The sequence below is a fragment of the Pelophylax lessonae genome (assembly GCF_965119305.1).
Source record: "Pelophylax lessonae genome assembly, chromosome: 5".
Classification (NCBI taxonomy): Eukaryota; Metazoa; Chordata; class Amphibia; order Anura; family Ranidae; genus Pelophylax; species Pelophylax lessonae.
The window spans coordinates 510,865,979-511,154,336 of record NC_138772.1 but is presented as its reverse complement, the minus strand read 5'-3'; the positions used below and the strand labels follow the sequence as shown (position 1 = coordinate 511,154,336).

The following is a 288,358-nucleotide window of genomic DNA, read 5'->3' as shown; positions in this document are numbered from 1 at the left end:
CTGATTTGGATGTAAATACCCTCAAACTAAAGCAGAAAGTCTGCAGTTAAAGCACATCTTGTTTGTTTCATTTCCAATCCCTTGTGGTGGTGTATAGAGCCAAAAAGATTAGAATTGTGTCGATGTCCCAATATTTATGGACCTGACTGTAATTTCTTTGCCGAATGGCAAATTTGAATGGGACTTTGCGGCAATCACAACCCAAATTCTTGGCTCTCAGTTGCAGAACGGTCCCAATGATTAGAATGAAGGTAGTTTGACAGGCTGTGGCACCTGTCAACTTGACAAGCCACGTTAAATTTGCTGTGGTAGCAACATAATTTGCAACATGTGTACAGCTCTTTCTAGCTACATAGTTACATAGTTGATGATATTGAATGAAAACACCAGTCCATGTAATTCAACCAGTGTCCAATAACATTTTCCTTATCCCTGTATATTGTGTTTGCAAAGATGCCCATCTAAGAGTTTTTTCTTTAAACTCTTTACACTTCCCACTGACACCACTGATTGTGAAAGGGAGTTCCACATCCTCACTGCTCTGACAGTAAACAACACCCTATGCAGTTTAAGGATGAACTGCTTCACCTCCAAGTTCACTGAATGGCCGCGGTCGTCTTAAGCTCCCCGAAACTGGTTTCCTCCCAATGCTAGAATTACCATTGAGGTATTTGTATATCGCTATCACAGCTCCTCAAGCATCTCTTCTCCAGGGAGAAGTTTAATGTTTTGCAGTCATTCCTCGTAACTCCATTCCCCATATTAGCTTTGTCACCTCCTCTGGATTGGTGACCACAACCCGATGGCATACTCCAGATGTGGTCAAACCAGAGTCTTGTAAAGTGGTAGAATTATTGATTTATCTCTTGAGTAGATACATTTTCTAAAGTACGCTTAGTCTGCTAGCTTTGCTGCAGCTTGGCATTGCATGGCATTGCTGAGCCTTTAATCCTCTAGGGCCCACAGATCCCTTTTCCATCCCAAAATCCCAATGGTTCTCCCCCAGTGAGTAACTTGCATTCATATTTGTGGCCCCCCAAATGCATTACTTTACATTTTTCAACATGAAACCTCATTTACAATGTAGTTGCACAACCCATCATTTTATTGAGTTGTTCTTGTAAGTGTTCTATATCATGATGTGAAGTTATTGCCTTGCTTAGCTTTTTATTGTCAGCAAACACTGGGCTTGAACTATTTTTACCAACCTCTATATAATTTATGAATAAAATAAACAATATGTCGCAGGACAGAGCCTTGGGGTACCCCACTTACAGCTCCAGACCATTCTTAGTACACACTCTTTATAGCCACCCTCTGGACATGCCCCTGTAACCAGTTTTCTGTACAGGTATGTACCATTTGGTCTAAGCCAACAGACCTCAATTTGTGAATTATGCATTTACGGGGGACTGTATCAAATGTTTTTGCTAAATTCCTCAGCCAGTTCTCTAATCTCCTGCTGCCTCTCTGGTGTGGCTCGAGGTACAGGTAGTATTTCTGAGAATACCACCTTGGAGGTCCTTTTCTTCAATATTGCCCTCCAAGTCCCTGAAATCCTTTTTTAGCACGCTCCACCCTCCTCTAACTTTATCATTGGTAGCAATATGTACCATGACAGCTGGGTCCTCCCCCGCCCTTCCCAACAATCTGTTCATCCCATCTGCGATGTGCCGAGCCAGAGTGCCCGATAAACCACATACTGTTCAACGATTGCGGTCTTTGTGACAGATTGCCCTATCTGCCCTCCTAATAATTGAATCCTCTTCCACCAGAATCTGTTTATCCTTTTCTTTAGCTCTGCCACCGTCCTCACTGGAGGAGGAGTTCCCCTGGCTGTTAGGGGATTCACTCTGCTCTAGCAATGCCACTCCTTGACTGATATCCCCAACATCACGCCACAGGCGCATTTATTGGAATGTGTCAGCTCAGGGCACTTTTCCCTCCTCCCTGTCTGTCATCCAACTACTCTGCTGTGGTGCTTGCACCTCCATATCTCCACCCACCTCTGTGCTGGCCCCTGGCAGCACCTGACAGGTACGGCTTGAACTGACTTTCCCGTTGGTGATGATTTGCAGTGTTGCCAGCTGTTTCTTTAGACTCAGGACCTGGATTTCCAAGGAAGCAACCTGCTTACATTTTGTGAGCAGTTTACGCCCTTGAACAGATGCTGAAGGAATGTGTACATGGCATATGATGTGCACTGAGTAACAGCACTATTCCCGCTGGACGTGGTACCCACTAATATAATTGGGATAATCCTTTAAGATTAGGAATGATATTTTACACAATTTAGTGTTACATAGTTAGTGAAAAAAGACACCAGTCCATCCAGTTCAACCGTGTGTGCTATCAATAGTACATCATGTAACCCTGTATGTTGTGGTCGTTAGGGTGCCCATCTAATAGGTTTTCTAAACGATCAATTCTCCCTGCTGATACCACTGCTTGTGGAAGAGAATCCCCCTTCCTTACTGCTCTGAGGGTAAAGAACCCTTTACGCAGTTTAAGGTTAAACCGATTCTCTTTTAATTTTAGTGAATGGTCGCGTGTCTTTTTAAATTACCCTTTGCTAAAAAGTTTGTTCCCTATGCTAGGATCGCTAGTACGGTATTTGTACATTGATATCATATCTTCTCCCAAGTGTCTCCCCTCTCATGTTATTCTTTCTTTCTGGCTCTATTTTATTCTATTCTGAGCCCTGGTTCCCTAGCTGCTTGGGTTGTTCTGATCATTGGTCACACAGCCCCCCAGTGTCCTCTCCTCCTGCTCCCTGGTCACTTGGTGTCCTCTCCTCCTGCTCTCTGATCACTCTGCCCCTTGGCATCCTCTCCTGCTCCTTGATCACTCTGCCCCCTGGCGTCCTCTCCTGCTACCCAATCACTCTGCCCCCAGCATCCTCTCCTCCTGCTCCCTGATCACTCTGCCCGCCAGCATCCTTTCCTCCTGCTCAATGATCACTCTGCCCCCCCCCCCCAGCATCCTCTCCTCCTGCTCCCTGATCACTCTGCCCGCCAGCATCCTCTCCTCCTGCTCCCTAATCACTCTGCCCGCCAGCATCCTCTCCTCCTGCTCCCTGATCACTCTGCCCCCTGCATCCTCTCCTCCTGCTCCCTGATCACTCTGCCCCCCCCCCCAGCATCCTCTCCTCCTGCTCCCTGATCACTCTGCCCCCCCCCCGGTGTCCTCTCCTCCTTCTCTCTGATCACACGGCCCCCTAGCATCCCTTCCTCCTGCTCCCTGGTCACATGGCCCCCTGGCATCCCCTCCTCCTGCTCCCTGATCACACGGCTCCCCGGCATCCCCTCCTCCTGATCCCTGATCACAAGGTCCCCCGGCGTCCCCTCCTCCTGATCCCTGATCACAGGGCTCCCCAGGGTCCTCTCCTCCTGCTCCCTGATTACATGGCCCCCCGGCGTCCTTTCCTCCTTTTTGTTACACGGTCCTTGGTGTGGTGTCCTGCTCCTGTTTGCAAATCACCCAGCCCTACTCTCAGCCCCCCGTACTCACACTGCTCCCAGCTCTTCAGTCCTCAGCTCACACAATGATCCTAGATGCTTGGTCCTTACAATGCTCCCAGTTTCTCAACCGCTTGTTTTTATCACCCCCTTTTTGCCCATGTAAAAGAAGCCTAGCTCTCAGGGCCATGTTACACTGGTGATCCTTTTGCTAATGAGAATTTTGCCTTTAAGAACATAGCAGAAATTAAAAATACTCACCTACGTCCATGCATTGCTTCCTTGCCAGCTGGAAATGTGAGTTGGGGATCTCAGGGTTGCTTAACCTTTGCAGCCAGGAAGGGAGCAACACACAAAGCAGATATGTCTTGCCTCCATTTTCTAGCAGTTTACTTGCTGATGAACTATTGCTATAGACAGGATCACTAGTTTAACATGAGCCTAATTTTTGGAAACCACTTTGGCTCCCAATTATGTGACTACTACTACAATGGCTGCTAATAGTGATCACATGGGATTTACATACAAAACCCCCCACTCCAGATGTTATGCCTCATAGGCTTAAGTGCAATTGCTATCCTTTGGAATTACCTATTAGTACCAACAATTGGATCAGTTTATGCAAACGTTTGTGATCTGGAACATCTCCAGATAAAAATGACTCCAGTAAACCTACATCTGGTTGGTTGCTATGGGTTATTTTACTGTGCATGTTGTCACTGATTTTGTACTGTCTTATTAAACAGGTCCAAAAGGTCATTGTTGAAGGTTGTAGACTTTCTGCAGATTTCTTTAGCAAGAGTTGCAATGCTGCACATGTCCACTAGATGGCAGAGACACATTTATTGTAGCTGAAGCCCATGGTGCAATATGGTGCAGATGCAATACCATTCAACATATAAAACTAACACTGAACTCCAGGGAAATTAACCACTTCTCGACCAGGAGATTTTCCCCCTTAATGACCAGGTCATTTTTTTGCGATTAAGCACTGCGTTACTTTAATTTAAAATTGTGCGGTCGTGCGATGCTGTACCCAAATACAATTGATGTCCTTTTTTTCCCACAAATAGAGCTTTCTTTTGGTGGTAATTGATCACCTCTGCAATTTTTATTTTTTGCGCTATAAACAAAAAAAGAGCAACAGTTTTGGAAAAATAATTTTAGGCCAATTTGTATTCTGTTACATATTTTTGGTAAAAAAAATCCCAATAAGTGTATTTTGATTGGTTTGCACAAAAGTCATCATGTCTACAAACTAGGGGAAAGATTTATGTCCTGTTTACTTTATTTTTATTTTTTTTACTAGTAATGGCAGTGATTTTTAGCGGGACTTCAACATTGCGGCTGACAGATGGGACACCTAACTGACATTTTTGACACTTTTGGGGGGACCAGTGACATTACTACAGTAATCAGTGCTAAAAATATGCACTGTTACTGTAATAAGGACACTGGTAGAGAAAGGGGTTAACACCAGATGCGATCAAAGGGTTAAATGTATGCCTTGGTGGTGTTTTCTAACTGTGGGAGAGATGGGCTTATGGATTTAACACAGGGACCTGTGTTCTTAAATAAAAGGAACACAGGAGTCCTGTGTTGATTGCTGACAGAACAACGGTCTGCTGTGTTTACAACAGCAGACCGTCGTTCTGTCTCCACGGGGACCGATCGCAAGTGCCCAGCGGCAATCGCGGCCGTCGGCCCCGCAGATCAGCCTCCCGCTGGCAAATGGATGGGTGCGCACGCGCGACCCCTTGATTGCTCCAGCAAAGTGCTGTACGGGTACAGCGTTTTGCGGGAACCTGCTGCTGTATATCATCGGCAGGTGGTTAAAAAACCACCCTTGCAGCGCTGGGGGGAGATCCACACTGCAAGGATTAAATGTTCTTTTATATCTAGGGGAACAACAAAAAGCACTTTATCACATACAATGTAGGACCTCTGGTTCTGCCATGTAGGTGTTAATGTCAAGGTGCAATTGCTGGACAGAACACTGAAGAGAAGTGGCTTCGAGGAATGGTCACTTGGAGAGGAGGAAGTCTGAGAGAGCAAGGGATAAGGTAAAAAAGGTGCTTTTTCAATGTTTTCCTAGACAAATACTTTTGTATAGTTACACTGGTCTATCTGGGATCAATGTGGCTATACATACATATACCATATCTAGAAACTAGAAATTGCGGTAGTATACACCGCTACTCCGATGATCTCCACTAGCTTCCAGGTTCATGCCGATTAGCTACCCTGCTGCATTCTGAACACAGGAGGTTGATCGCTGGGCACCGGTGCTGTTCAGAGAATGCTCTGCATTTTTTCAATATAGAAAAGCATTCTCTGGATGAAGTGGAGAGTGTGATGTCATGGCCCCACCTCGCCCAATCAGAGAACAGTTTACATTAATTGAGAAAGTACAAACAGATCTGTTAATGGTGCCAATGCCAGGCAGCCTGCTGCCTCCTGTGTTCAGAATGCAGCATGGAAACCACTCAGCATGGGACATGGAAGCTAGTGGAGATCATTGGAGTAGTGGTGCCTACTATAGTGATTTCCAACTTCTAGAGAGATCCCAGAGTATAGTACATACATAGCTATGCCAAGCTGGACCAATGTAACTAAAAATGTCTGTAGCTGGAATTCTTAAAGCGGAGTTCCACCTAAAACAAAAAAAAAAATACATAAAAATACCCCTGGGACAGTCAGGGCTAGTGCATTCCACAATGGATAGCCTCTGAACTGTCCCGGGTTGCACTTACCTGCAAGAAGAAATACTTACCTTGAAAATGTCTTGTCCAGCGCTGCCATCTCAGGTGTGGGCAGCTAGAGCCAGCGCGATCCTCTTCTGCGTCCTCTTCGGTCCCACGATGCACTGCACCAGCCCCGCCGTCACTTCCGGGGCTGCAGCGTCATCCCTGCACAGCTTCTGGGCATGCCCAGAAGCTGTTTAGCAAGGTATGACGCGCCTACACCGGAACTGACGTCGGGGCGGTGCAGGCGCATTGATTCCTGGGAGTGATGACGTTCAGTTCCCAGGAATCATTGCAAGCCAGGAAGTGACGACGGGCCGTAGCCGCAGAGGGAGGAAGAGGAAGTAAGGTGAGGATATTTTCTTCTAAAACAAGGTAAGTAAAAAAAAAAAAAAAATTGCGATTATCCATTTGTTTTTCAGGTGACCCGGAGCAAGAAGATGGACCGAAGTTAAATTTTAGGGTGGAACTCCACTTTAAAGTGATTGGAAAGTCTTGTTTAAAAAAAACAAAAAAACAAACAAAAAACAAACATGTTATACTTGCCTACTCTGTACACAGTTGGTTTTGAACAGGGCAGCCCTGATCCTCCTCGGGTCCCTCATTCCTGCTCCTAGCCCCTCCCTCCTAACGAGTGCCCCCACAGCAAGCAGCTTGCTATGGGGGCCCCTGAGCCGAGCTGCAGCTCCGTATGTCCATTCAGACACGGGACTGCCGTTCGGCCCCGCCCCCTCTCTCTCTCTCTCTCCAGATTGGCTCACTGACTTTGATTGACAGCCGCAGGAGCCAATCAGGAGGGAGAGTCCCAGGACAGCCGAGGGACTCGTGGACATTGCTGAACAGAGAGGGGGTACAGGTAAGTATTAGGGGGTGCTAGGGAGGTTGCTACACGCAGAAGGCTATTTATCTTAATACATAGAATGCATTAAAATAAAAAACTTTCCTGACTTTACAACTCCTTTAAACCCCTTCCCGCCACCTGTACACATATATGCAACCTCGCTGAAGTGAGTTGTCTGGCCGCATATATGCATACCACCAGTGTTTGTGCTAGGAGTGCGACCAGGAGAAAGCGGAGATATTAACGATACGTTTGGTGGAATGTTGGAGTCTGTGGACAGTGGAAGCTCTGACTGTTTACAGGTGTCCCGGAATGAGAGGAGATTGTCAGGACAGACACCTGATACGAGAATCCATTGTGCCAGAGCTGTGGAATGTCAGCCTAATTACCCAGCACAGTAATGTCTATGAAACCCAATCATGCTGTTCTCTGATCTGCAAGAAGACTTATGAACGCCTTTTCTTTTTTTTTTTGATACTTTTTGGCAGTTGACCTAGAGGGCAGAAAACCTAAATGAACACATTTTTCATTATTAAATTATAAAATGCCTTATTCAGCAATTATGTATATGAATAAAGGGCAAAAAGGTTGGTGATGGCACTAACCTGATTTTTGTGTATATTGCACAAGATCCCGTGTATAAATGTAAATAGTGATTACCATAACAGGTAAATAAATTAACTTATGATAAAAGTCATAAAAGTGCAAGTGCCAAAGGTCAGGATCTATATATTGGGCTCAATAATGTATGCCCCAGAAAGTGCTTAAGTGATAAAAAATAAATGTGCAAACATCCAATAAAGTGCATTTTATTGTTCACAAACAGTGCATAAATAAATAGTGCGGGTATTTATTAAATGAAAATATTATAAACGGGTAAAAATTATTGTCCATAAAACTTCCAAGCTGCGTTGTGCCAAAAGAGTGGTGCTAGTGCAAGAATAGATGGTGAAAATCACTAAAAACCATGATAAAAAATGGTAAAAGGTTGTGCCTATAAAAGGACACTAGGTGTCGCACTCACCCCTTTAGAAGGCACACTATTAAAGCAGGCTGTATATATTCAGATACACCAAATAGGGACAAGCTAATGGTCTTAGGCTGGGCAAACCTCAGAGGATCCTCCAAGTATGGGTGCGGTCTAGGTGCTCAAAGACAAAGAAAGCCCCATGGTGTAGTATGTTTCAATAATGTAAAGGCAAGTGTAGGCAAACTCACGCTTTGGGTTGATCAGATTCAGTATCGGATGCAGACGCCGGACGCTGAAGCTTCTTCAGCGTTCCACGGCTCCCAACTGCAAAAACCGGAAGTGACGTCGACGTACAAACTCCGCCCTACGCGTTTCATCATCAGACGTCTACTGGAGCGGCGTCAACACACCATCCTCCCGGTTCTTAAATGCTCATTTGTATCCCGGCAACCAAGGACGCCATAGCGTCATATTGGAGCTCTCATGAAGCCGGACAGCGGCCATATTACTATCTCCTAATGATGTCCGTTCATGAAAAGATACATCTATGTGAATGTTCATCATGTCTGATCAAACCGAAAATGGAGCAAACTGAAAACAACTTTCTAAACGCCGGTTCACACTACCGCGACGCTACTTCCCGGGGCGGCCTCCGAGATCGCGGTGCGAGCAGCGCGCCGCGACCTTGGAGCGGCCGCCATGGACTTCATAACATTGAAGTCTATGGCGGTCGCCTCCTGGTCGCCCCAAAGAAGCTCCGGACCCTTTTTCTAGGTCGGAGCGACTTGTGTCGCTCCTATTAGAACGGGTCCGCAGCTTCCCTATGGAAGGCGACCTGTGAGGCGACCAGGTCGCCTCACAGGTCGCCCTAGTGTGAACCGAGGCTAAAGGCTTTAATTATAAACAAGTTAAAAATGGTATATAAAAGTTTCAAAGTAAACAATAATAGTAAGGAAAAACATATTGCAATATAAGGCTAGTATAAATGATTATCTAGGGAAGAGAACCCAGTGCCATTATTGCAAACAGTGCTAGGTGCAATTAGTGCAAATGAAAAATCATAGGTGAGTAGTGAAAAGAGGGAGACAATGAAACATTATGTTTCCATATTATGTGAATGATGTTGGATATGAAGGCTGGGGGAAAAAACTTCCCAAAAAGTAATAAAATTCATTCCAAGGGGATTTTTAATCGTAAAGGACGTAATTTAAAAGTCCAGAAACAATGTTGTTGGGGAAGGTTTTTGAGATGATGTTGGAGGAGAAGGTTAGAATCTTATTTAAAATTTCCTTTTCAAATGTTGAAACATCTAAATGATGGTGTTATGAGGATCTTCAAGTTGATGTTATGATCACGGAAGTGTTAAGGTAGGAACAAGAAATAAAAAATAAATAATAAAACTAAAATTAATAAAATTAAGATAGGGATGAATCCAGGAAACGGATTGGAAGAGTATATATATTCCGGGAGGATATTTATTCATGAGGAAGCCTGTTATTGGAGATCCAAAAGGCGATACTAATGGAAGGGATTTTTGGAAAAGGATGTTGCAGGAGAAGGTCAAAATTAAAAAATTAAAAACTTTTTTTAACTTTTTTTAAAAAAGCTATGTGGGACTTATCATTGTGGTTGAGGTTAAAACAACGATGGGATAAGATGAGAAGACAAATGCACAATTAAAATTAAATTAAAAATGAAAACATAAAAAAAAATAAAAAAAATTAATTAAAAAATATTTTGCTTTTAAAATATATTCCTCAAAAATTGTATATGTACTGAAAGATAAAAGGTATTTAAAAGCAGTTGGGAGTAAGATGGGAGTAAAAATAATAAAATAATAAAAAGTCTTTTGGGAATGTTCTTGTTAAACAGATGTGTTAAAAAAATGTTAAAAATTGTTTAAAAAAAATGGGGTTAAATGTCCGTAATGAAACAATTTAAGTCTATATCTACATTCAATCCTTCCTGACGAAGAGAATTCATCAAATAAATCCATTTTGTCTCATTATGGGATACCATTCATTTTTTGTTACTCCCACTCCAGTCTCCCTTGATTTTATCAATACCGTAGAAAATTAGTCCTGACGGATCCTGGGAGTGTACTTCCTTGAAGTGTCTGGAGAGGTTGTGCTTGACAAATCCTTTTCTAATGTTTTTGATATGCTCTCTTATTCTTACGAAAAGAGGGCGAGTGGTTCTGCCGATGTATTGAAGATGACAAGGGCATTCGATAACATACGTAACGAATGTGATTGTTTCCTTTATCTTATACTCTTTTCCCGTGACATTGGACTTAAAAGTCTTCATTCTCCTCTGTTGACTCCTATTTGTTCTGCAAGGTAGACATTTTTGACACCTGTAAAAACCATGAATGCTGGTGGGTAGAGTAATGGTTTTAGGTGGATTCACCACATTATGCACTATTTTATCTTTTAGTGTCGGAGCTCTTCTATAAATGAATGAGGGTTTGTTTGGTAAAATATTTTTTAAAGTCCTATCGGCTTTCAGGATTGGCCAGTGTTTTCTTATAATCCTCTCTATATTCTTGTGTTGCCTACTGTAACCAGTGACAAAGGCCAATTCATGTTTGTGATTCCTTTTCTCCGTGTTTTTGTTTTTATTTTCTTCAATAAGGTCTTCCCTTTTGGTGTTTCTTACTAGATTTTTTAGATGTTCCAATTCCCTCTTTTTGTATCCCTTTTCCACAAAACTTTGGATCAGAATATCCGCTTGTATTTCAAAATCCTTAATATTGCTGCAATTTCTTCTAATCCTCAGTAATTGGCCCTTGGGTATATTACCCAACCACTGAGGGTGATGGCAACTTCTAGTGGAAATGTACCCATTTTTATCTGTTTTTTTTAAAAAAGTTTTGCTAAGAATCCTCCCATTGTGTTTAAAAATTTCCAAGTCTAAAAAAGCAATTTTTTGAAGGTCCCAATTTCCCGTAAAAGTAATTCCATATCTGTTACTGCCAATTTCGTCAAAAAACAATTGTAGGAATTCCATATCTCCTCTCCAAATTAAAATAATATCATCAATATATCTTTTATAATATTTTAAACAAGGTCTATCGACGCTAAAAACCTGCTCCTCCTCCCACTTCTGCATAAAAATATTTGCGACACTGGGGGCATATTTAGCCCCCATTGCAACTCCTTTGGTTTGTGCATAATAATGTCCATTGTGCCAGAAGTAGTTGGAATCCATGGCCATCTTAAGACCTTCCAGGATAAAGTGCATCTGTGCTTGTTTTAAATCCGTATATTTATAAAGTGCCCACTCAATACCATCCAGTCCGTCTTTTTGTACTATATTCGTATACAGGGAGTTTACGTCTATCGGTACTAAAAAATCTTCCTCATTTACTTCCAAATCCTTTATTTCTGTTAGGAATTGTTTGCTATCCCTCAAGTAGAATCTCCCTTGGGGTACCAAAGGTTGTAAGAACCTGTCTAAATATTCTTCCAAACGTGAGTGAACAGAATTAATGCCGCTCACTATCGGACGGCCTGGTGGTTTCTTTTCATCCTTATGGATTTTGGGCAGGTAATAAATAATAGGGGTTCTGGCTGCTTCTAATTGTAAATATTTTGCTTCCTTCTTGTTTAGAATGCCCAAATCTTTCCCCTTTTTTATGTATGTTTTTAAAACTTTTTCGTACTTCTTTTTTGGATCCCCTTTTAATTTTTTGTAGGTATCCTCTGCGCTTAAAAGACGTTTTAGTTCCTCCTCATAATCCTTTTGGTCCAAGATTATTAGACCTCCTTTGTCCGCAGGTCTGATGACAATCCCCTTCTTTTTTTCTAATTTCTTGATCGTGTCCCAGATATCCTTTTCTTTCCTCCTTAATATTTTTAAATTGCGAATTTCCTCTTCCACCATTCCTTTGAAGACCTCTAGATTTTCATTCTGTGGGTTCTTTGGGTTGAAAGTCGATCTATTTTTCAATGTAGTATGTCTGTAGTCCATATTAATTATGGGCGTTTCCCTCTCTTTTTTCAGTGCGAAGAATTTCTTTATATTGATTTTCGGGATGTACTTTTGAAGATCAATGTATGCTTCAAATTTATCCAAGTTTTTGTCTGGTGCATATTTCAAACCCAAGTCCAGTATCTTCAGTTCATCCTCATCAAAATTGACTTTGCTTAAATTAAAGATGCCCTTACCTAATATTCTCTTCTTCTTTTTCTTCGTCCCTCCTCGTTTTCCTCTCGGCTTGCGTTTCTTTCTGGTTCGTAGAATCTGGTAGGTTCTTCCCTCCTGCGTGTATTGTATCCTTCTTGTGGTCTGTGTGTTTCTACGTATCTTCCTTGTTGATGTCTTCCTGGATCTTCCCTCCAGTTCCCTCCTTGCCATCCTCGGGGTCTGTGTCCCCCCCTGGGTCCGCCATATGGGTGGTCTCTCCGCCATGGTGGTGGGCCTCCATTGTTCCTCTGGTGTCCCCACTGTTCGTACCGTCTCGGGGGTCCAGCTCCTCCTCTGGGGGGTCTTCCTCTGTTCCCTCTCGGAAAAAAAACCCTCCTTTGGGGTGGGCCTCTGTTTTCGTAGTAGGGTTCATGATAGTGCTGAAGGGGGGAAAACCTATCGTATGTGCTCACATAATTGGGAATGTGGGTCGGTGTTCTGTCCATTCTTCCATTTCTATATGTGTTCCCACGTGTATCTTCATAGTTCTGTCTTGGTTCTGAGTTCCCCTCATGTTGGTTCCCACGGTCAATTCCTGGTGTTCTTGGAGTTCTAGGGGTTCTGACCTCAATCCAGGATTCTTCCTCATCGTCTCCTATTTTGGAAGGGTCTCTGGATAACAGGTTGATGGGGTCTACACTTGTGCCTTGGCCATTATAAAGTTCATTGGCTGAGAAAGAGACAGTCGTCCCTCACTAATCCCCCTCCCTGTGTGGGCCCCCCTCCCAGCACTGGCTCTAATGTTATCTCTGCTCAGGAGTTTATTTGTAACTTTATTTCTCTCTCTCTGTCTCTCTGATCACTGAACTCCAACTGCCCAGCCTGTATATTTTTCTCATCTCATCTTCATTTTTATTTAAAGAGGAAGTAAACCCTCCTCAGGAAGTTGTACCTATAGGTAAGCCTATGATAAGGCTTACCTATAGGTACTGTAAATATCTCCTAAACATGTACCGTTTAGGAGATATTTACCTTTAATGCAGCCAGTGACGTCACTGGCGCATGCGCTCTGAAGGAACGGCTGATCGTGCCGTTCCTTCAGAGCCCCGTGCCGTGACCGTCGGCTCCCGCGCGCGTGCGCGGGAGTGACGTCACCGCGGCTCCGGCCAATCAGATGACCGGATGCCGCGATCCCGGAAGACGAGCGACATGTCATGTCGCCCGTCATACAGGTAAGAGAGCGGCACGGCGGGGGCTCGTTCTAAGGTAAGTATTTCATAATGAGCTAGTATGCGATGCATACTAGCTCATTATGTCTTTCTCTTGCAGGTTGTAAAAAAAAAAAAAAAATTTTTAAACAAGTTTACAACCTCTTTAACATAGTTTTTTTTTTTTTAGATTTAGCAGGAATTATGTGAGTTCTGTTTGTGTCTGCTAATAGTGATTTTGTTGTAATTTTAGCTAAATATATAATTAATATTTTCTTGGGGGGGGCCCTGCCAGGTAGTCTGTACAGGGCCCCTCGATTTCTAACAGCAGCCCAGTATCAGCCTGTGCCCCTCTTGTTCAGCCGGCTCCTGGCTTAAAAGTGATGCAGTGGCTGTATAGCCGCCAATCACTTTCACAGAGCGGGCAGCAGAATGGACCCCTGGCCAGGGGACACATGTAACCAAGCGGATCTGTGCTTAGTTACATGGATTGGAGAGTAGGGAAAACATTAGGGTCTATTGGGTACTATTTTTGGAGACATTAGGGGTTTTTCACAACTTTTCTCGTACTGGAAAAAACTAACGATTTTCGTTTAATGTGTACTGTTTTTTTACGATTTTCGTACAAGAAAAATCAGAAAAGAAAGACCGCGCATGATCAGAAACAATAAACAACAAAAAAAAAGCCTTTGTCGAACGAGAATCTTCGTACAAATTTTCTTAAGAATTTTCGTTCATCAGTTCCGATTTGCTGTGAAACAACGAGGAAAATCGGACAATCGTTCGCCTGATTTTCTTAGAGTGTGTACCCCACTTTAGTTTCCTATTTGTGACAGAGGCAATTGAGTATTGTCCATGATACTTTTTTTATTTGCACTAACATACAATTTTTCTGGTATAGGTATACCTATTTGTAGAACACTACTGATTCGCCGCACATACACCCATAGTCATGCCAACTAAAGACTCTAAATCCCAGGGCATGATGGGATTTGTAGTCTCAGCAGCAATGAGCACTAACAGGAAGTGATGCCGCCACTTCAGAGATCCCTCCTCCCAGAGCCCGGGATTCTAGAAGCTGGGCAAAAAATTACATCACAGTGTGTTTTTTTTTTTTTTGCACAAACTTTATGGACCCCTTTTTTTTTTTTTTTTTTTTTCGGCAGTTGATCTAGAGGGCAGAAAACCAAAATGAACAAGTAATTTTTCATTATTAAATTATAAAATTCCTTCTTCAGCAATTATGTATGTCACTATAAAAGGACTGCCGTATGTACAGTATGTATGTCACTGTAAAAGGACTGCCGTATGTACAGTATGTATGTCACTGTAAAAGGACTGCCGTATGTATGTATGTCAATATAAAAGGACTGCATTTATTTTGAAAATGACATTAAAATTCATTAAAATTAATTGACATTAAAATCCTAGAGATCTTCTTAAGACTTGACATGTTTGGTATCTATTTACTCAGCGCAACCTCATCTTTTATATTTTACCAAATTTTTTATTTGTTAGCACTTAAATTCATTTTATCAAATTTTGCAGAAAATTTGTGTTTTGATAAGCAGTTGTGCAAATATTGCACAAAAAAATTACAACAATCATCTTTATTCTACAGGTTCTCTGCTTTTAGAAAATATAATATTTTAAGTAATTTTATGGCCAAAAATGAAGATTTTTACATGTCTGTAAAAAATTAGTTCAATGAAAAGTTCAAAAAATGGCCCCATATAATTGTGCTTCAGTTAACATTTTTACTGGCTATAACATAAAATATGTTTTAAATAGTGTATGGTGGTTACAAATAAGGTTCTTATTCCTGTAGCACCTCTTTATCCCCTGGTGGCTGGGGACCTTCAGTAGCTCGGTGGGCTACCATTTAATCTCATGGTGTATTTTTTTTTTTTTTTTGTGGGGGGGGTTGTGTGTCACTTTAGGAAGTTAGAGTTTATTGTAGGATGAACAAACAGAGGGATTAGGACCCATGATACCCAAAAAGACTGCCACTTTGTACTATGTAGACTGCCACTTTGTACTATTTAGCTTCTATGTAGCACAAGTACCCCGTAGATGAGTCACCAGACCTTCCTGCAATATCCCCTGGAAGTAGCTTCTACCCAGCTCTCCAGGACAGGGAAGTCTTCCCACTTGTTGGCGCTCCAATACAGGTAATCACCTGCAAGTCCCACTTTCCATAGATAGGGTTGGGGTTTACATAACCTTTAAAAACAGTTTTAACCCCTAAAAAAAAAAAAAAAAACGTTTAAAATTCATCTTTAATATTTGACATTGTTGCTTTCATACATTGTTGTACAATATATTTTTGAGAATTTCTTGTCGGAGTACAGTGTGCAGAGTTTTTTTTAGTCTTTATTCATATAGCCTGTTGTATGATAATAAAGTTTGATTTCAAAAAAGGAAATGTTTGTCTGCTTCAGTTATTTTTGCTTTACCTAGCTAGATGTGATTGGACAAATTGATGGTCAACCTATTGGGCAACTGATTCCATTGGAAAAGATAACTTGTTTCCCAGTCATTCCATTTCTAGTAATTTACATCAGCCTTAAGTTTGTTTCAAATCTTGGCCAGTTCATCAGGGAACAGCTGAGATTGGATTTATGCATGGGCAGGCTGTGATAGCTCCCGGGTCGATGTAATGATCAACTTTGGTACAACCAACATGTTTGATTTGCAGCATGTGATTGCTAGCAGCTATAGTCACTAGCATTAATTGCTGTTCTCACTGTGTGCTCCCCGGGTTTCAGGAAAGAAAATCGCATCATCTATGGCCTGCCTTACCCAGCCTCATTCTAAACTATGGTCACATTTGTCATCTTGGTGTGAAAGTTTTCAATTAAAGCTGATCACTGGGTAAATCACCCCAGTTTGTCACCCCATTAGATAACAAGATATTAAAGCTAAATGCCCAATTTATGAGTCAGTAGTCACATGACACGTTGGATCCTGAGTCTTTTTTTCTTTTGGTTGTGGTGTTTGAGTGTCCCTCTCTGGAAGCCCATGTCACTCCCTGTAGATGAAGTGAATTTTGAAGAGTCCATTGATGGGGTCCTGAAACTATAACAAAAATGGTTGGTGAGCTTGGACTGCTGAAGTGGTTGAAAGGTCTCCACTGCTGGAAGATGCTCCATGGAGGTCCCATGACAGTGGACTAAGGTGGGTAAAAATGTGTGTTGGGTTATTTAACTGTAAATGGTGGGAGCAAGAGGGTGTGGTAAGTTGGGGGCTGTTAATTGGAACAGAGGTGAGTGGGGGATGATTTTGCCTAAAGATTGCATTAAGGCTCCATGTACACGGGACGCTGGAAATGGCCGTTTAGGAGCAGTTGGGCGTTTTTTTTAGAAGCCCCTGAACCCATCTACATTTTATCTTATCTGTCCATGTACACCAGGTCGTTTGCGGTCGTTTGCGGGCAGTTGCGTTCAGGGACTGTTTTTAGAACACAATTATTTGCGTTCGAACGTGTGTTTCCCGGCGTTTGAAACGCAAAAACGCGACCGAAAGCGTCCGAACACGTCCGAACGTGACCGAACGCGATGACCCGCATTTGGCGTTCACGTTTTTCCATTTTAAAGGGGAATAATTTTTTTGACCTCTAGGAACGGTTCTAAACGCAAACGCCCGCAAACGCTCGCTAAACGCCCACTAAACGTGGGTACAAACGCGACCGAACGGACGTTTCAAACGTCCTAAAAATTCCAGCATTCCAAGGGACTTTTAACAACGTCCCGTGTACATGGACCCTTAAAGTGGATGGAACGAGAAAACACAGGGGAACCAGACATCTGACGCTCCCAGAAGGGTTTGATATGAGAGTTCTTTTATCCAGTGCAGCTATTTATTACAGTGAAGAAAGGCAATGCTGGCAGTGGGAAAAATGAGCATCAACCCTTTTCTTTAAAGGAGACAATTTTTACAACTAGCGAAGTAGTCCCTTTATAGGGAGCCTGTTAGAATAGAAATATTGGCACTGCCATCACCTACTTGTGTTTGATGGTGTAAGCGTTTCGGGCTGGCTACTTTATTTTTAATTCACAATTGGTCATGACATTAGAATGCAACTAGTGAAGCATCAGGACACCTAATATGTCTACGCTTGTTTCAGGGCAGTGATTCAACCAAGTAGTAAAGGAAGGATGAATATGAAAGCTCTGTGCCATCAAAAACAGATCCACAGTGGCAGCTCTAATTTCTATCCAGATTTAAACCAGTAAAAAGACTTCTACTCAAATCTTAAACATCAATTTGCTGTGATTACCACATTTACAGGGAGGGAATCAGTTTTTACAATCTTCAGTCCCTCCCAGGGAAAACAAGCAGGTATTGTGGTGCACACACCCAGCACTCCTCCTTGCATATTGTGTGTGTGCTGCCTAGCTAGACTCCGAGCTATATATCACTTGGCACCGTGCACTGCCTCCTCTGCTTACAGCTTGTTACAGCCTAGTTTCAATGGAAATATCCAACCTTAGCTAGCAGTGTGTTTAGGAAATAGCCTGGATTCAATGATGCTTATGTCTAAAGAGAATTCAGTTAGTTTTAATTTAGAAAAAAAATGACAAAGCTCAATTGTATAGGTGTGTCCAGGGCAGCCATCAGGGGGGGACAGCCCATACACATGTAGGGGGCCCGGCCATTCCGAGGGGCCCAGCTGCCCACGCCCCAATCAACGAGATCGAGTTGGTGCTGTTGTAGTAACTAGCAATTGCTAAAGCAGGGCGGCTGCAGAGTAAGCCGATGCAGCTGAAGGGACGTCTCTTTGCTGGATTGCACTGTCTCTGCTGAAAATATGAGGCTGTCCCTTTACTGGATTGAGATGTCTCTTTGCTGGCTTGGATTCATTTTCATATATTAAGTTGTAAGAGTGTTCAAATAGAAGTGGGTGCACTGAAGGACTCGGTGGGACAGCCAGAGGTCAGGCCCTGCAAAATGTTGGTGGTCAGGCCCAGAGGGGCCCAGGCCTAAAGCTGTGTAAGGGGCCCCAAAATTTCTGATGGCTGCCCTGGGTGTGTCTGTACACCATTCTAGGTTAGTCTCCCATCTCCACCTCCAGGAGCTGGCCCCATCCATCACGGATTCCAATGAGCAAAAAAGAATTCTGGTTGGCCTCACATCCAGTAAAATCACCTTGATTTCAGCAAAGTGCATAAAAAACATATCCAAACACACAAATAAAGGGGAACCGCATCATCAGCGAACGTGTTTCACGCTCCCTTAGTGCCGAGAGTGAGCTATTACTAAGTGCTAAGGGAGCGTGAAACGTGTTAGCTGGACAGCTGGTGATGCTGTCCCCCTCTATTTGTGTGTTTGGACATGTTTTTATGGACTTGCTTAAATAAAGGTGATTTTACTGGAAGTGTGTTGGTCAACCATAATTCTTTTTTGCTCAAAGCTCAATTGTAGTTTCCCTAAACTAATAAAGTACCCAAAAAACTTTAGCTTTGGATGGTTAGGGAAGGGATAAAACCTCTGCAGAGTTATTTTTTGCTGCCGATGTATCATTAAGGTAATTTCCCTTCTCGTCCTGTCCAAGAGGCTCTTGCCTCTTCTTCTGGGGGCACCTCTAAAATTTTGGATTTTCCCTTTTTGTACTCGTGGCTATTGTTACATTTCTTAACCACTTGCCGACCGGTCACGTTGACCGTACTGCGGCAAAGTGGTTCATTATCCTCCCCCTGTAGGCGGCGCTAGCACGCCGCCGGAGCCGCGATCCCGCTGTTTTCATTCACAGCGGGAGTCGGGCCAAGGGAGGAGCGGCGGCGATCGCCGCTGCTCTTCCCCGATCGTCGGGGAATCTAGTTTGGAGATCCGCCCGCCTGTGTAAACAGAGCGGGCGGATCTCCTCAGTGACAAGGAGTGACAGATTGCAGTGTTCAGCATAGCTGAACATGCGATCTGTCCCTGACTCACTCAGTCACCTCCCCCCACACACGTCAGTAAGCACCAGGCATACATTAACCCCTTCCCTGCCAATGTCATTTTTACAGTAACAGTGCATATATATAGCACTGATTACTGCAGTAATGTCACTGGTAACCCAAAAAGTGTCAAAAATGTCAGTCAAGGGTCCGATCTGTCCGCCGCAATGTCGCAGTCCCGCAAAAAAAAAAATCGCAGATCGCCGCCATTACTCGTTAAAAAAAAGAAAACACCAAAAATGACAGAAATCTTTCCCTTAGTTAGTAAACGCAATAACTTTTGCGCAAACCAATCAAAATACGCTTATTGTGATTTTTTTTACCAAACATATGTAGCAGAAAACAAATTGGCCAAAAATGTAAAAAATTTTGATTTTTACTTTTTTTTGGGGGGGAATTTCATATAAAAAAATGTTAAAAATATTATTTTTTCAAAATAAACGCTCTTTTTTTGTTTATAGCGCAAAAAGTAAAAATCGCACAGGTGATCAAATACCACCAAAAGAAAGCTCTGTTTGTGGGGAAAAAAGGAAGTAAATTTCGTTTGGGTTACGGCATCGCACGATCGCGCAATTGTCAGTTAAATTCGCACAGCGCCGAATCGCAAAAAGTGGCCTGGACGTAAGACAGCAAAATCCTCCGGTGGTAAAGCTGTTAACAACAATGGCCACCAGTACAAATAGAGGGGTGAATATCCCTAATGGAAACATGAACAGAAATTAGAACTTGACAAAGGGTCTGACGCATCCATTCTCAACCAAGTTTCCGCCACTGGTTGCTAGGGGCTCCTTGAGCTGTGGTGATGTCCCATTTGATGTTGCCTGCATAGGTCGTGGGTCTGTGCCACATGGCAGAGCCAGCTGCATGATACCAATGACCTTTTTAGTGGTCTGTAAAGATGGTATTCTGATCATAACCATAAAAAGGACATTCTTCCCACTAGCCACTAATGTGAGGGGTATTTTTCCCACCGACCACCAACATTGAAATTTTTAGAAGTTTTCCCTGAAACTCGAATTTTTTCAAGGTTTTCTCTAGGGGTTAAAAGGTTGAGAATCTGGTCTAACCCCTCACTACACTATCCAAAATCATGAAAAAGATTTTGCCTAGACACCCCTCAAATTAGGTTAGAGAGAAAAGAAAAGTTCTAATTGTATTACTTTTTTATGGGCCCATTTACTTCCTTCCAGTGGTTTAACTTGTGCTATGTTTCGTGTTCACATAATGTTAAGGTAGCTCTTATTGAAAATGAATGGGCTTGCCAGTGCACCATAACATGCTTAAAGTGGGCTGACACACCCTTGCCATGTTATTGTTGCAGCATTTAATTTAGTAGGGAGATGAGGTTTGCAGATTGCAATATACCAGGGGTCTCTAAAATTTTAAAACAGGGGGCCAGTTTTCTTTCCTTCAGACTTTAGGAGGGCCAGACTGTGGCCAGTGGGAGTAGCAAATTACCTGGTGTCCGTGGGAGTGAACAGTTCCCTATCTTTGGTATTATGAGGAGGAACAGTCCTCCCAACATTGGTGTCAGTGGGAAGACTAGTGCCCCATCCCTGGTTTCAGTAGAATGACTAGTGCCCCATCCCTGGTGTCAGTGGGAGGAGTAGTAGCCCAGCATTGGCATCTGTGGGAGCAGTAGTGGCCCAGCGTTGGCATTTGTGGGAGGAGTAGTGGCCCAGCACTGGTGTCTGTGGGAGGAGTAATGTCCCAAGGGCCAAAAAAGGAAGCAAAGGGCCTCATCCAGCCCCTGGGCTGCAGTTTGGAGACCACTGCAGTATACAAAACTAAAGTCCTACATGTAATTTGTAAAAGTTGTTGGGTAAAAAAGATTTTGTAAGTCACATGGGTTATACATCTGTATGATGTTGAGAATGTGGCTGTGTTGACATAATAATCCTCCAGAATGCATATGCATGTTAAATATTCACTGTTTACCTAATGGCCTAGGAATGAGGACACTGAGACCTAGTAGAAACAGCTATTGCAGTGATCCCCAAAAGCTTCTGGGTCTTGGGCTGAGCTGCTGCATTCTGAACACAGGAGGTCTGCTGCTCTGCAATGCTCCATTCAGAGGATGCTTTGCCTTTTCTCAATGAATGCAAAGCATTCTCTTTGGAAGAGGTGGAGAGCAGAACGTTGCTGCCCTATCTTGTCCTATCAGAGAACACTTTGCATTCACTGAGAAAATGCATAGCAATCTTTGAATGGTGTGCCAAGCAGCCAATCTTGTATTTAGAATGCAGCAGGGCAGCCACTCAGCTCAGACATGGGAGATCAGTGGAGTAGTGGTGTCCTACTACAGGGACTTCCAGCTTCTAAAAGGACACCACAGTTATGGAAAATGCATAGTTACATTGATGGACCAATTTAACGATGTATACAAAAGCCATACCTGGAATTTATATATATTTAAAGTATATGTAAACCCGAACAAGGAGCTTGTCTTATTTTCTCCCTTTTGGACTTTTTATAAAACACTTTCAACTATGTGAATAAATCTATTAAGTGCAAAAAGATGGTTAGAAATTCAGAGCTGTCATGTCTTCTACACACTTCCCATGTTATCTCATAGAGCCCACCTAGTTCTTATCTTGGAGTACAGAATGGCTTGCCTTTATATTATAGCAGGTGATTAAATGTTCATTTTGTTTTAGTAGTTGTTTAGTAGTTCATGTCAGGTGTTTCATGGGTTGATGGATTAGTGCTGTGGTGTGCTGCCTCCTGCATGTCACTTCCTGTCTTTGCGGAAGGGATAAATACAGGGGGAGGCTTTGTCCTTTTTTGGGAGGTCAGGGGTGACCATACATGTTCTAATCAATGCGCCTACCCTGGCGCGTGAGGCAGGGCTTTCTTCACAATACCTTTCTGAACCAGTCCGAGCACCACAGCACTTAGCAAACAGAAAAAGGAGATGTTCTGTAGCACTGATGTTGCATCCTTGTGTGTATTATACTGCTGCAATACTCTTGGGTACTGCTTGTATAGGATACTGATTTGATGAGTAAAGAAGTTACTGATTAGGTGACAACATCTGGCCTGGTTCTTGTGAAGGGGAATGTGAATCCACAGTGAATATTTGGGGGATCAAGGTGAACAACTTCAGGGTAATGCATTGGGTGGTGAAGCTGCGGGAAGGAGGAGCAGCCAACTCTGGAGTGGGAGCAGTGGTGGCTGGGAGATGGAGGTCCTGTTGGTGGGGTGATCTGGCACTTGATGCATCCCACCAAATGGTTAGGCCCACTGCGGAACAAAACCAGCCCTAGGACCTTCACTTGGAACCACAGTGTGTAAAATGTTGCGATGTGTGAAGTGGCTCCCATCCAAGTCTATGAGCTGAAGATAATAGGGTTTGAAATGTGTAAGCTAGTAAAAACATGCTGCTCTATGCTGTCCATCTCATAATGACTCTAGTCTGTGCTGGGACAGGAGTCACTGGCAGATGAAGACATTTGTGGGGCTCCAATGTGAAATATGGCCTCTGGTCTTGAGGGCAGGGGCAGACTGGCAACTTTCGGCCCAGGGGGCAAGTACAAACCAGAGGCCCATTGTGCAGCCACTCAGCCCCCCTCCCACTCTCCCTCTTCCCATCCTCCTCCTGATTCCGATTCTAGGCTAAAGCCCTGCTCCAGGTACTCTCTACTCACGGGGCAGGGGGGCGGTTGGGGCACCGGTTGGTTGGGAGCTGGGACAGCTCGGTTGGGGCTGGCCAGGGGAGGAGAGTCTCCAGTGGGGCATGAAACCAGCCTCTGCTCAGACACAGTTTACACCATCCATGTTTGGGAAGGAGGTCTACGCTCTGTCCTTGTCTTCAACCCGTACTCACTAGGTCAGTGGCAGGGACTTTTTACTTCTCTTCACCAGGAATCCTTTAGGCATGTGTGTGGCAGAAGCCGTGCAGCCTTTTTACAGGACATCAGAGCGGCCCAGGAAGCAATTGCCCCCCTGCCCCCTGGCTCAGTCCTCCCCTGCTTGAGAGGGTGCTACCCACATGCTAGTATGACATAAGGCTGTACCAGATCTTTTATCCTTGTACTGGAGGTTATCTTCAGGTCTTACAAAACCTTTGCTAAACCATGATCAGAATGCCATCCATATAGGCAGATAAAAGCGTTAGTTGAATTATGAAACGTGATCTGCCAGTGTAAACATTCCTGGAAATATGCAAGTACCATCAGATGGGAGGTCAATTAGCCACAACACAAGGAACGCCAAGTAACCTCTGGAGGTGGTTGAGAATGTCTTGTCCTACAGTATATGTTCAATAAAGTTACCAAGAACACCGGGCTCTAGATTGTTCCATTTGTCCTGCTTGTGGCATCTCACACAGGTACATTAAGGTGTTAAACATCACACGACCCCATGTGGAATGTTCTCTCACAGATGCACACAAACGTTTAACACTAAGCAATATAACCGTTTCTTTTATTGAGATTTTGGTAAATTAAAAACATACCATTATTTTTTCAGTGTGCCAGCTAGTTAAAACTTTATTAGGGCTCTTTCACACAGTCCGTCTGTCAGATGGACTTCGTTTATCTCAGCAGGGGATCGATCCGCCGATCCCCCATTGAGCAGGAGGATTACAGCTGTTCTCCCTGCTGTGTGCGGAGACACAGGTGTCAGGTCCCCATGCATCTCTATGGGGGAATCGGATGGGAACGGACCGCCTGTCCGTTCTCATCCGATCCCATCCAAACCGATCTGCTGGATGGATGGAAAATAGGGTTTCCATCTGTCCAGATTTGACGGATCGGATGTCAGCAGACATGTCTCCGTTGACATCCGATGCCCCATAGACATGCATGGAGTGACCGTTCAGATCCGCCAAAAAAACGGACAGGCGGATCTGAACGGCCCGCCTGTGTGAAAGGGGCCTTAATGTTGTATAAACTACCTGCTGAACGTGCTCTCAGGAGTGGCGTACAAGGAATTGGTGTTCCATATCTTTCAGTAGATCAATTTCTTATAATTAGGCCTTAAAGCATCAGGCTTGGGAAATTCACCTAAAATATTGCTAGACTGAACATGCATTGTAGATTGTCATATATTTGCATCTCAGAATATAGATAAACATTCCACCTCCTGTCTTGCTTTCATGTATCTGTGGGATGTGATTCACTGAACATCATTTAAAGAATTACTGTGCCAACAAAATTGCAATCCAACAACTTGCTGAATCCTTTTTATCGGGCAGCTTTTTATATTGGCTACTAAGGGGTCAGTCACACGGGTCAATCTCACTAAAATGTCTGATAAACTCACTCAACTTTACATCGTTCATAGGACCTACCTGACCCCACTGCAATTATCTAGATCAGGCATGTCCAACCTCCGGCCCGGGGGGCGCATGCGGCCCAGAACCGCAGGCAATGCGGCCCACTGCCCCCTGACAACTTTTTTTTTTTGCTGGGGAGGAAGGAAGTCGAGTCGGGGGCACGGCCACAGAGGCAGCCTTGGAGGGGATCATCCACTAGTTGTGTTAAATTAGTGCTGGGGGGGGGGGCGTTTTATTACTTAATTTACCTTAACTAATAGTAAATTAAAAGAAAGAAAATTTCTCTACACTCGATGTGGCCCAGAGAAGCCAAAAGGTTGGACACCCATGATCTAGATCCACCTCCATCCCTCCTCCTTAGTCCACTATTTCCAAAGCGTCAAATCTCAGTGGGAACTCTGTGGCATATACCATGGGAATGCCAATCTTTGGTTGTCTGCTTTACGCACAACTGCAACCGGTGGATTTCTGAGAATACTACTATTCCCTAAAAAATAAAAATATTTATATCCTTTAGGCCTGCCCCCAAACAAGTTTCATAAAATTTGAGATAGATGGAGGATACAGCGCACCAATTGCAATGCACTCACTCAAATTCATTTACTGTCCCACAATACTGAGGAGTTTTAAAAGTTGAACTCTGGGCAGAAATTATTTTTAAATATATTCCCAATATCCACAAAGAATGTACACCAAATAGCTTTGCAGACCCAGATATTACCTTTGTAAAAATAGCAGTAACAGCAATTGTTATGGTGCCCATGGGCTGGTGACATCAGCTCACCCAAGACAAAGACTGTAAATTGCAGTTGGTCTTCGCAATAGCTCCTGATGGTGGAGATGGCCCGGAAACCATGGTGGTCTCTGGTTTGCCATGCTGCAATTGGCACTAGATCACAGAGACTGTTCATAGGGCTGTACACAAGAGAATAGTTAGGACAGGTAGAGAGGTCTTGGTAGGCAGCAGGTGAGGGTAGTCTGGTCCAGCCAGGGTGAAGGCAGGCAATAGGTGATAGAATAATCAGTTCTAGGCAGGGGTCGAGGCAGGTAGCAGACAAGGAAGTAGCCAAGTAAACTGGCAACTGCCAGGTAAGTGTTCTAAAGCCTTTAAAGCCTCATACACTCGATCAGATTATCGGATTAATTCTTATCTGTTTTTTTGTTGCATGCTAGTCTCATATGGAGAGTGAAGAGGTTACTTCTCATACGACAGAATTCAACTTCAGAAGTGATGTATTGTGTTAAATTGTTTTGTATGTATTCTTTAGTTTCCGAGCATGCATAGTCTTGCTCTTACTATTTTTTTCAGACAAAACTGTCCTAATTAAAGGAAAAGTGTTTACGTATGATAAAAATTTTATAGCCTGCACATTCAGTTTTTGTCGCCTGAAAGTTTGTAATCGGCTGTTGAAAGCATGATCCGAAAATCGTCAGATGCCTAAGGGCCCTTTCACACGGGCGCTCCGTATGTCCGCAAATCATCCTATTTTTTTGCGGATGATTTGCGGACATAATGTAAGTCTATGGCATTGCGGATGTCAGCGGAATACCATCCGCTGACATCCGATTTTCTTCCTGTCAGTTCTGTTCCGTTTTTTGGAACTGAACAAAACCCTATTTTTGTTCCTTTCAAAAAACGGAAAGGAAGGAAAATCGCATGTCAGCGGTGTCCGTATATCATCCGCAAACGGATGGGATGATATGCGGGCATACGGAGCGGATGACAGAAATGTCATCCGCTCCGTGGAAAAAAAAAAAGGACCGCAGCGGAGCTCTCACACGGAGCGGCCGTGTGAAAGAGCCTTAAGAATTGCCCAAAAATTGTCGACAAACCAGAGGGTGGATCAAGGCCAGGGGCGTAACTACAGGGGTTGCAGGGGTTGCGATTGCTACCGGGCCCCATGCTCCAGGGGGCCCAGTATCAAACCAGTGGGTGAACTTTCAGGATTGCAAAAGTCACACTTGCGACCGGGCCCTGGCATTGCACCACTGTGGGGAGGCCCCAAGATTGCAGGAAGGGAGCCCACTGCAGAACTTGTGAAAGGATCCTGCTGCGGGACCGTAATAAAAGGCCATGCAACGAGAATAAAGAGCCCCAGGATTAGTGGGAAGAGCCCTGGCCTTGAAGGGAAGGGCCCCGGCCAGGGATCTGGGGGGGCCCTTCATGGTTTCTTGCATCGGGGCCCTGAAGGCTCTAGTTACGCCTCTGATCAAGGCTACTTTTTGTTACACAAAGCCACAGTGTTTTAATGTGTAGCATTACAAGTTTGGAAATTGTGAAACAACTGATGATGGAAAGGGTTTATCAGAAGGACACCAGGCGCCTGAGAACATCCTTGTGTGCCAATAACCTGCCCCCCGAGATTGTGCAAAATTTTAAAGGATGCCTTTATAGGAAAAAGGTTGGGAAACGCTGCATTACAGGCATTACAGCACCTGCCTGCACTCCCGGATTTCCCCTTCCCCTGACAGCGAGCGGGGGAACTTCTCACCACACCCACTGCTACTTATTAAACACAGCTGCATCATTCATTCAGAGTTCTGTTAACGGCGGCAGGCAGCCACTCACAGGCAAATTGCCGTAGCTGTACATGGGCTTGTCCACGAGGCTAGGGGGCGAGCGCGCTGCCGGCATCACGCTTCCACCCCCGCTGGTCAGCGGGGAAGCCAATGCAGCGGGCAGGCAGCTCAGATTACCGCCTGACACCTGCGATCGCTCCCCGCTGAGAGAGAAGAACGGTCAGCTGTTGTAAACACAGCTGACCATTCTTCTCCCTGAAATGATCATAGAGCCCCTGTGATCCTTCTATATAGGTGTAGCACCCTACAGGTAGGTGCTAGGTAAAGATATAGTGGGCCTTGTCTGCCTAACAGCAGGGCTGTGATTTAATAGTCAGGGTGTCATGGTTTCCAGATGTGCTTGCTGAATGGGGAGTCTCCCCACTGGCTCCTGTGAGAGGCTTCTCATAGGGCGGTGGAGGAAACCCAATCAGGGGACACATCCATGCTTGTAACTACCCCAGAAGGCACATTGTGCTGCAAAGGATTCCTGGAGTGGGTAGAAGTTGGGGGTGGCATATGACACAATGTCTTTAGCGGGAGCAGAGTCCCAGGAAGGAGAGTGCGGCTGTCTCTCCTCCTGTCTGAGGAAGGTGGATGTCTCGTGGTGTCGCCTGAGTGTCCAGAGCATGCTGAGTGAGCTGAGGGGATCCGGTGTGCCCAGAGCCTGCGGAGAGATAGAGGGGTCCAGTCCCAGGAAAGTCTACACAGGTTGTGACTCGTGAGTACTGAGGATTGCCCCTGGGGGTCTGCCTGAAGTTAGAGGGGACCACTCCGGAAGAGTTTTTGGGATCCAGTGCAAGCTAGTTGGAAAGGGGGTACCTAGGTTGAGGACCCTGAAGCTACAGAGGGGGTACATAGTCAGTGGACCTTGAAGAGTACGAGTTAAAGGGGGCACCTACGGTTGGGCCCTGAACTGTACAGAGTGTGTCAGTTGCAAGTACAGCTATACAGAGTTCTACTTCATACTACCTCAAGCTCGTCAAAGCGGGGGACAGTATTCAGTGACTTCTACAGCACAACAGTGTCAGGAGTTCTACAGTTCTCGGTCCTGGATCTTCTGGACTAATAGTCGAGGATTCAGCACTTCTGTGTTCTACAGGATATTTACAGTGTTAGAGAGCGTTGGCTGGCGCCGGCTGGCGTCAAGGAAGCGCCAACGGGCATTTTTCAGGAGTAAAGTCCCACATGTAATTAGTTCAAGCCTCAAGGAGTATCCCACTCATTCCCTTCTCCCATCCCCTTTAAACCAAATAAAAACCACAAACAAAGATGCCGGAGTTGTCGCTGCTTCAGTTGTCACACCCAGGGTCACAGCTCACATGGGCTGGAGAGATTACCGGTACTGATGGCAGAACCACATCAGGCCACAGGCCTGGAAACCTTGCTACATAGGATCACATGTCTCTATGGTCATTTCCCAAGCGACACCCCTCCACAGTTAGAATCACTCCCCTAGGCTCACATTTAACCCCTTGATCACCCACAATGTTAACCCCTTCCCTGCCAGTGTCATTATTACAGTAACAGTGCATATTTTTAGCACTGATTACTATAGTAATGTCACTAGCCCCCCCCCAAAAGTGTCAAAAATATCAGTCAGGGTCTGATCGGTCCGCCGCAATGTTGCAGTCCTGCAAAAAAATCGCAGATTGCCGCCATTACTAGTAAAAAAAAAAAAAACAATAAACATGACGTAGTTAGTAGACGTGATAACTTTTGCGCAAACCAATCAAAATACGCTTATTGCGATTTTTTTTACCAAAAATATGTAGCAGAAAACAAATTTTGATTTTTACATTTTTTTTTTTTTGAGAAGGTCATATAGCAGAATGTGAAAAATATTGTTTTTTTTTCAATATTGTCGCACTTTTTTGTTTATACTGCAAAAAATAAAAATCGCACAGGTGATCAAATACCACCAAAAGAAAGCTCTATTTGTGGGAAAAAATGGACATCACTTTTATTTGGGTATAACGTCGCACGACCGCGCAATTGTCTGTTAAAATAACGCAGTGCCGAATCGCAAAATAGGGCCTGGTCAGGAAGGGGGTAAAATCTCCTGGGGCTGAAGTGGTTAATGGTAAACAGGACAAATAGAGAGGGTGACTCTCCTTAAAGGGGGCACAGACAGCAATAAAAACATGAAAGGTCTTCTAATCTCTCTCCACTCTGTCCAAAACTAAAAAAAAGTTTTGCCTTTAGTTATACTTTAAGCGGTGAGCGCAGCCCTTGTTTCTCTTCTACCGTTGCACTGTAAGGCTAGGTTTCCACTAGTGCAGCTACGAAGTCGTGCTACTTCTAGCACGACTTCGTAGCAAAAGTAAACCGCGGCTTCAGTTAGACTTGTCCCTCATATATAGAGGGAAGTCGCGCTCAAAAGTAGTACACGATTTACTTTTGAGGTCACGGCAACTGAAGCCGCGGCAGTGGAAACGTGCCCCATTGAAAACAATGGGTTTTGACTTGCTGTGCGACTTGACATGTGTCAAGTCGCACCGCAAGTTGCACTAATGGAAACCGAGCCTAACAGTCACTGATTACAAACCACCTGTAACCATGATAGACGGTATTTCTGTTATCTTGTATTGCTATACACGCTCTGTATGGTTTTTTATACATTAACCACTTGCCGACCACCAGAAGTACATATACTGTGGCAGATCGGCTCTGTCCTGCGAAACGACGTAACTGTATGCCGCTTGGCAGGACCACGTGTGGGGGGCACGCGCGCGTCCCCATTCACCACAGGAGAAGCTGATCTGCGGGTCCGGCAGCCGTGACCGCCATCAGGCACCCACGATCGCTCCCCGTGTAGACAGATCAGTGGTCTGCCCTTGTAAACACAACACATCGCTGTTCTGTCAGTTATAAAAACATGAACACAGGGATCCTGTGTTCCTCATATTTAGGAATACAGGTCTCTGTGTTCATGCGGCAAGTCCATCCCCCACACAGTTAGAAAGCACCCCCTAGGGACACATTTCATTATCAGTACAGTAACAGTGCATTTTTTTTAGCACTGATTACTGTAGTAATGTCACTGGTCCCCCCAAAAGTGTCAAAAATGTCAGTTAGGTGTCCGATCTGTCCGCTGCAATGATGCAGTCCCGCTAAAAATTGCTGATCGCCGCTATTACTAGTAAAAAAAAAAAAAAAAATTCACAAATCTTTCCCCTAGTTTGTAGACACGATAACTTTTGCGCAAACCAATCAATATACTCTTATTGGGATTTTTTTGTTACCGAAAATATGTAGCAGAATTCAAATTGGCCCAAAATAATGAAAACATTAATTTTTTTTTATTGGGAATGTTATATAGCGGAAAGTGAAACATATTGTTTTTTTTTTTTTTTTTTCAGAATTGTCGCTCTGTTTTTGTTTATAGCGCAAAAAATAAAAATCGCAGAGGTGATCAAATACCACCAAAAGAGGGCGTGATTTCCTCATGCAGCCGTGAGGTCGCTCTCTTTTGGAGCTCTTCCGTGATCCCGACTATTATCTTCACCAGCGTGCACAGGATCCGGCAGAACCACCCGGCAACAATGCGGAAATGAACTGGAAGGTCCCTACCCCAGAAAACATCATCTTCGGGGTCTAAGAAATGATTTTTGGTGGCGGAGACCAAGGATTTCTTGGATGCCGGGGGCCTAGGCCACTCTCCGGCAAGTACTGGCTCCACCCCCAGACGTGACTCTCCCGCGCGGCACAGATCCCCCGCTTCCTCCTGTTGCTCAGACAGAGAGGACGGCTCCCCGAGCAGGTCAGCAGTCGTGGCTCTGGTAAGCGGTCTCCCCGCAAAGACCGAGCTAGCATCCATGTTACATAGCCTGGAGAAGGCCATTAAAAAGGAAGTCTCCACCGTCTGGGCTGACCTCTTCCACATTTTGACCCGCGTGGAGGAGTCTGAACAACGGACTACAGCAACACACTAAACAATTGGCTATATCTCAGAGAATGGCTATGTATAGGATCAGGAGAACAGAAACAGGCACGATAACATCAGGATACGTGGTCTCCCCGAAGCCACGAAGGACCCTGATCTGCTCCCAACAGTGAGGGGAATCTTCAACAAATTGCTGGGTAATCCCATCGACAATCCCCAGAAGATAGACTGCATCCATAGAGCACTACGCCCGCGCAATCTATCTGTAGACACTCCCAGAGACATTATATGCCAAATTCACCATTACCCAGAGAAGGAACTGATACTGACTAGAGCTAGGGAAATGGCCTCTCTGGAGTTTGATGGGGTGTTCCTCTCCTCGTATCCTGACCTAGCCAGAGAAACCCTGGAGAGACGCAGGGCCCTGAAACCCCTCACAGAGAAGCTTAGGTCGGCATTTATAACGTACCGTTGGGGCTTCCCTTCTTGCCTGATTGCCACCAGGGATGGCCGCACGGCTACTTTTCGCTTCCTGGAAGACCTGGAAAAATTTTGCCTGGATCTTAATATTTCTCCGCCTGAGCTCCCTGGCAAGAGGATACCATCGCTCCTCCCGCAGCACCTCTTGAAGCTCAATGGCAAACATTTTCTAAGAAGTCACGGTCCCTGACCTCTTCCTCCACACATAAAAAATGGGTGAGATCGACAGATCACGCGACCCACTTGCTGGGTTCTCCTGTCAGGCTTGGTAGTAAGTGCAGGACCCTTTGTCTGCGGTTTAATTTCATAATGCTCTGTGTTGAATCTACTTTACAGGATCATTGACTGGTTTGATGCCGCCATGTCCTGGGTGGCATAGCGAATCGCCTTACTACTTTAGGAAACAGATGAGCCTCTGCCCTCCACCTTACCGCTACCCACTGTTTAAATCTTTTATAGGTTTACAGTTTTTGATTTTATTTTCTCCTGTTTTACAGCTGCCGCTGGTGGTATAGTTGTTTGTCTTCCATCAATAGGGATCCACGGGGGAGCGAAGACCGTTGCCAGCCGCATGCTAGGTAGGCCTCCTCCCCCGACGGATGCTGCCCTCCCCTCAATGAGCAGGGCTTACCCTCTCTCCAAACCCATACCCTTCGTGGCTGTATGTCCAGACCTGTGAGGTCTTTGGAGATCGGGTGCCTCTCTCTACTTAGGTGGTACACTACTCGGAACATTGACAAAATGTTATTCCCTCCACCTTTTACTGCTCTTTTTCCTTTCTCTTCTATTGCTTACCTCCTCCCCCCTTCCCCACAGAAGTTCTTCGCCTAATCGAGTCAATGCAGGGATCACCAATTAATGATGATCCGTGGGAAATGCTGTTTCATTGTACGGGGGAACCACCAGGCCGAGATTGCAAGTTGGTTACACCTCATCTTCTCAATGCCGCTAAATCTCTCATCCCCAAGTACTGGAAACAAACCTCCATCCCTACTATGAAAAATATATAAATGCAGTGCTGATAATAAATGAAATCAAAATATAAAGTCCGCAGTATGTGATAAGTCCACAGTCCTTGACACCTTGATGTGTGAAGATGGGACAACAGTGGGCAAACAGAAACAGCCTGCACCTCCACCACATAGAACAATTAGCCTCTTACCAGATGTCTTTGAGCACCGCTCTCACAGTGATCAAAAATGCCTTGAAATCCCAAAGGAGACCATACTAGGGGGCACTTCGCTTGGTCTTTAATCCTCCAGGAGAGAGGTGTATACTGGTCCGTGTAGGCTCCCATAGGATTAATGGTACCAAGAAAAGATAGAAGTGGATCAATGGTGCAGTACGTTTCAAACTAGATATTTATTAAAAAGGATTACACTCACCACACACATAATAAGAAAGCACAGGTATCATATATCAGATCAGAAGCCGCTGTAACAGGGGCGGACTCCTTTCCTGCTTGTGACGTCAGATTGCGGGCAGACTCCTCCTGCATGTTTCACAGTAACCTGCGTCTTCAGGGGGGAGTGGCCTGCTATAACTAGAGGTCACTTTTAAGCGATCTACACCGGACATAGTAGATGGAACGCAAACCAGAGCTATAATTATACCACAATAATTAAAGAAGAAAATATTTGTAATTGAGAGTATAAGAAAGTATAAAATTATAAAAATATAAAAACAAAACTGGACCTGTGCCGATCTATCACAATTCTATACAGCTATAAAACAAATATACAAGGGGAACTCGCTGATATTGCAATATGATTTCACATAATAAATTATATGTATGGACCCAAAAAAGAAGATCTCTAACCAGCTTCCCTCGTTTTCATAAATATATGTAGCTTTAGGCAACAGTTATATAGTTAATTATGATAAATCATATAATGGCACTGCCCAAGTGGGTGAATGGTACAAATAGTATATGCCTAAACAACATATAAATAATAAAACGACCAAATCCAACCCATATCTAAGCCCATCATCACAGACAGTCACAAGCCAGAAGTAAGTCGCATGATACATTAGGAAATATTAACATATAACATAATAAACCTAAAATATGAATTTATTACATGAAAAAATTAAACATGAAAAAGGGATAAAAGGAATAGTATAAAAAACATGTCCCGTACGATTTTAACTATTGTTGATAAAGGAGTTGACATCTAAGTCCACGTTCAAACCAGATGGCCTAAAACACTTCAACTGGTATATCCACTTGGTTTCCAATTGTGAAATACCCCTACGCAAATGGCTGCCCCTCCAATTTAATTTAAACTGGTCGATAACCATGAAAGACGTGCAAGATGGATTTCTACCATGGTATCGGTCATAGTGTTTGGAGAGGTTATGCTTTGGAAAGCTCTTGCGAATGTTATTTATGTGTTTGTTCATCCTGACTCTAAATTACCTGATGGTTTGTCCAACATAATGGAGGCCACAAGGGCAAGTTATCAAGTATACTATATTCTTAGTAGAGCAGGTGGCAAAACATTTGATATCATATGAAGTATTGGTGAGTCGACATTTGAAGAAAATTGAGTATATTTTCTGTTTTTAAGGGTGTTGATGGAACATACCCCACACTTCCTACAGGGATAGTAACCATTTATGTAAAAAAAAAAAAAGAAAGAGGGTTTTTTGGGGGGCTCAATCACATTGGGAGCTATTTGTAATTTAAGGGGAGGGGCACCCCTGTATATAACAGAAGGGGTATCTGGTAAAATGGACCCCAGTACCCTATAACTTTTAAGAATGTCCCAATGTTTGGACAGAATCTTTTTGATAACATAATGCTGGGATGAATATGCTGTAAAGAACGAAAAATGGGATGAAAATGTATCCAATGTGCCACCTTGTTAATTCATTTGAGAAACTACATTAGTAGGATTTAGAATGGTATCCCTATCAATACTGGCCACTGTTCTAATAATGGAATCGAATTAGTCAGAATTATAACCCTTATCCAAGAACCGGCCCTTAAGGATTTCAGTTTCACTTAAATAATCCTGTACAAGGGTGTAATTTCTCCTCAGCCGTAGAAAATGGCTCTTGGGCACACCCTTGAGCCAAGGTCTGTGATGGCAATTGTCGAGGCTGATATAACCATTGCGGTCCGTATCTTTAAAGAAAGTGGAAGTCCCAATCTTGTTATCTTGCACTCTAATTTTTAAATCCAAAAAATTGATTTTTTTTTCACTACTTATGTCATACTTTAATGATATGCCTCGTTGTTGTTGTTATTCAGAGTAGAGAAAAAGGACTCTAAGGAGTCCCTATCTCCACCCCAAAGCAACAACACGTTGTCTATGTAGCGACCCCAATAGAGCAAGTCCAGAATATCTTGCATATAGATTACTTGCTCCTCCCACTCCGCCATCCCTATTTTTGTACAGTGTCTCACGACTGCGCAATTGTCTGTTAAAATAACGCAGTGCTGAATCGCAAAAAATTGTCTGGTCATTAAGGGGGAAAATCTTCCAGTCCTGAAGTGGTTAAGCGGTGAGCAGAGCCCTTGTTTCTCTTCTACCGTTGTACTGTAACAGTCACTGATTACAAACCACCTGTAACCATGCTGGATGGTATTTCTCTGTTATCTTGTATTGCTATACACGCTCTTTATGGTTTTTTATACAATAAATACAATTTTTTTTCTAAAGTAAAAAAAAAGTGTCAATCTTGCCAGGCCTGTTTCTTCTATATCTTGGGGACTCCACTGATGAGTTCTTAGGGCCGAGTTCCTGGGTCTGCACACCAGCTATGACCATTATCCACTTGCTGACAGCCTCACGTATGAGTACGGCGTCAGAGCAACTCTTCTGTGTCGGATCACATAGTACGTAATCCAGCACTTCCAGGTAGGGGGCGCGCCGGCTGTGTTGTGATTAGTCACAGCACAAGCCAATCAGTGGGTGCCAGCCAATAATTGACCGCCGGCACCCGCTGATCAGCGAGGAAGAAGACAGGACAGAGCTCTGTCCTGTCAGCAGAAATTTGCTGGTTTTTGTTTTTCTGCTAAGTGTAATGTTCTGGTACCTTTGGGTACCCTAATTACTCTTTCATAAGTGTATGCGCCCCACCATTCTCTTTTGGTAAGGTGCGCATGCACCTTTGGGACTGATGCTGTCGTCGCTGAGCGCCGGACTGGATGGCTATTTGGATCGCCGGCTCTCACTCACATGTGTTCATTCGAACTGCTTTGTGCCTTGATGCTAACCTGTCTTGAAGCTCTCATGCTTGCAAGCATACCTCGCTGTCAGAACCACGCTGCGCTGATCCCTGTATCCCGCTACCGGATCATCCGCTCTTGCCGAACCTCTCCTCTGCTACATTGCTATTAGTGATAAGTACCCCACAGGGGAAACCTCTATAACCTTTATACTAAAGCTTACACTATCTAGCTCTGCATACTAAGGACTATTACTACATCTGCATTATCTAAGATTGCTAGCTCTTGAGCCTACTACCACCTGTTCTTGCACTGGGTTGATCTCTCTTGTATGTCCACCTGCTACTCTGTCATCTGCTACCATACATGATTGCTAAACCTATCTGTATCCCATCTGCTACTATCTTACTTTCAAGAACATTTCCTTTCAAGTGTCTGTCATCTACCATCTCTACCCAACCTGTCTCTTCAGCCTATCATCACTGTGTTACTATATACATAAGTCACTCTAGGAAACATCTTATTGAGTGTGTGTATTTACTTGCTGAATTGAGATCATCCACACATGATGAGTCATTGAGAGTTGGGATTGGTGTCTCAGCGTTTCTCTACATGACTACTGAAGTGGAATATTTCTGCAGCTGAAAATCCACATCATACGTAAAACGCAGGAGCGTTACACTAAGCAGGTAATAAAAACCAGCATAAAAAAAAAACAGCACATCCCTTAGTAAAAGCACCTCACGGTAAACAACCTAAGCACTGTTAAGCACACATTTAAGGCTTTGATCGCCCCAAATGTTAACCCCTTCCCAGCCAGTGTCATTAGTACAGTGACAGTGCATATTTTTATAATAAAAACTCCAGTATATATATACCGTAGTATTTAGACGCTATAACGTTTGCGTAAACCAATAACTATCTGCTTATTGGGATTTTCTTTACCAAAAATATGTAGCTGAATACATATTGACCTAAATTTCTGAAGAAATTTGATATTTGTAAAAAAAAAATGATTGCAGGAAGTAAAAAACATTGTGGGTCTTTTTTTTTCCAAACTTTTCGGTCTTTCTTGGTTTATAGCGCAAAAAAAAAAAAGAAAAAAACCCAGTGGTGGTGATTAAATACCACCAAAAGAAAGCTCTATTTTTGGGGAAAAATTTTATTTTTTTATTTCATTTGTGTTCAGCATTGCATGACCACACAATTGTCAGTTAAAGTAGCACAGTGCCAAAAAACAAAAAAAGACCTGGTCATGAAGGGGGTAAATCTTCCAGCGAGCAAGTGGTGGTTATGAAGAGTTCACACTGTCCCAGCTGAGTTTTTCTTCTTATTTATAAAAGATATAACAGGAAAAGCCGGATGACACAAAGGAGAGTGGGCACACCCAACACTCACAGGTAGACAAGAAAAGAGCTGGAGCACATCACTGTTGAGGAGTCTAAGGGCTCTTTCACACGGCCGCTCCGTATGTCCGCAAATCATCCTATTTTTTTGCAGATGATTTGCGGACATAATGTAAGTCAATGGCATTGCGGATGTCAGCGGAATACCATCCGCTGACATCCGATTTTCTTCCTTTCAGTTCTGTTCCGTTTTTTGGAACGGAACAGAACCCTATTTTTTCTCCGTTCAAAAAACGGAAAGGAAAGAAAATCGGATGTCAGCGGTGTCATCCGCTGACATCCGCAATGCCATAGACTTACATTATGTCCGTATATCATCCGTAAACAGATGGGATGATATGCGGACATACGGAGCGGATGACACAAATGTCATCCGCTCCATGAAAAAAAAAAAAAAAAAGTCCTGCAGCGGACAAAAACAGCTTAATTTCCCGCAGAAATACTGGGGCAGGCTGGCCCTCCTGCGCAAACCGCCGTAGGTATACTTTGGTTCGTGCGCCTGCAGCAAGGGGGCGAGCGCGCGCTGCCAGCGGCATGCTCTTGCCCCCACTCGGCAGCGGGGAATCTGATGCACGGGGCAGGCAGCTCTGATTACTGCCTGACACCCGCGATCGTTCCCCGCTGAGAGAGAAGAACGATCAGCTGTTGTAAACATAGCCGACCATTCTTCTCTCTGGAATGATCACAGGGTGCCTGTGATCCTTCTATATAGGATCACAAGTTTCTATGGTCATTCCATAAGCCCTGCCCCCATACAGTTAGAAACACACCCCTAGGTACACATTTAACCCTTTGATCGCCCACTGTGTTAACCCCTTCCCTGCTAGTGTCATTAGTACAGTAACAATGCATATTTTTAGCACTGATTACTGTAGTAATGTCACTGGTCCCCCCAAAAGTGTCAAGAATGTCAGTTAGAGGTCCGATCTGTTCGCCGCAATGTCGCAGTCCCGCTAAAAATTGCAGATCACCGCCATGACTACAGTAGTAAAAAAAAACAAACAATAAAAAATACATAAATCTTTCCCGTAGTTAGTAGACGCGATAACTTTTACACAAACCAATCAAAACACGCTTATTGCGATTTTTTTTTTTTACCAAACATAGGTAGCGGACAACAAATTGGCCTACAATGTTAAAAAAATTAGATTTTTACATTTTTTTTGGGGGGGGGGGGGGAGTTATATAGCAGAATGTGAAAATTTTTTTTTTTTTTTTTTCAGAATTGTTACTCTATTTTTGTTTATAGCGCAAATAATAAAAATTGCAGAGGTGATCAAATACCACCAAAGAAAGCTCTATTTGTGGGGGAAAAAGGACATCAATTTTATTTGGATACAGCATCGCACAACCACGCAATTGTCCGTTACAGTAATGCAGTGCCGAATCGCAAATAATGGCCTGGTCATTAAGGGGGCAAGTCAGAAGTGGTTAAATAGGCGATGGCCTAAGGCCTTGCGCTCAGACCTCGCAGCCACCTAATTTCCCTAACACATTACCCCAGTTTTGAGGGACAAGGGCCCTTAATTCTGCTGCGCTCACTTGAGCAGGCCTTACTGCAGCCGATCAGTTGATTTGCAGTGTGACAGGGCCCTGGGGTTCCACCACTGTGGAGGGGACCCCAAGCAGTGTTGCCAGTTAAAAAAAGGGCCACCTTCCTCCTGTCCGTAAACAGCAGAAAAGTGCTTGTTAAAACTACTCTTGTCCCCAAGCTTCTTCTTCTTCCCCCCCCCCCCCCCCACGCACCCTATCAGTCAAGCCAGGCCCTATCGTATAGTAAAGCTTAGGCGATTAGTGACCAAATCCTGCAGGCAATTACAGGTTAGTGTATGACACAGCCAGCCACTCTATTGGGGGTCACCGATGTAAGGGACAAGTGGAGACCCTATGGTAAGGTGAGGGGGACTGATATAAAGGTTCCCCTTTATATTCGTGTCCTCACTCCCTCCTTACATCAGTGAAACCCTTTACCTTAGTGTATTCACTCTTTAGTGCGGGATCTGGTGCAAAGGGGAACTCTGCTGACTCCTATGTAAAGGGGAAATGTGGACTCTGGTGTGAGAGGTTCTCTGGTTACCAAAGCCCCCTCCCCCCTTTATATCAGAGTTCGCAGCATTACAATTCAAGGGGAACTCTGCGACTCTGAGGTAAGGAGGTACTCTGCAAACTCTGATGTAAGGGGGGGGGTGCTTTGATAACCAGAGAACTTCTTACACCAGAGTTCTCCTGTACACCGGAGTCCACAGAATTACATCAGGGTCGGCAGAGTTCCTGCTTGCCCTGTGAGGCAAACCCTGCAGCCTCTGTTATACTGTAAAGGGGAACTCTGATGTAAAAGGGGCTCTGAAAATCCTGGGAACTTTGATGTAAGGGCCGGAAGGGGGACCACTGCAGAAAATGTGAAAGGGTCCCGCTGTTGTCACCCTAGGTTGCTACCCTGATATAGACTGCAAACATGTCCATAGCTTTTCATCTCCATTACATGGAGTGAAGGGCAATTGGTAGTGTACAAAAGATAGCTTGGAAGGAATCTGCCCACAGGAAGTTACAAGGAAACGCCGTTTCTGGTAGGATCAACGGGTAGTTTTCTGTATTTGCTGAAAATATTCTAGCCATCATTAGATGAAACTACACTCTCCTTGTTGCCTGAAGTCCTCAGCAGCAGCAATCTCTTGGAGTTAGAAGTAGCAACAGCCGCTCACTCGAAGTCAGGAGCAGCAGTCTGGTACCCGTTCCTGCAGCTCCATACAACGGTTCTGTCCTAAGCTGGCAGTTTCCCCTGCAGCAGTGATCTTTGCTCCCATAATGCAGGGGTGCAGGGCTATTATCTTAGCCTCTCGCTACACATCCGCTCACCTAGATCAAAAACGAAGGGATTTCCAGTCACTACTTACCAACCAGCCAGCAACCAGCCAAATTAACCTGTCTAACAGTATGCGTTAAAAACAGGGGTTTAGTTGCACACATTTGCAAATACATGCGTAAGCTGCAGGCCGCGCCAAGGACCCCTGATATCTGCAGTCCCTAACTCTACCTTTAAAGAGTCTCCACAATGGGAGCACATGCATTCTGATAAGATAGATGGAGGACAGGTGACTGGAGGGAGCCCACCCCTCCTTAAAGGCGCAGGGTCACACTGAACACCCAGCACATAGCACAATGGCAGCGAAGGTGTCAGTGCGTTGCCTGACCAATATAAACGTTATACGATATTGCAAAAAGTGGATCACCTCCCCCACCTATAACTGGTCTAGATAGTAAGGAGCACTGGAAGGGCAAACGCAGATCAAAAACGAAGGGATTTCCAGTCACTACTTACCAACCAGCCAGCAACCAGCCAAATTAACCTGTCTAACAGTATGCGTTAAAAACAGGGGTTTAGTTGCACACATTTGCAAATACATGCGTAAGCTGCAGGCTGCGCCAAGGCACCCTGATATCTGCAGTCCCTAACTCTACCTTTAAAGAGTCTCCACAATGGGAGCACATGCATTCTGATGAGATAGATGGAGGACAGGAGCCCTGCACAGCTCACTCTCTCTCCTGGGCTCACTTTGGAATTCCAATCACAGCTCCAGTCCCTGCTCCTCCAGCACAGGTCTACTCTCACAGTCTCCTGCAGGAGAGAGAAGAAAAAGCACCTCTAAGTGCAGGCAGTTTACAGGTAACAAGTGGCAAAATACAAGTGGCAACTCACATGGAGTGAACTAAAACAAGCTCATCAGGAAGGGGAGCCTGCGATGTCAGGATGTGGACTGCCGGGGTCTGTTGCTGCATGGAGAAGGCCAGGCTGAAGTCCTCAGGAGGAAAGCCAAGCAGAGGGGATGAAGCTGGACCGTGGCGTGGACCCCAGCGCGTTGCGGATGACGTCACCGGAGGGAGGGAGGTCGCGACGCATTTCTGAGTTTGCGTGATGCTGGTTCTGGGCATGCGTACTCCTTCATGCTCAGCTTTCCACCTGAGGACTTCTGTCTGGCCTCCTCCATGCAGCAGCGGACCCTGGCGGTCCACATCGCTGACATCCCGGACTCCCCTTCCTGATGAGCTTGTTTTGCTTCACTCCATGGGAGCTGACACTTGTATTTATTGCACCTAATAAACCTGTAAACTGTCTGCACTTAGAGACGCTTTTTCTTCTCTCTCTTGCCTGTGGTTTAGAGCCTGCTTCTGCTCCTACTCATGTGATGTGAATAAGCCTGCCCTGGTGCTTGGACACCATGTCTTAGGATCCCCCCCCCCATTCTTGTTGGATCACTTCCTCCTGTCTTATGAACTTCATACTTTTATGGATTTCTTATTTATATAGAGACTGTCCCCTTCACACAGGGTCTGTTTACCTGTTGGCGCCTTCTATCCTTGTCGTACTCACAGTGTCCTGCCTGCACAGTATTGTAGAGCAGTGGTCCATGGACCACTGATGGTCGATGAGCAAATTTTGTGGTCCTCAGGGGTTTTTGCCACAAATTAACATTATGGCGGATATATACTGCCCAATGTTGTTTCCAGTGTTGTTCTCAATGCATTGTCTTGACTGTCAGTGCGCATTGATACCCGATGCCTCCTCTGTAGGTCCGGCCCCTGTGAGCTCAGAGGAAGGTGCCGGGAGTAGTGCGGAGAGCGGGAGGTGAAGAAAGGGGGAACTTCTAATGGCAGCGCTGATCAGACTGTGAGAGGGAGCATGGAGCTCAAGCAAATGGCTGGACAAGGAGGTGAGATCCAATGATGAGTTGGTGTAAGGCAGCCGAGTATTGCAGAGTAAGTGGGGGGGGGGGCAGAGAGCCGGAGCATTGTGTGTATAAGGCAGCAGTGTGATCCAGGGGGAGGAGGGCAGAGAGTCGGAGCATTGTGTGTGTAAGGCAGCAGTGTGATCCAGGGGGAGGAGGGCAGAGGGCCGGAGCATTGTGTGTATAAGGCAGCAGTGTGATCCAGGGGGAGGGGGGCAGAGAGCCAGAGCATTGTGTGTATAAGGCAGCAGTGTGATCCAGGGGGAGGGGGGCAGAGAGTCAGAGCATTGTGTGTGTAAGGCAGTAGTGTGATCCAGGGGGAGGGGGGCAGAGAGCCGGAGCATTGTGTGTATAAGGCAGCAGTGTGATCCAGGGGGAGGAGGGCAGAGAGTCGGAGCATTGTGTGTGTAAGGCACCAGTGTGATCCAGGGGGAGTGGGGCAGAGAGCCGGAGCATTGTGTGTATAAGGCAGCAATGTGATCCAGGGGGAGGGGGCAGAGAGCCGGAGCATTGTGTGTATAAGGCAGCAGTGTGATCCAGGTGGGGGTCAGAAAGCCAGAGTATTGTGTGTAAAAGACATTTAAAATTCACATTAGTGGTCCACGCATTCAAAATTTTGAGTTTAGTGGTCCATGAGGCCTGAAAGATTGCTGACCACTGCTGTAGAGCTCCCCTGATCCCCTCCCCATGGCACCCCCCAACTTCTCTCTTGTAGTCTTCCCAGGCTCCCTTCCCCCTCCCAGGCACCAAAGAGTGAACCTAACTACACATTTTAGAAAGACAGCCACACATATTGGTTGGATGCAACTCTTCCCTTCCCAAAAGTATTTTAATAAGCCCAAATGTGGCAACGGCTAATGTAGATCTGATCTGCTGACATTTCTCCAGGAGATAACAACCAGGCACAAATGAGTTTGCTCTGACTTTCATTTCCATGTGCTCCAAATTATACAATCAGAGGAAATCATTAGGATTAAAGACACTCCTTAGAATTCAGACGTGTCTCCACATGTCAATTGACGTTGCAGGTGACACATTCATGTACCTGTTGTAGACAGGTATGTAAATCTGAGGCATGCAGCAAGTGTGGAGGCGCCCTGAGATGAGAGCGTCCATACGGGCACTTTACCCTCAGTGGAACTGAGCTTCCTCCACGCTCCTGCACCTATCACATAGCGCAACCACAGGGAGTTTTGTTCCTGGGGAGTATTGTCTGAAGGGATTCACAGACCCTTTTTCCCCATCAGGTCTGCTCGCCTTTTTATTGAGAGCAGGCAGTAAGCAGATCCTTGTGCATTAAACTGCCTGCTATTGGCTATAGAATCTGCTGACTACCTTATGTCAATTACATGGCAAAACGAACCTGATGGGGAGCTAGTGTATCATATATAAAGATTAAAATTGTACTGCGCTCTTAGATAATAACAAACCTATGTTCTCAAGGATGTATCAAACATAGGTTTGTTATTATCTAAGAGTGCAGTACAATTTTTATCTTTATATATTTGCCATAATCATATGGTATATGGTATAGAGGTGTTCAACCGTGGTAGTGCGAGGATCATTTCACCATATTTTGAGCTAGTGTCTCAGCTTCACTATCAGACTTTTCCCACTGCAACCCTACTGGTTGCTAGGACAGGTGACAGGGAGGGGGTAGCAGTGGTAAATATGCCACTCTGCTGCACTGTGTACAGAGACAGGCACTCTGTCTCAATACAACAAGTTGGAGTAGGTCTTAACTCACGTTTTGTTATCTACAAACTGGAGGTAATTATTTTTTAATTTGATGGATTAATACAACCCCTGGCAAAAAATATGGAATCAGCACTCTTGGAAAATGTTCAATTTTTTAATTTTGTAGAAAAAAATGAATCACAGACATGTCTCAAAACTATTTTCAATTAACACTCCAACCTTCTGGCGGTAATTATTTTTTAATTTGATGCATTAATACAAACCCTGGCAAAAAAGTATGGAATCCGCACTCTTGGAAAATGTTCATTCAATTGTTTAATTGTGTAGGAAACAAAACAAATCACAGACATGCCGCATAACTATTTTCATTTAAAACTCCAGCCTTCTGGCTTTAAGAAACACTTAAAAAATAAAAAAGAAAGAAAACTGCAGTCAATAGCTACTGTTTTTGCAGATCAAGCAGAGGAAAAAAAATATGGAATCACTCAATTTTGAGTAAAATATTATGAAAAAAAAAAACCACCACAGTACACCACTAGCACTTTGTTGCACCATCCCTGGCTTTTATAACAGCTTGAATTCTCTGAGGAATGGATTTTAACTATTGAAAAGCCATATTCTTCATCAATCCAGCTCCAACTCTCTCTTATTGCAATTGGCAGATCAGCTTTGCAGGTTGGAGCCTTGTCATGGACCATTTTCTTTCATTTCCACCATAGATTTTCAATTGGATTGAGGTCCGGACTAATTGCAGGCCATGCCATTGACATTATAAGTTTTTCCTGAAGGAAAGTTTTCACGGCTTTCATCCTGTGGCAAGATGTATTATCATCCTGAAAAATGATATCATCACTAAATTTTTAAGTGATGGAACAGTGGCAGCCGATGCGTTGGGGGCGCAGGGGCGCCGCCCCCCCTATCCATGCGTCCGGCCCCCTAATCTGCATGCAGGGGCACCGGACGCATGGAGCTCAATGGGTTTTTTTTTTTGCCATCCCCTGATTAGAGCCAGAGGCTCTAATAGGGCGATGCAAAAGGTGGACCTGGGGCACAGAGCAGTGCGTCCAGAGCCCACCCATTGTGTGACATTAGCATTATGAAAATTAATGCACATGCTGGTCACTGCATTGAAAGGGGCATGTACGCTGGTCACTGCATTGAAAGGGGGAATGTATGCTGGTCACTGCATTGAAAGGGGGCAAACTATACCTTAATTACTGAAGGCCCCTTTCACACTTTTGCGACCTCAAAGTCATGCAATTTTTTACAGTGTTTTTTGCTGCAAAGCAATGCCTATTACATTTATCTGTTTGCGCCCCCCAAAAATTTTGAGCACCAGCCGCCACTGTGATGGAATAAGAAAAGTATCCAAAATCTCAATATAAACTTGTGCATTTATTGAAGATTTAATGGCTGTCATCTCCCCCGTACCTTTACCTGACATGTAACCCCAAATCATCAATGATTGTGGACATTTTCATGCTTTCTTCAGGCAGTCATCTTCATATATTTCATTGGAACGGGACCAAACAAAAGTTCCATCATCATCACCCTGCACAATGCAGATTAGTGATTCATCACTGAATATCACTTTCCTCCAGCCATCCACATTCAATGGTTGCTTCTCTTTAGCCCACTGTAACCTTGTTTTTTTCTGTTTAGGTGTTAATGACGGATTTTGTTTGGCTTTTCTGTATGTAAATCAAATTTCCTTTAGGCGATGTCTTAGGCCCCGTTCACACTGGGGCGACGCTACTTCCCGGGGCGACCTCACAGGTTGCGGCGCGCTGCTCGCACCGCGACCTCGGAGCGGCCGGCACGGACTTCATAACATTGAAGTCAATGCAGGTCGCTCCGGGTCGCCCCAAAGAAGCTCCGGACCCTTTTTCTAAGTCGGAGCGACTTGTGTCGCTCCTATTAGAACGGGTCCACAGCTTCTCTGTGGAAGGCGACCTACGGCGACCTGTCAGGTGACCAGGTCACCTGATAGGTCACCCCAGTGTAAACGGGGTCTTACAGTTCGGTCACAGACATTGCATCCAGTTTCCGACCATTTGTTCCTCATTTGTTTTGTTGTGCATTTTCTGTTTTCAAGGCAAATTGCTTTAAAGTGGTTGTTAATCCACTATCTTATGTTTACACCATCTCCTCTGTTAGATTACAAACTGTAGGAACAAGGACAAAAAAATGGGACTTTGAATGAGGTCAACTAGACATGAGAATGTATTAAATAAATATATATGTATGTACAGGCACTGTATACATGGACACATACAGAGATATATGAACTCGATAGGACGATACATATTGAATCAATAATAAATACAATATTTTTAGGACCAAACATGGATCACTCAAGAATAAAAATGAATACAATAAAACATCATAATCTCTGTATGCTCACAGTCTTTGAATGTGTCACAGTACAATGCAACAATTGAGTAATGTGTAGGCTCGACGCATTTCATGGACCTCCGTCTATTCCTCAGGAGCTTGAATAAAAGTTATATATCTAAAGATAAAGATATGAGTTGTCATTTTATGCTTGTAGTAAATATATTGAACTATAATAAGGGATATGATGGAATAAACACTACCTTAGGCAGTGTCATAGATCCAAGGGCCATCCAATGTTGGAGATACAGATCCAGGGTATGCCCGACCCAGGGATCTTATTTGGTCCTAGTGTGTCTTCACTATTACCCCTAGGAGTGTCACTTTTGGAGTCTCTATTCTTGTAAATAACTTTGCTTGTGGTCCTTCCCTCTCTGCGGCCCCCGTGCGTTGGTTGTCATCCATGCCTCAGCCCCGGGTCAGGTGTACTGAAAATTAACCCCGAGCCACACTCGGGAATACCGCCAGGGAGGTTAATGACCAGACCATTTTTTGCTATACGTCACTGTGTTATTTTAACTGACAATTTTGCAGTCATGCGACGCTGTACCCAAATAAAATTGATGTCCTTTTTTTTCCCACAAATAGAGCTTCCTTTTGGTGGCATTTGATCACCTGTGCGATTTACATTTTTTGCACTATAAACAAAAAAAAGAGCGACAATTCCGAAAAAAAAAAACAATATTTTTTACTTTCTGCTATATATTCCCAATAAAAAAAAATTAAAAAATGTTTTCATCATTTTATTTATTTTTTTTACTTTTTTTCCAAATATAATTTTTATTCTTTTTTTCCAAACACACAAAATTTACAACAAGAAAACATAAATGAAAATAAATACATATCAGGCCAATTTATCATCAGAAAATAGGATCAATTAACCCTAAAAAAAGATTTCTTAATACAGATCCTTACTACCCCAACCATGAACACACGTAAGCAAGACTCATTCAATTTATACAACTGTCCATAACAAATGCTCACGGTAGGGAGCCGAAAACCCCCTTAACTTATCCGTCTATTCCAAATATATCTCACTTATTCAAGACATAACTAAACAAACCCCCCCCCCCTCCCATAAAAAAAAATTTCCCCCTTTTTTTCATCATTTTAGGCCAATTTGTATTCTTCCACATATTTTTGGTAACAAAATCCCAATAAGTGTATATTGATTGGTTTGCGCAAAAGTTATCGCATCTACAAACTAGGGGAAAGATTTCTCATTTTATTTAATTTTTACTAGTAATGGCGGTGATCAGCGATTTTTAGTGGGACTGCGACATTGCGACGGACAGATCGGACACCTAACTGACATTTTTGACACTTTCGGGGGGACCAGTGACATTACTACTGTAATCAGTGCTAAAAATATGCACTGTTACTGTACTAATGACATTGGCAGGGAAGGGGTTAACACCATGGGCAATCAAAGGGTTGAATGGGTCCCTAGGGGGTGATTTCCAACTGTGGGGGTGGTAAGCTTCCTGCATGAACACAGAGACCGGTGTTCCTAAATAAGGGGAACACAGGATCCCTGTGTTCATAACTGACAGAACAGCGGTCTGCCGTGTTTATAATGGCAGACTGACGTTCTGTCTCCACGGGGAGCGATCGCGGGTGCCTGGCACCAATCGTGGCTGCCAAACCTGCTGATTGGCTTCCCCCATGGCGAATTGGCGTACACTCCCACTAGTGGTCCCGCGAAGCAACGTACAATAAAACTGCGGTGGGCGGTGGTTAAAAAAAAAAGCCAATTTCTACCCGTTTTCACAGCGCCAATCGACGCTCACGACTCCCGACTCTTTTCTCTCTCCGTCTGACATCTCGAGCGGGCAGAGCTGAAACCTTCTTCTAAGGTCAGCCGGGGAGGTGGGGAGGAAAGGAGGAGAGAGCCGGGAATCACATGAGTGCTAATAAGAGCTGTGAAAACAGGTAGAAATCTGCTTTTTTTTTAATAAAGCACCAGAACTAAGATACAGGATATCTAACAGAGGGAGATGGTGTAAACATAACATCATTTTTGTAGCAGCTGGGAGGGGAGCAGAGCGGCACCAGTGTGCTGACAGGCAGGGAGGGGAAGGGGGACAGAGGGAGAGAGGACAGTGCAGGGCTGCAGCTGATAGAGACATGTATGCTGACCACGGTGTCAGGGCTCAGCAGCCATGATACACTGTGGTCAGTGTACAGAGGGGAGGGTAGAAACTGGCAGGATCAGCCAGGTTTTTTAGGTGTTACAAGGGGCCAAATATATAGCATGCTTTAAGGAAACAGGATCATTTTTTTTTTTTTTTTTTTTTTTAGGGTAACAAATGCTTTACATTTACTATCTTGATGCATTGATGTCTTCCTTGGTCTACCAGTACGCTTCCCTTTAACAACCTTCCCATTTGATTTGTACTTGGTCCAGATTTTACACACAGCTGACTGGGAACAACCAACATTTTCTGCAACATTCTATGATGATTTACCTTCTTGAAGAAGTTTTATAATCCTCTCCTTTGTTTCAACTGACATCTCTCGTGTTGGAGCCACGATTCATGTCAATCAGGTTGCTGCAGCAGCTCACCAAGATGTGCAAGCACTCTTTTTTAACTGCAGACTAATTAGATGTAATCTGATGCAGATGTTTGTTTTAGAAATGCAAAGTACATGGTGATTCCATAATATTTTCCTTTGCGTGAGCTGCAAAAACAGTTGCAATTGACTACAGTTTTCTTTCTTTTTTTTCTAAGTGTTTCTTAAAGCCAGAAGTTTGGAGTGTTAAATGAAAATAGTTTTGAGGCATGTCTGTGATTCATTTTTTTTTCCTCAAAACAACATTTTCCAAGAGTAGTGTTCCATATTTTTTGCCAGGGGTTGTAGTGCCACTTTGTAACAGTAAAGTTACCAAAGGGGTAATGGGGATTTTTGATTCTGGTGCAGGCCATTTTAAAAAGCCAAAACACCAGAAAACTGTTGGTAGTGCTTTACTGAATTCCCCCAGATGTGTCAGTAAATGAATGGTCTAAGTTACTTCCCTCTGTACAAGGGAAAAAAATATTTCAGTAAATAAATAAACTATACTAAGAATTCAGCGTTTGGATCAGAAGCTAAATTCTAGTATGTCTTTTAAACAGACCACCTTCCCATTGTGCTGGTTTCTGTTGCTGTGTCTCCATAGGAGCACCATAGTTAAAGCGTATGTTAACCAAAAAAAAATAGGATCCTGCTCCCTTAAAGCATGTTATAGAGCACAGTGCTTGTGCTGTGTAATTAGGCCCCCTGTATCACCTAAATAATCTGGTTGATCCTGCCTGGCTCTGCCCTCCCCCCTGTAATCTGAACACGGTATATCATAACCCGTGGTCAGTGTACGTGTCTCCATCAGCCGCTGCTATCTACAGCTCTCCTGAGTCCTCCTCTGTCCCCCTCCCTGCCTGTCAGCTCTTTGTCAGGGCCCACCGCACCCCCCCCCCTGCTGCTGTAATAACTAAGTAATAATCACGCAATCCCCTGGCTTTCATAACACTAAGTGTCCTGTATGTGTGATTTATTAAAAAAAAAGCTGTTCAATACCCATACCTCCCAACCGTCCCTGATTCGCCGGGATCGTCCCGGAAAATGGTCATTGTCCCGGAGTCCCCACGCATCAGGGCTAAGTCCCGGAATGCCCGCGGCGGTGCTGGGTGGCTTGGTTCCCACACGCTGCGAGCAACACATGGCAGCCAGTATCTCTCCATGGAGTGCACTGAACCCACCCTTCTGCCTTCCTGTGTTTTGCTGTACACAGAGGAGGAGGCGGGGAGCAGCACACCACTCTGCCCCAACGCAGGTGATCTGAGGTCTGTGAGTTTTACTATTACACTAACTTGCAGAGGAGGGATGCATGGGGAAGAGCAGGAGGGGGTTGATGGAGCTGGGATGAGTGTTTGGGATGGATGGATGGAGCTAGGGTAGGTGTTTGGGATGGATGGAGCTGGGGTGAGTGTTTTGGGTGGATAGAGCTGGGGTGGGTGTTTTGGGTGGATAGAGCTGGGAGGCAGGTGTGAGGGACGGATGAAGCTGGGATGGGTGCGGGGGATAGATGGAGCTGGGATGGGTGTGGGGGATGGATGGAGCTTCAGTAAGTGTTTGGGATGGATAAAGCTGGGGTGGGTGGTTGGGATGGATGGAGCTGGGATGGGTGTGGGGCATGGATCGAGCTGGAATGGGTGTGGGGGATGGATGGAGCTGGGATGGGTGTGGAGGGGGTGGATGGTGCTGGTATGGGATCAGGGGGAAGGATGAAGCTGGGATGGATGTGGAAGATGGATGGAGCCGGGATGGGTTTGGAGGATGGAGCTGGGATGGGATCAGGGGGGATGGATGGAGCTGGTATGGGAATCGGGGTGATGGACAGAGCTGGGATGGGATTGGGGGATGGACAGAGCCGGGATGGGATTGAGGGGGGATGGAGCCAGGATGAGATCGGGTAATGAATGGAGCCAGAATGGGATTGGGGGACGGATGGAGCCGGGATGAGATCAGGGAACGGATAGAGTTGGGATGGGATTGGGATCAGACCGGGGTGGTGGATGGAGCCAGGATTGAATCGGGGTGGTGGATGGAGCCCGGATGGGATTGGGGGAAATGGATGGAGCCGCCCCCTGCATTCTGTACATTACACACTCCTGTCCCCTGCATTCTGTACATTACATACTCCTGACCCCTGCATTCTGTACATTACACACTCCTGCATCCTGTAAATTACATACTCCTGTCCCCTGCATTATGTACATTACATATTCCTGCCCCCTGCATTCTGTACATTACACACTCCTGCCTCCTGCATTCTGTACATTACACACTCCTGCATTCTGTACATTACATACTCCTGTCCCATGCACTCTGTACAATACACACTCCTGCACTGCATACTCAATACCGTACATTATATATTTCTCACCAAAGTCTTCATTGTCTCAACAGTTGCTGGTTGCTATGTAGTCCCTGACTATTTTAATGAAGTTCTTTTTTAAGGTAGGCTCAGACAAAGCAATCAAAGCATATTTTATGGGTATAAGGAAGCTGCAGGTCTTGTCCCTCTTCCAGTGCCCCTCATTCCGAAGTTCAAATGTTGGGAGGTATGCAATACCTGATTTAACCATTTCCCCCAAATGAATGTACCCGTAGGTCCTCGGGTTTCAGTGGTAATACCGGGATGATGCCTGCACCTACAGGCATCATCCCGTTATCATTGTTTGCATCTGGCGATTTTCTTTTTTTCAGAAGTGATCCAAGTGGCTATTAACCACTTGCCGACCGCCGCACGCCGATCTACGTCGGCGGTCAGCCCCTCACAGGCAAAGTGACGTAGGGCTACGTCACTAGCTTGTGAGGGTCTAGTGAGCGAGCGCGCGCCGCCGGAGGCGCGCTCCCGCTCCCGCGTGGTCATGGACCCCCCGCGCGTGTGACCGGCGGACCCGATGTCCGCCGGCCACTCTGCGATCGGCGGGGGAGAGGGAGAAAGTCAGGCAGCTTGTGTAAACAAGCTGCCTGTCATTCTCCCCTCTGTATGAGAGCTGATCATATGGATCTACTATGTAGATCCGTTGATCACTCTGCATACAGCTGAAGCCACAGCCAATCACAGTAAGAATCACGCCCCTAGGGACACACACAGCCCCTCCCTCACAAATAAAGTTAACCCCTTCACTACCAGTGTATTTTTACAGTAACAGTGCATATATATAGCACTGATTACTGTAGAAATGTCACTGGTAACCCCAAAAGTGTCAAAAATGTCAGTCAAGGGTCCGATCTGTGCGCCGCAATGTCGCAGTACCGCAAAAAAAAAAAATCGCAGATCGCCGCCATTACGCGTTTAAAAAAAAACAACAAAAATGACAAAAATCTTTCCCTTAGTCAGTAAACGCAATAACTTTTGCGCAAACCAATCAAAATACGCTTTTTGCGATTTTTTTTACCAAACATAGGTAGCATAAAACAAATTGGCCGAAAATGTTAAAAAAATTTTGATTTTTAGATTTTTTTGGGGGGGAATTTCATATAAAAAAAAGGGAAAAATATTTCTATTTTTGCAAAATTGACGCTCTTTTTTTGTTTATAGCGCGTGATCAAAAAAATCGCACAGGTGATCAAATACCGCCAAAAGAAAGCTCTGTTTGTGGGAAAAAAAGGACGCCAAATTCGTTTAGGTACAGCGTCGCACGACCGCGCAATTGTCCGTTAAAGTCACGCAGTGCCGAATCGCAAAATACCCCCTGGTCGTTTAGCAGCCAAATCCTCCGGGGCTTAAGTGGTTAAACCACTCAATCACTTATGTGGGGGGCGGAAGGGGGTCCCACCCTCCTCCTGCTGCCGCTGCCTCTACCGGGCTCTCCCGTCCCATCATGGAGGCTGGGAGCATTGCGGCCAGCGGTGATGGCTGCCCTGTACAGAGAGAGAGGAACTGGCCTACACAAGGCTGGAATGGGCTACAAGACCATCGACAAGCAACTTGGTGAGGGGGTGACAACAATCGATGCGATTATTCGCAAATGGAAGAAACACAAAATAACTGTCAATCTCCGTCGGGCCTGGGGCTCCAGGCAAGATCTCACCTCGTGGAGTTTTAATGATCATGAGAACGATGAAGAATCAGCCCAGAAATACACGGGAGAATCTTGTCAATGATCTCAAGGCAGCTGGGACCATAGTCACAGAGAAAACAATTGGTAACACACTACGCCATTAAGGACTGAAATCCTGCAGCGCCCGCACGGTTCCCCTGCTCAAGAAAGCACATGTACAGGCCCGTCTGAAGTTTGCTAATGAACATCTGAATGATTCAGACGAGAGCCGGGTGAAAGTGTTGTGGTCAGATGAGACCAAAATCGAGCTCTTTGGTATCAACTCAATTTGCCATGTTTGGAGGAGGAGGAATGCTGCCTATGACCCCAAGAAAACCATCCCCACCATCAAACATGAAGGTGGAAACATGCTTTGGGGGGGGTTTTCTGCTAAGGGGACAGGACAACTTCACCACATCAAAGGGACGATGGACGGGGCCATGTACTGTCAAATCTAAGGTGAGAACCTCCTTCCCTCATCCAGGGCATTGAAAATGGGTCGTGGATGGGTATTCCAGATGACAATGACCCAAAACACACAGCCAAGGCAACAAAGGAGTGGCTCAAGAAGAGGCACATTAAGGTCCTGGAGTGGCCTAGCCAGTCTCCAGACCTTAATCCCATAGAAAATATGTAGAGGGAGCTGAAGGTTTGAGTTGCCAAATGTCAGCCTCGAAACCTTAATGACTTTGAGAGGATCTGCAAAGAGGAGTGAAACAAAATCCCTCCTGAGATGTGTGCGAACCTGGTGGCCAACTACAAGAAACGTCTGACCTCTGATTGCCAACAAGGGTTTTGCCACCAGGTACTACAGTGCCTTGCGAAAGTATTCGGCCCCCTTGAACTTTGCAACCTTTTGCCACATTTCAGGCTTCAAACATAAAGATATAAAACTGTAATTTTTTGTGAAGAAGAAACAACAACTGGGACACAATCATGAAGTGGAACAAAATTTATTGGATATTTCAAACTTTGTTAACAAATAAAAAAACTGAAAAATTGGGCGTGCAAAATTATTCAGCCCCTTTACTTTCAGTGCAGCAAACTCTCTCCAGAAGTTCAGTGAGGATCTCTGAATGATCCAATGTTGACCTAAATGACTAATGATGATAAATAGAATCCACCTGTGTGTAATCAAGTCTCCGTATAAATGCACCTGCACTGTGATAGTCTCAGAGGTCAGTTTAAAGCTCAGAGAGCATCATGAAGAACAAGGAACACACCAGACAGGTTCGAGATACTGTTGTGGAGAAGTTTAAAGCCTGATTTGGATATAAAAAGATTTCCTAAGCTTTAAACATCCCAAGGAGCACTGTGCAAGCGATGATATTGAAATGGAAGGAGTATCAGACCACTACAAATATAGAAAGACCTGGCCGTCCCTCTAAACTTTCAGCTCATACAAGGAGAAGACTGATCAGAGATGCAGCCAAGAGGCCCATGATCACTCTGGATGAACTGCAGAGATCTACAGCTGAGGTGGGAGACTCTGTCCATAGGACAACAATCAGTCGTATACTGCACAAATCTGACCTTTATGGAAGAGTGGCAAGAAGAAAGCCATTTCTTAAAGATATCCATAAAAAGTGTTGTTTAAAGTTTGCTACAAGCCACCTGGGAGACACACCAAACATGTGGAAGAAGGTGCTCTGGTCAGATGAAACCAAAATCAAACTTTTTGGCAACAATGCAAAACGTTATGTTTGGCGTAAAAGCAACACAGCTCATCACCCTGAACACACCATCCCCACTGTCAAACATGGTGGTGACAGCATCATGGTTTGGGCCTGCTTTTCTTCAGCAGGGACAGGGAAGATGGTTAAAATTGATGGGAAGATGGATGGAGCCAAATACAGGACCATTCTGGAAGAAAACCTGATGGAGTCTGCAAAAGACCTGAGACTGGGACGGAGATTTGTCTTCCAACAAGACAATGATCCAAAACATAAAGCAAAATCTACAATGGAATGGTTCACAAATAAACATATCCAGGTGTTAGAATGGCCAAGTCAAAGTCCAGACCTGAATCCAATCGAGAATCTGTGGAAAGAACTGAAAACTGCTGTTCACAAACGCTCTCCATCCAACCTCACTGAGCTCGAGTTGTTTTGCAAGGAGGAATTGATCGATGTGCAAAACTGATAGCGACATACCCCAAGCGACTTACAGCTGTAATCGCAGCAAAAGGTGGCGCTACAAAGTATTAACTTAAGGGGGCTGAATAATTTTGCACGCCCAATTTTTCAGTTTTTTATTTGTTAAAAAAGTTTGAAATATCCAATAAATTTCGTTCCACTTCATGATTGTTTCCCACTTGTTGTTGATTCTTCACAAAAATTTACAGTTTTATATCTTTATGTTTGAAGCCTGAAATGTGGCAAAAGGTCGCAAAGTTCAAGGGGGCCGAATACTTTCGCAAGGCACTGTAAGTGGTGTTTTGCAAAGGGGTCAAATAATTTCACGCATTAAAATGCAAATCAATTTATAACTTTTTTTGAAATGCGTTTTTCCTGAAATTTTGGTTGTTATTCTGTTCTCTATGATCATTTCACAAGCCACGCCCCCCCCCCCCCCCCCACAGTTAGAATCACTCACCTAGGCTCACATTCAACCCCTTGATCACCCACAATGTTAACCCCTTCCCTGCCAGTGTCATTATTACAGTAACAGTGCATATTTTTAGCACTGATTACTGTAGTAATGTCACTGGTCCCCCCAAAAGTGTCAAAATGTCAGTTAGGGGTCCGATCTGTCCGCCGCAATGTCGAAGTCCCACAGAAAAAAAAAAAAACAGATCGCCGCCACTACTAGTAAAAAAAAAAAAAACACAATAAAAATTACATAAACCTTTCCCGTAGTTAGTAGACGTGATAACTTTTGCGCAAACCAATCAAAATACGCCTTTTGCGATTTTTTTTTTACCAAAAATATGTAGCAGACAACAAATTGGCCTAAGTTGCGGTTCACACTTATGCGGTTTGCGAGATCGCATGTAATTCGGAGCGCACTGCTATTTCATTACATGCGATCTCATGTGCGGATGCGAGTTCAGCCATACACTGTATGGCTGAATTCGCAGCTCATCCGCAGCAAACTCGCACATGAGGCTTTTTTGAGCCGCATCAGGATTCACACTTGTGCGATCCGATTGTGTGCGAACTTGCAGATCACACTGCGATATGCGATCGCAACTGGGGGGGTGTCGTTAACTTTTAATTGACACCCCCTGCGTATCGCATATGGCAGTGTGAACTGCCAGATGTGCGGATGCGATGCGGGAACACGCTGCATATTCGCAGCGTTCCCGCATCGCACAAACGTGAACCGAGCCTAAAATGTTAAAAAAATTTGATTTTTAAATTTTTTTTTTGAGAATGTTATATAGTAGAAAGTTAAAATATTGTTTTTTTTTCAGAATTGTCGCTCTTTTTTTGTTTATAGTGCAAAAAATAAAAATCGTACAGGTGATCAAATACCACCAAAAGAAAGCTCTGTTTGTGGGGGAAAAAAAAGGGACATCAATTTTATTTGGGTACAGCATAGCATGACCGCGCAATTGTTCGTAAAGTAACACAGTGCCGAATCACAAAATACGGCCTGGTCATTAAGGGGGAAAATCTTCCGGTCCAGAAGTGGTTAAAGCACTTAATAGCACAACATAGCAGTGCGCAAGTACAACCCATTTTTATATATACTTGAAATTGCGCTGACGTGCTACTTTGAAATCATGTTTCTTCAAGTGAAGTAGCACGATTTCAAAGTAGCATCAATGTGAACCAGGACTTAAACCTGGAAGCTGATTGGTTTTCTATGCAGAGTTGCACAAGATTTTGCATTCTGAAGTTTTAGTAAATAACCCCCATAAGCTAACACAGAGATGCTATACCAGGCTGAAAAAAGAAAAAACACCAACTGCCTGTAAAAGAGGCTTTTGTAAGTATACAGTATGCATGGGCCCTAAGCGTCATCCACATAGGGTTGAGCTCTGCTTTGAGACATACTCCCTGATGCCTTCCTCCACCCGACTCTTTTCACATGAGTTCTCAGAGTTTCCTTTGTATTGTGTCACCTGTGCCGCCCTGCCCTCCTCTCCCCTTACAGGAATCCCAGTGCAGCACAAAGACTCTTCAGGGCAGGGTTGGGCTGTACCTGCCAGGTGGTCACATGACACACTCAGGTACAACTGCCTGCTTAGTAGGCTTTGGAAAGCCGTGCTGCCTGACACTCAGATTGTCACACAAACAAAGCGAGCATGGCTGATCCGGGGGTCCCTCCAGTGCCAAGCCCTGCCGCTGTCTCCTACCCTGCTGCCTCCTACACCTTGCCCACCGGCATAGAAGTCTTTAGGACCTACACCGGAGCCTTCATCTGCCTGGAAATAGTAAGTACAAGCAGACTAAAAATCACATTGCTTATATAATAATACAAAGTGCAAAGAGCAACAATGTGCTGCAAGCATAATATAGAGTTTGAGCAGCTTAGAACGTTCAGAAAGATAAATAATGGCTGATTATTGTTTGAACTTAGGGGTATTTTTTTATTTAATACAGCAATTAGGAATAGTGCATGTTCAGGGTTCTGAGGATGCAAGGATTGGAATATTAGGTTGTCTTTTGGTTTCAAATTTGATGGACACAGGCCCAATTCACAAAGCTAACACACCAGGATCAGGATATTTCTTTTCTTAATAAAGTGACAGTTTTTTTCGGTGGAGCTTAATGAGACTTGAACAGTCACGTGGCTACAATCCAATTGGTATGGAACTAAGTCTTAGAAATACCTCCATCTTTCAACAATCTGGCAGTAATATCGTTTGCCAGCCACCACCATCCTCTTCCCGGCTACTTCTGGAGGCCAGGTGTGCAGATCTAGGAATCTAGGCAGCTTTTTTTCACCAATACCCCTATAATGGGCACAGCAGCTATGCAAACTAGGAACTCAGCCCTGAGATTTCACCAATACCCTCATAATGGGTGCAGCAGGTATGCATACCTAGGAACCCAGCACAGAGATTTCACCAATAACCCCATAATGGGTGCAGCAGGTATGCATACCTAGGAACCCAGCACAGAGATTTCACCAATAACCCCATAATGGGTGCAGCAGGTGTGCAGACCTGGGAACTTAGCACAGAGATTTTACCCATACCCCCATAATGAGTGCAGACCTAGGAGCCCAGCACAGAGATTTCAACAATACCCCCATAATGAGTGCAGACCTAGGAGCCCAGCACAGAGATTTCAACAATACCCCCATAATGAGTGCAGACCTAGGAGCCCAGCACAGAGATTTTACCCATATCCCCATAATGAGTGCAGACCGTCACCTAGGAACCCAGCACAGAGATTTCAACAATACCCCCCATAATGGGTGCAGCAGGTGTGCAGACCGAGGAACTCAGCACAGAGATTTCACCAATATCCCCATAATGAGTGCAGACCTAGGAACCCAGCACAGAGATTTCACCAATACCCCCATAATGGGTGCAGCAGGTGTGCAGACCGAGGAACCCAGCACAGAGATTTCACCAATACCCCCATAATGGGTGCAGCAGGTGTGCAGACCTAAGAACTCAGCACAGAAATTTCACCAATACAACCTCTGAGAATAAAGCACTGACAGGTGGTTTAACTCTTCTACAACTACCATAAACTGAAATATTAGTGTTGGCTGGAATGCCTCTATATACACCCAGCTACAGCAGTAAAATGTATAGGATGAGGACATCTATGCTATTCCATGCATCTTGCCTGACATTGAAGTTAGTATGATTGCTGTTGTCCCAATGTGTAGTATTTGGGATGTGTTTTGTGACGTATGTATTCATGATCTGTATGCAGGAGGAGGACTGCTGACATACCTTACTATTTATCATCTATTTGCCGGTACAGATTAAAGCTGGACACACACTATACAACTTTTGCTGCTCGATTTCCTTTCCATTTAATTCTGTAGTGCAAGGGCCTGTCTGATTGCATGCACATTGAAAGTGTTTAGGTTTGACCTCATATTATATGGTTTTGGTAAATCTAAAGAACATTCATAGTGTGTATCCAGCTTAAGTCTGAGTTCGCACTTATGGGATGCGAATGGGTACGATTTTCATGCAGATTTTTGCTGGAGTTCAGTGCGATTTTGGCTAAAGACAGTGTGAAAGTAATGCAAATTTAATGTGTTTTCCAATGAGATTGGGGAAGCTGCGATTTCTGCTAGGGTGGAAATATATATATAAACCTCTACAGGAAAAGCGATTTTTGTTTTCCATTGATGTCCATGGAGAGGGAAAATCACACCGCAGTATTCTCGCACAGGACCCTTTTTGTTGCCGCATCGGTATAGCGATTTGTGAATGACCATCATTGAACACAATGTGTTTATATATGACATGCCAATCTCTAGGCTTTTTGTTTCGCATCAGTGTGGAACAGCACTAAAGCATCATTTAGCATATAGTTTTTTTTTTACCAGAGACTCTTATGGGACTGTGCCTAGAACTCTCTGAAGGCTTTTGCCTGGTAGTCTGTAGAGATGAGCTTGGGCAACCTTAAAACTCGTTTCTACTTGAACATCAAAATCACATTTTTTTTAATGTAGTTTTGATGTTCTGATGGAGATGAGGTCAGAGGATGCTGAAGCCGATCTCTAGCAGTTTATGTAGAGCTCATGTGACGTCTAGTAGTCTGTAGAGCCCATGCTGCCTTCACAAGCTCATGTCTAGTAGTCTGTAGAGTCCAATGTAGTGTTTGTAGAGCCCATGCTGCCTCTACAAGCTTATGTATAATAGTCTGTAGATTGTAGAATCTAATGTAGAGCCCATGCAACCTCCACTAGCTTATGTTTAGTAGTCTGTAGAGTCCAGTGTAGTGTTTGTAGAGTCCATGATGTCTCCACAAGCTTGTGCCTAGTAATCTGTAGGGCCCATGCTGCTGACGCAAGCTCATGTGTAGTGGTCTGTAGAGTGACCCATGATGCCTCCACTAGCGCATGTCTAGTAATCCCTAGAGCCCATGATGCCTCCACTAGCTCATGTCTAGTGGTCTGTAGAGCCCACGATGCCTCCACTAGCTCATGTCTAGTGGTCTGTAGAGCCCACGATGCCTCCACTAGCTCATGTCTAGTGGTCTGTAGAGCCCACGATGCCTCCACTAGCTCACGTCTAGTGGTCTGTAGAGCCCACGATGCCTCCACTAGCTCACGTCTAGTGGTCTGTAGAGCCCACGATGCCTCCACTAGCTCACGTCTAGTGGTCTGTAGAGCCCACGATGCCTCCACTAGCTCACGTCTAGTGGTCTGTAGAGCCCACGATGCCTCCACTAGCTCACGTCTAGTGGTCTGTAGAGCCCACGATGCCTCCACTAGCTCACGTCTAGTGGTCTGTAGAGCCCACGATGCCTCCACTAGCTCACGTCTAGTGGTCTGTAGAGCCCACGATGCCTCCACTAGCTCACGTCTAGTGGTCTGTAGAGCCCACGATGCCTCCACTAGCTCACGTCTAGTGGTCTGTAGAGCCCACGATGCCTCCACTAGCTCACGTCTAGTGGTCTGTAGAGCCCACGATGCCTCCACTAGCTCACGTCTAGTGGTCTGTAGAGCCCACGATGCCTCCACTAGCTCACGTCTAGTGGTCTGTAGAGCCCATGATGCCTCCACTAGCTCATGTCTAATAGTCTGTAGAACCCATGCTACCTCCATCGACTCATGCCTAGTTGTCTGCAGATTCCAATAAACTCTGCAGAGCCCATGTTGCCTCCACTAGCATATTTATGGCTAAAATGTTCCAGATAATCATCATCTAATATTATTTGTGATAAAGGGAGTGGCACTTTAACTTGCTTTATGAGCAAAGAAAGCAGGATAGTTAAGAGCCATTGCTCTTAGGCGTACTGGGCAGAAAAGTATAGGTTTTTGTAAAAAGGAAATGTTAGTATATAAATATACATAAGTTGTATGGACACCTCCCCCTGCTTCTGGATTCTCATGACTGTGCTAATTTAAACTGACCCATGCATATAGCTATTGTTGGTTCATCGAGCCACATCTTGTCAACCCGTTAAAGGACAGCAGCATGTCTATGCAACACAGTAGTATATTTTTTAAATGTTGCGTGGTTACATTACATTAGAGTTGGACTCCATTGTACAAAAACTTTTATTTAAATGTATTTCTCAGCAGATACAAAAGATATAAATCTGCTTTGTGTGCACCAAATGTCTTTGCAAACCCATATATTACCTTGTTAAAGTAGCAGTACCATCATTGCTGTGCAGAGATCAGAGCTGTGGGAGGGACCCAGCAGGCTCCATTCACTACAGACTGCCTGCAGAAAACTACAGGAAGGGGAGGAGACAAGACCAGCCCCCCTGCACAAGGAGAGAGAACAAAGCTGTGGGAGGGGTCCAGCAGGCCCCACCCACTACCAGCTGCCTGCAGAAAACTATAGGAGGGGGCAAATACAAGACCAATCATTCTGCACAAGAAGAGAGAGCAGCAGTGACTAGTCAGAAAAGTTTCACCCCAGATTACTGTACAGATCTGAATGAAATGCCCAAAGCACACTAAGATTTAAATAGGAGTACCCATGCCTCTTGTATTTAGCCACTATTTGCTTATCCTGCTTTTAAGCTCAAAAGCCTGACTCCACTTGAGTGGGCCAGTATGGCAAACAATACAACCTTCACCCTAAACCTTACCACTGGCACTACCACTCCACACTTAGCTCTATGCAATCCAGCAAAGGTCCTCTTTTGGGTTGCATGATGCCCACATCAATTATCATCCTTTACACCTAGGCTGTCATGGACATGCTCCCTAGCAGTATGTCATCTCACTGACATGGGCTAGGAGTACTAATGAACAAAATGGTACTCACACATAAATACATCCATGAGTAAAAAGCCATTCTATGCCTCAGCTGGAGGGGAAGAGAAAAGACCCATGACGTCACATGAGTCACCAGTAAACTGCTAGGTTTAAGGTATTTACTCAAGCTTATTACATGTCCTAATCTGCCCACAGGCATAAAAAAATTAAGGAAAGTGAGGAAAACATCGCTGGACACCATAGGGTTATCTCACTGGTATTGCTATCTTAAAGTGTCAATGTTGACGTAAATAATCTGGTCCCTGGGCAGGCAGCTTCCACACCCCAGAGGTTCTCCATGATCTCCTTTGCTTGTAGCGTAATGTAATAAAAATACCACACCACTGCTAAGAGGTACAGATACAACTTTATTCCAAAATGAATTGGGGACAATCAAAAGAGTAGCAATTGCATTTCGGGGCCCAGAAATGCCCCCTTCATCAGGGCTTGGTTTAAAACAATGTGAATAGATTAGAAGTGAACTGCACTTTAAAGTAATTTTTTTCAGTGTGATCACAAGGGCAGGCATCCAGGGCTGGCAAGGCCTATAGTTTGTAGCAGTCCTGTGACCATGATGTCACTTTTTTGTCCTAAATCCCAGGATTTAGGATGGGGGAAGCCGCTGCGACACATCACTGTATGTCCCAGGATTTCAAGTTGCAGGTGCTTTCAGCATTTCCCACTGACAGTAGACCTAATCTGTAATTTTATTGGCTGAGCACGGGGCCATGCACACATTCCATGTCAGTATTTCTACAGCAGAAAGGCACATAATAAGTTGTCAGCGCCTACCACCATATTAGGAGTCTGTGGTTAACGTGTGGTTAACGTTTTCTCTTTATCACGGGATCCATAAACCCAACAGAAACTATGGGATAAACTGATATTTAGAATGGTTTTACTAATACTTCCATTATAAAAAGCATGCACTAATGCACAGGTGTCAAACAAAAGGCCCGCGGGCCAAATGTGGCCCTCCAGGCCATTTCATGTGACCCTCGCACCTCTCCTGCAGCTACCCCCTCATCTCTGTCCCTACCTTGTCTCAGCAGTCGGCAGCAGAGAGGAGGACAGAACTCCTTATACAGATTCTGTACCTCCCTGTTCAGCTGCAGCACCACCTCATCTCCACCTCCCCTGGTCTCAGCAAACTCCAGCCCCTCCTCTGGTCCTCCTCCAGACCCTGCACTTTCTGCTTCCCAGCTCCATCCCCAGCTTCTTCCAGGAAGAAGCACAAGGTAAAGAGGGTGCACTGTGATGTAAGGGAAGGTGGGGGACTTTTTACATCTGATAATGGGGGGGGCGCTTTACATCTGATGCAAGGGAGAGTGGGGTGCTCTGGACATCTAGTCTTCCAGATACAGCTGGCCCTTTGAGGGCAACCATAATGCTGATGTGGCCCTCGATGAAATTGGGTTTGACACCCCTGCACTAATGTATCTAAAGCCCAAGTTTATTTTTTATAATTATATAATTTAATAGCACACTAATCGTAAAATAAAAAATGGTGCTCTGGCTGCAATACTCCCCTCTTTTCCAGTGTTCTGTGATTGAGCACCTGTCCTCTTCCGGGTAGAATGAAGCCTGGCATCAGCTAATCCACTGACTGGAGTGCAGGGCATTGGTGATTCACCTCTTAGGGGTTATCACTAAATCACCCTACAATCACAGTATGATAATGCATAGAATGGTGCTAATGTCAGCAATGCTCTCTGCATGGTTGAGGTGAGGTCCACCCATCATCAGTGAAGAGGAAAGTGACCCTGCTCATTTGTAAGGCTCGTCATTTTCTAAATGTTTTGCAGGGCAAATTCATGGGGCAGATGGTGAACGCACCAACAAGAAACAATGCATTACTAGACCTACTGATTACAAATAATACAGACCTGATCGAGGATGTAGAAATGCGGGGCAACTTAGGAAACAGTGACCACAGGTCAATTCGTTTCAGTATAAATCCCAGAAATGGAAACACAAGAGTAACACAAAGACACTTAATTTTAAAAGAGCTAACTTCCTTAATCTGCGCTCTTTGCTAGATGATATTAAATGGGATAGAATCCTAGGAAAAAAGAACATGAAGGAAAAAATGGGAGTGCTTTAAGAACATACTTAATAAAAGGTATTGGCCAGTGCATTCCAACAGGGAATACGTTTAAAAGAGCTAAAATAAACCAGTGGTGGCTAAATTGCAATGCAAAAATGCATATAAAAACAAAAGAAAAGATCTTCAAAAAATACAAGGCTGAGAGGTCATTGGCAGCATTCCAACATTACAAAGAAGGCAATAAGAAATGTAAGAGTGCAATCAGGGTGGCTAAAATAGAACGCGAAAGTCACATAGCGAAGGAGAGTAAAAAAAAAAACCCAAGAAATTCTTTAAGTATATAAATATTAAGAAAGTGAGGCCAGAATATATTGGCCCCATAAAGGATGATGAAGAGAACTTGGCTATAAAGGACAGAGAAGGCAAAGGTTCCGAATACATTCTTCTCCTCACAGTCTTCACAAAAGAATTTGGGGATACAGTAACCTATATGTTAATGTTAATAACATGTCACAGGAAGCATCCTCATGGTTAACAGAAGATGGAGTCAGAAATAGACTTGAAAAACTTAACATAAATAAGTCACCGAGAGCAGATGGCTTACACCCCAAGATCTTTAAAGAACTCAGCCAGGTGATAGCCAGACCATTGTTCCAAATTTTTATAAATAGTCCACTGATGGGAATGGTTCCAGCTGATTGGAGAAAAGCCAACATGGCACCAATATTTAGAAAAGGGGCGAGATATATCCCTGGGGACTACAAGCCTATTATCAGTAGTCTACAAGCTATTGGAGGGGATGATAAGGGACTATATGCAGGACTTTAGTAATGAAAATAGTATCATTAATAGGAATCAGCATGGATTCACAAAAAATCATTCTTGCCAGACCAATCTATTAACCTTCTATGAAGAAGTGAGCTACCATCTAGATAAAGGAAGGCCTTTGGATGTGGTGTATCTGGATTTTGAAAAGGCAATTGATACAGTTCCCCACAAACATTTACTGTACAAACTAAGGTACGTAGTTAGGGACCATAGGTTGTGTACCTGGATTGAAAACTGGCTTAGGGGCGAGTCCAAAGGGTGGTGATAAATGGCGACTACTCTGAATGGTCTGGTGTGGAAAGTGGGGTCCCCCAAGGATCTGTCCTGGGACCCATCCTGTTTAATTCATAAAGGATCTAGAGAATGGGATAAGCAGCTCAATCTCAGTATTAGTAGATGATACAAAGCTATGCAGGGCAATAACTTCTACGCAGGATGTGGAAACCTTACAAGAAGACCTGAACAAAATAATGGGGTGTGCAACTACATGGAAAATGAGTTTTAATGTTGGAAAATGCAAGGTAATGCATTTGGATGCCAAAAATATGAATACAAGTTGCTCACTAGGGGGTGAACCTCTGGGCGAATCAAGGAGGGAAAAGGACCTGGGGGTCCTAGTAGATAACAAGCTCAGCAATGGCATGCAATGCCAAGCTGCTGCAAGCAAAGCCAACAGAATACTGGCATGTATTAAAAAGGGGATTTTCTCCAGAGATAAAATTATAGTTCTCCCTCTCTACAAGACTCTGGTCCGGCGACATCTTGAGTATGCCGTCCAGTTCTGGGCACCGGTCCTCAGGAAGGATGTGTGGGAACTGGAGAGAGTCCATAGAAGGGCAACAAAGCTAATAAAGGGACTGGAAGACTTTAGCTATGAGGAAAGACTACAAGCATTGAACTTTTTCTCCCTGGAGAGAAGACGCTTGAGAGGGGATATGATATTAATGTACAAATACCGTACTGGCGACCCTAGCATAGGGAACAAACTTTTCAGCGAGAGGGAATTTAAAAAGACATGCGGCCATTCACTAAAACTGGAAGAGAAGTGGTTCAACCTTAAACTGCGTAAAGGGTTCTTTACTGTTAGAGCGATAAGGATGTGGAATTCTCTTCCACAAGCAGTGGTATCAGCAGAGAGCGTCAATAGTTTAACAAAACCATTAAATGGGCACCTTAACGACCACAACATACAAGGGTATACAATGTACTATTGACACAAACACACACACTCACACACATCATAGGTTGGACTGGTGTCTTTTTTTCAACCTCACTAACTATATAATTATATGTAGCGATGGGCAGGAGGGTAAAGTTGGACTCTAGAAAATAAGCTTTTTATGGTAGTCTACCTTTTTGAATTTGTATAACCTTTCAATTCTTGACCAGTGGCAGATTTCTCTCCCATCTACAATGACCACCAATGGTGAATACTTTAGGTATGCAACATTCTTCATTCCTTTATTTGAAATATTCTACAACTTACTGATGATCATGCTAAGTGTACCATAAGCTGTAGTAGATATGGGTTCTCTGAGACCTTAAAATGATTTCAAGGGTTCCACCTGGGTTAAAAGGTTGAGAAAGACAGAGTTAGGCTGCATCTCCAGAATTATGCTGTGATAAGTCATGTTTCAAATGAAAGGGGTGTAGAATGTTTGTCTTGGAAGAGTGGAGAGGATTGTGATGTAAACCGATCTTGTGGATGCCAGAACTGAAGAGTGTTGTGCACTGTATAATCTGCTGTATTGTACTCTTATAATCGGCTGTTTGTGAGTATCCTGGATGCAATCCACATAACACCTTAGAATAAAGTTCATCTACCTGTAACACAATGGAGAGAGATCATACTCTATTGTCTTAAGCGCTGTATACATGGGCTGAATGCCGGCCGACATTTGGCCTGTGTGTAAACCAACCGATCCAACAGAAGCCCATCATTTGGCAAGCTTCTGTTGGATATGCATGCTGAAAAACCAGAAACCGACTGGCTCCCAATCAGCACTCTCAGCCAATGGTAATTTTGACTTTTTTTTTTTTTTTTTTTTTAATTCATTTTTTTTTTTATTCAACCCACTGGGTTGAATGGAATAAAACCAATAGTGTGTACCAGGCTTTAGACTCAACGTCAGTATGGCTCCAACAAGCAATATTCTTTATAGCAGCTTTTAGAGTTACAGTGGTGGTTACAGTAATGTGGCCACTCAATGCACTGTTAATTTTGACATCAAATTTCTATTTCGTTTTAGTCATAGTCTTTGGATTAAAATGCCATTTTCGTTTTAGCCGTGTTTTAGTCGTATTTTAGTCATCTAAAATCTCCAGTACCTTTTAGTCGACTAATATCACCAATACCTACCTGAACTTCCGCTTTCCTCGGAGCTCCATCTGTCTGTTAAAGCCCCAGCCCCCTGACTCTATCGGCGAGATGTATTGGCTGAGATACGCAGGCTCCCTCGGAGTTCTGGAACAATGCCATGCAAATCACAGTAGAAGAACTCCTCCGTCAGATTTGTGTCTGTATGGAGGTGACGTGGTGAGGGTTTCCTCTCCCTGCAGGTCACTTCCCTATCCCTAAAGTATAATGTATCCTGTCCTGTGCACACCCTCACTCCCAATTACTTCCCCATCCCCACTTGCAGGTCACCTCCCCATCCCTAAAGTATAGTGCACCCTGCCCTATGCACACCCTCACTCCCAATTACTTCCCCATCCCCACTTGCAGGTCACCTCCCCATCCCTAAAGTATAGTGCACCCTGCCCTATGCACACCCTCACTCCCAATTACTTCCCCATCCCCACTTGCAGGTCACCTCCCCATCCCTAAAGTATAATGCACCCTGCCCTGTGCACACCCTCACTCCCAATTACTTCCCCATCCCCACTTGCAGGTCACCTCCCTATCCCTAGAGTATAGTGCACCCTGCCCTATGCACACCCTCATTCATAATTACTTCCCCATCCCCATTTGCAGGTCACCTCCCTATCCCTAAAGTATAATGCACCCTGTCCTGTGCACACCCTCACTCCCAATTACTTCCCTATCCCCACTTGCAGGTCACCTCCCCATCCCTAAAGTATAATGCACCCTGCCCTGTGCACTCCCGTTTACTTCCCCATCCCCACTTGCAACCTGACATTACACCCAATAGAATTTACAGTTTTTTATTTATATTTTAACCGCTTGCCGACCGCCGCACGACTATGTACTGCGGCGGTCAGCCCCTCACAGGCAGAGTGACGTAGCGGTACGTCACTAGCCTGGGAGGGTCTGGGGACAGTGGCGGAGCTAGACTTTTAAAACAGGGGTGGCAAAGGGGTGGCAAGGTATTATTTTGGGGGTCAATATATTGCGATATTTTTTTGCGGCGGATCCTCTTCGTCGTGAATTTTTAGTTGTGCAGAGTTACTACAGCGTGCCCCCATTCAATGCAGAGTTACTACAGCATGCCCCCCATCAATGCAGTGACCAGTGTGCCGTGCCCCCCATCAATGCAGTGACCAGCGTGCCGTGCCCCCCATCAATGCAGTGACCAGTGTGCCCCCCATCAATGCAGCGACCAGTGTGCCCCCCATCAATGCAGTGACCAGTGTGCCCCCCATCAATGCAGTGACCAGTGTGCCCCCCATCAATGCAGTGACCAGTGTGCCCCCCATCAATGCAGTGACCACCGTGCCGTGCCCCCCATCAATGCAGTGACCAGCATGCCCCCCATCAATGTAGTGACCAGCATGCCCCCCCATTAATTGACAATGTAGTGACCAGTGTACCAACCCATCAATGTAGTGACCAGCATGCCCCCCCCCCCCATCAATTGACAATGTAGTGACCAGCACCACCCATTCAGGGCCCTTAGATCTTATGCCTAGGTACCTGGGATTGTGGGGGTCACCCATTTAGTGCCCTTTGGTATTATCATCTGGCCTTGGTACTTGAGGTTTGGGAATTGTGAGGTCACCCATTAGGTGCTCTTTGATCTTATCCCATAGCCTTGGTACCTGAGGTTTTGAGGTCACCAATTCAGTGCCCTGCCCTTTCCCTTTGATCCTATCTCCTAGCCTGGTAAATGAGGTTTTGGGGCCTTCCATATATCCTTTGGCTACATCTCCTGGACTTGGTACATGAATTATTGGGTCACCAATTCAGTCTATCTCCTGGATTTGACACCTAATGCAGGAAGCAGACACCAACATTTCCCACAGGCTGGGCACTGGTGAGTGTAGGGACCACAGTACCAAATAGGTACCCCTGTCATTGAAATTAGGGGGGGGGGGGTTGCTCTACCGAACCATGAGCTGGGAAGTGTGAGGTGACAGTCAGCTGGTGACTAATCTATTAGAAGAGTTCAATTGTGTAGAGACCACCAGAGGCAGAGAGACTTACCTAAGGTAATTGTTACAGGTAGAAGAAGGAGTGAAGAACACAGCCTGACACAGTGACATCCATCCCCGGCCCACAGCTAGTTCTTCTCTTGACGCAGCGTTGAGCACAGGCGAACCAATCACGTTGTGAGTAGCGGCACAGCGAACCAAACAGGTGTGCAGGCACGCGTGATTGGTTAGCTGTGCAGCGGCTCACCGCGCTCGGCTCAGACAGTCACAGTCAGTCAGTCTGAGTCAGGAGAACTAGGCGCTGCAGGCGCCCACTCGTTCAACTTCAGGGCACTGAGGGCAGCTAATGTTATTTATGACTGAGCGTATATGACTCCCGCGCGGTCACGGACCCCCCCCCGCGCGTGTGACCGGCGGACCCGATGTCCGCCGACCACTCTGCGATCGGCGGGGGAGAGGGAGAAAGTCAGGCAGCTTGTTTACACAAGTGTCTCCTCGGTGTAAAGACACTGATCACACGGATCTACTATGTAGATCCGTTGATCAGTGTCCTTACAGCTCAAGCCACAGCCAATCACAGTAGAAAGCACGCCCCTAGGGACACACACAGCCCCTCCCTCCCAAATAAAGTTAACCCCTTCACTACCAGTGTATTTTTACAGTAACAGTGCATATGTATAGCACTGATTACTGTAGAAATGTCACTGGTAACCCCAAAAGTGTCAAAAATGTCAGTCAAGGGTCCGATCTGTCCGCCCCAATGTCGCAGTACCGCAAAAAAATTCGCAGATCGCCGCCATTACGTGTTAAAAAAAAAACAACAAAAATGACAAAAATCTTTCCCTTTGTTAGTAAACGCGATAACTTTTGCGCGAACCTTTGCGCGAACCAATCAAAATACGCTTTTTGCGATTTTTTTTTTTTTTTTTTTTTTTTTTACCAAACGTAGGTAGCATAAAACAAATTGGCCAAAAATGTTAAAAAATGTTGATTTTTACATTTTTTTGGGGGGGAATTTCATATAAAAAAATGTGAAATATTGCTATTTTTGCAAAATTAACTCTCTTTTTTTGTTTATGGCGCATGATCAAAAAATCGCACAGGTGATCAAATACCACCAAAAGAAAGCTCTGTTTGTGGGAAAAAAAGGACGCCAAATTCGTTTAGGTACAGCGTCGCACGACCGCGCAATTGTCCGTTAAAATCACGCAGTGCCGAATCGCAAAATACCCCCTGGTCGTTTATCAGCCAAATCCTCCGGGGCTTAAGTGGTTAAATTTGCACTTCTGTTTGTCAAAAAGCAATATTTTTGCTTGTTTATGAAACTTGGTTTTATTCATAAAGACGTTATATAACACGACGGATAAATCTGTATCTGTAGTGCATGTTCAAACCTTAAGTGCCGGTTCACACTGATGCGCTTGCGATTGTAATGCGAATTTGCGGTGCGAGTTTACCTTGCGTTTTTCCATAGTACAGCGCGATTGCAATGCGAATCGCATTGCGTATAATCATGTTAATTAGCTCAGGTGCGATTTTTGCTCCAGCCAATCCAAATGAAATGGGTGTTAACTTCCGGTGGACTTCCTGGTCTTTATGAGGAGAGTACACCGTGGAGTGTGAGCTGTGGTTTTGTTTGGAGATTACGTTGTGGAGAGTGTGCTGTATTTTGGTGTATTGCCACTATGTTTCATTTGCCTTTGGTCATGGCAGCAGTTGCTACTGCCACTGCTGCAGTCTTGATCAATAAGGACAGGAGGAGGAGAAGGATGAGGATGATGATGATGAGAAGACGAAGGTATTGGGTTCATCCCATAATTTCAAACAGGGAAGAGAGAGGTCAGTTCAATGTCCTCTATCATGATCTCCGGCAACATGAAGAGAAGTTTTTCAACTATACTCGGATGTCTGTTAATAGGTTAGTATGTGAGAGGGAGTCTCTCCTTCTTCTTCTCTCTTTTTGCTGCTTCCCTCTATATCTCTTTTTTCCCCATCTCTCTTTTTCCTCTCTCTCGGTTTTCACCTATATCTACCCCCGAATCATTCCTGAAGCTCCCCACGCCCCCCTTTTGCTTGCCACTTACGTGTGTTGTGTTTTTTTTTAGTTTTGACTAATTACTTGGGCTGCTCTTTTCACGTTTGGAGCGTCAGAACACCACCTTCCGGAACAGTGTTGTGCCTGCTGAAAGATTGCTTGTTACATTACGGTAAGTGTGATATATTTTGTGAAAAGTCATGTATTTTTTTTCTCCATAGTTAGCAATACAGTGAATGCAGACAGATATGATGGCAAAGTTGACTTCAAAAAAAGTTTTTATTTTTTTTTTTATTTTGTTGCATGTAACAAGAACAAAGGAACAAAATACAGAAAAATTAGGTCAAAAAAGACAACTTAGTGTACTATAGATCCAAAAAATTTGGTGAACTCTCCAGATCAAGTGGTGTTGAAGAGCCTGAGGGTGTATGATCCACGGTGTTGGGATATAGCCATGGCACAAGCGGGGATGGAGGTCTATGTGACGGTCCACTTGGGGGCCTATATTGTGGATAGGGTGGAGGTATTTTTGGGGAAAATGCACTAGATTGTGATGGTGGTGGTGGTGGTCTGCTGGAGGGGGGGAAATGGGAAGAAGTGGAGACATCCGGTGTTCTAGTGTGGGGGGGGATTACAGAGGGAATTGGGGAAGGAATAGGATATGGGATTTGGGATCTAGGGGTCTCATGGATGCTCCGATATTGGTCAAAACTTGACGGATAAGGGTTTGTTGGAATGGCAGAATGACTGGGTGTGAAATGAGGGGACCATGGAGTGTCTTGCGGTAACTGTCGTGGTACAGAGAGCGAATGTATGCAGTTTTGTACCGCCATTCTCATGTCGAAATACCTTTCAGACGGGACCTCTTTGAGAAGAGGCACCAAGCTATGAGCAAATAGTGTGTGAGGACATTTATGTGCATCTAGTTGCTGGCTGATGCCTGACATAATGTCCACTAAGTGCTTTGTCTGCTCGTCTTCCGCCTCAGCAGTTGCCCTGCTGACTCTCCTCCTGTGGGATGTAGAGCCTCGACTTTGAGGCCTGGTGGAAGGCGTGGAAACGTCAGTTTCCTCAAACTCCTGTTCTGGTTCTTGAGCGGATCCTGACTCATCCAAACTCTGTGACTCGTTAGGAATATTTGAACTACTATTCGAACATGCAAATGCGACGCCTTCTTCCTCATCAACTTGAGCTGCATGCTCCTCCTCCTCCCCTTCCTCCTGCACATTCTCCACCTCCTCCCAACTTGCTTGTGTGCTGCAATGACAAACATGAAACAACTTTTCATCATCCGCTCCAATATATAATTTGAATGATAGGTGGGGATTGGAAGGTGAGGGGGTTGGGGGTGGGGTGAAGAGGGAGGGGGAAGGAAGGATGGGTTAATAGTGAAAGAGAATTTGACAATAAACTTACTTCCGCATTTCTAGAACCGGGAGCAGAAAATCCAGACATCTGGCAAAGGCATAGGGACGCTTAGGGGGGGCACCGGATCCACTTCTCGCCTCACGTTCCAGTCTCTTGTACCTTTGCAGGGTATCCTTGAGGCTACGCCATCTTGTTCGTATTAGTAATTCTGTAAGAGAAAAACATGACTAATAATAACTTTCTGTTTTTTATTTCAGGTACCTTGGAACTGGTAATTCTTTTGCAAGCCTGCATTACGAGTTCAAATTGGGGAAATCTACTGTGAGCACAATTGTTCGCGATACCTGTATTGCCATCTGGGAGGTCCTAAGAGATGTGGTGATGAGAAAACCAACCAAAGAGGAGTGGATCTCTGTAGCTGATCTTTTTTGGCAACGCTGCAACTTCCCTAATTGTGTCGGTGCTATAGATGGCAAGCACATTAGGATTGTGAGACCAGTTGGTAGCGGCACCAAATATTTCAATTACAAAAAATATTTTTCTTTGGTTTTGCTGGCAGTGGCGGATGCAAACTACTCATTCATCTACATAGATGTTGGTTCATATGGGAGCAGTTCCGACTCCAGTATTTTTTCCCACTCCAGTTTTGGAAAAATGCTGCGTGAAAAAAGCCTGGACCTCCCACATGAAAGACCACTGCCTGGAACATCTCAGCAAAGCCTCCCATTTGTTTTTGTTGGTGATGAGGCTTTTGCACTTTCGGAACACCTGCTTCGCCCGTATGCTAATCGCTCACTGACTGTTGAAAAGAGAGTGTTTAACTACAGGCTCACAAGAGCGCGCAGAGTTGTGGAGTGCAGTTTTGGTATTCTGGCAAATAAGTGGCGCTTTCTACACACGCCACTGACTCTAACCACGGATAACGCCATAATTGCCGTCAAAGCTGCCTGTGTACTCCACAACTTTGTAAGATCGCGAGATGGATACCTCTTCGAGGACTCCCTGATGGATGATATGGAAGGCGCAGAGTGGATCCACACCAGGGGAAACTACAGAGGGGCCAACATCAGGGAGAATTTCACTGACTACTTTATGAGTCCTGCTGGTCAAGTGCCATGGCAGCTTGATTCCATACAATAAAGAGTATTAATTAATTTTTACTGTACTTTGTTTCAATAAATAAACTATTGTTCAAATGTTCAACATTGCGTAATGCATTTCTTTTCGTCTGTGGTTACATACTGAGCATGCATTGTCTTCCACAGGGCCCCCCATAGATCCCCATTTAAAACTTGGCCCCCCCATAGATCCCCATTTAAAACTTGGCCCCCCCACATAGATCCCCATTTAAAACTTGGCCCCCCCACATAGATCCCCATTTAAAACTTGGCCCCCCCCAAAGATCCCCTTAAAACTTGGCCCCCCCCATAGATCCCCTTAAAACATGGCCCCCCCCACATAGATCCCCATTTAAAACTTGGCCCCCCCACATAGATCCCCATTTAAAACTTGCTCCCCCCAAAGATCCCCTTAAAACTTGGCCCCCCCCAAAGATCCCCTTAAAACTTGGCCCCCCCATAGATCCCCTTAAAACATGGCCCCCCCACATAGATCCCCATTTAAAACTTGGCCCCCCCCAAAGATCCCCTTAAAACTTGGCCCCCCCCATAGATCCCCTTAAAACATGGCCCCCCCCACATAGATCCCCATTTAAAACTTGGCCCCCCCATAGATCCCCATTTAAAACTTGGCCCCCCCACATAGATCCCCATTTAAAACATGGCCCCCCCATAGGAGAATATATACACATACCTTTCTTTTTGCGCTCTTGAGTTGTGAATCCACTCCAGTCCTCATACAGGCTTGCACAAATTTCTTCCCACCCTCTTTTCTTCATAGCGTTGTTTTTGTACTCTGCAGTACGGCTGTCCCATATATATGGCCTGGAACGGACAAGCCTGATCAGCTCCTCATTGTCGATCCCAACACGTTTGGGTGCCATGTTTGTTGCTGAAGATGTTTGTGGATGTCACATGCAGGCTCGGGACAGGAAATAGGGGGGTGTAGCTGTCGGGACAAACTATACACATATTCGCACATATCTGAACTGTACATGCGAGTTCAGAGCGATTTACATTGATGTCTATGGAGACTAAATTCGCAACGCAGCACTGTAAACTCGCACAAGACCCTTTTTTTCATCGCATCACATTCGCATCTAGATCGCAACGCATAGATGTGAACGACCGTCACGAATGCAATGTATTTTTTAAGTGCATGCGATTGGAGACTTTTTAGAACGCAACGCATTCGCAGTACAAGCGCATCAGTGTGAACCGGCACTAATACCATATGTAAGAACATAGTATAAATTTTTTACTCCAGAAGCATTTGAGGTTTTTGGAAATTCTAGAGAAATGCTTAAATATCGCATTACAATTTAACCACTTCCGACCAGCCTCTGCCTATATATGGCGGCAGGTCGACAGGTTCCTGCAAATCGTTGTACCTGTATGGTGGTTCGCAGGAGCCGGAGGCGCGCGTCCACTCACCAGCGGGGAAGCCGATCCACGGGGCCGGCGGGCACCTGCGATCGCTCCCCGTGAAGAGAGAACAGCGGTCTGCTGTTGTAAACACAGCAGACCGTTGTTCTCTCAGCTATCAACACAGAGCTCCTGTGTTCCTCCTGTTTAGGAACACAGGTCTCTGTGTTTATTTCACAAACCCATCCTCCCACAGATAGAAAACACCCCCTAGGGTCACATTTAACCCTTTGATCACCCCTGGGTTAACCCCTTCCCTGTTAGTGTCATTAAGTAACAGTGCATATTTTTAGCAGTGATTACTGTAGTAATGTCACTGGTCCCCCCAAAAGTGTCAAAAATGTCAGTTAGGGGTCCAAACTGTCCGCCGCAATGTCGCAGTCCTGCAAAAAAAATCGCAGATCGCCGCCATTACTAGTAAGAAAAAATAAATAAAAAATGACGTAAATCTTTCCCGTAGTTAGTAGACGCAATAACTTTTGCGCAAACCAATCAAAATACGCTTATTGGGGTTTTTTTTTTTACCAAAAATATGTAGCAGAAAACAAATTGGCCTAAAATGTTAAAAAATTTTGATTTTTAATTTTTTTTTTTTTGAGAATATCATATAGCAGAATGTGGAAAATATTGTTTTTTTTTTTCCAAAATTGACGCTCTTTTTTTGTTTATAGCGAAAAAAAAAAAAAATCGCACAGGTGAGAAAATACCACCAAAGAAAGCTCTATTTGTGTGAAAAAAGGGACGTCAATTTTATTTGGGTACAGCGACGCACGACCGCGCAATTGTTTGTTAAAGTAATGCAGTGCCGAATAGCAAAATAGGGCCTGGTCATTAAGGGGGCAAATCCTTCCGGTCTTAAAGTGGTTAAAAAACATTTAGTAAAAAAGTGTTCTGTAAAAATAGAAATAATTCTATGTTATTAGTGCAGCAATGGTAGAGTATACAGGACGTTATTAACTCACTGGATTTCTTCAGGATCAACTTGTATTTTTTACATGTATAAAACAAATGTAACAAAACACTTTCAATAGACCCCGTTCACACAGGGGCGACGCTACTTGCTGGGGCGACCTCGGCACGACATGCACGGACTTCATATCATTGAAGTCAATGCAGGTCGCCTCCAGGTCACCCCAAAGTAGTACAGGACCCTTTTTCTAAGTCAGAGCGACTTGTGTCACTCCTATTAGAACGGGTCCTGTGCTAATCTATGGCAGGCGACCCACCGCGACTTGTCAGGCGACCAAGTTGCCTGACAAGTCGCGCTAGTGTGAACCGGGTCTCTGAGTCGGTTCACACTGGGGCGGCACGACTCTGTACTACTTCGGGGGCGACTTGTGCAGTCCCATGCACCGCGACTTGCACGGACTTCACATAATGGAAGTCTATGCAAGTCGCTCCGAGGTCGCCCCGAAGTAGTACAGGACCCTTTTTCTAAGTCGGAGCGACTTGTGTCGCTCCTATTAGAACAGGTTCTGTAGCAGTCAATGGACTGCGAGGGACCGCGACTTGTCAGGCTGACAAGTCGCCTGACAAGTCGCTCTAGTGTGAATCGAGTCTTAACACACCAAAAGGGAGCAAATAGTAGTTCATTGTTAGGGTTTGCGTACACTTTAACTGCCATTGCTTATTAATACCAGGTGTTGTCTAATGTTTTCTAAGTATAAGACATTGCCACAACACCAAGAGTTGATACTTTGCAGTTACCAGAAGCCAGGCACATGCAGCGCAATAAACATTGCATTTAACCAAACAGTTGATATTTACATTAGGCTACACACTGTGCGCTCAAAGCCATTCTGCAAATATTGTAAAAAAAGAGATAAGAAAACCGATTGTGACCATATATTACAGTTTAAAGTGCATGCCCAAGCAAAATAAACCACTCACATTTGTAAGATGTGCTTCCTGTGGACAGCCTATACAGACACATTGATGAAAGCGTTCCACTGTAATTGATATGGATTTTTTTTTTAGAGTAAAAAGTGTTTTTTCTTGACCAATGTAGAATAGATGTCACCCCCAAACTCTTAGGCTGCTTAAAGCCAAAGGCTCCACCCCCATGCCATAAACCTTTCCCTTTACCTAAATAATTGAGACCACACCGTGCTTGGAGTTAATTGGCCACAGCAGCCATTTTATTAACCCTTTTACCTTAAAATTAACATAAGGAGAAAAAACATTCCTTACAAACATAAAACAATCAGTCATTAGGCCTGTTGGTCTTTGAGGCTCCTCCAAATAATTCCAAATCCTGCACTGCGGGACCTGTGCCCTGATAGGCCTCCAGCCGCGTCACCGGCTCGGAGACAAACCACTCCCCGCAGTGCCACCATTTTGAATTCCATTTAAACTGACATTAAATGGAATGCACCATAGGGACCCATACCAACGATGAGTCCCAACCATACCCTTATCCTAAACTGTTCACCTCCCCCGCCAGCAAAGACCAACAAAACGCCACCAGCACCCAAGGGTGACACCTTACCCTTGCGTGCCCCTCCAAACCCTCAAGGCTCGCTGGATCCCATCCTGTAATCCCAGGGCCCATAAATCTATACCCACCGCATTGAGGTGGACTCCATCATCCCGCAGATACCGCCATGTGTCCACTTCCAACTCCAGGTGGCGAACCACCAACCCCCCATTCCGACACACAAAGCGCCCCACTTCCTTGTTCAACTTAATCCGAGCCTTATTAAGGCGCGCGACCGACCTGGCCATGCGCCAGGACGTGCGGGCCACCATATCCGACCAAACTACAAGCAGCGCCGGAAAAGCCGTGCGCAGCCGAAGGAAATCCAACTTTATGTCCCTGATCAAGGCCCGCGCGGACCTGGCCCCCAAATCGTTGCCCCCGGCATGCAGCACCAAAACATCTGGCTGCCTGTCCAACCGGGCGAAACGATGCACTTCGGGAAGGACCCTGCCCCAAGTAAGCCCCGGCACCCCCAGCCACCTGACACAAGCCTCGTGCCGAGAAAACCAAGTTGTCTACCATTAGGACGCACATCAGCTCTCCGGGCCCCCCAGAAAACATACGAGTGTCCCACGATCCAAACAAGGCAGGGTTCCAAACCTACAAGAAAAGGGGACAAAAGGAAAAGAAAACCAACCAATAATCAGATAACCAGCCGGGCCCACACCCCCCCAGCGACAAAACCACCCCCCGTACATACCCTACACCAACAGCTGTGGACGAACGTACAACAAGAACCTCCTAGACTCCCAGCGCCCAATGCGTTTGACCGCATCGTCATTCAATCCCCAGCGTGCAGCCTCAGTGGCCGCCCCGATCCGAAAGGAATGAGATGCAAACCTACTGGCATCCAAACCCAAAGAGCCCACACACCTTCTGAACACCGATACAAATTGAAAACGAGATAACGACGACCCGTCCGCATGCATTAAAAATGAACCGGGCCGCGAAGGGCGGAGTGCCCAGTAATCCCGAACCGCCCCTACCGGGCACAGCGGTGAAGACGGCACCGCGAACAACCGGACACGGACCCCCTTGCCACTCTGGTCCGTTTTGGACCGTCGAAGGAGGATAGTAACCCCCTCCCGACCGACAGAGACATCCTGACCCAATAGGCCCCCCGGCACCGTCCGGGAGGAGCTGACCAATTCCCCAATCCGGAAAGCCCCGAAGAAAGCGAGAGAAAAGGCCGCCTTAAACAACACCACCTCGTAACTCGAGGCGCAGTGCTCCCCCAATTGCCGGCAGACGTCCTGCAAAAGAGCGAAGGACACCGGGCGCCTAGTGTCCCTCCTCCGATAAGCCCTGGAATAGCCCCGTAACGCTTGTCTCACCACGAAGTCCTTCGTGTAATCCTGACAACCCAGAAATTTAAACAGAAAGGCCAGGCCGGACAACTTGCGAGCCACAGCGGAAGCCGACGCGCCCCTCTCAAAATGATCAGAGACAAAAGAAAGTAACACCCACCTGACCTCCGGACCCAGAGGATCCACCGATGCCACCCGCAACACCTCGAGCCACTCCAACCATACCTTGCAATAAGCCGACCACGTGGACTCGCTCACCGACTTCCTGATCCATCCAGCGAGGACCCCAAGGCAATCCCCCATAGCCACTCCGGACACGTGACTCCGCGTTGCTCCGCTGCCGGTGCCAACTCCCGGAACCTGTCCCACTGAAAACGAGACAGCGCGTCAGCAATATCATTCTTAACCCCCGGAATGTGCACAGCGTACAGGAAAACATTCAACCGTAGACACCGCAAAACCAAATACCTGAGGAGGCGCACCACCGGCTGAGACGAAGCCGACGCGCGGTTGATCACCTGAACCACCCCGAGATTGTCGCAATGGAGGCGAACCTTCAGGTTCCTGAACTCCGCCCCCCAAATCTCCAGGGCCACCACCACCGGGAACAGTTCCAGCAACACCAAGTTGCTGACCAGCCCCGCTACCTGCCATGCCCCCGGCCAAGGGGCGGCGCTCCACGCCCCCCGGTGAAAAGCCCCGTACCCCGCCGAACCAGCAGCATCGGTAAACAGTTCCAAATCAAAGTTGCTGATCGGCCCGGCCATCCACAAGGATCTACCATTGTATGTGGCCAAAAAACCGTGCCACAGACGCAAGTCATCCCTGTGTTCCCTGTTGAGCCTGACGAAGTGAGTGGGCAACTTCACCCCCGAAGTCGCCGCCGACAGCCGTCGGCAGAAGACCCGGCCCATGGGCATAATGCGGCAGGCAAAATTCAATTTACCCAGCAACGACTGCAAGCTGCGCAACTGAATCTTGCGCAAACCCAGCACCCCTTCAATTTCAGCTCTCAAAGCCCCCAATTTATCCTCCGGTAGGCGACACTCCATGGCCTCCGAATCCACGACAATGCCCAGGAAGCTGAGCACCGTGGTCGGGCCTTCCGTCTTGTCGGGGGCCAACGGAATGCCGAAGCTCCCGGCCACATGCTGCAACGTGGCAAGCAGGATCGCGCACCCGTTGGAAGCGGGCGGGCCCACACACAGAAAGTCGTCCAAATAGTGGATCACCGAATTCACACCGGAAACCTCCCGAACCACCCACTCCACAAAGGAACTGAAGGTCTCAAACAGCGCGCATGATATGGAGCAGCCCATAGGAAGGCAGCGATCCACATAATACGCCCCCTGCCACCGGCAGCCCAGCAATCGAAAACTGTCCGGGTGAACCGGGAGCAACCTGAACGCCGCCTCAATGTCCGATTTGGCCATCAAGGCCCCCCGCCCATAATGTCGCACCCAGGCCACCGCGGCGTCAAAGGAAATGTAAGACACCGTACAGGCCTCCGGGTCGATGGCGTCATTCACAGACCCACCCTTCGGGAAGGAGAGGTGGTGAATGAGGCGAAACTTGTTGGGTTCCTTCTTGGGAACCACCCCCAACGGCGAAACCACCAAGTCACGCACCGGCACCTCCGAGAACGGGCCCGCCATGCGACCGAGAGCCACTTCCTTGTGCAACTTATCCGACACCACCAAAGGGTGGCGCAATGCCGAACGCAAATTCCTCGCCACCGGCGGCACCGAGGCCAAAGAGCAAGGGATACGAAAACCCACCGCAAAACCCTCCCACAGAAGTCGAGCAGCCGCCCTATCGGGGTACCTATCTAGAAAAGGCCGCAGCCTTTCCACCCTCACCGGCGTCGTCCCCTTTGTGCGAAGGCTCTCCGGACCGCCCTTTTCCGGACTTAAAACACCGAGCCAAGGAATGGGAACCTCCGCAACCGGAGCATTCATGTTTGAAGCGACATGTGCCACCGAACTTACAGGAACCCTCATTAAATTGCCAGCAGAAACCCCTCCTCTTTGCGGCCGGCTGTCCCGGGGTCGCAGAACCACCGCCCCCCCCTGGAAAAAACTGATTCGGAGCCTTCGCAGACGACATGAGCCGCATCCACAGGCTGATGTCCTTGTGGTCCCACCGCAAGGACGGCCTAACCGCCTTCCGCTGCCGGAACTGTTCGTCGTACCGCAGCCAGGCCGACCCCCCGTAAACCCGATAGGCTTCCCCTACAGCGTCCATGTAGCAGAACAGGGCCGAGCAGTTTTCCGGCGCCTTTTCCCCTATGACGCCCGCCAGAATGGCAAAGGCCTGCAGCCAATTGGCGAAGGTCCGAGGGATAAGCCGATAGCGTCGCGCCTCCTCGTCCTCCTTCTTGCGCTCCTCCGGTTTAACCCTGTCCAGGTGAAACTTCTCGAGGGGCAACAGCGTGAAGATTTCCACGTACTCACCCTTCCAGATCTTCTCCCGGACTTCCTGCTTCAAATGTGCCCCCAACGGGCCCTCAAAACAAACATATACCTCACCTTTCGCTGAATCGTCCAGGCGAACAGCGTCCGCCTTCCCCTCCTTCGCCGTCCCGGTCTTGTCCCCCGTCGCCCCGGCCGTCACCGCCACCACTGCCGGAGCACCAACAACCTGGGGAGGGGCCCCAGCCCCCCCCGCAACTAGCCCCGTGGAAGACGGCCCCGCCAGCCCCGGGGCCCCCCCCGGCTCCGTGCCCGAGCCCCCCGCCGGAGGCACCCAAGCCGCCGCTGGAGACAAGCGGCCCCCGTCCCCCGGGGGCAAACGCCCCAAGAGGTCCCGTAGACCCAGGAGGAAGCCCCTCAAACCCCCATTATCACCCCCTTCCGGGGTCCCCGCCCCCACTGGCCGGGACACCCCCACCCCCCGAGCCCCTCCAGCACTCCCACCCCCCACATCAAACAAGCCCCGCAAATCAGACAAAGCCAGAGAAGGAATTGTGACCTCACCTGTCTGCCCAGGGGGGGCGCCCCCAGCCGCCGATCCAGCCTCCCTCGTCGCCGACCGACCACCGACATCCTCTTCCACATCCGATCCGGACACTTCGCCTTCCGAACGATCGTCCCCGGGCACCGCCGACATCCGTCCACCAGGTGTCGCACTCCCGCCATCTGCAGAGCCGAGCGACAGGCGTCCACGCCCCCGTACTCCAGCTCCGCCCGACGGAGACCTCTGTGAACCAGCCGAACTTCCGATGACCCGGCCACGTGACTTGCCCCGCCGCGTCATCTCTCTGCGCCCAGCCGAGGCCGACTCCGAGTCCCGCCGATCACTGCTGCCACCGGCCGCCATGAAGCCGCTCCCACGCCGAGGCACCCCTCCGACCAGAGCATCGCCAGTAGGGGAGCCCGCCAGTCCAGTAGCACCCCGGCGAGAGGGACGGGGAGAGACCGAAGGCCGCCTCCCCCCACTACCCCCAGAGCTCCGTCCATGCAGAGGATTCCTCCCAGAGGCGCGCACGGCCGCAGCAGGAGTACGCTTAGCCGGCGGCCCTGAAGGGTCCCTGTCGGGGCTCCTAGGATGACGCTGAGCTCGAGGGGAAGGGTCCGGTGAAAAACGCTCCGGCGGCCGTGACCGCCGAGCCCGCGGGACCGCAAGCCCCTCCGAATCCTGTGCAGAGTCCTGAACCCCCATCAACGTGGAGACCTGGGACCGGAGCCACTCAGTCCCCTTCACCGCGGCAGCGGCCTTAATTTGCTCCAGCAAAACGTCCAAATCCGCCATCACAGACCAGGGAAGCTGAGGTGAGATGCTCTGCAGTGAAAAAGGTGGGTGACCAAGCTTCTTCTTCCTTCGTCCGTTGAACTTCCACTGACCTCCAATCTGAGGGGCCACCCCTCCTAACTGTACCTCAACCCCTCCCAAACCTGATACACCAATCCCTGAATACCCCCCAACTCAAAACAATTTAATTTAACTCACACCTGCCCTGTCTCCCCTCTTCACATGGTCATGTCTGCCCTGCGCTATTTTTTTTTTTTTTTTTCTTTCGCTTCGGGCCTTGCTATATTTGTGTGCTGTGATAATTCCTGCTTAATCCACTGTGCCAAAAGCATTTTTGCTGGATATTTTATTTTTATAAAGCCAAACCTTTTATTTTATGTTGTTATTCCATGAATACCAATAGTAGTTTTTACTTTTGCTCCAGTAGTTAGTTATTTAATTTGTACATGAGCAAAAGTCCTAGATACATCAGCCTCACAAGTTAACAGAAAATACCTTACCATTGAAAATAGTACATTGGATTCAACATATATTTATATATATATATAATATAACCAGGGCTTTTTGTTCAGTGGGAACATGGGGGAACCCAGTTCCTGTGCCTCTGGCACTGAATGTATGCAATGGCAAGGGGTAGGATGGAGGGTCTATTGTTGGCTGCTGTTGTATCTATTCTCTCTGAAGGGGATCTACTGTTGCAGGGTGACTATTTTACTATTGAGGGAGGAGTCTATTGATGCTGGCTGCTGGGGGATCTATTGTTGTTGGGGTCGGTCTATTGTTTTTGGGGGGTCTATTGTTACTGGGGCGATCTATTGTTTCCGTTGCTGGGAAGGTCTATTGTTGCCGACGGGAGATCTATTGTTGCTAGGGGGGAATAGCTATTGTTTGTGGGGGTCTATTGTTGTTGGCTGCAGGGAATCTACTATATCACTGCTTTCCTTGTTATCATTTACAAATTCCATACAAATTACGTACCGCAACAAAATGATATTTGGTTCTGCATTTTCCAAAAGGGATGATACTGGGAGGTGGGTAGGGGTGGAACTAAGAGATGGTGTTCAGAGGTGGGTAGGGGCAGATAAAAAGGGGTGATACTGGGAGGTGGGTAGGGGTGGAACTAAGAGATGGTGTTCAGAGGTGGGTAGGGGCAGATAAAAGGGGTGATACTGGGAGGTGGGTAGGGGTGGAACTAAGAGACAGTGCTCAGAGGTGGGTAGGGGCAGATAAAATCGGTGATACTGGGAGGTGGGTAGGGGTGGAACTAAGAGACAGTGTTCAGAGGTGGGTAGGGGCAGATAAAATGGGTGATACTGGGAGGTGGGTAGGGGTGGAACTAAGAGACGGTGGGTAGGGGCAGATAAAAGGGGTGATACTGGGAGGTGGGTAGGGGTGGAACTAAGAGACGGTGCTCAGAGGTGGGTAGGGGCAGATAAAAGGGGTGATACTGGGAGGTGGGTAGGGGTGGAACTAAGAGACGGTGCTCAGAGGTGGGTAGGGGCAGATAAAATGGGTGATACTGGGAGGTGGGTAGGGGGGGAACTAAGAGACGGTGCTCAGAGGTGGGTAGGGGCAGATAAAAGGGGTGATACTGGGAGGTGGGTAGGGGTGAAACTAAGAGACGGTGCTCAGAGGTGGGTAGGGGCAGATAAAAGGGGTGATACTGGGAGGTGGGTAGGGGTGAAACTAAGAGACAGTGCTCAGAGGTGGGTAGGGGCAGATAAAATGGGTGATACTGGGAGGTGGGTAGGGGTGGAACTAAGATACAGTGCTCAGAGCTTGGTAGGGGCAGATAAAATGGGTGATACTGGGAGGTGGGTAGGGGTGGAACTAAGAGACGGTGCTCAGAGGTGGGTAGGGGCAGATAAAAGGGGTGATACTGGGAGGTGGGTAGGGGTGGAACTAAGAGACGGTGCTCAGAGGTAGGTAGGGGCAGATAAAAGGGGTGATACTGGGAGGTGGGTAGGGGTGGAACTAAGAGACGGTGCTCAGAGGTAGGTAGGGGCAGATAAAAGGGGTGATACTGGGAGGTGGGTAGGGGTGGAACTAAGAGACAGTGCTCAGAGGTGGGTAGGGGCAGATAAAAGGGGTGACCAAGGAGGGGGGGAGTTCCTGCACCTATTCTCTGAGAGAAAAAAAAAGCCCTGTATTATAACCAGATGACCTGTAAGCTGAAGAACGTAGTTTTCGGTACTCAGTGTATACTCTTCAAGCGATAGATGAGGCTCCTTTGGACTGCAAGGTTTATATTAACGTTACTCCAATGTGGAACAATGTCAATAACCAGGAGATAGCAAAGCAAAAGGTGTTGTTGGTACTTCTAAAGTTGCGAATTGTTTTAGAATGGAGTAAACCATTATAAAGGACGAATCATCAGTCCCAAAATCGATTTTTTTTTTTAATTTTTTTTTTTTTAAAACTGTATATGCAGTTTAGATATGCTGTTCAAATGCAACTGCTCCCTCTGTTGCAATCTAATCCTATTAATCCTTGAAAAAATGGTAAAAGATACCAGTACTAAAGGCCCAATTTTGGAGATCTATATAGCTTTGCTGCATAGCCACCTTGCCACACACCCATTATCGGTAAAAGTAAACTGGAAGCTGATGCAGGACCAATTAATGAAGCTACCTGGTTGGAGATCCTAAGTTCAGTACTATTGATTCAATTATCTTCCTCCCAGTGGCTAACATAAACACATTTGTCTATTATCTATGGAGCAAATCTATTTTTGACTTGGGTCCTCTCTCTTGGCAATCCATGTTGTAACCAGTGCAGACAAGATGCTGGGGCTTTAATCCAATTTCTCTGAAGATGTCCCAAGCTGACCCATGACTAGGATGGCGTTGTCTGCTTCTTACAATTCCACCTTTTTGGTTATTTCTTCATGACCACACATATTTACTGGGACATACCAATATGCCTGATGATATACCATATACTAAGATTGGTGAGCTCGCCTGATACTTTTTTTAAGTATATGGTGTGGGTACAGGTGCTCTTTAATAAGTAATGTATTAGTGTGAAAAAAATGGAGTTTAGACCAGTGGTGTATTTAGGTTTTGTGCTGCCCTAGGCCTGACTAAACTTGTGCACCCCCTAATTTAAATATGACCCACCCCTTCCAGTAAAGGCCACACCCCTTCCTGTTTATGATCCGCCCTGTCATCTGTAAACCACAGACCACAACCACAGTCTATCAGTGCAGCCTCATCAGTTCCCATAAGTTCAGCCTCATCAGTGCAGCCTCATCAGTGCCCATCAGTGCAGCATATCAGTGCTGCCTTATCAGTGACACCACATTAGTGCCCATCAGTGCAGTTTATCAGTACCCACTATGGCCGCCTCATCAGTGGCCATTAGAGAAGCATATTAGTGCCCATCAGTACAGCCTATTAGCTCCCATCAGTGTAGCATATGAGTGCCCATCAGTGCCTGGGGGCAGAGGAGAGTAGCATTTGGCTGCAGTGCCACACTTATTAGCATTGGCGGCCGTCGGGCCAGTTGTATTAAGTGTAGTCGGCGGCCTGCAGTCTGTCCGAATGTCCTGACCATCCGGTATTATCATACTGGTATACTGGTAGGTAGCAGTGTGACCGCTTCATGGGGGTACCAGACTGATTTGCCTACTGGACCTTGCCCTGCGGCCCAATTCACCACATAAGACTGTCACTATACAAAAAGTGTAGCCCAAGCCGGCAGGGACCCTTTTCGTGCCGGAAGGAGGCTGTTTTTTTTTCGTGCAGGGTGCAGCTTTTTGCTGCCCCCCCCCTGCAAAGTGCCGCCCTAGGCCTGGGCCTTGTTGGCCTAGGCCAAGATACAGCACTGATTTAGACGTCACCAATGATCATTTACACTAGACATGTAAACACTAAAAGGTTTATGCCACAGAAAAAAAAACCGAACCCATATCAAATACAGTTAACATGCTTGTCAACTTGTTTGGGCGGCCTGTCCATGGTAACTAATAGGATTATTGCCTGCTTGCTCTCTAATCCTTTTACGATCACCTTCCAGTGTAATTGAGTCTTCCTTTTCATTGTGTAGCAGAGTGTTGAGAAAAGAAATATACTATAGTTAAGGCAGATATAAGATGGAAAACTGAAAGGTGGATCTCTCCCCGAAACTCCTACCTTCAGGATGTTGAATAAATCTGTAAATGATGCTCTTTGTCTCTCAAAGTTAATATGTACCAACATTGATGTGCTTTACCAAATGTTATTAAGATGTGGGACGAATGGCAAAATACTCCAGGTTTTTCTAAGCCCCCCTCTCTTCGCATACCATTACTTGGTTCTGTATATGCCCAACAAAGTTTATAACAGCGGATCACCCTTTGTTTCAGCAGAAAAAATGCCCCTAATGGGTTTTGCCTAGCTTATGGGGCCTAGTCATGGTGGACCTCCATAACTGAGCCCCATGAGCGGGCAAAACACATCAGGGACGTGACCTGGATGGAGCTGGGCTGAGGCTGCTTTTCCCTAAGTGATTGCCGGGTTGGCTGATGTGCGGGACTTGGGGCATTTCTCTTGGTGAATCTAGTGTATTCTTCCCAGTGAGCACCCTTCAGTGTGAGTCACTGGATGGGATCAAGGTGTAAGAGCCTGGAGTGGCACCTCCAATTTTCTGAATCTAGTTCATAGCAGACCACCATCAAACACAATACATTATGGCACTTTTCCACTGCAAGTACCGGCTCGGCTCTACTCGGCCCTGCTTGGCCCGGTTTGCTTTTCCACTGCTGGTACCGCATGGTACGGTGTTGGAACGGTTCGGTACGGTACGGTATGGTTTGCTTTTCCACTAAAGTAGTACTAAAGTTAAGTGGGTGGGATAACAACGGGGTGGGTGGGATTCTCTGACCAATCAGTGGCTAGTAGTGACTGCATGCAAAGGATTGTGGGATATGGTACCGGGTATGGTACCTGTTGGAACCACAATCGAGGTGGTACTGTTTTTGAGAGCCGTACCGTTCGGTTCCATGCAGTGGAAAAGCGCCGCCGTACCGAACTGTTCCTACACCGTACCATGCGGTACCAGCAGTGGAAAAGCACAAAAGCGAGCCGAACCGTTCGGTTCCATGCAGTGGAAAAGCGCCATTAGATTGGACTTCTAGGTCAAGTGAACTGGAATACTGAACAAAGTTTTTGGAGCCTGGCGAGTTCCCTGCTACTGCCAGAAGCCTTCAAGTCTCTTCTAGACAGTAATTCTTTTTACCCCAATATGGAACAATGTTAAAAACCAAGAGCTAGCAAATCCGAAGGTTTTATATGTTGGCACTGTAGATCAGCTACAGTCCAAAGATCTAATCTATTTCAATATATATAGTCTATAGCTTAAATATCTGGTTCAAACACTGCAACTCCCTCTGTTGTATTCTGATCTATACACAGCCAGAAACTGTTTAGATCTCTCCCAAAAACTCCTATTTTCAAGGAGTGGATCAAATTCATAAATTCTGCTCTTTGAGTATAATTCACAGAGATGTACCAACATTGAGGCACTTTACCAAACTTCAATAAAATGTGACAAAAATGGAAAAATTCACCAGGTCTTTCCTAACCCCCCCCCCCACACCCTTACTTGGTGTTATATGTGCCCAAAAGGACTCTTAAAATTTCCTAACAGTGGATTTTTGATTCCTGGAACTGCATGGCACATGCCCATCATTGTCTGCCACAGGTGGCATAATAAAGAGAGAATCCATGCCGAGATTCTGAGATGTTGCCTCACATATACAATGTCTTGATAAAGTACAACTAAAGGTACGTTTTGGATAAAGTAGAGCAGGATTAGAATGCCTGTCAGGTTAGGGAAATCAACGCTTTCTGTATTTGTCCTGTTCATCATTATCCCCGAGAGTGAAAGTAAAAGGAAATCCTACATTATGGGTCTTCACCAGAACAGGAACAGAGGGGAAATCTTCCAATGGTGACACTAGTTCTGGTGACAACCAATTATTTCCTCACTTTAGAGGGATTTACTCCCTGTTTTGCCTATGGGACAGGAAGTGAAGGGAAATCTCTGCAATGGGAAAAAGACAGCAAAAAACAAAATAAAAACCCCACACAGGGTTATCATAACCCTCCCTTACTCTCCAAAATGAAAGAAAAGTTTTGCCTTTAGTTCTACTTTAACTACCTCCCGCCCGCCTTATAGACAAATGACAGTGGGCGGGTTGCTTTCTCGTTCTGGGACGATGTCTTATGTCTCACTTGTGCGCCCACGGTGGGTGCACAGTGCGACTATTGCAGGTGCACTGAGTCCCTGGGGGGGGGGGGGGGGTGCAGTGCAGCTATTGCGGGTGCGCTGTGTCCCTGGGAAACGACGCAGCCCCGATCTTGGTAAAGAGCCGATGACGAGGCTCTTTACCCATCTGACCAGCTATGTCCAATCAAACCCTGACAGAGTGTGAGGACAGGAGAACCGATCAGGGAAAATTGCCTCACATGGGAGACCTGTACATATAATCAGTGCCCTAATTATCAGTGCAGCCCCAACAGTGCTCCGCAATTATGCCAATTTGTGCCCATCAATGATGTCAGTCAGTGCTGCCTTTCAGTACCCATCAGTGCTGCATATTTGTGTCTCCTCATCAGTGCCCATCAGTGCAGCCTATTAGCGTCCATCAGTGAAGGAAAAAAAAACGTATTTACATAATTTTCTGACAAACTAAGAAAAACCTTCTTTTTTTTCTGCCTTTTTTTTTTTTTTCCCCAGCAAAAAATGAAAAACCCATCAGTGATTAAAGCTCGACAAAAGAAAGCTCTATTTGTGTGAAAAAAATGATAAAAATTTCATTTGGGTGCAGCGTTGCATGACCACGCAATTGTCATTTAAAGTGTGACAGTGCTGAAAGCTGAAAATTGGTCTGGGCAGGAAGAGGGTAAACGTGCCCAATATTAATGTGATTACAATTGTCCCTTATATGTTCACATGGGCATGAGTTTTAGTCTATATGATTTTTGACTATTGCTTATATCTTCTTGATCTTGTATTGCTCTCCTTGTGCTTGACTGTCAATGTTGTGTTCACATTTGTTGGGGATGGGAGTGTCCTAGGTTTTGGGGACCCTGTTGAGGGATCTGTTGAACCTCAGGATGAACTCATTTGATTATCATGGATTGTACAGTAGAATATTACAGCAAAAATGTGCATTGAACAGTGAGCTCTCCTGACACTTTATGCAGGTATATCTTTAAGTACTTGGTGTGGGCACAAGTATAACGTGTTGGTATGAAAAAAATGTAGCTTGGACGTCACCGTTGATGGTTTGTTTAGGTTCTGTAATTTTCACATAAAAAGAAACAGCTTGTCTAGTAGTTGAGCGTTGGGTTGGAGCCAGACTCAAAGGGCAGGGCACCAATACTTTCTCTGGCTTGTCTGCTGGATCCTGGTTGTCAGGGCAGTTCACTCACTGAAACAAAAGGCTGGGATTTATGTTGTTGATCACACAAGTGAGTTTTTTGAAGGTAAAGGAGACAAGCAACTCAATGAATCAACTAATTTATGCATTGCTGACTTTTACATAATACCGGGTGTGGACCCAATTCAATACCACAATTGATGAAACCCTAGGCTATTAGAATAGTCTGCATTTAAAGCAAAATAATCCCAAGAAAATTTACAAAAAAACATTTAGGACATGTACATGTTTTTATTAGGAAAGTGCATTTTGGGCCCATTTAGAGCCCATTCACACTGAAGCGGCACGACTTGTGCACTGCTTCGGGGCGACCTGTGAAGTCGCTGTGCACCGCGACTTCGGCGCGACTTGCATGGACTTCATATAATGAATGTCTATGCAAGTCGCTCCGAGGTCACCCCGAAGTAGTATAGGACCCTTTTTCTAAGTCGGAGCGACTTGTGTCGCTCCTATTAGAACGGGTCCTGTAGCAGTCAATGGACCGCGACGGACCGCGACTTGTCAGGCTGACAAGTCACGGTAGTGTGAATGGAGCCTTACACTCTGCATTGCGTTAATGCACAAGCACAAAGTGGAAGTTTACCTGAACGGACATCTGTGGTGATCTGTGCCTGGTGGGATTAATCCCCCTCAAGTGCTATTGGCTTTTCCATTAGTTTGGAGGCCAAAATAAACTGGTAAGCTGCAAATTCTTTTCCATCTTTACTGGTGGCCTTTCTCATCTTGCTGTGAGAGGATTGCGGTCTTTATCAGCATGCTGGGACTTGTGGTTCTTCCTCAGTACAATTGCTTATCTCCTCATCGGATATTTTTTTTCAAAAACCCTTTTTTATGGACTTTATGCACATTTAATATCGTGGTTATTATTTATTTTTTTTAGCCATTCACCTTTGGTGCACATTTTCATGTATTGACTATGATTCATTTATTTGTCACTCCCCTTAATTATTAGCTCCACGTGTGTTATTATTACTTTTACTGGATTCACCTGACATTCAGAGGTGGCCAGATAAAGGAAAAATGAATCCCAATAACTGCCTTCTGGGAGATCACGGAGGAATTTATTTTTCCCCCGCCGGAGCAAATTGGACCATGCTTTAAATGGCAACTGTTTGCCTTCCTCTGGATCAACTGTGGGCATGGGCGTCCACAGAACTTTTTTCAGGGGGGGGGGGGGGGCAACATTTTAAGGTCACCCATGCTCCGCCCCTTTTCAACAATGTCATGAAACTTATTTGAGTATTTATTTTTAAAGAGCAAACAGCAGCATTTATTTTTAAAGCATTTGTTAGCCTAGAAAAAAAAATTGATCCTGTTCTCTTAAAGCATGTTATATAGCACAGTGCTTTGCTCCCTCCCCCGTATCACCTAAAATACCTGGCTAATCCTGCCTGGTTATGTCCTCCCATCTGTAAACTGACCATTGTATACCATAGCGGCTGAGCCCTGACACTGTGGTCAGTTTACGTGCCTCCATCATCCTGTGCACCCCTATGTCTCTCTTTTATAAAAATAAGCCATTCTTTACAAGTTTTCAGAGCGTCAGTTGCCGCTCACGAGACCCACCGCCTTTCTCCTCCTCTCCCCCTCCCCTCCTCCTCCCCTCCCGACTGACATCAGTGAGGAATCCTCGGCCCCTCCGCTGCAGGCAGCTGTCAGATGGGGAGAGGAGAGAGCTGGTGGGTCACGTGAGCGGCACTTGGCCCTCTGAAAACTGGTAAAGAACTTATTTTTAAAAAACACAGACACAGGGGCACACAGGATAAATAAATGGACCAGACAGGATGGTATAAAGTGGCTTAACAACCACTTGAAAGAGGAACTTGAGATTCCAGGTGGGGGCATTTGCCCCCCCCCCCCCTTGCCCCTACCTGAGGACGCCCATGACTGTAGGTATGGGATTGTGTATATTATTATTATTATTATTATTATAATACATTATTTGATTAGCACCAACAGTTTGTGCAGCACTTTAAAACATTAGGGTAAACAGTACAGTTACAATACAATGTTAGGTGGAGGCTGGATAGACTTCTCTGAAGAGATGAGTTTTCAGGGATCACCTAAGAGCCGGTTCACACTACTCCGACTTGGGACGCGACTTGTGTGCCCTCAAGTCGCCCCAAGTCTCTTGTCATCACAAATTCAATGTAAATGAATAAGAGCCATCTTAATATGCACTACTGAAGTCGCTCCGACTTCAGAAAAGGTTCCTGTACTACTTCAAGGCAACCTCTATCCGACTTGTGCACATAGACTTCAATGGGAGTCGCCTCTAAGTCGGATCCTTATCCATTTTCAAGCGACTGTGATCAGACTTTCCAGGAAGAAGAAAGATTAGCCAGGCATTCCCCACAGACAAAGTCTCCTATCATTCAAGTCTCTGACAAGTCTCTTACAAGTCTCTTCAAAGTCAAGCTAAAAAGTCGCTCCTTCATGGGGCGACTTTCTGGTCACGGTAGTGTGAACCGGCTCTTAAAGTGGATAGAGTAGGAGATAGTCAGACAGATTGGGGTAGGGAATTTCAAAGGATGAAAAAGGCTCGGGAGAAGTCCTGGAGGCGACCATGGGATGAAGTGACAAGGGAACTAGAGAGCAGGAGGTCTTGGGAGGAACAAAGAACGAGAAGGTTAGTGATGTAGCTGGGGGCGGAGTTGTGGATGTCTTTGTAAGTTATTGTTAGTATCTTGAATTTAATTAATTGTGTGTGTGTGTGTATATATATATATATATATATATATATATATATATATATATATATATATATAATGTATTATTTATTTTTTTCTATTTGCTAAACTAGATGGGTTGAAAAAAAAAAAAAAGACAAGTCCAACTATATAACTATGGTATTTAACAAAGTAAAAACACATTATACATTTAGCTTTGGGTTGCCCCCTGTAACGCTTTGTCCCAGGCAGCGGCCCACAAGTACTTAGAATCACAAAATATAAAAAGCTGAGAGCTATGGCATTAACAGACATTTTTCCTGGTCAGCAATGTTCCTGGTCACACAGGTGTGGCTCCTATTTAATGTCTTGTTCTGGCTCATTCATTAGAGTAAACTGAAGGTTCCTTCTGTAGACCATGTAACTTATTAATAATAAACCACATACTGTACACACTTATCTCTGAATGCCTCACTAGGCGCATACCTTGAGGGAAGAATAATGGAGGCTTACATGGCCTTCTGTAAAGCAAAGCTCTAATTACAATGTAGGTCATACCCTACACTGGGAAATCAATGGAACGTAATGGATGATTTATTTGTGACTTGTCAAACTATTTAGTTGGGGGCCGACTAGACTGTATACAGTAGGAAGGATTTTTTAAAGCAACTTTACAAATCTGAATGATCCTGACATGTCACATTCTATAGAATAAATATATATTTTCTAAAAAGGCTGTACCTTTTTATATTAAGAAAGCTGTTCTTGAGCTCCAGTCCAGTGTCTTTGCCTAGGCTTTGACCAGGGCCATCTTTATTCTTGATTGGACCCTGGGCAAAAATTTTCTTGGGCCCTCTTGAATCCACTTATCAACTATTTGAGGGCTCAAGGGGCAGCTGCTTTGGGCCCCACAACAATGACTAGACCCGGGGCAGCTGCCCCTTTTGCCCTGTGTTAAAGACAGCCCTGGCTTTGACAATGTCATTATTCTGCTGCAGTGAGGAGGATTAAAGCAATTTCAAGCCTATGTTCTTGTGGTCACCTAGTGGTCATTTGTGGTGAAGCCACTAATTTCCACATTCAGCGATTCGAGATTTGGATTCTAGCTCAATAAAAAATGCTTCTCATATTGTGCTTTAGAAGCTGCAGGAAGTCAGTCTGTTTCATTTCCTGAACGGAGGACTGTCCCTGGTCCATTCCCTTTCACTCATTGGATTTTAGCTCTTTCAATTGTGGAGTCTCAGCACCCCATGTGGACATTATCTAGGACAGTGCCTAGAAGCACCCACTCCTCCAGACTGACACCCATCCATCAGGGCATTGTGACATTTGCATAAATCCTATCATTCTAAGAGCCAGCTCCCAGCTTTCATCAGGAATGATGGCTTTTGAAAGGAGTACTTGGGCAGGGTGCTGTGATGTATTTAGCTATGTACAGTATAATGCCAGCGTGGATGTGGGTGATGTCATGGCGCTCTCTAATATAGCTGGGTGGTACAAGGAAGGGGGATGAGAAGGAGAAGGGGGTATGGAGCAGCGGAGAGGGGGATCCAAAAGGTGATGGGAGGGGGGCCAAGTTCAGCGGCTGCCAACTGGAGCGAGGAGAGGCTCTGAGGAATAGAAAGCAGGAAAGAGCGGCGCCAGCTTAGTGTAGCATAAATTTATTCAGCAATAATGAATGTAGCAACTTACTCTGAGGCAAGGTTAGGCAGGTACGATGGGTGTAGTGGGCTCATCCATCTTCTTCTCCTGGGGAAGTGCCGTAGAGGAAGGTGGTTTAGTGCCGGTGGTGTGGGGAAGCTGTTGTTCGGCAGCCTGTCTGTAGGATTTAGCTGCGGCAGCGGAGCGTTCAGAGCAGGGCTCCGGCTACCTGCTTCCGGTCTGACCAACGTCACTTCCTGGTGGGAAGAAGATAGGGGTTGCACGTGTTCGGAGCATCCGTGCTCCTTCGTCAGGCCCTTCTCCTTCTAAACCACCTTCCTCTACGGCACTTCCCCCAGGAGAAGAAGATGGATGAGCCCACTACACCCATCGTACCTGCCTAACCTTACCTCAGAGTAAGTTGCTACATTCATTATTGCTGAATAAATTTATGCTACACTAAGCTGGCGCCGCTCTTTCCTGCTCAGTATAATGCCAGCCCCTCCCACCAGTCATGATCTGCCTGCAGTGCAAAGGGAAGCACTGAGACCCAGTGATGATGTCACTGGGTCTAAAATAGGTTATGTAATAAAAATGGTAGAGTATTGTTAAAAATATAATTAGCATGTTGATGAGGGCTGTAAAGGAGGAACCGGGTAAGGAAAAATATAAGCAGATTGAACTTCGGCTGCAGCATCAACAATAATCACATGAAAATCATTTGCATTTTGCTAGATAAACCTTTGCTACCCATGTTTGAACTTGGCAACTGGCCTTTGAGGCACTGCACACTGCATTGTGGGAGGACAGGGGGAAAGTATAAACTGAGTGTACCATTTATCAATGGTGGCATGTATAGGGGCAGTTGTTTTCTATTTTGGCCAGGCATGACAATTTTTATATGGTGTCATTGGTCTAGCTTGGACCAATGTAAGTATGTATGTGCCATACCTGTGGGATCCACATGAAAGCTGGAAATCACTGCAGTAGGCACCACTTCTGGGTTCAGCTTCTGGGTCCTAAGCAGCTGCCCTGCTGCTTACGGAACACAGGATGTTGCCCTCTTGGCACCATTCAGAGAACACTTTGCATTTTCTCAATGAATGCAAAGTGTTCTTTGTTTTAGATGAGGTATGACAATACCACCCTGCCTCTCCTTGGCCACCTAGAAGCTTAAAACTCAGCTGAAAAAAAAACAGATTTTGCAATGCTCCGTTCACCCCCCAGCATCTCAATGTTTACATGCTCATTTTCTCTAGGAGGATAGGAATGAGATAAAACACTTGCCTTTTTTCTCACTCCCACAGTATTCCTCCTCTCTGTGTCATCAGTCCATCTGAAGCCGCTTGTGTTTGCTGCTCTCTGACGTCATCACATACAATGCAGGAGCAGCAACTCTTCATTGTAAGTGAGTATGCTGAGGGCCCATTAACAGAGAGTGTCAGAGAGTGGAGAAGTATGCTGTCTGATGGGAGAGTAAGGATATGGTACCTAATTAACCATATTCATCATCTCCTAGAAAAAGAAAAAAAAGTGTTTTACTCTGCAGACTGCACTCTTTTTAAACCGGCCATAAAATGGATTGAAATTCGCATGGTTCAGCAGGGACCAGCCAAATTTTGATCCATTTATGGGCAGGCTGGTTGTACAGAAGTCAATCTCTCAATCAACTTCTGTAGAACAAGCCTGTCTGGTTTTTGTCTCCCGTATTCTGCTGGTGGGCAGCAAGGAGAATTCCCCCATCCACTTTGAATGTGTGGATGGGGAAATAGGCACATTTTTTTCCCTGTGCTGTTCATTCTTTTTTATTTATGGATCTTTTTGAGATGAATATCAAATATGCACCAGTCAGTTTTAAAAGGGTTGTAGGTAGCACAAGTATGGGAGCATTGATTTGTAAAGGGAATGTAATGGCTGGTAGCCTTAAATAAGTTTCTCTGTTTATAGCTTCCCTCCACTTCTGTAGCATGTGTGTGGCACCTGTAGTCTCTGACCATCTCTTGTACCATCCTTGTAGTCTCTGACCATCTCTTGTACCATCCTTGTAGTCTCTGACCAACTCTTGTAGTATGCCAGCAATCTCTGATCATCTCTTTTAGCATGCCAACGGCCTTTTACCATCCACTGTAGCATGCCAGAAGTCTTTGACCATCTCTTGTAACATGATAGCAGTCTCTAACAATTTCTTGTAACATGCCCCCAGCCTCTGATAATCTCTTGTAACATACCCACAGTCTCTGATAATCTCTTGTAACATGCCCACAGTCTCTGATAATCTCTTGTAACATGCCCACAGCCTCTGATAATCTCTTGTAACATGCCCACAGTCTCTGATAATCTCTTGTAACATGCCCACAGCCTCTGATAATCTCTTGTAACATGCCCACAGCCTCTGATAATCTCTTGTAACATGCCCACAGTCTCTGATAATCACTTGTAACATGCCCACAGCCTCTGATAATCTCTTGTAACATGCCCACAGCCTCTGATAATCTCTTGTAGCATGCCCACAGTCTCTGATAATCTCTTGTAACATGCCCACAGCCTCTGATAATCTCTTGTAACATACCCACAGTCTCTGATAATCTCTTGTAACATGCCCACAGCCTCTGATAATCTCTTGTAACATACCCACAGTCTCTGATAATCTCTTGTAACATGCCCACAGCCTCTGATAATCTCTTGTAACATGCCCACAGTCTCTGATAATCACTTGTAACATGCCCACAGCCTCTGATAATCTCTTGTAACATGCCCACAGCCTCTGATAATCTCTTGTAACATGCCCACAGCCTCTGATAATCTCTTGTAACATGCCCACAGCCTCTGATAATCTCTTGTAACATGCCCACAGTCTCTGATAATCTCTTGTAACATGCCCACAGCCTCTGATAATCTCTTGTAGCATGCCCACAGTCTCTGACCATCTCTTGTAGCATGCCCACAGTCTCTGACCATCTCTTGTAACATGCCCACAGCCTCTGATAATCACTTGTAACATGCCCACAGCCTCTGATAATCTCTTGTAACATACCCACAGTCTCTGATAATCTCTTGTAACATGCCCACAGCCTCTGATAATCTCTTGTAACATACCCACAGTCTCTGATAATCTCTTGTAACATGCCCACAGCCTCTGATAATCTCTTGTAACATGCCCACAGTCTCTGATAATCACTTGTAACATGCCCACAGCCTCTGATAATCTCTTGTAACATGCCCACAGCCTCTGATAATCTCTTGTAACATGCCCACAGCCTCTGATAATCTCTTGTAACATGCCCACAGCCTCTGATAATCTCTTGTAACATGCCCACAGTCTCTGATAATCTCTTGTAACATGCCCACAGCCTCTGATAATCTCTTGTAGCATGCCCACAGTCTCTGACCATCTCTTGTAGCATGCCCACAGTCTCTGACCATCTCTTGTAACATGCCCACAGCCTCTGATAATCACTTGTAACATGCCCACAGCCTCTGATAATCACTTGTAACATGCCCACAGTCTCTGACCATCTCTTGTAACATGCCCACAGTCTCTGACCATCGCTTGTAGCATGCCCACAGTCTCCGACCGTCTCCTGTAGCATGCCTGCAGTCTCTAAACCTCTTTTGTAGCATGCCCACAGTCTCTGACCATCTTCTGTAGGATGCCCAGTCTTTAAAGTCTTCCTGCTACATTACATAAAATAAATATTATATGTGGACCTTTGCTGATGTCAGGAACCACACTTGAGACTCCCTGTAGCCAGTAGGTTGATTAGCATTGATCTAGACTGTTTTGCTTTTGTTTACCACATCCTTTACCACATCCTCATGCTATTGTTCAGCTCCATTTTAGAACAAATGCTGTTGATTTTACAACTTTTCTGGTGTTTCTTGTTCTCACACTTCATTTATCAGTAAACAGATAGGCGGGGATTCAACCCTCCTCTGCTTTTGTCCTTTATATAAAGCGACTATATTTGGCAGTTGATGTTTGTTATGAGTTGTTGATTCTGGGTCGGTCTTATAATTTCCCCCGGAGCCTCTGCTTACCTAATACTGTATGTACATCCACTATTCAGTGCATTATGGACAGTCTCCTCCAGCCTAATAACCATATTTAATATTTACGGTGTATCTTCTTTTTTTTTTTTTTTTTTAAGAACAGAAACGTGTGTGTATATATATATATATATGTGGGTTTTTTTTTTTTTTGTATGCTCATTTAACAAAACATTATAACAGTGTGCATCCATGACATTTTGCAAAGCATGCTGGAATTTCTGATTAAAAGCCCCTTTATTCTTGGATCTCTCCACCTACTGGCTGAAAGTGGTAAATTACCTGAACTTCTGCAATGTTTGTCTCTTGATTGGTCTTTCATGTACCATACACACGGTAGGGTATTAACCTCTCATTTGCCAATCAAGACTGAATGGGATTAATGGGCCGCTATTGGTTCTATTAACACCTTCTGTGCCAAAAATGAGTCTGAAAATATATAGCAATCTTATCATTTTAAATCCAATATTAAATCATTTATAAGCCTATACTAAACCTAAAAAAAACAAAACATATTTTTTTAATACACCGGACAATTTTCAATGGCCAGAGTAAGCACACAGATATATGTATTAAATTCGGCTAGCAGAGACGGAAGTAGAAGTTACAACACATTGAAAATAACTGTGTGTTATACCTGGGTATAAAAGTGATTTAGAGGAGGATTTGCATAAAATATTTCATCACAATAAACATTATTGCATATATTACATAAAAAAAATTATATTCCATTAAAAACCGCTAAAACTTTTATTTAGAAATATAGAACCATCCACATATATAATCAGTAGTCACCGTTCCGGCCACATAATTTGTAATAAATAAATCCATCTTGTCTCACTCCTGGAGAGGTCCCTCACCCAATTTGAACCCCTCCAGGCGGTAACACCCCAAAACTGGATCAGATCTCTGGAATCGTCTATAATTGTCTGACCTGCTGTGATATCTATATCCTTTCAAGATATTTTGTATATGTTCCCCTATTCTAAAAGTGTTTTAAATGTGAGTAATACTTGGTTTTAATAAAACAAAATGTTTTTGGAAGCAATACACGATTAGAGGCCAACTCTCTTTTTTTTTCCCCCTGCTTATACACTGCTCAAAAAAATTAAAGAAACACTTTGAAAACTCATCAGATTTCAATGGGGAAAAATATGATGCTGGATATCTATACTTGTATGGACTGGCTAAAGCGTTAGGAACAAAAGAATGCAACATTGTTTGATGGGAAAGAAAAATATCACCCTACAGAGGGCTGAACTCAAAGACACCCTGAAAATCAAAGTGAAAAAATGATGCAGCAGGCTAGTCCATTTTGCTGAAATTTCATTGCAGCAGCTCAAAATGGTCCCCCCCCCTCCTCATGCTTTTATGCATGCCTGAAAATGTCGGGGCATGCTCCTAATGAGACGAGGGATGGTGTCCTGGGGTATTTTCTCCCAGATCTGGACCAGGGCATCACTGAGCTCCCGAACAGACTGAGGTGCAAACTGGCCGCGTAGAATGGACCGAAACATAATGCCCCTAAGGTGTTCTATTGGATTTGGGTCAAGTGAGTGTGGAGGCCATTCAATGTTATCAATTCCTTCATCCTCCATGAACTGGCTGCATACTCTCCCCACATGAGGCCGGGCATTGTCGTGCACCAGGAGGAACCCAGGGCCCACTGCACCAGCGTAGGGTCTGACAATGGATCCAATGGATCCATCGCTTCTCGGCCTTTTGGCTAAGATCAAGTGTAGTATCTGTTCTTATCAGTTGGTATGGGCCTTAGCTAGTACCAGTATGACCGAAACCCGGAGCGCTCTGAGTATTGAGGTATGGGGAGTAGGTCATCTGGGAAAGCATGTGGGGCCCGCCGCCTTCTGATTTGAATGGGTTGAACTGTCCTAACCAGTTTGAAGGGAGCAGGAAAGCCGGTCTGGAGGGTGAGCCCGGTGGAACTGCTCCTGGATGTAATGGGCTGAGGAACAGGATGGCGAGGGGAGGGTTCCCACTCCTGGGTTTTGATCTGGCTGGCTAACGGGCCTGTCCCCAGGGGAGGTGAGCTCTCTCTAAGCTGTCCAGATTCTGATGTCTGCTGGTGGGGATAGGCTACACTCGGTCTGGCCGGGGGCTGAGATTGAAAAAGCCCGTAGTGTAAGTGCCCCTGGGGTGGCAGCCCAGGGGTGCCTTAATTTCTCACTGGTGAGGGGCAGCTCGCTGTGAGTTTTTTCGGCACCTTGGTCACTGCACTATGCACACCTTTTTCACACCTGCCTCTTGGGACAGGCCTTTTGGCTTGCACCAGAGGAATTTTTTATTCCGGCTGGAAGGCCTGCCTTGGTTCTTCACATGGCACCAAAGCACTTTCCCCACTCCCCTTCCCCACCTTTTTGTTTGTCTGTCTTTTTATTTGGAGTCCGTCACCTGCACTTTCACCTTTTTTCTTTATTTGCACGACGAGAGTGTGTGGGTCTTCGGGCCCAGCCTTAAGTCTTGGGAGGGGGTGGATATGGCCTTTTGGCTTAGTTCGCCCTCTCCTATGGGGTCTCCCTTCGGGGGAGCCCTACTTAGTACTCGGTGGGGGCTGTTTCGGCAGTCCCCCTGAAGAACGGGGTCTGTCTGGTTTCGGCCAGACAGACCATGAGTATCTTATGTCCCTGTCAGGAGTCTTGCGCCCCGGGGGATTGAGGTTTCGGGTCCTACCTCTTCGGAGGGAAGACCATTCGATTTCGCACACCCTGTGCTTTTTTGTGTTCTCACCTTGTGTGTGTGCACTTTTTTATGCACCGGGTGGAGTCTTTTGAGTGTGTTGCACACGCTACGGGCTTTAAAAAAAAAAAAAAAAATGGATCCAAGGATCGCTTCTCGGCCTTTTGGCTAAGATCAAGTGTAGTATCTGTTCTTATCAGTTGGTATGGAACCTGATGGTTAGTATCGGTGGGGGCCGAAATGAACCAGGGCGCTCCGGAACAACCGGGGGACTGGGAAGTAAGCCACATCAGAGAAAGCCGGAGGGGTCCATTGCCTTCTGATTTGAATGGGTCCGCCCCTACCAGTTTGAAGGGAGCGAGAAAACCAGCTTGTCCGACTGGTTAGTACTGCTCCTGGATGTGATTGGTAAGGAACGGCGGATGGCGGTGGGAGGGCCTTTCCTCCTGGGTTGAATCTGGCCTTGCAAAAGGCTTGTCCCCAGTTGAAGGCAGGCTCACCCTAAGCTGTCTAAAGTTCTGATGCCTCCTGGTGGGATAGGGCTACACTTGGTCTGGCCTTTGGGCCGGGGTAGAAAAAGCCTGTAGTGTTTTTTCCCCTTGGGGTGGCAGCCCAGGGGTGCCTTAATTCTCACTGGTGAGGGGCAGCTCGCCTTGAGTTTATTGGCACCATGGTCACTGCACCTACGCACACTTTTTTAAGCACCTGCCTCTTGGGCAAGGCCTTTTGGCTTCGACCAGAGGAATTTTTATTCCGGCCGGAAGGCCTGCCCTTGTATTTTCACAAGGGCACTAATTCACTTCTCCACTTCCCCTCCCCCACCTTTTTTGTTTGTGTGTGTTTTTTCTTTGTAGTTTGTCACTTTCTATCACCTTTTTTCACTTGCACGACTTGTAGGGTGTGGGTCCTCGGGCCCTGCCTTGAGTCTTGGGAGGGGGTGGATATGGCCTTTTGGCTTAGTCCGCCCTCTCTCATGGGGTCTCCCTTCGGGGGAGCCCTACTTAGTACTCGGTGGGGGCTGTTTCGGCAGTCCCCCTGAAGAACGGGGTCAGTCTGGTTTCGGCCAGACAGACCATGAGTACCTTAAATCCCTGTCAGGAGCCTTGCGCCCCGGGGGATCGAGGTTCGGGTCCTACCTCTTCGGAGGGAAGACCATTTGTGTTTGCACACCCTGTGCACTTTTTGTGTTCCTCACGTTTGTGTGTGTGCACTTTTTTATGCACCGGGTGAAGTCTGAGTGTGTTTCACACGCTACGGGCTTAAAAAAAAAAAAATGGATCCAAGGATTTCATCCTTACCTAATTGGAGTCAGGGTGCCCTTGTTTAGCCTGTAGAGGTCTGTGTGTCCCTCCATGGATATGCCTCCCCAGACCATCACTGACCCACCACCAAACCGGTCATGCTGAAAGATGTTACAGGCAGCATAACTTTCTCCACAGCTTCCCCAGACCCTTTCACGTCTGTCACATGCACTCAGGGTGAACCTGCTCTCATCTGTGAAAAGCACAGGGCACTAGTGGCAGACCTGCCAATTCTGGTGTTCAATTGCAAATGCCAATCGAGCTCCACGGTGCCGTGCATTGAGCTCCACGGTGCCGTGCATTGAGCACAGGGCCCTCTAGAAGACGTCAGGCCTGTTTCTGATTGTTTTGTCAGAGACATTTACACCAGTGGCTGCTGGAGGTCATTTTGTAGGGCTCTGGCAGTGCTCATCCTGTTTCTCCTTGCACCATAGAGCAGATAACGGTCCTGCTGATGGGTTGAAGAGGAAGTAAACCCTCCTCTGCTACTTGTACCTATAGGTAAGGCTTACCTATAGGTACTGTAAATCTCCTAAACATGTACAGTTTAGGAGATATTTACTTTGCATGCAGCCAGTGACATCACTGGCGCATGCGCTCTGAAGGAACGGCCGCTCGTCCCGTTCCTTCAGAACCCCGTGCCGCGACCGTCGGCTCCCGTGCGCATGCGTCTTCATCACATGCATCTTCATCACATCGCATGCGTCTACATCATCGCGTCTCCGGTCAATCAGATGGCCGGATGCCGCAAACCCGGAAGAAGGGTGACCGAACATCTCACCCATGAGACTGGTGAACGGGGCAGCACTGCGAGGCTTCGTTCTTAGGTAAGTATTTCATAATGAGCTAGTATGCGATGCATACTAGCTCATTATGTGTTTGTCTTTCAGGTGTTCATTTTTTTTTTTTTAATTCTGAGGTTTACAACCTCTTTAAGGACCTTCTACAGCCATTTCCAGCTCTCCTAAAGTAACTGCCTGTCTCCTGGAAGCTCCTCCAAGCTCTTCAAACTGTGGTGGGAGACACAGCAAACCTCCTGGCAATGGCACGTATTGATGTGCCATCCTGGAGGAGTTGGACTGCCTGTACAACCTCTATAGGGTCCAGGTATCGCCTCATGCGACCCTAGCAAAATGCAAAACTAGTGAAAACAGTCAGAAAAGATTAGTAGGGAAAAAAAAAATATGTAAGTGGCCTTTACCTGTAAAACCATTCCTATTTTGGAGGTTGTCTCATTGTTGCCCATCTAGTGCACGTGTTGTTAATTTCATTATCACCAAAGCAGCTGAAACTGATTAACAACCCCCTCTGCTACTTAACTGACCAGATCAATATCCCAGGAGTTTATTTGACTTGATGCTATACTCTGATTAAAAAAATTTTCTTTAATTTTTTTGAGCAGTGTATATGATGGGATGAGATCTAGTGATCTAAGGAAAGTGCAAATGCGTGTTGGAATCTTTTTCAAGTAGACATTGAACAACTGTTATGAGAATGGGGGGCTTTTTTGGTTCAGTGAGTGTCATTCCAAAGGGAGTAGGGTTCACTATATTACTTTGGTGGTGGCTTCAAGGTGTATTCATTTCCTACAAGAGATAACACTGGGGTGTGAAAATCATTTGGACTTTAACAGAGAGGACTTATTCATTTGTTTTTTTTTTGCATGGGTCTTATCCCAGTATGGACTTTATTTCATTGATTATTTTTTTTCATTCTTTATATTTTTTTTTTTATTATAGTTTACACACATATGTTATAAGCTTTGTATGAACTACTGTGAATTATTCATTAGTTTAACACTGAAGATATTTTTCACCGTTTTTATGAATTAGGCTTTATTATAAGGCTGTGGGTGAAAATCACAAAGCGGACTTAACTACCGCTTTAAAACTTATATGTGCTCGCAATAAGGATCATTATATTCAGCCATGTTACTGTTTTTCAGCCCTTATTGGTTTTCATAAAAAAAAAAAAAAAAAAGTCTTTATGGCAAATATTGATCTAAATAGTTGCAAAGCACCTTATGTCTGTATAAATAGGCTTTCTTATTCAGGGAAACTCAAGAGGTTGTCAGGGGTTTCTTGAGTAATGAGCAATTTACGTCTTTCAGATACCAATATTCTTTCCCTCATCTGTAAGGGTACGTGTTTCCCACTGACCACGAGCGGAAGAAGCATTCTTCCCACTGACCACCAGCATTAGAAGCATTCTTCCCACTGACCACGAGGGGAAGAAGCATTCTTCCCACTGACCACCAGCGGAAGAAGCATTCTTCCCACTGACCACGAGGGGAAGAAGCATTCTTCCCACTGACCACCAGCGGAAGAAGCATTCTTCCCACTGACCACCAGCGGAAGAAGCATTCTTCCCACTGACCACCAGCGGAAGAAGCATTCTTCCCACTGACCACCAGCGGAAGAAGCATTCTTCCCACTGACCACCAGCGGAAGACCCATTCTTCCTACTGACCACGAGCGGAAGAGGCATCCTTCCTACTGACCACCAGCGGAAGACCCATTCTTCCTACTGACCACCAGCGGAAGACGCATCCTTCCTACTGACCACCAGCAGAAGAAGCATTCTTCCCACTGACCACCAGCAGAAGAAGCATTCCTCCTACTGACCACCAATGGAAGAAGCAGTCTTCCCACTGATGACCAGCGGAAGAAGCATTCCTCCCACTGACCACCAGCGTAAGAAGCATTCTTCCCACTGACCACCAGTGGAAAAAGCATTCTTCCCACTGACCACCAGCATAACAAACATTCTTCCCACTGACCACCAGTGGAAAAAGCATTCTTCCCACTGACCACCAGCATAACAAACATTCTTCCCACTGACCACCAGCATAACAAACATTCTTCCCACTGACCACCAGTGGAAGAAGCATTCTTTCCACTGACCACCAACATAAGGAACATTCTTCCCACTGACCACCAACATAAGAAACATTCTTCCCACTGGCCACCAACATAAGAAGCATTCTTCCCACTGACCACCAGCATAAGAAGCATTCTTCCCACTGACCACCAGCATAAGAAGCATTCTTCCCACTGACCACGAGCGGAAGAAGCATTCTTACCACTGACCACGAGCGGAAGACCCATTCTTCCCACTGACCACGAGGGGAAGAAGCATTCTTCCCACAGGACCACAAGCTGAAGAAGCATTCTTCCCACAAGACCACCAGCGGAAGAAGCATTAAAGCCTCTAGCCATCAGTGGGGGCACCTCTCCCATTGACCCAAGGGGTTCTTCTCCCACTCACCACCAATATAAGGGAACACTTCAGTGACCACCAGCGTTATTAGGCATGGGAGGTAGCACTACAATTTTTATGATTTGTGTTTCTTTTCTTGCCATTAATTTAATTTCATTATAAAAATTGTGTTGTATAGTGCAACCCTGAGTGTCAAATACATCACTATGACACATTTCTTAATCTTTTGTTTATTATTTTATCTACAACTGTAGGTATAATAATTATTTAGTAGAGGTTGGTTATTTCAAAGGTTCATCTCTGTTGAAGTGTTGAGAAAGGCTGATACAGTAGTAATAGGATTTTATTATAATTAGGTCCAGCAATGTTTTGATCATTGCCATTGGTCAGATCATTTATGATAATTTGTCCCCAGCCCCCTGCTAGAAGGGACCCACTTTTACTAAAGAATAATAATTCTAAAATTGGTTATTTTATCAAAAGTTATCTTGGGAAACAGTATTTTGATGGCAATCATCTGTAAAAGTATTTATTCTTGACTTTGTCAGCTCAAGTCAACCACTCATAGAGGGATTAAGGTCTTAAGGAAAGCAGTCTACAATAGCAATATTGTGTGCGTGTGGCTTTGTAATGACGTTGTGTTGCACATTTTTAAAATGTGTGACTATCATTGAGAACCAACTACAGTACATAGTGATAGATTAGTGAGAAAAGTCAACTATTGAGGTTGAAACTTTGTTGTGTAAATTGTTGAGTCAAGCCATTGTTATCTATGGAAACTAAAGACTACATAGCAGCATAGCTATTTTAGTAATTTGTAATTGAACCTAAAAATGTACTTAGAGTTTTGCTGGCAAGTATATACATGTATTTACTTCTGATTTATAGCTAATTTAACCTTCTTTGTATGTTGGTTCCAATGGCATTCCATAAATGGACTCTGATGTGTAAATCTGGTGATTCGCTGTGAGGGGCCAACCGAACCTGAAGTACCTCTGGGTTCCCCTAAGGTCTAAATCCAGTCCTGGCTGTAGTCAGGATATGTTTGGTTGGCATTAATGAATGTCAATGTAATAAAACTTTATTATGATGCGGTGCAGTAGTCAGGTGATGATGGGAGGTGGAGTGTTCTATGAACTCTGTGGAATGTAATAGTAATGAATCATGATCATGTGGATTTCTATATCTGCTCATTGTGCGACAAAATTGTACTCTAATCTTATCACATGGTTAGTTGATATTGGAGGGTGTAATTTTCTGTTTTAAAAAATTGCATTACCAAGACTATGGTCATCAATTATAACTTGCTTGGCATGCAATGTTTTTCGCCTATGCCATAAGGTAAATTTTATAATGTTCCAAAATTCAATGCCAGTAATTTTTAAAGCATTTTCCTTTTTAATTTGACCAACTTTAAATGTAGCATAATTTTCACAGTGAAATCCATTTTCCTGATACTTACCCCTAGTTCATACGGGTTAGAAAACGTGGCTTTAGATGCAATGACTGCCAGAAACATCGGCGTGCACACGGTGTGCCAGGTGGGCCTAGGCACACCCTAATTACTGCATGCGTTGCTGATTCCCCCTACTGCCCAGCCTCCCCTGTGCCCCCCTCCCAGACAGCACTGCTTCCTTCTATCGCCTCCTCTCCTGCCGGCTGCTCTGTTTTATTATGCTTCAGGTTGTGAAGAACAGGCAGTCGCTCAGCAAAGAGCACTTCCCTTTCATTTACTGCCCAGTACAGCTGAGACTGCAGAGAAAGGGGCAGGGGAATCTCTGTCCTCAGTCCCTTTCTCTGTCTCAAAAGTGAGACATTAAATTTCACCAAAGCCCCCTAACGAGGCTCCTAAAAAAATTGTCAAAAAAAATAAAATAAATAATAATAATAAAATAAATTGTAGAAAACAATAAAATAATAAAAATGTAAAACTACTGACATAATCTTCTGCCCTACTGACAATATACACACATGCATGTGTGTTTGAGCTCTGGGGTGCACACCCTAATGCAACAGGGTGTGCATGCCTATGGCCAGAAATGTTACTCGACATTGATCCAATTATTTTTAGTGGGGAAAAAGTTTGTGTTTTGGATTTGTACGACTTTGCAAATTTGTTTTTTTTAAATTATTTTTATGGTTGTTTGTTTTTCTTCAATTACTGTGCAATTCCCCCCTCAAAAAATCTATAAGATGGTGTAAATTAGCTGCAAATATTTGCAGTGTTTCACATAAAGTAAGTAGGAGAACACCTGTCTACGAGAAGCTTCCTTTGGAATTCTCATTTATTGGATTTGGCAGGTGTGAGTCTGAATACACAATGGTATTTACCTTGTTGGGAGATCAGAAGGTGTGACTTAACAGAAACCTTGTTTTGGTCAAAATGAAATGATAAACAAATTGGTTGGGCAATTTTTTACTGATTTCCATATAGGAAATAAAACAAATCAGTATCAAAGTAGCACTAATGCTTAAGTTTTTTTTAAATAACAAACATGTTTTACTTACCTCCTAACCCTCGTCTTCTGAGGTCCTCCGCTGGCACTCCAGGCGAGTGCCCCTATAGAAAGCTGTTCTCAATAGGGGCACTCATGCAGGCTCGCTCCTGACCTGCCCGATCTATGTCTATTGACACAGACAGGGCAGCTCAGCCCCGCCCCACCCCGCATCTCCCTGATTACAGCATATGATTGACAGCCGCGGGTACCAATGGCTCCTGCTGCTATCAACCTGCTCTGTGAGGAGGGAGACAGTACTGGGAGCCGTCGCTCTCGTGCGCATCGCTGCATCAGGATTGGGCTCAGGTAAGTGTGGGGGGGAGTGGCTGGGGGAATCCTACAGCACAGAATGTTGTTGTGTGTGTGTGTGTGTGTGTGTTTTTTTTTTTTAATTTTTTTACTATAATGCATAAAATGCATATCCTTTTGAAATGGCTGGATACTATACTTCTTATGCTTATTTGGAAAAAAACGTAACTCGCGTATTAAATTAGAAACATTGAAAGAAGCCAAGGAAAATGGTGGGCTGCCTGTTCCCAATCCATTCCAATATTATCTGTCAGATAATCAGCACAGATCCAGATTTCAGTGCCTCCCTGTTCCACCCGCTGTGTCTAAACACAGCGGGAACGCGGCTCCGTAGGTACTATGTGATTTTGCGCAGTTGAGCCGCCTTGCCACAGTATATCTGCGTGGGGCAGTCGGCAAGTGGTTAAAAATGCAGAGAATTATTCACAAGGTCTTGTGTATATTCTGCAATTATATCATGGACAATTTGTACAATGCCTTCAGACTTTTCGGGAGGAATTTGGTCTGCCTACTACAAGCTTCTTCCAATATTTACAGCTCAGGCACGCTATCTAAATACAGTCTAAATTGACGCCCTAGGCTTATATTACACCTATAATTCCTAATCAAAGCTTAACAGCAACTTCTAAGCGAGAACAAATAGCAAAGCTTTATAGTGCTTTGCTACAAAAAAATTAAAAATCAAATTGTTTGAAGTGCAGGTCGTATTAGCAAATTGACATCGGTCTCCTTAATGATGAGGAGTGGTCCGTTGTTCTTTATAATGTAGAAAAGATGTCTCTTTCTGCATCTCAAAGACTTACTCAACTTTTTATTATACATCATGCATGCTATACCCTCAGAAACTTTAAGTGGCATAAAAGAGATACTTCTCTATATCCATGATGTGAAAGAGATATGGATGCATATGATGTGAAAATGTCCTAAATTGTTTAAATATTGTACCCTTGTATTGTTAAATACAATTGGTTAAATATTGTACCATTAACAAGGTGTTTAAAGTTAATATTCCAATGGAACCCAAGATATGTGTATTGGGGTGGCTGGATGGAGTGTTTTACACACCGCAAATTTTTATGGCGATCCTTCGTATGTTGTTTATGTTGTTTATAGCATGAAAGTTGATAGCAGAGAAATGAATCTCCACGGCTGCTCCAACCTCCTCCTTTATGGGTATAAATCAATGTAGCGCCCTCTTAGTTAGGCACTAGGAGTGAGTGTACATCGTTTTTGGTTTCTCTGCCTAACAGGGAGACAGTCAGGCAAATGTGTGTTCTGTCTGCTTAACAGAGAGCTGTGATTATTTAGCAGAGGTTGCTCAGTGTGCTCATCCACACTCATCCCAGTGTGCTCATCAAATAGCTGTAGTATTGAAGAGTGAGTGGAAACCTGGGAGATGAGAGCATGGGATGTCTATACAGCCCTGGCCAATTAGAAGGGGATGAGCCCCAATGCATGCTGGGTGACTATATTTATATCTGAGGAGCACATGTGCAGTGCAGTGCAGTCCAGTCTAGCCCACCTCTACAAGGAGAGGTCCAGGTGGGGAGAGGGCTGCTGCCTCTCCCCAGCACAAGCTGCCATGCGGCCTACAAATCATGGTTCTCCTGCAAGCTGACTGAGGGAGGACGTCCACGGATCCTTTCTGGTATCACAGTGAAAGGTGACCTGCGGCCAGGGCCTTGTGAGTACAGACCCCCTAAAAGGATCACAGAGACTGTTGTTGCCAGGGCTGATTCAAGGATTTTTGCCGCCCTAGGCAAAATAAAAATTGTGGCCCCCTGGAAAACCATATTAGTTTTCCTGGCACTGCAGGACCCTGAAGTGCCCCCTCCCTATGTTGCTGAAAGGGTAAAACCCCTTCAGTGACTTACCTTGGCACTGGGTCAGGCTCTGCCTACTCTCCTTTGCCACGCATGCGCATTAGGTCTCCACCTCCCGGCTGACATACATTTCCAGAAAGTGGCAAAGAAAGAGTTAACTCAAGGTACGAGAACCAGAACGCCCGGGGTTGCATGTGTACTACAGAAGAAAATGTCTGCTACACAGCCATTAGTAACAGGACATTTCCAAGTAGTATCAGTGAAGATGGTAATTCAGCACACTGGAGAGGAAGTGCTGCTGAGTGTTTGGTTGAAGTTACTGTCCATGTATCTGCTGTGTTGGATACTATCTGCTTTACAGTGAAGTCTGTTAATGCTAAACAGTGTTCAAGTGGCAGCAACAAAAGGGTTAACCTGCAGCGCCGGAAAGCACGTGCTTAAGAAGTTGGCCAACAGGAGGAGCTACCGCCAAAAAGTCAACTAGTTTGGAAGTGCCCGCGTTCAGCAAATTCGGTGAGTGGAGAGGAGCTATGATGTCACTTCCACTTCCGGGAGTAACCGGGATGGAGCCAAGTGTGAGGAGTAGCAAGATAGTGCATGCCAGAGCGAGCCAGAATGCTGAGATTGCTACACGAGGTGGCAGAGAGCAAGGAAAGCTGACTACCATGCAGAATTATACCCTGACCGATACTGGAGTAGGGTTAACACCCCGCAGAAGTCTGGTGCTGTGCAGCAGAGAGGACATGGAGCACATCGGTCTGGTATGTGGCAGATGGCAGCTAGTGACTGTAAAGCTGCGCATCTGAAGTCAGTGTGGGCATTGCGAGGAGATGCTGCTACAGCTAGAACTAAGCAATTGCCAGCCTAGAATTCTGTGTGTGACTTGGGAGACAGTATTCCCTACTGAGATGTCTACTGTCGCTACCACTTTTGGGGAAGGCAGATAAGCTTTGAGGGCACCGCTGGGGCCGGGACCAGTGGTCTACATCCACACCACCATCTGCCAGACCAGGGAGACTGGCATCTCTACAGTACAGAACACTCAGCTAGTCAGAGCTGGGCAACCGCAACAGCAGCAGTCACTGTAATTCCTCATCTGGCTCTTAAAGGGGTAGAGGAGACCCATCGGATCCAGAGGCCAGAATCTACAAGTTCCTCAGGTGAAGAGAGGCCAGGGATCATTTATATGGGGTCACCTAGCTTTGAATACCAGTTCTTTCAAAGCTGCTGTGCCTGAACAGCTGTTGAGGAATTATCTGTTTGAAGTTTCTTGTTGCTATTGCTGGGGGCAATCCCCCATTCCCAAATCCCCTTCACCTTATAGCCTTGCAAATTAAAGAAGGGGTATCTGGGATTTGTTCTACAAACCTAGAGAAAAGAGACTTCTGCTACAGAGGACCTCTCCTGTTTAACTTAGAACTGTAAAAACCTGGAGGAGGTTAACCCTTTACAACTTAAGGACACTTTGGGAATCTCTTTTATTACTGGACACTTTGTGAAGAGTAAAAGGACACTTTGTGAAGATCTTTGGCCAATTGGCCCTCTTGTTACTAAGTCAAGTTTGTGTGAGTTACTACCATGATCGAAGGTAGTTGCTCGCTACCTTTGTTCTTTAAGTAATGTGCCGGAGGAAGGACTTTTGTTGAAAGCTCCTTCAGTTACTCTAGAAGTGAAGTGTCGGGGGAAAAAGACTTCCATAGAAAGCTTCTCCAGATTCAATTAAATCTGGATTGTGATGTCTGCTAGCAGGTGAGTCATTGCTGTAGGGTCAGGCAATGGCTTGCTGAAAGATGTGTTACTCCTGATACTGCAGAAGTGGTCCACTGCAGGTATCAGTTGAGTGGACTCCACAATTCTTCATTCTGGCTCCTGGATTTGACAAGGCGTGGGTTCGAATTCAGGTACTTAAAGGGACTTTTTGCTAAAAGCCTAGAGTTATCTCTCTAAACATGCCTAGCCAGTTAGGTTAGGTAGGACATTTATTTTTGTCTCTTACAGCAATACAAAGAGGCGACGTGTCAAGAGTTGCCCTTAGGGGCAGGATTCACAGAAATTGTTTCTTCGAAAATGTCAGTAGTAGATATAGCGTATCTCACAAAAGTGAATACACCCCTGACATTTTTGTAAATATTTTATTATATCTTTTCATGTGACAACACTGAAGGAATGACACTTTTCTAAAATGTAAAGTAGTGAGTGCACAGCTTGTATAACAGTGTAAATTTGCTATCCTCTCAAAATAACTCCACACACAGCCATTAATGTCTAAACTGCTGGCAACAAAAGTGAGTACACCCCCTAAGTGAAAATGTCAAAATTGGGCCCAAAGTGTCAATATTTTGTGTGGCCACCATTATTTTCCAGCACTGCCTTAACCCTCTTGTGCATGGAGTTCACCAGAGCTTGGCAGGTTGTCACTGGAGTCCTCTTTTACTCCTCCATGATGACATCACAGAGCTGGTGCATGTTCGGGACCTTGCGCTCCACCACCTTTCGTTTGAGGATGCCCCAAAAATGCTCAAAAGGGTTTAGGTCTGGAGACATGCTTGGCCAGTCCATCACCTTTACCCTCAACTTCTTTAGCAAGGCAGTGGTCGTCTTGGAGGTGTGTTTGGGGTCCTTATCATGTTGGAATACTGCCCAGTCTCTGAAGGGAAGGGATCATGCTCTGCTTCAGTATGTCACAGTACATGTTGGCTTTCACGGTTCCCTCAATGAACTGTAGCTCCCCAGTCCTGGCAGCACTCATGCAGTCCATGACCATGAAACTCCCACCACCATGCTTGACTGTAGGCAAGACACACTTGTCTTTGTACTCCTCACCTGGTTGTCGCCACACATGCTTGACACCATCTGAACCAAATAAGTTTATCTTTGTCTCATCAGACCACAGGGCATGGTTCCAGTAATCCATGTCCTTAGTTTGCTTGTCTTCAGCAAACTGTTTTCAGACTTTCTCGTGCATTATCTTTAGAAGAGGCTTCCTTCTGGGAAGACAGTCATGAAGACCAGTTTGATGCAGTGTGCGGCGTATGATTTGAGCACTGACAGGCTGACCCCCCCCCCCCACCCCCTCAACCTCTGCAGCAATGCTGGCAGCACTCATACGACCATTTCCCAAAGACAACTTCTGGATATGACGCTGAGCATGTGCACTCAACTTCTTTGGTTGACCATGGTGAGGCCTGTTCTGAGTGGAACCTGTCCTGTTAAATCGCTGTATGGTCTTGGCCACCATGCTGCAGCTCAGTTTCAGGGTCTTGACAATCTTCTTATAGCCTAGGTAATCTTTATGTAGAGAAACAATTCTTTTTTTCAGATCCTCAGCGATGACAAAAAACAACAAAAAAAAACTCACATGGGATGGCACTCGGCCAGTGCAAGCATAGACAGCAGTAATGGGTGCTACAGCGTGTGCAGGCTCCTCCCCTGTATGCGTTACGTCAAATCCACGACTTCCTCAGCAGGGGTCCCTGCTGAGGAAGTCGTGGATTCGACGTAACGCGAGACCCCTGCTGAGGAAGTCGTAGATTCAACATAACGCGTACAGGGGAGGAGCCTGCACACGCTGTAGCACCCATTACTGCTGTCTATGCTTGCACTGGCCGAGTGCCATCCCATGTGAGTTTTTTTTTTTTGTTTTTACCCCAATAAATCAGATTACACAGAGAGCACTAGATTGCTTTGTTTATTTTACACATGTACCCATGCATGACGGTGGAGAGACGGTTATGAGGAAGTGACCACTTCATCCCTGTTACTGTGTCACTGACTCAGCGAGCTTGTCCACCATATCCCACCCAAGGCATTTTCATCCAGAGGGAGGACAGGAGGAAGCAGCCTACCCATTATCTAGTAGCACCTGTGTGTGTGCAAAAAGCGGGTTTGGCTCATTATAATCTGTGAGCCAAACCAGGAGGTGAGCGGCCAGCATTATCACTAATGCACTTAGTCACCTTATGAATTGAAAGCACCAGCACCTGGTCACCTGATATCCGCACAGCACAGAAAGGATCACCTATTTTTATGAACTTTGCACCATTTGTTGATGATATTCCACTCAAATATTATTTATTAGCACGGGCACTTTATTGTGATATTTTTATATTTAGTTATTAATAATCACAGTTATAGTCTTTTATCACCTGGATTCATATTATCCGTCATCACATGATTTAAAAGCACTTGCACTTTCATTGTGGTACTCACTATTTATTTATTGATGTTTATTGTGGTACTCACTTATGCATTTATGGATTTATTTTTGTAAGCCAATTGATATTGACTTTGCTTTATTATTTTATCCTTTGGCGCTACATATCTTATGAGTTTTCTTATGATTTTTAGTGTTCGGTGAATGCACTTTATGTAAGCAGATTTAGGTCCCCCTCATTTGGCGATCTTAGCCAACCATTGGGGTTTTATTGATTTCTTCCTAGAGGTCAGCTCTGATTTACCATTCAGATATAACATATGAGATATGACCCTTGTTCATTTGTTATTTCCCTTTTTCCCTTTTCCAAGTTTGTGGGATACTCAGCTTAGATTTTGTACAAAATGTTTTGTAGGGGCGGCTGCCCAGGCCAATGAGGACATGGCCTATTTTTGGTGGGGGTAGATGTAGCACCCTCCTAGTTAGGCACTAGAGTAAGTGTACATAGTTTTTAGTTTCTCTGCCTACCAGGGAGACAGTCAGGCAAATTTGTGTGCTGCTGGCTTAACAGAGAGCTGTGATTGTTTAGCAGAGGCTGCTCTGGTGCTACTCATGTTTGTCTGCTACACAGTTCTAATTAAGAAGTTGTCCTCACTTGTGAATAGTTAATATGGTGCATCCTACTAAATCCCTTCTCCTATCCAAGTTCTCCAAATAAAATACAAAAACGCATCCCCTAGATTGGCTATTGGAGACAACGAGCGGAAGAGTATGTCCACCTGGCTGTGTGAAAATACCCTATGACTGGCTGTGGAATAATCAGAGAGACATTCGGGCACAATTATTCAAGCGGTTCCTGCGGGGGTAGCACTACATCAACAATAAAAGTTTTACAAAGAGAACACATGGATTATCAAGATAAGGGATACCCAGATAAATTTACAAAACTTTGGGGCAAATGATTGGACATTCCAGTCATGGCCCCATCGCAATTAGTTAGAGATAGGTTGCCAGGGCAGCCATCAGGGGGGGACAGCCCATACACATGTAGGGGGCCCGGCCATTCCGAGGGGCCCAGCTGCCCACGCCCCAATCAACGAGATCGAGTTGGTGCTGTTGTAGTAACTAGCAATTGCTAAAGCAGGGCGGCTGCAGAGTAAGCCGATGCAGCTGAAGGGACGTCTCTTTGCTGGATTGCACTGTCTCTGCTGAAAATATGAGGCTGTCCCTTTACTGGATTGAGATGTCTCTTTGCTGGCTTGGATTCATTTTCATATATTAAGTTGTAAGAGTGTTCAAATAGAAGTGGGTGCACTGAAGGACTCGGTGGGACAGCCAGAGGTCAGGCCCTGCAAAATGTTGGTGGTCAGGCCCAGAGGGGCCCAGGCCTAAAGCTGTGTAAGGGGCCCCAAAATTTCTGATGGCTGCCCTGTAGGTTGCTAGGGCGAAGAGCCTAAGGGTGTTTTTTTTTTTTTTTTTTTGGGAGGGGGGGATAAAATGAGAGGAGAAATTGGTGTTTTGGTAGGCAGTAGACAATTCTAAATGCAGTACATTAGCAGTTGGGGGGATTCAAATTTATGACCTTATTGAAATTAATAGAGGGAATGTATAAAGTTGTCAAAGATATAAAATGAGTGACACGATAGACTTAAGCCCCGTACACACGCAACGATTATCGGCCGACCGATCGGCCGACTTTTGTCCAGTGTTGTTGTGTTGGTTGAAATGTGCTCTAGACTGCGCACGAATTTTCTCGGCCAACAAAAATCTACTTCTGAAGTGATGTCATGTTCTGGTTTACTTTCCGTGTGTTTTTTTCTTCTCTGAGCATGCCCAGTCTTGCTCATCAGATTTTTGTCTGCCGAAATCTGTACTGACTGACGCAAAATCGGCCGTTGTGGCGACGGCCAACAAAAATTTTATAGCCTGCACACCAGATTTTTTTCGGCCGAAAAGTCGGAGTCGATTGTCGGAAGCATCATACTAACAAGCCGAAAAACGGCCGATCGGACGTTGGCCGAAAATTCACGGCCAATAATCGTTGCGTGTGTACGAGGCATTAGACTACACAAGGAGATCTTATAATACCTTAATACTAATTGGAATTGTGGGAAACGTGTGGAGAATCTCTCAGATAGTTAGAGAGTCGCACATTTATGGTGTATTTATATGACGGGAAAGTTTTTTTTAATAATTCGCTGTATGTAATTTAATATAAGATATATTCGGGAATAGGGTTTCTTGAGGGTGTATGAAATACACGGGTATTGATAGATATTTATGTATTCACTGCACGTTATGACATGACATGCAAAGCTGTGGGGGTCCTGGTGGCCCGAATCCATCTGGTGAGAGGCCCCCCTTTACACTAAGGTGGAGGAGCACCAAAAAAGAGCACATGGGTGACGGAAATATTGAGCACAACCAAGCACGGGGTATAGAAGATACCCAATTATATATACAGCATATTGTCTGTTTATAATGTTTTAATTACACATTGGATTTTTCTTTTATATACATCAATCTGTATTGTTTTTCACAATATACACATGAATATTTTTTTTTTTTCCATAAATGAATATTTTTTTATTCATATATGATTTGCTAAACACAAGACAGTCACTATATATATTTTTGTATTCATTATAATCTTACCACGCAGTGCCTCAAATTTTAAACAGAATGTTATGACATATTTAACTAACATAACTGGAGGCAAAAGTTTTGTTAAATCAAATTGTGTGTTGTGAAAAAAGGAAAAGAAAAGTTTAATAAAGATTCTGATCTGAATCTGATTAAAAAAAGAAAAAAAAAATTATTTGTCACAAGCCAGTCTTGTAGTGTAGTGTCGGCTTCCTGGCGGGATCGGGCACGTGGGAACTCGAACACGACCGAGCCTTTTATCTAGTACTGAATCCTTCCTGCTCCCTTTCAGGATTCTCTTGCAGGTGGGTTAACCCTTTTGGGACCAAAGTCCCTGTAACTAGAGTTTTTGGAGGCGCTTTCCTGCCAAAAGTATCTCCAAGCCTCCAAATATCAGGTCCCCCATCAGTCTTACCAATCCGGTCCCCAAACAGTCCTTACCAATCCATAGGCACTGTATATCAGTCCTCTCCTCTCTGACCGGACTACCCTAGATCCCCTCTCCCTGCATGGGTGAGAACCCTTTATTACTTAAATTGTGTTCCCATCATCCCCTTAAAGGGACCACAATCTAAATATCTCCTGTCCAAGACCCATCTCTGGAATCCTGTACCCTAGTAAATATAAATCCAAGAAATATGTTGTATAATGATCGGAAACCTCAGCTACCTAATGCAATCATGACAAGAGGCAGGCCAGAAAAAGTTCAATAATCACAAGAGATATTAGAAATTTCAATCTTTGTTTGCATTTATTGTAGCAACTATAGCCAGCTTTATCTGGCACTGTTCAATCCATTAAAATGCCTAAAACAATGACCAGATAAACAGAGGATCCAGGCATCAGGGACGAGGGCAAAACACAAGGTGATGACAATAAACCCAGATATATCCTACCTACTACTTACAAGAAAAATGTGAACTTTGACACCTAAGTGAAAGCTATGTCTTTGTTTCTGGGGTGCCATAAGGTGCCATAATCAAGATCCTCGGGCTGTGAGTTTTTTGTTAAAGCGGAGTTCCACCCTATTTTTCCATAGGTTGTTTTAATGCACCCTGTTTCTGGTACATTAAAACAACCTGAAAAAGAATTGGATAGTTCTTATTTTTTTTTTGTTCCACTTACCTGATTTTCTTCTGAAAATTAACTTACCTTCCTTCCTCTTCCTCCCTCTGCGGCCGTGGCCCCCGACGTCACTTCCTCCTTTGCATTGACTCCTGGGAGATGAGCGTCATCAATCCCAGGAGTCAATGCGCCTGCATCAGTGTCCCTCTTAACTTCCGGGGCAGGCGCGTCATTCCCTGCTGAATGCATTAGAACAGCTTCTGGGCACACGCAGAACCAGCTGCAGGATGACGTGCCTGCCCCCGAAGTGACGAGCATGGCCTTCTGGGACTCCGACATCCAGGAAGAGGGACGCGATGAGGGACACTCTGGCTTCAGCTGCCCACACCGCGGATGGCAGTGCTGGACAAGAAATTTACAAGGTAAGTATTTCATCCTGCAGGTAAGCTAAACAGGGGACAGTTCAGAGGCTATCGTTGCTTAAATGCACTAGCCCTGACTGTCCTGGGAGTATTTTTGTCTCAAAACACTTTTTTGCCCGGAACTCCGCTTTAAGTAGCCTTCCGGGTGCAATGACACAAAGGAAAGTAAAGTGCCAAGGTTATTTATTATTAGGATAAATAATGTTTCAGACTGTGGATTTAAGAAATCAATACAGAGACCCTAAACAGAGGCCACCGATCTAATGCTAGGCAAGAAACATAGCAACTTGATGCAGCTCCATATCAGAGTGATCCTGTGAGCTACTATGTCTTAAACTGCAGCCTGCACTAATCACTCCCCAATCAGTTTGTGTGAAAACCAAATGGTAATCATTAAACGTGCTGCACAGTAAATGCTATACTAATTAAAATATCCAGTGATAAATTAATTCATAAGATATATAAAAACACACACAATGACAGAGGCGGCTCTTTAATTAGGCAAAATAGGCGGATGCCTAAGGCCTCGCGCTCATTGGGGCCTCGCAGCCGCCTGATTTGCCTGAAGGAGGAAGGGGATACACCAGCATCGGGAAGGATGGCGCTGGCCGCGGATGTGCGGGACCAAACTTCTCACGCCGGGACTCTGCACTAACATAAACTTGACGGACGGACGCCCCCCCCCCCCTTTAGCTGCAAGAAGGGAGAACCGAGGGGAGTCACTGCCCCTCGGCCGCTATGCACATGACAGGAGACGAATCATCATAAACAGAAATAAACATAAAAAGTGATAGCACTATCCATAAGAAAAGTGAATTATACAGTTGACGAGAAGGTGATATATGATCCCAATCACCAGTGCTGTGAAAATAGTTGAAATAATATGACAGCTTGCCAGATGTGTCACCTCCACTCTTGTGACCCCCTAATGGGTGGGTTCTCACCTCCACTGAGTGTGACCTCACCATTAAGCTTGGTCTAAAGTGCTGGTATACCCTCACAGGGTGGTGGTGGATGGTTTTCTTTATTCTTCTTTTAATCCAAGCATCCAGTGTTAAGGCCCGTACACACACGATACGAAAATTGGAAGGAAAATTTTGTCCGACGAACGATCTGACGATTTTCGGGTTGTTAGTATAGTGCTTTTGACAGCCGATTACAGATTTTCAGATGACAAAAACTGGATGTGCAGGCTATAAAATTTTTATCGTACATCAACACAACGTCCAATTTTCGTTTAATTAGTACAGTTTTCGCCCGAAAAAAATCGTAAGAGCAAGACTAGGCATGCTCAGAAATGAAAGAACACATACAAAACAATTCAACACATGACATCACTTCTGAAGTAGAATTCTGTCGTATGGGAATTTTCGTATGAATGTAACCTCTTCACTTTCCACATCAGACTCACATGCAACAAAAAACGGACGACAGATCGTTCGAAAATCTGATCGTGTGTACGAGGCTTTAGATATATAGCTCCAGCAGCTCTCTCCCATATGGGGAGAAACATAAACCAGGGTGCAAATAACGTATGGTAAAATCAGCTTTATTATATAAACTAGATTCACTCACATGCAGTTGGTGCTTGAGCGCACCAATCTATCCCAGCAGGTAATATAACAATGATATATATATATATATATATATATATATATATATATATATATATATATATATATATATATATATATATATATATATATAGCGCAGACCCTCTTCAGTGGGATCCGTTCCAGTGTACCTGCCACTGTGGAGTACTCCGGTCTCCATGTTTGAGACATAAGCCTGGTTCACACATATGCAGTTGGCTTTTGATCCGTTTCTGCAGTGCTTTTTGTGGTGCATTTTGCTTTTTGCAGATACGTTTTTGATGCTTTTTTTCAGATGTTTTTGATGCATTTTGCATTTTTTTATGCTTTTTTTTTTTTTTTTTTTTTTTTTTGCCCAATTTGTTGTAACAAAGATTAAGAAACCCAAAAAGCAGCAAAAATTAGCTACATGCTTTTCCGCAGGTCCTCAGTTGATGTCTATTGAACCATAAATGCACCATTTTGCATTTGACTTGACCCTTTCCAAAAATGTAGTGACTGAAAAAAGCATAGATGTGAACATGTCCCATAGGAAACCATGTTAAATGTACTGTAGTGCATTACTGCCTAAGACTGCGCTGTGGGGGATAGGTTCTTGGATCTGCACCCCCTTCCACCCCCTTCCACATGCTGTCGGGCCCCCTTGGGTGCCCCCCTCCTGCTATCTTTCCTCTTCTCCTGCCAGCATCTGCTGAGGGCACACAGGGGGATTGTTTCAGGATGGAGAGCGGAGGGGGACATTCTTTTCCTGAATGAACACAGCAAGCGATCGGTACCGAACGCTCCTGTGTCCATTCATCACTGAAGCATAGTAAACTATGCTTACTATGCTTCAGTTTGTGAATGAACAAGAAGCCTCAGAGTACGTTCATTCACTGTCCATTGCAGCTGAGGCTGAAGAGAAAAGGACCGATGAATCTATGTCCTCAGTTCCTTTCTCTGACCCAAATGTGAGACTTCAGGGGTCTGGTAAGACCCCTGTTATTTCACTGAAGGCCTCCATAACAGTGCAAAACTGTTAAATAAATAAATAAAAATAAAATTCTAAATAAAATGTAAAATGTTATTGTTCAAATGTTCTCTACACTTGTTAGAGCTGTCTGCATTTGTATAACTCTTTAGAGAGCATCTGACAGGCATTGAGGAAGTATATTGCCTCTTTACCACCTGCTGTAACCCTGCCCTAGCGCACCCCAACCACATGCTTTGCACGTGGTTGAAGGGTGCTTGCAGAGCAGTGCTATTCACTTGAATGGGTCTTGTTGGATGGTGGTATCATTTCTGTCATCTCTGTATAGCATAGCACCACGGGTGTGGCATTTTAGCAAAAAATATAATTTGAGATTTTCGGGGGTTGGGCTGTCAGGTTGGCTTTACAGGGCCCCATGATTTCAAACAGCAGCCCTGTTAGTAACACTTTAAAATTCAATTTGTCAAGTGCGGCAGGGGTCAAGTCCTGGGAAAAAAGTGTGGGAACTCACCCAAGATTACCACCCCCACCTCAGAAATATAAAAAAAGTGTGTGTTCATGTGTGTGTGTATATATATATATATATATATATATATACCTTTTGAAGAGTGAGGGCCACTTTAGCGACTTGGTAACTGGTCGCGGGCCACAATGAGCGGAGCGGGCAGATCAGATGACAGGTCCATGTCAGCATATGCAGAGCAGACATGGACACAGCCCGCTCTACTCTATGGGCCCTCCAATCTGATCTGCCCAGACAGAAGGGGACCGATCACCTTCTGTTTTTTTAAGTGGATTGAATTGGGTTCCTGCATGTATTGCTGGTTGCTGCTGTCTCCCAGGCGGGTATGGCTGGTGGCTGCTAACTGGCTGTCCTCCAGGGCTGGTACTGCTGGCTAGTACTGCTGGTGGATACTGCTGGTGGAAATGCTGATGGGTGCGGCTGGTGGGAAATGCTGGAGGGTATTACTGGTGGGAAATGCTGACTGGTACTGCTGGCGGGTACTGCTACTGGGTACTGCTGGCTGGTACTGGTGGTGGGTAATGCTGGTGTGTACTGCTGACTGGTACTGCTGGCGGTAAATGCTGATGGGAACTGTTGGCTTGTACTGCTGACTGGTACTGCTGGCAGGTACTGCTAGTGGGTACTGCTGGATGGTATTGGTGGTGGCTACTGCTGACTGGTACTACTAGTGGGTACTGCTGGTGGCTACTGCTGGCTGGCACTGCTGGCGGGTACTGGTGGCTAGTACTGCTGTGGGTACTGCTGTGGGTACTGATGGCTGGTACTGCTGTGGGTACTGATGGCTAGTACTACTGTGGGTACTGATGGCTAGTACTGCTGTGGGTACTGATGGCTAGTACTGCTGTGGGTACTGATGGCTAGTACTGCTGTGGGAATTGCTGGCTGGTACTGCTGTGGGTATTGCTGGTGGGTACTGTTGTGGGTATTGCTGGTGGGTACTGTTGTGGGTATTGCTGGTGGGTACTGCTGTGGGTAATGCTGGTTGGTACTGCTGTGGGTAATGCTGGTTGGTACTGCTGTGGGTATTGCTGGCTGGTATTGGTGTGGGTATTGCTGGCTGGTACTGCTGTGGGTATTGCTGGCTGGTATTGGTGTGGGTATTACTGGCTGGTATTGGTATGGGTAGTACTCACAAAGAATGATTCAGAGTCCATGCTTCTTCTTTTGGACAGTCCTGACAGGCTGACACTCCGCCTGTGCATTAGATATCACTCTGCCTGTTACTCAGACTGTCAGGACGGGGCTGGAACTATACAGGAGTCATCGGCTCCGTTCTGACAGCTCAGCTGTGAGCTGGTTGATCGCAGCTTTCCTCACTCTGTGCTTGGGGAAGGCAGGTCGGAAACCCACAATCTGGGCTTACCGACCAACACCATCCCAGAGCAGGAGGTGGCACTGGGATCATGTCGGGGACGCGGCTGCTAATGGGAACGGCGTTCCTGCTGTAGAAAAAGTACAGGAACGCCGTTCCCATGCGTTCCCGCATGACTTGAGCCCTGAAATGCGGTTAAGATAAACAACCTGCTCACTGACCCACCACTGATAATAGGATAGTGGAGGAGCATCATTGCACTTATAACATCATCTAACTGGTTACAATATTCCCCCGCATATTGCCTCACAGTGCTGTCCAACCTCTTCCTTTTCTTGGTCCTGCTGTATGGAGGATTAAAGGAAGCTAAAACAAAGGTAGATTGGGGGTACTTATGGTATGCTACCTACATTTAGGAATCATTTTAACAATTTTTTAAAGAAATTCATAGTTGGTTTGAATGGTAGTCCGGGGATTTGCATTAAGGTTGTTCTGACATAGAGTCAGCATAGACTAATTCATAGTTACATAGTTAGTATGGCTGAAAAAAGAAACCAAGTCCATCTAGTTCAACCAATAGACCAACCAAGTCAAAACCGTAGATTCTTTTTGGCTGGAATTGCATCACAGCAGTTCCTGAGCAGGGATGTTGATCATTAATGGCAATATCGACACCAAGTACAATATGTCATATGGGAAAGTCACAGCAAACTTTGCATTCAAGTTATTTCTAGCGATTTATGCCGATTGAAAATTAAAACTATAAATATAGTTTCTCTTTTTAAAGGACCCTGCCAATTCAGGTCACCCCATCCCACCCACTGGTGCTTACCATCCCCAATGCCTCCCTCCCCCACCCTATCTGGTTGTTGGTTCTAAACTATGTGTAAGCTCTGTGTTGAAACCTATTTAGGGTTAATGACCTCCTTACCTTCTGACAGAGTTAATGATTAGTGATTGACCACTGAGTTCCTGAGCAATGCATCCCAAAGGGAAGGGGAAAAGGTCCCCCATATCGGAAGTACTGACAAGAGATCCAACAGAGCAGCAAGAAGCATGGAGAAAATTGCAGTTAAAATAATATTAATTGAGGGTTGTAGGACTGATCTATGTACAATAAAAGATCACATTAAGCTTCATATTTGCCAAGCATTTCTTAATCCTATTTTTCTGTTTGTTATTGCGGTGTGGTCACTTCCTTATGACTCCAATTGTAATAGAAAGACCCATAACAAGCCCTTGTTTTATTCTCAACCCAAAGGTGCCTCTGTAGACTGCTTGTTAGTAATAAAAGTTGGAGTGATATATAGCCAACATTCCATTAAGTATTTAGCCTTGCCGAAACATATTCATCAACCCTCATTCATTAACCCATAATCATCAACCCTCATTCATTAACCCATAATCATCAACCCTCATTCATTAACTCCTATTCATCAACCCTCATTCATTAACTCCTATTCATCAACCCTCATTCATTAACCCATATTCATCAACCCTCATTCATTAACCCTCATTCATTAACCCATATTCATCAACCCTCATTCATTAACCCATAATCATCAACCCTCATTCATTAACTCCTATTCATCAACCCTCATTCATTAACTCATATTCATCAACCCTAAGGCTACATGTACACGGGACGTTTTAAAAAGTCCTTTGAATGCTGGAATTTAAAGGACGTTTAAAACGTCCGTTGTGTCGCGTTTGCAGCCGCGTTTAGCGGGCGTTTGCGCTCAGATCCGTTTTTAGAGGTCAAAAAATCATTCCCCTTTAAAATGGAAAAAACGCCTGCGCTAAACGGGGGTAATCGCGTTTGGTCGCGTTTTGCATTTGAAACGCCGGTAAATACACGCTCTGAACATTCTGAACACAAATAAATGCTTTCCAAAAAACGACACTGAACTCAACTGCCTCTTAGGCTAGGTTTCCACTAGTGCGGCTACAAAGTCGTGCTACTTCTAGCACGACTTCGTAGCAAAAGTAAACCGCGGCTTCAGTTAGACTTGTCCCTCATATATAGAGGGAAGTCGCGCTCAAAAGTAGTACACGATTTACTTTTGAGGTCGCGGCAACTGAAGCCGCGGCAGTGGAAACGGGCCCCATTGAAAACAATGGGTTTTGACTTGCTGTGCGACTTGACATGTGTCAAGTCGCACCGCAAGTCGCACTCGTGGAAACCGAGCCTAAATGACTGTAAACGACCCTGTGTACATGGACAGATAAGATAACATAGAGGAGGGTTCAGGGGCTTCTGAGAAAAGAGCCCAACTGCTCAAAAACGGTAGTTTACAAGTAGCAGTGTACATGGAGCCTCATTCATTAACTCATATATATTCATTAACATGTATTTATCAACCCTCATTCGCTACCCCATATTCATCAACCCATATTTATCAATCCTTGTTCATTAACACGTTTTTGTCAACCCTCTTTCCTTAACCCCTTCTGGACCGGAAGGTTTTACCCTCTCATTGACCAGGCCACTTTTTGCGATTCGGCCCTGCGTTACTTTAACTGACAATTGCATGCTCGTGTAATGCTGTACCCAAATAAAATTGATGTCCTTTTTTCTCCTAAATAGAGCTTTCTTTTGGTGGTATTTGATCACCTCTGCGATTTTTATTTTTTTATTTTTTGCGATATAAACAAAAAAAGCGTGACCATTCTGAAGAAAAAAAAATATATATATATTTTTTACTTTCTGCTATAAAACGTTTCCAATAAAAATAATTTTTTCATCAATTTAGGCCAATTCCTATTCTGCTACATATTTTTGGTAAAAAAAAATCGCAATAAGTGTATATTGTTTGGTTTGCGCAAAAGGTATCGCGTCTACAAACCAGGGGAAAGATTTATGTTATTTTTATTTGTTTATTTATTATTAGTAATGGCAGTGATCAGTGATTTTTAGCAGGACTGCGACATTGCAGTGGACAGATTGGACACTTAGCTGACACTTTGGGGGGGGGACCAGTGACATTACTACAGTAATTGGTGCTAAAATATGTACTGTTACTGTAATAATGACACTGGCAGGGAAGGAGTTAACTCCAGGGGAGGTCAAAGGGTTAAATGTGTGCCTAGGGAGTGCTTTCTATCTGTGTGGGGGTTGTAATCACTGGATGAACACAGAGATCAGTGTTCCTAAATAGGAGCAACAAAGGATCTCTGTGTTCATCACTGACAGAACAGCGCTAATCAGCGTTAGGCAGCATTTATTCAGAGTCCCCGTCAAGTTGTGTATAGTTCAATTGCAGGAGTATCCCACTCTCATCCCTTCTCCCATCCAAGTTCCTAAATAAACCAAAAAAAAAAACAAAGATACTGGACTGGTCCTTGTCTCAGTGCTCACACTTGGAGAAATATGTTCAAAGGTACTTTTGTTGCACCCGGTGACCAGGGGGACTCACAGCCAGCACCTATGCTGGGAATTGTGCTGCATATCCTAATGAGGACAGACTTGGGACAGATTCACTCTAACGACTTGTTCATGCTGGCCTTAGAAACAGGCACTTGGGGCTTCTTTTTGCCACTTCCTGAATGCCTAGTAAAGCAGCCCACAGTGGATAAAATAGACAGCAGACCGAGCTCTTCACATTTGAAACTTTTGTAGCGTTTGCATCATTTCACGTAGCTGTGCGGCATGAACAAAGCTACAAGTTTACTATAGGAAGAGCTGAGGCTTGTTACCTTCTTCCATTCAAGTGTATTGTAAAGTGATGTAGACGTGTGTGTAGCATTTACAGCACGTTTGGCAAGTATAAAACCAACCACAGGATCTGTAATCAATGCTCACCTATAAAGAAAAGATCCTACCACTGCGCCATATATTGTAATAAATATGCGTGTAAAGCTGCCATGTGGCTGTACGGCAACCAGAAGTGACACCGCGCATTACCGGAAGTGACACATCACACATTACCGGAAGTGACACATCACACATTACCGGAAGTGACACATCACACATTACCGGAAGTGACACATCACACATTACCGGAAGTGACAATCCGGGGAAATCGAGCGAGGTTGGGTGAGACACGGCTGTTTCATTGCATGGTCCACCGCGACCAGAATATACCAGCAATCTTGCTGTCATTTTTAACCGCTTGCCGACTATTTACTGCGGCAGTCATCCCCTCACAGGCAAAGCGACGTAGGGCTACGTCACTAGCCTGTAAGGCTCTAGGGAGCTCCCACGTGCCGCCGGAGGCACGCTCCCGCGCGGTCGCAGACCCCCCCCCCCGCACGTGTGCCCTGCGGGCCCCATGTCCGCCGGGCACTCGCGATCGTCCGTTACACCGGAAGAAAGGCAGGCGGCTAATGTAAACAAAGCCGTCTGTCATTCTTCCCTGTGTAAGAATAGAGATCAGACGGTTCTATTATGTAGGACCGTTGATCTCTGTTCTTACACTAGTAGCCACAGCCAATCACAGTTAGAAACACGCCCCTAGGACACACTTAACCCCTCCCTCTCCAATACAGTTAACTCCTTCACTGCCGGTGTCATTTTTACAGTAACAGTGCATATGTATAGCACTGATTACTGCAGTAATGTCACTGGTAGCCCCAAAAGTGTCAAAAATGTCAGTCAAGGGTCCGATCTGTCCGCCGCAATGTCGCAGTCCCGCAAAAAAAATTGCAGATCGCCGCCATTACTCGTTAAAAAAAAAAACAACAAAAATGACAAAAATCTTTGCCTTTGTTAGTAAACACGATAACTTTTGCGCAAACCAATCAAAATACACTTTTTGCGATTTTCTTTACCAAACATATGTAGCATAAAACAAATTGGCCGAAAATGTTAAAAAATTTTGATTTTTACATTTTTTTTGGGGGAATTTCATATAAAAAAAATGTGAAAAATATTGTTATTTTTGCAAAATTGACGCTCTTTTTTTGTTTATAGCGCATGATCAAAAAAATCGCACAGGTGATCAAATACCACCAAAAGAAAGCTCTGTTTGTGGGAAAAAAAGGACGTCAAATTCGTTTAGGTACAGCATCGCACGACCGCGCAATTGTCCGTTAAAATCACGCAGTGCCGAATCGCAAAATAGGCCCTGGTCAGGAAGGGGGTAAAATCTTCCGGGGCTTAAGTGGTTAATGCGCTATTTTATTATGTACAATGTGAGTGCTTTGGACACAAATTTGTTTTAACTACATTTGGATAAACGTTTTTGCACTATTGGTATTTTCTTTTGTTTTACACATTCACCATATATGTGGATCAACATTGAGGGTCGGACACTTGATGTGGAACATCATTAACCCTTGAGGGGGTGCTTGCTTTGTTTGCTAAATATCAGAATATTTGGCAATTTCATTTGGTGAGTGGACATCTAAAGAGGAGAGGTGTCACCAGTGCATGTGGTGTGGTGGACAGTCACTGAAGGACATTTTATTATTATTATGGACATTTATTTGTTTTTGTTTTTCTTTATATTTTTTTCATAATATTTTTTCATTGGATTCACTATTTTTTGATCGCTATTTTTTTTTCTTTTCACGTTGGATTTCTTCACATTGAAATTTTAATATAGTGCCACCATCATACACCTTCACCTTTTTATATATCATGGTAGATGCATTGTGATATGTTTGACAAGTGATTATCAGGTATCAGTGAAGTGGAAAAAAAAAACACTTCACCGTTAATAGGGAAAATCACTTGGAGGAAATCTGGGGTGCATTTCTTAACATGCGCTAAATGTATGAAAAACACGTTTTAACTCTATAGGCACATTGGTGAGAGTGACTTCAGGAACGTAATATGTACAGTCTGGAGGAAAGAAGGGAAAGGGAAGAGCTGATTTGAAACCTTTAAATACATCAAGGGGGTGAATAAGGTTCAAGAGGGCATTGTTTTCAATATGAAACCAAAAATCCAGAACACGGGGATGACCTCAAACTAACAGGAGGAAACTAATCTTAGAAAGTATTATTTACTGAAAGGGTAGTTGAGGCTTGGAATAAACTTCCAGCAGAGGTAGTGAGACCATCAACAGTAAAAGGCTTCAGACATGCTTGGGACAAACATAAATCTCTACTCGGACAATAAAGTAACAAAAAATAAAAAAAGGGCAGAAAAAAAGGTCTCGGGGATGAAAGGGCGCGGAGCCCAGTTCTCGGGGTCACTGCTCCGCGCCCTTTCATCCCCGAGACCCCACATTTTTATCAGCTATAGGGGAGCGTCTTGGCTACCTGCGATACAATTTTGGGGTCTCCAGCACATATGGTTCACCCGTGACAGCAATTTTCCCACGGCAGTCTGTGCGTCCCACCTCAGCGCCTCCTCCTCTCAATCAGCTGTTCGCCAAGTCTTAGAATTTCATCGGACCTTGAAAATGTCTTGTGTGCATGCGCACCGGGGCTCGCACCAGCCGGAAGTGACGAGGTCCGGAATTTTCATGGGTCTGACAAAATTTTAGAACACCGTCACTTTTCTGTTTCTATGTTAACTTTGTTTGATGCGCTACATGTGTTTCTGTATATTCGGATATACATTGTTTTATGTGTCATTTATCATTAATGTTTAGCTTGCATCATTTGAACAGTATTATTAGTATTACTTTATTTACCGCTATACCCTATATACGGTAGGTCTAGTGGCGCTGTGGTAGGAATTTTCCTTTCTTTGCTGGCCGTGTTTATTGGATATTCCTTCATTATATTATCTATGGTAACTTAGCCTAACATTGTTCAAAAAAAAACTTTCAGTCCGCCATGACACCTCCTCCTGAAAAACATCTAAAAGATAAGAAATATTAGACAAAAATATTTAGGCATGCTGTGTGAATGGGAACACATAACAAACATATACAGGCGGTCCCCGGGTTACAAACATCTGACTTACAAACAAACGAAGACAACAGGAAGTGAGAGGAAATCTCCCCCTAGGAAGGGAAATTCACTCCTGTAAGAGTTCTCACGGAAAAAGGTGTCTCCACTGAAGCTTTTATCACTAATCTTTGTTTCTACAACAACCCAAAATTTTCAAAATCCAGTTGTCATAGGGACAGAAAGTGAGGTTGGTACAGGCGTGTTAATCCTTCCGTATGCTATCCATAAAACTTAAAAATGATTATTTTTGCTGGAGCTACGCATAAAAAATGTACCTGTTATCAGACATGGGAGTAAGTCACACATGTGCAAGTCTCAAGCAAGTCCCAGGTTACTGTGGCGAAAAGCAAGCAAGTCAAGTCGAGTCCCTGCTAGAAGTCAAGCAAGTCAAGTCAACATTGTCCGATCCTCAATGTTGATCCACATATATGACAAATCAAGTCAAAATACTGATCTACCCCAATTTTCACCTTTAAATCAGTTAAAAGTCAGTGGTCAGGAAAGGTTTTGTTTTATTTTCAACATTAACAAAACCGCTTAGTGCTTTTTTCTTGGCATTTTAAAGAAACACTTTGAATGCCCAAACAGCTCAAAATCCTTCGTCCGGTCATGTTTCAACACCACAGTCACTAAAAACATGTTAAGTATTTCCATTGTTAAACAGCCAGTGTCCTAAAAATCAGAACACACTGAGGTGTTTTTAGTGACTGTGGTGTCAAAAACATAACAGGCACATTAATTTTGCTTCAACACATCTTGAGAAAATGAAAATATTTAATAACTTAAAGTAAAGTCATTTAGAGTCATTTGTCTCAAGTCAAAGTCAAGTCGAGTCTTTTATTAATTTTAGTCAAGCCAGTCTCAAGTCCTCAAACTGGTGACTTAAGTCAAGTCATGTGACTCAAGTCCCCCACCTCTGCCTGTTACGACTTACAAACAAATTTGACTTAAGAACAAACCTACAGTCCTGATCTTGTTTGTAACCCGGGGACCGCCTGTAGTCGGTTTTCTCAAATTTGACTTCAAAAGTGGAAGTACGCTTAGAAGCTTACCTTCTGCTAACAGCTTTCATGAAGAGTTGCAGTTTGTACATTGGTAATGCATGCCTAAAGCAAGTCCCTCCACCAGTCCCACCAATATCCCCATTAGGGCCAGGTTGGGTGGGAGGTAATTTATCTACTAGTTTGATTTTGGGAAAAAGCTAGAGCTGATAGGGAAGACCCATGCAACAAAGGAAGAAACAAACTAACTCCAGGTATTGGTGTCACTAAAGGCAAACTTTTTTTTTTTTTTTTTACATTTTGCATTAAGTTTAGAGGGATTAGAACACCTGTTTTTATTTCTGTCTGTGCCCCCGTTATTTGTCCTGTTCACCGTTATCATTGAAAGTGAAAATAAAACTAAATCTGGGGATGCTGCTGTGTTATGTAAAACTCATTCATTCATCCCGTCATTTATGCCGTCACTAGTGTAGGCTCCAAACGTCTGATGCTGAAGTTTAAAGTTCCAGATCTTATAAAGTGCATACAGGCAGTCTCCGGGTTACAAACATTCAACTTACAAATGACTCCTACTTACAAACGGAAAGAGACAACAGGAAGTGAGAGGAAATCTCCCCCTAGGAAGGGAAATTCACTTCTGTAAGAGTTCTCATGGGAAAAAGGTGTCCCCACCGAAGCTTTATCACTAATCCTTGTTTCCTCAACACAAAATTTTCAAAATCCAGTTGTCATAAGGACAGGAAGTGAGGTGAAATCTTCTGAACAGGGGTACAGACAGCAAAACAAACATAACAGGGGTGTTAACCCGTCCCTATGCTATCCAAAAAAACTTAAAAATAATTTTTTTGGGCTGGAGTTACACTTAAGTGGGGTACACACTAGAAGAAAATCGGGCGACGATCGTCTGATTTTCCTCGTTGTTTCACAGCAAATCAGATCCGATGAACGAAAATTTGCACGAGAAATCTCACACAACAAAGGCTTTTTTTTTTTTGTTGTTTCTTATCATGCACAGTCTTTCTTTTCTGATTATTTATTTTTTTTTGTACAAAAACGGTACACATTAAACGAAAATCGTTTATTTTTCCCGCACGAGAAAAAATTTTGGAGTTTGTCCCTTCGAGAATTTTCATACGAAAATTCAGAATCGGCTGTAGAAAGTTCTGTACGCACTGTACAAAATGTTTGCCTGATTTTCTTATAGTGTGTATGAGCCTTTAAAAAATATACCTGTTCCGACTTACAAACAAATTCGACTTAAGAACAAACCTACAGATCCTATCTTGTTCGTAACCTGGGAACTGCCTATACATTGAAGGATAGTGGGTCACTTGCACTCCACCCCATCCATTTTAAAGAAAAAATGTATTATTATCTCACAATACAAAGCCTGTGATTGGCATTGGGGAGATAATGCCATTCATCCATCCTACCCTCATCCAATCACAGAATGCCCTGTATTCAGTGAAAAGATTACAGAACGTCGTGTAAATTTATGGGGTGAAGTGTGAGAGACCCACTATCCTTAACTGATATTTTATTTTAAAATGCCTAATTAGAATAATGTATTTACTGTATTTATCAGATCACTAAATTATGAAATAAATTATTTTGCAGATTTTTGGAGGCCTTGTCTGGATTCTAGTAGCAGCATCTAATGTGCCAGTGCCGGTTGTACAAGGATGGGTCATGTTTGTATCAGTAACAGCATTTTTCTTCTCTCTTCTCTACCTGTGTGTGTTCCTGTGTGGCCTAGTCAACATGATCCAAACCAACTGGAACTTTGTGGTAAGAGTCATTCTTATTATCTATATTAATTAGTGTTTCCAGTGCTAACAGATAACACCAAAGAGCAAGTGAAATGATACCGGATAGAGGACCTGAACTCAAAGTGTAAAGATTTGCTGTCTTATAGGGTACATCTGGAAATATTATTTGTGTCTAAGCCAGAGGCGTAACTAGAACCTTCAGGGCCCTGGTGCAAGAAACCATGAAGGGCCCCCTGGACCCCTGGCTGGGGCCCTTCCCTTCAAGCCTGGGGCTCTTCCCAGTGATCCTGGGGCCCTTTATTACGGTCCCACAGCGGGACCCTTTCACAGGTTCTGCAGTGGGCCCCCTTCCTGCCATCTTGGGGCCTCCCCACAGTGGTGGAATGCCAGGGCCCGGTTGCAGGTGTGACCTTTGCGATCCTGGAAGTTCACCCACTGGTGTCAGTAGTTTTTATTTTTTGGTATTTTAATTGTATTTTTTTTGATCATTTTATTTTGTTACAGTGTGACTGACTATGACTCTGTCCATTCAGAAAAGGAAGGAGCTGGTAAATTACATATTTACCGACCCCTTTCTGGTTCTCTATTGTGACACATCCCCTACAGCAGCCGGCAGGAGAGGGAAGAGAGGAAGCTGGCAGCACAGTGGGGGGGGGGGGGGGGGGGCCAGGGGAGCACACAGGAGCCCAGAGACAGCAGAACACAAGTGAACTGGATAGGAGGAGTGGCTGGGGCAGCATACAGAGGAACCAATCTCCTCCATTTTCCTCCTGCAGCTACAGGGGGAAAAAGGAGGACAGTGATTTCTCTACATGCTGCCCCCGCCGCCCCTCCTATCCAGATGTACAGGGGAGTCGCACAGGCCCCCTGGAGCATAGGGCCCAGGTTGCAATTGCAACCCCTGCAACCCCTGTAGTTACGCCCCTGGTCTAAGCAGTACCTTTAAAATACCTACTGTACCTCTAGCCTTAAATATCTCCTGAAAAATAACAGTGCGCTTTCTTTGCTTTCAGCTTCATTTCTATATATCTACAGTATTAGATCATACAAGGCACTGCTGCCTCTGACTGCTAGTCTCCGGTAATTTGGAGAGGGATTTGGGGATTTTTCTATTGTGCAGCTCTCAGTTCTGCTCGCTGGAGAGAAAGCTGTACCTGAGGACCCGCAGTGCAAGAATCTCTTTGCTTCTTCTGTTTTTCCTCTGCCTCCTGGTTCTTGCGCATTCCCCACCCACCAATAATCACTTTAATAGATTACCACTAATAAGGTTTGGTAGTTCTGAAAAGAGAAAGCAAAGCCTTGCCTCTACTAAGATGACTACCTTAAAGCAGTACTAAAGTCTAAATTGTTTTTAGCTTGGTGCATACATTAACGTAAAAAAATGCCCCACTACCTGTCCTACCATTTCCCCCATTCTTGCCCCTAAACACTTACCTGGCTTCATGTCATCTCTCCAGTGCAGTCCTTGGCTCGCGCTGTTCCCCTCACTTTCTGCTTTCAAAGGAGAAACTGAGGGTAGGGAGCCATAGGCTCCTGGGAGGATGGATTGGGACTGTGACTTGCAGCCTGTGAGTTAGGTGCAGCGTTGTGTGGTGAGCAGAAAACACACATAGTCCGAGTTCGGAGGGAAAAGTGTATTGTAGAACAGTTCGACCGGAGCAACAGGCCCGGTGGGGTACACACCCGACCAGAGCCACTTACAACTGAAACAGCAGTGGACCCACGAGATGCAGAATAGAAGATGCCTTCAGCATCTGCCACGGAGGAACAGAATGCGGTCTGTCCGGTCCGCACCAAAAAGAGAAGGTTTCCTGGAAGGTAGAAGCTATCTCTAGTACTATTCCTGACAGAAGGGGTCCCTTTCCCTATGCTAGCCACTCGCAAAAAGCGTGCCAAGCTGGAGAGCCGGTGCTTTAACTAGACTCTGCCTGACAAAAGATGGCCACCAGGGTCAGCTATCCAATTGGATAGCTGCCTCCCTGTGACTGAGGAAAACATAGAGGAACCAAGTTCCTCTCAACTTCCTCCCACATCTGCATTGCTGCTACGGTTGAGCGCCACCTGCAGTGGAGAATACAGACTGCACCCGCCTACAAGCTGCTGTATATGTCTATGGGCACACACAGCTTGGCACAGGACCCAATAGGAGCATGCATGCAGGGATGCCACTTTAGCATTTAGCTTGATACAGGAGGCACCCAAAGGGGGTTTTGGAGCCTACAGCGACAGTGGGGACTGCAGGAAGAAGGGCAAAGTGAAGATTCTATAAATTATTGAAGCACAGAGCAGGCTTTTTTTATTTAAAAAAATTGACTTTATTGTCACTTTAACAATGCAGAACAAGATATGGTAAGTCCGAAATGGGGAAAAGATTGTTACAGGGAGACCGCAGGCCACAGTACAGGCACTTTTTAAAGAGGATTGGTCGCTTTCAAAGTGTCCAAAATAAAAATCACTATAATAAAATTAGACCGATTTTGCGTATTCTTTATTTGAAGAAATTTCTAAAAATTTGATCTGACTTCTTAACACTGGTCTACAGAGTCCATTTTATGACCTTCGCATTCTCTCTTTCCAAAAGTAAAAATGCAATTACATGGAAATGAATAGCTGAAATCCATTCATGTGGTGCTTTTTATTTTTGTTTATGGATCCATTTGGATTGCTGGTAGTTGTAGATTTGAATGTCTTTTGCATACTGGTTGTAATCTTCAGGGTATGTTCAACATAAACCCCTTTTCTCATCTTCCAATGTGCATTACAACAGATTAAAAAAAAAAAACATTTAGCAGCCAGATTTAGATACTGTTTTGTCCTACTTGTTCCTGTTTGCAAAAAGTTTAAATGAAATAAAAAAAAAAAACTTCTAATTTTACAAAAGAAAATTCGTAATATTTCACGAATTCAAATAATATATGCCAAAGTCAGTAGAAGTAATTAAAGTTGTTGTAAACCCGTACATATACCCAGTGAAGTGACTAGCCTCAGGTGAAACACAAAGACGTAATAACTCCTGTATAAGTTGTACCTGTTTCTCTTCAACCCTTTCTTCTCTAAAGCCATTCAAATCACAGAATTTACACAGTATTTATCAGCTTCAGAAGGCAGAAGGCGGGGATCTGAAGTCACGCACTGCACAGCATAGAGCAGGGAGCTGAGTGGGGGGAATGGACACACCCCTCTACACAGTCTCATAGGGAAACATGCTCAGCTGAGGTGCTGGATGAGGGTGGGGCCATCTTCCAGGATTGTCTGGGACTGTCAGAAGTGACTCTTGCAGATAGCTGAGGAATGACAAAAAGGGCAGAAATCAAACTAAATGCTTTGAGTGGGGGTTAAGGCAGGTACACGGCATAGAGAGATATGCATTGATCATTTTTCATTTCAGGGGTTTACAATTTTAGAGGATATCCAGTGCTGTGATGAAATGTCGTCTTTCATTTTTATTTACTGTATTGGTTATTGCTGGTTTAGTTTCCATTGTGGGAAGTGCTGGTGTCTTTTCCATCTCTATGGCAGTCCTATATTTTCACCAGTGACTCCATACAATTGTATTTTCCTCACTTTTGCCAGTCATCTCCAACTATGTAGATCTTTGCATTGTTTGGCTACGATCTGTGATTCTTGTTCTGTCTATAGACTTTGTAGGATACAAGTGCTATCTATCTGCATGCCAACTAATACACCCTCAAATGAATTCCTTTTAACTAGGCTTTAATTGCAAATCTTTTCTTGTTTGACAAGTGGTCACAGGTTAAGATGAAGCAGAAGTGTAGTCAGTAACAAGCGGTAACAGAGATACAGACAGCAGCAGAAGTGACAAGAGCAAGATATTGGCTGGAGAAAGCACAAAAATCTGGCAAACAGGAAGTGCAAAGGCATGACTTAAATAGTAAATTCATGGGAGAAACAAAGGGTTCAAGGTTCACTAGAAACAAGGTTCAAGGCAAGATTGTTAAAGGAATTGTCCAGTGAGCTGTCCAGCATCTCAGGTGGATCAGCAGAAAGAAATACTGGCAGAACCAGCAGAGGTTGCAGGTTCAGATCTGGGTCCTGATGTTTGTTTTCGAAACATGGAATCACTATGTCCTTAAAACACTTGGAAAGTAAACATGCTATTGTCAGAATCCCCAGATGTAAGTTTAAAAAAAATAAAAGAAAGAGGTTTTAATTTTTTCATTCAACCACTGGAGCTCCTGTTTTCATTAAGCTCTTTAACATGATACCAACCTTATACACCAAGCACAGGAATAGTCTGCCTTTGTCAGGAATTACTCTACCTTTAGGGAAGGCTTCATTCTGCAACCACTGCTGACCTTCCAAAGAAATTGGTACATAGGGTGAAAATCTTATCAGTATTCTCAATCTACAGTTATAACCTGTGAATATATCCAAAGGTCAAAGATTTGATCTTTTAGTATCACGTCCATGTGACTGAGATAACCTATTTCACTGGTGTATTCTGTTACCATGCACAATTATAGAAAACAAGATATAGTTGTGTTTTTCATATATAAAACAGATCTTTACAATATATATGTTAAAGTGACCCTGCTGCTAGAATAAAAATTATAATATGAAGTGGCTCCTGCAACGGAGAGCGTTAATATTCGCCTCTCCCGACTTCTCCCTCACCACTCAGCTGGGATGTATTGCAGAGATACGACTACCTTAAGAATAATTAGCATCTGACACGCTTTGAGATGTCCTGTAGTGTTGTGGGGCCCGGCAAGAGGAACAACAGAGTACATCGGGGTCCAGGAATCTGACACCCCCAAAAGATTCTTTAGGCATCTCTTTCTCTGTAACAGTGGCGTAACTAGAACCTTCAGGGCCCCAGTGCAAGAAACCATGAAGGGCCCCCCCCCCCCCGAACCCATGGCCGGGCCCTTCCCTTCAAGCCTGGGGTTCTTCCCACACGGTGGTGGAATGCCAGGGCCCAGATCCTGAAAGTTCACCCACTGGTGTCAGTAGTTTTTATTTTTTGGTATTTAACTGTATTATTTTTTATCATTTTATTTTATTTTTTACAATGTCACTGACTATGACTCTGTCCATTCAGGAAAGGAAGGAGCTGGGAAATTACATATTTACTGACCCTTCCTGGTTCTCTATTGTGACACATCCCCTGCAGCAACCGTCAGGAGAGGGAAGGGAGCACAATGGGGGGGGGGGGGACCAGGGGAGCACACAGGAGCCCAGAGACACAAGTGAACTGGATAGGAGGAGCGTCGGGGGCAGCATACAGAGGAATCAACCTCCTCCATTTTCATCCTGCAGCTACAAGAGGACAGTGATTTCTCTACATGCTGCCCCCGACACTCCTATCCAGGTGTACAGGGGAGCTGCACAGGCCCCCTGTAGCACGGGGCCCGGTTGCAATTGCAACCCCTGTAGTTACGCCCCTGCTCTGTAATACAATGCAGATCGGCAGTGTGGGAGAGGTAAGTATGAACTCCCTATTTTGCAGGGTCACTTTTGATTTTCAATGTTATTGTAATCATCTGCCTAAAGTGCTAACTGCAATTTGGTATATTTTAATTTACACTCTCTTGTTACTTACTAAGCATAGCCAGTTACTCTGTGACTTGTTGACCCAGGAGACCAATGTCTGACCCAAATGCAGTGCATGATCACCAACTAAACTCGTTAGGCCCCTTTCACACATACGGTCTGTTCAGTTCATCAGTTCAGTCACGTCAAAATGTATCAGTTTTTCCATACATTTTTTCATACATTTTCCATCCGTTTTTCATCAGTTTTTCGTCCGTTTTTTTTATGAAAAACGGACCGTTTGTCCGCTTACATCCGTTTTTCGTCCGATCCGTTTTTTTGACGGATGAAAAATAGGACATTCAGCCGTTCAAAAAAACGGACATTGACGGAAGCGGATGAAAACGGATGTTAACTGATGATCATCCATTGTCATCCGTTTTTACATAGAGATGCATTGATGTCTGTTTTTCATCCGTCAACGGATGGATGAAAAACGGACAAATGGACCTATGTGTGAAAGAGTCCTTAGTGTGATTTAAGTTGGGCATACATGGGTCAGTTTTTCGAAAAAAAAAAAAAAAGTGAACGGATTCCCCCATCCACACAAGAACATTGGCTGTAGCACTGATTGAACAAAAATGTTCCAACAAGCCTGTTCATGAGAAGTTGCTCATTAGGGAAGGCCATAGATGGATTAAAATTTGCCCGGTCACTGCTGAACTGGCTGAATTTTGTTCCATCTATGGCCATAGCTCACTGACCATGCATTTATTTAATTCCCTGTTCACACCAATGTTTTTTGGATGCATCTAATGCTTGATTCCTGTGAAGGACCTGCTAGTATGTCCATCGTATAAGCTTTCCTTGCCAGGTAACAGAACGATCCAATATCATATTCCAAAGCTCTTCTTAGTGACGTTTCTGCAGCGGAAAGCAAGAAAAGCTCTTCTTTTTCTCCTACACATGAGCGACTTGTGATTCACTGCTACTGGCTGATTACCGAGATTCCTTGCTGCAACCCTGTGGGGTACAATGCTCTATTTGCCATACATAAGAATGTGTGGCAGATGTATCTGGTGAGTCTGAACCAAGCAGGGAAGTGGTGGCATGTTTATCACATGGTGTGGTGTGGAGATACTTTAAGAACTTTATTTATTCATTACGGACTGATCATTGGAAAATATCTCGTTCATGTATGAGTTATATGGACCTTATTTGGACTATATTTCACATTTGTTTCACGTGATGATAATTTATATTGTCACAGATTTTTGATTCATTCGTTTTACTGTTCATGCACAACACCGTCACCTATATGAGATTATTTTAATTATTATATCACCTCGATTAAATTATTTTAATCACTTGAAAATAATAGTAATATTATTTATTTATATGTTTATTTATTCCTTAAGCACTGGTGCACTTTATATGTATATTTTTTAACCGGTTGCCGACTGCTCACAGTATATTTACTGCGGCAGTCAGCCCCGGCCAGGCAGAGTGATGTAGGTCTACGTCGCTCGCCTGTCACTCCTTCTAGAGCCAATAGCGGGCGAGCGCGCGCCCGCCGAGGCGCGCGCCCGCCTCGACTCGTTCACGGAGGAGTGCGGGAGTGTGATTGGCGGACCCGATGTCCGCCGGTCACACTACGATCGCCGGTACAGCGGGAGAAAGACAGAGCGGCTTATGTAAACAAGCTGCCTGTCAGTTCTCCCTGTGTAAAAATGAAGATCAGACGGTTCTACTATGTAGAACCGTTGATCTTTGTTTTTACACCAATAGCAATGTCCCACTACAGTTAGAATCACGCCCCTAGGACACACTTAACCCCTCCCTGTCCAATACAGTTAACCCCTTCCCTGCCAGTGTCATTTTTGCAGTAACAGTGCATATATATAGCACTGATTACTGCAGTAATGTCACTGGTACCCCCAAAAGTGTCAAAAATGTCAGTCAAGGGTCCGATCTGTCCGCCGCAATGTCGCAGTACCGCAAAAAAAATCGCAGATCGCCGCCATTACTCGGTAAAAAAAAACCACCAAAAATGATAAAAATCTTTCCCTTTGTTAGTAAACGCGATAACTTTTGCGCAAACCAATCAAAATACGCTTTTTGCGATTTTTTTTTTTTTTTTTACCAAACATATGTAGTGTAAAACAAATTGGCCGAAAATGTTAAAAAATTTAGATTTTTAAATTTTTTTGGGGGGGAATTTCATATAAAAAAAAAGTGAAAAATATTGTTATTTTTGCAAAAATTACGCTCTTTTTTTGTTTATAGCGCATGATCAAAAAATCGCACAGGTGATCAAATACCACCAAAAGAAAGCTCTGTTTGTGGGAAAAAAAGGACGTGAAATTAGTTTAGGTACATTGTCGCACGACCGCGCAATTGTCCGTTAAATTCACGCAGTAAAAAATCGCAAAAAAACCCCCTGGTCAGGAAGGGGGTAAAATCTTCCGGGGCTTAAGTGGTTAAGAGAGATTCATTAAGATTTATTGATTATTTAATTATCTAATATTTTAGAGTTACACCCACAAATTAGCAGAAAATACTTGAATATTTTTTAGCACCATCACAATAATTGATTATTTATTTGGAGTGTTTTTATTAATATTTAATACTGATTGATTTATACCACTTCCCTGAAGCGCGGTACCCCTCCCCCCTCCAATATTTATAGACCTTTATTGATTTAAAGGAGTCGTAAAGGCTGAAGTTTTTTTATCATCTTAATGCATTCTATGTGTAGCACCCTCCTAGGTAGGTGCTAGGTAAAACATATCTGTGACCCTGTTCTGCTTATCAATAGGGTTTGATCTGTTAGTTTAGCCTGTCACATGTTTCCAAGTGTGATTCACTGGATCTGAGGAAGTGTCCCCACTGCAGCCAATGAGGAACCTTATTGGACAGTGGAGGAAACCCAGCCAGTGGCACACTCTGTTTTATGTCAGTTACAGTGGGAGGGCATGCCTGCAATACATCCTGGGATTGGACATAAATAGGAGGGGGGCATGTGACAGGGTGTCTTTGGGTGGGAAGCCAGGTCCCAGGAGGAGGGTGACGGCTGTCTCTCCTTCTGTTGCTGAGAAAGGTGGTCCAGGTGGTCGGCCTAGGGACCATCGGTTGAGCTGTGGGCAGAGGATCCAGTGTGTGCTGACCAAGTGGAGCTGCTGGGCAGAATACTTCTGGAAAAACAGTATCGGGAGTACTCAAGAATCTTCCCAGGGGTCTGCCTAAGAGAGGGGACCACTCCAGAGGGGTCAAGGGGATCCAGAAGTCAGCTAACCCAGAGTGATACAGTAAAAGGGGGTGCCGAGTTGTTAAGCCTTGAAGATTCAGGGGTAAAGGGGGCGCCAGGAAGATCCCTGAAGTTGCACAGATGTACAGTCTACTTTAGAGGACAGTTACCTCAGGAAAGGAGTGCCTTAGGAAGCTAAAGGATTCTTTCACAGTCTAAAGGCAAAGTAGATTAAGCGGCCTAGCTGTGACTAGCTTAACTCAGAGTTACTCAGCATTTAACTTAAACAGCATTTTCTGTACAGTCCCTGCCTTTTTGCGCATAGTTCAGTTATTGGAGTATCCCACTCATCCCTTCTCCTATCCAAGTTCCTAATAAAACATAAAAACCAAAGAAACTGGACTGGTCCTTGTCTGAGGTAAAACCACTTGGAAACATGTCTGAATGTTCTACTGTTGCTAATGGTAACCCAGGGGAACCTGTTTTCAGCAGCTCCCTTGGGAGTAGTGCTACATATGCATTAAAATAAAAAACCTCCTGTGTGTAGCAGCCACCCCAGAACCCCTTAATACTTACCTGAACCCCATCTCTATCCAGCGATATCCAGAGTCCCTCAGCCATCCGGGACTCTGCCTCCTGATTGGCTGAGATATAGCAGTGGCGCCATTGGCTCCCGTTGCTGTTAATCAAAGTCAGTTAGCCAATCAGGAGAGAGGGGGCGAGGCCGAATGGCAGCTCCGTGTCTGAATCAACACATGCAGCTGCAGCTCGGTTCGGGTGCCCCCATAGCAAGCTGCTTGCTATGGGGGCACCTAATAGGAGGGAGGGGCCAGGATCACAGAAGAGGGACTCGAGAAGAGGAGGATCCAGGCTGCCCTGTGCTAAACCAACTGCACAGAGGGGGTAAGTATAACATCTTTTGTTTTATTAAAAAAAAAAAAACACAAGAATTTACAATAAAGGAGTTCTTTGGTCACAGCATACACTTTCATTTTAATAAAACGTCAGCATTGTAATAGAAATGCAAACAATAGTCCTATTTGGTAATCCAATATAAGCCTACTTAAAAAAACATCTCCATTCATGTAATGAGTCCTGCCTGTCTACTGGTCATCTCTTTCCACAACTTTCTGGGTTCCCTGCATGCCTTTTGTCTAATTTTAAAGCTGAGCTCCAGGCAAACAGCTAATTACACAGATAGATTGCATAATATGGAAGCTGGTTTTACTGCCAAAAGATGGATATGTCATCTATCCAGTTCTGAGATTTACACAACTCCGCTGCAAAACCACAGCCCTGTTTTGGCATGGCAGGACACCTGATGTTTTTTTCTCTGCTGCATTCATACTGCCAATCAGAAAAATAGAGGCAATACTAATTTTAGTAAAAATTAGAACCAGTGTATAATCAGCACAAAATAAAAACCGGTGTATATTCAGCACAATATTAAATTAAGTGCCAAAACCCAATATGAAAAAACTAGCCTTAACCACTTGCCGAGCGCCGCACGACTATTTACGGCGGCGGTCAGCCCCTCACAGGCAAAGCGACGTAGGGCTACGTCGCTAGCCTGTGAGGCTCTAGGGAGCGAGCGCGTGCCGCAAGAGGCGCGCTCCCGCTCCCTCACGGACCCCCCCCCCCGCGTGTGTGCCCAGCGGACCCGATGTCCACTGGTCACTCGCGATCGTCTGTTACACCGTGAGAAAGGCAGGCGGCTAATGTAAACAAAGCTGCCTGTCATTCTTCCCTGTGTAAGAATGGAGATCACACGGTTCTGCTATGTAGGACCGTTAATCTCTGTTCTTACACCAGTAGCCACATCCAATCACAGTTAGAATCACACCCCTAGGGACACACTTAACCCCTCCCTCTCAAAAAAAGTTAACCCCTTCACTGCCAGTGTCATTTTTACAGTAACAGTACATATATTTAGCACTGATTACTGTAGTAATGTCACTGGTAACCCCAAAAGTGTCAAAAATGTCAGTCAAGGGTCCGATCTGTCCGCCGCAATGTCGCAGTCCGGGAAAAAAATTGCAAAAAAAATGACAGAAATCTTTCCCTTAGCTAGTAAACGCAATAACTTTTGCGCAAACCAATCGCTTTTTGCGGTTTTTTTTTTTTTTTTACCAAACATATACTGTATAGCATAAAACAAATTGGCCTAAAATGTTAAAAAATTTTGATTTTTACATTTTTTTTGGGGAATTTCATATAAACAAATGTGAAAAATATTGTTATTTTTGCAAAATTGACGCTCTTTTTTTGTTTATAGCGCATGATCAAAAAATCGCACAGGTGATCAAATACCACCAAAAGAAAGCTCTGTTTGTGGGGAAAAAAAGGACCTCAAATTCGTTTAGGTACAGCGTCGCACGACCGCGCAATTGTCCGTTAAAATCACGCAGTGCCGAATCGCAAAATAGGCCCTGGTCAGGAAGGGGGTAAAATCTTCCGGGGCTTAAGTGGTTAACTGAGGCTAGGAAATGATTGCTCTCCTCACCTGACAGAGTGTGTCCACCTTTAACTCTCAAAACAAATAAACCTATACCATATTTGGTGTTGCGCAATCAATAGAAGTGCAATAAAATATTGAAAAAAACAATAAAATGAACAAGGAGTATACAGGAATGCTTTAATATCTTACAGACCGACATCTTTACTATACACAACAACGTCACTTTAGCTTTAAAACATAGTTTAGAAGATTGCTAAAGGTTTAATGACAATTTCTATTTCTGTTTTTTTGCCTCTCCCCATATTGCGAGGATAGCAGCCGGCAGTTGTGAAAGGTGATGGGAGTTTGTGGTATAGGCAGGAACATGTTAGGAGTGATGGACTCATCCAGAGAACATCTCATTGGTGGCCACTTTGACTCATTTGAGCTGTCTGCTCAGTTGGCACAATGTGCAGGTTCCACCCTAAGGTTCAGCATGATGACTAGACAAAGGCTGAACTCCATAATTTATTTTTAGCCTAATATAAATTATTTTAAAGATTTATGTAAAAATGTACTTCCAGCTCCCTATTAAAAAAAAATATATATATATCTGGCAGCAACTCATTGGGGACTACGTTGTCTTCTATTTTGAGTTCCAGGCAGCCACCTCGGGGAAGACAGCTTAGCTCCTTATTAAAAAAAAAAATTTGGTTGACTTATCACTGTTAGTATTTGTTTAACAGTAACTTTTCTTTTTGAAAAGACACTTACCTTTGCTATGAAGGGCAAAGTGAGTGTTTTTGCAAAGGTCCAGAGATGTATAAAGTACTAGAGACCCAGACTTGAGTAAAAGTACAAGTGCTCTATCAAAAAAGTGACTTGAGTAAAAGTTGAAGTGCTCTTTAAGCACCACACTTAAGAAGAAGTACTAAAATATTCAACATTTTTTTGTACTTAAATATTGCAAGTAGTTTATTTTAAAATTTACTACTCAAGTACTGAAAGTAAAAGTACAAGTATTGTGTTATGTAGTAATTAAAGAAAGTAGTTAAAAGGCCCCCCTCCCATTTTAGATCCCCCTTAGAGCAGGCCAGGGTCCCCCTCCCATTATAGATCCCTTTAGAGCAGGCCAGGATCCCCCTCCCATTATAGATCCCCCTTAGAGCAGGCCAGGGTCCCCCTCCCATTATAGATCCCCCTTAGAGCAAGCCAGGGCCCCCCTCCCATTATAGATCCCCTTAGAGCAGGCCAGGGTCCCCCTCCCATTACAGATTCCCCTTAGAGTAGGCCAGGGTCCCCCTCCATTTATAGATCCCCTTAGAGCAGGCGAGGGTCCCCCTCCCATTATAGATCACCCTTAGAGCAGGTTAGGGCCCCCTCCCATTATAGATCCCACTTAGAGCAGGCCAGGGTCCCCCTCACATTATAGATCTCACTTAGAGCAGGCCAGGGTCCCCCTCCCATTATAGATCCCCCTTAGAGCAGGCCAGAGTCCCCCTACCATTATAGATTCCCCTTAGAGCAGGCCAGGGTCCCCCTACCATTATAGATTCCCCTTAGAGCAGGCCAGGGTCCCCCTACCATTATAGATTCTCCTTAGAACAGGCCAGGGCCCCCCTCCTATTATAGAGCCCCCTTAAAGCAGGCCAGGGTCCCCTTCCCATTATAGATTCCCCTTAGAGCAGGCCAGTGTCCCCCTCCCATTATAGATTCCCCTTAGAGCAGGCCAGTGTCCCCCTCCCATTATAGATTCCCCTTAGAGCAGACCAGGGTCCCCCTCCCATTATAGAGCCCCCTTAGAGCAGGCCAGGGTCCCCCTCCCATTATAGATCCCCCTAAGATTAGGGCAGGCCAGGGCAGGTCCCTCCCCCCATTGAATAGATCCGATCCCCTTAGTGAGTGACTTGACTTCAAGACAGTTCTTACTTCTCCTACCTTAGGCTGTCTCGAGTCCTACAGCCTCTCTTGCTCCACAGTCCCCAGTGCAGCCCCCCCTGCTGAAAGAAGAATATATTCCTACCTCCATCCAGTTCTCCCGCGCTGGGTGGCCGCGCTGCACAGTGCCCAGAGACAGTCTAGTAGTCTAGACTCTAGTAACTCACAGTCCCTCCCCCAGCCAGGGCCCAGAGAGATCACTCCGCAGGCAGGTGTCTCTCCTCTCTCGCCACCACCACTTCACTTGAGAGCCGAGCAGGAGGCGGGACTCGGGCCGAGCCGAGGGAGGGAGCATAGGCGGCGACGCTCTGCCGTTGAGCCATCGCATCGGGTCGGGGATTGGTCGTGACTTGTGAGTCTCAGAGACAGTGAGACTCGAGTAAAAAAAGTCAGCGGCGGTGCTGGTGTGGAATGGAATGATTTGTAACATTTTTATAATTGTAACGAGTAACGATGCAGCACATAAAAAAAAAATATCGGAGTAAAAGTATTTAAACTCATCAAAAATATGTACTGAAGTAAAAGTGGAAGTTGGAGAAAAAAATAATACTCTAGTATAAAGTACAGATACCGCCTTTTAGTACTTAAGTACAGTAGTGAAGTAGTTCTACTTCGTTACTATACATCTCTGCAAAGGTCCCCCTGGCACACTTATAGACAGCACTCCCCTACCACTCCTTGCCCCTCCGCAGTTAGCAACCATACCTAACACTTAAGGGTATAGGGAGAATTTGACCCCCTCACCCATGGTAGTATTTGAGGGCTAGCAGACAATCAAAAGACAAGAAATTGAAACACACTCAATTAGAGTCATTGTGGCTGTGAGTGTGGTTGCCACCATCCCTCTCACCTAAAGATTTCTTAGGTTTCCTCTTTATGGGATTTTGAAGGCAACCAACATAGTATAAGATAAGATTTTATTTCTTTGCAGAAAGCAAGCAATTGAGGTGCAAGTTTGAAAATGACTTCCTAAGATATTGCTAGACTTGCCAGGCCTCACAGGTTTGTTGCACAATTGCAGGAAGTTCACGTTGCGTTACTCCAGATCAACGTTCTTATCAAACAATCTACAACTCTGCTGCAAGTTCTGGTTCAGTTATGTTGTGCAATAGTCATCCCACCACAGGGGTTACTGTGACTCAATTTTCATGCTGTAGACTTGCAGAGCTCTTGCTGTGGACTCACCACTGCCACTTTGCTAGAGACTTGCCATGCAAATTTTCTACAAATTGGAAAAGTGCCAACTAGAATTTTTGCTTCAAGTGCTCTGCAAGTGTGCAACAAGCCACTGAAATCATGCAGCAAGTTAACAAGACTTACAATTAAACACTGCCTCAAATTTGTGGCAAGTTATTCTTGCTATCTGGGTTATACATTAAATCTACTCCTTTTAAAAACATGATAATCTTTTGTAGTCCAAAAATTATGTTTACACAGAAAACCACACATATGAGCAATACATGGAAAGAAATGTCCAAACATGGATTCATACACAAGCGGTATTCCCAGTAACTATGGAACAAAACAAGACTAAGGACCAAGAGAGGTCCCAAAAAGTGGGACTATATCGGCATGTATATGGTTGTAGGGATACAAACACAACACCACCATTTAAAAAACATAATCATTTTATTGTACAAAACGGTAAAAAACAATTATGACATCACATAACAACACGCATATAAAGACTAAAAGAGTAGTACATAGGTCCGTGTGTGTACAGATTACTTGAAATCGATAACAAAATACCACACCCAACGGATCCCAATGTATATGCAGTCTAACAGTCCCTGGATAAGCCAACGCATTTCGTAATGAATGCTTCATCAGGGCATTACAAAGACCAAGTAGATGCTGCACTAAAGAAATGTGAAAAAATATATACATTACAATCATAATATTACATCTGTATCAAATTGCATCAATACATAATTACAGTATATGATTGTGCTGACCTTAGAATTAGACAGGCGGGATGAAGGAACACTTCTTTTGCAGGCGTCGGGAGCCCATTTAAGTGGATCAATAGTAATGGTGGGATGTGTGTATATATATATATATATATATATATATATATATATATATATATATATATATATATATATATATATATATTCTCAGTAACTAGTTATAGATTACATGACTTGTTGGTTATATCCATGGACTGGAAATACTCGAATATACTCAGAATACCATTTTTATTTGAATCTCTGATCGGGCATTTCTTTCCATGTATTGCTCATATGTGTGGTTTTCTGTGTAAACATTATTTTTGGACTACAAAAGAATATCCCTTTTTTAAAAGGAATGGATTTTATGTATAAAGTAATAAAGTAAAGTGATTGAAATCATTGCTACCTCTAGCGTCTGTCCCCAGCCAGCACCAGGAAAGGAGCAGCAATGGAGTGCTGGCAAGGTGAGTATAAGTGGGTGGGTGGGGGGCCCTGTCGCTTTTCCCTCCATGGACAAGGTGGCAGTATCTATTGTGTCACAGGGGGAGAATGTCCACTTATCAACTCATTCCTGTCGGGACCTAAGGGAAGTGACATTGTCCTTAAAACCGTACTATGGGTATGGAGTCTGGACCCTCCCCCCCCACACTATCCTAGTCTCCCTTACATGTACGGACACCTGTGAGGTGACCCATCCTGACTTGGCCAATATCTGTTGACAACCCTCTCTACACCTGCTTTAGGCCTTACACCAATGTATAGGTGGGTCCCAAGCTACTCCACGTGGTGAAACCCTACAGCTGGGGCTGTTAAACATTGCTGTCCAGGTCAATCTCTGCACTCTCTACCTGCCGGTCTGGCACACATGGAGGGCTATTTAAGATCTTTATACTCCACCCCATAATCAAAGTCTATAACAACCCCCAAATGCCTGGAGCACAGTTCAGAGGCCATGGAGTTTCCTGTGGTTCAGATTAGGGCTCTGGAAATCCAGACGCACATCTGGAGCCCATGAGGCATGGGGGGCCTGGGTCACATGGCACATGTTGTCTGAGTGTGGTCCTCTATCTCCACCAGAAGAGGGACTCTTCTTCCTAACCATCATCAGCTTCTAGGCATTGGTATTTGGCCTTGGTATTGGTTGCACTTTATAAATTACACTCTTACCTTGCCGTTATTTGACTGCTTGCAGTCATACAGCAATTACACCCACTTTACATGCTAAGAATGCCCAGTATTGAAGCAGTAAAAAGGGTTAAAGGCAGAAGGATTTTTATTTTAATGTATTCAATGCATTAAAATAAAAAACCTGCGTGCAGCAGCCCCCGCAAGCCCCCCCGAATACTTACCTGAGCCCGATCTCAATCCAGCGATGTTGCATGAGAGTCTCGGCTTTCTGTTACACTACCTCCTGATTGGCTGAGACACAGCAGCGGGTGCCATTGACTCCCACTGCTGTCAGTCGAAAACAGTGAGTCAATGAGGAAAGAGAGGGGCCGCTTCTGAATGGTGTGTCCAAATCAGGGGTCTTCAAACTATGGCCCTCCAGTTGTTCAGGAACTACAATTCCCATCATGCCTAGTCATATTTGTGCATGTCAGAGTTTTACAATGCCTCATAGGATGTGTAGTTCTGCAACAGCTGGAGAGCCGTAGTTTGAGGATCTCTGGTCTAAATGGACTTACAGAGCAGCGGCTCAGCTCGGGTGCCCCCATAGCCAACTGCTTGCTGTGGGGGCACTCGGCAGGAGGGAGGGGCCAGGAGTGCCGAAGAGGAACCCAAGATGAGAAGGATCCGGGCTGCTCTGTGCAAAACCACTACACAGAGGAGGTAAGTATAACATGTTTGTTATTTTTAACCAAAAAAAAAATGAAACTTTAGTATCACTTTAGGCCACTGCCTCTTGGCAATCGATCTCAACTATAGAGAAAGGTTCTTCTGTCAATCTCCTTTCCTCCTCCTGTTACTACTGAAATTCTCTTGTTTAAATTCTCCTGTCTCTGCACATTCTGTTCAGCTATTAAGCTCCTACCCTTCCTGTATGTACTGTAAGTAAAGTTCATCAGTCAATGTCTTTCTTTCTCTTATGTCAATGCTACTTGGAATTTCAGCTGTTCATCTCCTCCTCTTCCTTCTTCCTCCTTCCCTACCTGTGAAGTTTATCTCTCAATTTACTTCCTTCTCTGCTTATACTGCCTGCAACATTCAGCTGTCTCATAACTCCTCTTCTCTCTGCACATACTGATTGTGAAGTTCCTCTGTTATGTACCTCCTTGATCTGTGCAAGTAATGTTCAGCTGTGAGCAGGGCCATCTTACCGAATGGGCACGCTGGGCAGTTGCCCGGGGGCCCCACTTGCCTGGGGGGCCCCATCTGCCCAGCAACCTAACCCCAACCAAGCATTAGTCCCAATTCCTGTGTGCATCCCACCGCTGAACTTAGCAGGTGGCAAGCGCCTGTCGGCTCTGCGCTGCTGTCAAGCCCCTTGGGCCATGGGGGGGAGCCCACAACTGCAGGAATGCCTGTTCGCCTCCACAGGAACAGGCACACACAGGACAGTCGAGTCTGACTCCCGTCCGTGTGTGTGTGTTCACCGGACCCAGCCGCCGAACTTGGAAGCTGTCATTAGCCTGGCACTGCTGTACCAATAAGTATCGCCTTATCGATAATTTGCAGTTTTATTCTCGTGGGTGATTGTGTAAGCGGGGCCCCAGTGCACTGCATTGCCCGGGGCCCTTTAATGCTCTTAAGATGGCACTGGCTGTGAGGCTGGGTTAACATATATGTGGCCGCTGGTTCGTGCCTGGGTTCCGGTGTGTGTCTGTTCACAGATTCAGGTCCAAAAATTTTGCCTGAATTCACACCTGAACTGGACCCAAACATGCCCAGGACCCACACAGGACCCTTTTAAATTCCGCTCTGTGGTTGCCCCGGACCTGTGTGAACCGGCTTCATTTAGAGCAGGTCACACTCACCTGCCATGCGAATATGGAGAAAGCCATATCCAATTCCCATATATACTATGTTACCAAACGTAGTGTCTTTACATGCACATGAACTTTAACCACTTAAGCCCCGGAAGATTTTACCCCCTTCCTGACCAGGCCCTATTTTGAGATTCGGCACTGCGTGACTTTAACGGACAATTGCGCGGTCGTGCGACGCTGTACCCAAATAAAATTGATGTCCTTTTTTTTTCCCACAAACAGAGCTTTCTTTTGGTGGTATTTGATCACCTGTGCGATTTTTTTTTTTTTGATCATGCGCTATAAACAAAAAAAGAGTGACAATTTTGCAAAAATAACAATATTTTTCAATTTCTTTTATATGAAATCCCCCCCAAAAAAATGTAAAAATCAATATTTTTTAACATTTTATGCCAATTTGTTTTCTTCTACATATGTTTGGTAAAAAAAAAATCGCAATAGGCGTATTTTGATTGGTTTGCGCAAAAGTTGTTGCGTTTACTAACTAAGGGAAAGATTTTTGTCATTTTTATTGGTTTTTTTTTCGAGTAATGGCGGCGATCTGCGATTTCTTTTTGCAGGACTGCGACATTGCGGCGGACAGATCGGACCCCTGACTGACACTTTTGGGGGTACCAGTGACATTACTACAGTAATCAGTGCTATACATATGCACTGTTACTGTAAAAATGACACTGGCAGGGAAGGGGTTAAGTGTGTCCCTAGGGGCGTGTTTCTAACTGTAAAGGGATGTGGCTGTTTGTGTAACTACAGAGATATACGATCCTACATAGCAGGACCGTATGATCTCTGCACTTACACAGGGGAGAATGACAGGCGGCTTTGTTTACATTAGCCGCCTGCCTTTCTCCCTCTGTAACGGACGATCGCGAGTGACCGGCGGACATCGGGTCCGCCGGTCACACGCGCGGGGAAGTTAGGGAGCGAGCAGGGGCGAGGAGGTCGCGCGCTCGCCCCCTAGAGCCTCACAGGCTAGTGACGTACCCCTACGTCACTTTGCCTGTGAGGGGCTGACTGCCGCCATAAATAGTCGTGCGGCAGTTGGCAAGTGGTTAATGGTATCCCAGCCTTAGTCCGTAGGGTTTAATATTGAGTTCACCAACACAAAGGGAATCAATGCCGCTCCAGGTGGGAGATAACAATCCAATCTAAACTGGGTGCACGTCTAGTCCGTGAACCATGGAAGTATCGTCTTCGCAGAAAAAGGTTTGACAGCACTCCAGTGTTGGATGAAAGTCTTTATTTCTCCATAAATGTGACAGCACAATAGACAGAAGCCTCAAACAGCAAACACGTTTCACAAATCAAGTGCGTTTCATGAATCAATAAATAAGCGAACTTGATTTGTGAAACGCGTTTGCTGTTTGAGGCTTCTGTCTATTGTGCTGTCACATTTATGGAGAAATAAAGACTTTCATCCGATTAACACTGGAGTGCTCTCAAACCATTTTCTGCAAAGAGGATACTTCAATATTGAGTAGGCCCACACTTTGCAGCTATAACATCTTCAACACTTCCAGGAAGACTGTCCACAAGATTTAGGAGTGTGTCTATGGGAATGTTTGACCATTCTTCCAGAAGCGAATTTGTGATGTCAGGCACTGATGTTGAATGAGAAGGCCTGGCTCTAAGTCTTCGCAGTGATAGTGTCTTTCAGCTCGTCTGCATTGTTGGGTCTGGTGTCTCTTATCTTCCTCTTGATGTGCTCTAGAATTTCCTGGTAGAGGGTTGCACTGACTTTTGACTTAATAAAATGCAGTGGACCAACACCAGAAGATAACATGGCTCCCCAAATCATGACTGACTGTGGAAACTTCACACCGGACCACATGCAACTTGGATTCTGTGCCTCTCCTATCTTCCTACAGACTCTGGGACCTTGTGTTCCAAATGAAATGCAGAATTTTCCACAGTCGGTGATGATTTTGTGAACCATGTCATCTGCTGGTGTTGGTCCACTGTGTTTTATCAAGTCGAAGTCAGTGTGTAAGGGATGTCAGGTACCCCATATAAAAACACATTTCCGTTTCATGGCATTTCTTTTAAATCACCAGTAGATGGCAGCACAAAGTTCAACTGCAAGCAAGGCATGGGAGAAACTAAAAGTTAGACCTTTTGTTCCTGGGGGAACAGAATAGCAGTTGCTGTGTCCCTCAGAATAAAACGTCATACCTCATGTCCTTATCATTGCAGGTAAGGAGTATATTTAAGGCTATAAACAGGGCAAAATTTATTTAATTTACATCCCTGTGATCAGTAAAGGCTGCTGTCACTACTGTGTGATTGAATAACATACTGCACAAATGTTAGTGGGTCACACTGTAGCATCACATGACTACAGTGTACCAGGAATGTGGTTATTATAGTGTTATGTTTTTATATCTTATATTAGATTGTACTATGAGACCACTGTCATGCAGAAGGAGTAACAACATATCAGCACATGTTTAATTGGTTATTATTTTCTATGAGGACGTTATTCCTGTATATCAGAATGTTGATATTGATATATAGATGTGTAATAGTATGTATAAACAGAATAGCAGTTGCTGTGTCCCTCAGAATAAAACGTCATACCTCATGTCCTTATCATTGCAGAAACGTTTTCAATAAAAATAATTCTGGTTTCACCCGGTCCGATCCCTTCGCACATTGAAATTATTGACCATACTTTCAGCATATGTGCAACAAGTGCAGCCCTCTAGCAGGAAATTCTAGAGCACTTCCTGCTTCCCTCTGCTGACCAGCTTTATGGAGATGATGATTTCATTTTCCATGAGAACTTGGCATCGACCTCACTGCCAAAAGTACCAATACCTGGTTTACTGATCATGGTATCGCTCTGCTTGATTGGCCAGCAAACTCGTCTGACCTAAACCGTCTAGAGAATCTGTGGGGTATTGTCAGGAGGAAGATGAGAGACACCAGACCTAACAATGCAGATGAACTGAAGGTCGCTATCAAAGCAACCTGGGCTTCCATAACACCCCAGCAGTGCCACAGGCTGATCGCCTCCTTGCCACGCCGCATCGATGCAGTAGTTCTTGCAAAAGGAGCCCTGAACAAGTATTGAGTGCATACATTACTGTACATGGACAGACTTTTCAATAAGCCAACATTTCTGTATTAAAAATACTTTTTTTTTTTTTTTTATTGGCCTTATAATCAAATTTTCTGAGATACTGAATTGTGGGTTTTCACTAGTATTAAGCCATAATCATCAAAATATATAATTGAAATATATCACTCTGTGTGTAACACATCTATATCACTTTCTGAACTATATTACTGAAATAAATTAACTTTTTTGTATGATATTCTAATTTTATGAGATGCACGTGTGTGTGTGTGTGTGTATACAGTGTGTGTGTGTATACAGTGTGTGTGTGTGTATATATAGTATGTGTGTGTGTGTGGTGTGTATACAGTATGTGTGTGTGTGTGTATGTATGTATATATAATATATATATCTGTTTCATCAGCTAAAGAGTTTAGATTTTTGTCTATCCTGTGGTGCCGGGATTTACACAGCTCTACCACACCATACATCTGTGTCTGAAGGGGCATTCAGCTTGAGGACACCATCCTCAGTCACCATTTTTATAGCGCTCCTTAATAAATAGATCACATGCAGCACTCACCACTTTTCTGATGCTGTTATTGACAAAGACAAGTTGTATTATCGGATTATGTCACCCAGCTGTCATTTTAATGATTTACATTACAATAGTCTTGTGACACTCATCTGATACAAGCGGTGAGATAGCATTCACCTTTCACTGAGGATACTCAAGTTAATGTTTTACTGTAATATAAACCTATGGAAGAAAACGAAAGATACTTCTTTAAAATATGCAGTTCTTGTTAATTATTTCTGGACTTAACCAGAGTTGTATAAAGTACTCGAACTCCATACTTGAGTAAAAGTACAAGTGCTTGATCAAAAAGTGACTTGAGTAGAAGTGGAAGTGCTCGATCAAAAAGTGACTTGAGTAGAAGTACTAATGTATTCAACATTTTTTGTACTTAAGTATTGCAAGTAGTTTTTTTTAAAATGTTGCTACTTAAGTACTGAAAGTAAAAGTACCAGTAGTTTTGAAAAAAATTTTTTTACTCAAGTACTGAAAGTAAAAGTACTGTGTTATGTAGTTATTAAAGAAAGAAGTCCAAATTTTGAACATCATATTGTTTTTTATTATTTCAAATGCAGCTTTTATTTATACATACAGTAGCTTTTATTTTCGTATGCACTGATAATACACATATTTTGAGCTCCATGAAACCTGCCATCTACTGTTCTGGCAGTGGTAATTTTTATAATAGTAACGAGTAACTATGCAGCACAAAAAAAAAATATCGGAGTAGAAGTATTGAAATCATTGAAAAAATGTAGTGAAGTAAAAGTGGAAGTAGGAGAAAAAAATTCTACTCTAGGAAAGTACAGATACCGCCTTTCTGTACTTAAGTACAGTAGTGAAGTAGTTCTACTTAGTTACTATACATCTCTGGACTTAACCATTCCTTACATGAAAAGGAGTCTTTGTTACTTTACAAGTTTTAAATTAATTAATTTTGGATTTAGGACTAACAAGGGCATCAGGAGCCAGACTGGGTTGAGGTTCACCTTTAATAAATCAGATTGCTAACATTTGGAAAAGTACCATCAGATCAATGCAAGGTGGATTTCCCCATGATTTTCAGAACACAAAGGCTCATCATTTTATATTTGGTTGCTCAAGTTTATACGTAATACGCCTGATTGTAATATTGGATGGGAAGATATTTTTTTGGACATTGCAGTCTGTGGACAGAAGTGAACCACATAGATCAGCCATTCTTAACCAGGGTTCCACCAGAGGTTGTTGTTCTTTGAGCTATAAAGGATTCATCATTTGCCTAATGGTGCTTGCACAGTTACGGGGTCAATATCTGTTGTATAAGGGGCATTGTTCTTTCTAAACACAAATGTAAGAGAGGCTTTTCTACTCCCACTGACCACCAAAGTAAGGAGACCTTCCTACTTCCACTGACCACCAAGTAAGGAGCCCTTTCTACTCCCAATGACTATCAAAGTAAGGGAGGCCTTTCTACTCCCACTTACCACCAAAGTAAGGAGTTCGTTCTACTCCCACTGACCACCAAAGTAAGGAGCCCAAGTAAGGAGCCCTTTCTACTCCCAATGACTATCAAAGTAAGGGAGGCTTTTCTACTCCCACTGACCACCAAAGTAAGGAGACCTTCCTACTTTCACTGACCACCAAAGTAAGGAGACCTTCCTACTTCCACTGACCACCAAGTAAGGTGCCTTTTCTACTCCCACTGACCACCAAAGTAAGGAGCCCTTTCTACTCCCACTGACCACCAAAGTAAGGAGTTCGTTCTACTCCCACTGACCACCAAAGTAAGGAGACCTTCCTACTTCCACTGACCACCAAGTAAGGAGCCCTATCTACTCCCACTGACCACCAAAGTAAGGAGACCTTCCTACTTCCACTGACCACCAAAGTATGGAGACCTTCCTACTTCCACTGACCACCAAGTAAGGTGCCTTTTCTACTCCCACTGACCACCAAAGTAAGGAGCCCTTTCTACTCCCACTGACCACCAAAGTAAGGAGTTCGTTCTACTCCCACTGACCACCAAAGTAAGGAGACCTTCCTACTTCCACTGACCACCAAGTAAGGAGCCCTTTCTACTCCCACTGACTACCAAAGTAAGGGAACCCCCTTCTACTCCCACTGAGCATCAAAGTAAGGGAGGCCTTTCTACTCCCACTGAGCATCAAAGTAAGGGAGGCCTTTCTACTCCCACTGACCACCAAAGTAAGGGAGGCCTTTCTACTCCCACTGACCACCAAAGTAAGGGATGCCTTTCTACTCCCACTGAGCACCAAAGTAAGAGAGCTCTTTCTACTCACACTGACTATCAAAGTAAGGAGCCCAAGTAAGAAGCCCTTTCTACTCCCACTGACCACCAAGTAAGGAGCCCTTTCTACTCCCAATGACTATCAAAGTAAGGAGCCCAAGTAAGGAGCCCTTTCTACTCCCACTGACCACCAAGTAAGGAGCCCTTTCTACTCCCAATGACTATCACTGACCACCAAAGTAAGGAGTTTGTTCTCCTCCCACTGACCACCAAAGTAAGGAGCCCTTTCTACTCCCACTGACCACCAAAGTAAGGAGTTCGTTCTACTCCCACGGACTACCAAAGTAAGGAGTTCGTTCTACTCCCACGGACTACCAAAGTAAGGAGTTCGTTCTACTCCCACGGACTACCAAAGTAAGGAGTTCGTTCTACTCCAACGGACTACCAAAGTAAGGAGTTCGTTCTACTCCCACTGACCACCAAAGTAAGGAGTTCGTTCTTCTCCCACTGACCACCAAAGTAAGGAGTTTGTTCTACTCCCACTGACCACCAAAGTAAGGAGTTTGTTCTACTCCCACTGACCACCAAAGTAAGGAGTTCGTTCTACTCCCACTGACCACCAAAGTAAGGAGTTCGTTCTACTCCCACTGACCACTGAATCACTTCTGTCATAAAGGCAAAGGAAATCTGCCACTACTTGTTTCATGTTCTGCATTAAAAGCAAGTACTGAAGACTTCCCCTGCCAGCTTCTGTTTTTACAAACACTCAAGACCCAATCAGGCTATCAAATCCTAAGTGGGTCTCATGCTTTTGCAAGGTCTGGATGGGGTCAGCCAGCCCAATGTGGGCAGCAGAATAGGAAATCTTTACTCTGCCCAGCACTTCTCATTTCCGGGGTCCTGACCAAGCATGTGGACTGCTATAGCGGTAATTCTGTGAGTGATGTCAATGATTTAGATCAGTTCCCAAACTGTGGGTCGGGACCTCAGTCCTGCTGGCGGCAGCAGTGTTGGTTAGACTGGCGGTGGGATTCTCTCATCTATAGCGGGCAGAGACAGCAGCCTCGTTGTCATAGGAGGACCAAGTGGCCCGGCGGTGTCAGGAGTTCATGGCAGCTTCTGCGACCCCAGTAGAGGATCTGAAGGAGAAGAGCCAGGATACCAAGACCAGCAGAGAGCTCCTCATCATGGAGACTCTGGGTGAGGTGTGCTGGGTCCTGGAGAGAGCAAACAGGGGCTTCACCTTCACTGTGGACTACAGGGAGAGGAAGGAGGGTGAGTGCCATATAGCCTGCTGATCACTGTCCTGGGGTGGTTGCTTTCTGTCCTCTGCCTGCCTTATACTGTCTATGAGGGTGTCTGAGGGTGATGTATACTGTCTATTACTTACAACTCCGCTTATATGCCACACATGCCACAGGTTTCTGACCCCTCATTTAGAACATCTGGCAAGTGTATTCAATAATAAATGTAAAAGTAGTAAATTGATATTTTTAAATTAACATCCCCCCTCCCTTTAAAATATGCATTATTTTTATTTGCATTTATATAGTGCCAACAAATTCTGTAGCGCTTTACAATATTATATTACAAGCAAGTGGGTCCCGAAAAATAACTGTATTCAGAAGTGGGTCTCAGCCCAAAAAAGTTTGGGAAGCCCTGATTTAGATAGATCAAACCCAAAACAGCACAACTGCTATTCAAATAGCATTTTCAATAGGACAGGTTGGCAAAGGCAGTTTAATTGTTTATCTAATTACAAATGCATGCTGTCATTGCCCCTGATCAGTGTTGGAAGTAACTGCGTTTAAGTAAACGGCGTTACTTAACGCAGTTACTTTTCAGGGTAACGAGTAATCTATCAGATTACCCATTGTCTCCCTGTAACTCCGCTGCCGCTGCTTCCGGCTGCGTTACGCCGTTACCGCAATTACATCTACCGCCACTAGATGGCAGTAGATGTAATTGTATTCCCCCTCCCTCTCCGAGTCCTCTATGACCGCTGTCCGCGGTCCTGGAGAGAGAAGAGGAGGTGACTCATCGAGTGAGTCACGTGACGTCACGCGGCGCTGTCTCACAGGCACCGCACGGCAGCAGCAGAACAGCGCGCCAGGCAGCAGCAAGAGGACAGGGGAGAGCGGGCATAGAGTCCAGTCCGGCGGCGATCCTACCCAGCCAGGCCCATTGCCGCCCACCCACACAGTGCCAGTCTGAGTCTGCCAGTGCCAAATAAAGTACAACAACAAGTACTAGTACTTAGTCAACCAGTGGCAGCAGGGCAGTAAGTGTTACAGACCACCAGCAGTCAGTTTTAAAACAATATTGTCCAGCCCAGGCCAGGAGGAGACTCCACCACCAGTCCACCACAGGGCAGTGGGCAGCAGCCAGCAGGAAGACCACCACCAGTCCACCAACGAGTCCAGTCCAACACACACAGCCAGCCCAGAGGAGGAGACAGGCAGGCCTGAGGCCTGCAGGAGGAAGGAGCCAGAGGGACCCGGACAACAGTGTGCCTGCCAGGCCAGAGGCCACACCACCACCAGCAAGCCCAGCACAGCAGGTAACAAAAAAAAAAAACTCACAGACAGTCAGGACTCAGACCCCCCACCAGCCACCACCACCCACCCACCACACCACCACCAGTGTGCCACGTCACCACCAGTGTGCCACGTCACCACCAGTGTGCCAAGCGCCCACGCCACCAGCAGCCAGGCAGCCGCCCGCCACCAGTGTGCCGCCCAAGTCACCACCAGTGTGCCAAGCGCCCACGCCACCACCAGTGTGCCAAGCACCCACGCCACCACCAGTGTGCCACGCCAGCACGAGCCAGGCAGCTGCCCCCCACCAGTGTGCCACACCCACGTCACCACCAGTGTGCCACACCCACGTCACCACCAGTGTGCCACGTCACCACCAGTGTGCCAAGCGCCCACGCCACCACCAGCCAGGCAGCCGCCCACCACCACTGTGCCGCCCACGTCACCCCAGTGTGCCAAGCGCCCACGCCACCACCAGTGTGCCACGCCACCACCAGCCAGGCAGCCACCCACCACCAGTGTGCCACACCCACGTCACCACCAGTGTGCCATCTATGGCAGGCTGCAATCTATTGAGTTTGGTTAAAATAAATACCAAATGTTCTAAAATACTGTATATAGTGTTTTTATTCTTCAATCAGTTAATATAAACATCTTTGCTATTAAAGATGTTATAGAACGTAATTGCATTATAGAATATTAAAAAAAAAGTCACAGTTACTTTGCTGAGTAACTAATTACTTTTTCTATGTGGTAACTGAGTCAGTAACTCAATTACTTTTTGGGAGAAGTAATTTGTAACTGTAACTAATTACTTTTTTAAACTAAGATGAGCAACACTGCCCCTGATTCATATTACCGACAGTTTGATATTGCTGCTTGCAAAATCCTAAAAATAATAAAACATTGAAAAATCCCAAAGTGAAAGATTAATCAAACTTCAGGTTTTTTTTTCTTAAAGATACAGTAATAAGGTGGGGCTGTGAAAGTCAGCTCTCCCATACACACCCATCTCAGGAACAGAAAATAATGCAACCTGTCATAACTTGTACACAGGCAACACCTAACAGCCTTCTGTATCTCAAACCACAAAAAGGGGTTGGGACAGCCTCAATCTTTAATTCTAGTCGGCACATTTGAAATACATTTTTTTTTTTTTCTAATTTAGCTTTTCTACATAGCATATAAAGCAGTGTGCACAAGGGTGCATATAGTAAAACCATCACAGAATGAGCAGGCTGCACATAATCTAATATTAGTGCAGGGCACTGCTACTCCCTACTGTATGTCAGCCTTTCTCAACCTCTTTATTAGAGATGCCCTAAACCACTTGCCATCGCTGCACTGCCTATTTACGTTGGCAGTGTGGCTCTCCCAGGCAAAATCACGTTAATAGGCGTCATCTGCCTGGAAGGCCACTAGGGGGCGAGTGCGCACCGCCGGAGGCGCGCTCCCGCCCCCGAACGTCAGCGGGGAAGCCAGTGCAGGTGTCAGGCGGCTCCGATGGCCGCCTGACACCGGCGATCCCCCCGACAGAGAAGGATGGAACGGCTAATGTAAACACAGCCGTCCGTTATTCTCCCTGACATGATCACAGAGACCATGCGATCCTGCTATAGAGGGTCACAGGTCTCTATGGTCATTTCAAAAGCCCAACCCCCCCACAGTTAGAATCACTCCCCTAGGCTTACATTTAACCCCTTAATCACCCACAGGGTTAACCCCTTCCCTTCCAGTGTCATTATTACAGTAACGGTGCATATTTTTAGCACTGATTACTATAGTAATGTCACTGGTCCCCCCAAAAGTGTCAAAAATGTCAGTTAGGGGTCCGATCTGTCCGCTGCAATGTCGCAGTCCCGCAAAAAAAAAATCGCCGCCATTACTAGTAAAAAAATAAATAAATAAAAATGACATAAATCTTTCCCGTAGTTAGTAAACGCAATAACTTTTGCGCAAACCAATCATAATATGCTTATTGCGTTTTTTTTTTTTACCTCAAATATGTAGAAAAAAACAAATTGGCCTAAAATGTAAAAAAATTTAGATTTTTAATTTTTTTTGGGAATGTTATATAGCAGAATGTGAAAAATATTGTTTTTTTTTTTCAAAATTGTTGCTCTTTGTTTATAGCACAAAAAATAAAAAATTGCACAGGTGATCAAATACCAACAAAAGAAAGCTCTATTTGTGGGGAAAAAAGGACGTCAATTTTATTTGGGTACAGCGTCATACGACCGCGTAATTGTCCGTTAAATAACGCAGTGCCGAATCGCAAAATAGGGCCTGGTCATTAAGCAGCAAAATCTTCCGGTCTTAAAGTAGTTAAAATTATATTCAGGTTTCGGGGGAACCCCAGCTAATAATTATTTTTACAGCTCACAGTTAGAACTTGTTTACCTTTCCGGTTGGGGGGCAGTAAAAATAGGCAATTGAGCCATTAATATATAAACCTCTAACTGCCCACCTTAAAATAACACCGTGATCAGATTGCCTTGCTTCATGGCTGAGGCAAAAATTATACCCCTATTGTATTTGGAAGGTAGTATCACCGTCAAACATGACCCCATTCAAATTAATGGGGCCTTGCTAAAAAAAAAAAAGGCAGGCCAAATGCTAGGCTTGTGGCTGTGGCATGGTATTCCCACTCAAAAACCCAATTCGGCCAGCTGCTCCCTAAAAGGCAATCCACCACTAGTATCTCTTTTCAGAGACTATCACAGGTGTAAAAAAGCCCTACTGTGATCAGTAAGTCATACACTTCATAATAAATAAAATAACAAATTTGATGTACCTAGAGTATTTAAGACCCAGGACAGATCATTTTCAATCCCCATACATTGGTGGGCAGTGAAAAAGTGCTCCCTTACATTGGTGTTCAGTGGGAATAGAAAGCGTTGTCTTACATTGGTGGTCAGTGGGAGTGGAAAGGCCTCCCTTACTTTGGTGGTCAGCAGAGATGTATAGTAACGAAGTAGAACTACTTAAGTACTGTACTTAAGTACCGAAATGCGGTATCTGTACTTTCCTAGAGTATAATTTTTTTCTCCTACTTCTACTTTTACTTCACTACATTTTTTCGATGATTTCGATACTTCTACTCAAGTATTTTTTTTTTGTGCTGCATAGTTACTCGTTACTTTTAAAAAAATTACCACTGCCAGAACAGTAGATGGCAGGTTGCATAAAGCTCAAAAAAATGTGTATAATGTCATTTGTAAATCAGCGCATACGAAAATAAAGGCTGTGTATAATAAAAGCTGCTATACCAAATCTTTCCAATAAAAAGAAAATATGAAACAAACAAATAAATGGTGCTACAGCGCTTAAAGTGCATCAAGAAACTACTAACAAACACAGGTTAATCATTTGAATAAATCATTTGAAATAATAAAAAACAATATGATGTTCAAACTTTTGACTTCTTTCTTTAATAACTACATAACACAGTACTTCTACTTCTACTTTCAGTACTTGAGTAGAAATTTTTTTTCAAAACTACTGGTACTTTTTACTTTTAGTACTTAAGTAGCAAATTTTTTGAAAAAACTACTTGCAATACTTAAGTAAAAAAAATGTTGAATACTTTAGTACTTCTACTTAAGTAACTTTTTCTGCGAGCACTTCCACTTCTACTTAAGTAACTTTTTGATCGAGCACTTGTACTTTTACTCAAGTAGAAATTTCGAGTACTTTATACAAGTCTGGTGGTCAGTGGGAGTAGAAAGGCCTCCCTTACTTTGATACTCAGTGGGAGTAGAAAGGCCTCCCTTACTTTGATACTCAGTGGGAGTAGAAAGGCCTCCCTTACTTTGATACTCAGTGGGAGTAGAAAGGGCTCCTATTCCACACTTCCTAATCCATAGGCCGTTCTCTATATTTCCTTTTCCACCAAGCCTCATTACATACACCATGCTGTACATTCCTTATTTCTCAATTCCCCATTCCAAATACCTTGCTTTTCATTCCCTATGCCGCACCACCTCACTGTATGCTGTACATTCCCTATTTCACAACAAATATTTTTGTATAATATGCCATATATAGTTCTTATTCCATGTTGCTTCAATCCATTTAATATGCTGTATATTCCTTATTTTGCATCGCCTCATTTTATATGTCATGCTGTATGTTCCCTATTCCACAACAACTCATTCCATGTATCATGTGGCACATTCCTTATTTCCACCTCCTTATTCCATGTGCTAGGCTGTACGTTTCCTTTTCCACAACGCCTCATTCAAAGTACAAGCTGTTCCTTTGCTCATCCGCTCCACCATATTCTATATACTATACTGTACATTCCCTATTCCGCAATGCCTCAGTCTATATGCCAAGCTGTACATTCCATGTTCTTCTCTGCCTCATTCTGAATGCCATGCCATACTTTCTCAATTTCTGCATGGCTATATTCTATATGCCATGATGTACATTCCTTGTTCCCCACCACTTCATTCCAAATGCAAAGCTATACATTCCCTATTCCACACAGCTTCATTCTACTGTATATGGCATGCTGTATGTTCCCTGTTCTGCACCGCCTAATTTGATACGACATGCTGTTCGTTCCCTGTTCCACACCACTTCATTCCAAATGCATTCCTATTCCACAATTTCTACTGCCTCATTCCTTACTGTATGTTCCCACCTTATTCTGTTTGCAATGCTGTGCATTCCCTATTCTGTACAACTTCATTCTACTGTATACGCCATGCTGTACGTTCCCTGTTCTGCACCGCCTAATTCTATACACCATGGTGTACATTCCCTGTTCTGCGCCATATAATTTTAGATGACGTGCTGTTCGTTCCCTGTTCCGCACCATTTCATTCCAAATGCATGCTGTACATTCCCTTTTCCACAATGTCTATTGACTTATTCCTTGCTGTATGTTCCCACCACCTTGTTCTGTTTGCAATGCTGTACATTCCCTATTCCGCAACACCTCTCCCTATATATCTTGGTGCATGTTTCCTATTTCCCAATACATCATTCTGTATAACATTTCGTACATTCCTTTTTCCACATTGCCTCATCCCATAAAACAAATGTGTCAAACACAAGGCTTGTAGGCCAATCCGGCCTGCCCGGCCATTTCATGTGGCCCTTGCTTCCACAGTGTGTTTTCAGGCAGAACCCTGCACACCCCTAAACCTTGCCGTCTGTATGTAGTGCACTATTCAAACCTTCAACTCTGTACATATTGCACCCTTAAACTTGGTACATAGTGCACCCCCTAACTCTGTGCATAGGGCACCCCTGGAACTGCGCTCTATACATAGTGCATCTCTGAACTCTGGACATAATGCATCCCTGATATTTATTTAAGATCCTCCCAATGTTACAATGGGGGGTAAGAGGGTTGGGTCCTGTACCTACTCTGAGGAAAAAAAAGCCATGGATAAATGTATATAGTCTTACAAATACAACGGCTCTTTGAGGGCAACCATAATGCTGATGCGGCCCTCGATGAAATGGAGTTCGACACCCCTGCCATAAAACATGCTATACATACATTACTCTCCATCACCTCATTCCATTTGCCATGCTCCAGTGCTGTATCTTGGCCTAGGCCAGCAAGGCCCAGGCCTAGAGCGGCACTTTGCAGGGGGGCAGCAAAAAAGCTGCATCCAGCACAAAAAAAAAACAGCCTCCTCCCTGCTCCTGCACGAAAAGGGTCCTCGCCGGCTTGCGCTACACTTTTATTGTAGTGCCAGGTGTGGCACTGCAGCCTAATGCTCCGCCTACCCTCCTCTGCCCCCAGGTATGGCAGGCATCATGTCAATAATATCATTTCATTTCTTTAAACATCCTTGTCCTTGAGCGAGCATATTGAATTGCATCATATACAATTAAGACTTTTAATTGTATATGATGGCAATAATATTTTGGACCCGCTCACCTCCATATGTCCCATCGCAATATGTCACTGGATTGGTAAGATTACTCCAATCTGATAAGATATTTGGACTTGTGTTTGCTGCCACTGAATATTTCACTTATTTGTAAAATGACTATGGACTTCCTATTTATTATACAAATAAGTAAAATATTCCTATGATTACAATCAGTGGCAGCAAACACAAGTCCAACTATCTTAGGCTGCACTAATGGGCACTGATAGGCTGCACTGGTGGCCACTGATCGGGCTGTACTGATGGACAGTAATGAGGCGGCACTGATAAGGCTGCACTGATGGGCACTAATGAGGCTGAACTTATGGGAACTGATGAGGCTACACTGATGGGCACTGATACACTGTGGTTGTGGTCTGTGGTTTACAGATGACAGAACAGGTCAGAAACAGGAAGGGGTGTGGCCTTTACAGGAAGGGGTGGGTCATATTAAAATAGGGCATGCACAAGTTTAGTCAGGCCTAGGGCAACACAAAACCTAAATACACCATTGCCATGCTCTACTATCCTTGTTCCATATCACCTTATTCCAAATACAATACTGTATTCTCCCTATTCTGCACTGCCTCATTCTGCAATCAACGCTGTATGTGTCCTGTATTCTACACAGTATGACTATTCCTCATTATACAATGTTTTGTATTTTTTTTATGATATTTATAGCCCAACTCTGGGCAAATTTGTTTTCCTATGGGGGGGCTGTGCCTGCACTTAATGGGTCAGCTGCTCGTTTTGTCGATGCAGGATTTTTGTTATTGCGCCAACAGTTTACACAGCGCTTTACAATACAAAAGAGAGATAATACTGTTATAATACAATAAAATAAAAGCGGCTTAAGAGGGCCCTGCTCAGAAGAGCTTACAATCTATTGTATTAGATAGTCTAGGTGTGAACACAGCGCCTAGATTTGGGCTTTAATATTCAATGCTGATTGTTGTGTTGTACACAGATCTGTACTTACCTCATTACCACCGTTGCATCCTTTTCTTTCCTTCATCACCAGCCATGGCAATTAAGGTCTTGTACAATAGTGTTTTTATTGTTTGGGGCGGCCCAATATACGTTTTGCTATAAGGCTCTTGGATTTTTAGTTACACCCCCAATCAACATAGATGACCATTTCTGGCTTTTTTTTTTGAATTTTTTTTCCTGTGTATCAGATTCACACACAACCAGCATTTTCAGAGGGAGATAAGCAATTGTAACCGGGACAGAAATTGTTTGGAAAATCTCATATTTTATAGGTGTGACAGGACCAGTAAAAGAGAGTGAAATCTTCCAGTGGGGACACCTATTTTGGTAACCACAGTGGATTTTCCTGAAGAGATTTCCTTCCACTTCCTGGTGTTTCTCTGGGACAGTAGGGCCTCGTTCATTACCTTAGGACCTGTGTGATATTTCTTAGATGATGGGAAAATCGAACTACTAGCTCAGTGTTTCTCCACCTTATTTTAGACAAAGCACCTGGGCTGGCGCTACCTATAGGCAAGTTAGCTGCCGGCCTAGAGCGCACATCAGTCGGGGGCACTGCATGACGGCGCTGTTTTGTCTTTCGAGTCTTCCAGCCTGGTCCAGAAGTGCAGGTGCGGGCCCGGAGCCTCCGGACCACAGCTGACATGAGGAAGCGAGCTGGTGCCGCCACTATTTGTCTTCAGGCCGGGTCCAGTGGTGCAGGTGCAGGCCTGCGGACCAGGACTGAAGAAATAAGTAGAGAGGCGCCACAAAAATCTCTACCCCGCCACCTCCACCATACACATGGGGAGGGCAAAGGGGGGTGGAGTCCGGAGTGGAGCCAAGTAGGCGACAAAATGAGATTTCACCTAAGGTGTCAACAATCCTTGCAACAGCCCTACATTCACCTCCTAGTGTTTTGCAGCTTGAAACTCCAGAGCGCTCAACATCCAATGTCCCATGTATTTTGACGGTGACTTTTGACCTATGAGCGCTCAGATGCCTGTAGCCCAAAACCTGATGCTCCAAAAGCTACCTGCATTATTTTTGAGGCAGAATTGGGAGTTCTTGTCCCCATAGACTTGAATGGGAATGCATGAAAATGCACGAATCAAGTATTTTTTTAGCTTGTAAAAACTGATCTCCGTGATGCTTTTCATTGGCTAAAACGAAAAGACCTAAAGCCTGAATACACTTGTAAAATGCTTGAAATACACTTCTAAAATGCTTGTATACATGCAGAAAACTCTAAAATAATTCATAGAATTAAAGGAAATCCTTTAATATACGTGATAAACATTTCATATCCTATCTGTCTCTTTTCCAGGACCTCGCGTACCACTTCCTCACCTTCGTGTTCTACTTCGGAGCCTTCGTTCTGCAAGCAGCTGTGTCAACTTTAGCCAATCTAGAGAAAAATTCCAATAGTACCATTCTGAAGCTCGATAATCGCAAGATTGGACTGAATGTAGCAGCAACAGTAAGTAAATGAGCAAAAGTGAAAATAAACCCGAAACCAAAAATGTAATATATTGCAACTAACCAATCATTGGATGTGATGGCTGCTTTCATTTTCTTTTCTTTGGGTTTTTCACCTGGTGATCTGGCCAGTAACACACCTACTGTATTAGTGAGGCACAACTCTGAATGAATGGGCAGAGGAGGCCACAGAACCTGTGTAATTATTATGTGTCCTGGTTTAAAGGGATGAGGTGGCAACCCTACTTGAAATATGCTTTTGAACTTACTAGAAAATTTGACTAGTAAATTCCCTAGCACAGCCTTCCCCCTCCTTGCCTGTCATAGCCCTCTCCCCTTCTGGGAGTGTCTTATTACTGTCTCTGCTGACCCAGCTCCTAGACCCCTCCCTTCACCTCCCTACATAAGCTTTTATGTAGCTGCCAATGGAGTAGTGATGGGGAATTCTGTAGAGTGTGCCTTGAGCGACAGCTCTCATTTTGCCGGGGTTGTCGACAACACATCCAAGATGACGGCAGCCAGCAGCAGTCTCAGGACTTTTGGATGTCTACACAAGGGAGACTTTTAGGCAAACTGTATACACAAAATATGTTAAATACAATAAATAATATAAATAAATTCTATGTTAAACTAATGTTACATAATATAATCTTACGGGAATATTTTTCTTATAATGAATATTTGAGGGAGGCACAACCCTTTGGGCCCACCCTCCTGGGACTGCGGTTGCTCTCCCCCTTTTTATTTCCTTCTCAGAGCTGCTGTAATGGATGTTGCATGTATATTTGTGTGCAGTATTGGGTGCATGGCGCCTTTTAAGAATTCCCATTAGTTTTCCCAATTGTGCTATGAAAGTCAATGGGAACGCCTGGGATTGTTATGGGGTGCTGGACTATGGTCTATATATGGTGGCTGGATCTGGTTCTGGTCCTCTTTGGACTCCTTAGCAAAAAGAGCTCCCACCCTTCCACCCATCGTGGTATTTTATGTGATTTTCTGCCACCCTGGATCCCGGGGGGAGTGTTGATCACCGCCATTACCGCCAAAAAATAAATAAAAATTTCATAAATCTATCCCGTAGTTTGTAAACGCTATAACTTTTGCGCAAACCAATTAAAATACGCTTTTTGGGATTTTTTTTACCAAAAATATGTAGCAGAATACAAATTGGCCTAAACTGATAAAAAAAATTAGATTTTTTAAAAATTTTTATTGGGAATGTTTTATAGCAGATAGTAAAAAATATGGCGTTTTTTTTTTTTTTTTATTTTTTTTCAAAATTGTCGCTCTTTTTTTGTTTATAGCGCAAAATCTAAAAAATGATCAAATGGCAAAAAAAGAAAGCTCTATTTGTGGGGAAAAAAGGACATCAATTGTATTTGGGTACAGTGTCGCACGTCTGCGCAATTTTTCGTTAAAGTAACGCAGTGCAGAATCGCAAAAAATGGCCTGGTCATTAAGGGGGTAAAACCTTCTGGAGGTGAAGTGGTTAATACTCAAGTATCAAACACATCCAGCATTAACATGCATTTACAGGCGTCACGTGGTTTTTTTTCTCCCAAAAAGAAGCTGCGACTGCCGACTGGACGCGTTGGCAGTGGATTTTTTCTCTGCCTCTAAACACCCAGGGCCGGCCCTACCATGGGTCCCGGTGGGACCATGGGACCCAGGCGGCACTTAGAGGAGGGCAGCCCCCAGCCGCCTCTTCTCTTCGGCTATTGGTAAAAAAAAAAAAAAGGTCCGCAGCCGGCCTGACATGCACACTGCGCATGCGCCGCCACCGCTCAGAAAAGCCCGTAAACGTTCGGCTATTTCCGGGAACATGTACGGACTTTACCAAGCGGCGGCGCATGCGCAGTGTGCATGTCAGGCTGGCCGTGGACCTTGTGCAAACGTTGGTTTCCCCAAGATTTCCAGTTTCCCCAGGCACTCGGCTCTGATTGGAACTCCACCTCTCGCCTCCCCAGCACACATGGATTCCGCCCCTCCAGCTTCCTCCAGCCTTCTGCACTCCAGCTACTCCTCCCCAGCCATTTTTAAATCCTAAGGCGCCCTTTAGGAACAGGTAAGTGAGACTGCTCCACACACAGCCACACTACCTGCCATAATGCTGGGCTGCAGGCATACTACAGAAGATGCAGTGCTGCGGGCATGGTACATGCCCACAGCACTGCATCTCCTGTAGTATGCCCGCAGACCCGCATTCTCCTCTACCATGCCCGCAGCACTGCATTCTCTTGCACCATGCCCACAGACCTGCATTCTCATGCACCATGCCCACACCCTGCATTCTCCTGTACCATGCCCGCAGCCCCGCATTCTCCTGAACCATGCCCGCAGCCCTGCATTCTCCTGGACTATGCACGCAGCCCCGCATTCTCCTGCACTATGCCTGCAGCCCCGCATTCTCCTGCACCATGCCCGCAGCCCCACATTCTCCTGTACCATGTCCGCAGCCCCGCATTCTCCTGTACCATACCCGCAGCCCCGCATTCTGCTGTACCATGTCTGCAGCCCTGCATTCTGCTGTACCATGTCTGCAGCCCTGCATTCTCCTGTACCATGCCCACAGCCCTGTTTTCTCCTGTACCATGCCCACAGCCCTGTTTTCTCCTGTACCATGCCCGCAGCCCTGCATTCTTCTGTATTATGTCCGCAGCCCTGCATTCTTCTGTACCATGTATGCAGCCCCGCATTCTCCTGTACCATGCCCGCAGCCCTGCATTCTCCTGTACCATGTCTGCAGCCCTGCATTCTCCTGTACAATGCCCGCAGCCCTGCATTCTCCTGTACCATGCCAGCAGCACTGCATTCTCCTGTACCATGTCTGCAGTGGCGGAGCCAGAGGGTTAGCTGGGGTGTCAATTGACACCCCAGAAAAAGTCCCTGCCACCCCTGTTGCCACCCCGATCCAGGCTGGCAGCGGAGGAATCACAGGCAGTGGTGGGATGGGATCAGCCGGTTCGCAGAACCGGCTGATCCCTCTAAGCTGGCGGCCAGGGTCAGGGAGCAGCAGAACAGTGCGTCCCGAAGCCGAGCCCGCCCATTCTGTGACAATAGCGAATGAAAATTCGCTATTGTCACATGGATCCTCCTCCGGCCAATCAGGGAGCGGGTCCTCCCGCTTCCTGATTGGCCGAATGGCAAATGCCGTGCCATTGGTCGAGGAGGCGCCGGCGGGAGGACTGAGAAGATGCAGGGAGCCGCGGACCGATGATAAGCTGCTGTGATGACCGTCCGTCCGTGAGGTAAGTAAGCCGGTCTCATGGGGGGGGGGGGGGACGACGACGCTGGCACTCTGCAATGATTGCGGGCAAATGCTGTGGCACTCTGCAATAATCATTGGGGGCATTGCTGTCTCACTCTGCAATAATCATTGGGGGCATTGCTGTCTCACTCTGCAATAATCATTGGGGGCAAATGCTGTGGCACTCTGCAATAATCATTGGGGGCATTGCTGTCTCACTCTGCAATAATCATTGGGGGCATTGCTGTCTCACTCTGCAATAATCATTGGGGGCAAATGCTGTGGCACTCTGCAATAATCATTGGGGGCATTGCTGTCTCACTGCAATAATCATTGGGGGCATTGCTGTGGCACTCTGCAATAATCATTGGGGGCATTGCTGTCTCACTGCAATAATCATTGGGGGCATTGCTGTGGCACTCTGCAATAATCATTGGGGGCAAGGCTGTCTCACTGCAAAAATCATTGGGGGCAAGGCTGTCTCACTCTGCAATAATCATTGGGGGCATTGCTGTCTCACTCTGCAATAATCATTGGGGGCAAGGCTGTCTCACTGCAATAATCATTGGGGGCATTGCTGTCTCACTCTGCAATAATCATTGGGGGCATTTCTGTGGCACTCTGCAATAATCATTGGGGGCATTGCTGTGGCACTCTGCAATAATCATTGGGGGCAAGGCTGTCTCACTGCAATAATCATTGGGGGCATTGCTGTCTCACTGCAATAATCATTGGGGGCATTTCTGTGGCACTCTGCAATAATCATTGGGGGCAAGGCTGTCTCACTGCAATAATCATTGGGGGCATTTCTGTGGCACTCTGCAATAATCATTGGGGGCATTGCTGTCTCACTGCAATAATCATTGGGGGCATTTCTGTGGCACTCTGCAATAATCATTGGGGGCATTGCTGTGGCACTCTGCAATAATCATTGGGGGCATTGCTGTCTCACTGCAATAATCATTGGGGGCATTTCTGTGGCACTCTGCAATAATCATTGGGGGCATTGCTGTGGCACTCTGCAATAATCATTGGGGGCAAGACTGTCTCACTGCAATAATCATTGGGGGCATTGCTGTCTCACTGCAATAATCATTGGGGGCATTTCTGTGGCACTCTGCAATAATCATTGGGGGCATTGCTGTCTCACTCTGCAATAATCATTGGGGGCAAGGCTGTCTCACTGCAATAATCATTGGGGGCATTGCTGTCTCACTGCAATAATCATTGGGGGCATTGCTGTCTCACTGCAATAATCATTGGGGGCATTTCTGTGGCACTCTGCAATAATCATTGGGGGCATTGCTGTGGCACTCTGCAATAATCATTGGGGGCAAGGCTGTCTCACTGCAATAATCATTGGGGGCATTGCTGTTTCACTGCAATAATCATTGGGGGCAAGGCTGTCTCACTGCAATAATCATTGGGGGCAAGGCTGTCTCACTCTGCAATAATCATTGGGGGCAAGGCTGTCTCACTCTGCAATAATCATTGGGGGCATTGCTGTCTCACTCTGCAATAATCATTGGGGGCAAGGCTGTCTCACTCTGCAATAATCATTGGGGGCATTGCTGTCTCACTCTGCAATAATCATTGGGGGCATTGCTGTCTCACTCTGCAATAATCATTGGGGGCAAGGCTGTCTCACTCTGCAATAATCATTGGGGGCATTGCTGTCTCACTCTGCAATAATCATTGGGGGCAAGGCTGTCTCACTCTGCAATAATCATTGGGGGCATTGCTGTCTCACTCTGCAATAATCATTGGGGGCAAGGCTGTGGCACTCTGCAATAATCATTGGGGGCATTTCTGTGGCACTCTGCAATAATCATTGGGGGCATTGCTGTGGCACTCTGCAATAATCATTGGGGGCATTGCTGTGGCACTCTGCAATAATCATTGGGGGCATTGCTGTGGCACTCTGCAATAATCATTGGGGGCATTGCTGTCTCACTCTGCAATAATCATTGGGGGCAAGGCTGTGGCACTCTGCAATAATCATTGGGGGCAAGGCTGTGGCACTCTGCAATAATCATTGGGGGCATTGCTGTGGCACTCTGCAATAATCATTGGGGGCATTGCTGTGGCACTCTGCAATAATCATTGGGGGCAAACCTGTATCCTGTCTGTATCCTCTGATCGCCACCTGTATCCTGTCTGTATCCTCTGATCACCACCACCTGTATCCTGTCTTTACTAGTAATGGCAGCGATCATTAGAGGGACTGCGACATTGCGGTGGACGAATATGACACTAAATTACACTTTGTATATTGACCCCCCAAAATAATACCTAGCCACCCCTTTGCCACCCCTGTTTTAAAAGTCTAGCTCCGCCACTGCATGTCTGCAGCCCTGCATTCTCTTGTACCATGTCTGCAGCCCTGCATTCTCTTGTACCATGTCCGCAGCCCTGCATTCTCCTGTACCATGTCCGCCACCCTGCATTCTGCTGTACCATGTCTGCCACCCTGCGTTCTCCTGTACCATGCCCGCAGCCCCGCATTCCCCTGCACCATGTCCGCAGCCCTGCAGGGCACTGTGGCACTATAGACAGTAGAAAACCTGGTGCGCTCATCTGCCCAGTGTCTACTGCTCTGTCCTGCTCTTGCTGTCACTCCATACACACTCCTCATGACTGCTTTCATAGTCCTATAGAATGTGGGGGCCTCTTGGAGGGCGTACATTTTTTTTTTTTTGGGGGGGGGGGGCAGCATTTCATTCTCGGACCCAGGCAGCACAATGTCTTGGGCCAGCCCTGTAAACACCTCTACCTGTAAAGTTCTATGTGTGCATACACACAGGACATACAGTATAGGCTAACATGCAGTGTCATTTAGAGGAAGGAAAAAAGAAAAAAAAAAACGCCAGATCCCCCTAAAAACCACATTAAAATCTTCCAGCGTGCAGGAGGCCCTAGTCTTCTGTGGAGAAGCTGTTCATAGATCTTATCAGCACTTGATTGTCACTTGTAGACGCTGGTCTCCTTGGAGTAATGTTGGTATGAACCCTTCAGACAAATACCTGAGGACAGCAAACACAGGAAGCGTTAATAAATACTCTAGCAGTTATAATTTTGGCTTTCCTTATTTAAACATCTGTCATCTTCTGAATTCTTTTCTAGTCATTCATTACATCTTGTTAAATATTTTCACCAAATTCCTGTTTTAAAAAATGACTTCTTTTCATAAAAACTGTTAATGTTTAACCACTTCTGGATTTTTCCCCTTAATGACCAGGCCATATTTTGCAATTCGGCACTGCGTTACTTTAACGGACAACTGCGCGGCCCCCAAATAAAATTGATGTCCTTTTTTTTCCCCACAAATAGAGTTTTCTTTTGGTGGTATTTGATCACCTCTGCAATTTTTATTTTTTGCGCTATAAACAAAAAAAGAGCGACAATTCTGAAAAAAAAAAAACAATATTTTTCACATAATGCTATATAATAATAAAATAAAAAAAATCCAAATTTTTTTTTTAGGCCAATTTGTTTTCTGCTACGAATTTTTGGTAAAAAAAATCGCAATAAGCGTATTTTGATTGGTTTGCGCAAAAGTTATTGCGTTTACTAACTAAGGGAAAGATTTTTGTCATTTTTATTGTTTGTTTTTTTTTTTTTTTTTAACGAGTAATGGCGGCGATCTGCGTTTTTTTTTTTTTTTTTGCGACATTGCGGCGGACAGATCGGACCCTTGACTGACATTTTTGACACTTTTGGGGGTACCAGTGACATTACTACAGTAATCAGTGCTATATATATGCACTGTTACTGTAATAATGACACTGGCAGGGAAGGGGTTAACACAGTGGGTGATCAAGGGGTTAAATGTGAGCCTAGGGGAGTAATTCTAACTGTGGTGGGGCGTGGCTTGTGAAATGACCATAGAGACCTGTGATCCTATATAGCAGGATCACAGGCGCTCTGTGATCATTTCAGGGAGAAGAACGGTCAGCTGTGTTTACAACAGCTGACCGTTCTCTCTCAGCGGGGAACGATCGCGGGTGTCGGGTGGCAATCGCAGTCCCCGCTGTCGAGTGGGGGGCAGGAGCGCGCCGCCGGAGATGTGTTCTTGCCCCCTAGCTGCAGGCGCGTGACCGACATAGGTCTACGTCGGTTCGCGCAGGAGAGCCGCACTGCCGCAGTAAAAAGGCGGCGGGCGTTTGGGAACCGGTTAAAGAGACCCTAGCACTAAATTAAAGTGTAAACGATCACCTTGTAAAACAACCCATTCAGTTTAAAATGGAAATGAAGGCAAAACATTTTTGTATAGATAAAAAATTCATTATAAATACCATTTTCCCCTTTTTCTTTTTTAACCGCTTATGGGCCACCCCACGCAGATCTACTGTGGCAGGGCGGCCCTCCTGCGCGAAATGATGTACCTGTACGTCATTGCATGCACTGGGTCTGGGGCGCCAGCGACCCCCTCCTGCTGTGATTGACACAGTGGGAGCCAATCAGTGGATCCGGCGGATCCGATGTTCGCCGGCAGCTGGCGATCGTGTGTGATTAGGGCAGAACGCCGATCTGTGAGAGGGGATGAGGGAGATCTTGTGTTCCTGCTGAGCAGAAACACAGATTTCTGTCTTCCCCCAGTCAAGGCATCCCCCATAAAGTTAGCAAGCACTCCAAGGGAACACAGTTTAACCCTTTGATTGTCCCTTATGTTAACCCCTTCCCAGCCAGTGACATTAGTACAGTGACAGTGCATTTTTTTTTAGCACTGATCACTGTATTAGTGTCACTGGTCCCCAAAAAGTGTCACTTCTTGTCAGATTTGTCCACCGCAATGTCGCAGTCCCACTAAAAATCACTGAATATCATCATTACTAGTAAAAAAAAAAAAATTCCATAAATCTATCGCATAGTTTGTAGATGCTATAACTTTTGCGCAAACCAATCAATATACGCTAATTGGGATTTTGTTTTACCAAAAACATGTAGCAGAATACATATTGGCCTAAATTGATGAAGAAATTAGATTTTTTAATGTTTTTTTATTGGATTTTTTTAATAGCAAAAAGTAAAAATTCTAGGTCTTTTTTTTTTCAAAATTGTTGGTCTATTTTTGTTTATAGCGCAAAAAATAAAAACCACAGAAATGATCAAATACCACCAAGAATGCTCTATTTGTGGGAAAAAAAGGACATCAATTTTTTTTTTTGGGGTACAGCGTCGCATGACCAATCAATTGTCAGTTAAAGTAACGCAGTGCCATATCGTAAATAAAAGCCTGATCATAAAGGGGGTAAACCTTCCCGGGCTGAGGTGGTTAAGTGATCACATTCCTTCTGTTCTACGCTGCATAAGAGCTGGGGGGACGGGAAGCAGCAGCACACTGAGCTTTCCAATGGATGGCTGTGCAGCCGGGGGGGGGGGGGGGGGGGGTTGGTGTCAAGACAAGTCTGATCATTGGAGGAGAACAGGCTGAGTTCCCAGCACAATTAGAGAACTGACCGCGCTGTGTACAACTGCTTAGTGTGGTCAGTTTTTGCTAGGAAAGCAGAGGGTTAGCAGGAACACCAGGGATTTCACACAAAGGAAGCAATACAAAGTGAAGAGATGACTTTCTCATGCAAGTACATTGTACAGCAGGTAAATATGAAGTTTTGGGGTAGCAAATCCTTTTAACAACTTCCCGACCACCCGCCGCAATTTTAATTTGGCAGGGTGGCTCTCCTGCGCAAACCGACGTAGACCTACGCAAGAAGCTAGGGGGTGAGCAGCGGCACACTCCCACCCCCACTTGGCAGCAGGGAAGCAGATGCACGGGTCAGGCGGCTCTGATTGCCGTCTGACACCCGCGAACGCTCCCCGCTGAGAGAGAAGAACGGTCGGCTGTTGTAAGCCGACTGTTCTTCTCCCTGAAATGATCACAGAGCCCCTGCGATCCTTCTATATAGGATCAAAGGTCTCTATGGTCATTTCACAAGTCATGCCCCCCCCCCCCACAGTTAGAATCACTCCTCTAGGCTCACATCTAACCCATTGATCACCCAGTAGGTTAACCCCTTCCCTGCCAGTGTCATTATTATAGTAACAGTGCATATTTTCAGCACTGATTACTGTAGTAATGTCACTGGTCCCCCAAAAGTGTCAAAAATGTCAGTTAGGGGCCTGATCTGTCCGCCGCAAAGTCGCAGTCCCGCAAAAAATTGCAGATCGCCGCCATTACTAGTAAAAAAAAAAAATGACATAAATCTTTCCCGTAGTTAGTAGACGCAATAACTTTTGTGCAAACCAATTTAAATACGCTTATTGCGATCTTTTTTTTTTTTTACCAAACATATGTAGCAGAAAACAAATTGGCCTAAAATGTTAAAAAAAATTAAATTTTTTTTTGAGAATGTCATATAGCAGAATGTGAAAAATATTGTTTTTTTTTTTTTTTTTTTTTCAAAATTGTCGCTAATTTTTTTGTTTATAGCGCAAAAAAAAAAAAAAAAATTGCACAGGTGATTAAATGGCACCAAAAGAAAGCTCTATTTGTGGGAAAAAAGGACATCAATTTTATTTGGGTACAGCGTCGCACGACCACGCAATTGTCAGTTAAAGTAACTCAGTGCCAAATCGCAAAATAGGGCCTGGTCATTAAGGGGGCAAATCCTTGCGGGCTTAAAGTGGTTAAAAACTGCAGATAAAAGCACAAAAATTCAAATATTTTAATGGCTAAGTTCACCTTTTGGAACATGTATATATTTAGGGTGGAACATGAAACAAGTTCCAGCTCTTGCCCCCTCTCTCCCTGATCCCCCCCTTGCTGTGACAGCGGGCAGGGGATCTTCTCCCCCACACCTGCTGTCACTTTTTGAAAACAGAGCGGCTGTGCAGGGCTCCATCTAAACATCTGTGTCATTCTTTCACAGATTCCTGTGAATGAAAAAACTACAAATACCATCTTCCACCACGGTAGACGGACTTGTAGTTTCAATGGGCTGTGGTAAAGGGGGCTCCCATAGTCCACTGGCATGTCCTCTGGCTTTCAAACAGAAAGCCTATGCAGAGGTACAGCAGGCTAAAACCTGGAGGACACGTCTGCAGGAGCCCACATTCCACCCCAAATCTACTGATCACAGGTGCAATGCTTTCCAGGCTCCTGCAGGAAAATAATATAAAATGCACATTTTGGTTTTCTGCAAAGACATTTGCATTTATAATTTTTTTCCGTAAATGTTAACTTATCCTCTAAATGCTTACTTACAGAGGTCCTCCCTTACATGGGTCATTTTTTATTGACTTGAAATGTGCCATTGAACATGCAAGACTACTTCAAGAGAGTTAATGTACTTGCACAGCCCCCTTCCTCTTTGTCCTTCACGTCCCTCTCCACTTATGAAAGTATCGAAAAAGAAAATCCCAAATTTTGGGTTGTCTCCAGAAAAGTAATAGAGGGGAAAATTTCCAATGGGGACACTAGTTTGGTGACCTGGGGGTCCCCAAGGAGTGCCCTAAATTTGCAGGGATTTCCTCTGACTTTGTTTGGCTATGGGACAGGAAGTGAAGGGAAATCTCCGCAATGGGACACTCTATCCAAAATGAAAAATAAAGTTTTGTCTATAGTTCTACTTTAAGAGGTTAATGGCAGAGGCATCACAAGGGGGTGCGGGGGGGGGGGGGGGCGGACCGCACCAGGGTGTCCACCGGGGGGGAGGGTGACACCGCTCTGCCTCTGCCCAGTGGCGGAACTATCAGGGCCGCAGCAGTTGTGCTTGCGACAGGGCCCTGGCGTTCCACTACTGCAGGGGGGCCTGCCGCCGCCCATGAGATAGTGCACTGCTCATTTTGGTGCACTCTCACTCAAAGGCACACGGGCTCCGCCCATTCTTTCTGCAGGAAGATGCAATGTTGGGACTCGGGAGACTCAGAGAAAGAGAAAATCAGCTGACGCGGGCTGGCCCAGTAGAGTGAAAGGGGAGGAGCTCTCCACAGTGCAAGGAGGGGGATTGGAGTGTTCTGCAAGTGAGTGACTCTGATCCCTTCCCTCTATCACCACTGCCACTGATCCCCCCCCCCCCACACCACCCCACTGCTGCCACTGATCCCCCTCCTACACCACCCCCACTGCTGCCACTGATCCCCCCACACCACCCCCACTGCTGCCACTGATCCCCCCACACCACCCCCACTGCTGCCCCTGATCCCCCACCACACCACCACTGCTGCCCCTAATCCCCCACCACACCCCCACTGTCTGCATTGAAAGGGGGCACGCTGGTTTCTCTGCATTGAAAGGGGGCACGCTGGTCTCTCTGCATTGAAAGGGGGCACGCTTGTCTGTCTGCATTGAAAGGGGGCACGCTGGTCTGTCTGCATTGAATGGGGGCACGCTGGACATTCTGCATTGAAAGGGGGCATGCTGGTCATTCTGCATTGAGAGGGGGCACGCTGGTCTCTCTGCATTGAATGGGGGCACGCTGGTCTCTCTGCATTGAATGGGGGCATGCTGGTCATTCTGCATTGAAAGGGGGCACGCTGGTCTCTCTGCATTGAAAGGGGGCATGCTGGTCTGTCTGCATTGAAAGGGGGCATGCTGGTCTGTCTGCATTGAAAGGGGGCATGCTGGTCATTCTGTATTGAAAAAAAACATTATTGAAAGGGGTTGGGGTGACCCCGTGAGTTACCACACCGGGTGACACCAACCCTAGTGACGCCACTGGTTAATGGAAAACAACACACTAAGCAGTCAAAGGGAACACCTGTTCATCCCAGTGCAGGTAACAGCCCTCACACAAGGCATGTGGATGCATACACCCCTTGTGAACAAGGCCTAAGTTCAAAGATTTCACTGTTAGGTTTTTCCTCATTATAATGCCTGAGGAAAAAACCTAATAGGCTTCTAAAGCTTGTATTTTTGGCTTACCTTCCAAACTTTCTGCATTACTCCATGGCTAATACTGTACAAGACTAGTCTTGGTTGAACTAAGCACAAAAGGTTGCATCTATTTATACACATAATGACCTTTTCCCTTTTTCTGTGTTCACAGATTTTTGCCTTTGCAGTCACAGTTTGCTATGGTTGTAGCACGGTGCTGGGATTCAGAAGGTGGAGGGGGCAGTAACCTGGAACAAGTTAAACCAGATGGACCTGTTGGAAACTGATACAAGTCGATGAATGAAAAAAAAGCAAGAGAGCACTATCAAATGATAAAACTGAAAGACAATGGTTTGGGTTCCAGAATGACCCGCAGAAGGAGCCTGACCTCGGTGCCGAAACATTACAAGCTGAATGGACTGGTTCCTAGCTAGAACTGCGGCCTATGTGTGAAAACTGCAAGGAGAGGAAAACAGACGTGGCGCACATAGCAACCTGTCAGCATTACAACTGCCATTTTCCTATGGATAACGCTTTCTTGTTTCCTTCTTTCCAGTTTTCATATACGAAGCCCTGTGTTCCCAAAAGTGAATATTACAAAAAAAAAAAAATACAAATAGAAAGGGGAAATGTAATGGCTTTGTATTTTAATTTAAAAAAATTGCATATGGACTTTTTTTTTTTGCTGAAAGTGCTATTCATGTATGTGTTTTGGGAAAATTTATGTTAAACAATAGGGGGCAATAATCTTTAAAATAAAAACAAAAATAAACCCCTTTGAATAAATTATTAGCTTTTGCTACTATGGTCTTCGGAAAAGGAGACATGTATATAAAATGTATTTCCTATAAATAAATAAACCTCATTCCATCTGATAACTTATTCTCCATAGTGGGGCTCCATCAGGTATAACTGGTCGGCACCTCAGTTTTGACTAGTAAGGCCACCCATCAAAGTTATGGACCACTAGACGGAGGCAAGAGTGAGCACAGCAAAGCTGGTGACCACAGAGGCCCCTCATTATTTCCACATCAGTGCTAGTGATCAGCAAAAACAACTTGAATATCACGGGAATCTGTTATTTTTTATTTTATTTATTTTTGTTCCTCTTTCATATTTGCATAATGAATTGTCTAATCAACAGATAACTATACAATTGATAAATGCCAATTGGCTGGCTTCCCAAAATTCTTGAACCTCTGTAGACGAGGCACGCAAATATTCAGACGAGTCAAAAAGTGATGACTCGGTGATTCTCCTGATATGTTCCTCCTTAAAAAAATAAGGTGAACGAACCACCTTTCTCCTGCGCTCAGATACCAAGGCTCCCCGATTGCTCTTTCTACGGGACTTTACAAATGGCGTCTCGGATGGCTACGGTCTTGCTGCCCTAAAGGACTTGGGTAGTCCAACAGTACTGCAAATATAAAACACAAAAAAGGGCGCACCGACCTAGCGCATTATCCTCAATAATGGCTTTATTGTTAAAACATAAAAATGGCTACTCACAAACATAGGTGAAAATCAATCATATCAAACTCAAGAACTTGAGTATCAGAAGTAGTCCATACGATTGTCCATAGTCCTATTTGGATGATGGCTGACGCGTTTCAAGGCATGCACCTCTTCCTCAGAGCCACCTTAATCAGAACTCCCCGGTATCTGGGATTTGGGGGCACTTTAGATTTAAAAAAAAAAAATCCAATGTGGAAGCACCTGGAGGCCCCTGCCTCCCTGTTTAAATATGTTTTTCTACTACTGGACACAGGTCCTTTTCAAGGCTAGGTTGACCATGAGGCAAAGGACTACCTGAAAGAGAAGAGCAGGGATAAGTTCACCTTAGTGCAGTAGGTCAGAACTTGTGACTTGACCAACAAACCTGCTAAAGGGGTGATGTACTCCTATCCTTCTAGAAGAATATATATGTATGTGGACTTTAGTGGCACATAAAAAGGGGGGGGGGGGAGTTGTTTGTATAAAATCAATAATTTTTATTTAAAAAATATTAATATTAAAAACAGAAAGGGCAATACCCTAAAATGCATAGTACTTAATGAGCATATACATAGCGTTTTCACAAGTTTGTGCAAATAGTGTGTAACAGCACAGTACAGACAAATACCAACTACCACTAATAGAACATAGGACAGTAAGAATAATAACTCTCCTTGATTGCGCTAGTCAAGGCAAGATACTCCCATTTGAAGGATGAAATCAGGCAGTGGTTAAAAGGGGTCGGTTATGTCCGTAGCTTTAGCGTCTGTTCACACAATATAGGCTCCAGGCTCTACATGTTTCGCGCTGTTATGCGCTTCCTCAGGGGCCTGTCCAGGAGCACTGTGAAGTAATGGCATATACAGTAAAATTAGTACATATAACATTTACACATATAAGCATATACAAGCTGTATTGCTGTAGTTTTAACGTATACAGAGGTGGACTAGCGGTTTAACCTTAAAGTGCGTAAGGGGTTCTTCACTGTAAGAGCGGTAAGGATGTGGAATTCTCTTTCACAAGCAGTCGTATCAGCAGGGAGCATTGATAGTTTCAAAAAACTATTAGATGGGCACCTTAGAGACCACAACATAAAGGGGTATACAATGTACGGTTAAAAGCAAACACACACACACATCATAGGTTGAACTGGATGGACTGATGTCTTTTTTCAACCTCACTAACTATGTAACCAGGTAACCGTGGTGGGATGACCTCCCGATCCTGGGTCCCTCCTCATAAAAATATGGATGAATGAATAAATATATACACATCATACACACCAAATGTCGGTCAAACCACACTCCAAGGTCCAGGGTCTAGATGAGAGTGGGGATATATTCGTGATAGCAAGTCCTTTCTAGAAGTCACCTACAACTATAACATTTCAGTGCTCAATATAGATTTCTTTTCAATTGTTTTAATTCCTAGCCTAGGTTATTTGAAAGATGTATATCTATATATCAGATATCAATGTTTAATTAATACTCCTATCCTTCATTTTAGGGAGGTCAAGGATTGACCCTGTCACACACAAATCTTACAACCGGTTTGAAAATCTTTGTAAGAATAAATTAGGGCTTCAGAAGTGCCTGTTGTTGCCTTCTAGTTTCGTTCTAAATAGTCTGATCCTCACCTCAGCCATGCATAGCATTTGACCTTCCGGTCAGGGATGGTTAAATTGTAACTGCACACATATACTTATCCCACTCGCCCAAAGCCACCCTTCCAGTCTTACACTCCAGTGAGAAGTCGTTGACTAGAACGAAGAGCCACTTGTCAAAATTTTCTTGCTGGGCCTGCACCAGTGCTCAGCACTCTTATTATTCCTCTGGAGAGTTTATTTTTTCCCCTCTTCCCCTGGCCTCTTCCCTTTTCTTCCCCATGCATTTGACCATCTCTCTCCTCTTCCCCCCTCTCCTCCTCCTCTGATAGAGGGATGATTGGGTCTGCTGGTGGGGTGTGATCTGTCCCCCCCCCCTTCTCTTTTTTTCTGAGGTTTTGCTCCCCAATCTATACCATTGGATTGTTGGTTTGTTTCTAACTCCTGCTGCTGATTATAGGCCTGTTATACTGCAGCTGTTATTGTTTATTTCCAAGAGTATTTTCTCGGTTGGACACTCGGCATGGCCGACCTTCTCGGTCTTCGCTTTTCATATGCACCTGGGTGCCTTCAGCTGGACACTGTTCTTAAAGTATCCTTCTATGCATATGTACCTGTACATTACTTTTCTGCTTTTTAATTTTTTTTTTGCATTTGGAAAAATTCTAAATAAACTTTTATTATGGGAACAAATTGGGGTATGCGCTTCTACTTGGAATCTCCGTAAGACTGGAATGAGTGCTTGGGGAGAGTGACAGGAATATAATTGGCGCAGTTACACTCCAAATATATATATAAAGCCAAAGTAAATATAAAGCCAAATCTATGTTTTTAGCTTTGGGTATAGTAGGCCATGATTAAAAATCTCTGTAAGGTTTTTTTTTGTGCCATTATGGAGGTTTCACTTTCTGTCCCAAGGACGCAACAGGAAGTGAGCAGAAATCTCTCCAAAGTGTGCGGAACAAGTCACACCACTGGAAGATTTGGCCTCTATTTTTTTGTTCCAGTGACAGGTGTAAAATGTTCAGTCTCCCTTCACTTTCGATACAGACTGCATTAAAAACTTGACCGGTTAGAACTCTTCCTCACTCTATCCAAAAATACGTTTTGAATTTTGATACACTTTAAGCTACATATGTTAGAGCCCACCTTGTGATTACTACAGCTCTGCGTCCCTCTGGGGCTATAGAAATTATGGGGAGAGTCACGCGCTGTCTGGGGAATTTGTGCAGTTAAAAAGACCTTTCCCAGATGCTGCATGTATCAGTACTGAAAACCATTCAGTAAAAAAGCTGATAGTACGGGGTGGGGGATATTGCGCTTCTATGAAGTGTTAAGACTAGACTTGCAATAAATATTCAATAAACTCAAATGTGTAATATACAAATGTGAAAAATATAGTATAAACTACACTCCCTCAAAGGGTGAGGGAATACTAGGGAAGTTTTAAAATGATGTGAGTTTATAAATCCAAAAGTGTATTAGTGTAAACACTCCATAAGTAAATGATAAAAATCAATACTCAAATCTCCGTATAAAACATCAGATGTAAAGTGAATTGATGTGGTGCATAATATAAATAAATAGTAAAAATTAAATACACACTCTAATCTTAAAAAACTCTGAATAAATAGTGACAGGTAAAGTGTTCAGTGCATTAAATTAAATGTGCATAGGATCACTTAGTCCATTATACAATGCCACAGGTGACCCAGGAAATATACAGGTGAAAAAATTAATAGTCCAATGATATATCCAGATAAAGGGAATTTCATACAAGTGTTGACCCTCCACCTAACACCGTGTCAAAACCAAGTGGGGTGCTTCTTCTCTCACGAGTACCCCTCTGGGTGTGCTAGTCGCTCACCTCAATCTCTCAGATAATGCGCCTTATCCGAAATCCCAGGGGCTCCTCTCCACTCCTACTATGTTCGTCAAAGAATGGCGGTCTTGAAACTGCCTAGGATGGATCAGGCTCCTATCCTTTCCCGATGGCCAGCGGATCTCAAAATTAAAGAGCTGAACAGCTCAGCACAATACGTCCTGGGTGGGTCCCTCTGTGGCAGTTTTTAATGTTTTTGCTCCCATAAGAAGTAGGGTTTGCATAGTTCCCAACGAAGCCCATGTGAACTTGCCCTTCGTGTAATTTTTCTGGTTGCTGTTCACCCCATTTAGACCACCCTTAGCTATACTATACAGTGTTATTGTATTCTGGAATAAATCACAGAGGAACTAAGCTTTCACACTTTTCTATCCTTAGAGCAGTGGCTCTCAACTCCGGTCCCCAGGACTAACTAACAGGCTTGATTTGAAGTATTACCTTGGGGAGATGCAGACTAGAATACTGCAATCACTGAGCAGCAAACAAGATCACCTGTGATGTAATTTAGTTAGCTTTCAAACCTGGCCTGTTAGTGGATCCTGAGGGCCGGAGTTGAGAACCACTGCCTTAGAGGAAGAACAAGTTCTGACTTCCACTATATAAAGGGGCACACATTCAGACAAGAGCTTTGCAATGTCATGTATGGCTGCCAACAAGAAATGTTTCTCTTGGCAGGCTTTTCTAACATAAATGCATACACAATGGTGTAACAAAAGCCATAGCAGCCCATGCAGCTTCTATGAGGCCTAGGGTAGTGGGGGGTCCATTAGGGAGGCTGTTAAACTGTGATGTTTCAAGTATAGAAGGTCAGAAACCAGACTTCATGATCATCACTGGTTACAGATCACCCTCTGTGCAGTAAGAAGCATTTACACATCTGTCTAAGCAGTGTAGACTTATTGCCCTCTAAATGTCTTCTACAGACTGAAATCCACCCTGTATATCTAATGCACAAAAAAATCCCAGAGTTTCTCCTCCGCTAAAACCTTACCGGACAGCTAAGGTTTGTAGCTGTATAATAAAATGTTTAAAGCTAGAGTTTAAAGAAGTTTGTGTTAAGGTTAAAGAGTAAAGCCTCATTCACATGGGCAAAAAGATCCATACGCCCTCCCAAGGGCCATCTTCAGCCACCCAGGATGCACAGGTGTTCCATGCACAGATGGGCAGATAGCCTGTTTGAAATCAATGACAGGCCACCAACTGCATGGACCTACCTTAAGGCTGGTATACATGGACCAAAAATCAAATTTCGTTCTGCGTATACCGCTGTCTGTTCAACAGAAGTCGTCCTAAGACCAGCTTCTGTAAAACGGTCCTACTGGAAAACCAGCATTCGATCGGTGCATGCAGCCAGTGACCGGAGGGAGTTCAAACTGTCAAAATGCAATTAAGCAGGGGGAGAGAAACCTGCCTTTCTCTTACGTCCTCCGACAGTCGCCGCCTCTTCATATTCGTCACATATGGGTATTAGACTTTGCTCCGAAGGAGTAGCTAGGCAACAGAATATGTTAACAATAAAGCTTTAACATATCCCACCCTCAAGGGGTGGTCCCCTCAGTCAATACCCTCCTACTTCCTGCAACCATATCTCAATTTTAATGTCTAGCTTGTCAGGAGTGGCTGGCTCTCTCTGTGCTGGGACTTTCTGTCCCAGACTCTTTCTTCTTTTTAATATTTTGTTTGAGTTTTCTCTCTATCTTTACTTAGCTGTTATTTTTGTCAGCATTAGTTAGTTCTTCGGACGAAGAGGATCATGCGGACTGGGTCTCGGGCTGATCCCCCTGGTCGCAGGTCGTGGGTCAGTGGCTTCCCAGTCTGCCATCGAGCGTTCAGCCTGGTAACGCTCCTGGCACAGTGAACGACCCATCCCTGTTCGGTGCAGGGATGATTGGTGAGGTGGCTACCTCACCGGACGCTGTGCGGTTTCTTAACCTCCATTGTGTGCGTCTTGAATTGCGACTCTCCCTGCCTCATGTGCAGCGGCTTGTTCGCCTGTGCGGGTTCCCCACGCCATGTGAGGTAAGTGTATTTATGTGGGGACCTGTCTGTCTGGGGGGGTCTCAGTCTGGGACTGTGTAACCTGCCTTTAATCACACTGCTTGTCTTCCTATCTCTCGGCTGCATGCTGTGGGCTGCAAGGGGGGGGGGGGGGAGCTGTATGACACTGTGTGTGTCAGGCTGGGCAGTGTGAGAAGCTGTGTGCTGTGGGGCATGTTTTTTCTTGGCATGTTTGGGCATATACAGCGATCGCTGCGGCGATCTAACATGTATCCTTATATTGGGATGTAATGTGTGTGTTTTTATGCACTGTGGAGCGGCGTTTTCGGCGCCAAACGACGCCATTTTACCGGCGCCCGCTCCGGCCGCATGGTTTACATGCACGGCGGCCATTTTCTTGTAGCCTCCATAGGCTTACATAGAGCGCCCTGGCAGCATCACTTCCTCTTTCCAGGAACACCGATCGAGGCAGCAGCAGCAGCGGGGTCTCCTCAGGTTTTATCCTTCTGTTCTTGCTATCCATTGCCTGTATTCAGTTTGTATATTCCCTGTGGGGGTCTCATTGTGCCTGAGTGTGGTGCGGTGGGCTGCGCTTGCCGCGCTTGCTAAAAGGGGGCAGTTAACCCTTGGTTGTCTGGCATTACAGGGGCAATGGATTCTCAGGAGGGCAAGTTTCCTACAGTATTGGTGGAAAGCCAGGGGACCGCTGTTTCCCCCCCAGGGGGGGATTTAGCCACTATTGTGGCTGGCCTTGCTGCCCAGGTGCAAATGCTGGTGGCTGCTCAATCTACTAAACGGCCCAGAGTTGCTCTGTCCTCTGATTCTGAGGGTGAAGGTGATGGGGCTGTTCTGGCAGGGACCTCCTTATCGGGGTCCCGCTCCTCTCTTGATCTAGTGGGGTCTGAGGTAGAGGCTGAAGTTGAGGGGGTTGATAATTCTCCCCCTGGCTCGCCTGAAGAGCTTGCAATCATGGATGAGTTGATTGCTTCCATTAAGCAGACGCTACGTTTGCAGGACGAAGTGTGTCCCCCCGCTGCCTTGGCGGCTTATGGGACGCAGAGGAAACGCAGGACGCCGCAGGTTTTTCCCTGCAATGCTGATTTTCAGCGCGCTGTTAAGGATCAATGGCGCGATCTGCGCAAGCCTTTTGCGGTACCAAGTAAATTCAAGCTGCGTTATCCTTTCTCGCCTGCCACTGATGAACGGTGGTGTGTGCCTCCGCCAGTGGATCATGCAATTGCGGTTTTGAACAAAGCCACTGCGATTCCTGCAGAGGGTTCCCCTGTTTTCCGTGATGCCACGGATAGGAGACTGGAGTCTCTGGCCCGTCATACTTATTCTGTTACGGGTTCTATGCTTAAGGCTCTGTTTGCTTCTCTCATGGCGGCCCAGGCGATCGCAAGTTGGACGCAGATGCTTAGGCGCGTCCTAGTGGCCGATTCGGCCTCGGCGGCGACCCTGGATATGGTGGATCAGATCCACCAGGGTGTCATGTATCTGTGTGATGCGGACCTGGACCTGATTCCGTTGGCTGCACGTGTGCACAGCGTGGCGGTGTTGTCTCGCCGCCTGGTTTGGTTGAAATGTTGGTCGGTGGACCAATCTTCACGTAAGACCTTAGCCAATCTGCCTTATGATGGGTCTCGCCTTTTTGGGGAGTCCCTGGATGTGTTGATTAAGGGGATCACGGGGGGTAAGAGCACTCTCTTGCCCCATTTCCCCAAGGCTAAGGGGGCTTCTGGGAAGAAGCATGCTAATTTTCGGCCCCCTCAGGGGTCCTTTCGTGCCTTTCGGCCGCACTACAAGGGCAAACCGTTCAAAGGCCAAGGCTCTCAGAAGAAGCCCTGGTCTGGGAAACAGAAGTCCGGCCAATCCGGACCTGCAGCCCATAACAGTTCGGCCTGAAGGGGCGCCCTCACCCAGTTTTAGGGTGGGGGGACGCTTGCTCGGTTTTCTTCAGCCCTGGTTGGCCCGTGTGCGGGACAGATGGGTTCTGGAAATCGTTCGATCTGGTTACAAGATCGAGTTTCTCTCTCGGCCGGAGAGCAGATTTTTTCCCTCAAATCTTCAACTGTCTCCAGAGCGCCTGCGGGATCTGCACCTGGCGGTGCGGGACCTGAGGGCTCAGGGAGTGGTGGTTCCGGTGCCTCATCGGGACAGATTTCGGGGGTTTTATTCCAATCTGTTCACCGTGCCCAGGAAGGAGGGCAAGGTTCGTCCGATTCTGGACTTGAAGGCTCTGAACCGCTCTGTGCGGGTTCGCAAGTTCCGCATGGAATCCCTGCGCTCGGTGGTGGCTGCCCTCGTTCCGGGGGAATTCATGGCCTCCATCGATTTGAAGGATGCGTACCTTCACATCCCCATATTCGAGGGTCATCAGAGATACCTTCGATTTGCCATTGCGGAGGATCACTACCAGTTCGTGGCGTTGCCCTTTGGTCTCGCCTCGGCTCCGCGGGTCTTCACCAAGGTGCTTGCACCGGTTCTGGCATTATTGAGGGCCCAGGGCATTTCTGTCCTGGGGTATCTGGACGACATTCTGGTTCGGTCTGCGACCAGACAGGGTCTGGAGGAGGACCTGTCTGTCACAATGCAAACTCTGCAGGAGTTTGGTTGGACGATAAATGTTCCAAAGTCGACACTGAGTCCGTCGGTTCGTCTCCCCTATCTGGGAATGATACTGGACTCGGTGCAGGCGAAGGTCTTCCTGCCGGAAGACAAACTCAGGACTCTTCAGGAGGAAGTCAGGTCCCTCAGGGACGTTCCACACTCGTCTCTGCGGACGTGTATGAGATGTCTGGGATTGATGGTCTCGGCCTTCGAGGCGATTCCTTTCGCGCAGTTTCACACGCGGGGTCTCCAAGCGGAGATCCTGTCCAGGTGGGACGGGCGACCTCAATCTCTGGATCTTCAGATCTCGTTGAGTCATCGCACCAGGGAAAACCTTCTGTGGTCGCTCCAGTCCCCGTTGGTGTCCGGGGGCAAGTCGTTTCGTCCGATCTCGTGGACGGTAATCACCACGGATGCCAGCCTGTCGGGCTGGGGTGGTGTTCTGGGCGTTCTGTCCGCCCAGGGGACCTGGTCGGAGGGGGAGTCTTCCCTCCCGATCAACATTCTGGAATTGCGTGCGATAAGGCTCTGTCTTCATCGCTGGACGGACCGGCTGCAGGGCTGCCCGGTTCGGGTGCAGACGGACAATGCCACGGCGGTGGCCTACATCAACCACCAAGGGGGCACCAGGAGTGCCCGAGCGGCTCGAGAAGTGGCCGACATTCTATCTTGGGCCGAGACTCATGTCCCGGCGATAACGGCGGTTCACATTCCGGGAGTGGAGAACTGGCAGGCGGACTATCTGAGTCGCCAGACCCTGGATCAGGGGGAATGGTCTCTCCACCCGGCTGTCTTCCAGATGTTGTGCGCGAAGTGGGGTCTTCCAGATGTGGACCTTTTCGCGTCTCGCCTCAACTACAAGGTGAAGAGGTTCGTGGCACGGACGCGCGACCCTCGGGCAGACGCGTCGGACGCGTTAGTGGCCCCGTGGCATCAGTACAGGCTGATGTACGCGTTTCCACCGATTCAGTTGCTGTCCAGGTTCCTTCGCAGGTTACACTCGGAACGCAGCACGGTGATTCTTGTGGCACCGGACTGGCCTCGCCGGTCCTGGTACGCAGACCTCGTGAATCTGGCGGTCGACGCCCCTTGGCGTCTGCCTCTTCGAGACGATCTACTGTCTCAAGGACCGATTTACCATCCTGCTTTCCAGTCGCTGGCTTTGACGGCCTGGCTGTTGAGACCGAGGTCCTGAAGGAGAAGGGTCTCTCTCCAGAGGTCCTTCATACTTTGATCAACGCGAGGAAGTCTTCCTCGGGGAAGGTTTATTACCGTACTTGGAAGGCCTATTTTGCCTGGTGTGAGTCCAGGGGGTTTTCACCCCGCACGTACTCGGTTTCCCGTGTGCTGTCTTTCCTTCAGACGGGTGTCGATCAGCGTTTGGCGCTGGCTACGATAAAGGGTCAGGTGTCTGCGCTGGCCGTTCTGTTTCAACGTCCCGTGGCTTCCAACTCCTTGGTTGGCACCTTTATTCAGGGTGTGCGGCATCTGGTTCCTCCTAGGAGGGATCCTTTGCCCCCTTGGGACTTGAATCTCGTTCTATCTGTGTTACAACGTGCTCCTTTTGAACAGATCAGGGAGATCTCGTTGTCTATGTTGTCCAAAAAGGTCGCCTTTTTGGTGGCGATCACTTCGGCTCGCAGAGTGTCGGAACTGGCGGCTTTGTCCTGCAAGTCTCCGTACCTGGTTGTTCATTTGGATAAGGTGGTCTTGCGACCTAATCCTTCTTTTCTGCCGAAACGAGTTTCGGAATTCCATCTTAACGAGGATATTGTTTTGCCTTCGTTGTGCACGAAGCCTAAACATCCAAAGGAGATGAGATTGCACTCTCTGGATGTTGTTCGGGCGATAAGGGTTTACCTTAAATCGACTGAGTCTTTTCGTAAGACGGACTCCTTGTTTGTTCTTCCAGAGGGTCCTCGGAAGGGCATGGCGGCTTCGGCCTCTACCATCGCCAAATGGATCAGGCAGACCATTGAACAGGCCTATACCTTGCAGGGGAAGGTTCCCCCTGTGCCTGTGAAGGCGCACTCTACTAGATCTCTGAGTACGTCTTGGGCCTGCCGTCATGGGGCTTCTGTAGCCCAGGTGTGTAGGGCGGCGACTTGGTCGACCGTGCACACTTTCACAAAATTCTACAAAGTAGATGTTCAGGCATCGGCGGATGCTTCCTTTGGCCGCAAGGTTCTTAGTGCGGCTGTTCCCTAGGGTCCCTTGTTGGGGACTCCTGGCTGTTGGGATAGTTTTTTGTATCCTCTGGGTTTTTTGTCTTTTCCTGGGTTGTTGCTCCTGTTGAGCACTTATTTTTGCTGTTGCCCAGCTGGTTTCCTTCCTTTGGTAAGGTTCCTTTCTTTGATGTGGAGACTGCGTTGCCTTTCGGCGCGGATGCGTTTCCCACCCCTCATGTTTGCACTGCTTTGGGACGTCCCCATATGTGACGAATATGAAGAGGCGGCGACTGTCGGAGGACGTAAGAGAAAACGGAATTTTTGTAAAATCTTACCTGTAAAATTCCTTTCTCTGAGTCCTCCGACAGTCGCCGCCCCCGCCCCTCTTTTGGGGTTTGAATGTATACTCTACTGCTATTCCACTAAAACTGAGATATGGTTGCAGGAAGTAGGAGGGTATTGACTGAGGGGACCACCCCTTGAGGGTGGGATATGTTAAAGCTTTATTGTTAACATATTCTGTTGCCTAGCTACTCCTTCGGAGAAAAGTCTAATACCCATATGTGACGAATATGAAGAGGCGGCGACTGTCGGAGGACTCAGAGAAAGGAATTTTACAGGTAAGATTTTACAAAAATTCAGTTTTTATATCACTTGTGTTAATGTGGGGATCGCTCTCTTTTTTTGTTTTTCTTTTTCATCAAACCTGCTGTTTGAATGAAAAATAAAACCCCAGTGTACACCCTACTTTAGTATAGGATAGGAAGTATGAGACTGCCCTTCAGGGAAGAAATCCAAATGAATATAACACTTTGACTTTTAGAGTAAAGAAGGTGGATCAGGTATTTGTAAAGTGTATCTAAAATCCAAACTGTTTCTTAGTTTTAGATATAATACAGAAAGGGTTCTGAGAGGTATTCAGGACAGGAAGTTTAAATAAATCTTCCAAATAGTACAAAGACAACAAAAAAATGAATGCAGAAGAGAATTGTCACACTGATATCCAGAAGTTCAAATATTTTATATAATCAAAGTGTATCCAAAAGACACAAAACCAACACGCTTTGGAATTTCTAAGGCCCCTTTCACACATACGGTCCGTTTGTCCATTTTTTCATCCATCCGTTGACGAATGAAAAACGGACATCAGTGCATCTCTATGTAAAAACGAATGACAATGGATGATCATCCGTTAACATCCGTTTTCATGCGCTTCCGTCAATGTCCATTTTTGGAACAGATGAATGCCCTATTTTTCATCCGTCAAAAAAACAGATCGTAAAAAAAAACGGATGTAAACGGACAAACGGTCCGTTTTTCATCTGTTTTTACATTGGTAGTGGATGTAAAAAAAAAAAAAAACGGATGAAAAACATATGAAAAAGGACGAAAAACAAATGAAAACTGATGAAAAATGGATGAAAAACGAATGAAAACGGATGAAAAATGGATGAAAAACGGATGAATAACAGATGAAAAACTGATACATTTTGACATGAACTGATGAACTGAACGGACCGTATGTGTGAAAGGGGCCTTAGAGCCGGTTCACACTATTACGACTTGCCAGGCGACTTGGTCAGCCTGGCAAGTCGCGCACCGTCGGGTCCATTGAGTAGTACAGGACCCGTTCTAATAGGAGTGACATAAGTCGTTCCGACTTAGAAAAAGGGTCCTGTACTACTTCGGGCGACCTGGAGGTGACTTGCATAGACATTAATTTTATGAAGTCCGTGCAAGTCGCGCCGAAGTCGCGGTGCACAGGACTTCACAGGTCGCCCCCGAAGTCGGAGCGACCTAATGTGAGCGGGGGCTTAGGGTCCTCCTTCATCAGGGCTACAAGAAAACAAACAATAAATACATACAATAAATATACAGTCCACTGCAAGAGGGAACTCAGTTTGGATCCAGTGCCCTTAACCCATTCATTATTCATTAAAAAAAACAAACTGTTGGGTTTCATCCATTTCATCTTACTCTATCCATGACCAAAATAATAAATTTTGGATTTAGATACTTTCATTTTAGGAAACATATCTAGATGTTTGTAGGGAGCATATTTATTCTCCTGAGTGTTGCTGCACTTAAAGATAATTCTGAATTGCTGGTATCCACTACTGTATATCAGCATTCCAAAAACACAAAAATGTGTTCTTTCTGAGGAACTGGGTTAGAGCATGTTAGTCCCGCATCATCAAACAGGTCTAACAAGATTTATTTGTAGTATTAGGCTGGGTGAAAATGTTTATTTGCAATTTTCATGGTCCCTTTACTTTTGCAGGTGTTGAAGTCTAGGTATTTTAGTTGAACTTTTATACGCAAATTGTTTTTTTTCTAACCCCCAGAATATTTTATACAATAAAATCGATGTGTTCACAAGGTAACTGTTTGTTTCGGCACTGCTGTTGGTTTTATTTTTTCTCATTTATGTTGTGATCTATACAGAATTTACAGTAAGGGTATTTGATCCCCTGCTGATTTTGTACATTTACCCACTGACAGAAATGATCAGTCTATAATTTTAATGGTAGGTTTATTTTAACAGTGAAAGACAGAATTACAACAAAAAAGTCCATGATGTCCTGCACTCAGAGTATGTTCTCAGTGTCACAGATTGCACGACACTGGGAACCATTCAACCTGGAAGACTGAAGACATCCAGCGGTGGAATGGGATTACTGCCACTAGATGTCCTAAAGCTGCATTTTTTATTAGACGCTGACTGGAAATCCTTAGATAAGTAAAAAAAAATCAGTCCCTGGAACTGGGCTTTCAACATTCTATTCCAACCACCCTCATTACCACTATGAGAACCCTTTCGAACACTAATACCTTTTCTTGTCCAGGTCATGTGCCTTCCTCTCTAGCTTCACCCAGTACAAAGGAAACCCACTCTTATACATACAGTATCTCACAAAAGTGAGTACACCCCTCACATTTTTGTAAACATTTTATTATATCTTTTCATGTGACAACATTGAATAAATGACACTTTGCTACAATGTAGTAGAGTAGTGAGTGTACAGCTTGTATAACAGTGTAAATTTGCTGTCCCCTCACAATATCTCAACACACAGCCATAAATGTCTAAACCGCTGGCAACAAAAGTGAGTACACCCCTAAGTGAAAATGTCCAAATTGGGCCCAATCAGCCATTTTGCCTCCCCAGTGTCATGTGACTCAGTGTTACAAAGTCTCAGGTATGAATGGGATGCAAGTGTGCTAAATTTGGTGTTATCGCTCTCATTCTCTAATACTGGCCACTGGAAGTTCAACATGGCACCTCATGGCAAAGAACACTCAGAGGATCTGAAAAAAAAAAAATTGTTGCTCTACATAAAGATGGCCTAGGCTATAAGAAGATTGCCAAGACCCTGAAACTGAGCTGCAGCATGGGGGCCAAGACCAAACAGTTTAACAAGACAGGTTTCACTCAGAACAGGCCTTGCCACGGTCGACCAAAGAAGTTGAGTGCAGGTGCTCAGCGTCCAATCCAGAGGTCGTCTTTGGGAAACAGACGTATGGATGTTGCCAGCATTGCTGCAGAGGTTGAAGGGGTGGGGGGTGAGGGGTCAGCCTGTCAGTGCTCAGACCATACGCCGCACACTGCATCAAATTGGTCTGCATGGCTGTCGTCCCAGAAGGAAGCCTCTTCTAAAGATGATGCACAAGAAGGCCCACAAACAGATTGCTGAAGACAAGCAGATTAAGGACTTGGATTACTGGAACCATGTCCTTGATGAGACCAAGATAAACTTATTTGGTTCAGATGGTGTCAAGCGTGTGTGGCATCAACCAAGTGAGGAGTAAAAAGACAAGTGTGTCTTGCCTACAGTCAGGCATGGTGGTGGGAGTGTCATGGACTGGGGTTGCATGAGTGCTGCCGGCACTGGGGAGCTACAGTTCATTGAGGGGACCATGAATGCCAACATGTACTGTGACTTACTGAAGCAGAGCATGATACCCTCCCTTTAGAGACTGGGCTGCAGGGCAGTATTCCAACATGATAATGACCCCAAACACACCTCAAACACGACCACTGCCTTGTTATAGAAGCTGAGGGTAAAGGTGATGGACTGGCCAAGCACGTCTCCAGACCTAAACCCTATTGAGCATCAGTGGAGCATCCTCACACGGAAGGTGGAGGAGCGCAAGGTCTCTAACATCCAACAGCCCTGTGATGTCATCATGGAGGAGTGGAGGAGGACTCCAGTGGCAACCTGTGAAGCTCTGGTGAACTCCATGCCCAAGAGGGTTAAGGCAGTGCTGGAAAATAATGGTGGCCACACAAAATATTGACACTTTGGGCCCAATTTGGACATTTTAACTCAGGTGTGTACTCACTTTTGTTGCCAGCGGTTTAGACATTAATGTCTGTGTGTTGAGTTATTTTGAGGGGACAGCAAATTTACAATGTTATACAAGCTGTACACTCACTACTTTACATTGTAGCAAAGTGTCATTTCTTCAGTGTTGTCACATGAAAAGATATAATAAAATATTTACAAAAATGTGAGGGGTGTACTCACTTTGTGTGAGATACTGTGTATATATATTTGTTTGTATAGTAGATAAAAAATAAACATTTAATTAAAATAAAACCTTATCTCTATATGATAGAAACTTGGTAAAAGTCCTGTTTGAACAGAGCTGGTAGGCGGGGGAGGAGTCACTGCTTTCAATCAGTTTTAAAAAATTCAACTTGAGCCATTTATCTCTGTAAACAACGTCCTTAGTTCAACAAAGGAGGTAGATAACCTACAAAAAGTGAAAAAGAGCCTAGAGCTTGGCTTAAATAGAAACTAAATGCAGAAACATTGCGTATGATTAAGAAATAATTAAAGTGTTACTAAATCCACAACAGTAAAATCAGCGTTTATATGCAGTAACGCATGCTTGTTAGACTCACTGTGGAACCTAAGGGCTCAATCCTCTGCATAGTGTAAAAAATCTGTTTGATCCTGTCTTCTCTGATTCTCCCCTTCTTCCACTGTTTCCAATACATCTAATGATAGAACAGAGTTTTGTATCCAAGCTGCACATGCTCAGTTTGGTGTGTATTGCTAGAGAGTTTTGTTTATGGTGGCAGTGCATGTGGTCAGCACAGGGTCAATCAGCACTGTCCATACAGAGGGTCAGGGATCATGCTGTCTCATAGGACAATTAGTAGAGAATGAAAACTCCTCCTGCAAGCTTTTACCAGTGCTCGGCTGAAAACTGATAGAAGTCACAAGACTGCTATATACTGCTGATGAGAAAAGGTATTTAGCAGTTTATATTTGCTAAAATAATTGCATTTCCACGTTCTGTGTACTGTGGGAGATCAGATATGGTGAATGCAGGCTATTGGGTTTAGTAACACTTTGAAGTAGAATTTTATTACCCCACCAGCTTCCTTGCCTATTTTCAGCCCGCTCCACTCCAGTCATGTGGTTGGCTCTCCAAGTCAGTCAGCGGAGACCGCAGGGGATAAGAGGGTATGCGGACAGCGGATGGGACATGGGAGCCTATTGGTGACATCACAATTTCCCAGCAATTGTTGAGTGCTTTCTTCTCTCCCCTGCAGCTGCCGCTCACTGACAGAGGGGATCACATGACCTGACTGGAGCAGCCTATATAATAGATAAGTATACACTTTTTTAGTATACACATTAGTCAGCAGAGGTATCAGGAGGGGGGAGGGGAACATTTTTAAACATTGTGTTAAGCAGGATTTCCACCTTAGGGAAAAGAGTTTAGATTTTAATCTGGACCACAATAAAACATATACAGTGGAACCTTGGTTTACGAGCATAATTCGTTCCGGAAGCATGCTTGTAATCCAAAGCGCTCTTACATCAAAGCGGATTTTCCCATAGGAAATAATGGAAACTCAGATAATTCGTTCCACAAACATTTATTCATTATGGCAATACAAAATACAGTATAAAGTGTACTGTAGAAATGTAAAACAAACTAAGCTGAACTTCAAAATACAGTACTGTACATGTACATTATTCTGTTCAGCCCTGTGTAGTGTATTTACTGTACAGTACTTTCACAATTTGACTTCTCTTTTAAATGTACAGTATGCAGGTGCAGGGGTTACTGTACTGTATTCCGGAGTACTGTACTGTATGTACATACTGTACTGTACTGTACATGTACAGTACAGTATTCTGTTCAGCCCTGTGCAGTGTATTACTGTACTGTACTTTGACTTTGTACTTTGACTCGACTCACGTTTGCCTTCTCTTTACTGTACAGTACATGTATGGGTTCCACCACATCCGCCCATCCGCTCTGCTGTATTCCGGAGACGCTCGGCTCGGCTCGGCTAATGACGTCACTTCCGGGTGCGGGCGCCGCTCGTATATCAAAGCGGCGCTCGCAAACCAAAGCAAAAAAAAATAAAAATGATTGCTCGTCTTTCAAGTTGCTCGTAAACCGCGGTACTCGTAAACCGAGGTTCCACTGTATATGCAAAGTGTATACATGTGCACATAGACATGTCCTATACATACAGTGCTGATTTTGTACGTTTGCCCACGGATAAAGAAATTATCAGAAATTATAATTTCAATGGTAGGTTTATTTTAACAGTGAGAGACAGAATGACAACCAAAATATCCAGAAAATGTATTTAAAGAGGAAGTAAAGTCATTTAAAAAAAACGAGAAAAAAAAAAGCCCTGTAAAGAGAAAGGCATAATGAGCTAGTATGCATCGCATACTAGCTCATTATGAAGTACTTACCTTAAAACGAAGCCCCTGCCCTGCCGCCCCCTCAGCGACAGGACGGCCGACATGTACAGCCGTCCTGCTTCCTGGTTCGTGTCCTCCCGCCATCTGATTGGCCGGAGGCGCGATTACATCACTCTTGCGCGTGCGCGCGGGAGCCGCCGTTCACGGCACTGGGCTCTGAAGGAACGGCACGGGTGGGCGTTCCTTCAGAGCGCATGCGCCGATGATGTCATCGGCAGTATGCACTGTGAATATCTCCTAAACGATGCATGTTTAGGAGATATTTATAGCACCTATAGGTAAGCCTTAATATAGGCTTACCTATAGGTAAAAGTTTGTGAAGTGGGTTTACAACCTCTTTAAAAAAAGTTATAAATTGATTTGCATTTTAATGAATGAAATCAGTGTTTGTTTCCCTATCAGTCAGCAAGATTTTTGGCTCCCAGGTGTCTTCTATACAGGTAAGGAGCTAAGATTAGGAGCACTCTCTTAAAGGGAGTGCTCCTAATGTTAGCTTGTTACCTAAATAATAGACACCTGTCCACAGAAGCAATCAATCAATCAATCAGATTCCAGTCTCTCCACCATGGCTAAGGCCAATGAGCTGTTCCAGGATGTCAGGGACAAGACTGTAGACCTACACAATGCTGGAATGGGCTAAAAGACTTTCGCCAAACAGCTTGGTGAGAGGGTGACAACAGTTGCTGCAATTATTTGCAAATGGAAGGAACACAAAATAACTGTCAATCTCCCTCTGTCTGGGGCTCCATGCAAGATCTCACCTCGTGCATTTTCAATGATTATGAGAGTGATGAGGAATCAGCCCAGAAACACACAGGAGAATCTTGTCAATGACCTCAAGGCAGCTGGGACCATAGTCACCAAATAAACAATTAGTAACACACTACACCGTGAAGTACTGAAATCCTGCAGCGCCAGAAAGGTCCCCCTGCTCAGGGAAGCACATGTACAGGCCCGTCTGAAGTTTGCTAATGAACAGCTGAATGATTCAGAGGAGAACTGGGTGAAAGTGTTGTGGTCAGATGAGACCAAAATCGAGCTCTTTGACATCAACTCAACTCGCCGTGTTTGGAGGAGGAGGAATGCTCCCTATGACCCCAAGAACACCAACCCCACCATCAAACATGGAGGTGGAACCATTATGCTTTAGGGGTGTTGTTATGCTAAGGGGACAGGACAACTTCACTGCATCAAAGGAACGATGGAGGGGGGGTCATGTACTGTCAAATCTTGGGTGAGAACCTCCTTCCCTCATCCAGGGCATTAAAAATGGGTTGTGAATGGGTATTCCAGCATGACAATGACCCAAAACACACAGCTAAGGCAACAAAGGAGTGGCTCAAGAAGAAGCACATTAAGGTCCTGGAGTGGCCTAGCCAGTCTCCAGACCTTAATCCCATAGTGAATATGTTGAGGGAGCTGAAAGTTCGAGTTACCAAATGTCAGCTTTGAAACCTTAATGACTTAGAGAGGATCTGCAAAGAGGAGTGGGACAAAATCCCTCCTGACATGTGTACAAACCTGGTGGCCAACTACAGGAAACGTCTGACCTCTGTGATTGCCAACAAGGGTTTCTCCACCAAGTACTAAGTCATGTTTTGTGAAGGGGTCAAGTACTTATTTCACTCATCAAAATGCAAATCAATTTATAACTTTTTTTAAATTAGTTTTTCTAGATATTTTTGTTGTTATTCTGACTCTCACTGTTAAAATAAACCTACCATTAACCACTTGCCGACCGCCGCACGACTATATACGGCGGCGGTCAGCCCCTCACAGGCAGAGTGACGTATCGGTACGTCACTAGCCTGGGAGGGTCTGGGGAGCGAGCGCGCGCCGCCGCCGGCGCGCTCCCGCGTGGTCACGCACCCCCCCGCGCGTGTGACCAGCGGACCCGATGTCCGCCGGTCACTCTGCGATCGTCGGGGGAGAGGGAGAAAGGCAGGCAGCTTGTGTAAACAAGCTGCCTGTCAGTTCTCCCTGTGTAGAGACACTGATCATACGGATCTACTATGTAGAACCGTTGATCAGTGTAACTACACCTCAAGCCACAGCCAATCACAGTTAGAATCACGCCCCTAGGGACACACACAGCCCCTCCCTCTCAAATAAAGTTAACCCCTTCACTGCCAGTGTATTTTTACAGTAACAGTGCATATATATAGCACTGATTACTGTAGAAATGTCACTGGTAACCCCAAAAGTGTCAAAAATATCAGTCAAGGGTCCGATCTGTCCGCCGCAATGTCGCAGTACCGCAAAAAATATCGCAGATCGCCGCCATTACGCGTTAAAAAAAAAAACAACAAAAATGACAAAAATCTTTCCCTTTGTTAGTAAAACCAAGATAAGATAACTTTTGCGCAAACCAATCAAAATATGCTTTTTGCGATTTTTTTTACCAAACATATGTAGCATAAAACAAATTGGCCGAAAATGTTAAAAAATTTTGATTTTTACTTTTTTTTTTTTTGGGAATTTCATATAAAAAAATGTGAAAAATATTATTTTTGCAAAATTGATGCTCTTTTTTTGTTTATAGCGCGTGATCAAAAAATCGCACAGGTGATCAAATACCACCAAAAGAAAGCTCTGTTTGTGGGAAAAAAAGGACGTCAAATTCGTTTAGGTACAGCGTCGCACGACCGCGCAATTGTCTGTTAAAGTCACGCAGTGCCGAATCGCAAAATACCCCCTGGTCAGGAAGGGGGTAAAATCTTCCGGGGCTTAAGTGGTTAAAAAATTATAAACTGATCATTTTTTGTCGGTGGACAAACATACAAAATCAGCAAGGGATCAAATACTTTTTCCGCTCACTGTAATAGCAGTATAGAGGGTAAAGGTTAAAACAAGCTCACTACTGCTTGTGATAAAGTAAACTAAAATAAACAAATAAAAGTGAGTAAAATTTTTAAAAATAATTGAAAAAGTCAAAAGAAGAATTTTAAAAGGTCCCCCTTCTTCACGCACACATATGCACACCTAGGTTGTGACGTACACGACAGTTGCACAACACGTATTAGGAATCCCCAATTCCAGGGTTATTATTTATAGTTAACCCTAAATTAGTGTATCAACGTAAAATTTTGAGTAGCAGATTTTTTTGCCATTTAGCAGGCACACACAATTTTGAGGCTTGACATGTTTGGTATCAATTTACTTGACACAGTCTCATATTTTCATTGTTGCGAAGATTATGTTGAGTATGTTTGCAATGTAATGAATTTTCAATATATTTTTGTTATGGAAAATTTCGATTTTATAAACAGTTGTGCAATTCTGGCGCAACAATAAAAATTGCAGCAATCATCTTTTTGTTCAAAAGGTCATCTGCTTTCAGAAATTATATAATATTTTGGTATTTTCAAGCCTTTTCTGCCAAGCGTACACATATATGCGGCCTCACGGAACATATTTGTGCTACTGTGTTTGTTCTGAGAGCGTACTCCCAGCACAGGGACCCAGCTATCAGTGATAGTTCCAGGTCTGGTACTAATGATTTGTAATCAGGAGACCCGGTTCCCGTTCACCTGATCACTGTGACAGCATCTGATCGGCTATCACATTGACCAACCACTGTCCAGCCCACCCCCGTGTTGTTTTCTTCTCTTGAATAGAAAAAAAAGTTGCATTCTATTACATACATAATACATTGTATCTTTTTCTCCTTGCTAGAGGAGAAAATCGTAAAAACCAAAACACAAGTGTGTGTAAAAATAAATAAATAAATATGAAATAGCTAGATCAGGGTTCGATCTAGGTCAGTGTCAGGAGTAGGGTCAAAGGTCAGGGTCAGTGTATTTTAGAAAAATGAATTTAGTATCTGTTTCTGTGTCAGTGTGTTTTAGGTAGGACAAGAAGATAAAATGCGCACTGAGCTGTACTACGGGTACATACAACAAAAAACATCCACATATGTGGTATCACTGCAATTACCAGGAGCAGGAGAAATTATTTCGGGTTGTTCTTTGGTGGTTAGTTATGGTAATAGCAAGAAATATACAGCTACATTTAAAAGAATGAAAGTTTTTTTTTTTCTCCTTCCTGAAAATGTTTCTTTGATAATGTGACACTGTCCCCGTAAGGCTTGCTGTGTGATGACTTCTTGGGTCTCCTCTGATTACCTGCAGACAGTCAGTAGGGGAATTTTCACACATCCATCAAAAGGGTCCTTCCACATGGGCTTTCCGCCTGGCGGACTCTGTTTTGCTCAGCAGGGATCGATCCGCCAATCCCTGCTGAGCAGGCGGATGACAGCTCTATCTCCGCTCTCTGTGCTGAGACGGAGCTGTCAGATCCCCGCTCTCCTCTATGGGAGATCGGATGAAAATGGACTGCCTGTCCGTTTTCATCCGATCTGATACTCCAGATGGATGGAAAATAGGGTTTCCATCCATCAGGATCAGATTGGATAGCAGTGGGCGTCAGCGGACATGTCACCACTAACATCCGCTGCTCCATAGGGGTTTGTGGAGCATCCAATCAGGTTCGCCTAAAAAACTGACAGGCGGACCTAAACGGAAAAACCCGTACGAAAGGTGCCTTACTCCCAGTTGCTCGTTACTCAATAAACAGTCCAGGGGATTTGGTTTTTAGATTTATTGTGGAACTTGGATGGAAGAAGGGAATAGTGGGATACTCCAACTTGAACTATTCACAGGAGATAGGGACGATTCTCACTTGGCCTCACCATGTTATTTGTGGAAGCAGACACACTGCTTTGACCATACTGCCACTTGTATAGAAGAATGAAGGCCTCTTGCTCTCTATAGCAGCAGACTTGATGCAACTACATTATCTTCAGGATACTCTCTAGCATCCCCTTGACTGACACCTGTCAACTGACTCTTCTAGAAGGGATGGCCCTCGCAGGTCAGCAGGGCCGGCGTTAGGGGGGGGCAAACTGGGCAACTGCCCAGGGCCCCGAATGTCCAGGGGCCCCGGGCCCCATGTCAGTGTCAGCAGCGGGCTCCAGGGGCGGACTGAGCGGTCGGACACTTCGGACGGGAAGGGAACCCGCCGCCCAGTACAGCACTAATTCACCCGATGTTGTCTCAGAGACAACATCGGGCTATCGGGAACCGCCGCAGCGCCGCTCGGCGACCAGCGCTATGGAACTAGGAGGCGGGGCCCGGCGGCCAGTTCTATGTTGAAGTGTGAGGAGGGGAGACGACCTGTAACCCGCCTACACATCAGCCGAGTCATTCTTAGCCCCGCCCTCTGTGATCATTAAGGACGCCTAGCCCCGCCTACACCACAAAGAGTCCCTCTTAGGCCCGCCTTCTCGTTGGTCCGTGGCCGTGCACATTAAAGAGCTCTAGCCCCGCCCACACTCCTAGCCCTCCCCAGTGAATATTGACAGGTAGCTCCACCCACACATTGGCCGAGTCACTCTCCTTCGTCACGCTGAGGGCACCTAACCCCGCCCCGTCACACTGAGGGCACCTAACCCCGCCCCGTCACGCTGAGGGCACCTAACCCCACCCACACCTCAGCGGAGTCACGTGAACGTGACGTTGTGAAAGGTCCTGTGGCCCGCTCCGCCTTCGGATCTATGGTGTCCTCATAAGTGGTGAGGTCAGGTCAGTGAGTAGATAATAACAGGAATACAGTACAGTAGTACAGGTTTTGTTCAAAGCAAACATCAGCTAACTACCACATCCACTGACACCCCCACCAACATGTGATCTCCCCTAAATTCACCATAGTGGTGAACTTGGGGGAGATCACATATTGGTGGGGGTGTCAGTGGTGAATTGTGTGGTGGGGGGACGATGACACAGCAGTGGTGAACTTGGGGGACATCACATATTGGTGGTGGTGTGGGGGGAATGACACAGCAGAGGGGAATTTGGGGGACATGATTACATATTGGTGGGGGTATCAGTGGTGGTGTAGGGGTGGGAATGACACAGCAGTGGTAAATTTTGTGGGGAAATCACATATTGGGGGGTCTGTGGCACAGACCCCCTACCAATATGTGATTTCCCCACAAAAATCACCACCGCTGTGTCATTCCCCCCCACCACTGACACCCCCACCAATATGTAATCTCACCAAATTCACCACCGCTGTGTCATTCCCCCCCCACCACTGACACCCCCACCAATATGTAATCTCACCAAATTCACCACTGCTGTGTCATTCGGAGGGAATGACACAGTAGTGGTGAATTTGGTGAGGAGATCAGTGGTGAATTGTGTGCGGGGGGGGGGGGTATGATACAGTGGCGGTGTAGCCCCCCCTAAACCACACAATTCACCACTGACAACCCCACCCTAATATGTGATCCCCCCACCAAAATCACCACACCTTACCGTCCGCCGTCAGAGAAGAGGCACCGGGCGGCGCAGACCGAGTCGCAGCGCCATGGAGGAGGAAGAAGTCGACTCCCGAGCAGCACGGTCGCCAGGGAGTCGGGACGGAGACGGGCGGCGCGCATGCAGGTCGAGACGAGGACTCGGAGGGAGAAGACGTCCGACCGAGTCCCGAGCAGCACGCCAGGCACGGTGACGGCGGTGGCACCAGAGGTAAGTGAAGTCCTCCGGGGGGGGTCACGCATTGATGGGGACATGCTGGACACTGCATTGATGGGGGACATGCTGGTCAGGTCACTGTGCATTGATGGGGACGTGCTGGTCAGGTCACTGTGCATTGATGGGGACATGCTGGTCAGGTCACTGTGCATTGATGGGGGACATGCTGGTCAGGTCACTGTGCATTGATGGGGGACATGCTGGTCAGGTCACTGTGCATTGAATGGGGACATGCTGGTCAGGTCACTGTGCATTGAATGGGGACATTCTGGACACTGTGCATTGATGGGGGACAGGCTGGTCACTGTGCATTGATGGGGGACATGCTGGTCACTGTGCATTGGTGGGGGACATGCTGGTCACTGTGCATTGAATGGGGACATGCTGGTCACTGTGCATTGGTAGGGGACATGCTGGTCACTGTGCATTGAATGGGGACATGCTGGTCACTGTGCATTGATGGGGGACATGCTGGTCACTGTGCATTGATGGGGGACATGCTGGTCAGGTCACGGTGCATTGAATGGGGACATGCTGGTCAGGTCACTGTGCATTGAATGGGGACATGCTGGTCAGGTCACTGTGCATTGAATGGGGTACATGCTGGTCAGGTCACTGTGCATTGAATGGGGACATTCTGGACACTGTGCATTGATGGGGGACATGCTGGTCACTGTGCATTGATGGTGGACATGCTGGTCACTGTGCATTGGTGGGGGACATGCTGGTCACTGTGCATTGAATGGGGACATGCTGGTCACTGTGCATTGGTAGGGGACATGCTGGTCACTGTGCATTGAATGGGGACATGCTGGTCACTGTGCATTGGTAGGGGACATGCTGGTCACTGTGCATTGAATGGGGACATGCTGGTCACTGTGCATTGGTGGGGGACATGCTGGTCACTGTGCATTGATGGGGGACATGCTGGTCACTGTGCATTGGTGGGGGACATGCTGGTCACTGTGCATTGAATGGGGACATGCTGGTCACTGTGCATTGGTAGGGGACATGCTGGTCACTGTACATTGGTGGGGGACATGCTGGTCACTGTGCATTGAATGGGGACATGCTGGTCACTGTGCATTGGTGGGGGACATGCTGGACACTGTGCATTGAATGGGGACATGCTGGTCACTGTGCATTGAATGGGGACATGCTGGTCACTGTGCATTGGTGGGGGACATGCTGGACACTGTGCATTGAATGGGGACATGCTGGTCACTGTGCATTGAATGGGGACATGCTGGTCACTGTGCATTGATGGGGGACATGCTGGTCACTGTGCATTGATGGGGGACATGCTGGTCACTGTGCATTGGTGGGGGACATGCTGGTCACTGTGCATTGAATGGGGACATGCTGGTCACAGTGCATTGGTAGGGGACATGCTGGTCACTGTGCATTGAATGGGGACATGCTGGTCACTGTGCATTGGTGGGGGACATGCTGGTCACTGTGCATTGATGGGGGACATGCTGGTCACTGTGCATTGATGGGGGACATGCTGGTCACTATGCATTGAATGGGGACATGCTGGTCACTGTGCATTGGTGGGGGACATGCTGGACACTGTGCATTGATGGGGGACACGCTGGACACTGTGCATTGAATGGGGACATGCTGGACACTGTGCATTGATGGGGGACACGCTGGACACTGTGCATTGAATGGGGGACATGCTGGACACTGTGCATTGATGGGGGACATGCTGGTCACTGTGCATTGATGGGGGACATGCTGGTCACTGTGCATTGGTGGGGGACATGCTGGTCACTGTGCATTGAATGGGGACATGCTGGTCACTGTGCATTGGTGGGGGACATGCTGGTCACTGTGCATTGGTAGGGGACATGCTGGTCACTGTGCATTGAATGGGGACATGCTGGTAACTGTGCATTGGTGGGGGACACGCTGGACACTGTGCATTGATGGGGGACACGCTGGACACTGTGCATTGAATGGGGACATGCTGGACACTGTGCATTGATGGGGGACACGCTGGACACTGTGCATTGAATGGGGGACATGCTGGACACTGTGCATTGATGGGGGACATGCTGGACACTGTGCATTGAATGGGGACATGCTGGACACTGTGCATTGATGGGGGACACGCTGGACACTGTGCATTGAATGGGGGACATGCTGGACACTGTGCATTGATGGGGGACATGCTGGTCACTGTGCATTGATGGGGGACATGCTGGTCACTGTGCATTGGTGGGGGACATGCTGGTCACTGTGCATTGAATGGGGACATGCTGGTCACTGTGCATTGGTGGGGGACATGCTAGTCACTGTGCATTGGTAGGGGACATGCTGGTCACTGTGCATTGAATGGGGACATGCTGGTCACTGTGCATTGGTGGGGGACATGCTGGACACTGTGCATTGATGGGGGACACGCTGGACACTGTGCATTGAATGGGGACATGCTGGACACTGTGCATTGATGGGGGACACGCTGGACACTGTGCATTGAATGGGGACATGCTGGACACTGTGCATTGATGGGGGACATGCTGGTCACTGTGCATTGATGGGGGACATGCTGGACACTGTGCATTGATGGGGGACATGCTGGTCACTGTGCATTGTGGACACTGTGCATTGATGGGGGACATGCTGGTCACTGTGCATTGTGGACACTGTGCATTGATGGGGGACATGCTGGTCACTGTGCATTGTGGACACTGTGCATTGATGGGGGACATGCTGGACACTGTGCATTGAATGGGGACATGCTGGACACTCTGCATTGAATGGGGACATGCTGGACACTCTGCATTGATGGGGGACATGCTGGTCACTGTGCATTGATGGGGGACATGCTGGTCACTGTGCATTGTGGACACTGTGCATTGATGGGGGACATGCTGGTCACTGTGCAGTGAATGGGGACACGCTGGTCAATCTTGAACCAACCTAATGATTGTTTGTTAAGTCACGCAATTTTTTAGCGTTTTTAGCGTTTTTTTGCCGCAAAGCAATGCCTATTACATTTTTCTGTTTGCGCCCCCCAAAAATTTTGAGCACCAGCCGCCACTGGTAATTCGTATGTGTCCTGGATTAAAGGGGTGAGGTAGCAACCCTACCCCACCTAGACCTGGCAATTTACTATTGTAATGCTCTGGTTTTGTCTATGTATGATTTTTGTAATGCACTGGTCTTGGTTTGTGAATTATTTATATTGCACTTGTTTATAAATTATTGCACTTTTGTTCCTTGTGTCTAAAGATTGTGTAGGGTTTCTGGAGGCGGGATGTGGGTGTGTCTGGAGGCGGGGCAAGGGTGTAACTGGAGGCGGGACATGGGTGGGGTCTGGAAGGGGGCCCTTGATTTATTTTGCCCGGGGGCCCTGAGGGTTCTCAGTCCGCCCCTGGCGGGCTCCATTTTACAAAGGGGCCCTGTCACTGTCAGGAGCCCATAGCACCAATCTTACAGATTCCTAGCGCACCTGTGGAAGGACACGGCCCCTCTCTTCCCTTTCCCTTGCCGGTTGGTGCAATTGGGTGCCGCGCAGCATATGGCGCCTATATTTTTGGTAGAATATAAAAAAATTTGGGGCCCCACTTTTAGGTTTGCCCAGGGCCACACTTTGTCTAAAACCGTCCCTGCAGGTCAGGCCCCATGACTCAGATCTGCACTCACTGTAAGCAGAATGAGATCCTTTCCAGTGTCTCCCAGTCAGTACTGCAGGACCTCTGGGTTCAGCTTCTCTCTGACTTTCAGGCCCTCAGGTCGACCACCAAGTTCCTTCACCCTAAACTCGCTCATCCATGTCTTTATGGACCTTGCTTTGTGCGCTGGTCCAAATCATTTGGTGGTGGGGGGATTATGGTGTGGGGTTTGGATTGGCCCTTTAGTTCCAGTGAAGGGAACTCTTAAGGCGTCAGCATACCAAGACATTTTGGACAATTTCATGCTCCCAACTTTGTGAGAACAGTTTGTTGATGGCCCCTTGCTATTCCAACATGACTGCGCACCAGATCACAAAGCAAGGTCATAAAGACATGGATGAGCAAATTAGGGGTGGAAGAACTTGACTGGCCTTCACAGAGTCCTGACCTCAACCCCATACATCCCATACATTTGGGATGAATTAGAGCAGAGACTGTGAGCCAGGCCTTCTCATCCAACATCAGTGCCTGACCTCACATATGCGCTTCTGAAAGAATGGCCAAACATTCCCATAGACACACTCCTAAACCTTGTGGACAGCCTTCCCAGAAGAGCTGAAGCTGTTATAGCAGCAAAGGGTGGGCCAACTCAATATTGGACCCTACGGAGTAAGACTGGGATGCCATTAAAGTTCATGTGCTTGTAAAGGCAGGCGTCCCAATACTTGACAATATAGTGTGGACTCTCACTTTGGTACAAACCATGGACTTTAACCACTTGCCGACTGCTCACATTGAGAGTACTGCGGCAAAGTGGTCCGTTATCGTCCAGCGACGTAGACCTACGTCGCTGGACTCCTCCCCTTGTGGGCGCCGCGCGTGCGCCGCCGGAGGCTTGCTCCCGCTGTGTCTGACACATTCAGACACAGCGGGAGTCAGGCCAGGGGAGGAGAGGTGGTGATCACCGTCGCTCTTCCCCGATCGTCAGGGGAATCGAGTCTGGAGATCCGCCCGCTTGTGTAAACAAATCGGGCAGATCTCCTCTGTGACAGGGAGTGACAGATTACAGGATTCAGCATAGCTGAACTTGCGATCTGTGCCTGTGTCACACAATCCCCTCCCCCCACACATGTCAGTAAGCACCAGGCATACATTTAACCCCTTGATCACCAATAAGTTAACCCCTTCCCTGCCAGTGTCATTATTACAGTAACAGTGCATATGTATAGCACTGATTACTGTAGTAATGTCAATGGTACCCCCAAAAGTGTCAAAAATGTCAGTTAGGGGTCCGATCTGTCCGCTGCAATGTCGCAGTCCCGCAAAAAAAACACAGATCGCCGCCAGATCGCCGCCATTACTAGTTAAAAAAACAAACAATAAAATTACATAATTTTCCCGTAATTAGTAGCTTTTGCGCAAACCAATCAAAATACGCTTATTGCGATTTTTTTACCAAACATATGTAGCAGAAAACAAATTGGCCTAAAATGTTAAAAAATTTTGATTTTACATTTCTTTTGGGGAATTTCATATAAAAAAAAATGTGAAATATATTGTTATTTTTTCAAAATTGTCGCTTTTTTTTTGTTTATAGCGCAAAAAGTACAGGTGATCAAATACCACCAAAATAAAGCTCTATTTGTGGGGGGAAAAAAGGACATACATTTAATTTGGGTAAAGCATCGCACGACCGCGCAATTGTCCGTTAAAGTAACACAGTGCCGAATCGCAAAATATGGCCTAGTCAGGAATGGGGTAAAATCTTCCGGTCTTAAAGCGGTTAAAAATACGCTAATTGAGAATTTTTTTGTCAAAGACATGTAGCTAAATACATTTTGGCCTAAATATATGACAAAAATTGAATATATTGGATATTTTTTAACTTTCAAAGTAGAAAAATATTGTTATTTTTTTTTAAATTGTCGCTCTTTTTTTATTAATATCGCAAAAAATGAAAAGCGCAGAGGTGATCAAATACCACCAAAAGAAAGCTCTGTTTGTGGGAAAAAAAGGACGCAAATTTTGTTTGGGTACAGCGTTGCATGACCGCGCAATTCTCAGTTAAATTCGCACAGTGCCAAGTTGCAAAAAGTGGCCTGGACGTTAAGCAGGAAAATCCTCTGGTGGTAAAGTGGTTAAGAACAGTCACAGCTTGACTTGGTGCATTCCTTTTTGAGCTGCTTCTTCACATTCTCCATGCGCTGGAATACTTTGATCTTTTAGTTACTGGCAATGTCCACACAGTGCTGAGTTTACAGGATAAACTGAAGGTTGAACGTTTTAATGGAAATCCCAGTTATCTCTGGTCAAATCTGGTCAAAGTGTAAAACACTATTACTTATTACTTATACTAGAGCTAGAGAAGATTTAAAAAGCTTTACAGGTGATAAAGTCCTTCAGGCTGTACCTAGGTGTGTGCTGTATACAGTCTTGTACTATAATAAAGCTGCAGAGCACTAATGAGGAAATCTGCTGGGCCTGCATTCCTTTAGACGTGTTCTTATTGGGAGTATCTCACCAAAAATGTCATTTTTGTTGCAGGGGATGCCAGAAATCTGACTTGTATCTTAGTGCAGACTTCTGGGAAAATTGGTGAGCCAATCACACAAGCAGGAAATGATGTTTCTGGGGGTGTGGTCAGTATACATTCTGTGTACAGAATAGCTCCAGGCGGCCATATTGCATTGCATTTTCAGAAAATTACAACAGCTGCAGACTGAAAAGGAAAGGCCATTTTTAATAACATTCAATTAGAATATGATTTGTGTCACAATTGTATACGCTATATTGTTTTTTCTTTTTTTGCTGATTTTTTTCCCCCACGACAGTGGAGTTCCCCTTTGAGGGTGAACTATAGACAAACAGCTTAATACACACAAGAACTACATACTGTGTACAGAAGATGTGCCAAAGGATGTACTGCTGTCCATCCAGCACTGAGACTATTAGTTAAAGTATAATGCCTCGTACACACGCACCAATTGTTGGCCAACCGATCGTCCGTCTTTTGTCCAGTGTTGTTGTGTTGGTTGAAATGTGCTCTAGACTGCACACGAATTTTTTCAGCCAACAAAAACCAACTTCAGAAGTGATGTCATGTTCTGGTTTACTTTTTGTGTGTTTTTTCTTCTCTGAGCATGCCCAGTCTTGCTCATCAGATTTTTGTCTGCCGAAATCTGTGCTGACTGAGGAACAATCGGCCGTTCTGTTGTTGGCCAACAAAAAAATTATAGCCTGCACACCAGATTTTGTTCGGCCGAAAAGTCGGAGTCGGTTGTCGGAAGCATCATACTAACAAGCCGACAATCGGCCGATCGGACGTTGGCCGAAAATTCACGGCCAACAATCGGTGCGTGTGTACGAGGCTTAAGCATACCTCCCAACTTTTTGAGATGGGAATGAGGGACACCTATTAGAAAAAGTATGTAGGCGTAGGACACACCCCCTGCCACACCCCCTTACAGGAGAATTATAAAAAAAATAAGTATTAGTTAAACCCACATATTTTTATTCTAAGAACTATTATTTCTTTAGATTGTCTTTTGAAATTTACAAATGCAGCAATTTGAAAGATAAAAAGTGCATTTTGTATACAACTATATAGATCAGACCAAAATGAGGGACAAATGAGGAGAAAAGGGGGACTTTGTTCCAAATCAGGGACAGTCCCTCGAAATCAGGGAAAGTTGGGAGCTATGTATAAGTATAGACAAAACTTTTTTTTTTTTTTGGATAGAGAGGTGAGAACTGCTGTCAAGTTTATATTGCTGTCTATGCACCTATTAGGAAGATTTATTTTTATTTATTATAGGTACCTATATAGCACCATCAATTTACATACCTCATAACTTTTTGAGATGGAACAAGGGACACCTATGTGCAAAAGTATGTAGGCATAGGACACACCCCCTGTCACACCCCTTAACCTGTTGCCGACCACCCGCTGCCTTTTTACTGCGGCAGGGTGGCTCTCCTGGGCAAACCGATGTAGACCTACGTCGGTCACGTGCGGGCAGCTAGGGGGCGAGCAAGCACCTCCAGTGGTACGCTCCCACCCCCACTCGGCAGCGAGGAAGCCGATGCACGGGTCAGGTGGCTCCGATTGCCGACACCTGCGATCGTTCCCCGATGAGAGAGAAGGACGGTCAGCTGTTGTAAACACAGCTGGCCATTCTTCTCCCTGCAATGATCACAGAGCTCCTGCGATCCTTCTAAATAGGATCACAGGTCTCTATGGTCGTTTTACAAGCCACGACCCCCACAGTTAGAATCACTCCCCTAGGCTCACATTTAACCCCTTGATCACCCACAATGTTAACCCCTTCCCTGCCAGTGTCATTATTACAGTAACAGTGCATATGTATAGCACTGATTACTGTAGTAATGTCACTGGTATCCCCAAAAGTGTCAAAAATGTCAGTCAAGGGTCCGATCTGTCCGCCGCAATGTCGCAAAAAAAAAAATCACAGATCGCCGCCATTACTCGTTAAAAAAAAAAAAAACAATAAAAATGACAAAAATCTTTCCCTTAGTTAGTAAACGCAATAACTTTTGCGCAAACCAATCAAAATACGCTTATTGCGATTTTTTTTACCAAAAATTCGTAGCAGAAAACAAATTGGCCTAAAAAAAAATTTGGATTTTTTTTATTTTATTATTATATAGCATTATGTGAAAAATATTGTTTTTTTTTTTTTTTCAGAATTGTCGCTCTTTTTTGTTTATAGCGCAAAAAATAAAAATTGCAGAGGTGATCAAATACCACCAAAAGAAAACTATTTGTGGGAAAAAAAGGACATCAATTTTATTTGGGGGCCGCGCAATTGTCTGTTAAAGTAACGCAGTGCCGAATTGATCACAGAGCCCCTGCGATCCTTCTATATAGGATCACAGGTCTCTATGGTCGTTTTACAAGCCACGACCCCCACAGTTAGAATCACTCCCCTAGGCTCACATTTAACCCCTTGATCACCCACAATGTTAACCCCTTCCCTGTCAGTGTCATTATTACAGTAACAGTGTACCTGGGGGCGGAGGAGGGTAGGCAGGGCATTAGGCTGCAGTGCCACACTTATTAGAATTGGCGGCCTTCAGGCCAGTTGTATTAAGTGTGGTCGGCGGCCTGTGGTCTGTCTAAATGTCTGAATTATTATACCGGCAGGCAGGGCCGGTGCAAGGATTTTTGGCGCCCTAGGCAAAATAAAAATTGACGCCCCCCCCCCCCCCCAAAAGCACAAAAAGCCATTATGTAAAATAAAGTGCAAATTTTAATACAAAACATTCTGAAAGTGCAATACAACATATAGTTGTTAAGAGAAAAATAAACTGTATTAGAACACATGTTTTATGAAAGTGCATCAAACATGCAGCATGCAGGGCAATGACGCACTTTAATGAAAGAGTCATTCTAATAGAGTTTAATGGCAGCGCACCTAAAAATGTGTGTAAAACATGCAGATCGATGCAACGTGGAAAAACGACACCAAGTAGATGTAAACAGGGCATTCTATTCACGTTATTCTTAACTTTTACACTGCCTTTTTAACCGGTTCCGGACTGCCCACCACAAATTTACTGCGCGTCTGTGACAGGCTGGCCCTCAAGCGCAAACCGGCGTAAACCTACGACGGTCGCTCGCCTGCAGCTGTGAGCGCCTGTAGTCCCGGTTCACATTTGTGTGATGCGGGAATTCTGCGAATATACAGTGTGATCCCGCATCGCATCCGCACCCCTGGCAGTTCACACTGCCATATGCGATACGCTGGGGGTGTCAATTAAAAGTTAATGACACCCCCAGATCAGATCGCATCTCACAGTGCAAACTGTATGGCTGATTTTGCACCGCACAGAGATCGCATGTAATGAAGGAGCAGTGCGCTCCGAATTACATGCGATCTCTGTGATCGCACAAATGTGAACCGGCCCTAAGTGCCACATTATTGCGGCTGCGGCGATCGCATGTAATGTCGGAGCGCACTGCTCCTTCATTACATGCGATCAGGTGTGCGGTGCAAAATCAGCCATACACTTTGTATGGCTAAATTCGCACTGCACCCGCAGCAAAGACACACATGACCCTTTTTTTCAGCTGCATCAGGATCGGATCGCACAGTGGTTCACACTTGTGCGATCCGATCCTGTGCGAACTGTAAGGTCCGGGTCACACTTATGCAATGCGGGAAGACTGTGAATTTGCAGCCTGTTCCCGCTTCGCAAAATACGCAGGGGGTGTCAATGAAATGTTAACGACACCCCAGTTTGATCGCATATCGCAGTGCGATCTTACAGTTCGCACAGGATCGGATCGCACAAGTGTGAACCACTGTGCGATCCGATCCTGATGCGGCTGAAAAAAAGGGTCCTGTGCGTCTTTGCTGTGGGTGTGGTGCGAATTTAGCCATACAAAGTGTATGGCTGAACTTGCACCGCCGATCGCATGTAATGAAGGAGCAGTGCGCTCCGAATTACATGCGATTGCCGCAGCCGCAATAATGTGAACCGGCACTAAAGATCGCACTGCGATATGCGATCAAACTGGGGGTGTCGTTAACATTTCATTGACACCCCCAGCGTATCGCATATGGCAGTGTGAACTGCCAGGGATGCGTTTGCGATGTGGGAACACGCTGCATATTCGCAGCCTTCCCACATCGCACAAGTGTGACCCGGACCTTAGGCAGAATACAAATAGGGAGCCGAGCACAAGACAAGAGAAGTAGAGAAGATTTTTTTAAAACAGCCACAATAAAACAATTATACTCCATCCCAAGGATAAATGTAATGTTACCCCTCCCTCACTGAATATACCATTTAAAATGCCCATTTTCACTCACGTTTTTTATGTGTGTGTTCAAAATGGCACCAGCACGGCAGCACCAGGTTGGCCAGGTCCTCTTCTCCTGGATCTTCTTCCTTCTTCCTGGATCTGGGGGTCTGGCCGGGGACTGGTCCTTCTTGCACTATCTGCTCCGATTCAAAATGTGTTCCTTCCCGCTCCTGGATGCGATGCGCCCGCCCGGTCTCCTCCCCCCGCCCGGTCTCCTCCCCCCGCCCTCCCGGTCTCCTCTTCCCGCCGGCCCGGTCTCCTCCCCCCGCCTGCCCGGTCTCCTCTTCCCGCCGGCCCGGTCTCCTCCCCCCGCCTGCCCGGTCTCCTCTTCCCGCCGGCCCGGTCGGTCTCCTCCCCCCACCCGCCCAACGTCATCGGCAGGGCAGGGGGAACCTCCACTGATGCAAAGCCTTCAGACGCTGAAGGCTGGAGCCAGCCAGGAGACCTACGTCACGAGCTGCCTGTCACACACACAAGTCTGTGTGTGACACAGAGAGAGAGAGACATGAATGATTATTGACCTGAGTGAGCCGAGGGCGCCGCCGCCCGCCGAGGCCGAGCCAATGGTACAGTTGTTAGCAGCACAGCAGCAAGAGGGGCGCCGCGCCGCCCGGCCGGCATACAGTAGTCATTGCGGACAGACAGCGCAACAAGTAGGATGCTGGCGCCCCCCTGCTGAGTGGCGCCCTAGGCGACTGCCTGGGTCGCCTTACAGGTGGCGCCGGCCCTGCCGGCAGGTAGTAGTGTGACCGCTTTATGGGGATGCCAGACTGATTTACCTCCTAGACCAGGGGTCGGGAACCTTTTTGGCTGAGAGAGCCATGAACACCACATATTTTCAAATGTAATTCCGTGAGAGCCATACACTATATTTCAGGGGTTGGAAACCTTTATTTAATATTCATATTCATGGGCCGCAGCTATACAGTGAGTAGAAGGAACTGTATGAAAGTGCGTGGAGTCTGGTTGGGAAGAGAGCAGAGCAGGCAGGTATGCAATGAGGCCGGAGTGGTGAAGCGTCTGCAGGCCTGCGAGTGATGGAGGTGAGTATAGGCCCCGAGAAAATGGCGGCCGGCCGCTGAAGGCCTCAGAAGTGGATGTGAGAGGCAGCTCCCGCGGGTCCCCGGGTGTCAGAGGGGAAGGAGATCTTGTCTGTCGGGGCACAGGGAGCGAATGGCAGGTCTTCTTACCGGGCGGTGATTGCCAAGGCCCTCAGATGCAACAGCACACGAGCCGGTGGTGGTACTGCGAGTAGGCCGCGGGGTCCATAGCGTCGAAATCCAGTCACTCAAGACGAACTGAGGGTAGCACATAAAGTGTACCGTCGATGGGTGCAGAAATCTCCTTGGCACCAGGCACAGCTATGCGGATGGCAATGGATTGATTGGTAGACGCAGCGGAGCTCTGGGACTACACGTCCCCCCCTTTATTAAAGATTTGTCTGCGAGCTAGATGCAGCCATCAAAAGAGCCACGTCTGGCTCGTGAGCCATAGGTTCTCTACCCCTGTCCTAGACCCTGCCCTCTGGCCCAATTCACCCCATAAGATGGGCATTATAACAAAAGTGTCATGCAAACCGGCGGGGATCTTTTTAGTGCAGAAGTTGGGAGAAGGCTGTTTTTTGTTATCGTGCGGGGTGCAGCTTTTTTGCTACCCCCCTGCAAAGTGCTGCCCTTGGCCTGGGCCTTGTTGGCCTAGGCCAGGGGTCTCCAAACTATGGCCCTCCAGTTGTTCAGAAACTACAATTCCCATCATGCCTAGTCATGTCTGTGTATGTCAGAGTTTTACAATGCATTATGTAGTTCTGCAACAGCTGGAGGGCCGTAGTTTGAGGATCCCTGGCCTAGGCCAAGATACAGCACTGTACTGAGGTGTAATAATCTGTGCCCTTTATATCTGCCCGGAGTTCAGCTTTAAACCCACAATTCCATTAAGGCTACGTTTCCACTATTGCGGCTACAAAGTTGCGCTACTTCTAGTGCGACTTTGAAGTGTGAGTTGTTTGCGGCTACTTCTGGGGACTTCAGTGCGACTTCCTTCTATTTAGGGACAAGTCGCACTGAAGTCGGCCCAAAAGTAGTGCAAAAACCTTTTTACAAGTCTCTGCGACTCAAGTCGCAGCAGTTAGAACGGGCCTAATTGAAAATAATAGGTTTTGACTATTTGTGCGACTTGACATATGCCAAGTCGCACTACAAGTCGCAATAGTGGAAACTGAGCCTTAAAGCATTTCCTTTCCCCTGACATACTAGGTGTGTTCTTTAAATTTCTCATTTGCATTGAAATACCTCTCTTTCCCTTCTTTGTTATATTAGATCCTTCTGTTCCTGTCTTTGTTATCAGATATGGCTGATCTTGTAGTTACTGATGTACAGATTGGAGCTCTGAAGTAACACAAATGGATCCCTATTTGTCACATTATCTTGACTTCCAATCATGCATAATGAAGTTCACGTTAACCTTCAGGAAACATGCCATACCTGTTTTTTTTTGGTATTTTGTAACCCTTTGACTACAAGAGGCCAATGAAGCCTAGGTGTGGGGAAACCAAATTTAGCCAGGTCAGTAAATGCTGGTTAACTTGACAATGAGGCCCCTTTCACACGGTCCGCTCCGTCTGCAGACTCCGCTTTTTCTCAGCGGGGGATCGTTCAGCCGATCCGCCGCTGAGCAGGCGGATGACAGCTCCGTCTCTGCTCTGTGTGCAGAGAGGGAGCTGTCAGATCCCCGCTGTTCTCTATGGGGAGATCGGATGAGAATGGACCACCTTTTCGTTCTCATCCGATCCGATCCGATCTGCCAGACGGATGGAAAATAGGGTTTCCATCCGTCCGGATTTGACAGACAGGATCGGATCGGATGTCAGCGGACATGTCTCCGCTGACATCCTCTGCCCCATAGAGATGCATGGGGCATCCATTCAGATCCGCCTAAAAAACTGACAGGCGGATCTGAACGGTCCGCATGTGTGAAAGGGCGCCTAACCACTGCACAGAGCAGGTAAGTATAACATGTTTGTTTAAAAAAAAAAAAAATCTTTAAGAGCCGGTCCACACTGCCGCGACTTGTCAGACGACTTGTCAGCCTGACAAGTCGCGCTCCCTCGCGGTCCATTGACCGCTACAGGACCCTTTCTAATAGGAGCGACACAAGTCGCTCCGACTTAGAAAAAGGGTCCTGTACTACTTCGGGGCGACCTCGGAGCGACTTGCATAGACTTCCATTATGTGAAGTCCCTGCAAGTCGCTCCGAAGTCGTGGTGCATGGTAATGCACAAGTCGCACCCGAAGTAGTATGGAGTCGTGTCGCCTCTAATACCACTTTAAACAACATATAAAGCTTTTATTTTATTTAGTATGCTTTTTTAATAAGTACCCTGCATGGCAAGGGTAGCTTAGTGGTTGGCACTTCTGACTTCAAGCATAGGGGTCTTTGGTTGGAGTCCTACAGTAGTCAAGGCGCTGTCTGCATTGAGTTTGCATGTCTTTGGGTGGGTTTCCTCTGGATATTCTAGTTTCACTCAACTCTTCAAAGACATGCTGGTGGGTTCATTGTCCCTATTATTTTCTATTGAGTGCGCCCAAGATGCCTGCCCTGACAGCAAGACCCCAAGGAGAGAAGTAATATAGAAAAAAATATTTTTTGTGTGTTTTATTTTAAGCTGAGAAATGACCAAATATATTTATGTACAAAAAACCTTTTTGGGGTATTTTACACAAATAACATTTTAATTAACACTTTAAACAGTTTTAACTGGTTGCCGACCGCCTCCGCAGTTATAGCAGGCAGCCGCTCCCAGGCAAATCACAGTAGCTGTACGTCGCTCGCATACACGAGGCTAGGGGGCAAGCGCGCGACACCGGCGGCGTGCTCCCGCCTCTGCTTTTCAGCGGGGAAGCCGATGCAGCGGGCAGGCGGCTCCGATTGCCGCCTGAAACCCGCGATCGTTCCCTGCTGAGAGAGAAGAACGGTCAGCTATTGTAAACATCGTTCCCCGCTGAGAGAGAAGAACGGTCAGCTATTGTAAACACAGCGGACCGTTCTTCTCCCTGGAATGATCACAGAGCTCCTTCTATATAGGATCACAGGTCTCTATGGTCATTTCAGAAGCCACGCCCTCCCACAGTTAGAATCACTCCCCTAGGCTCACATTTAACCCCTTGATCACCCACAGTGCTAACCCCTTCCTTGCCAGTGTCATTATTACAGTAACAGCGCATATTTTTAGCACTGATTACTGCAGTAATGTCACTGGTCCCCCCAAAAGTGTCAAAAAATGTCAGTTAGGGGTCCGATCTGGCCGCCGCAATTTCGCAGTCCCGTTGTTTCGCAGATCGCCACCATTACTAATAAAAAAAAAAAACAATAAAAATGACATAAATCTTTCCCGTAGTTAGTAAACACGATAACTTTTGCACAAACCAATCAAAATACGCTTATTGCGATTTTATTTTGCCAAAAATATGTAGCAGAAAACAAATTGGCCTAAAATGTTAAAAAATTTAATTTTTAAATTTTTTTTTTTTTAAATGTTATATAGCAGAATGTGAAAAATATTGTTTTTTTTTTCCAAAATTGCCACTCTCTTTTGTTTTTAGCGCAAAAAATAAAAATCGCACAGGTGATCAAATACCACCAAAAAAAGCTCTATTTGTGGGGGGAAAAAAGGACGTCAATTTTATTTGGGTACAGTGTGGCACGATTGCGTAATTGTCCAGTAAAGTAACGCAGTGCCGAATCGCAAAAAATGGCCTGGTCAGGAAGGGGGCAAATCCTTCCGGTCTTAAAGTGGTTAAATGAATGTGTTTTTGTTTTTCAAACACTGTATTTCACTGTGACAGCTGCCGCCTGCTGGCTTATTGTCAGATGTGTCTCTTTCTGAGTGACAAAACAAAAAAAAAATGTTCCCAGCACACTTCACAGCTAGGTAGAGTGACAGCTGATGCAGGCAGGTTTGTTTGTGTTTATCTCATGTGATCACCATGATTGGCTGTCAATCCACGATTGATCCAGTCTTTAGTTGAGACTAGTAGCTGGCCGTGACAACACGGTCTCAAAATTAGGAGCATGTTGTGTGAACAGGACTGGATGGACAGAAATACAAACCCTTGTGCATGTAAAACACCTCCAATATACAGTGGATGTAAAAAGTATACACTCCCCCCGTTAACCACTTAAGCCCCGGAAGATTTTACCCCCTTCCTGACCAGGGCCTATTTTGCGATTCGGCACTGTGTGACTTTAACGGACAATTGCGCGGTCGTGCGACGCTGTACCTAAAAGAATTTGACGTCCTTTTTATCCCACAAACAGAGCTTTCTTTTGGTGGTATTTGATCACCTGTGCGATTTTTTGATCATGCGCTATAAACAAAAAAAGAGCGTAAATTTTGCAAAAATAACAATATTTTTCACATTTTTTATATGAAATTCACAAAAAAAAATGTAAAAATCAAAATTTTCGGGCAATTTGTTTTATGCTACCTATGTTTGGTAAAAAAAAAAATCGCAAAAAGCATATTTTGATTGGTTTGCGCAAAAGTTATTGCGTTTACTAACTAAGGGAAAGATTTTTGTCATTTTTGTTGTTTTTTTTTTTAACGCGTAATGGCGGCGATCTGCGATTTTTTTTGCGGGACTGCGACATTGCGGCGGACAGATCGGACCCTTGACTGACATTTTTGACACTTTTGGGGTTCCCAGTGACATTACTGCAGTAATCAGTGCTATACATATGCACTGTTACTGTAAACATGACACTGGCAGTGAAGGAGTTAACTTTATTGGAGAGGGAGGGGTTAAGTGTGTCCTAGGGGTGTGCTTCTAACTGTGATTGGCTGTGGCTACTAGTGTAAGAACAGAGATCAACGGTCCTACATAGTAGAACCGTATGATCTCCATTCTTACACAGGGAAGAATGACAGGCGGCTTTGTTTACATTAGCCGCCTGCCTTTCTCCCGCTGTAACGGACGATCGCGAAACATCGGGTCCTCCGGGCACACGCGCGGGGGGTCTGTGACCGCGCGGGAGACGGAGCGCGCCTTCGGCGGCGCGCGCTCGCTCCCTAGAGCATCACAGGCTAGCGACGTAGATCTACGTCGCTTTGCCTGTGAGGGGCTGACCGCCGCAGTAAATAGTCGTTAGGCAGTCGGCAAGTGGTTAAAATGTCAGGTTTCTGTGCAGCAAAAAAATGAGAAAAAGATTAAAAAAAAAAATCAGAATTTTTTCCACCTTTCATGTGACCTACAGTATAAACTGTACAACTCAGTTGAACAACAAACTGAAATTGATGGAGGGAAATAAAAAAAAAAAACTATAATAATATGGTTGCATAAGTGTGCACACCCTTAAACTAATACTTTGCTGAAGCACCTTTTGATTTTATTACAGCACTCAGTCTTTTTGGGTATGAGTCTATCAGCATGGCACATCTTGACTTGGCAATGTTTACCCACTCTTGTTTGCAAAAACACTCCAACAGTGGCGTCACTAGAGTTGGTGTCACCTGGTGCAGTAAAACATGGTGTCACCCCCCCCCCCCCATATTCGGGCCGGGCAGCCGCTCAGCGTCTGAGTTTTTTATAGCAGGCTGCGACGGTCTATAAGGCCTACAGGATAGCAGGTTAGGCACTTCCTAATGGCTCAGTCCCTAGGAGCAGTAACGGATAATGGCTGACAGACCATCCTGCCAGGACCAGCAAAAATGCAGCAGTGATCCCTCCAGTTACACGTTCTCAGTCCTCCTGCCTCCTCCTCGGCCAATGGCATGGGGTTTGCCTTTCGGCCAATCAGGAAGCGGGCCAGGAGGAGGATCCGTGTGACAATAGCGAATTTTCATTCGCTATTGTCACACAATGGGTGAGCTCGGGGGGCGCACTGCTCTGCGCCCTGGGTCCACCCTTAGCTGAAGCCTATTAGAGCCTCTGGCTCTAATCAAGTGATAAAAAAAAAAAAAGCCCCATTGAACTCCATGCGTCTGGCGCCCCGCATGTAGATTAGGGGGCTGGACGCATGGATAGGGGCGCCCCCCAACGCACTGGCCGCCACTGGTGGAAATAACGCAGAGAGACGGTCTGGATGGGATTTTTTATATTTCTCTCCCCAGTGCATGAAAGATTGAACAGGGAAGACCCACTAGAAGGACATCTATACTGTCTGTACTCAAAACACAGGGGGCCCCTGCAGGCCCAAATCTGTCTGGGGAGTGGCCCTGGGCCCTGGCTTGCACACAGAGGAGGGGGAATACTTCACATGACTGACACTGTCTGTCTGCTGAGAGTGAGACAACAAGCACTACCTTCAAGTCTGCAGACTTAGGGCTCTTTCACACGGTCCGATCAGATCCGCCTGTCAGTTTTTTAGGCGGATCTGATCGGATGCCCCATTCAGCCCTATGGAGCAGCGGATGTCAGCGGTGACATGTCCGCTGACACCCGCTGCCATCCGCATCCGATCCTGTCTGTGAAATCCGGATGGATGGAAACCCTATTTTCCATCCGTCCTGGGGATCGGGTCGGATGGGATCTCCCATAGAGAGCAGCGGGGGCTGTGACACCTCCCTCTCCGCACTGCAAGTGGAGACGGAGCTGTCATCTGCCGGCTCAGCGGGGATCGCGGATCGATCCCCGCTGAGCAGCACGGATCCGACTACGGAGGCGGACCGTGTGAAAGAGCCCTAACTGGTTTCACATATGTTCAGGGCCAGTTTTAGTGTAAAAGCATCAGGCATGAATTCAGTGTAAAATGGAGAAGAGCAGCTGCCAGGACATGAAGAAAGCAGTCAGCTAGTAGAAGATTAGAGGTGAGAGAGCTGCAGGCTGCCCAGACTGTCCCTGGGATCAGTGTAGGCTTCTGCAGTGAGGTGGAGAGGGACTGCCAGAACCTGAAGATACATTTGCCGGCTAGCAGGGGTTGGAGGTGGGGGAGGGCAACACATACTGACTGATGTGTCAGAGAAGGCAATGCAATGCCCAAAGATGGGAAATTAACTTGCCAAAAAGCCTACTTTAAAGTTTACAGATAATCTGCTAAAACATACTGACGGCCGGGTGACCGACATAATGAAGTTCAAGCTGCCATAATCATCCTATCTGCATATTTAATTGCAATGTCTTCATTCTTCACCCGGCCGCCCGCACCTCTACTCACATGTCTCCTCTCCCTAGCATTGCCGTGCCGTCACCATCACTGGCTCCGCCCCCGCCCGCCTGAACGTGAGGGCAGGGAGTGAGGGAGGGGAGGTTCAGGGCAGCCCGAGAGGAGGAGAAAGAAGTCCAGCCTAGGCACTGGCAGCAGACAGTCTGACACTCACTATGCGGCGCAGCGGCGATGCGATGCCGGCCCGCATAGATGAGGAAGGAACGGAAGAGAGGCAGAGCGGTGTCACCCTCCACCCGGTGGACACCCTGGTGCGGTCCGCCCCCCCCCCCGCACCGCTCTTGTGACGCCACTGCACTCCAAATCTGTGAAATTGTGAGAGCATCTCCTTTGCACAGCCCTCTTCCGATCACCCCACAGATTTTCAATTGGATTCAGGTCTGGGCTCTTGCTGGGCCATTCCAAAACTTAAATCTACTGGTGAAGCCATTCCTTTAATTTGGATGTAGGCTTTGGGTCATTGTCATCTGAAAGATGAAGTTCCTTTCAGGGGCGTACCTAGAGCATTTGGCACCCGGGGCGGATCCTATATCTGGCACCCCCCCCCCACCGGCGTGCAGGCGACGAACCGCACATTGACCTGGCGACCAGGCCCCTCCTCCTCTGCAAAAACGGCGCCGATTGACTTGAGGCGCCAGACAGAAATACATGTAACTGGCAGTGGCATACTTACTGTGTGCTACTGCCAGTGGTGTCACTAGGGTTGGTGTCACCTGGTGCAGTAAACCATGGTGTCGCTCCCCCCCCAAAAAATTATTTTCCTGTTTTCTGAAAGCGAGCCAAAGATGCAGCATGCAAGACTTTTGGTGCGCTTTCAGAAAATGCAGAAAAAAAATCTATAGGACTGCTGTAATAACTGCGAGTAAAATGTAGGAAGACCCCCTTTACATTACACAGCCCCCGTACCCCTGGACCCCTTTACATTACACAGCCCCCCCATTGGAACCCTTTACATTACACAGCCCCCGTACCCCTGGACCCCTTTACATTACACAGCCCCCCCATTGGACCCCTTTACATTACACAGCCCCCCAATTGGAACCCTTTATATTACACAGCCCCCGTACCCCTGGACCCCTTTACATTACACAGCCCCCCATTGGAACCCTTTACATTACACAGCCCCCGTACCCCTGGACCCCTTTACATTACACAGCCCCCCCATTGGAACCCTTTACATTACACAGCCCCCCCATTGGAACCCTTTACATTACACAGCCCCGTACCCCTGGACCCCTTTACATTACACAGCCCCCCCCATTGGAACCCTTTACATTACACAGCCCCCCCCATTGGAACCCTTTACAGTACACAGCCCCCATACCCCTGGACCCCTTTACATTACACAGCCCCCCCATTGGAACCCTTTACATTACACAGCCCCCCCCATTGGAAGCCTTTACATTACACAGCCCACACCCCCCTCATGGAAACCTTTATGTTACACAGCTCCCGCCCCCCCATAGAACCTTTTCCATTATACAGCCCCCGTCCCCCAATAGAACCCCTTACATTACACAGCCCCCATGGAACCCTTCACATTACACAGCCCCTGCCCCCCAAAAGAACCCCTTACATTACACAGTTTCCGCATCCCCCCAATAGAACCCTTTACATGACATAGCCCTCGCCCCCCCCCCTCAATAGAACCCTTTAAATTATACAGCCCCCCAATAGAACCCCTTAACAATACAAAGCCCCTGCCAATAGAACCCCTTTACAATACAAACCCCCCAATAGAACCCCTCTACAATGCAAACCCCCAATAGAACCCCTTTACATAAAAACACCCCCAATAGAACCCCTTTACAATACAAACCCCCCAATAGAACCCCTTTACAATGCAGACCCCCCAATAGAACCCCTTTACAATACAAACCCCCCAATAGTACCCCTTTACAATACAAACCCCCCCCAATAGAACCCTTTACAATACAACCCCCCCATAGAACCCCTCTAAAATGCAGACCCCCCCAATAAAACCCCTTTACAATGCAGACCCCCCCAATAAAACCCCTCTACAATGCAGACCCCCCCCAATAAAACCCCTCTACAATGCAGACCCCCCCCCCAATAAAACCCCTCTACAATGCAGACACACCCCCCCAATAAAACCCCTCCACAATGCAGACACACCCCCCCAATAAAACCCCTCTACAATGCAGACACACCCCCCCAATAAAACCCCTCCACAATGCAGACACACCCCCCCAATAAAATCCCTCTACAATGCAGACACCCCCCCCCCCCCCCCCAATAAAACCCCTTTACAGTGCAGACAACCCCTCCCCCCCTTCCAATAAAACCCCTCTACAATGCAGACCCCCTCTACAATGCAGACCCCCTCCCCCCCCCCCGACTGTCTTTACAATACAATTGTCCCCCCCCCCCGCCCCCTTACCTTATGAGGAGGAGAGCAGAGAGGGAGGAACTGTTCAAAGCAGAGAATGGGAGAGAGGCTCACGAGCCCTGCATACACAGCGGTCAGCGGGAAATGCCGAAGTTTACAGTGCTGGTTAATGAGCCGGTGATTGGTTGCTAGGCGGTCCTAGCAACCAATCGCCTTCTCATTATCTAGCAGAGTCAACTTCGGCATTTCCCGCAGTGTATGCAGGGCTCGTGAGCGAAGTGAGTCTCTCTCCCATTCTCTGCTATACAGCTTCTCCTCCTCTGCGCTCCTGTATAAGCGAGCGGCGGAGGCAGTCCGGCGGCCGGCCCCGGGTGTCACCCTGGTGCTCGCTGACACCCCCCTAATGTGTGGCACCCGGGGCGGACCGCCCCCCCGCCCCCCCTATTGGTACGCCACTGGTTCCTTTTCATGTTCAGCTTTCAAGCAGAAGCCTGAAGGTTTTGTGCCAATATTGACTGGTATTTAGAAGTGTTCATAATTCCCCCTACCTTGACTAAGGCCCCTGTTCCAGTTGAAAAAACAACAACCCCAAAGCATGATGCTGCCACCACGATGCTTCACAGTGGGTATGGTGTTCTTTTGGTGATGCGCAGTGTTGTTTTTGCACCAAACATATCTTTTGGAACTATGGCCAAAAAGTTCAACCTTGGTTTCATCAGACCAGAAGACATTTTCCTGCATGTTTTTGGGAGACTTCAGATGTGTTTTTGCAAAATTTAGATGGCTGTGACTGTGTTGATTTATTTTGAGGGGACAGCACATTTACACTGTTATACAAGCTGTACACTCACTACTTTACATTGTAGCAAAGTCTCATTTCTTCAGGCTACGTTCACATGTGGGCGTAGCGGATCACGGGCAGAATCGCCGCGATTCTGCCCGCGATCCGGAAATCATTGCAAATTGCGGGGCGCCTGTGCATTGCCCGTGATTTGCAATGGCACCCCAAAATGCTGTGCGATGTTGCTGCGATTTCCGCCTGTAATCGCGGTAACATCACGCAAACAAAATCGCGCGAAGCATGACGCCCAAAAAAGGTACAAGAGCTTCTTTGGGGCGGCATGCATCCCGCGATTCCATTTGCATGATGTTACCGCGATTCGGCAGGTGGAAATCGCAACAACATTGCACAGCGTTTTGGGGTGCCATTGCAAATCACGGGCAATGCACAGGCGTCCCGCGATTTGCAATGATTTCCGGATCGCAGGCAGAATCGCAGTACACCCACATGTGAACGTAGCCTCAGTGTTGTCACATGAAAAGATTATATGTCATTACATCTATGCTTATTGCTACCTAGCTTTTCGTTGTTGGTTATCCTTTTATATTTCTTGTGCAAAAATGTAAGAAAATGCATTTGAAAAAGGAAACTGTGCAAGGTGCTGAAATTTGCATCCCACCACTAGAGATGGGCTCAGGCGTGTCCGGATCCTAGTCCCAACCCACCTGCCCAATCCCGTCAGGAAGCCGACACTGCACACCGCCAGTCATTGGCAGTGAGACATTTCTTCCTGGCGGGATCGACAGGTGGGTTGGGACAAGGATCCAAACACGCCTGAGCCCATCTCTACCCACCACCCTCTCAGCATGGCTAACTTCAAGCCAAAAACTGAAAGCTGCCCACATGCTAAGGCCCCTTTCACATTTGTACAACCTGAGATTCACGCGACTTTCATGGGAATTGAAGCAATGAGTGTAATCTTGAGGTCTATGGACCTCAAAGTTAGACCAAAGTAGTACAGGGACTACTTTGAAGTTGCACAGATATGCAGGGGAGGACTGGGCCAGGGGGCAGGGGGGCAATTGCCCCCTGGGTTGCTCTGATGCCCCATAAAAAGGCTGCATTGCTTCTGCCAAAGACACGCCTGAAGGATTCCTGCTGAAGAGAAGTAAAAAGTCCCTGCTGCTGACCTACTGAGTGTGGGTTGAAGACAAGGACAGAGTGCAGCCCCCCCCCCCCCCCCCAGCATGGATGGTGTAAACTGTGCCTGAGCAGAGGCTGGTTCCATGCCCTACTGGAAACTCTCCTTCCCCAGCCAGCCCCAACCGAGCTGTCCCAGCTCCCCCCAACCGCCCCCTGCTGGCCAGGCCAGGAACCCGGATTCGGTCGGTGAGTAGAGAGTACCTGGAAACGGGCTTCAGCCTGGAATGGGGGTCAGGAGGAGGATGGGAAGAGGGAGAGTGGGAGGGGGGCCGAGTTGCTGCTCCATGGGCCTCTGGTTTGTACTTGCCCCCTGGGCTGAAAGTTGCCAGTCTGCCCCTGCAGCTATAAATGGTACTTATTTGAAATCATGGGGTATGACTTGTCATGCAACTTTGCAGTCCCAAGTTGCACACGTGGCCTAAAACAAAAAAGTGTTTAGCACGTAGGCAGTGTGAATTTGCCCCTTCAAACCACTCCCTAAAAGGGAAATTGGAGTGGTTTTGGGTTTATATTTTCAAACTAATATTTTATATCTGTAATATATTCCTATGTAATTTTTCATATTTACATTGTTTCTGTTGTACAAAACTGGATTAGCAGGAAGTGCAATGAGTGGAGCTAGACCTTGCATGTAGTAGCAGCTAAGCAGGCTACAGATGATAGAAACCTTTCGTTCCACCACAGGTGGAAGAAAAGCAAAACTGCTCAACTTTTAATACAGGGCTATGTTGATTGGTCAGTACATGTCTCTCTATGGCTGCTTTGCTGGTTCTTTCTGTTTTATGTTTCAGGTGATAAGCTGCCTGCTGTTGCTAGGAAGATTTACCTCAGCTGCTGAGCACTGGATTGGTGACAAATCTTTTGGCGGGAAACATCTAGCCAATGAGTGTAACCTTTTACTTACATCCTCCCCTGTCACTGGGCGGATTCAGCATTTACCTCAGGTCTGTCAGCTGGACTCACCGCTGGGATTCTCCTCAGCCTTCCTTCTGAATTATTTAACCTGCTCTTAGCCCAGAATGGATAATTTACTTCATGAACTACTTCAAAGAACGAATTCCACTGAAGGAAGGCTCGCCTCAGTGTTTTTTTTTTTTTTTTACTTCCCCCCCCCCCCTCAGTTTTTAGTGGTGACAGCTCTATTATCACTGACATCTGTGGACCCTAGGCCAGTATTGTGCCTCTCATTCCTGAAGTAGCAGGGCTACCCTGTATACTGATGGTAATAGGTTACCTGAGGTCAGCCAGGGAACTTTTTATCTATCTGTAGGCAGACCAGGACCTGTGACAAGACCATAGGAGCATCACATCACCACTGGGACCGGGTTCAGGGGTGTATTTTGGTTTTGTGCTGCCCTAGGCAAGACTAAAATTTGCCCCACTCCTTTTTTAATGGATGTGACTCCCTCCAAAATTGAAGGACTACAAGTCCCAGCATGAACCGCTGAGATCTCACGAGGGAGGGGGGTGAGAGGGGGTGGGAGAGAGAGGAGGTTGAGGGAGAGAGAGAGGGGGGTGAGAGGAGGGATGAGAGAGAGGGGGGTGAGAGAAAGAGAGGGGGATGAGAGAGAGAGAGAGAGAGAGAGAGAGGGGGGTGAGAGAGAGAGGGGGGATGAGAGAGAGAGGGGGGATGAGAGAAAGAGAGGGGGGATGAGAGAGAGAGAGAGAGAGAGGGGGGGTGAGAGAGAGAGGGGGGGATGAGAGAGAGAGAGGGGGATGAGAGAGAGAGGGGGGATGAGAGAGAGGGGGATGAGAGAGAGAGAGAGAGGGGGGATGAGAGAGAGAGGGAGGGAATGAGAGAGAGAGGGGGGATTAGAGAGAGAGAGAGGGGGGAATGAGAGAGAGAGGGGGGTGAGAGAGAGAGAGAGGGGGGTGAGAGAGAGAGGGGGGGTGAGAGAGAGAGAGGGGGATGAGAGAGAGAGAGAGGGGGGGATGAGAGAGAGAGAGAGGGGGGATGAGAGAGGGGGATTAGAGAGAGAGAGAGGGGGGGATTAGAGAGAGAGAGAGGGGGGAGGAGAGAGAGGGGGATTAGAGAGAGAGAGAGAGGGGTGAGAGAGAGAGGGGGGGATGAGAGAGAGAGAGGGGGGATGAGAGAAAGAGAGAGGGGGGGGGATGAGAGAGAGAGAGGGGGGATGAGAGAGGGGGGTGAGAGAGAGAGGGGGGATGAGAGAGAGAGAGAGGGGGGGTGAGAGAGAGAGGGGGGATGAGAGAGAGAGGGGGGATGAGAGAGAGAGAGAGAGAGAGAGAGAGAGGGGGGTGAGAGAGAGAGAGGGGGGATGAGAGAGAGAGGGGATGAGAGAGAGAGAGGGGGGATGAGAGAAAGAGAGGGGGATGAGAGAGAGTGAGGGGGGATGAGAGAGAGAGGGGGGATGAGAGAGAGAGGGGGTGAGAGAGAGGGGGGATGAGAGAAAGAGAGGGGGGATGAGAGAGAGAGAGAGAGAGGGGGGTGAGAGAGAGAGGGGGGGGAGGGAGAGAGGGGGGGATGAGAGAGAGAGAGGGGGATGAGAGAGAGAGAGAGAGGGGGGGTGAGAGAGAGAGAGGGGATGAGAGAGAGAGAGGGGGATGAGAGAGAGAGAGAGGGGGGAATGAGAGAGGGGGGAATGAGAGAGAGAGGGGGGATGAGAGAGAGAGGGGGATGAGAGAGAGAGGGGGGGATTAGAGAGAGAGAGAGGGGGGAATGAGAGAGAGAGGGGGGAGAGAGAGAGGGGGGGTGAGAGAGAGAGGGGGGGGTGAGAGAGAGAGGGGGGGATGAGAGAGAGAGAGGGGGATGAGAGAGAGAGAGAGAGGGGGGTGAGAGAGAGAGAGGGGGATGAGAGAGAGAGGGGATGAGAGATAGAGAGGGGGGATGAGAGAAAGAGAGGGGGATGAGAGAGAGTGAGGGGGGGATGAGAGAGAGAGGGGGGATGAGAGAGAGAGGGGGGGTGAGAGAGAGGGGGGATGAAAGAAAGAGAGGGGGGATGAGAGAGAGAGAGGGGGGGGGGTGAGAGAGAGAGGGGGGGAGGGAGAGAGAGAGGGGGGGGAGGGAGAGAGAGAGAGGGGGGATGAGAGAGAGAGAGGGGGATGAGAGAGAGAGAGAGGGGGGGTGAGAGAGAGAGAGGGGGATGAGAGAGAGAGAGGGGGATGAGAGAGAGAGAGGGGGGAATGAGAGAGGGGGGAATGAGAGAGAGAGGGGGGATGAGAGAGAGAGGGGGGGATGAGAGAGAGAGGGGGGGATTAGAGAGAGAGAGAGGGGGGAATGAGAGAGAGAGGGGGGTGAGAGAGAGGGGGGGTGAGAGAGAGAGGGGGGGTGAGAGAGAGAGGGGGGGGGGTGAGAGAGAGAGGGGGGGGATGAGAGAGAGAGAGGGGGGATGAGAGAGAGAGAGAGAGGGGGATGAGAGAGAGAGAGGGGGGGGATTAGAGAGAGGGGGGATGAGAGAGGGGGGATTAGAGAGAGAGAGAGGGGGGATTAGAGAGAGAGAGGGGGATGAGAGAGAGGGGGGATTAGAGAGAGAGAGAGGGGGTGAGAGAGAGAGGGGGGATGAGAGAGAGAGAGGGGGGATTAGAGAGAGAGAGAGGGGGGGTGAGAGAGAGAGGGGGGATGAGAGAGAGAGAGGGGGGGATGAGAGAGAGAGGGGGGATGAGAGAGAGAGGGGGGAATGAGAGAGAGAGGGGGTGAGAGAGGGGGTGAGAGAGGCGGCTCTAGCAACCAGTGGCCAATAGAGTCTCAGGTGGAGGTGGGGGGCAGCTTTTTTGCTGCCCCCTTGCAAAGTGCCGCCCTAGGCCTGGGCCTTGTTGGCCTAGTCCAAAATACAGCACTGACCGGGTTGCCATTGGGACTTGGCAGGGACCAGAAGAGGAGGACCGCTGACTGGAAGTGTCAGAGCACAGGCCGATAGGGCAGGAGCTACCATGAAAGAATACGCAGGACGGGGAGGCCCGAGTCTTCTTTAGACACCCACAGAGACACTGATCATTCCACCATGAGCCAGGTGGGCATCGGGTCTGAAGCTGCTACCATGGCCCAACAGCGTGATCAACACCTCTCCAACAGGACCTTCATCATCATCATCACAGGCTAGGGGTGAGTGAAGGCTCCGAGGGCTGGGAATGTACAGACTTCACTCTGTCTGCTTCAGTCTCCTCTGTGTCAGTGTCTTCCCTGCTTACTGTGCTCTTTAGTCACCCCTTTAGTTCACTCTCCTGTCTCTAGTGCTTTTAGTTACATTTCACTTATCACCTTTCTGACCTGGGAAATGTTTTAGTTGTGTGTTCATTTGCAGCAAATATTGCAGGTACTGCACTAGAATGGTTAGTGCTCCTGTCCTGTATACAGCATGTCAGGGTTCAAGGCTGTCATTGTTATTATATCAATGATTGTTAGGGGAGATTGTGTGGTTACATATGTGCCTCGCAGGCTGATTAGTTAGTTTATCATCATTGGCTTGTCTGAGGGTTGAATTTACTTCCTTTACAGAAATGAGGGTGTTTAAGGGTTGTCAGTTTTACATCTGTGAATGAGTTGCCTGATGTTGTGTTTTTTTATAGCTATAGAGTTTTCCCACTTTGTTTTATAAGGCTGCATTCACATACCTGCCAACTGTCCCGTTTTTCCTGGGACAATCCCGGCAAATAGGAGCCTGTCCCAGGTATTTTACATTGTCCCTGCTAATCAGAGGTTGTCTCTCTCTCTCTCTGTGCCCGCTCACTCTTCCCGCCTGTCGCAAATTTAACGTGTCACCGAAGGCAGGGTGTCAGCATGGAGCACTTTCCAAAATCCGCCAGCAGGGGGAGGCAGAGCACCTTCCGACAAGCTGGAGGCCTCACACTCCATTAATTACTACTATCAATAATGTTTTTTTATAGATATAATTTATACACCTGTTAATTGATACATAGATATAGTTTTCTAGCTCTAGATAAATGTGTGTACATGTATGTGTATGTGTATGTGTGTGCATATATATATATATATTGCTCAAAAAAATGAAAACAGACCTCAATCCTCAATGGGAAAAATCTCATGCTGGATATCTATACTGGTATGGACTTGGTATGTGTTAGGATCTATACTGGTATAGACTATACTGGTATGGACTGGGTAATGTGTTAGGATCTATACTGGTGTGAACTGGGTAATGTGTTAGGATCTATACTGGTATGGACTATACTGGTATGGACTGGGTAATGTGTTAGGATGGTATGGACTGGGTAATGTGTTAGAATCTATACTGGTATGGACTGGGGAATGTGTTAGGATCTATACTGATATGGACTGGGTAATGTGTTAGGATCTATACTGGTATGGACTGGGGAATGTGTTAGGATCTATACTGATATGGACTGGGTAATGTGTTAGGATCTATACTGGTATGGACTGGGTAATGTGTTAGGATCTATACTGGTATGGACTGGGTAATGTGTTAGGATCTATACTGGTATGGACTGGGTAATGTGTTAGGATCTATACTGGTATGGACTGGGGAATGTGTTAGGATCTATACTGGTATGGACTGGGTAATGTGTTAGGATTTATACTGGTATGGACTGGGTAATGTGTCAGAATCTATACTGGTATGGACTGGGTAATGTGTTAGGATCTATACTGGTATGGACTGGGTAATGTGTTAGGATGGTATGGACTGGGTAATGTGTTAGGATCTATACTGGTATGGACTGGGTAATGTGTTAGGATCTATATTGGTATGGACTGGGTAATGTGTTAGGATCTATACTGGTATGGACTGGGTAATGTGTTAGGATCTATACTGGTATGGACTGGGTAATGTGTTAGGATCTATACTGGTATGGACTGGGTAATGTGTTAGGATCTATACTGGTATGGACTGGGTAATGTGTTAGGATCTATACCAGTATGGACTGGGTAATGTGTTAGGATCTATACTGATATAGACTGGGTAATGTGTTAGGATCTATACTGGTATGGACTGGGTAATGTGTTAGAATCTATACTGGTGTGGACTGGGTAATGTGTTAGGATCTATACTGGTATGGACTGGGTAATGTGTTAGGATCTATACTGGTATGGACTGGGTAATGTGTTAGGATCTATACTGGTATGGACTGGGGAATGTGTTAGGATCTATACTGATATGGACTGGGTAATGTGTTAGGATCTATACTGGTATGGACTGGGTAATGTGTTAGGATCTATAATGGTATGAACTGGGTAATGTGTTAGGATCTATACTGGTATGGACTGGGGAATGTGTTAGGATCTATACTGGTATGGACTGGGGAATGTGTTAGGATCTATACTGGTATGGACTGGGGAATGTGTTAGGATCTATACTGGTATGGACTGGGTAATGTGTTAGGATCTATACTGGTATGGACTGGGGAATGTGTTAGGATCTATACTGGTATAGACTGGGTAATGTGTTAGGATCTATACTGGTATGGACTAGGTAATGTGTTAGGATCTATACTGATATGGACTGGGTAATGTGTTAGAATCTATACTGGTATGGACTGGGTAATGTGTTAGGATCTATACTGGTATGGACTGGGTAATGTGTTAGGATCTATACTGGTATGGACTGGGTAATGTGTTAGGATCTATACTGGTATGGACTGGGTAATGTGTTAGGATCTATACTGGTATGGACTGGGGAATGTGTTAGGATCTATACTGGTATGGACTGGGTAATGTGTTAGGATCTATATTGGTATGGACTGGGTAATGTGTTAGGATGGTATGGACTGGGTAATGTGTTAGGATCTATACTGGTATGGACTGGGTAATGTGTTAGGATCTATATTGGTATGGACTGGGTAATGTGTTAGGATCTATACTGGTATGGACTGGGTAATGTGTTAGGATGGTATGGACTGGGTAATGTGTTAGAATCTATACTGGTATGGACTGGGTAATGTGTTAGAATCTATACTGGTATGGACTGGGTAATGTGTTAGGATCTATATTGGTATGGACTGGGTAATGTGTTAGGATCTATACTGGTATGGACTGGGTAATGTGTTAGAATCTATACTGATATGGGCTAGGTAATGTGTTAGGATCTATACTGGTATGGACTGGGTAATGTGTTAGGATCTATACTGGTATGGACTGGGTAATGTGTTAGGATCTATACTGGTATGGACTGGGTAATGTGTTAGGATCTATACTGGTATGGACTGGGTAATGTGTTAGGATCTATACTGGTATGGACTGGGTAATGTGTTAGGATCTATACTGGTATGGATTGGGTAATGTGTTAGGATCTATACTGGTATGGACTGGGTAATGTGTTAGGATCTATACTGGTATGGACTGGGTAATGTGTTAGGAATGAAAGGATGCCACATTGTTTTATGTAAATGAAAATTATCACCATACAGAGGGCTGAATTCAAAGACAGGTGAATAAAGTGTGAAATGTGCTCAGGTGTGACCATACAAAAAATGTAATATGTAAATATAAATAAAGTGTTAGGTGTAAATAAGTACAATAAAGCCTAATTATACCAGATAGTATAATCATACTTATTTACACCTTGCACTTTATTTATATTTACATATTACATTTTTTGTATGATCACATCTGAGCACATTTCACACTTTAGGATTGCAGGGAATTGTGATGAGAATTTTAAACTTTAGGCAGAAGTAGTGCAGTAGAATGGGAGAATTATTCCAACTCTGCTACTTTGGCCTCAAGTTTTCAATTCCCTTTTCAATTCCCTGTAATTCTCTCTTTATGAAGTAGACCCTATAATCTGATAAGTAGGCGGAGATTAATTATGCAGAGTGGGCGGAGCTTCAGGGAAGTGGGTGTGGTAAGTAATTGATAGCTGTGCTGCAAAGTGTCCCTGGAAATTTTTTTCAAATATTGGCAACTATGAAATATGTGTGTGTGTGTGTATATGTGTAATTTTTTTTATTAAAAAAGAATAGCGCACACATGCAAAATAAATGACTACCAAATTTGAAGACAATCCATAAATAAAAATGGGGATTTGGTCCCACCATATGGCCATATCGTGCTCAAGCCCACCACTATGTCAAAGTATTTTTTATGCCTGTGTGTGTCAGATTCTGTGCTATGGGCAATGCAATAAAAACATGGCAGGTGTGTGACAGAGAACTTTCCCTAAAAAAACCTGCAGGACTGGTATGTTCAGTAGTGCCTCGTATATACAGATAACAAAACTATAAATAAAAACCCTGCGCTTAGTTTAACAAATTAAAAATATAAAATAAAAAGGACAGCAGCACTCTATAATTGCCAGAATAGAGCAACTGGTGTTTACTGGATGAAAATAGTTGCGCCGTCCCATTAAAAGAAAAAAAAAAAGTTGTGAATGATTGAACTATTAACCACTTTACCACTAGAGCATTTTGCTGTCTTACGTCCAGGCCACTTTTTGCGATTCGGCGCTGTGCGACTTTAACTGACAATTGCGCGGTCATGCGACGCCGTACCCAAACGAAATTTACGTCCTTTTTTCCCACAAACAGAGCTTTCTTTTGGTGGTGTTTGATCACCTGTGCGATTTTTACTTTTTGCGCTATAAACAAAAAAAGAGCGTTTATTTTGAAAAAATAACAATATTTTTAACATTTTTTTATATGAAATTCCCCCCAAAAAGATGTAAAAACCAATTTTTTTTTAAATTTTTGGCCAATTTGTTTTATGCTACCCATGTTTGGTAAAAAAAATCGCAATAAGTGTATTTTGATTGGTTTGCTCAAAGGTTATTGCGTTTACTAACAAAGGGAAAGATTTCTGTCATTTTTGGTGTTTTTTTTTTTTTAACGAGTAATGGCAGCGATCTGCGATTTTTTTTGCGGGACTGCGACATTGCGGCAGACAGATCGGACCCCTGACTGACATTTTTGACACTTTTGGGGGTACCAGTGACATTACTGCAGTAATCAGTGCTATATATATGCACTGTTACTGTAAAAATGACACTGGCAGTGAAGGGGTTAATTTTATTGGAGAGGGAGGGGTTAATGTATGCCTGGTGCTTACTAACGTGTGGGGGGGGGGGTGACTGTGTGACACAGGGACAGATCGGATGTCCAGCTATGCTGAACACTCTGATCTGTCACTCCCTGTCACTGAGGAGATCCGCCCGCTCTGTTTACACAGGCGGGCGGATCTCCAAACTGGATTCCCCGACGATTGGGGCAGAGCAGCGGCGATCGCCGCTGCTCCTCCCCTGGCCCATCTCCCGCTGTGAATGAAAACAGCGGGAGCGCGCCTCCGGCGGCGTGCGAGCGCCGCCTACAGGGGGAGGAGTCTGGCGACGTAGGTCTACGTCGTCAGACCTACAAGAGCCACTTTGCCGCAGTAGTACTACGGTACTCAGCGGTAAAGTGGTTAAAGTGCAAAAATATGCAAGAATGCAATGTTGTTCTTTAATTGCTCCACCTTATATAAATTTCCTGTGACATAAAATTAACAATATATGTAGAGTATATAAAAAGAACAAAAAAAAATAGAAAGAAGAATCAGACACCATAAAGTCTATAAAGTGTATATATATATATATATATATATATATATATATATATATATATAATAAAAACAGTAGTGAAATAATTCAGTAAACTTGTTGCCTGAAACTTTCAGTTTCAGTTCTTCATTTGTTGAGTGAAAATCCACAGCCGGGAGAGGACTTCCCCTCACTCTGAAATGCCCGGTCTGGTGAGTGGATTTCATGGAGGGAGAAGATGCTGGAGGGGAGGGAATCTGTACTCTGGTGGGGGGCTGGGTCCAGTGAACATAAGTGGCCCAAGTGGCCTGACAGCAGCACAGGGCCGACAGATGCTTGCTACCTGCTAAGTTGGGTGGCGGAATGCACACGGGAATCAGGACTGATGCTTGGCTGGGCCTGGGCAGGTGGGGCCCCCCAGGCAAGTGGGGCCCCCCGGGAACTGCCCAGCGTGCCCATAAAGCAAGCTGGCCCTGGGGGGGATCTGTAGTTGGAGGGAGATCTATACCGGGGGTGGGGGGGGGGGGGCATTTACTAGTGGGAGATGGGGAGGTCTGTGCTGGGGGAATCGTGGCTTGGGAGGTAGGTACATTTCTTGTTGTACTCTCTCTCTTGACCTATGCGTTTTGCACTCCTGGCCCCTGCACTCTGTGCGTTGCAGACCCCTGTTAGACTCTGGCACAGTAATTCAAGAAAATCTTTGGAGTACAAGGACTGCGCCATATGTTACTGTATACACAGTAAGTAGGCTCAAATTTTAAGCCCCTCCCACTGTTAGCGCAAATGTTGCCCCACCCATAATTTGCCAAATTTGCTTAATTATTTTCCGCTAGGTGCCAAAGGCTGAACCCCTTCCCTCCAAGAAAAAAATAATCTCTGGCCCTCTTTTGGAAAGTTGCCCAAAAGCAGTAAAGGTATGATTTTTTATTTTTATTTGTTCTGAGTCAGTGGCTTACTACGAGGTGAAGCGTGGATGATGAGGAGAGTTATGGCGCTTGCACAATATAAAAAAAAAAAAACAAAAAAACGAAGGATTGCATGGCTGTTTATTGTAAGATCATTGATAATACGAGAAATTACATTCAATATGTATTGCATTTTTTACAAGTACGTTTAGTTTGCTGATTTTCTTCAAAGAACACTCTTGATAAGATAATGACAATATGTACTTTGCTAGTATGGTATGTTGCATGTCTTCTGATATTGTAACTCATGCTGTAGGCATTTTATATAAAAAAAATGTAATAAAGCGCAGTTTAAAAAATAACAAAAAACAATGATGGCTTCCATATTCCTACCCAAACAGGGTAATTATGGGTAAAGGCACACTCCAGGGTGAATAAGTATATAGATTGATTGGACAGATCATTCTGATGTTCTTGCGGTTAATGAATGATTATGGAATGTGCAGGTGCTGCCACCATGTGGAAGAAGCAAGTCCTACAGTATGTATCCAATGAAAGACTCATGGTCTTATAGAGGAACTGCAGTCTGCTCACATAATTTGTAATAAAAACATATTTGCCATTCTGAAGCTTCCCTCCAACCACTTTGCATATTATTTTATATATTTATATATATACTGTGATTCTGTACTTACCAAATATGCTGCAGAAATCTCCCTCCACTAAGTCTGGCTGCAGCCATTTTAACTGTGGGCAGCAGCTGAAGCTGTTGCCTGTTCACTTCCTGGATTTACACAGACACACACACACATATATATATTATATATATATATATAATATATATACACGCACATATATACAGACAGACAGACAAAGTCGCACCACTGCTTGCCTGCATGTTTCTCCTCTCTTGATGATTACTCATGTTTCTCTGCAGTCTCCTGTTATCTCTGCCCTCATCCAGCCCCCTCCAGCTCTGCAGCTCTCCTTGGCTTTCCTATGACTCATCACTCCTTCCTTGCTGGCAAACGCTCATGAGAGTGAGAGAAAGAGAGCTGTGCATGATGTCATTACCCTAGGCGAATGACCAGACAAAAAAGAGGAAGTGGGCTGTACTGGCAGAAAAAAAATGTTTTACTATCCAAAGTTAAAACAACAAGAGCAGAGGATTTAATAGATGGAAAGATGAAAAAAAATGACTGAAGGTCTGCTTTAGGCTATGTTTATATATGAAACAATGAGTGTTCTCAGCTCCGCCCACCTTCAGTCTAGTGGGAAGGAGGTTCTAGTCTACTAATTACATTAATTTATGTTATTGACAGTGCAAGGGACGATGGGAAAATATCTAACATACACAGTGCCTGCAGCTGCCAAGAAAATTGGAGGTAAAATCTCATCACTGGGGCTCTTAAAAAAATAAGATACTATTAGATGATTTGAGCTCCAACCTGTCTAACCACTTACCAAAATATCAGTTTTAGGTGGACTAAGTGCCGGTTCACATTTCTGCGATCACAGAGATCGCATGTAATTCGGAGCGCACTGCTCCTAAAATTAAATGCGATCTCTGTGCGGTGCAAATTCAGGCATACAGTTTGTATGGCTGAATTTGCACCGCAATAGCACCTAACTCGCACAGGACCCTTTTTTTAGTCCGCAGCAGAATCGGATCGCATGGTGGTTCACACTAATGCGATCCGATTCTGTGCAAGCTTACAGATCGCACTGCGATATGCGATCCCAACTGTGAACTGCCAGGGGTGCGGATGCGATGCGGGAACACGCTGTATATTCGCAGCGTTCTCGCATCGCAGAAATGTGAACCGGCACTAATTCCTTAACTTTGGGTACAGATGCCACAAATTGAAAAAAGTGTTTCTAGGGTCCATTCACACTATGATGTCTGAGTATAAAATTGTGGCAAACACAGCCACTGTATATTGTCCTTCGTGTATGCATTATGTTTATTGCATGTGTATACCTTTAAGAACCAAGTGTTTGTAGTGTGGTTTGTGTTGAGAGAGTGAGAACTCTTTCACTTGGGACTATCATATTTCTGAGCAGTGTCCCTCAGGAGATGTGTGGGGATGTATTGCAGATGGCTATAAAATGGTAGTTTCATAGACCCATGCCAGTGGGGTGGGGTTTGTTATTGTGAATACCTGCATTCCATTGTCCTATTGTTCCTGTCTGCCTTGTAAGCATATTATGGGATGTGTGTTTGTGTGGAATGGCTCGAAGAGGGAGGGGTTTTGGCAGAGTGTAGATCTCTTGTTTTTTCAATAAACAAGGCATTCTAGTTTGACTCCCAGCCTATGTGTCGTCTAGTTCTTGGGAGGGAAGGATGGTATAATGCTACCTGGATTGTTGCATGCTGTACCTGCCTATTTGGATTATTACCTGTTTTCCTGTCTATCAGCGGAGACCCTGTAGATTAAACTACTTCTCCGCTACAAAAATAATCTCTGTGCAATATTTGTAAGCATTCATACAGGCACCAACAATGTTTGCTGTATTGCTTGCAACATAATTATTTCTTATGATTGTCAGCTACATCTAGTGGTCATTTTCCTGAAATAACTGAAAAAAAAAAAAACAGCATTGTGGCCACTAGATGGATTGGAACAGCATAGCAGGTATTCATAATAAAATCAATATGTCTAACATTTGAGTTGCCCCTGTAATGCTTAAGACATCAGCGTGTTTTTATCTCCAAATACGGAAAGGTTTCTTTACAGTAAGAGCTGTGAAAATGTGGAATAGATTCCCTCCAGAGGTGGTTGTGGCCAGCTCAGTAGATTGCTTTAAGAAAGGCCTGGATTCTTTCCTGGGTGTACATAATATAAGTGGGTATTAACATTTATAGGTAAAGCTGATCCAGGGAATATCTGATTGCCTCTTGGGGAATCAGGAAGGATTTTTCTCCCCTGCTGTAGGAAATTGGATCATGCTTTGCTGGGGTTTTTCGCCTTCCTCTGGATCAACTGTGGGTATAGGATTGTGTATATGGGATTGTATGGTTTTTTTTTTATTGGTTGAACAAGATGGACTTGTGTTTTTTTTCAACCTGACTAACTATGTGGGGAGAGACAGCAGATGACAGAGGCACATAAACTCACCACGGTGTCAGGGCTCAGCAGCCCTGATAAACCATGGTCAGTTTACAGGGGGGGGGGGGGGGGGAGAAACTGGCATGATCAACCAGGTTTTTTACAGTATCCAGAGGGACAGGTTAGATAGCACAAGCACTGTGCTGTTTAACCTGTTATAAAGAAATAGGATTTCTATTTTTTTTTTAGGGTAACAACCTTACACCTGGCTTCTGTACTGCAGGGGGTGACATCACCATCCTTCTAGTGAGATCCAGAGGAATGCTGGGTAGCTCATATCTCACAAGGTTACACTTCAGCACAGTACGGGAACGTGTTCTTACAAGATTTAGCCCCCGCTCACATCCGGCCGATTTGACATGCAATTTGACATGTCAAGTCGCATGCCAAATCTGAGCCCATTGTCGACAATGGCACCGTCCAAATCGGTGTGACGCCGACTTTGCTGCGCCGCACTGATTCCTAAAAGTACTTCCTGCACTGCTTTTGGCAACTTCGGGGGCGATTTCAATAGACATTTTTGCATGAATCCACACAGATGTCTCTCAAATCGCCCCCAAAGTCGGACTGAAATGCCACTTTGAAATCGTGCGAGCAGTGTTAATTTCGTCAACAAAAACTTTTTTGTCAAAGTTTTTAGTAAGCGGCATTTTTACAGTGATGAAAACTAAACGAAAAGTACAGCACATTTTCATCCACTGACGAAAACTATCCCGAAAATCCGATCTGTTTTCGTTAACGAACAAAAACGGGGAAAAAATGTGAGGCACGGACATTTACTAGCTTCCAGTTTTTATAGAGCTTCACCTGCTTCTGCTCCCAGAAAGCAAGCGAGTGTGTGCACCATCCGTGATAACTGCCAGAGACCAGAGCAGCACTCTGTATTACAGGCCATGCCTCAGATCTGAGACCACCATCCAGAGCACTGTGCAGCATTACAGGCCTCCTCTGACCACTGACCACCGGCATGGTGGCATCCAGAGCAATGTGCATTATAGGCCTCCTTAGACCACTGACCACCGGCATAGTGGTATCCAGAGCACTGTGCATTATAGGCCTCCTTAGACCACTGACCACCGGCATGGTGGTATCCAGAGCACTGTGCATTATAGGCCTCCTCTGACCACTGACCACCGGCATGACCGGCATGGTGGTATCCAGAGCACTGTGCATTACAGGCCTCCTTAGACCACTGACCACCGCCATGGTGGCATCCAGAGCACTGTGCATTATAGGCCTCCTCTGACCACTGACCACCGGCATGGTGGTATCCAAAGCACTGTGCAGCATTACATCCCTCAGACCACCGTCCAGAGCGCTATGCAGCATTACAGGCCTCCTCAAACCACCGTCCAGAGCGTACTAGCTTCCAGTTGTTATAGAGCTTCACCTGCTTCTGCTCCCAGAAAGAAAGCGAGTGTGTGCACCATCCGTGATAACTGTCAGAGACCAGAGCAGAACTCTGTATTACAGGCCATCCCTCAGATCTGAGACCACCATCCAGCACTGTGCAGCATTACAGGCCTCCTCTGACCACTGTCCACCGGCATGGTGGCATCCAGAGCACTGTGCCGCATTACAGGCCATCCCTCAGACCTGAGACCACCATCCAGCACTGTGCAGCATTACAGGCCTCCTCTGACCACTGACCACCGGCATGGTGGTATCCAGAGCACTGTGCAGCATTACAGGCCTCCTTAGACCACTGACCACCGGCATGGTGGCATCCAGAGCACTGTGCAGCATTACAGACCATCCCTCAGACCAGAGACCACCATCCAGCACTGTGCAGCATTACAGGCCATCCCTCAGACCTGAGACCACCATCCAGCACTGTGCAACATTACAGGCCTCCTCTGACCACTGGCATGGTGGCATCCAGAGCACTGTGCAGCATTACAGGCCTCCTCTGACCACTGACCACCGGCATGGTGGCATCCAGAGCCCTGTGCATTATAGGCCTCCTCTGACCACTGACCACCGTCATGGTGGTATCCAAAGCACTGTGCAGCATTACATCCCTCAGACCACCGTCCAGAGCGCTATGCAGCATTACAGGCCTCCTCAAACCACCGTCCAGAGCGTACTAGCTTCCAGTTGTTATAGAGCTTCACCTGCTTCTGCTCCCAGAAAGCAAGCGAGTGTGTGCACCATCCGTGATAACTGCCAGAGACCAAAGCAGCACTTTGCATTACAGGCCATCCCTCAGATCTGAGACCACCATCCAGTACTGTGCAGCATTGCAGGGCTCCTCTGACCACTGGCATGGTGGCATCCAGAGCACTATGCAGCATTACAGGCCTCCTTAGACCACCGTCCAGAGTGGCTAAATCTGCATCTGTGAGTTTATGATATTAGATGTTTTTTACTTCAGGAGTATATAATGAGTTTGGAAGTTCTATAGAAATGCTTAAATATTGCATTACAACACATTTGATTTTAGTTGACTAAAATTATTTTATTTAACTAAAATCTACTGGAGATTTTAGTCGACTAAAATACGATGACTAAAATGGGACTAAAACTAAAATGGCATTTTAGTAAAAAAAAACTATAACTAAAACCAAATCAAAATTCAATGCCAAAATTAACACTGTGAGTGAGTTCAGCTGAACTTGCACGATTTCAAATCCGCACTCAGTGTGAACCTAAGCTTAAAGTAGTCAGCATTCCCCGGGATCTCATCAGGAGGAATGTGACATCACCCCCCACCTAGGTACCGTTCATGGAAGTAAGTATATTTAATCACTTTTTTTTCCCTACAAACTCTTTTCTTTCATTAATTGCATTGTTTTTTTTGGGTGTGTGTGTGTGTGGGGGGGGGGGGGGGGGGGTTGGGTCAAAGTAAATAGGCAGACCATGCAATAAAGGGCTTGTTAACAGTTGGGAGGCAGTAAAGGCATGCCGTTAACCTGGGTTTTTACCACCCCCAATCTCCCCCCCCCCCCCCCTAAGCTGCAAAGGCAGCAGCAGGGGGTGTACACATGCTTATCTTTGTGGCCATGGAAGGAATTAAATACCCCTTGGGGGGGGACTGTGCGGCAACCACATGCAATGTATGCGGTGGTGTAGAGGAAACCCCAAAACTCATGGGTTTCAGTAACATTTTGACTGTTGAAGCCATATTGAAAAGTATATTTATTTTTACAAACATGTAAATAGAAAGACATGTATGGAGAGCAATTCAGTCACATTACATTCTGTTGAAAACATTTGCTCTATCTTCCTAAGGACTTGTATTACAATTTATACATTCTAAATCGTGTGTGGCACCTAGCTAACTAAATTCTTTTGAAGTCCCATTAGAGTCTTTGGTGACATTCTTTGATATGCGGATGGTCATTCACATCACTTCCAAGGCTTGTTTGCTGAATAGGTCTTCAAAGGTCTAGATAGCAATCTAACAGCTGGAGGTGTAAAGGCTTTTTAACACAACAGCTGTTATACAATATGACTTCTCACAACATATACATCCAATATATCTGCTTAATCATAAATACATGTTTGATAATCATAAATAAATGTTTGATAAATAAAATGGCTGTTCCCTTTTCCCCATCACCGGTGAGGCATTTATTGGGGTTAAAACAGGTGGTTAAGAGGCAACATATCACCTTCTCAGGGCCTGTTAAATGCCTCTGAAAAGGGATCTGACTCACAAAAAACAAAAACACAGTAAAGGAATTTGTGTTTGGCGTGTCATTTAACCACTTGCCAACTGCCGCACGACTATTTACGTCGGCAGTCAGCCCCTCACAGGCAGAGCGACGTAGGGCTACGTCGCTAGCCTGTAAGGGTGTGGGGAGCGAGTGCGCGCCGCCGGAGGCGCGCTCCCGCTCTCGCGCGGTCACGGACCCCCCCGCGCGTGTGCCCGACGGACCCGATATCCGCCGGGCACTCGCGATCGTCCGTAACAGCGGGAGAAAGGCAGGCGGCTAGTGTAAACAAAGCCACCTGCCAGTTCTCCCTGTGTAAGAATGGAGATCAGACGGTTCTACTATGTAGGACCGTTGATCACTGTTCTTACACACACAGCCACAGCCAATCACAGTTAGAAGCACACCCCTAGGACACACTTAACCCCTCCCTCTCCAATACAGTTAACTCCTTCACTGCCAGTGTCATTTTTAGAGTAACAGTGCATATGTATAGCACTGATTACTGTAGTAATGTCACTGGTAACCCCAAAAGTGTCAAAAATGTCAGTCAAGGGTCCGATCTGTCCACCCCAATGTCGCAATCCCACAAAAAAAATCGCAGATCGCCGCCATTACGCGTTAAAAAAACAAAAATGACAAAAATCTTTACCTTTGTTAGTAAACGCAATAACTTTTGCGCAAACCAATCAAAATATGCTTTTTGCGATTTTTTTTTTTTTTTACCAAACATATGGTAAAAAAAAAAATTGGCCTAAAATGTTGAAAAATTTAGATTTTTACATTTTGGGGGGGGGGGGGGGAATTTCATATAAAAAATTTTGAAAAATATTGTTATTTTTGCAAAATTGACGCTCTTTTTTTGTTTATAGCGCATGATCAAAAAATCGCACAGGTGATCAAATACCACCAAAAGAAAGCTCTGTTTGTGGGAAAAAAAGGACGTCATACTCGTTTAGGTACAGCATCGCACGACCGCGCAATTGTCCGTTGAAGTCACGCAGTGCTGAATCGCAAAATAGGCCCTGGTCAGGAAGGGGGTAAAATCTTCCGGGGCTTAAGTGGTTAAAAAGAAAGATCAGAGCCACAACTCACCACACTTGGTGCATTGATATGCTCTTTACCATGCATTGCCACAATGCAAAGGAGTGAATGGGCTTCCGCAAAGGCAAAAGAAAATAAAAAAATTGATGTGTTTATGTATCAGTTAAAACTTTTTTTATTTTAATATTTATTAAAAAAACTTGGACTTATTGATTGCTAACTTTACAGCACTTGCATTTATTTTAAGGGGAAAAATTTGTCTCAATAGCCACTAATTTGACAGCGGATTAACAAGCATGGAAATGCTGAACAGAATGACTTTGTGACAATTCTGCTGGGGTGCGCTGGCACAGCAATGGGTGAAGACTTACACAATTCTCTGCAATTTGCATAATAAGTTGAAACTGCCCAATTCAACTTTTATTTTGTTTTCTCCTTTAGATTTGCCTTATCCCTGGCAGGTTGCATGTTTTTCTACAGCTTTGCTTATAGCACAGTTCGGCCAAAAAACAGATTGTAATTACATTTTCAGCCACTAGATGGTATAAGTCTATTTACAAGGAACAGCAAACAGTTCAGCACATCAAGCTTGCCAAAGGTGTTACAATTTGATTTTTGCTCTTTTAGATCTACCAACACAGTGAAGGAACCTGCGTGATTGGATAAAGCATTTAAATAGCCCCTCATATGAGATTGTACAATGATCATACAATAATTAGACTGTAAAGTGTATGGTCTTCTTTTATAAAGGTACATTCCACCTTTCCAGCATTTTGAAAGCATCTAATGTAGTTGTTTTAATTTTTAAAATACTGGTTTTATATCACTGCATGTATTCTAACATAGAGTATTTAAAACAAAAAGAAAATCCTGTATCTTCTTATGCATTGAAGGTACAATCCAGCCAATAAAGAAAACCATAGAAGACATTATGGTGCATACAGGGGCAGCAGTCTATCTGCTCAGTATTTTAACCGCTTCTGGACCGGAAGATTTTCCCCATTAATGACCAGGCCATATTTGCGATTCAGCACTGCGTTAATTTAACGGACAATTGCGCAGTCGTGCGACTCTGTACCCAAATAAAATTGATGTCCTTTTTTTTCCCACAAATAGAGCTTTCTTTTGGTGGTATTTGATCACCTCTGCGTTTTTTTTTATTTTTTGCGCTATTAAAAAAGAGCAACAATTCGGAAATAAAAAAAAACAATATTTTTCACTTTCTGCTATATAACAATTCACAAAAAAAAATATAATAAAATAAAAAAATATAAAAATAAAAATCAAACTTTTTTAACATTTTAGGCCAATTTGTTTTCTGCTACATATTTTTGGTAAAAAAAAATCGCAATAAGCATATTTTGTTTGGTTTGCACAAAATTTATTGCGTTTACTAACTAAGGGAAAGATTTTTGTCATTTTAATTGTTTTTTTTTTTTTTAACGAGTAATGGCGGCGATCTGTGATTTAAATCAGCGCAGATCTACACTCCCCTAATTCATAAGAAAAAATACCTTGTGTGTCACTAAAGTGCTAGTGCAACAATATTGAATAATCACAATCATCAAAAATATAATATATATGTGCAATAAAAGTGAGTATTATGTAAAAAAAAAAAACAATTAAATAATCAAAGCCACTGCGCTTCTCTGTGAGGACGTCAAATGACGAAACTAGTCGGTGGGGCTAGGATGCTGCACACTACTGCGCATGTCAAACTTGCACTCATGGCTTCAGATTTACGGCTGGAGCCGATGGATACATTGTAACCTTAATGCTACAATCCTTAGTGTCGGGGGGGGGACACTAGTTTTTTAAAAAACGAATTGTTACATTTTGTTTTTTAATAAACAAGCATGTTTTTATGGATTTACACTATATGGATTCTCCTTTCCTCCTAAAAACTACATATCCTCATTCATCCCTATGAGAGTGCCTGTATGTGAAGACGGGAACAATCAGTGTTAGCTTGTGAACCAGCCTGCTGGATATTTTATATAAAAAGGTGCATTAGCAGGTTTATCATTTTACCAGCTATTCCATCTGGTGAGTTAAGGGCCATACACACTATAAGATTTTCTGAAGACTTTTTCCTTCAGATTTACCTTTTCTATGTAGTACAAGGGCCTGCCTGATTGCATACAAATTGAAAGTGTTTAGGTATTACCTCATATTATATGGTTTTGGTAAGTCTAAAGGAAAAAGTCTTCAGAAAATCTTATAGTGGGTATGGCCCATTAGTTTGGGGTGATCAGATTGCACAGGGCATGTTGCACATATCTGTTCACAGAAGAATTTGCACAGTATTATATGTACTTTTTGCACTTTTTTGGATTCTTTGGGACTTTATAAAAAATATGGGACATTATTTATTAATTTTTGGACCACTTTATAGGTTATTGAATTTTGGATGCACAGCACATGTTTTTTATGTATGATAGGTATTTACAAATATTGATTATTTAATTGTTTTTTTTTTTTACATAATACTCACTTTTATTGCACATATATATTATATTTTTGATGATTGTGATTATTCAATATTGTTGCACTAGCACTTTAGAGAGACACAACAAGATATTCTGTTCTATGAATTAGGGGAGTGTAGATCTGCGCTGATTTGTTTTTTATCCCTAATAGAGCATTGTTTTGGTGATTGCATGGTTTAACTTTGTGCAAATCAATAAATACCACAATTTTGACTTAATATTACAAACTCAATCAAGCTAACATCATTTTTTTTTTTTTTCATGTAATTTTTATCATAGCAACACAAAGAGGCCTAAGATTGGTATAACAATTAGCCCCCATTCTTACAATTGTGTTGCAGTAACAAATTGCAACACGTTCCATGCATTGCAATACCATTCATTATGAATGGCACTCCAACACGCCTGCACTACAGCATACCACAATGCACTGCAATGTACCATGGTCTATGTCTTGTGGTGCGCTACATAGATATAACTGGGTCAGTGACGTTTTTTCTTCTGCTCACATCATCTACACACTGCTTGTGTGTTAATGCAATGCACATTACCATGCATTAATGTAGCACATCAGGTGTGCATCAAGCCTTAGGGTGTAAAGTGTAATAAAGAATTGTGGGAGTGTCAGAATGTGATTATGTGTTTTACAGGGTGTATATAAATTGGGATAGACTGTATTTTTTTTTTTTTTTTTTTATGGATTTTCATTATAATGAGGAGTGTTGTAACAGATTTATAGGATGGATTCTACTTCATTTAAAGTGGATGTAAACCCTCCCATATACCCAGTGAAGTGAACAGCCTCCGATGATACACAGAGATTAAACAAATCTCCCTACATAAGTTTTGCATGCATATCTGCTGTCTTCAGTTTTCTAAATTCTTTAGAAAATGCACATCGTATTATAAAATGTTCTCTTCCTGTTCAGCACCGGGAGTGTAGTCTTGGCTTATACTGTGTGACAGCTGATTGGAGGAACGGCGCACACACCCCACTCCACATAGGCAGAGGAAGGAAGGGATGTGCTGTGAATAGACCAGCTCTTTGCTATAGCACCCACCCTGGCACAAAATTCAGCCTGCTTTTATCTCATCTGATAGAGAACTTTTCAGAAGTTATCATGCTTATAACAGAAGGACCTAGGGGTTTTGGAGAGAGATAAGAAAACGCTGCATATTTTAGATATTTGTACCTAGGTCAAACTTCATGAATCAGGTTTACATCCACTTTAGGTGTCAATACTATGACATAGGGATTAGAAGATGAAACCACAGTGCACATAGGAGAAAGTAGCATCTGATATTTCTCAAAGTTATACATTAACCACCTCAATACCAGGCACTTTCACTCCCTTCCTGCCCAGGCCAATGTTCAGATTTCAGCACTGTCACACTTTGAATGACAAATTGCACAGTCATGCAACACTGTACCCATATGAAAGTTTTATATTTTTGTTGAGTCAGACATGGCTCTCCTTTGGTAGTATTCAATCACCACTAAGTTTTTTTTATTTTGCTAAATAAACGAAAAACTACAACATTTTTCTTAGTTTCTGTTATAACGTTTTGCAAATAAGAAGTTTTTCTTCTTCAGTGATGTGTGGTGATGAAACTGCACTGATGGGCATTGAAGAGGCTGCACTGATGAGCATTGATGAGGCTGCACTGATGGGCACTGAAGAGGCTGACCTGATGATGCTGCATAGATGGACACTGGTAATTCTGCACTGATGGGCACTTATAGGCAGCACTGATGGGCACAGATGAGGCAGCACTGATGGGCACTTATAGGCAGCACTGATAAGTTGCACAATTGGGGCTGCACTGATAATCAGGGCACTGATTATCAGTACAAATTCTGTACTCCCTATGCCCTGATTGGCTCTCCTTTCCTCACACGCTGTCTCTGTGTGACAAAAAGATAACCAGCAAGTCTGTACCAGCTGTGATTGGACACAGCTGATCACATGGCGAAGAGCTGATGTGATTGGCCCTTTACTTTGATCTGTGATCTGCTGTCCAGGGGGCAGGAAGCGCATTCTGTAGAGGACGTCCAGGGAAGCCCGCCCAGATCTGTAGAGCTGCATGGTAGCCGTATATCGGCTATAGCATAGTTGGCAAGAGGTTAAAGTAGAACTAAACTTTCACAGTCAACATAAACTATTTTTAATCCTTATGCTTCTAGCATTAACGAATAGATAGAAAGGTACATTATATTTACTTGTTTAAACGTACATTTCTTCAATTGCTTCCTGGTTTCTGGCCTAAGCCAAAATGATGTCATACATCCCAGGAGTCTTCATGGACATTTTTTTCATTCATCCTGAAGAGGGGCTCTCTCAGCTAACCACACCCTCTTGTCTGCATGCCTCAGCTAAGGGGGGGGGGTAGATACCAGGTAGTAATTCTCACATGAATCATCTGCTCTTACTCAAGAATGCTGCAGCTAGAAATGATAGGGTGGTATATTTCAAAGTGATTTCTCAATGTAGCACCCTCTTAGGTAGGTGCTAGAAGAGAGTATAGTTTTTGGATCCTCCTGTTTACCAAAAAATTTGCCAGGAAAATGTAGAGTGCTATCTGCCTACCAGGGAGCAGGATCGATTGATAGGGTCTGCTCATGGTGAAGCTCAGCTTGTCTGAATGTTTTACACTGGTCCAATAGAGAGGCATATTGGACAGTGGGAGGAAACCTAACCAGGTTGTATTTAGCGAGATGAAAAACATGTGTCATGCCAACAATCATAAACATCAAAAGTTTTCTGGGTTCAATAATTTCAATTTGACTCCCAGTGAAAGGAAAGCCCTCACAGATTTGTCCAAGGACTATAATTTGGTCATCAGAACAGCCGATAAAGGGGGAGGCATTGTCATCCAAGACAAAGATGATTACCTTAGGGAAGCCCAGCGTCTATTATCAGACAGTTCTACTTATTGTAAACTGAGCTGTGATCCTCTGCCAGGCTACACCTTGGAGGCCAAATCATTATTGGATAAGGCTAAAGAAGAGGGAATTATTAACAAAACAGAATATGCATTTTTTCTTAGAGATTTTTATGCATTGCCCTATTTCTATCATATTCCCAAGGTCCATAAAGATCCAACCAATCCACCTGGGAGGCCTATTGTGGCATCAATGGAAAGTGTTACCAATTCCTTCTCCCTGTATGTGGATCAGTTTCTCCAGCCTTTGGCACAGGACTTGCCCTCATACATACGGGATGGAGTACATCTTCTAGAACTCCTGGCACCCTACCATTGGGAACCCACTTATATGTGGGCATCTTTGGATGTCAATTCCTTGTATACTAGTATCCCCCATTCGGTTGGCCTTCAAGCAGTCTCCCTCTCCTTGCACAACAGTTCCAATATCAATCCAGGACAGGCCCAGTTTATTTTGGATGCCACATGTTTTTGTCTCAAACATAATTATTTCGAATTTGAAGGGTCCTTTTACCTACAGATCAATGGCACGGCGATGGGGGCAAATTTTGCCCCCAGCTACGCCAACTTGACAATGGGTATGTGGGAATCCCACTATGTCTTCAGAAATAACCCCTTTGCCTCCCATTTGATATTTTATGGGAGGTACATTGATGACATTGTAGTGATTTGGGATGGCCCACAGTCAACTTTCTTGGATTTTGTCCAACATTGCAATGCTAATTCATACAATCTGTCCTTCTCCTCGGTCTCTAGCCCATCGGAATTGGCCTTCCTTGACCTGTTGTTGTACCACAGAGAAGGAAGGATTGAAGCCAAAAATTATACTAAGCCGACAGCGGGGAACTCGTTCCTCCATTTTAACAGCTGTCACCACCCCAGGTGGATTCAAAACATTCCGAAGAGCCAGTACTGTAGGTTGAGGAGAAATTGCACAAATAAAGAAGATTATTTGGAACAGAGTGGACATCTGAAAACTAAATTTATTGAAAAATCCTTTCCCGAAACCTTGGTGGACACCGCACAAAATTTATATCTAAAAGGCCCCTTGGCAAAGAAAACAAATAAATTGGACACACAATCCCAAGGTCCACGTTTTGTTACACAGTTTCACAACCAGTTTAGGAAGATGGAAAAACTGATTGTGAAACATTGGCCTATTCTTTTGGAAGACCCACATCTGAGGAGTAGCTTGCCCCCTAGGCCCCAAATCACGTACAGAAGAGCCAGAAATATTAAGAGTTTGGTGGCACCGAGCAAACTTAAAAGTATCCCCCTAAAATTCCATCTAAACATGATTCCATTAGTGGGCATGTTTCAGTGTCGGAAAAAACTATGTCTGACATGTAAACATGTGACCCATGGGCAGAAAGAGTACAACATAAAAGGAAAAACCTATCCCGTCAAAAAATTCTTCAATTGCTCCACAGAGTTTGTGGTGTATTGTTTAACATGCCCTTGTGGCTTGTTTTATGTTGGCAGGACTATTCGCACACTAAGGAAGAGGTTTGGTGAGCACCGTAGGTTTGTGGAAGGAGGTAATGACAAGCACAGTGTTCCCCGCCATTTTTTGACCCACCATGATCATTCCTCTTTAGGGTTACGAGTCTGGGTTTTAGAATCCATACCCGCCATGCCTTCAGCAGCTCAACGCTTCAAACAGCTGTGCCAAAGAGAAGCGTTTTGGATATATACATTAGATACTTTAGCACCTGGGGGCCTTAACGAGGAAGTAGAGACCAACTCCCTGGTATGAGGCTCCTGACCCATTGGGGTTTGACCAGCCATGTGGAAGAATAGGGTCACGCTAACGGAGAGTGGGAGAGAGATGATCCTCTGTTACATGTGCTATGATACATTTAGTTTCTCTTGAATTGGACACCACCTATCACTCCTTTTTTAATATTAGAATTTTTTAATATTACCATCTTATTTATTTTTATTTCAACTTCCATTTATAATTCACAACCCATATGTTTTACCATTTTACTATCATGCCTCTTAATATATATGTGTATATGTGCATATATACATATATGTATGTGTATTTTTTTAGGCGGTATATGATAGTTTTTATACAAGTCTAGTTGGTATTTTAAACTTGATAGTGAATGAAGGTTGCGACACTGTATGCATGTGCACACAGTTCCCCTTCTTCACATCTAAAAGTAGGTTGCGAGAGTGTATGCTATAGCCTACTACTCCCCTTCTTTTTATCTAAATTGTCACTAGCTCCATCCATTCAAAGTTATTCCATCAGGTTTCATTTAGTTTGTTTGTTTATTTTTTTCATTTTTATTAATTAGTATTTTTTAATTTAATTTTTTAATTTAATTTTCATTTAATTATTATTATTTCATAATTATATATATATTTTTTTTTATTATTTATTTATTTTATTTTATTATATATAATTTTTTTTTTTTTATTCAATTTTTATTTATCATTATATTTATTATTTATTATTATCATTATTATTTGTTGCTGCCATTAGGATCGGTTCCAGATACAATATTTCCTACTATTAGGTTTTTATTCATCATGTCTGTTATTTCCTTCTTTTAGTAAATTCTGTAGTTTGTATTATATGACCACTTTTATCTATTGATGTATACCCTGTGTGCATATATTCTACCATATCCGCTTAGCTCTTAGGTTAGAACTGCCGTCCAGGTGTCCTCAGTGAGGGTATTTGCCGCATAGGACTCCTCTTAGGACCCTGCGGCAGTCGAGCATTCCTCCCCTATATAATGCCCTTCTCCAAGATGGCGGGTTCATAGGCCTGAGGAAGGAGCGCATGCTCCGACAACGCGTCGCCTACGTCATCACGCCCACGCTCTACGCCCAACCCGGAAGTCCGCCGCCGGAGGCGTTGCAGGTGTCCTCGGGGTCCGGATACTGCTCACTCCCGCAGTCGGACGGATCTGTTTGGAGCACATCAGCCCCTCCTCGCCCAGGCACTGGATTAATGGATCTTTTTACATACGTTCACCATGCTTTTTAATCGTTTATCTTGTGAGTACCCAGCATTATTAGATGTCAAATAAAGTATTGGTTTTACTGCACTTAGAGTGGCGCTGTTCTTATCTTCCGGAGGAAACCTAACAAGTGAGGGTACAGGCAATGTTACAGCCCTGGCTATTGCCAGAGGAATGTGCCTCTTTGCATGCTGGTTGACTGTTTAAATGCCACGGGCACATGTGATTGGAGCCTTCTGCTGGAGAGTAGGGTCCCCTGAGGGAGGGGGCAGCTTCCCCTCCTATGTAGAAGTTGCCATGCAGCCTTGGCTGGTCGACCTAAGGGCCTGAAAGCCAGAGAGAAGCTAAACCCTGAGGTCCTGCAGAGCTGACTGGAAAGGAGACACCAGGAAGGATCCCATTCTGAATACAGTGAGTACAGATCTGTGTCATGGGGCCTGTCCTGTGAGGGCCATCCCTTCAGCTAGAAGAGTCAGTGGACAGATGTCAGTCAAGGGGATGCTAGAGAGTGTCCTGAAGATAAAGTAGTTGCATCAAGTCTGCTGCTAAAGAGAGCAAGAAGACTTAATTCTTGCATACAAGTGGCAGTATGGTAAAAGCAGTGTGTCTGCTTCCACAAGTTATCCAGTGAGGCCAAGCGAGAGTTTTCCTTATCTACTATAAATATTTCAGTTGAAGTATCCCACTATTCCCTTCTCTCATTGACAGTGCTACATCAACAAAATAAATTAAGGAAACATGGTTGGATGGGTGGGTTTGCTTTTCATATACAAATAATTTTACATAGTTACATAGTTACATAGTAGGTGAGGTTGAATAAAGACAATAGTCCATCCAGTTCAACCTGTGTAGGTGTGTGTGGCTGTACTCATCTCACATACCCCTGAATGTTCTGATCCTTGAGATGTACGTCTAAGAGTCTTTTGAAAGCCACCATACTACCCGCAGAAACCACCTCTTGTGGTAGAGAATTCCACAATCTTGTAGCCCTAACAGTAAAGAACCCCCCACGTTGCCTGTGGTTAAAACGCTTCTCCTCTAATCGCATTGTATGCCCTCGAGTCCTCATGCAATCCCTTCGAATGAACAGCTTTTTTTCTAAGCTGGGATCCCCATTAAGATATTTATAAATTGCTATCATGTCCCCCCTCAGACGTCTCTTCTCCAGGGAGAATAAATCGAGTGATTGTAGACGCTCTTCATAGTCAAGGTCCTCCAATCCCCTAATTAGTTTAGTTGCCCTTCTCTGGACTCTCTCCAGCTTCAACACATCCCTCCTGAGGACTGGCGACCAGAACTGGACAGAATACTCCAGATGCGGTCGGACCAGAGTTTTATAAAGTGGAAGGATTATAGTCTTATCTCTGGAATACATCCCTTTCTTTATGAAATAAAAATGGTTTTTGGTTTGTGGTGCTCAAATACAGTTTAGTTCCACTTTAAGAAAGCAAGGGGAATGAGAGGCATAGGTAGGGTAGAAGGAGCTCTTGATGGGTTTCAAGCAGGAGAGGGGAGCTGTGGGGCTGAGATGGCTTCCCCAAACTACCTTTTTCCCACAGTTCAGACCTTTTCTGAGCACAGCAGCTTCTCTTTCTTCCCATTTCTGGTCATATGATATGTCACATGACAGAGAAAGACAGAAAAAAAGTCCAGTCTACCTCTACTCCCCAGAAGACTCCTGTACTGAGGAGAATGAGGTCTGCTATCAGCAGGTACCCCCTGCTAACTTCTGCCTATATGTTTTTCATCATATACCTAAGCATATTGATCAGGGTTGTGACAAGTGTATACAATGAAAGTGGAACATTACAATCTGCTTATACAATCCTGAAAAAGTCAACTTGTGGTTCACGAAATGCGTTGAGAATAACTATTTTCCCTTTCCAGATTCTTTTGAATATTCTATATATGTATAGCACTGTCCCCGCAGCGCCTGCTGAATAATGACTTGACGGACTCCCCTGATTAGCAGCACACGGTTACCTTGAGATATAGTTCATGGATCTCTTCCTTGCTCCTGATGGCTCATCATACAAATAAACAGTCTAGGGGTGTTGGATTTTTTGATGTTTATTTGGAACTGGGATAGAAGAAGGGAATAGTGGGATATTCCAGTTTGAACTATTCACATTAGTTAAGAACTTCTATCGTTAAGCCTTCTAGATTGAATGGAAACAGCTAGGTTGCTTAATCCACACTGCCACAAGTATAGAAAGGGTTAGATCTCTTGCTCTTAACTTCCTAGCAAAACAACTTAGTGGATGATAACTTATCTTCAGGACACTCTCACTAGCATCCCCTTTCATCCGAAACCTGTCCACTGACTATCCTAGGAGCAGAGGTGGCCCCCCTTAGGTCAGGCTTCTTGACACAAGATTCTGTACTCACTGTACTGCAGAGACAGATCGTTCAGTGTCTCTCCTCTCAGTCAGCTCCTCTGGACCTCCGGGTTCAGTTCCTCACTGCTACTCTTCAGGCCCTCAGGATGATTCCCTGAGGCCGCATGGCACCTCTACAGAGGAGGAGGCAGCTGCCCTCCTCCCTCGGGGACTCCGCTATCCAGATGAAAGACCTCAAGCACATGTGCTCCTGGCTTTTATTCAGTATCCCAACATGCACAGAGGCACTTTCCCTCTGCCAATCATCAGGACTGTATCAAAAGCCTGGGCATTCATTCGTCAGGTTTCCTACCAATGTCCAACATACCTCCCTATTGGACCAATGTAAAACACTCTTCATACAGAATGAGTTGCATCCTGAGCACAATGTGCAGACCTCACTAACAGATCCTGCTCTCTGGTAGGCAGAAAACAATATAGATTTACCTACAGCCCCTCTGGTAAGCAGACAGAGCTCAAAACTATACTTTCTCACTAGCATCTACCTAGGAGGGTGCTACATATGTTTAATGTTCTTTGATACAATAGATATGGAAAAAAAATGTCTATGGGGATGAGTGGATATTGAGGATACATTTTAGATACAAGTTGAACGGTGGACTTTCCTAATATTTGGTTTGCTTGTTTCTACAATCTCTGTAAGATGTACCAGAAACATGTTATTTGATACCTAATTAGTCCATTGATTATGTAACTTTTCAGGCAGGCTTCTACACCACAAATTACAGTATTTTGTGGATCTAAAGATGATCCTCACGCTTAAAGAAGATTTACAGTCACTTCTTGTCATATAAGTGTGTTAGGTAGGTGCAGTATGGTATGGCAGGCAGTAAACACTCAGAGTCCCATTTTGCAAAGAACGTTGTATTGGAACAGCAATTTAATAGTACAAACAGGCCCGGCAGAAAGCTCACCCATCTGGTGACACAACTCAACAGCAGATAGACAGTGGACAGAAGAGTCCGGGACGCTGACAGCATCTGTCACAAGGAATGAACTGTGGCCTGGCCGGTCCAAACCAAAAGGGAGGCTTCCTGAAGAAGGAGGTGTGGCACCGGAATCTCTCTACACTACAGGAACCTATCCCTATCACTTGCACTGTCCCTGACAGATGGGGAACCTGTTCTTAACCTGTCCACTCGCATAAAGAGTGCCAGGCCTGGGATCCAGGGTCTTACATATATTCTGCCTTACCCAAGATGGCTGCCAATGTCATACAGGGCGCCAAGCATCCAATCTGATAGCTGTCTCCCTGTGACTCAAGTTCCTCCTAGCTTCCTCCCCATCTGCATTTCCGCTGCAGTCAAGCGCCACCTGCCGTAGAGAAAATAGACTGCATCTGCCTAAACCTGGGCCAAGAAGTGAACAGAATCATCCCTGATGAGAACACAAATAGCAATAACAGCTGATAGAGGTTCTAGCCCTTCCTCTATCCAAAAATCATACAAAAAAAAAAAGTTTGGCCAAGGTTCTACTTGCGTTGTTGCAGGGAGGTTAGGATTTGGCCCCATTCACTTGAATAGGTTGTGTTTGGCGGCGGTACCATGTGGTCAATACGCCATGCTATTTCATTTTTTCCATAATGTATCATGGCTGTGGCATGGGTGGTCAGCCCATGTGAATGAACCCTAAAAATCCAGCATGGAACGCAATGGTATTTGTTCATCCAACAGCTTTATGTTGTAGAGTGAACAGTGCAATCCCAGCTCTTGTGCCATGACTCTTCCTAGCCACAAGCCCAAGTTTGAAGACGTTTGCAGTCACGTTGCAGTGTATGCATTTCTCAGAGTCAGACTTGACCTTTGCTTGCACCTGCCTGAGCTGTCATCCAACAGTGAAGAAGGGAAATGCGCAGTCTACACCATTCCGACAAGAGCAGGCTGACACTCACACTGTCCCATTACATCAAACAGGATATTGTGCTGCTCTGCCTCTCAGCCATGTTAATTACATTCTACAGGCCACAGAGAGCTGACACGGGGGTCAGAAAATGGTATGAAAATGGAGTCACACCAGGGTGTCAAATAAAAGGCATCTGAACATTTTGTCTGGTAGATGGAAGCTCTCGTCTTTCCTTTATTGTGCCTTCCCATGTTCAGACTTGGGCAAATTTCTGAAAACTCAGAAACTGGGATGCAGATTTTAGTAATAATGGACTAAACTGGTTGGATATTCTTCTGATGTCATCTTGGGAGTCTGATTTGCCGGTCAAATTAATTGCAGCATGAATGGAATAGTGAAGGACCCTTAGCCCCTACAAAGGACCCCTTCAGAAATGATTAAATATTTACTGAGAACAAATTAGCTCCTTTGAACCCCTTACCAGCAATGTTAATTTTGTCGACTAAAACCGACTAAAAAGTTTTCGTCGACTAAATGAACACAATTTTAGTCGACTAAAATACGACTAAAACTAAAACAATTCAGATGACTAAAATACGACTAAAACTAAAATGGCATTTTAGTCTTAAGACTAAAATACGACTAAAACTAAAATGGCATTTTAGTCATAAGACTATAACTAAAACTAAATTGAAATTTGCTGCCAAAATTAACACTGGTGTAGTGCCGTACTAGTGCATGCTCAAAGCTTAATACCATAAATAACATATTTGATTTTTCACTCCAGGCCCAGCAGTAGTATATAATGAGTTTGGAAATTGTAGAGAAATGCTTAAAGCGGAGTTCCACCCTGGATTTGTTTTTTGTTTTTTTAATACCCCCGGGACAGTCAGGGCTAGTGCATTCCACAATGGCTAGCCTCTGATCTGTCCCGGGTTGCACTTACCTGCAAGACGAAATACTTACCTTACAAACGTCTTGTCCAGCGCTGCCATCTCAGATGTGGGCAGCTTGAAGCCAGCGCGTCCTCTTCGGCGTCTTCTTCCGCCTTCTGTGGTCCCACGATGCTCTGCGCCGGCCCCGACGTCACTTCCGGGTCGCGCGCGTCACCCCTCCACAGCTTCTGGGCATGCCCAGAAGCTGTTTAGAAGGGGATGACGCGCGCGACCCGGAACTGACGTCGGGGCCGGTGCAGGCGCAATGATTCCTGGGAGCTATGACGTCCAGCTCCCAGGAATCATTGCAGAGCCAGGAAGTGACGACGGGCCGCGGCCGAGGAAGGAGAAAGAAGGAAGTAAGGTAAGTATATTTTCTTCGCTACGAGGTAAGTAAAAAAAAAAAAATATGCGATTATCCATTTCTTTTTCAGGTGACCCGGAGCGAGAAGATGGAGGTAAGTATAAAAATAGGGTGGAACTCCACTTTAAATAATGCATTTCAAATTACAATTGAACTACACCCATTTGATTATAGATGACTAAAATTCGTTTTAGTGGACTAAAATGAAGGATGTTTTAGTCGACTAAAATGTACTGGAGTTTAAGTCGACTAAACACGACGAGGAGGTGAGCTGCCTGTGGATGGTAGCAAAGCAGCAGGTGACCGTACTGTCCTGACAGATCGGATCTTAAGAGGTATGTTCGGGGCTTTTTTTCAGCGGGAACGTGGGGGAACGCAGTTCCAGCACCTCCAGCACTGAATGTATGTAATTGCAAGGAATGCAACATTGTCTATTGATGCCGGCTGCTGAGGGATCTATTGTTGCTAGTGAGGATCTATTCCTGCAGGAGGGTTTATTGCTGCTGAGGAGGTCTAGTGTGGCTGCTGGGGGATATATTGTCTCTGGAAGAGATCTCATTTTGCAGGGGGGGTCTATTGTTAATGGGGTGGTTCTTATGTTGCTGAGGGGTCAGTTGTTGATGGGAGGGATCTACTCTTTATGGAGCAGTCTATTGTAGCTGGCTGTTGGAGGGTCTATTGATGCTGTCTGCTGGGAGATCTGTTGTTGCTGCTGGGGACCCATTGTCGCTGGCTGGATCCATTGCTGCTGGGGGGGAGGTCTATTATTGTTGGCTGCAGGGGATCTATTTTACTGCTTTTTTGTTATCAATAAAAAAAATCCATAGAAATTGCTTACTACCACAAATGTTACTTGGTTCTGTATGTTCTAAAAAGGATGATACTGGGAGGTGGGTAGTGGGTGGAACCAAGGAATGGTTCACGAAGGTAGGTAGGGGCGGAGACAGGGGAAAGTCCGAAAAAAGGGAGTTCCTGCACCTATTTTCTGAGAAAAAAAGCCCTGGGTATGTCAATGCATAAGGCAGCATTTTAAAACAGAACAGTATCCATGTTATTATGATATGGCACATCCATAACACCTTGTTCATATTTGTGTACTTAAGCCCTTACCACACCTGTGTAAGGGCCATGTTTCGCCCGCACAGAATGTACAGGATTTTGGTGCATCCATGTGCAGGTAATTGCATTCCTGTCAGTTGGGATGCAGTGACTGCACAGACACAGCCACTACTCTCAGTTTTACATCCTTGTGAGCTCAGGCAGGGCCATCTTTAAAACAAGAAAAAAGGGGCAGCTGCCCCAGGCCCAGTCACTGTTGATGGGCTCAAAGCAGCTCCCACTTGAGCCCGCACTGTCTGCAAACAGTTGATAAATGGATTCGGGAGGACCCAAGAAAATGTTTGTCCAGAGACCAATTAATACTAAAGACGGCCCTTAGCTCAGGTACGTGCAAGTGCTGGCCCATAAACACAGACTGGGTGAGTAAGGCTGGACATTGCATCACCAATGCATGCTTGCATACTTTTATATCCATTTGTTGACTGGAAATGCTTTTTTTCTTTTTTATTTTACTTTTTCAACATGTTTGACCAGGCAACGTTTTCTAATCAAACATCGCTTACTGATAAAAGTGTTACTGGGTTCCATTCACAAAACCAGGTCACATGCAATATTTAGGTGTTTTCCCAAATACCTCATGCAATCCTGAAAATGTCAATTCACTATTGCTTTATGCAATATTTACAGCATAAAGCAAAAACACTTGGTAAATACCTAAAAAAAAAAAAAAAAAGTGCAAGTCAACTCCCAAAAATAAAAAAAAAATGAATGCTGTAATTCAGTGTTGTCAGATCTATTGGGGGCTAAAAAGGAATCATATAAGGCCCATACATATTATTTTATACATATTGTTATATTGGGCAGCCTAGTAGCCATTTTGTCATAAGGTGAATGTAAGTTCATTATCCTTGGGTAAGATTTCTTACAGACAATTTTAAAGTTTCAGCAAAGACTTTTTCTAGCCATAAATTAAAGGGGCCCTGACATCACGCCAAGATAAGGTCTAGCCATGGTGGTGCCAAGCTGGGTTCCAATGAGAGTGATGTCAGTCTTGTTTGAGTTTTCACAATGAACATAGATCAGTATATATATATATATATATATATATATATATATATTTTTGTGTGTGTAAAGAGCTAAGTACTAATTCCACTTAAATTGCTTCACTTATAAAGGAATGTTTATATAAGTTGTTTTACAATCTTATCTAGGTTATATAAATCCTACACGCTAGAAACTATTCTTGACAGGATAGTGACATTAGTGACATGAAGGTATAACCCCATGAGATTTAAGTTTCTTTCTAAGGCTTAGGTCAGAAGGTTATCTTTGAGAAAATAATTAAATTTAAATTCAATCTCCCAAACTTTTATACAGGCCAACAGTGCCCCCTATTGATATTTCAGAGTCATAGCCATTTAGTGAATAAGCCCTTTTTTGAAGTATTTTCATATGGAAAATCAAATCCAAGCCTTCCCATAGGATAAAAGTTTCATGTAAGTTAGAGACGGGGGGAGAATTGAACAGACCATGAAGGGAGTAAGGTGCTCTGATGAGGTTCTGAGGCTGATGGGAGACATTTGAAGCTGAGGCTACCCAAACGTGACATCTCAGACAAATCCATGGTCTTTGGTAAAGTATACATTTCTATTTTTCCTACAGGTAATTAATTTGCCATATACATCTGACTGAACCATTCTTACACTTATACTTATAGCATCAAAATTTGAATTTAAAGCATTCTAACTGCAGTATGATTGGTCTAATTTTGTTTATCTTGGGAACTTTAGGCTGATTTTAGCCATAGTAAATGGGGCAGTTATGATGTATTCTTAAAAATAGATTAACTTAATAGAGGTTTATTTTACCAAAAACTATCTGGACTTTTCGCAAGTCTTTGTGCATGGTGTAACAAGAGAGAAGTCACATGTCAAATCTGTTAGATTTTGTTTCCATCTTTTTTGAGCTCATGGAAAGCTATTAATCACATTCCAGAAGTTATTGGTTTTGGTTACCTTAATATTCTATAATAATATTCTTTGATTGCATTTCTCACATTACCTGTGTGATACATGTTATTGAATATGGTTCTACATTCTGTATTTATCACCAGTTATATTTTTAACATTTTTCTGCACTGATTTTATTTAATAAATATATATATTTTTGCACAAAATTGTATTCCACTTACCTTCAGGTAAGTGCCACTAAAACTATCTCGAATTTTTGTTGATTTATGGAAATAAGTTGAGAATCTCCTTACTTCTAGATCCTTGCTTATTTGCATAAATAGACACTTTTTATCAGAGCAGTATAAACATTCTGACATAATCTCACAAAAGTGAGTACACCCCTCATATTTTGTTATATCTTTTCATGTGACAACACTGAAGAAATGACACTTTGCTACAATATAAAGTAGTGAGTGTACAGCTTGTATGACAGCCAATTCACACTGTCGCGACAGGATTTTGTAGTTCCTGTACTATTCAATGGCAAGCGACCGATCGCGACTTGTCAGGCGACCAAGTCGCCTGACAAGTCGCGCTAGTGTGAATGGACCCTAAAAGTGTAAATTTGCTGTCCCCTCAAAATAACTCAACACACAGCCATTAATGTCTAAACCGCTGGCAACAAATGTGAGTACACCCCTAAGTGATAATGTCCAAATTGGGCCCAGTGTATCAATGTTTAGTGTGGCCACCATTATTTTCCAGCACTGCCTTAACCCTCTGAGGCATGGAGTTCACCAGAGCTTCACAGATTGCCACTGAAGTCCTCTTCCACTCCTCCATGATGACATCACGTAGCTGGTGGATGTTAGAGACCTTGCACTCCTCCACCTTCTGTTTGAGGATGCTCCACGGATGCTCAATAGGGTTTAGGTCTGGAGACATGCATGGCCAGTCCATCACCTTTACCCTGCGGCCCAGTCTCTGAAGGGAGGGGGATCATGCTCTGCTTCAGTATGTCACAGTACATGTTGGCATTCTTGGTTCTCTCAATGAACTGTAGCTCCCCAGTGCCGGCAGCACTCATGCAGCCCCAGACCATGACACTCCCACCACCATGCTTGACTGTAGGCAAGACACACTTGTCTTTGTGTTTATAGCGGTATAGCCTCGCGCTTATGGTATAGTGCAAAAAATTATATAAATATAGAGAAAGTGACTGTGCATTAATTAGCTGCTTGCTGCAGATTAAAGTGCTAGTGCCTTTATAACAAAATAAACCAAATATTGCAGCGCTGCTAATAAATAAATAAGCATATACATAAATAAGACATCAATATCCCTATGTGTCCTTGTGCAAACTGTGCAAAATTGCGCAAAATATATGTTGTGCAAAATCTCGCAAAATCACACAATAAATAATTAATCAATCAATCTTCATAGATTCAAAAAATAGAAAGTCATAAATTAAAAGTCCATATAGTGTCCATCAAATGCAAAACAAGGTGCTTCTGTGCTTCGCTGTGTGCAAATATGGGGATGACCCCATAGTGGCTATCTACTTACCACAACACACTCGGTCTCAAGCATTCAGGAGATATTTCTGCAGTGTGGTCATCACCTTTCTGCCGGCCTGGTATCCTTAATCATGTGGAGAGCTCCTTAATGGTGGTCTTTTCACATCCAGAGTTCCCTCGTGGGAAAGAAAAGGCCATCCATAGTGAAGTATGTTAAATCAAATTTATTTTATCCATAAAAGAAACTACTTACAAACGTTTTAAAAAACAATCGGCATATGGGTCTCGGCTCGGTGGTTAGGGATTACATCCCTAAATGAAAATGTCCAAATTGGGCCCAATTAGTCATTTTCCCTCCCCGGTGTCATGTGACTCATTAGTGTTACAAGATCTCAGGTGTGAATTGGGAGCAAGTGTGTTAAATTTGGTGTTATCGCTCTCAAGGGGTGGGGGGGTCAGCCTGTCAGTGCTCAGACCATACGCCACAACTGCATCAAATTGGTCATATCCAGGGTCACCCTGAGAACGACAGAGTTCATTGGCATTGAAATGCATGAACTGCAAGATTAGCTTGTATCTAGTCCTGGCCATGGCAGCAGAGAATAGAGAATATGATGAATTGGGTCAGTGGACAAATTTGACCGCAACTCACCCTTTTTAGTAATGCCTATGAGGAGGGATAGGCCCAGAAAGGGTTTAAGTTCGGAAACAGTAATATGTTTCCATGCAAATTCTCTGGCAATGGTTAAATTTGGATTTACGGTGATTAATTGATCGGCATATAAGTTGCTTTGGTCCACAATAGATCTGTGAAAAACAGCTCATAAAAACCAAGTAAAATCGGCTATTTCCACCTAAATTCTGGGTTGACCAGTGAATGGGGGAAGTATGGGCGCTGCAAAAGTGGTGGGCTCCCAATGAGGAATTGCAAGCGCATCAGGAAGGACACTATGGGCTGTACGGGCCTGTCTTTGAATTATTGGTGGCTGCGGGACACTAATTGTGCTAGCCACAGCACCAGCTTGAACTGCACTTATGGGACTCGCCACGTCACCAAGTGATACTGCAGTGCTGGTTTGACTATGACCAGGATGTACTAGGCCGCTGGTGCTTGCCAGTTCATCAGAAGGGTGAGCGGCACTAGTACCGACACTCTGCTGCATATGAGAACCCTGCGTTTGTTGCACATCAGCAACAGAAGAACGGGGTCGGGTATGCCTGACCTTTGCAGGGTCCACTACTCCATAGTCAGAATTATAGTATCTGTCAGGGTGCCGTTGCTCTCTACAGGTTCGAATACCAAGCCCGATTCTGACAGTGAGGCTTCCCCATCTGTCATGCTCAGCATTGTGTAGGCCTCTTCACTAGTGTACCTCTGTTTGGATATTTTGGCCAATACATTTATAGGTACCTTGTAAAATAGCACCTTGTTGTCAAGGACTGTTTGAACCGCTACCAAAAAAGTTACCTCCCAACTTTCCGAGAGGGGAATGAGGGACACCTATTAGCAAAAGTATATAGGCATAGGACACACCCCCTGCCACGCCCCCTTAAAGTAGAATTGTACAAAAAAATGTTTGGTTAAACCCACAAGTGCTTTTTTACCACTACTTTTCCTTTATTTTGGCTTTTGAAGTTTACCAATGCAGCAATTTAGAAATTGGATGAAAGGTTTAGCACTGGGAAACATTTTTACATAGATAAATATTGCATGTTTTTTTTATACAACTATATAGATCAGGGACAAATGAGGAGGAAAGAGGGGCAGAGGGACTTTGTTCCAAATCAGGGACAGTCCCTCGAAATCAGGAACAGTTGGGAGATACAAGGCCTGATTTTGCCAACGCTGCGGCTTAGTGTGCGGTGTATTGGAAGTGACAGTAATCTGCTGATACTGCACTTCTTGGGGGCTTGGGGGCTGGGCTAAGGGGCTAAACGCAGGTGCTGGCAGGTGTCGGGGGGGCTGATCCTGCTAACCCTGCATTTTGGGAACACTATACTATTGGGGACACTAGTATAGTTCTGATCTGATCAAAGATATTGATCCGTTCAGACACTATACTTGTAATGGAGGTGTTTAGTGTCACAGGCAATCAAAGAGTTCAAATTTATTACTAAATATGTGGCGGGCAATCTGACCCTGTCCTGGATTGAGGCTAACTAACGTTAATGCTAACTGACATCACCTGTGACACTAATACAGTGATCAGAAAAAAGATCTGCATACTATAATAGCGACACTGTGACAGGGCAGTGGAAGGATTAACTGGGGGTGATCAGGGGGTTAAATCTTTATTAGGAGATATATGACGGGTACCCTAAACCTATCTGGGACTGCCGCTAAACTAGCACTAACTGTCGTTCACACTAACTGGCGTCACCAGTGACACTAATACAATGATCAGTGAATTATCTGTGTTAATAGGGGAACCCCCACATACAAAAAAGGAATGGGGTTCTACCCTAATTTATACCAGATACATTTAAAAAAAATGTGAAGTCCCGCCCCCTCCCCCCCAAAAAAAAAAAAAGTCCAAACCAGGCCTTTATCTGAACATGCAGGCTGGCAGGCCAGGAAAGGGAAGCTGGGGGCAAACGTGCATCCCCCTTTCTGAACCACACCAGGCCACATGCCCTGAAATGGGGTGGTACTTTTCCTCCCTGGCAAAGCACCTTTTCCCCATGTTGATGAGAACAAGGGACTCTTCCCCACAATCCTGGCCTGGTGGTTGTAGAGGGGGCTTATAGGAATCTGGAAGCCCCTTTAACAACAAAGGGGCCCCCAGATAACGCCCCCAGATAAGGGGCCCCCATGTAAATGAGCAAGGGGTACATGCTTGGATAAGGGTCTAGTATAGATTTTGGGGGGCACCTAAATTTTTTCTTTTTGATCTCATGGGGTTCCCTCTTTAAATTAAGAATTTTAATTTAATACAATTCCAGACTCATTCGTTTTTGTTTTTACTATCATTGGGATTCCTGGCCATATAAGTGAATTAAACCAGTAACATCTCTGGTTATTAAGAACTCGGTAGTGCCTCAACTAGCCCGTGTCCTTCACAATTACCAACAGCGAGAAGCTGTTATGTAGAATTGCCTGCTAAAATACGTCGAAAAAGTCCATTGGCTGTACTTTTTTTCTTTACATCTGCATGTAGCACCCTATAGGTAGGTGCTAGGTAAATGTATAGTGGGCCTAGTCTGCTTAACAGCAGGGCTGTGATTTACTTAGTTAGGGTGTCAGGGCTTCCAGATGTGCCTGCTGAGGGGAGAAGTATCCCCACTGGCTCCTGTGAGAGGCTTCTCATAGGGCAGTGTGGGAAGCCCAAGCAGAGGACACATCCAAGCTTGTAACTACCCCAGAAGGCAGATTATGCTGCAAAGGATTCTAGGAGTGGGTATAAGTTTGGGGGAAGTGCATGACAGGGTGTCTTTGGCGGGAGCAGAGTCCCAGGAGGGAGAGTATGGCTGTCTCTCCTCCTGTCTGAGGAAATGGATGTCTCGGGGTGTCGCCTGAGAATCCAGGGAGTGCTGAGCTGAGCTGAGGGGATCCGATGTGCTGAGAACCTGCGGAGAGCGAGAGGGGTCCAGTCCCAGGAAAGCCTACACAGGTCGTGAGTACTGCGGATTGCCCCTGGGGGTCTGCCAGAGTCAGAGGGGACCACTACGGAAGAGGTTCTGGGATCCAGTGCCAGCTAACTGAAAGGGGGTACCTATGTTGAGGACCCTGAAGGTACAGAGGGGGGTACATAGTCAGTGGACCCCGAAGAATTCAAGGTTAAAGGGGGCACCTGCAGTTGGGCCCTGAATTGTACAGAGTGTGTCAGTTAACAGTTGCAGCTTTACAGAATCCTACAACGTACTACCTCAAGCCAGTGCAAGGCGGGAGGGGAGTATTCAGTGACTTTGCAGTACAGCAGTGTCAGTAAGTCCACAAGTTCCAGTCTTGGGTCTTCTGGGCTTATTGTCGAGGATCCAGCACTTCTATCAAGCTACAGTGTGTTCTCAGTGTTAGCAAGCTTTGGCTGGCGTCAAGGAATCGCCAACGGGCATTTTTCAAGGATTACGTCCCAAGTGTAATTAGTTAAACCTAAAGGAGTATCCCACTCATTCCCTTCTCCCATCCCCCTTTTCTGCAATGAAAACCACAAAACCAAGATGCCGGAGTCGTCCATGTCTCAGTTTTCACACCCAGGGTCGCAGCTCACATGGGCTGGAGAGGTAACCGGTAACAATGGCAGACCCACATCGGGCCACAGGCCTGGAAAACCTGCTACATACAGTATAGTTGTTTTGAGGGTGATGAGAACTGCGTACCCCAGGCCACAAAGTTTCAGGCTCCTAATGTTGTTTGGTGCAGGTTCCTATATTTTGCGAAGATTTGTACAGGTGCGGTCTTGAGTATCAGACAGGTAACAAGAGAGCCTTGATCTGGGTATGTTCTATTCATAGTCCCTGCCAGGAATTCCTACAGTGTTGGGAAATGGAATGGTTAGGCAGCATTTAGCGGTAAGGTCAATCAGGGGTCCATGTATCTGGAATAAAAAAAACATATTTGTCAGTGTCTGGCTTTTAAGGCTCCATTCATAAATGTGAGAATAAAATAAGAAGCTGTTAGCAGCAGGTTAATGGTCCTGGTTCAATGTACTGTGCATGCTTTAAAAGGAGCCACACAATGTATATTTATTCTGGCTTGCTGTGCTTGCAGTGGGTGCACGTGTCCTCAGACCAGCAGGCTTTTCATAGGTCCATTTAGATGTTCAGACACAGTGGTCAAAGAAGGAGCTATGACTAAACTTTGCAGACTGCGTTTCCTGTCTTTGGTCTAAAAATCGAAACCTGAATCAGGGCCAGGATTAGCTGGAGGCAAGTAAAGAATTTAGTCAGAGGATAATAAACAACCTGCAGACGGGATGAGAAGTAATATGCATAAAGCAATTTAAAGGTACACTCAAGAAAAACATGAACATTTTTGCAAGCATATCTAAAGTTTTTTAAGCAGGAAAGTCATTTTTTGAGTAGCAAATATTCAAAATTCCTATCTTGTGTTTTTTTGCCCCCTTGGGGTTCCTTCACTTCCTGTCCTGGGGACAGGAACTAAAATGACATCTCTCCAAAATAAAATCCCCCCTTTAGTTGTCACGAAAACAGATGTCCCCACTGGAGGATTTGCCATCTATTCCTGTTTTGATGACAACTGTATCATTTTGGATTTTCCATCACTTTCTGTCCCAAAGACAACAGGCCAAATAGAGGCACATCCTTGTTTTTCTACCTACCGCAAGTCTACTTTGGAATTGGCCTGCATGTCCACCAGGGATGATGAAAGGACTTTCACAGAAGAACCACTGTGGACTGGCCACACCAGTCAGTACACAATGACTGTACGTTAGTAAATTTCCACTCACCTACGCACTAATGAATTGAATGCACATCTGTCCAAAGTGAAGGTTATGCAACTCTTTTTAGAAACATTAGAGTTCCTGTTTCTTTCAACCTTTGCTGGAGTTGCTGGAATGTGCTTGGCCCTGGTGGGAAATACTTGGTCACCAGAATTCTCCACCTAAACTCTACCTGTGCTGCATGACCACATTGGTGGCATTGTGGCAGTCTGCTTTGACTTCTTACTTTACATCTAGGTCCATGCCGGTGTTTTTTTTTTTTTTTAAAGAAACTTTATTGTTTTTTTTTTTTTGTTATTTTTCATCAAACAATGTCGTTGGACAGTTCAACATATGATCAATGACAAACAACATAACTGACACAGAGCAAATACCATAAGCAGTAGTGTCTGATGGGGGGAGGGAAATGGGTGAGGAGGGGTAAACCCGAGCCAGGACTTGCATGCTAAGAGCTAGCAGTGAGCTTGGATATATCAAGCAAAGCTTACCTAGGCTAAACAGTAAGTAGGCAGATACTAGTTGAATTGATCTGATAAAATTGAATCACACAATAAAAATAAGAACCTTTGTGAACGTTGAAAAAGTATGAAAGACATTTGTGGAGCAATAGAGGATGTAGGTCAATAAAGCAAGGAAATTAGCGTTCCATCAGTCAGCAAACTGCACCATCACCCCAAAATCGAATAAGTGAAAAAGGTTTGAAGGCTAGAGAGGGGGGCTATGTCGGTGCTGTTTATCCCGACCCAAGAGACAAAATAATTTATTCAAGCAAAATAGATGTAGAAAACTTTATTTTAAGATACATTTTCTAAAATTTAGTACAACAGACGTACATTGATACAACCACCAACATATATCCTAAAAAAACCCATGTATGTGGACCTCTATCAAACACCTTAAAGACATTAATTAATGAAAGACATTAGTGGAGCAATAGAGGATGTAGGTCAATAATCTGTGGCGTTGATCCAGCGAGGGCATGATGGGAGTTGCAAAACACCCCGCTGGTCTGAGGTGGGCCACCAAAAGAGTGAATCTCTAAAGCCGGTAAAACAATAGCGATGTATTGGTACCATTTACGTTGGAAGCGATGTGACTGTTGGTGATGTGACAGGACCATATCCAACTTTTTGCATAAGACTCAGCAAGTCTGATTTCACATCCGTGATGGTTGGAGTAGAGGACGATATCCACTATTTGAGGATGGTCCTCCTAGCAGCCATGAAGCAGGTGGATAGCCAGGCCTTGTTGAGCTGAATTACTTTGATCTGTGGTTTTGGCAGATTTAGATCTAGAGATCTAAATAGTTGGGAATTTGGATCTTTGTGGGGTTAGAGGCCTGTGAATGATGTGGAAACATGTTCACCCTGGTCTTAGGAGTGTGAGATGTAGGGACAGGATGACAGCCTATTTAATAGGGAAGGCCTGTGGTCACCACAGAGTGGGCAGCATTGACGATCTAAGGCTCGGTGCATAATTTTGAATTGTTCATGCCACAATTAATTTGTGATAAAAGCACAGGTGCAATTGTAACCAGCCAATATGCAGTTTACAGCTTCAGAAGAGTGTTAAGCCCCGTACACACGCAATTAATTTCTGCCTACCGGTCGTCCATCTTTTGTCCAGAGTGGTGTCTGTTGGTTGGAATGTGCTCTAGACTACACATGAATTTTCCCGCACAACAGAATTCTACTTCAGAAGTGATGTCATGTGTTGGATTGCTTTGTATGTGTTCCTTCATCTCTTAGCATGCCTAGTCTTGCTCATAAGATTTTTCCCCATCGAAATCTGTACTAATGAGACGAAAATCAGACGTGTTTTGACAGTCGACAAAAATTATATAGCCTGCACACCAGAATTTTTTCGGCCGAAAAGTCGGAGTCGGTTGTCGGAAGCACCATACTAACAAGCCGAAAATCAGCAGATCGGTCGTCGGACGAAATTTCCCGGCCAAATTTCTACTTGTGTGTACGGGGCTTAAGTCTTTATTCCAGGAGACAGTTGAGCAGGGTTGTAAGGGTTTTGAGAAGCGCAAGTTTTAGGGTTTGTATCCACCTCAGTGTTCACTGCGGAGCACCTGTAATGGTGACACTACCTATCTGTCCCTGCCCAGTGTCTAATTTTTTAAATGTTAGAGAATATGTCCAGAGAGCGCAAGCAGTGGACCTTGTTACAGCTCGGTATTTGGTCAGATCCAGCTCAGTGGGCAGAGTTGTGACTAGCACACATATGTGGCTTTTGAAAACAAGGCTTATCTACATTTAGCTTGGAGCCCTGGATTACTTTTATGTAACAGGAATTACTGGACTCCTTTACCTCAACAAGATGGAAGAGGCAAGTATACTTATTGTTGGGATTGAAGTTAGACTGCAGAATGCTGGGAAATGTAGTTTGAGCCGAGGGCAAAGCCATTATTACTGCTGGGAAAAGAACTACGTATCCAAGCACACCTGATAGCAGGAGAGCAGACTAGAAGGGGTTATAAAAAGAAAAGCTTGGAAAGAGAAGGGAGGAGTTGAGGTCTTCTGGAAATTGGGAGTGAGCACCAAGAGTGGGGATACCTCAGACAGTACCCTAATATGAGTATGTTTTTCTGGATGTTGCACTATATTATACTCCCATCCAAACAACTAAAGAACTGTGTGTACAAGTGCTTTACTTCAGTAAAAGAAGTTCTATTTAAGTATCTATACCTGGTATGAATTTGGGAAAGAGAGAGTGTACTCCTACAGTGAATGTGAATGGAGAACAAAGTGCAAACCTTCGAGTTAACCTTATGGAGGGTGAAGAGTAGAAAGTAATGAAAAGGAAGAGCAGCCAGTTCAGGAGAGGGAGTGATGGTGGCTGGTGGCAGAGATTCCATAAGTAGGGTGGTATAGAATATGATACACCCTGCCAAGCAGTTGGACCCCTATCATAGCACCCACTGCAGAACAGAACCAGTCCTAGGGATCTGGCCTGGAACCAGGGTGTGCCCTATGGAGTATGTATGGTGACTCCCCCTCTAGCCTTAGGGCTGAAGGTGTTAACCACTTGCCGACCGCCGCAAGTACATCTACTGCGGCGGTCAGCCCGGCCAGGCAAAGTGACGTACCGGTACGTCACTAGCCTGTCACCGGCTTGTGAGCGCCCCCGCCCCGGCTCGTTCCCTAACAAGTCAGTGCGTGTGACCGGCGGACCCGATGTCTGCCGGTCACTCGCGATCGTTCGCCGGGAAGGGAGAAAGGCAGGCGGCTGATGTAAACAAAGCCGCCTGTCATTCTCCCCTGTGTAAAAATGGAGATCAGACGGTTCTACTATGTAGGACCGTTGATCTCTGTTTTAACACTAGTAGCCATGTCCAATCACGGTTAGAAACACGCCCCTAGGACACACTTATCCCCTCCCTCTCCAATACAGTTAGCCCCTTCCCTGCCAGTGTCATTTTTGCAGTAACAGTGCATATGTATAGCACTGATTACTGCAGTAATGTCACTGGTAACCCCAAAAGTGTAAAAAATGTCAGTCAAGGGTCCGATCTGTCCGCCGCAATGTCGCAGTCCCGCAAAAAAAATTGCAGATCGCCACCATTACTCGTTAAAAAAAAAAACACCAAAAATTACAAAAATCTTTCCCTTTGTTAGTAAACGCGATAACTTTTGCGCAAACCAATCAAAATAAGCTTTTTGCGATTTTTTTTTTTTTTTAACAAACATATGTAGCATAAAACAAATTGGCCGAAAATGTTAAAAAATTTTGATTTTTACATTTTTTTGGGGGGGAATTTCATATAAAAAAATGTGAAAAATATTATTTTTGTAAAATTTACGCTCTTTTTTTGTTTATAGCGCATGATCAAAAAATCGCACAGGTGATCAAATACCAACAAAAGAAAGCTCTGTTTGTGGGAAAAAAAGGACGTCAAATTCGTTTAGGTACAGAGTCGCACGACCGCGCAATTGTCCGTTGAAATCACGCAGTAAAAAAATCGCAAAAAAAAACCCTGGTCAGGAAAGGGGTAAAATCTTCCAGGGCTTAAGTGGTTAAAATGTATAAAGAACTGGCTCAGGACTGTTCTTCTCAAAATGACTCTGTAGTCAGTGTCAGGACAGGAGTCACCTTTCAGGTGAAATTTCTGTTGTTGGTTATGTGATAAGATGAGGCACTGAGATCTTGAGAATTGAAGAATTTCACTTTACCATCATAGGAGAATAGTATACTTCTGTATAGCTCCCAACTGGTCCTGATTTCCAGGGACTATTCATGATTTTTAACAAAGTCCCTCTGTCCCTTTTTCCTCCTTATTTGTCCCTCATTTTGGTATGATCTATATAGTTGCATATAAAATGCACTATTTATCTTTCAAAAAAGTGTTTCCCAGTGCTAAACCTTTCACCTTATTTCTTAATTTCTGCATTTGTAAATTTTAACCACTCTACCACCGGAGGATTTTCCTGCTTTACGTCCAGGCCACTTTTTGCAACTTGGCACTGCGCGACTTTAACTGACAATTGCGCGTACCCAATGCAACGCCGTACCCAAACGAAATTTACGTTCTTGTTTCCCCACAAACAGAGCTTTCTTGTGGTGGTATTTGATCACCTCTGCGCTTTTCATTTTTTGCGATATTAATAAAAAAAGAGTGAAAATTTTGCGAAAAAATTGACATTTTCTACTTTGACAGTTAAAAAATATCCAATATATTCAATTTTTGTCATATATTTAGGCCAAAATGTATTTAGCTACATGTCTTTGACAAAAAATCCTCAATGAGCGTATTTTTAACTGCTTTAAGACCGGAAGATTTTACCCCATTCCTGAACAGGCTATATTTTGCGATTTGGCACTGCGTTACTTTAACGGACAATTGCGCAGTCGTGCAATGCTGTACCCAAATTAAATTTATGTCCTTTTTTTCCCCACAAATAGAGCTTTCTTTTGGTGGTATTTGATTACCTGTGCGATTTTAAATTTTTGAAAAAAAGAGCGACAATTTTGAAAAAAAAAAAACAATATTTTTTACATTTTGATATATAACATTCCCAAAAAAAAAATGTAGAAATCAACATTTTTTAACATCTTAGGCCAATTTGTTTTCTGTTACATATTTTTGGTAAAAAAAAAAATCACAGTAAGCGTATTTTTATTGGTTTGCGCAAGAGTTATCGCGTTTACTAACTACGGGAAAGATTTGTCATTTTTCTTGTTTATTTTTTTTTACTAGTAATGGCGGCGATCTGCAATTTTTTTTCCGCGGGACTGCGACATTGCTGCGGACAGATCGGACCCCTAACTGACATTTTTGACACTTTTGGGGGTGCCAGTGACATTACTACAGTAATCAGTGCTATACATGTGCACTGTTACTGTAATAATGACACTGGCAGGGAAGGGGTTAACTTTATTGGTGATCAAGGGGTTAAATGTATGCCTCATGCTTACTGAAGTGTGTGGGGGGAGTTTGGCCCACTCTAGGAAGAGTCCTGGTGGTTCTAAACTTCTTCCATTTACAGGTGACGGAGGCCACTGTGTTCTTTGGGACTTTCAGTGCTGCAGACATTTTTCTGTATCCTTCCCCAGATCTGTGCCTCCATACAAATCTGTCTTGGAGGTCTACAGACCATTCCTTGCACTTCATGGCTTGGTTTGTGCTCTGACATGCACTGTTAAATGTAGGACCCTATATAGACAGGTGTGTGCCTTTCCAAATCATGTTTAATTAACTGAATTTACCACAGGTGGAATCCAATCAAGTTGTAGAAACATCTCAAGGATGATCAGTGGAAACAGGATGCACCTTCGCAAATATTTCAAACAAACTTCTTTAACTTTGTCATTATGGGGTATTGTTTGTAGAATTTTGAGGAAAATAATTAATTTAATCAATTTTGGAATAAGGCTGTAACATAACAAAATGTGGAAAAAGTGAAGCGTTGTGAATACTTTCTGGATGCACTGTAATTACACAGATGCTAGTTTATCACTACAGCACCATCTATAGTTCGGAGTGCATAGTACATGCTGTTGTTCTTCCAACACCTAGGTGAGGTCCAGTAAAGTAAGATGACCTCCAGTCATGAAGGGGGCACTAAACCCATGTGAGAGACTGTAACCTTACTAACAGCATGCAGTTCCTCCATGATAACATGTCAAATCTGCCTACTGTCTGCCATGTTACTGCCAATAATTGCCTTATTGTACATTCACATATATTGTAGTAATGTCCAATTGTTCATTACCTAAAACCAGAAAAATCTTAGAAGATATTGTCTCATCTGGTCCCTTTAACCACTTGCCGACCAGTCATGCGGCAAAGTGGCTCGTTCCCGTCCATCGACGTAGACCTACGTCGCTGAACTCCTCCCCTTGTGGGCGGCGCGCGCGCCGCCGGAGGCTCACTCTCACTGTTTTCAGTCACAGCGGGAGTCGGGCCAGGGGAGGAGCGGTGATCACCACCGCTCTTCCCCGATCGTCGGGGAATCGAGTCTGGAGATCCGCCCGCTTGTGTAAACAAAGCGGGCGGATCTACTAAGTGACAGGCAGGGTCAGATTGTAGGGTTCAGCATAGCTGAACCTGCGATCTGTCCCTGTGTCACTCAGTCACCTCCCCCCACACACGTCAGTAAGCACCAGGCATACATTAACCCCTCCCTCTCCAATAAAATTAACCCCTTCCCTGCCAGTGTCATTTTTACAGTAACAGTGCATATATATATATAGCACTGATTACTGCAGTAATGTCACTGGTACCCCCAAAAGTTTCAAAAATGTCAGTCAAGGTTCCGATCTGTCCGCCGCAATGTCGCAGTCTCGCAAAAAAAATCGCAGATCGCCGCCATTACTCATTAATCTTTCCCTTAGTTAGTAAACGCAATAACTTTTGCGCAAACCAATCAATATACGCTTATTGTGATTTTTTTTACCAAACATAGGTAGCAGAAAACAAATTGGCCAAAAATGTAAAAAAATTTAGATTTTTACATTTTTTTTGGGGGGGGGGGGGGAATTTCATATAAAAAAAATTGAAAAATATTGTTATTTTTTCAAAATTTACGCTCTTTTTTTGTTTATAGCGCAAAAAAGTAAAAGTTGCACAGGTGAACAAATACCACCAAAAGAAAGCTCTGTTTGTGGGAAAAAAAGGACGTAAGTTTCGTTTGGGTACGGCGTCGCCCGACCGCGCAATTGTCAGTTAAATTCGCACAGCGCCGAATCGCTAAAAGTGGCCTGGACGTAGGACAGCAAAATCCTCCGGTGGTAAAGTGGTTAAATCACTACCACTCCATTAGCCCTGTCCACACCCTGTTGACAGCTCAAACAGATAGTTTAATGGATTTGGAATGGAAAGTTAATGGATTTCTGGTAGCTCCACAGGTATTTTTCTGTACTTGCAGCATTTTTAAGGTATAAATCATATAAAAATGTGCATGTGTAGCATAGGCGCCCTGATTTTTTATTATTTTTTTTCTACTGATACAAACCCATACTTCTTTTCTCTGACCTTGTTTAGTCGGTCTGCTCACATGTGCCATGCCTAATTTAGACCAATTCCTGAGCCTCCCACCAGACACTCTCTCTTGGCCCATCCACTGGCATTCTACTTGTTTATTTGATCAGGTGGTCATGTTCCTTTCATAAAACAACTATTCCGTCTTTTCTATTTTAAAGATAGCAAGCTATGCTCCAGAAAAACAATCAATACCTTAAAATATCCTAAAAATATTTCCTTCATCGCAGGAGATCACAGATCCTTTTCCACCTACCTGATCCTGGTATTTTCATTTGCACGTTGACCATTTTTACTACGTGTAAAGCAAGCAAACACAATGGCTGGGTTTCTACAAAAGGCCTTTCATGACTTTTTTCTTTGCCACAGACACAAAATATGTGTTATCAAGAAAGTGTGAAATTTTAGCCTCAGAAAATGCGCAAGAAGACGTAGATCGCGTGTGTCTGTGAGTCAGAATAAACTTGCAAAAACCACATGAATTTTAGGTTTGAAATTTATGTTTCGTTCTTGTTTTTCTCTTTCAGTTTATTTTACTGCTGAATGAGGGACTAGAGACACCGATTGTCTGCTATGGCTATGCAAGCCTCCTTAACCACTTAAGCCCCGGAAGATTTTACCCCCTTCCTGACCAGGGAGTTTTTTTTGCGATTTTTTTTTTTTTTTTTTTTTTTTTTTTTTTTTTTACTGCGTGATTTTAACGGACAATTTTGCGCGGTCGTGCGACGCTGTACCTAAACGAATTTGGCGTCCTTTTTTTCCCACAAACAGAGCTTTCTTTTGGTGATATTTGATCACCTGTGCGATTTTTTTGATCATGCGCTATAAACAAAAAAAGAGCGTCAATTTTGCAAAAATAACAATATTTTTCACATTTTTTTATATGAAATTCCCCCCCAAAAAAATGTAAAAATCTAAATTTTTTAACATTTTCGGCCAATTTGTTTTATGCTACATATGTTTGGTTAAAAAAAAAAATTGCAAAAAGCGTATTTTGATTGGTTTGCGCAAAAGTTATCGCGTTTACTAACAAAGGGAAAGATTTTTGTCATTTTTGATGGGTTTTTTTTTAACGAGTAATGGCGGCGATCTGCAATTTTCTTTTTTTTGCGGTACTGCGACATTGCGGCGGACAGATCGGACCCTTGACTGACATTTTTGACACTTTTGGGGTTACCAGTGACATTACTGCAGTAATCAGTGCTGACTTGCACTGACTTGTTAAGGAACGAGCCAGGGCGGGCGCGCGCCCGCCCGCTATTGGCTCGCAAGCCAGTGACAGGCTATTGACGTATCGGTTAAATGTCTTCATAGTTCAAATATATCTAAAGCAAAACCTTTTAGTTTAAATTTAGATAGAAATAGCAAATGGTTAGAGTCCACCTCAATTTTTTGTGTACTTTCACCCTCAATGAAGCCCCCCACTTCCCTTATTCTAACCACTTCCCTTAGGTGGACGTCATATGACATCCTGGGGTTTAAGTTGGAATATCTGAATAATGGGTGCAGCTGCAGGCATCATTCAGATATAATTTTTTTCCGCAGGCGATTCCCTACATCATAAGAACAATCATAGCGGCTGAACCGCCACTTGATTGTTCTTACAGGTGGTGGGAGCGGATATCCCCCCCCCCCCTCCTGCCCGCCGCCCTCCGTTGCTTCTACCAGCTCACCCGTACGATCGGCGAGCCGGAGAAGGAATCGGCCGCCGGTGTTCCGTGAAAAAACCCTACCCATGAAAATTCCCTACCCTTGTCACTTCCTGTGCACGTACGTCATTCAACAGCTGAGCCGCTTCCCACTGTGCATGCTCACAGCCGCGGAGGGTAGGGAATTTTCACGGGGTAGTGTTTTTTAACGTTAAACCGCATTAGCTGTTGCCGCGCGTACATTAAATTATCTCCGCTCCAACCCCTCAGACTTCCCTGATCTCGGCTCCAAAATGTAAAAGCAGCGGCGGGTCTATGAAAATATAACTCACAGAGTAGAGATCATGTGGGACGCCACACCTGCTGATGAACGACGGGTGCCCGCAGGGAAATCTCAGGATTGGAGCAGAGATGATTTAATGTAGTGGCTGCCCATGCGCGGCAACAGCTGATATATGATGCGGTGTAACGATAAAAAATACTACACCATGAAAATTCCCTACCCTCCGCAGCTGTGAGTTTGCGCAGTGGGAAGCTGCTCAGCTGTTCAATGACGTACATGTACAGTAAGTGATGAGGGTAGGGAATTTTCACGGGTAGGGTTTTTTAACATTACACCGGTGGAAGTGTCACCATAGAGACTGCGAGGACCAGATGGTCCCCAGCAATCTCTATGACTCTCGGAGGCCCGAGTGCGACGTGATGACATCATGCCTGGCCTGGCAGTTTCAATACTGCCTAGATCTCGGCTTTCAGCGGAGATCGTTTTTTTTTGTTTTTTGTTTTTTCTTCAGGCTTTCTAGCCTGTAGGCAAGATCTGAGGTCTTATTGACCCCAGATCTCCCTATGTCATTCACTAATCCTATTGCAAGTGAAGTTTATATTCCTTGTAATAGGAATAAAAGTGATCAAAAAAATAAATAAAGGGAAAGTGTAAAAATAAAAAAATAAAAATAAAATAAACAATAAAAAAAAAATGTAAAGTGCGCCCGTCCCCGTGTGCCCGCACGCAGAAGCGAATGCATGCGTACGTTGCGGCCACATATGTAAACGACATTCAATCCATACATGTGAGGTAACGCCGTGAACGTTAGAGCAAGAGCAACAATTCCAGCCCAAGACCTCCACTGTAACTCTAAACTGGTAATCTGTAAAAACAATTTAAAGCATCGCCTATAGAGATTTTTAAGTATCAAAGTTTGGCGTCATTCCATGAGTGTGCACAATTTTAAAGCGTGACATGTTAGGTATCTATTTACTCAGTGTAACATCATCTTTCCTGACAGACTCCATGGCAGCATACGTATCGGGTTTGGCCCCGCCTCCAAACCTACCCATAGGACCTCACTCCCATAAATCTTTGCTCCTGTTCAGCACACGTGTTCTTTTTTTGTCCTCCAAAGGATTACCTGATATCCTACCTGAAGATGGATTCCGGGTGATGGATGGCTCTACCTGTCGGGTATGGAGCTCTCCAATAAGCCCCAGCTGCTGCGGGGTATGGAGGAGGGGCGAAGATGTAGCAGCCTTGGCCAAAAAGCCCAGCTGCTGCGGGTGGCCGGTACCCTTGAAAGAGATAAGTCCGGTGTGCATCCATCCCTGGTGGTCTGCGGTTCGTGAGTACACTCCATGGCAGCTATGTTATATGCTTATATTTGCCTTTGTTTATATGTTTTTTCTCTTACCTGGTCTTTCCTGCCTTCCCTGGTGGCTAGTGGTCCGGGGCCGGTCAGCGGTTCACTTCCTGACCGGCCGCCGGTGCGGTGCGCTACTGCGCATGTGCGGCGCCTCCAGAACGAGGCTTGGTTCTCGCGCGTGCGCAGTAAGAGCGCGGCGCATGCGCAGTGAGTTGGCGTCGGCGGCGAGCGCTGATGACGTCACCAGGCGCCATATTTAAACCCCAGAACTGTCAGCAGTGTTGTGTTTATACACACTGCTGATACTGGGTGTTCCATACTCCGCATCTGATCGGTTTTTGGACGCCTGCTGTTCGTTGCCGCTCTGCCTGCTAACCTCTGGTTCTTGGTGAGTACTGGCCCCAGTTTGGGAGCCCCCCCCCCCTCCCCCCCCCTCCTCTTTTGCTGGTTTTCTGACATTGCTGTCCGGCTCATTCTTGTAGGTCAGCATCAGAATGGAAGCTACTTTGCCCTCCGGTGGTCAGCCCGCCCCTAACAGGTATTTGGGGCTTCTTAGTGGGGCTGTGGGTTATAGGGGGTGGGGGTAGGAACTCAAGTGTTCCTAGCTTCCTGTCTGTTTTTTCTGTTTTTTCTCTTGTTCACAGCCCTCCTCGTTCAGAGACTAGGCACTCTTCTCAAAGAAGTGAAAGACGCTCAAGCTCTCGCCACCGGCACTCTACAGGAAAGTCCCGTTCGGGCTCACATCATCAAAAATCATCTACTTCAGCCAGCCACGCACGGAGACCTGACAAAGCAGGTTGCAGAGGCTGTGGCGCTAGTGTCCCGGAGAGGAAGCTTTTCTGTGATAGATGTTTCTCCCAGGCTGCGGGAGAAAGGGATACTTCCGATCAGCGCATTGAGGCTTTGGTCAAGAGAGTGGTTAAGGACTCTTTGGCAGAGTTGGGTGTCAGTCGTTCTCAAGACACTGCAACGGCTTCCCCAAGCCCCTCCCCTGTAGCACTACAGGTACAGGAAGATTTCGAGTCAGCCCACACAAGCCATCAGTCGATGCTCTTGTCAGGTAGCGACTCTGAAGATGAGGATCCCTGCTTGGGTTTTGAATATACCTTGGTGCCTTCCCTGGTTAAAGCGGTCAGAGAGACCTTAAATTGGGAGGAGTCAGCTGTTCCCCCTCCCAAGCAGAAGAAGTACTTTAAACAGCTCAATAAGGAGCGTGTTAATTTTCCCTTCCTGGGAGAGTTGGGTGAAATCATCTTGGAGGAGTGGAAAAAGGTGGAACGAAAGAATTCCTTAGTATCCAAGATGGCTAAACTTTACCCCTTCAAAGAGGATGATGTGAAACATCTTGAGTCCCCTCCCCTAGTTGACGCAGCAGTCATGAGACTGGTCAAGCACGTGACCCTTCCCTTAGAGGATACGGTCTCATTTAAAGACCCGTTGGACCGAAGGATGGACTCTGATTTGAAGAGAATCTACCTTACAGCAGGTATGGCCTGTAAGCCAGTCCTGGCTTTGGCTGCTCTATCCAAAGCCATGGAGTCTTGGGCTGATGTGGTAGACGAATCGGTCAGATCGGTTTCGGAGGAGGTGGCCAGAAGCGCTCCAATCCAGGAGCTTAGGCTGGGCGCGTCGTTCCTTGGGGAGGCTTCCATAGACTTGATCCGTCTATTGGCAAGAGTTATGCTGTCCTCGGTCACAGCTAAGAGAGCTCTTTGGCTCCGCCCTTGGGTGGCGGATCCGGCATCAAAGCAAGTTTGGTGCCGTATTCCCTTTGAGGGGTCCTCCCTTTTCGGGAATAAACTGGACGAGGCCATAACCCGGGCTACAGGCGGTAAGTCTGGGTTTCTTCCCCAGGATCGGCGCCAGTTCAACGTCAAGAAAGGACAGCCTACCAGAAAATTTGTGCCTGACCGGGCCAGGGAAGCTCGTTCTTATAGACCTGGTCGGGAGTTCAACCGGAACTGGAGATCCAGACAGTCTTCCAGGAAGACGACAAAGAATGTCTCCTCTGGGGACCGCGAGCCCACTAAGTCCTTTTGAAGGTGGGCCCGCTCAGACATGTCGGGTGGGTGCACGTCTACGCTCCTTCCGACATGTCTGGGCGGCTTCGATTCAGGACCCCTGGGCCGTCAGGACGGTGTCTTCAGGCCACAAGTGGGTCTTCAAGGAGAGGCCAGGCTCAAGGTTCCTGCCTACTGCCATACCATGTCTAGAAGAAAGGCGTCAGATTTTGTTTTCTTACGTCGAAGCTCTCATTGCTCAAGGGGCTGTCATCTCCGTTCCAGAGTCAGAGCGAGGCCAAGGAATATATTCTCCGCTCTTTCTGGTCCAAAAGAAGAACGGATCATGGAGACCAGTAATAGATTTGACCTTCTTGAACAAATTCATAAAAAAAGAAAGGTTCAAAATGGAGACCCTGTTGTCCATACAGCAGTCAGTCCAGCCGGCAGATTGGATGGTGTCCATCGACTTGAAAGACGCCTACTTTCATGTCCCTGTGGACGAAGATTTTCAAAGGTTTCTCCGGTTCGAAGTGGGAGGATTACATCTTCAGTTTATCTGTCTCCCATTCGGGCTCTCAACATCTCCACGGACCTTTTCAAAAATCTTATTGGCCGTGGTAGCCCTACTGAGATTGAAAGGTATCCGTCTTCACCACTATTTGGACGATCTACTCCTGTTGTCCCAAGACAGAGACCAACTATTAGTTCATCTGGAGCAGGTCGTGTCCACTCTCCAGAAGTTTGGTTGGTTACTCAACAAGGAGAAGAGTCACCTGATTCCAACTCAGTCCCTGATCTACTTGGGCGCTCTGTTCGACACAGAGAAGGCGACTATCTCTCTTCCAGAGGAAAAGATAGGGACTCTCCGAGACAGGATTCGCTTTGCCCTCTCATCCTCTCATCTTCAGGCACGTCAATGTCTGAAGGTGATCGGGACTATGGTCGCAGTAGTCCCCATGGTGAAGTGGGCCCTGTGGAGGATGAGACCCTTTCAGAAGGGATTCCTTCAGCAATGGGATACGTGGCATCTGGATCAACGCATCTTCCTAACCCCTTCAATGAGAGCGAGTCTTCCTTGGTGGCTATGCAGAGACCACCTGCTGAACTGCCACTCTCTGAAACCAGCTCCGTGGGTAGTGGTTACCTCGGACGCCAGCAACATAGGCTGGGGTGCCCACTGTCTGTCGGAGGTGGCACAGGGCAGGTGGGAGTTTTCCACTCGAGGAATAGTATCCAACATACTAGAACTCCGAGCAGCATTCCAAGCTCTTCGAGCATTTGCTCACCTGACAAAAGACCAACCTGTCATGCTGCGCCTGGACAACACCTCAGCCGTGGCATACATCAGGAAACAAGGGGGTACACGCAGCTGGTCCCTATTGAGGGAAGTGGAGCCGATTATGTCCTGGGCACAGAAAAATCTCTCGAATCTTTCAGCGGTTTATGTTCCAGGAGTCCAGAATGTCAAAGCAGACTTCTTGTCCAGAGTGGATCTGGACAACAACGAGTGGTCCCTTCACAAGGAAACGTTCGACTGGATCCTAACATTGGGGTTTTCTCCAGAGGTAGATCTCTTCGCCTCCCCCTGCAATCACAAACTGCCGAAGTACTACTCAAGATTCAGAGATCCACAAGCATCAGGGATAGATGCACTCTCGGATCAGTGGAGATTCCACAGGGCATACGCCTTCCCACCAATTCCGATTGTGTTGCAGTTCCTTCGGAGACTCAGGTCGGAGCCAGTGGAGGTAGTGGCGGTGATTCCCTTCTGGCCGAACAGGCCATGGTTTCCCCTTCTGACGCTACTCAGTGTCCAAGATCCAATCCCGCTACCCTTCAGACCGGACCTGTTGTCCCAGGGGTCTGTACTCCATCCATGCCCAGACCGTTTACATCTCAAGGTCTGGATGTTGAGAGGAGGAGGTTACAGGCTTTAGGCTGTCCAGAAACGGCAATCTCGACATTACTTAGTGCTAGAAGAAGCTCAACGAACAGGGTGTATCAGAGAATCTGGGAAAAATTTTCTGCACAACTGAATACAAGGCCTGATCCTCAATCTTCAATTAAGATCCAGGATGTATTGAGCTTTCTCCAATCAGGACTGGATTTGCCTCTATCAGTGAGTTCGCTCAGAGTCCAGGTCTCGGCTATTTCTGCTTTTACAGGGATCTCCTGGGCCACTCATGCCCTAATTCGTCAGTTCTTCCAAGGGGCAGTGAGAATCAGACCTCAGAGAAAACCCAGGTTTCCCAAGTGGGATCTGCCACTAGTTCTGGATTTCCTGGCGAGTCAAATTCAAGACATGTTTGATTCTTTGACCATAAGAGAGCTTACACTGATAACAGTGTTTCTGGTGGCTATAACCTCAGCAAAAAGAGTGTCGGAAATTGGGTCCTTTGGGACACAAGAGCCTTTCTTAACCTTTTTTCCTGACAGAGTGGTGCTCATCCCCATGCTGGATGCGAGACCAAAAAGGACCTCTGTCTTCCATGAAAACATAGAAACAGTATTACCAACCTTTAGACAGGAAGAGGAAGAATCTTCGGTTCATCCGCTGGATGTTGGAGAGTGTATTAAGAGATATTTAAATGCCACTTCCTCTTTCAGAAAATCAGAACATCTTTTCGTTACCTTTTATGGAAAAAACAAAGGTTCAAGAGCCTCGACGAGATCCATTTCCTCTTGGATCATCCAGACCATCCAGTGGGCTTATAGGGCTAAGGGCTTGACCCCTCCAGCAGTAGTTACAGCTCATTCGACGCGGAGCATCTCTACCTCCTGGGCAGTATCCAGACATGTGGCTCCTGAAGTCATTTGCAGAGCAGCATCGTGGTCCTCTATTAACACTTTCTTATCCCATTACTGTGTTGAGCCAGTGGCTCTTTCTTCTGTGAATTTTGGTTTGCAAGTCCTGTCTGTTTGACAAAATGCATTAAAATTTTTCTGTTCAGCACCTGCCCACCCTGTGTGTACGGCGAGTTATTTCCCGATACGTATGCTGCCATGGAGTCTGTCAGGAAAACGGAAAATTTATATCAAATACTTACCGTAATTTTCCTTTCCTGATGGACTCCATGGCAGCAGGAGTTCCCTCCCGGATTTCTGTGGAGGATAGTTACAGAACACGTGTGCTGAACAGGAGCAAAGATTTATGGGAGTGAGGTCCTATGGGTAGGTTTGGAGGCGGGGCCAAACCCGATACGTATGCTGCCATGGAGTCCATCAGGAAAGGAAAATTACGGTAAGTATTTGATATAAATTTTCCGTTTTCACATTATACACAAAAATTGTGTTTTTTTTTAATTCACAAAATTTAGTTTGAAATATTTATTTCTGCACAAATACCGTGTGACATAAAAAGTTGCAATGACCGCCATTTTATTCCCTAGGGTCTCTGCCAAAAAAAATATAATGTTTGGGGGTTCCGAATAATTTTCTAGCAGAAAAATTATGATTTTTACATGTAGGAGCAGAGTGCCAATAATCGCCCTGTATTGAAGTGGTTAAAAAACATTATACATACCTTTGCAGTATTTAGGTGATGTTATAGGCCTTTCCTCTTCTCCAGTGGTCACAAGTGGATATGCCTAATGGGCCATACACACTGTAAGATTTTCTGAAGACTTTTTCCTTTAGACTTACCAAAACCAGATAATATGAGGTCAAACCTAAAAACTTTCAATTTGTATGCAATCTGGCAGGCCCTTGCACTACATAGAAAAGGTAAATCTGAAGGAAATCTACCAACAAAAGTTGGATGGTGTGTATCCAGCTTTACTCCCATAGAGCATAGTGGTCCATAATGACATGTCCAGGATTACTGTGAGCCCCAACCAGCATTATGACAGGCCCATACAGTACATGTCAGTGATGGCCAGGGTTTACAGAAAGTGTGGTGGAAGATGCCGGGTCTGATTTTACCCAACAGAGGACTAGCAACTGCATCAGGGAGTGGTGATTTTATGGGGGACAACACCAGAGAGGAGGTGAGTATTGCAGTATCTTTAACCACCTCAATACCAGACACTTTCAACCCCTTCCTGCCCTGGACTATTTTCAGCTTTCAGCGCTGTCACACTTTGAATGACAATTATTCAGTAATGCAAATCTGTACCCAAATTAAAGTTTAACCATTTTTTTTGGACAGATACAGCTTTATTTTGGTGGTATCTAATCGCCGCTTTTTTTTTTTTTTTTTTTTTTTTTTACATTTTGTTTGTTATATAAATTAAAAAATACTGAAAACTTTGAAGAAAAACACATTTTTTTTTTATTTCTGTTATAAAATTTTGCAAATAAATAATATTTTTCATATAATTTCTTTAGTAAAAATACCCCAAATCAGTGTATATTATTTAGTCTGTAGGAAAGGTATAGAGTCTGCAAACTATGGTATATACAGTATATTTGAAAATTGATCAGTCCTGATGAACTGACTTCCAATCTTCATTTATTGAGGCCATAAAATGTTAGGACAGTACAAACACCCCTCCTCACCAAATAACCATTTTTGGAAAGCAGGCAGTGCATGGTATTTATGGTGAGTTTTATGAAGTTTTAATTTGTGTCACAATTTTTGGGAAAATAAAGAAATTAAATAATGTAATAATGTTCTATCATTTCTTTTTTTTTTTTTTTTTTTTACATACAGTCACCAGAGCAGTACAGCGTCATCATATGAATGGTGTGGTGGTGATCAGAGACACTGACTTGTGGCTGTATGTAACAAAAAATAGTGACACTGTACTTTTCTAATCACTGTATGTAGTAAAAGAATTCTAAAATAAAAAATCCTGATCTCTTCCCCAGAGGGTCAGTGACACTGTACAGCTTCTTTGCTTGATAACTTTGGCACTGAAAAATCCTGCTTAGTTCTCTTTATTTACAAAAGGTTTGCCTTATTTAACCCGGTCTGTACTGTGCTCATTATCAGTTGCAAACTAGATTTGAACACTGTTAAAAGAATTGAAAAGCAGTTCCTTCCTGGGAGTGAGAAAACGTTTGATGGCCATAATGCTTAATTAACAAATGTCTAGTATTCTTAACGACTCGCATTCTAGATTGTTAAAAATGTGGGAACCGTGGTTGACGTATGCCTTCCTTGATCTCCCCCTGACAAGCATGGGTTAAATTTACCAGGTGTCTCAGGTGATCCCGGGTCCCTACCTTCCCTTTCTCCCCTTTCCTTCGCTCTTATCTTTCTTTCCTGTCTTTGCTCTTGTTTCCTCTCTTTGATGGGTTTGTTAGCCCTCTTTAGATGTCTATTGATGTCCAGGACTTCCCACAGGGGGTCTTTGACAGATATGTCCTGGCTACTTTGGCAAAATGTGAGGGGGTTTCCCCAAAATACATATATATAATGTTTAAGTTTAATGTGATTATTTGAGAAGGAGGCCTTTCCTCCTTCGTTTATACTGTGAGTGTGAATTCACATTTTTATGTCGCCTGTCATAGCCCCTGCGTGGGCGGACTAGCTGCTTTTTTGTAGCACTGTACATTTTTTTATATATTTTAAATAAAAATGATTAAATCATAAAGAATTTAAAGAAAGGGGAGGGAAGGAAGGAAGGAAAGGAAGGGAAGGAAGAAGGGAAGGAAGGAAGGAAAGGAAGGGAAGGAAGAAGGGAAGGAAGGAAGGAAGGAAGGGAAGGAAGGAAAGGAGGGAGGGAGGGAGGAAGAAAGGAAAGGAAAGGAAAGGAAAGGAAAGGAAAGGAAAGGAAAGGAAAGGAAAGGAAAGGAAAGGAAAGGAAAGGAAAGGAAAGGAAAGGGGAGGGAGGGAGGGAGTGGAGAGGGTAGTAGGAGATAAAAAAGAAATGAAGAAATACAAAGGAGGAGGGAAGTAAAAAAGGAAAAGATTGTAAAGAAAGGAAGGAAAAGAGGGAGGAAGGGGAAAGGAAGATATAGCACAGAAAGTAAAGGAGGGAGGAAAAAGGGTGAGGAAAGAAGAAAAAAGAACATGAAAAAGGAAAGAAGAAGAGAAGGAAGGAAGGAAGGGAAGGAAGAATGGAAGGAAGAGAAGGAAAGAAGGAAGGAAGAGAAGGAAAGAAGGAAGGGAGTGAAGGAAGGAAGAAAGGAAGGAAGAAAGGAAGGAAGGAAGGAATGGAAGGAAGGAAGAGAAGGAAGGAAGGGAGGGAAGGTGAAGGAGAATGACAGGACCTCTTTCTAGTTGCTGGCAACCATTTTCTAGCTTGACCTGTGTAACACCATTTTCTTTCTTACAACTCTGACTTGTAATGACTTGTTTCAGTTAAGGTTACTTTAAGTCTTTAGTTAAACACGAACAATGACCTAAGTAAATCACCCGATATGTTTTTTCAGTGTTTTCACACCTTAGCTAAAGATACATTCTTTATAGCACATTAACTTCCTCTTTAGTTATACTAAGTCTTAGGGTCTAGACAAGGCATATTTTGCAATTTCTAACGAACATTCTGTATTAACCCATTGTTCAACTTTTGTGAGACATGACTCTTCCTGAGAGCACTCATTCCCCCCTCCCAACTGTATTTCCTGTTCAATACTGTGTATAATAGTTACCCCGCTTTGCAAATAAAACTAGAATGTTTTAGACTGATCACTGGTTGCACGTGTTTTCTTTAGCAGGATAAAACATTCTCCAGAGCTCTGCCTTATTTGCATAGAACAGACTAGACTCTGCTAGTTAAGTCAGGAACTTAACCTTTGAATATACATTTAAGGTATCTAGGGTGAATATAAAGAGAAATCACCAACAGTATTGGGGGCTCGTCCGGGA

The 288,358-nt window shown here is 45.0% G+C and overlaps 2 protein-coding genes across 2 annotated transcripts; both read left to right on the top strand.

The window, feature by feature from the left end:
• The first annotated feature begins 56,618 nt into the window (after positions 1 to 56,618).
• Positions 56,619 to 179,402, top strand: MAL2 (mal, T cell differentiation protein 2). The gene is made up of 4 exons (XM_082258228.1): positions 56,619 to 56,861; positions 131,803 to 131,973; positions 166,604 to 166,756; positions 178,990 to 179,402. Exons 1-4 carry the CDS (start codon positions 56,733 to 56,735, stop codon positions 179,062 to 179,064), a joined length of 528 nt encoding a protein of 175 aa, XP_082114354.1. The 5' UTR covers positions 56,619 to 56,732; the 3' UTR covers positions 179,065 to 179,402.
• Positions 72,331 to 131,785, top strand: LOC309555646 (uncharacterized protein; the record flags this gene model as incomplete). The annotated part of the gene is made up of 2 exons (XM_082257681.1): positions 72,331 to 72,915; positions 131,771 to 131,785. 2 exons carry the CDS (start codon positions 72,331 to 72,333, stop codon positions 131,783 to 131,785), a joined length of 600 nt encoding a protein of 199 aa, XP_082113807.1.
• Positions 179,403 to 288,358: the final 108,956 nt, after the last annotated feature.

What these genes read in the sequence shown, in the direction of transcription:
- MAL2 (XM_082258228.1), top strand. Translation starts at nt 56,733, where the DNA reads ATGGCTGATCCGGGGGTCCCTCCAGTGCCAAGCCCTGCCGCTGTCTCC. An exon ending in CCTTCATCTGCCTGGAAATA is followed by an intron (nt 56,862 to 131,802) that starts GTAAGTACAAGC and finishes ATTATTTTGCAG; the next exon opens with ATTTTTGGAGGCCTTGTCTG. An exon ending in AAACCAACTGGAACTTTGTG is followed by an intron (nt 131,974 to 166,603) that starts GTAAGAGTCATT and finishes TCTCTTTTCCAG; the next exon opens with GACCTCGCGTACCACTTCCT.